Genomic DNA, 288,358 nt, shown 5'->3' on the forward strand with positions numbered 1-288,358 from the left:
GCCACAACTTCCCAGTTTTACCATGAGGACATCATGGAAGACCAAGTCAAAGGCCTTTTTTAAAATCCAAGTATATGACATCAACCTCAGCGAGTTACTTGATCATAGAAAGAGATGAAGTTGATCAGTCATGACTTGCCTGCAATGGATCCATGTTGGCTATCATTTAGAATACTACCTAGAAGACTGAGGTGGGGTTTGATAACAGCCTTCAAATACCTGAAATGTGATTATAAAAAGGATGGAGATAAACTGTTATCTTTGGCTGTAGGGGACAGATTAGGAGCAATGGTCTCAAACTGCAACAGGGGAAGTTTAGGTTGGATACTTGAAAGAATGTTATCTTTATGAGGGTGGTTAAGCATTGGGACAAACTACCCATAGAGCTTGTAGAATCTGCACCCTCAGAAGTTTTTAAAAGCAGGTTAGACAGGCATTTGACTGGAATGGTTCATCAGGACAGTCTTGTCTTGAGTTTGGGGTTATATAGATGACCTCTTGAGGTTACTTCCAGCCCTATTTTTTTGTACCAGCCCTACTTTACTTTTGTGTGAGTCTGTGTGCATAACCCGAGTATGTGAGCAGTCCTACTGACTACTAAATTACATATGTGCTTAAATGCTGTGTTACAGTTGGATCCTAAATAACTTTAACTTTGGATCTGCAGTGTTCAAGTATTTTTGGTGAGTAGGGGGAAGTCAGGTAATACTTAAAATGTTTAAAGCATTTATCTGTGATACTAATTATTCTTCTTCATATTGGCACTCCAGCACAGCTAGCTGTCAGGAAAAAGGGATGACTATATACTGCTGACACCTGGTTCCAGTTCACTAGGACCACTGGCAGATGTTACATTTATTGCACCATGGAAAGTATGTGGCACAAACATCTGGGGGTTGGGAAACTCCCCAATCCCACCCACCCCTAACTTGGTGTATGGTCAGCCAGCTGCATGTGCACCATTTAGAGGTCTGTGGTGCATGTCTGACATGGAAGGATGCTCAGTCTTTGGGTTTCGGGATAAAATTCCTCCCTTTGTACAATTAAATTAACATCTGCCAGGGTTGTGATGTCCATTCTGAGAGCCCGTGATCTAGGTCAGTTAGTCATTTATCAATATCTATTAATCAGTGGCAAAACTGACAAAGCATGATCATTGCAGGCTTGGAGCAAGCAGAGTGGGAAGTGGTGGATGGGTTTTAATTTTTGCTATGAGCATGGCTTAAGTGCTGTGGTACCTGTGTGCATTTGAAAATCACTGAGTGCCAATATCCATCTTTGGCTTAAACACCTGTAAAAATCTGGCCTCTAACCCATGAGTCAGTTTACTCACCTATAAAATGGGTGCAGTATAAATACTTAGTTACTTCCAAAGAATGTAAAGCATTTTGAAAAATGTTGTTTTTTCACATGCCAAGTGTTGCTTTTAGTCAAAATTTACATTTTAATTGGGAACAAATTGATCCCAGTCTCATTCACAATTTAACTCCAATAGTTTAATTGCATTCCATTAGAATCAGCCCTGTCTCCCTTAAGTTTATATATTTGTAGCATTTTTCTTAAAATTTCCAAAAAAAATTATTGACAAATTAAAAATGATACTGCAGAAAAACACTTCATGCCATTTACTCAAGACAGTTATTCTCTCTTATAGGGTATTTAATTATTTTTTTGTATTTCATGGGAATTTTTCCAATGAATCTGAACCACAGAATCTTTAAATGATCATATAATGAGATGGCTCTCATACGAATTTGTGAAGTTCACTGCCGATTCAGATCAATAAATCCTGCACCAATTGAGTTTTTTAATACAGCTTATTGAAGGAGAAGAAAGTGCTCTGGGTTTGATTGCTTCCTTCAGCTTTTGAAATGTAAAGAACAAATACGGTATCAGAATAAAGATTTTTCTTCAGTTTTAGCTTGTGCGATATGTATTTAGTCATTCTGGTTGATTCATAGTCGGCGGTTTACCTCTTCAAGAGCAAGAACAGTGTGTTCCTTCTGAGATACAGAGATCAGTTCTGCAAACACTGCTTAAATGATATCTAGCCATATTATGGCAGCTCCTGCCAGCACCTCTATAAGTTAGGGTTGTATCAGCATTTCCATTATAAATATAACATTTACACTACTACCACCTCCCTTGATTTATATTGTGCTTCTGCACTATAACACAGAATCACATTTGCTTTGTTCACTGCAGCTATACAGTACTCTACATAGGGCTGAGGACTCAAGGGATTTTTCTTCAAGTGTTCCTGAATCTCTCTCCTATGCTATAAAGCACAGCATTGCCTTTTCAGCAAATATTGCTGCTTTTTATTCTTTGCTTCAAGACATTATTCTGTTTATTCGCTCTGTACCTGGACTGAGATGCATTTGCAGTCCACATACCGCAGGTGCTCTAAATTCTTCCATATATTGTCTGTGTCATTTGTGGAGAAAGAACCCCAGTCCTTCTGCTCTAGGGACCTGATCCTGAATTTTTTTACATCCATTGTGATTTCTGTGGTTCAGGGATGGACCCTAGAGCACAAGCTCTTAACAACTGACCTAAAGGAAAACTCACTGTAGGATGACAGTCTTTCAAATATAAAAGCCTTATAGTGGCCACACATGATATTACACTATTATTTTAGAAATGGATCTTTATAGATGGCTAATAAATGATAGAAAAATGTTACAGACCTGAGTAACAATGTGTTGTAAATGCAGCACATCAATACAAGGTATTATTAGCTGATTACGTGTCATATTTATAAGCAACTTGCTCAACTCCACTGCAGTCTGTAACAACTAAGTCTCACCATTTATCAAATCTATTAATCTTCTATAAATTGTAAATGGAACCTTATTGTAAGGCATGTATAGTTTGATTTTTTCACCATTTTTTTTGCCATTTTGTTTCACGTGATTTTTATCCCCATAAAATTTCACTGTAAACTTAAAAAAAAAAAAATTCTATGAAAGGTTGTTTTCTTACAATGAAATGTGAAACCATTAATTTCTACCAGTTTTTAGCAGGGAGTATGAAGCATGTGCTTAGTTCTTTGGAACAGAGAGGAGTTTGGCTGAAAACAGCCTCATTTTTTTCATATATATAGTTTATAACTAGAAGACCAACTGAAACATTCTGCAGATGCACTTGCCTTGTCTAGCTAAGGATACACTGCAAAGTACCTTGAATTTTGGGTCATCTTTTGTTGCATTATGCATATTTGCACTATCCTTAAACAGAACTATTTCATTCAGTACGCTGTATGCACTAGTACTAGATAGTGTCACAATTGGTACCTTTTTTAGCAGCCTCCATAGAGAGGACAAAGACCCAATGGGTAAGGAAAATGATGTACTCTTTCAACCCTCCAGGTATTCACTCCAGGTCAGGAAAGAAGTGTATGCACAGAATAAAGTAGGTGGATTCTCCAGTGGCAGGCACTCATGCATTACCCATCCTGTAGTTTAAACATATTTCAGCGGACTTCTGGCTATGAATCCAGCACTATTAATAAGCACTTGCACCTTAAAAAAAGAAAGAAAGGGAAAGAAGCCTGTTATAAAAATAATTACTCAGCAAGCTCCTGACATATATTCATATGATAACACACTGGTAACTTTCTTCCCACCTTAAAAATTATATTTACAGCTTCCTTCTGGTTTCTGCCCTAAGTCAATTTTCACTCCAGCCACTTTTCTTCTGTTCTGTTCTTTGGCTTCTTAGGTCATTAACCTCAAGTGAGGAACTTTGTCGACTACTTTGAAAAACTAAGTCCACTGCATTTCCCTTGTCTGTCCTAGTGGTGATACAGTGCATTCAAAGAATTCCAGCAATTTTCTGAGGCATGACCTGCCTCTCCTGAAACATGCTGGTATCTTTGCAATCTTTCAGCAAGCTGTGCTGTACCAAATGTTCCTCCATTTGATCTTCTTAAATATTTACTAAAATGTTTCCAGTGACTCGCATTCAAGTAAGTGGTCTTCAGTAACCTGGCAAACTCAGCCAGCTTGATGGCTTTTTGATACTCAAAGCAAATAGGAAAATATTTTATTCTTGCAGCCTGTAATTACTCACAATGTGAAGACTCACAAAACATTTTGCTGCTTTAGAGAGAGAACCTTGGCTTGCATGGTAGAACCAAGCCTGTTAATATTTTTCCAGAGATTGCTGAATTTTAAAATAGTTGCTGTCCATATCTGTTATTGTATGCAACAAAAAATACAACCCTGCTTGCCGGAAAATATTTTGGTGTTGTCTCTAGAAATATGGTGATCATTTTGGAATGACAACATATCAAGTTTGGTGAGATTTCTTTCTATACAAAATCTGTCCAAGAGTAGAAAGTTTAGGGGGAAGCCAAGATGGCTAAGGTAGAATTTAGCAGAATAAATGGGCCTCTAATGCTGCTCCATTAATCTGATTAATTTGACCTTTGATTGCGCATGTATTTTTTTGTTAAGATGCCTTTGGAGTAGGCTAATAATCAGCTTGTTTGCTTTCGAAGCTGCAGTGAAGTTCAGGAACTATGCCAAAACTGAGCAAGCAGGATGTTTTCATAGTATGGGCCAGATTTTCTCAGTGGGTGTATGTTGGCACAACTCCAATGATTTCAGCAGAGCTGCTACCCATTTACATCTCCTGAAGGTCTGGCCCTCGTATCTCCAGCTGAGAAAATGAAAGCCCAGAAGAACATGGACTAACATATTTTAGGGCACAAATGATAGATGTTCTTCAGAGCTCTCTGTTAGTCCCAACTCTGCCTCTGCTTCAGAGTTAACAATTGCTGAAGATTCCTCTTTAGTATGAGTGGTTAGAACTTGAACTTCTAGGTCAGAAGAGCTGAGCTCTCTCTCTGACATTGCCATGAAGCTTTGCATGGCTTTGGCATACTGTGTTGTCAGAAGTCAAGGTCAGAGGTCCCCCTGAGCCAAGCAGCCCATGTGGTTACGGTGGTTAATGCTCAACAATTTCTATATCCAATTGGCCACGAAGGAGAAATGTAGCCAGCATTACCTCCAACAACCTTTGACTCCTCAGCCCAAATGACCATGAACCCATTTACAGCTGGAACAACTAGGGGCACCTTGGGGAATAGAGCAGAGTGGGCTTGAATTCGTGCCTCTGGAGCTGTTTTGAGAGGCCATAACCATGCTGAACCCATACCCCTAATGCAGTACACGAGTACTCATGAAGTCTTAGGTGGCCATGCATTACCAGTGCAGTAGAATTCTTTTAAGTGGGGCAATATAATGAACAGAAAAAGGCACTTTTACATTTTAAGTAACTTGGAAAGAAAGCGTTACTGTACCAAACGCTGTCTTCCAAACTTGTTATGGCTGACCATGCCTGCCCTATAGTGTTAAGGAGACCAGTAGAGTGAGGAAAATGACCACAAAATAACATGGAAGAAAGGCAACTTGAAGACCTGAAAACTTCTTCTGCACTTTGAGGTTCATTACTGTAATTTCAATATCACTGTTGCTTTCACTTGGTTTGGGAGAGGATGGTCAGGAGGGAGAACTTTCATCTGCTGTTTTGCTTTTAAATTCCTTCCCTGACCACAGCATTTCAGGCTGCAGACTCAGCCTTCCTTCCTTCAGAACAAAAAAGATTGAGGCTCATGTCTGGTGAAGCTCCCGCAATGGAAAAGCCTTCCTTTTCTTGGTTGCCTCCAGAGTCTGGAATTTCACACCTTACACAACAGCTGGCAAAGCACCCCTCAACTGCTTGGCACTAGCTAAGTACATCTCCAAGAAGCCTATGCTAATTCTCTTGTGATTAAGCAGAAGTCACTGTAATTTGTTATGCTAAATTGATTCTCAAGAAGTTGTCCCAATAAAGCAGATGTCCCAATTAAGCACATACCAAGTAAGTGGAATATATTCTGAGCTGGTCAAAATCTTTTGTCAAAACATTTTCCAACAGAAAATCACATTTTCTATTAAATGGACATTTTCAGAAAAAAATACTCATTTTTTCAGTGACTGAAAACTTACATTTCAGTTTGCAGATTTCAAGGAACTGTTTCCAAAAGTTTGATTTAAATGAAAAAAAAAGTTTTAATTATTTATGGGGGAAAAATATTTTTGATGAGCCCTAAGTATAATGTACTTATCAAAATAACTTTGAACGTTGATTTTTCTGTATCTTTGTAATTGAAGCGGTGGGTTTTTAAAAACACTGCTTCAATTTAGGGAGAATTAAACTGTAGAAAACCCCCGTAGCATGTACACAAGGGTTGGGCCTGATCCTTACCTGCCTCTCCGGGAGCAGTGGGGAGGGGGGTGGTGAGCTGTCAGTGAGCCGAGTGGCCCCTGAGCTGCTTTGCTTCCCTCTGTGGCAGTGGCAGCACTCCCAGGCCTGGGGGCACCGAATCCATGGAGGGAAGCACTGGGCTCAATGCTTTTCTTTTTTCCCTTCAGCGGAGCCTGTCTGCATGGGCTGTGGCCAAGCTGCCTGCACTGGCTGCCTGCGCAGCCCTTGACCTGCACAGGGCACAGTGCTTCCCTCTGCAGCTCTAAGGTAGCAAACTAAAACACCTTGGAGGTGTTTTATTTTGCTACGTCCCCAAGTCATTTAACGCAATACGCAGCCGACAGTGTAAACAGCAATGCCATTAAATCAGTGCAAAAGGGCATTCAGCTGCTTTAAAGGCCAATTTTGTGGCATGTACGAAGGGCCCAACACCTCATTCTTAGGTTACCTGTTTTTAACATCAAATTTCTGTTCGATAAAGGATTTACTAATGCCAAATGACTTCAGATAAATATATTTGCAGACTGGTTGATATCACTACAGCAGGGAGCCTCCTGTCACTGCTAAGGAGAAGCTTTTCAAAAGGCTCAAGTCCTCTTCAAGGCAATGTGAGAGGTGACTACGGTTGATATCATTTCGCATTGATTACAAATATACACCCTAGGTTTGCTATTGGAGAACCTATTGTTCCTGTTTGAAATCTGAAAACATTTCATTTTCCTGCCCTAAATTTCAGTCTTAAAATTGTGGCTACTCTGATGTATGGAATTTGTTGACTTCCATACAAAACAGTAAAAAAAAAAAAAAAAGGTTTCTCTCAGAAACCACATCTTTGAATCATTGCTTCAGAAATTACAGGAAACATTTTAGGAAATAGGTCTACCATCACCACTTGACTAGTCCATGTATAGCAGAGAGCTTAGGCCTTAATTTCTCAGCCCCAGCTCTCAAGGAAATGTTGCTGGGCTTCTGCAGATCTGCTCCCAGTTATTCATAAACCTTAAAACCATTATTGCCATCCACTGTGAACTCCTACTTATAATATAGGCCTTATAAGTTGCTCTATGAATTTCTTGTATCAAGTGCAAGGATGTTTTACTTATATATATATTTTATTTACATATGGAGCTTTGTACAAGCCTTTGTTCCATCTGCTATTTATCTCTGCTTCATCTACTTCTTTCTCAGAGACCTTAGGAGGAAACGGTGGTACCTGAAACTCACCTACGTCACTCGCAAGTTGGTCCAAGAAAAGATATTGCCCACAAAAATTGTTATCCCTCAAATTTTTCTTGGACCATTACAATGACAACATCACCCCAACACTAGTGCATCAAGTGTCTCACTTCTAGGCTTTTGAAAAGGCATTAGAGCTAGTTTTTTTTAAAGGTAGCTTGGTGCCTGGATCCTTTTGAACATCCTCCCACTGTGCCTATTTGCTTTGCTAGTCATTAGTACTTTTGCAAATCTAGTGCCTAGTCCTTATGTTAACAGTTTCCAGTGGCAAGGAGCTGACTATATCTCTTGGTAATCTGTTCCAAGGGGTTAATTGCTAAGGATGGTAATCACTGGCTTGGTGCTGATTGTAAGAAAACCTCCCTCACCTCTGTCTTCTCCCCTTGATATAGCCTTGACATGGAGCATGGCACTCCAGGATTCCCATTCCTGGCTACAAGTTTTCTGCAGCCCTCATCAACTCTTCAGTAGGACTCCTCTCTGTGAGCAACCATCAGTGAGGCTCTGCTGTATTGACATGTTTCCTTATAACATTCACTCTAGCCTGCCTGTCCTGGGAATCTGGTTTGTGTGTGATCTAAACATCCATGTTCTTCCTCTGTAATATTATGATCCTGATTCCTGTGGTGCCATAGGAATGACAGTATTATAGTACTTGTTGCTTCCCAACAATAGTAAAGAAAGAAACCACAGACAGATTTGCTGCCCAATAAATCTCACCCTCAAAAGGGTACAAACATATACATTGCAGTGTAAACAGAATGGCACAAGAACGATGCATTTCAGACGCAAAGCAGCTATTTCATGTCTGCTGTCACCTTCTCCCTGCAGTCTCTTGTTTCCCCGTACCACTTCTCAAGAAGCCTTATTTCTTAATTTCTTTGTGTTTATTTTTGTTCTTCCTCTACAAACAGATGTTGAGATGCTTCATGCTTCTCTTGACTCATTTTTCATTTCTGCTCTTAATGCTTTTATTTGCTCCCATCTTACCATTCGGCACATCCTTTGTTCCTTACAATGCCTCTTTGTGTTTGATTCTGTTCCTTGCCTCTCCTTAAATGTATTGGCATCTCTTGTCCCTCTTGGCTCCTGACACTTAAAAGTTTCTTAAAATGTGGATAGGAAATAGTTTAGAAAGGATGCAAAATAAATTGAAGGATTCAATTTGCCAGTCCTCTTCTAGTACAGTATGTGCACAGCCCGTCGCGCTTTGTTCTCCATAGTATATTAGGGTGTCCATTATCAGTAACGGAAACTTGTTAACAAGGTAACACAGTGACTGTTCCATTATCCTTCTTCTCCTTCTGAAAAGGCCATTAAAATGTAGGAAAAGGAGTTTTACTCTAACTCAAAATTTGAGCAAATTTAATTTCTATTTATTAGTGAAACTTGTGCCGCTGAAAAAAGCCAGATTGACAGTCTTGGGATATAAAGTCCTTTATTCATCCACAGAGCAGGCAGAGGAAGTGTCAGTTTCTTCTGCCCTACCAATTTTGCTCATCCCTGACCCAGAGATATCACCTCTAGCGTGGAGTTTATCCTCCATGTCTTTCTAATCATGGGGCTTTCTGCCTAGACGGGTGCCAATTAGTGCCAGTTATTTTTATGATGTGGACATCTGGAGATTGCACATTCACTACTTAAGGGCAACTGGACACCATCACAGGGTAACAGCTTGCCTTTCACTTTCAGGGTGGCCTGAATTCAAATCAACAGCCTAGAGAGGGAAAGGCGTGGTCTGCTCCACATTAGCAAAGCAATCCAACCACTCAGTTGTAAAAATTCTCAGACCTTCTGCATGTGGTCATGGCTGTGCAGAGCCTCCTTGTTGGAGTTTGCACTGAACCAACCTGTGCCACTTTGAGTTTTGGGTTCTGCACAGGTGGCTTCCTCTGCCTTCTGCCCATTCCTCAGGGTTACTGTTTATCTGATTCACCCATGAAGGTGAATCAAGGGGCTGTCCCAAGATGCCTAGAAGCCTAGGAAAAATGGAGACGTAGCCTAATCCTTCTGTAGCCCTCTCGCTCCAATATCTATCATGTAGTAACTCAGGATATCCAGAGACCCTACAGTTTCTTAACACCTGGTTCCTTGGTAATGCCGTGGCATTTTTCAGATATTATAACAGGGATTATGGCATGTCTTTACCTGGAACCGGTGTCCCTTGAGACCTTGCTGCAGGGTAAATAGAAATTTTTGGAATAAAAAAGGAAGATAGGGAAGATGGAACAACACCCAAGACCCCCAGCAGGAAGGACAGCAATTCAAAAAGGACCCCTGAAAACTAACTAAAGTTTGTATGGATAGATCTGGGGCTATGAGGCTTGACTGAGCAGGTACTGTACAAGGAGTGGTGTGCTGGCACACAATGAAGCCTGGGATTTGTGAACTGCTTATAAATCTGGGCTGATAGTATTACATTCTGAAGAGTCCTGAACCTACTCTGATTTCAGGTAGGTTCCTATGGGAAGTGTTCACACAGACCTGCAAGCAACTGCAAAAGGGGCAAACAGTGCTAGAAGTGCTTGAAATGTGCTCCTAATCCAGAGAGAGAGGGAGGGAGAAAATCATTTGTACAAAACGCAAGGATGCTGGGAGTCCTAGGCAGTATTATTGACACAGAGAGTCGTTCAGCCAAAGGAATTTGCAACCAAAGGCTCCTCATTCAGGGCTGCAAAGCAGTGGAGGCCCCACCTTGTTTGAAAATTTGAAAACTTCCCAAGCTATAAATCTCATTCATTTGCATTTCTTTTCAGAGGATGAGGTGGAGCGTGGAGGATGGCAGTATTGATGAGGATTAAACTAGCAAACAGGATGAGTTCATGGAATACCTAGAGCCGTGCCAAAGTAGCCTGCTTCTAAAACAAGTATCAGTGAGAATAGCAGGCTGCTAAGCCAGTCTGCATATAGCGTGAGTGAATTTATATTGGTCTCCTTAATTACCTTAAAAAAAAGATTGATGCAAATTGGATCCTCTTTGTAAAAGGAGGGACATCTGCTTACTTATTTTTTTAAATGATGGCTATGTTAAGTCAGGTTGTTGGTATGGGAGGAGGAGGGGAGTGTTTTTTTTTTGGGTTTTTTTTTTTGGTTTTTTTTTTTTTTTTTTGGTTAAGAAAAAATACCTCACATTTGGAAATTTCCCAACCTCCCATCCACTCATATCAGTCACATCCCATTACAGGACAATGGTGATGTAAAGTAGACTGATGGAACTGGGTGGGTTGTGTCACAACTGAGAGCATGATGTGTCAATCTGATGAATGCAAAAGACATTGTTTTCTACACCCAGATTTTTTTTTAAACTGTTTTTCTGAAAAACAAAAATGTCAGACCATCCTGGCACTAAGGGAGAAGAAAAAAAATGGAGTCAGTTGTTCACCTGCATGGAAATAAGTGATGAGTAGCAAGTAGAAAATTGTCCTTGAAAACTAGGTGCAGCATTCTCTTGCCTTATGAATGCAATAAACATGTTCTGAAACCACTGGGGAGAGTTACTAGTATGGCCGAGATCCAGTTAATGCTACATCTAAATGAAAACAGCTAAGTATGAAAACCGTGTCAGGTGTTCTTTCCAGCAGATTATAAATTACCCCATCTAGACTGGGAGGTATCCCTGTTGGCTGTTTTATGGAGCAACACTTGATTTGCAACATGAAAGACTGGTGTTAACAATTTGAAATTGGTGGACTCAGCAGTGGAACCATATCTCCCTATACCCATAATCCCCCGATGTAGATATACCATTATGTGCATTATAATCTTGCACGGAAGGTGCAGTTAAGTATAGATATCAAGTAAGTTGGAGGTGGGGGATGGGAGAAGTATCCTGCTGGTTTGTATGCCATGAGGAGTGACCTTCCTGAGATATGTAAACACTGGAACAATGAGACATGCATCCTTGATACAGGCCTGCACCCTCAGTGTTAAGAGGTAAAGCAGAGACTGTGACCTAAGCTCTTTAGGGACCCTAGTCTTCAAATGATACTACATACTTGTACTCCTCCAAGATATATGCCATACAGTAGGAGACTGGAAGGAATTCCTGTGTATGTAGTATGGAAGCATCCACAAAGTTCGGGTTATTTTTTTAATAGCAACTTGTCTTGAGAACTGTCTTCTATCTTTCTGTCCTGCCTGACATGAGTGCCTTCTCCACTTCCAGCACTGAGATAATGGTTCTAATTTCAAGATATTGTGTGTAGTTCATCCAAGGCCAGGACATTTGAAGTTGTTTGTTTTCAAGTTCTATTCATGTTTTCCAAATCCTGTTTTGTTTTCATGCTGAAAAATCCTGCCATAACAAGATTTTTTGGCAGACAATGGAATCATTTGGTTGTGAACCATCCATTTTTTGGCAGCCATTTAGCAGATCAGCTCTGTGTGTGAGGGTGGTAATCTACGTTCCTTGTGTATGGCTGGCTAGCTGGAATATCTCACTACCCACACAACTCCATTGCTGATAAGAAGGCCTTTTCCAGCTCAGTACTGGTATACTTCACAAGAGCTGGCTTTGATGACATATCTGTGCTTTTGATTGTATGGGGGGCGGGGGGGGAGTTGGGGGGGGTTTGGTGGTTTCTTTGCAAAAATCTCTTTTTATGCTTAGCTCAAGCACAGTAATTCTGTGGCAATTGTTTATCTCTCATCCAACATGCTTTTTAAAATTTATTTTTGCTGCATTTGTGATCACCATGGCTGCCAGAATGACAAGCTGGAAAGACTGATGTCTTTTTGGGGGTGGCTATAGAACAGGCAAAGAAATTACTGCTGGGGCTGCAAACACAAGTGTTAACTATGGCTGTGAAATGGCCATATAGTATGCATGCTTTTTAAAAAGTGCTAAGGATGTTCCCTTACTCAGCCTTGAAAATCTCACTCCTGGTCTATTGTGGGCTGAGTTTACACCAAAAAAACCTATGTTCCATAGATCCGACAGCCACAAGATGGTAATAATTTTGTCACTACCAACATATTCTGCATTCATGGAAAAAAATATCCTGCTGATCTGGAGAGAGAGAGAGAGAGAGAGAGAGAAAACTGACATGTGTACCCATATCTACGTATAGCAGCACAGTTTTGAAATGGTTTCCATTTTTTTATATGAAATAAGTGGACGTGTGTCAAATATGCCATTGCAAAATTGGATCAGTTTTAACAAATGCATTGTAACAACATAATTTCTTAACCTGCCTTGATAAAGCATGAGATGTGGATACAGAATCCCTGCAAAGAGGTGCATTATGAGATTTCTTTCTTAACTGTTCAGCTCTATTAATTTGTTCAGCATGAGACCCAGTATTTTAATAACCAGCATGGAACAAGCCTGCTCTAAAATGTCTTGTTTTTAAGCACTGCTTGGATTGTGTTTGTGTTCAGTTAGTTGGTGGGGGAAAACAGGTTTTGAGCTTATTCTACTTTTATTTTCCTAATCACAGCTACAGGGCAAAACATACCGAGCATCTAATAAGAGAAATAGCATTATGGTATGCTAATTTACAGTAATGTCAAGAACTGCAGAAAGAACAGACCTCTGCCTCTGTGCACACAAGGTGATACGTGCCTGAGAACAGTTCAGTGATATGCAACAACACCATGTTGTCGATTGTATTTGTCATCCCGTAAGCTTCACTCATGCTGTGGTAGAATAGATCACAAACCATTGTTGACATCAGGTTCCTGTGTATATTCCAGTGAATATGGATAAGATACTACTTTGATCTGTGTTTGAGTGTCCTCCTGCTGAAATTATGCTTCATGACCGGCTCTGGGGAAGGACCAGGTTGCCTTCCTTTGACCAACCACAACCTCTCTGGTTACTTTAGAGTATGGAAAGTATAAAATGTTTTTAATTTGTAGCACTTCCAGTAACCTATAGATATATAATTGCCTTATAGCTAAAGTGTCCCTGTGACATGCTTCAAAATTAACCCTGTTTCATCCAGGGACATTTTTCATATGGGTCAGACCAATTTGTAGGGTTATAGCACTGTCATCTGTCTCTTCACTTTTCAAAATGCCTTATAGTCACTTAAAGCACTTTAACCATTTTGTCTGTCCTTGCCATTAGCCATATCACAGATTCCTAATGTGGTATCCCCAGTTCTTGTGCTTCAGGATCCTGAGGATGAAAGAAGTGAAGCATGGAAAGAATAGGAATTGTGTGATTGTTTATTAAGTAACCAGTAGGTTGAACTCAGTGAAGTGGACCTCTAGAATCTGGGTGAAGCCATACATAGCAGGCTAAACATGACCATTCTTGCATACCAAGACAATATTTAATGGTATAAAAAATATGATTGCACTCATAGGACAACAATGTGAATTTTTCTCAAATGGACACTTGCCATTATAGTGGCATAAACTCCACAAAAATTACTTGAGGAGAGAACAATAACAACAAAAAGAAAGCTTGTGCATTTTGGTAGATCCTTGAAGATATGGGGCCTGAGCCACATCAGGTATATAATCTTTGTAGCTGCAATATATTATGCCAGTTAAACCAATTGAGTGTCCAGGCTGGTTACTGTGAAGACTACTTTTGCAGAGTCCTCATGGAATTTTTAAAGGGGGACTGTGCATGTTTCAGTGATACCTTCTTTCTCCCCTATCAGCTGCTTTTCACATTTAAAAAAATCCAAACATTTTCTATGGGGTGTTTTTCTTGCTCTTGATTGTCCAGACCTGTTTGTAGATAAAGTCACTTTTATCTATTAGACAGGCACTTGTATTTGACACTGGTTTATTTTTTTTTTGGTTGAATAGCTGAATGACATGATATCTGTTATTAAAATATATAGGAACGATGGAAATCAGGATGTAAATTTTCACATTTAAAAGGTCCTTTTTATTGTAACATAAAATTTTATTTGTATAATCTGTGTCTCTATCATAACACAGTTTATGTAGTAAAAATAATCAATTGCTTTCTTAGCTAGAGGATCCCACTGCAGAGAGATACTTAAGCAGTAAATAATCATCTTTATATAATGAAAAGTATTTCATGTTAAAAGTGGAAGATATTTTTTGTAACCAATGGATGTCAATGGGGAGTAGGTTTTCATTCAGCCCTCAGAAACTCTAAAGACCAGATGATCTTTTAAATGGACCAGTAGGCAAATCTAGAAGGCTTCAATATCATTGTTGCAATAGGGCTTAAATGTTCAAACAGTCTTTTGCATATGATGTCAGGTACAGTGCAGCTGGCTGGCAACTAACAGTAAGATGTGCTTTGTACAGAGAGAAAGATTTGGGCAAATTAAATGCCATGTCAGATATTCAGTGTGCTTACAACATGGCATAGATAAATTCCAGTATGTATTGAGTTATCTGTTACTTAATCAGAGATATAGTATTGATAGTATTGTAAGGGTTTGAGTGTAACTCCTTGGAGGCAAGGAAATGCAGATATGCACCTCCAAACTCACTTCTTTATTTGTGTGCAAAACAGGTATAACATGCTACCTGATCAGCAGCAGTATTCCACATTCACTTAACAGAAGTATAAATCGCTATATAGAGTGTAAGAGAGTAGAGAATCAGACCCAAGGCTTCCATGACTCTTAAGTCTGCCAAGTTGTACATAACTATTAGACTAGACACCAGTCTACCAGTACCTGCATAGCAAAGGGCAGTATTGACCTATAGCAGGATTCCCATCCTAGGATTCCATCTTATTCCTAGTTAAAATGGTATTTAAGGTATTTTAAAGGGAATTAGGAGCTTATATATCATTTGCACTATGGATTTAAAGTATTTGTATCTACTTACATCGTTGCCCCCAGATTGTAGAATGTATTATCTTTTGTTGCAGTTTATTTGGTGAGCTTTATTATTCTATACAACAGTCCATTTCCAATCTATGCCCATAAATCAGGGGTTTTCAACCTTTTTGAAGACTTTCTGGTGGTGGTGGATGGACGCGGAGCGAGAGGGGTGGGACTAGCATGTGGCAGCCGCTGCCACCAACCACCTGGTGCCACTGCTGCCATGCCCTGCTTTCCCACAGTCAGTCACATGTGCAGCTCCATGGGCTGCTGACATGCCTCGCACCTGGCCAATTGCGTGCCATCCATCAGGAGCCCATGGAGCCACATGTGCAATGCGTGGTGGCGGCATGGGGCAGTGGGGGGTACTGGATGGCGGCTGCCCCCTGCCACCCGTGTCCAGCTGGCCGGGCAGTTCCTGTGTGACCTGTGGCCTGTGTGACCCGCAGAGGGGTACCGCTGCCCTCATTCTCCCTGCCCCCCTCCCCCCCCCCCGGCTCTGCTCCTGGGAGATGGTGACATGGGGTGGTGGGTGGTGACGTTTTAACCTTGCGCACCCACGTGTACCCCCTAGCACCTTTTCAAGTACCCCAAGGGGAATGCATACACCTGGTTGCCACCCCCTGCTGTAAACAAACAAACAAGTTTCATTTCCAGGGCAAGATATATGTGGTAGTTGAAGAGTTTAGGTGCCTCAAACAGTATTAAACTTAGGTAAAAGCTAATTTCACTCAGGGTTTTCCCTCAGGCCAAAAAAAGGTGTATAATTATATGGCATGCTTCCTACAGAGAAACTGAAAGAGTTCCTACAGAGAAACTGCGCTTCGTATATTACAAGTTGCTTATGACTATGTCATTGAATAAACCACTGACTAAAGAAACATAGTTGCCCATGCTGTGGGAAGCTGGCTGTTACTGGTCCAGTGTCTACAAAAGTTTTATCACATATGTGAGAGCTATAGTAACATATAGGAGCTTGTGTAGGTTGTGAATTTTTCAGGACGCTGTCCACCAAACTGAATGATTGTTCATTGTGTTATCAAACTCTTTTGATCTTCTTTCCTTGTGGAAAAATTAAATATTCTACCCTGTCCCAGGGTTTGATTGTACTTTGCAATGTAACATACTGTAACAAATTCATAGTCACTTGTTACTGATTCTGTGTAGAGAATAGTTTATGGATTCTTTTCTTTCATATCAACCAGGCATGGGACTAGATTTTAGAAGACCTAGCATTACCAATGGCCAGCTGGGTGAGCTTGGGCCAGTCACTTCACCACTCTGTGTGTGTGCTTCCTTCTTTGTGAAATGGAGGGATCATGCTAGCCTTTCTTTGTACAATGCTTTGAAATCCATGGACAAGATGTTCTCCAGGAGACCTAGTTCATGGAACCGAATGTGCTCAGTGATGGGGACCATATCCTGCCAGGTGCAGAACATCTTTCACCCCCATGGAAGTCAGTAGGCTTTGAAGGCAGTCAAGTCTGTAACGAGGACTAAAAGGGTGGGAGGGGAGCCACTAAAGTTTTCTAAGCAGGAAATTTTCGGTAGCGCCATGTCTCTGGTGCTCTTGGAGGGAGAGAGGAAGGGACTTGTACTTGAGCACACACTGACCAACTGCTTCTGCTTGCACATGTCAATCCTGGTGAAATCGCTCTAGTGGCATACCACCGCAGTTGCGCTAGAAATCTTTTTCCAGCTTGCTTGAGGGTGGTTACAGGGTTACTTGGGAACAGCTTCACCATCATGTCTCCATGTTTGTACATATGATTGGGGCAGATGGGCAGGGTGTGTTTGAGAGTGTTTTCCTCTGAAACTACTGGGGTCATGGTATAGGTATGCCCTTTTTCAACTGTGCAAAGTCTGCATGGTCCTGGGTATGACCGTACATTGCATCCAACTGGAGAACCTGGTGGCAATGTTGTGGTACTACTCATGGTGGGGTAGCTTCTATAAAATAACACAATGTTGCAACCTCCAGAGTATGGCAAATATAAGGTGCCTCAGAATCCTAGCCCTCACTGTCTTGTGGGTACTCCTTGGTTGGAGAAAGGCTAAGGGACATCACCCTGACAGAAACACCCGTGCTGAAGTGTTAGGTAATCAACAGCAGTTCTTATGTGTTGCTCTCTGGCAGAAGCTACAACCATCGAGAAACCGAACGTCTGGACTCAGTATGGCCTTTGGATACTGTCTCAGTGCTTCAAAGTAGGGCTGGGGGGATAGGTCTTGGGCAGCCTCCACTCCTCCATACTTTTGCTTTGGTCTGTGCATTTAAGGTCTTGGTGTGATGGTCACAGGACTCTGTACAAGCAGATTTATCAGGCACCTGACTAGACCTCTTACACATACACCGTAGTCCAGAGGATCAGTGGTTGCCACTAGAAGTTTGCACAAAGTGATGAGAAAGTACTGCTGCTTGGGATATTCGTAAATGAGTCAGGACAAAACACAAGCAAAGGAGCTCAAAGGTGCTACGAAGAACAGCCCTGTAGTGGGTGCATCTCCCAGGTCTCTTCCACAATAGTATGGCTCATTAGAGTCACAGTAGCCATTCTTTTTGGACTAAGTACATGGTAAGTGCCTGCTTGCAGCATCCCCATTGGGGCAAAGAAGGGTGGAGCTCTCCTAGCATTGTTCTCCGTTACTGCTTTCTCTGTACACTGGCTACCCATAATAACCTACATCTGGGTGCATCTCTCTCACCCACAGCTCTAATCATGCCTTCTGCCTTCTTGAACATTAGTATTGGCTTCCTGTTTTCTTTTGCACATGACTTTGTTTTCAAGTAATTTCAAAACACTTCATGTTCCACCCTTGTTTTCACCTTTGCCCTTGTTTTTGTCCATCTTCCTTACACACTGTCCTTCAACCTGTCCAGGTATCTCTCCTCACTGCTTACCCAGTGGACTCTGGAGTACAGCTGCACTGATGTTACACCAAGGCTGAATCAACCTCTTTGTTTCCTTTTACCTGCAGATCTATAGCTGTTGTAAGCCCCATCACCCATATAGGCATAGTTTGGCCTAACAATTAATTTACATTGCACTTCCTTCCTCTTCTTCCACAAATAGCTTCTGAAAGCTGGTTTGGAGAGGCCCAACAGTGATAGCATTCACCTACTACCCTGTATTAACTGTTCCATCTGTTCCATTTATGCTGTTTGGGTCTGATACAAGCTCTGTTACAGCCAAGGGGAGCTTTTTGTTAACTTCCTCAGGGCACTAGAATGCATAGTTATTGGTCTGACCTTGTATATCATAGTTGTTGCAAATGACATTTGGCAATCACATGTATAAACAAAAGAGCTGGGGAGGAGAAGGTTTGTAATTGAAGTGATACATTGGTACTGGGTGCTGGAGTTCCTTGTAAATTGGCACTGTTATTAAGAGTAAAACTTGCCAAACAAAAAAGTGCTGCAACTTGCATTTCTTTACTTATGCACTGAGAGTGCCTCTTAGACATACTAGATACTAGATAAATATTGGAGATAAATCAGCTCAAGCTTATGCTAAGTGCTTTGGAGAATGACTATAATAGTAGGTTACTGTTCCTATCACTAGATCTAGAGAAGTTAATGTTCCAAGACTACAAACAAAAGTTTGGTGGATGCTCTCCCTGCCCTTATAATCTCTTGCTTAACTTCCCCTTTCCTATCCATGAGGTATATAATCAACATAACATGACCTAGAACAGATGAACATATATAGCAGGTTTTCCTCTATTTTTAGAGGTTTCAAGAGGAAAGATAATTTTGCAGTTCAAGAGATATTCTGGAACAAGGAGGATCTGGGTTAAATTCCAGCTATACCACCTTTTATTTGACCTTGGGAAAATCACTTGATCTCTCTGGGTTTTAGTACAACATTTCTATCATGGGAATGGTATTTATTTTTCCCACTGTTGACTCTTGCCTACTCATATTAGAAGCCCTTATTATATTTCTGGGGTAGGGGAAACCCCACCTAGAGCCTCATCCCAGAGTCACCCCAGAGGCCATTCCTGCCTTTCCTATAGGTCCTCTTCTGGGCTAAACATCCGGTATCTAGATCTGGGACTAGTGAATCTAGGGACATTTTTACACATGCCTGAGCTTCAGCACTGGCCACTTTGAAAAGTGCCTGGTGCTGTGATGCAATACATGCAGTTGTATAAGTGGTAAAATGCATGAAGAAAATGGTGGCGGTCTCCTTTTGAACTAAAATACAGTGAAGGTGGTTTAGTTCAGAAGTGCACCACTGCCATTTTCTCCATGCTGACATGCTTTTCACTGCTTATTCAACTGCAAGCAATGCAGCGCCATGCGTGTCAGCTCATGTGCAGAACAGACTCGATTAATCAAGTCTGCTCTGATGCACTGGATCTCTGGCGAGTCACAAAATGAAAAAGTATGTGTAAAAATGCCCTAAGTGTACACCTTTTGTCAGCAGCAGGGTAAATGGTTAGGGCTCAAATGGGCAGAAGAATCCTAGTATGGATGAATGGCCACTAAGCTCCAGGCGCCTGGCAGGGGATCCTTTTTGGACAACAGCAGGAGTCACACAGCTGAATTAGCAGGCACTGTGGGGCAGATGCAGCACCCTCCAGCCGTTGAGCCTCCGCTCTCCACTAGGTAAAGGTTGCAGCATCCCAGAGCATGCATCCTGCTACTGTGCATGGCAAGTTGCACATTAGTATTTTGTGTGGGCAATCTACTGTTATGAACAGTTTCCTTCCTCCAAGTACTTCACCATCATCATTCACTAACCCTTCACCAAAAGACTTTTGTTGAGAGTTTCCTAGGCAGTGCCGACAGGCCTGAGAAGCTGGAAGCCAGTAGCCAACAATCTCCACATGAGCAACGTAGGTGGAAGGGTCACACGATACCTGCATGGTGACAGAAACATGAGGTCCTATTTAGGCAACCAGGTGGCCCTATTTAGGGAGGTTCCGTCCGCCTCAATCTGAGGAGGCCCCTATAAAAGTTGGGGTAAAAAAGGCTTGCCTCTCACTGATTCCTGGCTGGTTTCCCATGATTAGCAGGATCTTTTTAAGCGGGAAAAACAATCACAGAAATGGACAGAAACTGAAAATCGGATGCTAAAACATTCATACACTACTCGACTCAAAGAAAAATTGAGCTTACAGAACTGCATTAGTAGGGAAATAGCTACACAGTTATCAAATACATATCATTGTCTTATCTGAGATTAGAATACATGACAGCAATGGGCTTAGAGAGAAAGAATACACTTCCTACTGGTCAAGTTACAAGACAGACCCAAGCACCAGCTTACCTGGGATAGGACTCACAATAGCAAACTCCATTGCTAATAAACTACCACAGCATTTTGTCAATATCTGAGTGCCTAATGACATTGTGGGTACCACTTCCAACAACAACTTTCTGACAATAATACGTGCCTACGCTTCAATACTACTTGTTCCCAGAGAATTGAAGACTCGGTCCTACAGCCAGTTGAGTGACACTCTAAGAAACATACCCAACAATAATAAAATACTACGGGGCGATTGCAATGAACCCATTGGAGAGGAGCACACCACTTGGAACAGTCAGGGGGAAATGTGGACGTGGGTTTTTAAACACACATGGAGAATTACTCCTAACACCCTGCACAGAGTTTGACCTTGCTGTTACAAACCTCTTTATAACATGCCAGGAAAGTGGTTCTACTCTTGGCAGTACCCTCAGTCAAAATGATGGCACTTTCTAGACTACATCATCACTCATCTCAATGACCTGAGAGACGTTTACATTACCAGGACTATGTGATGCACAGAATGGTCTATGGATCACCAGTTTACCCATACTAAACTGAACATCAGGATTCACACTCCTAGACAGAAGGTTGCTTCAAAACCAAACCAACATATCGATGTTTTGAAACTTTGCATGGAAGAGGGGAGAACCTAATTAGCAACTTTCACTCATGCTGCACTATCAAACTGTGCCAATGCAAGATCAAGCAGAACTGTCAATGAAAGGGATGAAAGGGGGTGGGGAGGTCTTTCAAATTGCAGTGCAATCAACAGCTAAAGAAGTCCTTGGTGTCCCAATTTGATGAAATGTGGACTTGTTTAATGCAAATGACAACAATATTCAAGCACTCCTTGTGGACCATCGAGCTGTGCACCAAGTTAAACTGAATAACCCCTCTCTCGCAGCTGCAGAAGCCTTCAAGAAATCAAAATCTGAAGTGCAAAAAAAGCTACAGGAGATGCAGGACACTTGGTAGAGAAACAAAGCAATAGAACTACAAGCTCTTGCTGATACTAGTAACACCCAAGTTTTTTTTCAGGAGTAAGTCCATTTATTGATCACAAAGAGCCAATACTTGTCCAGTCCTGTCCACTGACAATGCCACCCTCCTGACTGAGCATAGTATAATATTGACAATGAGAGAACATTTTGCAACCTTCCTCAATCATGAGTTGAGCACAAATGATAAAACAGTAGACTCAGTTGAGCAAAGACCAGTTCAATATGAACTCTGGAGGAGACTAAGAATGCACTTATGAAAATGGCAAATGGAAAGGCAGCTGGAGTTGATGAAATCCCAGCTGAAGTCCTTGAATATGGTGGTCCTACACTTAACAAAGCTTTGCTAGACCTATTTACTGTCTGTTGGGAGAATGAAGCTTTACCCCATGGTTTAAAAGTTGCAAAATCATAATCTACAAGCACAAAGGAGACAGACATGACTGCAGCAAATATCATGACACTTAGCTCCTCTCCATTGCTGGTAAGACCCTTGGTAAGCTGTTTCTGGAAAGGCTCCAGGTTATTGTAGATGATGTACTTCCTGAATCCTAGTGTGCTTTTTGTTCATCATGTAGCACTGCTGACATGATATTTACCTTACGTCAGTTCCAGGAGAAAGCTACTGAACATCAAATGCCCTTGTACATTGCATTTATTGACTTTAGTAACATGTTGGACACTTTGCTCTCTGGTGCCTTCTTGCAAAGTTCAGCTGCCCAGAAAAATTAATTAACCTAATACACCAGTTCCATGACAACATACAGGCCCATGTATCAGTGGGTGCCAGCTCATCTGATGCCTTTCTTGTAGCCCATGGGGTTAAACAGAGCTGTGTGCTTGCCCCTACATTATGTACTCTGTTTCTGGCTGGAGTGCTAGAAGTTGCTACACATACTGCTGCTACTGATGTGACCCTATCAGCACAATTTGATGGCAGATTTCTAAACCTCCACTGATTCAAGGCCAAAAGCAAATCCCAACAAAATGAAGTAAAGGATCTACTGTATGCCAATGACTCAGCATTTGTCATCCTTTCTGAGAATGACCTGCAATATTTACTGAATTCCTTTGCCCATGCTGCATCCCTTTTTGGCCTCAGTATTAATGTAAAGAAAACAAGTCCTGTACCAACCACCTCCTGTCAGAAACTTATCACCTCCATCACCACCACAAATAAAATTGAATGTCAGCCAATTAAACAGCATTAAATTATTTTGCTACCTAGGCAGCACACTTACCAATGACACCAGCATTGACAAAGAACTTTCAGTACGCTTAAAGTATGCTGCCTCATCTTTCAGTTACCTACAACAAAAAAGACTATAGGCAAGATGGGGAGTGAAGGTGGGGAGGCAGTCAAAGTGTCTACAAAATGCAAGATTTACAGAGCTGTTACGCTCCCTCGCAGTAGTGGCCTTAGGGGAGGGCAAACCAGGTGACCGCCCGGGGCCCCACACTTTATACAAGTAAAACCTACTTACACTTAATATATGTATGATCAATATTGTATTAAGATACTTTCATTGCAGTTTCATGGATAAAGCAAAGTGAAATTGAAATCGAAAATGTCCGACTTGCTTATAGGTCATCAAAATTAAAACTCTAAGGGGCCGCAGGTGATTCTCTTGCCCAGGGCACAACGACCCTAAAGTCACCACTGTCCCTTGTCTCCTGTACTTGTTAGAGACCTGCCTCCTTTATCGTTGCCATATCAAAAAACTTAACTGCCTGCAACAATACCACCTGTGCAGCATAATGGGAATTAAGTGGTCTGACAAAATCACCAACAATGAAATAGTATGATTGGCAGCTATGCCAAGTATGAAAGCCATGCCAGCATGGAGGTAAATGACCTGGGTCAGCTACGCCATACATATGGACAGCAATTGACTACCTAAGAGAGTTCTATACAGTGAATTTGAAAAAGGCAGTAGGAAGGTTGGCTGTCCCAAACTCTGCTACAAGGACTACATTAAGTGGAACACATGCAGTCTTCCAGACTGGACTTAATGTCATGGGAGGATATGGCTCATGATAGGTGAGTTTGGCACTCTACTATGAAGGAAGCAGAATGAACAAGAGACCATCATTGTGCCCCCTTGGCTGACAGTAGGAGAGGCCGTAGACACCAACTTTCCCTGGTATGTGTCCTGAACCCTACATATGGAAACTGATTTCCTGTACCAGTAGTAGTCATACCTGAATATGAGTGGCAGTCATTATAGTATTTATTTTAAGTATCTTGTCAGTGTCTCGCACAATGGGACCTTGAGCTCAGTTGGTACCTTGAAGTGCCACTGTAATGCAAATAAATGTTGTGTCTCATTCCAAAATTTTGCTGCAGGAAGTATGGAGAATGAACAGTGCCATTGTAATTCCAGTTAATGGAGCTATTAGTATGAGTTCTTGTTGTGAGAGAACAGTCAGTGATAGAAAATGTGTAGACAGTGGATCCCCAAGAGACACTGTAAATGTGTGAAATGAATACCTGTACAAGGAGAGAAAATAACCAGGTTCTCTCTGAGATGTACATTGGAGCCTTACATGCAGCTAGGCCTTGATCCTACACCATTATTTAGACTTTTCCCATTAATTCGAATAAGAGCAATTCACTAAAGAACAACTGGTGCAAACACACTTCTGCAGTGCTTCATAACTGGACTGATCAGAGAAGCTAGAGAGCTCCTCATTCAAAATGAAACTGCCGAATAAGGTATGTCTGCCTTGCAACACTGACTTAACACAGCATTGCCCTGGTAGAAGTCTAATGTGTATGTAAAGTTACATGTTGCACTTAGACCACACTAACTCTGTGGAATGTTAATTAGCGTTAAAGTTAGAACGTGCTGTGAGCAGTTGCACATTTAGGGTTAATATTGGTTCTTGCACACACAGCTCTGACTTGCCACTGAGGGCTGGTGAGCAGAGGCATGGCTGGGAGCCAGGGCACTTGGGTTCTATCCCTGCTCTGGGTGGAGGACGGGCAAGAGAGAGGCATTGTAGCAGTGAAAGCATGGAGCTGGGAGTCGGAGGCTCCACTACCGCACCTCCCACCCCTTCTTTTCCTGAGGTAGAAGGTGGTGGGAAAGGGCTATGGAAAGCCCTCCACTGCCCCCTGCTGACCCAACCTGAGCCACCCCACCCACCCAACTCAGCCTTCTCCTGCCCCAGCCTTCCCCGGACAGGGCTGTGCCTTTCTCCCAGAGCTGGGGAAAAGCCGCAGAAAAGTTCAATTAACTTTGGTTACTCAAGGTTAATGGAAATTTTCCTATGCCAACTGGTCTTTTAAATCCCAGCGGCTCTGCTCCCCATGGCTCTGTGCTGGGAGCAGAATGACGGGTTTGGTGTGGTGGCAGCACAGAGCTGCAGGGAAGCATGTTTCCCTGCTCCCCACAGCTCTGTGCTCCTGCTATGCTAAACCCCAGGAGCTCTGTGCTAGTACCCCAGCCCTCCTCCCTTCACCTCACCACCCCCAACCCCAGGACAGGAGCAGGGGGTGCGAAGGGAAGCCATAGCCTCCATTAAGTTGCCTGGCCAAGAAAAAGCTGGTGCTTGGGGGAAAAGAGGCAAACAATGTGGGAGAATTGAACTTTTTCCTGGCTTTTGCCTGGCTCCAGGCAAAAGGCACAGTCCTTTCTGGGGAAGGTTTCAGGGGCTGAGATTGGGCCAGCAGAGGTTGATGGAGGGCTACCTTCTCCCCACATCCCCCCACCCAAGGACAGGAATGCGGGGGCCTGCAGAGGGAAGCCTCAGCTCCCATGCCTCTCCACTTCCAGCTCTGTTCTCCTACCACTGCAACTCCTCTCCTGTGGCACTAGGCAGTATTACCACCTGTTCTCCTACCACTGCAATGCCTCTCCTGTGCCACTAGGCAGTATTACCCCCTGGGCAGTAGAGTTTGGGAGGGTGGAAGTTTCATCCACAACTCAGGAGTTGGTGGGAGGGAGGAAGGAACAATGTCTGGGAGCAGTACATCTTGGGATGCCAGAGGACTGCAAATTGCTTGTTATATCTCGATGGATCAGACTGAAGTTACCCTAACATGAGCTGGAGAGCATCATGGCCCAGATTTAAACCTTGCCTGAAGTGGTACAGTGGAGTTGCAGGGGGTTAGGTTCTAAAGTCAGCGCGTAAGGCGAAAATTGGGTAGTGGCTAAGAGCCTTTTCTTGCAACGTGTTGCCATCGATAGGCGCACATTTATGGTTCATGTCTTCCAGCCATAAGTTTAATGCCTTTTTAGTCTTCACTAAAGTTTTATCATGCACTTGGCTCATCACCTTATCAGTTATTGGAGCACTTGGTGCCATGGCTTGACGAATTTCTTTCTCTCGAACCTTGATGGCACGGATGCTAGATTCGTTGAGGCCATATTTACGCACCACATTGGAGACTGACATACCATCTCTCAATAAGTCCAACACAGCCAGTTTTTCCACCAGCGTTGGAACAGATCGCTGTTTCATCGGTTGAGCACCAGATGAAGCAGTTGGCTTGTGTTTAGGGGTCATGTTATACAAAAAATACATATCTTTAAACACTAGAATCACACTCAGAGTGGCGAGATGCTCACACTATGAGAGGCGGGAACTCATTGAGTGCAATGGTGGGTGGAATCACCCACACTATTTAAATTGTTATTTCTCTCTCTCTTTTTTTTTTTTTTGCCAAGTGCGTATAGTTGAATTCGCGTAAGTTAAATGAGCGTATGATGCGACTCCACTGTATAACTTTGATATGCTCAGAGGGCACTTAGCATGAATTAATGAGCTTTAATGTGCAGATACTCATGATTTACATGCCCTTAGTATGGTCTAAGTGTAACGTGTAACTTCACCCTGAATGGTTCTCCTGTACCAACATAACTAGTATGAGCCCAAGGCAGTGAGGGATATTGCCATCATTTCCCTATCCAGCCATTGGGTGAGCATTTGTCAGTCCTTTGTCTTCCACTGTCATTTTGCAAACTCTAAATTTTAGATTATGGTTCATCATAAACCTCTGTTGAGATCAATATCCTTGGGGACACAGGGGTAGGAGGATGTTATAACCACAAATGTGGTTGGTTACTCCTGAATAGACAAGAGTAGCTATCTTAACCAATGCCTTTAGCAAACACAGTGATCAGTTATCAGGCCAGGTCATGAGAATGAACCTGTAGAAAAAAGTTGCCCTTGTTAAGTAGGAAAGGGAAGACCAAGCAGGGTTCTTTTTCATGTGATTTGTTTGCATTATTAGGAGAGGCATCTGCTATTCAAAGCAGCTTCTACTATCCATTGTTCCAGCCTATTGGCTTTCCACATAGGTGACTGGTAGGGGGTGCATGGGGGTGCAAGTCCCCCCCCTGACAGGGTCAGTGCCCCCCCGATGGCTGATACTGATGCTGTCAGTAGGGCTGGTGCCCCCCCTGACAGGACCACCGCCATCAGTGGCTTCTGCAGGTGCCCCCCCAGATTCAGGAAGCACCAGTCACTCATGGCTTTTCAGATCAAGTAGGCTTATACAATACACAAGACCATATGCTGGATGATAATTTGTCCATACATACTAGCATGACACACAAATATCTGCACCAATTGAGTGGTAGTGGTTTCACCAATTAATCTGTGGTGTGCGCTTACACTAGAATTCAAAAGAAGATGCAGTCTTTATAATCTCAGTTGTGTGTTCATTAATGGAATTAGCACTATAATTTGAGCATACAGTGGGGAGGTTTCCCCCAAACTGGGTTCAGCTCAGCCAGAAGCAGTAAAAGGTATTGTTAAGGCTGAGTTCCAGGTAAGAGACCAGAGCTGGAGTCATAGCCACTAGTTTTCATGGTGTTAAGGCAGAAGTGTATCAGATGAAGAGGAAGATGAGGAGCAGTAGTTACTGACTCAGAAGTAAAACTGCTGGGCAGGCTGCTGTTGCTTCTCTGTAAGTCCTTTGAATGGTTGACTGGCTTCCTGTTTCTTGTGGTTGTGGACCAATGGGAACTAAGGACTGATAGTCAGGGCCCAAGTGTGTCAGGATGAGTCATTCTAGTACAGCTGAGAATGAGCTCCTGCTTAGTGGTGGCCCCTCAACCTATGTCTGCATCATAGTGTCCCACTAGCGGGATAGTCCAACATCTAAATTGCTTATTTAGACTTTGGTTTCTTTGTTAAGGCAGACAGCAATGATTACAATTGTGATAACGTGCTGTGGTAACCCATCCGGTAGAAGTTGGGCTGGGAACCCCCAAATCATTCCACACAGGCTGCCAAACAACCATCAGATGGGTAATGACTTTCACTGATTGTTACCCTGGAGGGTTTTGAACTGGTGACCTGGAGATACAAAGCTTCATATTACATTACCAGTCCCTTGGGTTGCCCAGTGCACCTGAAATAGATTTTAGTATTTATAACAAAGTATTCCATTGAAATCTGTTGCTAATCTGAAAATCACCACCCCTAGCACATCATTAGGGAAAAGTCAGGAGCTCATCAAAATGAGAGGGAAACAAATAAGAAACATGAGAGCACAGAATGTGGGTGAACCTGAAGGGTTGCTCAATAATTATTGTATCAGCCAGAGAATAGCAGCAGTTCTTTGGAAATGAAACCACATCTTACTTGACTATTTGACTACCTTGTCCTAGGGGCCCCGGTTGAAGTTCTGACATCATTGTCAGCACTTTTCTTATTTCAGGCTTAGTGAGTTTCCTGCTGTGGAAGAAAAACTGGCTAAAAAAAGAAGACTGCTAGAGCTTAAAAGCACTCTGTTAGCAAAATCTAGCAGTGGAGGCCTCAGTTGATGAGTCATTTCATACAAATAAGTGCCACACTAATCAATGAAAAATACTATAAGGGGCATTCGTAGAGAGGAGAATGCAAAAACAAAACTCTTGTGTAGCTTTGGGTGGGGAAAGTTTGTGTGAAGGGGGATAGCTGTTCATTGGTGCATGCTCTTTTGGGGATAAAGAACAGGTTTTCAACAACTCCATGGCTTTCTGCCTTGTTTATGGTAACACCTGATCTAATGATTTCATAATAAGGAAGAGCATGACATTTTCATCACATATTTATGACCTACTGTAGAAATTAATGTTTTATCGACTTTAGGAAATCCAGCTGCTTACTAAGTTGGCTTTGTTATCCTTAATATGAACCCTGTTGTTAAATATCTTTTAAGTATTTATTGGCAATTTATTGACATTGCAATTCAAATTAAATTCTCAAGTAATTAGTCACCAGTGGATTTGCTTTCCCAAGTTGCAGCAATATGTCTCAAAACCTTTTCATGCTTCTTCCAAGCTTCTTTACTTGGCATTTTTCCAAGATGTTTCCCAAGCACAGGCACTGAAACTGATATTTAGAGCATATGGTGATGATGTGTTTGTATGTTCATTAAATCAAGATACCACAAAGAAAAGTGTAAGGCTTTCTATCCTTTTAAATGAAATTGTCAACCTAGATATCTATTGCCTTTGCTGAGATCCAGCCTGAAATGACTTGCAAGCAGTGCTCTGTTATGATGACAAATTAATTCACATCAAACTTTGATCACTGCTTGAAAAGTTTTCAGACATCAATTTCTAGCAGTTGCATTTAGAAAATGAGAATTCAGTTTGGAGTCTTGGACTCAAAACAACAAAAGAAAAAGTGTCTCCATGTAGCTGGTATGCAAACTCTAGAAAAATGGAGGGAATTGAGTGAAAGCTTCTTCCATATGGAAGATTAAGATTTTTCAGAAGCATTAGCTGATATATATACAATTAACGCTCTGCATATTGCTCATGATATACAAAGCCCTTCCTGTTGCCAATGCTTGTGTGTGCATCAGTGATGCACATACACAGAATACATCTTCATGTCTGTCTTTTTCCATCAGTCTGTCTTGCTGCCATGTAACATGTCAAAAGGAAATGAAAATGGGAACGGATCTTGCTTAAAATAGAATGGAATGATATTAGTCAGGCTAATAGTGAAGGTGCATTTTGGAAATATACTTCTGTATATCTAATGTTTACCACTTGACTACTCATGCCCCAGGCTCAAAATGCATAATAATGCAAATTAAAGCACAGCAAATGGAAGAGCTAGAATCTCAAAGATAACCATACCTAATGCAGGGTATGACAGAACATCTGCTCTTTAATTAATCTTACGTAAAGACTGAAGCATGGCATTAAGATGCAGAGTGTTTATGACAACTGTTTTTGTAGTTAACATGCTCCTGGCCTCCCTCATGTAATTGTTTCTGCTTTGTAACACACATAAAGCCCTGATAAATAACAACAACCATGTAGAAAGAAAAATAAGGGGAAGGGAATGGTTGAAGAATACGAAGTCATGTTTCCAAGGTAGCAGAAGTGAAGAGCTTGATTGTGAGGTCATAAGTAGGAAGGAGGAAGAGAATCCAAAGCATTTGAGTTTGTGAAGAAGTTTTAAAGACAGCCAAATTCCTACAACCAAAGTTTGGGGTTTTTTTTCAGGACCGTCCATTGTTTGGTGTTCAATTTGAGACAGGTTATATCAGCCTGACTTCCAAAAAGTCTGGAGTTCCCTGCTTTCAGGAAATTAAGGCTCCCTTACAGGGGGAGGGGTGGAGGTGGCGTTCAAGTTGGTCACTTAAAACCATGACTTTTTTCTAGAGGTACTTCACCATTTTTCTCCTGTGTGGGGCAATTGTTTAGGTGGATAAAAATGTCCCAAGTCAGGAGGTTTGTATTTTTCAGACAGAATATTTTTTAAATATTTCCCAAATGCATTTTTTTGGGGTCATTGAAAAATGATTCTTCAATTCTCACAATATGTGTGGACAAACTGTACATGACAATGGTGAGTGCAACTGTAGGGATACATCTGAATACCAATATTCAGCATATGAGCTTGTTGGATCCATATGTGAGAATAGGCCAAGCCAAGACTCCATGCCTCCCAGTTGGTTTAGTGAAGACAGAACTTCTAACAGCAGTGGTCTCTTATACAAGGAAGCATGAGAATCAAATTGTTATACCTGGTCTCTGTTCAGAGATAAAGAACAGTATGTATCCCTACTAGCAGGGAGAACCCTGAATACATCCTGTATCTCTAGGGCAAAGCAAGCATAATCATTGATGGCTTGACTCAAAGCTTGCCAAAGTCAGTATGCAAACTTGCATGAACTTTAGTGCAGACTCTAGGAGAGAAGACTTGTTTGCACAGTCTTTCATCTCCTCCACCGCAAATTTGTGCATTGGTAGAGATCTGGCTACAGTTTAACCCTGAAACAATAGACAGCATTAGAAAGAACTTTAGAGAGCTCATACTCTTTGAGGTAAGTCCAGGTCTACATGAAAAACTGGGTCAGGCTATATCTAGTGTCATGGCTGGTGTGGATTCACTAATCTTTGAAGAAAACAGAGGAAATGGGGTAAAGAATAATAGACACAAGGGAGAAGAAAGAATTATATTAAATGATATATTAATCTAGGTTTAATTTTGCTTTTTTTAATAAAAGAAATATATGGAATCAGTAGATAGACATTCTAGAAACAAAGGACCCCCTGTAGACATTTTGAAAAATGTGTATGCTTGGAATAAATTCTGGGATTCTGAATAAAAATGATAGGGTGCACTTTAAGATGAATAAAAATAGGTTATCTGCAGAAAATATGGAGTTGGCATGTGTGCTGTGTCTGTAAAGAATCACTTTTATTTGTCTATCTATGTATAAGTGAGGAAGATAGAAAACATTGAAAGAAAAATGCCATCTTTGTAATGTGCACTCTGGCAAAAGGTTTGCAAACAATATAAAATAGCTGCTCTTCTGAAATGATGACTTTACTGAAAGTGTGTCCAAAAACAAACAAACAAAAAAAATCAAAGCCAACCTTGCTGTTATGGGAATAATCAAAAATTGCTTTTACCCCCTCCCCCACCCCACTTTATTCCAATGAACTAGTGTTGTTTTATCCTAAGGTTACGTAACGTGATACAATACACCCAGGTTTGCTCATCCACTCCATCCCTTGAAGAACTTTTACAGCATGTGCAGTAGATGTCACAGTATTCTTCTTAAGGGGGTAAAGAAGAGCCTGGAGTTCACCAGCATTTGAATGACTCTAGACTGTTCATCACTCCCTTAATTTATATCTTTGGAGAGATGGCAACAGGGTGTACATGTCCTATGGAATGGATTTGAAAGCTTGCCAAGAAAGGGCTTCAATCCCTTCCTCCTTATAGTCCTGGCATGTAGAACCACAGGAGGAAACAGAAGGCATTTCTGAGGAGCCATCCAGGAAGAAAGATTAACAATATACACCAAAGAGAGAGAGGGAGAGAGAGAGAGAGAGAAAGAAGACCTTCCCCCCATTTGTGCTCATTCAAATAGAACTTGAACAGACTCTGAATGTTCTGTAATCTAAAAGTAATGCTCGTTGCTGTACTGAGCTGCTGCTTTGTTCAGCATCAGTGCCTGTTCTGCCTGCGGTCGAGGTTGTGGGTTGGAAGGGGAGTGCAGTCACTGTCCAGCTTTATCTTTCTCTTAGGAACAAACATTATTGGTCTCAAGGTCACGGAGTGTGTCTGCTTCACAAAACGAAGGGAAAGGGTTGGTATGTGAGGCCTTGTTTGCCAACCTTGTTCTCAAATCACCCTGGACTTTCTGATGAAAAACTAGGAAGGTTTTTAAATTTTCTCTGATCCTGAAAAATGTCAAGGCACATGAATAGATGAGGGAGTCACTACGTTTTCTTCTTCTGCTGTTGTTCTTTTTTTCTTCTGGTTCAGAAAATTGTGTAGCTTTAACCTTGATTGTCTAATAATGTGTGACCTTGACTTTCTGTGGGTTGGAAGGATTTCAGACTTGGTTTTATCAGGATTAGCTTTTTATCTTCACAGAAGTACCCAAGTCAGTTAGTCATTTCATCTCCTTTCACCTTAGACTCCCAGCTTTCTCCTCTAATTTATAAAACAAGGAGGAGAAAATAAACTAAATTATTGTGATGGGTATAGAGATATGACTTTCACTGCAGGGCAGGAACGATGAAGCCATAATCCAGTGCTGGGCTCAGGATCAATGCCTTCAGGTTACATTCAGCAGCTTTATTAAAGAATTCAGAGCTCTCTGTTTCCAACACCATATGATTCTTTTCCTATGCTCTCCATACAAGTATTGCCACAATCTATGCATGGAAGAAGAGTAGAGGAGGAGTAGGAGGGTCATGGAAACCCAAATACACACGATTTGCACCTTTTCATGTCTTCCCTGTTTCTTGCAACACAAACTGACTTTGCAAGATTGGCTCAGAAAATGAATACCCAGGACATCGCTCTCTGTTACTTTGCTGTGAAATTACTTTTCTGAATGAAAATATTGAATTCCTTTGAAAGCGAGTAGCATAATATCTCTGGAAATGAAAATCCTGTGGAAATCACAAAGGAAAGAAGACCGAAGGATATGAAAGCTTTATATCTCTAAATGTTAGTCAGGCTGAGCTTCTTCTCCTTTCCCTTTGTGTGTGTGTGTGACAACAATCGTAGCTGCTCTTTCTGATGTTGATATAGTGAGTGCTGGAATCTCCTAGATGCTTATATTAGATTTATGTTTTATCTACAACAAACAGCCAGCATCATGATCTTAATTTATTGCAGGGCTTTCATGCACTCTGAGCTAATGTAGTCCAGTTGTTTAGTGAGTCTGACCTGCTTTTGTTGTCCCTTGGTCTCATGGAAATATTATTGACTTTCCTAGAGGCTCCCCTGTCATTCCCATGATATTATGGTTTCACAGGAAGGAAACTCTCAAAAAGCCAAGTCCTAAGGCCCTCAGTATTTCCTCATTTCTAACACATGGTTCAGTAGTCTCTGCTTCCTCAAACAGTGCTGTCAATTGCAGTAGGACTGCTTGTGGACCCAGGTGTTGATCAGTGTAAGAACAGCAGAATTTCTAAACCTCGGTTCATCAACAATAATGGCAGTTTTCTAGATATGGATCAACATATTATGTCACAGAGATTCCTACTGAATGAGTCAGTGAGAAAGGACTAAGCTGTTACTCAGATGTAAAAATTTAGTGTTTCACCCCTTTTAAAAACTTCAGAATTTGGCCCTCTGTGGCCACGTCCACACAAGCATGAACATTTGTTTCCCTGGGAACAAGAAACAGTGGCACACCTTGTGCTGCTGCTACTTGTCCCCAGGGAATGCCTGTGCCATGCACCCTCTGGCACACGGCAGGTTACCCTAGATGGCATAGGGGAGGCTGGGGTCAGCAACTGTGCTAGCCCCAGCAGCCTTACCTGGGGTCCTGTGGGCACCTGTGGCACTCTTGCAGCTAGGAGCTTGGCTCATAGCTGGCGTGTGGCTCCAGCCAACCAGGTTCCAGTTTGGGGCAGCAGTCACTGCTGTCATGTGTGCTGTCCAACTTTTTTAAGGCACGGGATTTTTTGACCCCAGAATCTCCAGGGGTCAACACCCACCCCCTGCACTACAAGATAGCAGTGTGGGGAATGCCCATATGTTCAGTGTGTGGCGCCATAGACGAATCTGTGGTGCTACATACCACACATCTGCACTTGTCTGGATGCAGCCTGTGGGTGCATATACACGTGAGCTTTACTACCGAGTTGACTAATTAGCTCCACAGTAAAGCATCACAGTCTACATGTGTGCTGGTATGAAGGCGCAGTAAGCTACTTAACTCTGCTGTAAAATAGTACTGTCACGGACGGTACTACCTTACAGTGGGGTCATTTGGTGCATTGAAACACACATGTAAATGCTGACAAGGGGTGTAAATTGTGCCTGGTCAGCCCCAACTCAAATTGTTGCTGTCCTGGATGCACATGTAGATGCTGCGCCTGGGAGCAGTTTACTCTGAACAGCTCCAGAGTTTATTACATCGCATTAATTTAATGTATAGATGCACTCTGTGTTGGCAAAACTAGTTCTTTGGCTGGTGATGAACTGGAACTCTTTCTTGTTCAGTTTGATTACCTCTATTTGACATCTGGTAGCTGGAATGTATGGAGAAATCTCTTAGAACTGAACCATCAAAGCAGCCTCCACCTCTTTCCAAAAGGAATCTGTGAAAATTTTTTTAGCTAAGGTGAGAAAATTCTGTTCTAGTATTTTGGATAAAACTTTAAAATGAAATGTTAGAAACTCAACTTCAGAAAAGTGGCTGAAATATATAATAAATATGTGAATTCAATGGAAGTTCTTACCATAATTTGTATTTTAAATGTGTACGTGTGTATGCATATGCACATATATACATATGTAACTCTGTGTGTGTGTAAATAGACTCTCCGTATGCCTGAAAAAAGGTGTTTGTGCCTAAAAGCTTGCAAAGAACAATTTTCCCAACTATTTAGTTGGTTTAATAAAAGATATCACATCAACACAACGAACCTTGTCCACATACACATAAACATATATAGTTCAGCATATACTGAACTCTGCTTTGACAGAAATTTTACCATAAATTTCACTGGAGGCAGAGGTAATGTCAAATGCTAGGCTGCAGACTTGATTCGAGTAAATAAGCTTGACGAGTGGCGCAATACATAGCAGGTGAGCATAGGGCACTCTTGGGGTGAAATTACACATTACATTTAGGCCATACTAACAGCACATAAAACTTGTCCATGTGTTAAAGCTTGTTAACTCATGTTAAGTGCTGAGTGTCTCAAAGTTATGCCACTTTAGGCAAGGGTTAATTCTGGGCTCTGCTACCTGGCTTGCCTTAGGGTGACTTCAGCCTGCTCCACAGAGATAAAACAAACAATCTGCAGTCCTCCAGCAGCACTTTCATTCCCCCTCCCTGGTCAAGGATAGAGCCCAGGTGTCCTAGCTGCTAGCCATACCCCTGCTCACCAGCTCTCTAGTGGCAAGTCAGAGCGGTACAGTCAAGAAATGCTATTAACTCTTAATGTGCAAGTGCTCACAGCATGTTCTAACTTTAAGACTGCTTAACATTCTACAGATTTCGTATAGTCTAAGAGTAACATGTAACTTCACCTTTATTTTTCCTCCACTGGGAGTATATGGTTTTATGAAGGTGGTTTTTCTATTTGACGGTTGATATCTAATGAGAAAAGACACTTTTAAGATGAGGATTAAAATCTAAGATTAATGGAGAATGTAAATTATTGGATTTATTATAAGAAAATATACAGGAATATGTTTTAGTAGAAAGTTAATTTTACATACGAGAGAGAGAGAGAGAGAGAGGGAGAGAAAGAATGACATATAGTCATTTTCTCTCCTCTTCAGCCTCTATAGTTTATCTCTGTGTAATCTCATCTGCAAGCACAAATTCAACGAAAACTTTTATGATACTGTTTTACAGATCTACCCACCTACTACTAGACTTGTCTTCTCTGTCCAAACTAAAATCTTGGTCCATTTCCCTCTGGTATCTGGACAGCTGAAGCTCAGAGCTTCTCTGCCTCCAAATCCTTCTCCCCACCACTACCCTGTATCACAGTGGGCTACACCAATATACTGTTGGATTCTAAAACTTCTAACGAGCAAAAGTGTAATTTTCAGCTTTGATTTCTCCCTACAATCTTGTATCCATGCTGGATCTAAATCATGATGATTTTTCCATATCTATCCACTCATCCAGACCCTCCTCACCTTATATCTTGATTACTGCAGTATCCTTTCCTCTGGTCTTAACAAATTCAAGCTTGCTACACCCCTAATCATTTACCTAGCCCATCACATTGAATATGTCACCACTTTCTGTGCATCCTCCTCCATTTTCTTTTCTAGTGCATCAAGCTACTTGCTTTTGCTTTTAAGGTTTCATTGATTCATAGATTGTAAGGCCGGAAGGGACCTCAGAAGATCATCAGGTCCAGCCCCCTGCACCAAGCAGGAAAGATAACTGGGGGTCAGGTGACCCCAGCAAGGTGACTGTATAGTCTTCTCTTGAAGATTTCGAGGGTAGGTGATTGCACCACCTCTGGAGGGAGCTTATTCCACAGTCTGGACACCCTGACTGTGAAGAAGTTTTTCCTAATGTTTCCTAATGTCTGAAACAGTCTTCCAGGAGTTTGTGGCCATTACTCCTGGTTTTCCCCTTGGGTGCCCTGGTGAACAGTTGCTCACTGAGCCTTTAATGAACTCCCCTAGTGTAGTGGTAAACTGCTACCAGGTCCCCTCTGCGCCTTCTTTTCCTCAGGCTGAAGAGTCCCAGATCCCTCAGCCTTTCCTCGTATGGCTTGCCATGTAAGACTCTGATCATATGGGTGGCTCTTCTCTGGACTTTCTTAAGCTTGTCCATGTCTTTGTTAAAGTGTGGTGCCCAGAACTGAATACAGTAGTATTCCAGCTGCAGTCTCACCAGTGCTGAGTAGAGCGGAAGAATCACTTCCGTGGTTTTGCTGGAGATGCATCGATTGATGCATGCCAGAATATTATTGCCCTACTGGCTACAGCATTGTATTGCCAGCTCATATTCATACTGTGGTTTATTATTACCCCCAGGTCCCTTTCATTCATGGTACTGGCCAATTTGGTGCTGCCAAGCCTGTAGGTGTGTTGGGGGTTGCTCGTCCCAAGGTGGAGCACTTTACATTTCTTGATGTTGAACTTCATCAGATTCTGATCCGCCCAACTTGCTAACCTGTCTAGGTCCATCTGTAACTGTAGTCTATCTTCAAGCATGACCCTGCTCCCCCATAACTTGGTGTTGTCCACGAACTTGGCCAGTGAGCTCTTCACCCCCACATACAAATTGTTAATAAGACATTGAAAAGTACTGGACCAAGCACTGACCCCTGCGGGACACCACTGCCCACTTCTCACCAGGATGACACAGATCCATTCACTACAACTCTCTGGGTCCTACCCTACAGCCAGTTTCTCACCCACCTGACTGTCTTGGAGTTAATCCCACAATCTCTAATCTTCTTGTGAGGACATCATGGGATACTAGATCATAGGCCTTTTAGAAGTCAAGGTATACAATGGCAACCTGCTCTCTCATGTCCAGGTGGCGAGTTACCTGGTCATAGGTCTTTCATGGTCTTTCCTCCCAACTCTACCTATCATGTCTCATTTGCTGATAGATATAGGCCATAAATATATCATCTCTTGGCATTTATAGACATGCTCTGGAAGGCAGTGGGGCTCTTTAATTGGCACAGGTCCAAGAGCTGTGCTAAGTAAAAGCTCCTGGAATGTCATGTGTATCAACGTCTCTGTACTGAAGATGGTGGCAGGGCACTTTTAACTAAAGCTTGTTGAACAAGCTTTAGTTTGAAGTGTCCTGCCACCTTTTTCAGTGTGGGGACACTGATACTTGTGATGCTGGAGTCTGCTAGAGCATAATTGCCACGCTCCAGCAGACTCAACTAATCGAATCTGCTCTGACATGCTGTAATTACTATGCATCTGAGCAGCCTCCCTGTACATTTATAGGAGCCCTCTGACCTTTGGCTAACAAAGCCAGTCTCCAGCATCTTTATGTTAAATTTTCAAGCACCTTTGTGTTTTCCCCCATATAACCCCTCATGTAAGTGTCTGCTTGCCTCATTGTGGCCTCTTTTTCTGGCAGATACCAACGTAAGATGCATTTTGCAATGACACTTAGAGGTTGCTAGAGAACAGTAGGTGCCACTGGTGTACAGAGATCACTGAGTTTTAGGCTACCCAATCTCTGTACTTCTTTTCTGAATGTGGGCTTCTATCTGTTGCCTCTTGTCCTGTATGCAGATAATATTTTGCCTGGAACAGACACTATCTCTTTGTTCTGTGTTTATACTGTACCTAGCACAATGGAGTCTGATTGAGGCTCCTAAATGCTATGGGAATACAAGCCCTAAAATTATAAACTTGTAGGAGAATCAGGCACATTTATGGGCTCCGTGTTAGAAGAAAGATGCCATTGTGGTTAGGGCTCTGGACTGGGGCTTGGGGAATTTGCATTCAGGTTTTAGCTCAGCCATAGACAGCCTGCTTGATCTGGGGAAGAGTCATTTCATCCCTCCATGCCCCAGTTTCCCATCAGTAAATAGGTTTTTGATAATTCTCAGATCCTCAGAGGTATGTTGAGAATAAATCCATTAATGTTTTGAGGAGATCAGATATTACAGTGATAGGAGCCATAGAAGTACCTAAATAAATATATAATGAAAATTGTTGATTTCCTGGGTGTGCAATGAAGATAAGCTCCTTATAAGAAATAGTCCCTATGGTAGTTAGTGCCCATTCCCCGAATGCAGATGGTGAAATGTCTTTCCAATGTCTCAGCAATATTTTCTTTGCAATCAATAAACTAAACTTGAGCCACGTATATTTTTTTCCTGTTAAGTAGTTGACTATTCCCACAAGTACCTTTTGAAATTCAAGATATACAGTGGCTTAATGTTGCTTTCCCACACAGAATTATTCCAGTGCGTAAGAAGTAAAATTAAACCCAGTTGTAACAGAATTTTAAAAGGGAAGGCAGTAGCCTTGAATTATCCATGTTGATATGACAAAGCCAGTGATGCTGCAGATATAATACACAGCGGAGCTGTCACATCACCAAGTGACATCTTTTTATCCAAAGTGAAAATGAAATGTCAAAGTAAAAGAGTTCTGCAAATCTTCCAGTTCTGTTTCCAAGAGAAGTAAAACTCATTTTTGTACAGTGGAGAAGGTGTTTCAGTGAACTTTGCTTTAAATCAGAGATGGCAGCATTTAACTAAGGTTGCCCAACATTTTCCAGTAGAAGACTCTATGTTTAGGTGCTTATAACTTTGCCAAATGTAATCTGCTTGGGCTGGTATTTTTCCTATTTCATAGTGATCTTTCTAACATTTTTAAATAGGTCAGCACTTTCTGATCATCTGTTGCATGTAACTTTCTGTGTGTGAGCAGAGTAGATCTGCACCATATAGACTGACTAAATAAGATACATAGAGAACATTACAGAGCAACTGAACATGCTCTATCTCAGGGCTACAGAGGTTGAAGATTTCCTTTGCTTGCTACAGGCAGTTTGGGAGCCTTTGGGCATCAGAACTGAAGTCAGTGAGTCTTCCAGTGCTGAGCTTTGCTGATAGAGAGAAGGCAAGGACAGCCTCATTAGAATGGAGAAAGATAAGAGAACAAACTGTAGGGAAAGGAGAAGAATTCTTTGGAAACATAGTACATGATCATCAACAAATGTATCCAAATGCATATAGGCATTTCCTACTTCTGTGTCCTTGACTTTGCAATTTCAATAATATTTTTAACATAGGTTTGGGGACACAATTAGGATTATACAGTGCTATACAGTGCATATGCCATACAGTGCCCAGCCCTACATTCAGCTCACTTTGTATTTCATGAACAGTCTATCAAGTGCAGGTCTAATGACACAAAATAAAATCAGGGGCATGTGATCAGACCAAATTACTCTCTTTGAACAAGAGGAATGAATCAGAATACAGTAGCTGGGGGTGAGGCCTATATAGTGAAAAAAAGCATTTCTGTCAATATCCTCACAAGCTTTGCCTGAAGACCAGGTTGTACTTGGGCACAGCCATAACTGTAATGAATAAGCCTTTGACAGTAGTCATATTATTCATTAGGTTGGACATCTTTTCTGGGCATTAGTGTATACTGCAGTAAGTTGTTCTCAACTATTTTGCTCGAATTTCTAAATCTATTATTTTGGCAAAATTTTTAGTATATACTTGTATTATGGAACAGCTTCTAGGCCTCAACACAGTAAGAAGTGTGTATGCCAAATAGAGAAGATAAATGATAGGATATAGAAAGCAATGTCATTCCCATTTCACAGATAGAAAAGTGAATCACTGCAAAATTAAGTGTCTTGTGTGAACATAAGTCTGTGGAAGAGCTCGGAATTGAACCCAGACCTCCTAAATCCCTATCCAGTGCCATAACAACATGAGCAGCCTTTTCCCTGACCACTACCTCCTTATTGTTGATGTTTAATGAATATCCATGGCAGTTTTATTGACATGAAAGTTCAGAATATCAAAATAATGCCTTTTCCAGCATGTTCAGAAGGTCTTCTCATTCAGGCTCTTCTGGAACAAGGTAGTGGGAGCAGACAGTGATCCTTGTCAGGCTACTTATGACTTTATAACTCAGAACCAACAGCTTTAAAATTCCACATGGAAACCAATAAGCAACCAGTGTGTCAACCTCATATACCCCAAGCAAGGTGACCTGTACAATTAGCAGGATCCTGAATACTAAATCCAAGATCCCAAATGCATACTTGTTATGTTTACTTTGATTGAAAATGTGGTCCAAGATTAAATACAAAAATAATCTTCCCCTGCTTTGTGAAGCCTAATTTGCTACAGTTCTGTTTCCCCAAGATACTGATGAATCCTATTAGGAAGATTGGATTAAATTGGGCTTGACAGATTAGGGCAATTCCTAGACAAAAAGCAGACTTATTTGCACATTAGAACATATAAGACAATGCCATGATCAAATCAACATTACTTTTGATCATTAATTCAGGTATGATGATTGCTGTTAAAAACACAATGCTTAGCATGTGGTGGTGTCTGCCACAACACAGCTTCTTCTGCCTACAGAAATAATGATCTGTCTCAGTATGAAAAATAATAATAATAAAACAGATGTATTAAACAACAAGCTTATTCAAATATAAAGCTTTCAATGGCAAGACGGAATATAGATTTAGAAACTCCAGCTACTTAACTCTTCACAGCCAAAATGGAAGGCCGCTTAAAATACTTACAAATGCTATTGCATTTAACAGTTATTTAGGATATTTTACCACCTGACAGCTGATCAATTCATTGGTGTTGAATGAATTAATTGGTGTTGAATGTGGGTGAAATCCACATATGCACGTACTCTGGGATACTGGCTCAATATAATAAACATATTCCAGCTGTTAAGCCTATAAACTTGAAAGGCAAGAAAGTTATTCAACAGTTTTGCTATTTGGTCCCCATTTACCAGGTCCCTCCCCCCCAGTCTGTTATGGGCATCATTTTAATGTCCTTTCTATCATGTTTCTTACAATAGTTCACAGGATCAGGCAAGCCTTGACTAAGATTTTGAGTCAAGTGTAATCCAAGTTAGGAACCTATGTATAATTTTAGGACCCTACATGAGTTTGGTCTGACTGAAAAATGTTCTAAGTCAGTCCCCTCTACTTTTTTTGTCTGTTATAGAAATAGAGGATACTTTTTAAATTGAGGATGACAGTTTTAAGCACTCCTCTTAGAAATTCTGAGCCTCGGATTCTGATTAGTGTCCAGGAACCAAAATTAGGAAATGTCATCTATCCTTGTATTATTGTTAAAGGGGATTTGTGCTTATTGCTTCTACCTGTATCCCCCTCTCTGATTATTATCTGTCTCATTGAAAACAATAGGATTTTTTGTTTGATTTTCTTATCAAGTAAAGCATTTGTTACATTAAGTTGTGGAAACTTATTTGAACAATCAGTTCAAGTTTGTTTAGCCTGAAGCACTGTCATGTAGACTGAAAACTGTAGAACTGTAAATAAGGAATTTTAAGAGATGGCAATATTATTAATTAGAGATGCCCAGTAAGATGCTGCTAGGATCATACAGTGTTTCTCATTTCTCTTCAATATCTTTCCCGATGATCTGACAGCTGGGGTAACCAGTATATTAATATGAGTCAGACTATCATTCCTTTATTTACAGTCTTACACCAGAAGTAGCATTACCGACTTTACTAAATAGTTTCTTACTTGACTTATATCCCTACTGAAATGAATGAGAGCGCTTATGAAATCAGATGCTGCTTGACATGAGTCCTTAAGGGTATCAGTATCTTGTCTATGCAGTGTAGGCATTTCAGGGATGGGGAGCTGCTGTTGGTAAAGCACTTGGCCGAGACTTTGAAGTTTGTCTCTATGTAGGACCTCTGTGAGAGAAGAACAAATGTGATATGGTTATCCCAGGAATCGCATATACATTGGAAATGAGCCTGAACCCAAGCCCTGGATTTGGCTTCAGGGGAGAGAATACAGTAGTTGTGTAGTACAGCTATCTGGCTGAATACACATGCTGAGTCTGAACACCTGAGCAGTTTGGGTGTGCTTGTAAAGTTCAGTCTCATTTTGCCAGTTCAAAGTTTAGTCTGACCTACTGTGCTATTTGGAAACTTGGATCTGGGACAGATTCTAGCATATCATGGGTGCATCTACACGTTGCTGTATGGTGCTCTACAGTGATGTAGTGATAACGCAGGTCTACACATGAATGCCAGCTATGTTGCCATAGCAGTGTGCTCCCCCAGTATAGCATGCCACTATGGCAATGTAGCAATGAAATCTAACTGTGCTGTGTGCACGGTGCAGTAACCACCCATACTACGCCGTGCTTTAGTACTTCCAAAAGGAGGCACTAAAGCATGGTGCTGTACCAACCAGGGTGTGAATTAAGGAATTAAAGGGGTCTTCAGGGGGGCTGATCCCCCCATAAGAGATGAGAGCCCCCTGTAAGATTTGAAAATCATAACTGGGGGTGGGGGGCTGGGGGTGTCTCTGATCAGATTGCTCCTTCACTTAGGTGGACTTGTTAATCAGTGAACTGGTTTAATATTTTTTGCAGCCCCCCCTGCCCGAAACCAAGAGTCAAAGTGTAATTGAAACCTGGTAGCAACGTTGCTGTACAGCAACATGTAGACACACCTCATTTGTACGTAAGGCAAAAAGTTCCTGAATAGACATCTGGTATCACTACTGGAGTATCTACTTGCAGGGGCTGCAGCTTCTTGCCAAGCAGCCATTCTTTGAAGTGGGTTTTATAATCCAGCACTTTTAGAGAAGGTGGTTTTAAACTGCTTGGCTGAAGGGTATTTTTACTTTTGAGGTTTTGGCTCTGCCCTTTGTATTTATCAGAACCTTTTTAATTGTTTGAGGATATTTACTGAGTTTTCAAATATAGGCAAACTCCTGTTGGGACTAAGCAACTTTCAGTGGGTCACATTCAAACAATCAGTATTTACCTCTGTTGGTGCAACAGGGTATATCTTGGTATTCTATAGTTTTTCCTGTCTTTAGAACAGGAAATAAGTGTAGGATCTTATTTGTGTGCGCCCATTGTTGACTTTTCAGCACCCATCACTCCATGTTTATGTGCATGCCCTGTATTTAGCTACACACTTTTAATTTGGTTCCCTTCAGGAAAGTGGGTTAGGTAGGAGAGGTTGTCTTCACTGTTCACTGTCTGTGAGGAGATAACAAGAGGAAGGTAATGTCCCTCCCCTGCTATCTCCCCACAGACTTTGAACAGGTAACTACCTGGAAAAGTCTTTGAATCTCTTAGAGGGAATTCATAGAATGCTTTTGTCAAGCTGAGAGAAGTACATCTGCTCTTGCCAGTGCTGAGCGGCATGACAGTGTGCTACTGAAACCGCTTTTAGCTGCTTCAGAGATGTCTGAGGCAGGGAAAAAGCAGAGTACAAGTGGGTGAGCTTTTAATGGGATTGGAAACAGATGGCTGGTCTTTTCTGCAAGTTCTTGGAGGCCATCTTGGAAAGCCTGGATGTCTCCTTGCTAATAAGCATGGTGTACAATACTTCGGCTCACCAAATTAATTTGGTGAGCAGAAGTGAAAAGTGTACATGTTGGTTCTCCAGCAGTCTACAATAAGAATGATGGCTATATGTTCACCCACTCCCAGGGCTGTCAGTGTTAGAAGAGGATGGGTATGATAAGATGGGTATTTAGTGCCCAATGGGCACTGAACACAAATGTGTTATCTGTGAATTTTCACTTTTTGTGTGCAAGGAAAATGTAACACAGCCTTGTGTTAACATTCAATATTAATTCGCTCCCTTAATACACATAAAGTGAATCCCTGTGTCTTGTCCCTTTAAAATCCTCCTGACCGGCAGGCAGTGTTTTTTGTTTTTACATAAACCAGTCTCACGCGTGTCAGTCTTGTATACTTCAGTGATCATTTTAAACGACTTTACAGCAAAATTTTTTATACCTCATAGACCTCATTGACACAAAGTGGTTCCTGTCAGTTCTTACCAGCTTGGAACACCTGACATGTGACATTACTTCCTAACAGGTTTCAATAGGAGGAGAACAGGAAAGCTCACAAAACTGGCAGGCCACGTGTAGAAGTGAAATAAAGCAGGCCAAAAAAGGAAGTTGAGAAGTACCTAGCAAAAGTTGGAAAGCTAATCATATAATGTTTTAAAATACATCAGAAGCAGGAAGCCATCCTAATGTTGGGACCATTAGATGACCAAGGTGCAAAAGGGTGCATTCAGGGATGAAAAAACCATACTAGAGAAGCTGAATGAATTCTTTGCATTGGTTTTTACTGCCAAAGATACTGAGAAAATTCCCATGCTGGATCGGTCCTTTCTAGTAGACAGGTCTGAAGACTTGGACCATACTGAAGTGACAACAGATGAAAGTTTTAGAACAAATTAAAAAAAAAATACTAATAAGTCACCAGAATTGAATGGCATTCTTCTGAGGGTTCTGAAGGAACTCAGAAATGAAATTGCAGAACTGCTGCCAATAGTATGTAATTTGTCATTACAAATAGGCCCTGTGTCAGAAGACTGGTGAGTTGTCAAAATAGCACATTCAAAAAGGTGATCTTGGGAACAGTAGAACACCGAATCTCACTTTGTCCCTGGCAAGTTAGTAGAATTTATAATAAAGAATAAAATAAGCAGTTGTATGGACCAATATGATCTGCTGGGGAAGAGTCATCATGGTTCTTGTAAAGAGAAATCTCATCTCACCAATCTGCTGGTATTTTTTGAAGATGTTAACAAGCACCTGGATGAGGGGGATGCAGTCGACAATATATTTGGACTTTCAAAAAGCTTCCAACAAAGGTCCCTCACCAAAGGCTTTTTAAAAAACTGAGTTGCCATGGGTTTGGAGGGAAGTTGCTTTCATGGATTAAGAGCTGGTTAAAAAGATAAGATGCAAAGGGCAGGACTAAATGGTCACTTTCCAGGATGGAGGGAAGTCAAAAGTGGGGTTCTGCAGGGATTTGAGCTAGGCCCAAATTTGTTCAACGTTTGTGTCAGTGATCTGGAAACAGGGCTGCACAGTAAAATCTCTAAGTTTGCAGATGATATCAAATTATTCCAGGTAGTCAGATCCCAATCTGATGGGGAGGAGCTGCAGAAAGATTTCACCTAGTTAAGTGAGTTAGTAAAACATAGCACATGAGTTTTACTGTTGACAAGTACAAAGTAATGCATGTAGGGAAAAATAACTTCAATTGTGCCAGTGTACAGAAGTTATGGTAGATAGTTTTCCAAATATGTTGGCTCTATGTGCAATGACAATAAAAAAAGCCAATACAACATTGGGCATTGTTAAGAAAGGAATTGAAAACAGAACAGAGAACATCATGCCATTATATAAATTCATGGTGCACCCGCATCTTGAACATAGTGGATAGTTCTTTTCTCCACATCTTTAAAATTATGTAGTATAATTGGAAAAGGTACAGAGAAGGGCAGCCAAAATGATAAGGGGTATGGTGTAGTTGCCATACCTGGTGAAACTAAAAAAACTAGGACTCTTTAGTCTGGAAAGGAGATAGCTGAGTGGGGATATGATAGAAGTCTATAAGATCACAAAGTGTGTGGACAAAGTGAACAGGGAACTGTTATTCACCAAGTCTCAGAATGCTGTCACTGGGAGCCACCCACTGAAATTAGTAAAAGACAGGTTTAAAAATTACAAGAGAAGGTACTTTTTATGCAACACAGTTTAAATCTGGAATTCATTGCCAGAGAAGGTGATAGAGGCAGATGACATAGCCAAGTTCAAAGAGGAACTAGACATTGAACAGAAAAGTTCAAGATGCTTCCTCTGGGATCTCTAAGCCAATGATGATGGGTGCCAGGGAGGGTAATGAATAGGGCATAGATCACTTGGGATTTATCCAGTTCATTGCTCTCATTCTAAGTCATCGACTCCTCCCACTATCAGAGACAGGATTGTGGGCTAGATGGACCATTGGTCTGACAGAGTATGGCTCTTGTGTTCTTATGGGATGTTAGTTGGAAGACAATTCTGTAACTTGAGGACTTCTCTCAAATGCACTGTGTGAGCCTGTAAGGCTCCTTTAGGAAGAAGCGGACTTCACTGGCATGGAAAAGGGCATGTGTACTCATGGAGATACAAGTGCTTGGAAAGCTGAAAATAATTTTGGCTACCTGCTTTCCCTGCACAGGTCTGCACCAAATTTAGAATCTTGAAGATTGCAAAGAACTCTCTTAAATTCAACATAATTGTCCTGTATTTAAGCTGTTCTTATTAGGGTGCATCTACATGTGCACTTTACTGCAGAGTAGATTAATTAGGTCTGCAGTAAAGCACCACCATCTACATGTACCCTGGTATTAGGTCCCAGTAAACTAATGAACTCTGCCATAAGATAGTACTATTTATGGCAGAGTAATTTACTGCATTGAAACGCACATATAGCCGCTTTACTGTTTGCACTTGGTCAGCTCAGCCAGCTGGGGCTAGACTCCTCCCTGCTGCCTAGCCACATGGCTCTGCACTTGTGACATACTCATAACCCAGCCAGACCCTTCGTAACCTGACACTGCCATCTGGAGCCCAGCACTGACTTCCCATGCCCTCTGTCAGCCCAGGCTTGCTCTGCCCCGCCTCAAATTACTGCTGTCCTGGGCACACATGTAGCTGCTGTGCCTGGGAGCAGATTACTCTGGCCCAAACTGCTTCAGAGTTTATTGCTTCTCATTAAGTGCATGTGTAGATGCACCCACAGATTAGAGAATCTGAGGGTGGAGTTAACCCAAACAGCCAGCGCAGTGGTACTTGATGGGATGATGTAGTAGCAGCAATACTGTGCACCTGTTACCTTGTTCTCATCAGTGCATGGCAACTCAGCAACATACCTCAATGATCCCTCAGGTTTAGACCTACATTCTGTCTCACATCTTGAATTAGTATATTCTCCATTGATGGAGATTTTTTCTATCAGAAATGGTAATGAAATATAAATAGTGGGATATTGTTTGTGCTAAAAAGATTAATTCCCCACGCATTTTGAAGCTTTCTGAACGTGCTCTGTGTTCCTAATTTTTATTCTTTTTTCCTCTCCTTTGCAGTCAGTGGGTTGAGTTGAATGGAAGAGGAAAAGCCATAGGCTCTGCTAATTTACAGATCATTCTTTTGTGGTCTGTCTCTCGCGCTGACAACTGTCTGCAAAATTAGGAGTCAAATACTGAACACTTTTCTAGTGTTAATATGTTAATTCCTCAATTGCCCCACTGATTTCAGTAGGACTATTCATTTAGTGAGGTATTACTCAGCATGTATATACATGGCAGAATATGGCCCTAAAATTTGCTGCATCTGGAAGCAACCATCATCAGCTAGAGGCAGCAATCTTTCAACATAGGTTCAAAAATGAAAGTCTTTCAATAGCAAATAGTCACTGAATTAACATTCAGTCTCAGAAGTGACTGACTTGAGAACTCTTCCCAGGTAATTAAATCCCCAAAAGAGAAATGAGGCTTTTTACAGTCATTGTGCCAAATTCTGCCCTGGCATGCACATGTATGGTTTTCTCATTAACTTCATGTCATTGGGTATGTATCAGAAGGCAAAAAATGACCCATAGCTTATACTCCCTTGAAGTTGTATTATGGTAAAAAGTTAAATGGAAAATACTGATAATTTTCTCCAAAATCTGCCTTTGAATTCATATCTTGATGGTACTGTGAAAATGTTAAAAGTAGCTGTTTAGTAAATTAGGTTCAGAAAGTTTGTTTTTTATAGACACCCAGATGGAAGTCTCCTCAAAGGATTCAGATTGCCTTCCTTTATGAAGTAAAAGTATGCTTGGGCTACGTCTAATAACTATGGGTATAAAGAGGTTCCTCTAAAATAAATAAGAAAGCAAATCTGAATACAAACATCCATATTCATTTACTAATCCTGCACTTAATCTGACTAAGCGCTGCTGATTTTGCATGTATGAAAATATGTGCCTTTGACAGGGAGTTTGAGAAAGTGACAATTTAACTGGCAATTCCCCTGTTGCTACAGAGATCAAAAGCACACCAAAGCTGCTAACCTGGAACGTGAAGTGTGCTAAGAAAGTGTGAACAAAAGCAACAGATACTTAAGGCAAACAGCTATTTTACACTGTTGCTGTCAGCATTTAATATGTTCTCTCCATTTTTGGCTCACCCCTATGGATCCCAGCGTATGTTCTTCATTCCAGCCACCTTTCCTGTAGTGACACATGCTTATACAAAACTGCCACCTTGATGGCAGAATGGAATATGCACTAATGACTTAGTAATGAACATCCTACACACCATTCTGTTTGTCAGATGAACTCTTGGTTCTCATTTACTGTAAAACCTCTTCCCATTGGTCTGGCAGTGAAAATGGGTTTTAAAACAAATACAAATGTTGTTTTGCTTCTATCTTAAAGCCCCTTTGTGGCAATAGAGTGGTGCAAAGGAGAATCAAGCTCTTTACATTTAGCATAAAGTTCAAAAAATAATGGGGTGAATCTGCAGCTGGTGTAATCAGTATAATCTGTGGCCTTCATTAGAACCATACCAGCGGAGGATTTGTCCCATCAGTATTACTGAGTGCTTTGAAACTGTTTTTCGGCTTTAGGGAAAATACTTATTGTCAAGTGACAGGGCAAAAGTATGGAAAAGAGGAGGAAGGAACTGATTCCCATGGTTGAATATTTTCCCCTTTTCAGATGATTATCAAGGGCCTACCTGGCCCTGGTGCACAGGACTGCTATGGATAGAATGGGAAGCAAGTCTGTGTTACAGGATTGTGCCTTTAGCTTCCTCTTGCTGGGCTTGACTCTACACCACTTCAGCTTGTGTGAATTTGTAGCATTCTTGGAGTGCAGAGTTTGGCTCCAGGAGCATCTAGCACAGAGGTGTCCAACCTTTTTGAATGTGGGGCCGGATCACGAACTTTTTATCACCCAGTAGGCCAGCAAGCTGTATTCAAAGACCTCACAGGAAGTGATATCACATCAGGAAGTGATACCACGTGACCTTTGACACCAATCAAGTTACAGGAAGTGACAATGAAATGGGTCTGGAAATGTGGTTTAAAATCCAAAATAAAAACAATATAAAAGCAACAATGAAATAATACCAAACACTTGACTAAAATAAACACTTTTGCTTCTACTCACTTATTCATAGATTCATATATGTTAGGGTTGGAAGGGACCTCAATAGATCATCGAGTCCGACCCCCTGCATAGGCAGAAAAGTGTGCTGGGTTCAGATGACCCCAGCTAGATGCTCATCTAACCTCCTCTTGAAGACCCCCAGGGTAGGGGAGAGCACCACCTCCCTTGGGAGCCCATTCCAGATTTTGGCCACTCTAACTGTGAAGAAGTTCTTCCTAATGTCCAGTCTAAATCTGCTGTCTGCTAGCTTATGGCCATTATTTCTTGTGACCCCCAGGGGTGCCTTGGTGAGTAGAGCCTCACCAATTCCCTTCTGCACCCCCATGATAAATTTATAGGCAGCCACAAGGTCGCGTCTCAACCTTCTCTTGCGGAGGCTGAAGAGGTCCAGGTGCCCTAGTCTCTCCTTGTAGGGCTTGGCCCTTCTCTGGACCCTCTCCAGGTTATCCACATCCCTCTTGAAGTGTGGTGCCCAAAACTAGACACAGTACTCCAACTGCGGTCTGACCAGCGCCCGATGGAGGGGAAGTATCACCTCCTTGGTTCTGTTTGTCATGCATCTGCTGATACATGATAAAGTGCAGTTAGCTTTCCTGATGACTTCATCATGCTGATGACTCATGTTCATCTTGGAGTCCACTAGGACTCTGAGATCCTTTTCCGCTTCCGTGCTGCTGAGTAGGTCATTTCCTAGGCAGTAGGTGTGCTGGACATTTTTATTCCCTAGTTGTAGCACTTTGCATTTCTCCTTGTTAAATTGCATTTTATTGTTTTCTGCCCATTTGTCCAACCTGTCCAGGTCTGCTTGCAGCTGTTCCCTGCCCTCCAGTGTGTCCACTTCTCCCCACAGTTTTGTATCATACGCAAATTTGGACAGAGTACACTTAATTCCCTCGTCCAAGTCACCGATGAAGACATTGAAGAGTATCGGTCCAAGGATTGAGCCCTGCGGGACCCCACTGCCCACGTCCTTCCAGGTCGATACCGACCCATCCACCACCACTCTCAGGGTACGACCCTCTAGCCAATTTGCCACCTACCGGACTGTGTAATCGTCCAAGTCACAGCCTCTTAATTTGCTCACCAGTATGGGGTGGGATACTGTATCAAAGGCCTTCTTGAAGTCTAAGTAGATGATGTCTACCCCTACTCCTGCATCCAGGTGTTTTGTAACCTGGTCATAAAAAGAGACTAGATTAGTCAGACATGATCTACCTGCTATGAACCCATGCTGGTTTCCTCTCAGCATAATATTTCCTGTTGGGCTCTCACGTATATGAGCCTTAATAATCTTTTCAAAGACTTTACCAAGGATGGAGGTGAGACTTGAGTGGCCTGTAGTTGCTTGGATCCTCCTTCCTCCCCTTCTTGAAAATAGGGAGCACATTGGCCCTTTTCCAGTCCTCCAGGACCTGGCCCGTGCTCCATCAGTGCTCAAATATTCTTGCCAGTGGCTATGCAATGACATCAGCCAGTGCCTTCAGTACCTTTGGATGGAGCTCATCCGGGCCTGCCGACTTCTCAATGAATGAAAGAATAGGAATCAAAGTAGGGTGCAAATGCACCAGTGCATCCCCTCCCCCCACTCCCTAATCCAACCCTGCTAATACCCAGCAGTCAATTTAGATTTTGAAGAACAAGACCTGGGGTCCTTGTAGCAACTTTCATGTTATTCTGTGGAAAGAGCAGCAGTTGGCTGGGGAGAAGCCAGCGAAAGCTTACATGTGAAACAGTCTTCAAAAAAACCCAAAAAGCCAACTAAACAAAAAACAACACATCAACAACCTACATCTCTTCAGCCCAGCTAGCAAGCCAGTTCACAAGTGAAGCTGATAGCTAACCCTTTCCTCTTCGGTGTGGACCCAACCTGGCGCTGACTCATGGCTCTGCTGGGAAGGGCTGGCTGGGGAGCAAGCCTGGCTAATACCTCCTGCCAGGGTGCTGCTAGCTGAAATGCTGGGGGGTGGCGACAAATTCAACACTTTGGGAAGAAGCTGGAGCACACATTTTTTAACGGGGTATAGGTTGTAGCCATGTTGGTTTAAGCATATCAGTGAACCAGGTTCTTTGGGATCCAGGAAGAGCATAGACCAACTGCAGATGTTTCCTCAGCCTGAAAAAGGGTGTTTGTACCCAAAAGCTTGCAAAGAAGAATTTTTCCAACTATTTGAGTTGGTCTAATAAAAAAATATTTTTTTATATTCTCTTGGTGTAAATATTTTCCACCTAGTGCAGAAAAAGCCCAGGGCCCAGCAGAGCCCTGAGCCACAGCAGGGCAGGAAGCCCCCCTGGCTGCTTCCAACTGGGCCCTGCCACTGCCAGGGGCAAGCAGCAGCCCCCAGAACATGCCCACATGGGGGAGGGGAGGGGAGAGATAAGTGCATGTGCAGAATCCACGTCCCTTGCTCAAGCTCCAGGTTCCTTCAGACAAGGTGAGCACGCCCTGAGCTCATGCACGAACAGTAGCTAGTGTCCAGGCCAAGCTGAAGCTGACCTCACAGACCGATTCCAAAGAGAGGGAGTCGAGCCTTGGCACATGCACAGTAACCACGGCCTGTCTCCTGTTCTTCCCCCACAACCATGGACGGGTGTTGGGTGTCAGGCACCAGGCAGGAAGGGCCCTGAGGCCAGCTGCCCGCTCTGCTCCACTCCCCTACCCGCATCACGTCCTGACAGTTACCTTGAGCGCCTCTGCCCGGGTGCATCCACACAGAGAGGAGGCCGCCATGTTTTCGTCCGGCAACAAAACCAGCCCCCCCCCCCCCCCGCTTGGTGGGGAAACAACACCCTGGCCGCAAGGGTTCTGCCCACCCCTAGGGGCCTCAGCACATGCGCAGAAGGGCTCTTCCCCTGCTGAAAGTGTTTACTTTTGTTTCTTGTCACAGTACCTCGGGCCTTCGAAAACGGCTTGGTGGGCTGCATGGTGGCCCACGGGCCGTATGTTGGACAAGCCAGATCTAGCAGATGGTTTATCCTTGCTGCTTCGTATAGGATAGTTTTTTCTTCACTTGAACAAGAAGACTGAGGTGTTGTTCTTATGCATTACGTGAAACTTCCCTGGACTTGAGGCAGAGTCTGAGACTGAGCCCCAGAAATCCATCTTTCCATGAGATTTTGATAGGGGTTTGGTGTATTGTCAATATGAAATTAGCTTTCATTTTTATTATGCTTTTGCTGAGGAAAGCCTGTTCTATTTTATGCTAGCCAGTCTGTCAAACTATGGTATCAGGAATCATATTAGATGCACCTTTTAAAAATGCAATTTCTTCCTAAACCGTGTGTATTCTAAAACTGGAGATTCATAGTTTCATAAATGCTAGGGTCGGAAGGGACCTTAACAGATCATCGAGTCTGATGCCCTGCCTCGGCAAGAAAAAGTGTGGGTGTCAGATGACCCCAGGCAGATGCCTATCTAGCCTTCTCTTAAAGACCAGATAAAAATACCTATTCAGTAAATGGCAATTACCATATTTTCTAGCATGTTTTCTTGAAGTCAATGAGGGCTTGTGCATGCAGATCTGAGAGCATCAGTTCCCCCATAAATTATATGTCTGATGAATCTCATCTCATGGTCATGCCAGGGAACAGGAGACCATGGTGGTATAGTAACCTTCACAGTCACTTGTATTTCCATTCCACATGTTACTTCTAGTGATGATGGATAAGAGATGAAACAGTAAAGCTTTTGGCTTCACCAAATTGGCAGCATTCTTGATGATGTACCTGAAAAAGTGATTTCAGACCAATTGTATAGAGCATACAATTCAGCATATTTATCTTTTAAGCCTGCTGTCAATTTTTCCATTGAGACAACTCCTCAGGTTTTTCCAAAGCAATTCTTCTATCCTAGGGGCTCTGTTCCTTTCCCAGTAGTGGACTATAATGCTTCTTACAGCCATAAGGAGGTGATTAATCAATTTAGCCTGACAGCTCTTAGACAAGTCAGCAAGTCAGTAACCTCACAAAAATTCCGTCAGACTCTCAACAGTCTTTTCCTATAATTTTAGTAATGGAAGTGGGTGGGAGGTGTGGGGGCTAATCCTGTAGTTCTTACTTCCCATATATTTCAATGGCACTTCTGCCAGTATGTGTGGGTTGTATAGGTTGGCCTAAAGCTGTATAATTAAAAACCAGATTGTTTCAGTATCTGGACAAGATCACAACACCTGCATAAATAATCCTTCCTTCCTGCCACCTCTCTAGACAGGTCCAAGCAGAGGAGGGATAGGAGGAAGAAGTCAGGTGAATAAGATGGGAAAGAAAGGAAATAACTTTTGTGTTCTCTTTGTAAATTGGAGTAGTTTTCTGTAAAGCTGCAAGGTATTGAGCGCTTTGTAAAATATTTCTTAGAGTTAGATATATTTCTTCCTGGTACTTGTTTATCCACAATTTTTACTCTAATTGATCTAAATGTATTTGTTGTGGTTGTGAGTAAGAAGATATGAATTATACAACCTCTGTTACAAATACAGCACCACCTGAGCTGCATATCTGAACAGGGATATGGCTCTTACTCCTTTGCCACCTTACATATGTCTTGAATCTAAGTGTGTAGGAAGAAATGAGGCAACTAGATGGGGACTGCACAGATGGAGTTTTTGGTCTTTCCCTTTCCTCATGAGATGAGCCAACCTATGTAGGGGGAAAGCTGATAGCTTGTTGCTGGTAGAGATCAGCAATAAATTTCTATCCAACAAGAGAAAGCAAGGGAAAAAATTGTCTCAGAGAACTGCCTAAAACCTGATGCCTTCCAGAACTAACACTTGGGTGAATGCAGCTTCCATGTGTAACATGAGAACTCAAATGGATTTATGCCAGAGTCAAGAAGTTTGGGTAGGCCTAGGGTCTTCTGTACAAAGCAGATGGCACAGGTCACGAAGTAAGAGAATCTCTTTCAAGCATTTTTGTCCCAAAGTGATTTCAGAACACCACATTATCCCCTATATCTTGCTTTCAACACTGTTGTTACAAGGCTACCATCTAGTAGGCAGTAGTGCAACTAAAAAGCCAGGATCATCACACAGCGAAATATGAAGCTACCATAGAAAAAAATAAATATTCCATAGTATAACGGGGCCCCTACCCCATTAATACAATGGGAAGGAGATCCAGGTTTACGTGGCCTTTTTCCCCTCTTTCACCTTCTCCCTCCATTTTTTCCTCTCTTACTTTTTGTGTGCTTGCCGCTGTATCCTGTCCCTGGTAAAGGTCAATTTCCCTGGGTTTCCTGGTTATATGCTTTTGATTCCTCTCTCTCATCTTGCTTCCTTTCACTTTATCTCTGTGTCTCTTCTGTCTGTGTCTCTTCTGTCTGTACCCTGCTGGTGACACCATAGTAGACTCACAGGCAGGGGAGCCTGAAACAAGATGGTTGACAGGTCCAGATGCAGGCAGGGCCTGATAACCGAGGGAGGGGAAGTAGAGGTGTCTTGTGACCCATGGGCCCTGTATAAGCCCAAACCTCAGGCCAGGGGAGGCAGTCTGGCTGTGAAAGCTGGCAGGGATAGAACTTTCTCAGAGAGGAGTGAGACTGGAGCCCTGACTGCTTGTATTTTGCATTTTTTGTTCCCCCCACCCTGGAGGGCTAAGGTGTAGCTGTAGGGGAGGTGGAGGCCACTGAATTTGGAATTCCATTGAGAGGACAGAGGATAAGGATTAGAGTCTGTGGCCAAATGAGGCCAAGCTTGCCTGGACTGTAAGGCAGGAGGTGGCAGGGGAAAAACAGGACTCAAGGGTCCCTAGCTGCCTACATAATGGATATTGTGGGTTTTGGAGTGGAGCAGACTGGAGCTGAGCCAGGAGCTTGAAGCTGTGAATAGTGGGTCCTGAGGCAGATGGCTCAGCAAGAGTAAAATTGGGGCAAGGTGGGGGGGAAGGGTGCAGGAGGGAGGGAGGAGCCTCAGACCAGAAAGGGCCCCTTTCTTCAAAAGCATGCCTTGCCCTCTGTGCAGCCTCCCCTACTAATTTTGACATCAAGGCATGGCAGTTGAGACTCCCAAATAGGGGAGAGACCAGGCGAGTACTGTCTAGTGGCACTTCTAAGCAGCCTACACATAGGTATTCTTCAGATATGTGGGTAGTTGGAAAAAGGACAAAGGCAACATTGGACCCTGTGAGATAAAATGGGGCAGCTGACGTCTGACACCCAAGAAAAGGCCAATCTCCTGAATGAATACTTTGCGTCAATTTTTCACCTGACCAAGGGGGTCACACTGTTAAACAGAATGCAAAACTTTCAGGGAGTGGGAGATAGGACCATAATTGATGCTGATCAGGTGAGGGAACACCTTGAAAGGCTAGATGTCCATAAGTTCGCATGCCTGGACGAAATGCATCCAAGAGTCTTGAAGGAGCTGGTGGACATCATAGCATGCCCTATGGCAAAGATATATGAGAACTTGTAGCACTTGGGTGAGGTGCTGGAAGATTGGAAAAGAGCCAGTAAGATCCCAATCTTCAGAAAAGGAAGGAAGGAAGATCCATGAACTACAAGCCAATTAGCCTGACGTCCATCCCTGGAAAGATCATGGATCAAGGGATCCACCAGCAACAAGCTAATGGAAGGCAAACTTCTGAATGCCAGCCAATACGGCTTTGCCACTGGAACGTCTTGCCTGACCAACCTTGTCACCTTCTATGACCAGGTGATGGATTGGCTTGATAAGGGAAATAAGATTGATGTTATATACCTGGATTTCAAGAGAGCCTTTGACTTGGTCTCCCATGATGTCCTCATGGTTAAGCTGGGGAACTGTGGCCTCAACCCTCTCATGGTCGGATGTCTGGGGACCTGGCTCTGGGGTCAGACCCAATGAGTACTAGTTGATTGGAATGAATCAACATGGTGCAAGGGGACCAGTGGAGTCCCTCAGGGCTCAGTTCTTGGGCCAGTACTCTTCAACATCTTCATTAATGATCTGGATTTGGGTGTCAGATGTAGAGAGGTAACGTTTGCGGATGACACTAAACTATGGGGAAGGCGGCCACACTAGAAGACAGGCTGGGGATACAGACCGACCTTGACACTGTCACAAGGTGGGCAGACCAAAACCTGATGGCATTTAATGTAGAGAAATGCAGGATGCTCCACCTTGGGAGAAACAACCAACATCATACTTATAGGCTCAGCAACGCTACGCTTGCTAGCACCATGACTGAAAGAGACTTGGGGGTCTTGATTGATCACAAAATGAATGTGAGCCACCAATGCGATGCCATGGCAAGCAAAGCTAACCAAACTCTGGCATGCATCCATCGATGCATGTTCAGCAAAACCAGGGATGTCATCCTTCCGCTTTACTCAGCCTAGATGAGGCTGCAACTGGAGTACTGCGTCCATTTTTGGGCCCCCCAGTTCAGGAGGGATGGGAATAATCTCAAGAGAGTCCAGAGGAGAGCCACCCATATGATCAAAGGCCAGGAGAGCAAGCCTTACGAGGAGAGGCTGATGGACATGGAGAAGAGAAGGCTCAGGGGAGACTTGGTGGCAGCCTATAAGTACATAAGGGGAGTGCATCAGGATCTGGGAGAACAGTTGTTCACCAGAGCTCCCCAAGGAATAACAAGGTCCAATGGCCATGAATTCCTAGAAGACTGATTTAGATTGAACATAAGGAAAAACTTCTTCACAGTCTGAATGTCCAGGGTCTGGAACAGACTCCCCCCAGAGGTGGTGCAAGCACCTACTCTGGACTAATTTAAAAGACGTTTGGATCTATGAAATATGTAAGTTGAGCCTGTCTCCACCACAGTGTAGAGATGCCTGAACTTAGTCGTAGGTGAGCTAATTTGGCTACTGGTAGCAGTCTACCCACAGAAACACAGAACTCAACATGAGCTAACTCACCCTGTTGAGAAAGTCATGCCTATGTTGCTTTCAATTCTTACACTAGCTCATTTAGATGCATCTCAGGTACCTCTGTGGTGGACTGTATTGTTTGGTATAGACAGTATCCATTGTCTCTTCAACTCTGTGAGAGCGTAAGGGTTTTCATACACAACAGTGAATTTAGGAGTGACTGTAATATGGAACTGCTACTCTGGAATAAGTCCATATACAGACAAGTCCTTAGAAGAAAGTAGTTGCTGCACTGCCTTTGGAGAGAATGAAATCTGTTGTCCGATGTGCTGGGCAGGCTCATTAGCACCATCAGCATCTCCAGTCCAGCAGAGAGAGTGTGCTTCCTGAACAGAAAAAGTGTTGTTTGAGTGGAACTGGACTATTTGGCATGATGGAGAGAAAACTGTAATGTTCCCCTTTTGTGTGTATGTAGAGGGAGAAGGAGGAACCTGATGCTAACCTGCATCTATATCTTACCACTGTTTTTTATTATTTTATTTCTAGTCAGATCCTATTTAGGGTGAAGAGGAAGAAAGCAAGTGAGTCAGTAAGGCAGTGGCTGCTCTGGAAGGCAAGGACCCTTACTCTCCAGGGCTACAGAGGTTCTTCCAATGCTGTGGATCTCATTTAGCAGATGAATATTAAATGCAGCATGTGATAAGACAGTTTTAGCGGGAGGGCTGGAAGCCACTCAGGTCTATGCTTGGCTCATGGATTGGTGGTTAAAGTACTTTGCTAGGAGGTTATCGATGTGGATTCAGGTTTTCCTAAAGGGGTGGTTTGGCACACCACCTCTCAGACCATGAGGGATGCGGGCAAGGTGAGGCTGGAGTCCCTGGGCTGGCTAGGCACATCAGGTAGCCAGGCAGGGAGCAGACTCACAAATGGGAAGACCCAACCCCTGCTGACTCTGCTACTGCTGTCCCTGGTTGACCTGGGGCTGTGGTACGGGGGCAGAGCCACTTCTGGATCCCTCCAGCTGGGAGCTGTGGGGAGCCAGGCTCTTCCAGGGACAGTGGTGCCAGACATAGTTTCCCCTTACTAGTCCCTGCTCCCTGCCCAACCCTCCCCTCCCCCATTATCCCACTGGCTGAGAGCAGGCACTGGAAGAAGGAAACTGTTGTCCCCATGCCTGAATCAGCCGGGGAGAGCAGTGGTGAAGTGCAGGTTCCTCCTTCTAGTGCCTGCTTCTGGCCAGTGGAGAGCACATGTTGGGGCCAGGTGCTGGAAGGAGGAACCTGCATGCTGCCTCTGTCACCACCATCCCCTGCTGACCCTGGCACCCCACACAGCCACAGTTTGTAGCTGGAGTGAGGCAGGAGTGGCTCTGGGGCTCCCCCTACCCCCACGTCAGCCAGGGATGGCAGGAGCAGAAGTGGATGTGTCTGCACCACTGCATCCCTCCTGGATCTGCCCCTAGACGTGGGTTCAAATCCCTTCTGAGCGGCTGTATCTAGATATGTAAATACGGTAGGGTGGGTTTACTCTAGAATAAATCATCCCAGCCAAGTGTATGTCTAACCTGTTCTGGAATCACCCTTGGCAGGTGTCTACACATGCAGGATTCAGGAACAGATTTGCTGCTTCTGGCAGCAGTCTGCTTCCACCCCCTCCGGCCCTGCACCAGCCCCCTGAGCAACCAGAGGGAACTCAAGGCTTCCCCTGGGTGCTATCCCAGGAGCTGGCAGGGAGAACGGGGTCAGGAAACAGCTGTATCCTGGTGAGACTGCTACTTGTCCCTGGTAGCTGCCTGCTGCCAGGGCAGGCTCTGGTGATGGAGTCTGGGTGGGGACAATATCCCCCTATTCCAGAAGCAGGGAGCTTCTGGCCTTGGCTCCCCAACTAGGGGCAGGGGCTTGGAAACAGCTGCAGGGGAGGGGCAGGTCCCAGCCCCCTGCCCCAATCCACCAGTGGGGCATCTAGCAGCAAGTCCCCAGCTGGGTGGGGATTTCCTAGGGGATTGTGGATTGGGCACTGGGAGCTCCCTGCTGCCAGGACAGGGGGATATTGTCCCCACCTGAGCTCCAGTGACGGAGCCTGCCATGGCAGCAGGCAGCTCCCGGGGGCAGGGAGCAAACTCCTGCCCCCTGTTGCCCAGCTGAGTGGGAGCAAATTTGCTTCCTGCTGGCCATCTACCTGTACCATTCTGCGCAGTAATTATTCGGCAGTTAATTTGCCACTTGCATCTGCAGGTAAAGTGCATAGTGTGCAGTAAAGTGTCTTGTGTAGACACGTCCAGTGAGGTCTAAAATCTGGGTCTTCTGCTCCCAGGCCAGATCTGGACTGTGGGCCAAATCCAAGCTACAAGGAGCCTGTTAGGCTGGATCTAGATTGGATCCAATGGTAGTTGTGGGACAAGTGGCAGAGTGAGGGTTAACACAGCTGTCACTTCTCTTCCTCCCCATCTCCCCCCCCAGCCCACCCCCTCAATCTGCTGCTGACACACAGCCCCAGGGGGGTAATGTAGCTGGGAATTCAGTGGCAGGCTCCACCCCAGCTTGTCCTACTTCTGAATCCCATTCCATCTGGGACTCCCATGGGCTGTATTTGACACCCTTGCAGTAGGCTACTGAGACAAAAAGTGGCAGAGCTCTCTTCCTTACGCCTATCAGGTATATAGCACAGCTATCATGTACGTACTTGCGTGCATGCATGTGCGCATGCGCACGCGTGCACACACACACACACACATTCCCAATTGCAGCTATCATATACCTAGAATTTATAGATTCCATATATCATATATATTATATAGATAGTTTAACACCTATCAGTTTACAGGAGCTAATACCAACAGTAGATGCAGGAATATATGTACAGCTATCATATTTTAACTTGGGGCATATATAATCCCAAACTGTGTGTAAGAGCCAACAACTCTGCTTATGTGACTGTGTACCTGACACTGAGGCACATGTAATGTAAATTGAGTCTGGCCAGTGCATCATACAGCAAATTACTGGGAATGCTGGAGGGAGAGGAAATGAGGATTTCTGATTGAGAAATGGTTACAATTAATTAAAATGTTCAGATTCAGCACTAAAAGAATTCCTGACTTTCCCAGTTGAATGGAACAAAATGCTGTTGGAATTCCATGCCTGTTCAGTTAGAAGACCAAAAAAAACAAAACCAAACTAAAACAAAATTCCTCCTCTCCCCACCAACAACTGACAACAAAAATCAAGTTTAAATGCCTTCACTAGATTTATGATTTTTTCCAAGGAAAAATGTGTCTCATTCTAAATAAACTATGCTGTGACTTTTTAGGGTTCCCAGCAAAAAATACATTACTTGAAAAGGAAGTTGTGCCTGTATTCTTTGTAAAATCAAATTTCAGTGAAAAACTGTCAGCCTCAAGTTGGGAAAAAATAATCTACCAATTCTATCATACACATTTGATAAGTTTAACTAGTTTTGGCAGGGTTGCTATTTTACTGCATTGATCTCTTCCAGATACTGGATAGCCCTTTCCAGTGATCTACTGTCTGAAGTCCTTGAGCTGTCATAATCCACTGTCTTGTATTAAGTGTTTGTCATCTGAAAATCATCAATCTACTGAAGATATTTACATTTGGTATTAGCTACTGTAAATGAATAGGTATTATATTCTAGTAGTTTTCTTTTCACCCTACTCAGAGAAAGGAGGATTGAAAACAAGAGTTTTAGCCCAGTGTGATTTGGCCTCTATCAAGGATTTTTTTAGTGTGGATGGTAGAATTATAGGGACAAACCAGAACTGTTATTAGCATCTATCATAATTCAGATTCAGTATTTGTCATATGCCACAGATCTCCTAGCTATAGGTTTGATATGAAAGTGTGAAGCATATTGAAGATAAGAGTTAGCTCTATTTTGGTCTCCTTAGGGCTAGGAGGAAGAAAGCAAGTTACTCAGTGAGATAATGATTGCACTGGAAGGGAGGGACCCCAAGGCTGCAGCAGTTTTTTCAGTGCTGTTTATCCTTTTTGTCCAATGAATATTAAGTGCAAAATGCAAGAGCCACTGCTCCTTTTTGCAGAGTCAATTCTTCATACTGGGCACATTTACATGAGATGTTGGCTGTGCAGTAGACTAACAACACTGTGCAGTAGCATGCCAGTCTAAAACTGTGCTAATATGGTACTGTGCAGTGTTATTAGGCTACTACGCAGTAAGCATCACAAAAAACCCGTGTGCCGGTGCTCCTGCACAGCAACTGTAGTTACTGCACATTTAGTTAGCACTTCATTAAGCAAGTACTACTAAATGCTCAGTAACTACTGTGCATTAATGAATGTGTAGATGCTCCCACTGAGTTCCAATTATAAGTGTTCTTCAAGGAACTAGCAGTTCACTAGAATTTAGGAAGTTTTCCAATGGAGAATTTTCCCAGGAAACATTATTGTTCAAAACTGTTCCATTGGAAAATAAATTCTCATAAGGAAAAAGTGAATAATTTAATAAGTTTGGGGGGGGGAATTTTTTTCTCCATTTTTTACTTGGAAAATAGTAACAGAGGTTAAAATGAGTTTTCTCCACTTTCTCATACTTTTAGTGTTTTCTACTTATTTTCTCTCCTGTAAAGAAAGAATTTTGGCATGAATATTCTTGTCTGAATAGAAGATCTTGATTTAAATGCTAACTTTTAAAGCATTTTTTAGAATAATATATAAAACATTTTTGGGTCAAATTTTGTTTGACAAAATTCTTTTTTCATAAAAATCTTTTCAGTAAAAAAGTGTTACTAGGTCTGTTTCCAAACTGTATGGATTGATGCCTTACTGAAGTTAGGGCCAAACGTCCAGTTAGATCAGGTCTCCACCAAATATATAACCTACCCTATGCAGTTAAATGATTTTTCTGTATCAAGAAACGTAAAAGTAGATTTTGGCCATTTTTCCATGTTTCACATAAAGCTGCCTTGAAATCATCACTTGGATTGACATATGATAAGACTGGTTGCTTTACCTCCTTTTTTGACTGGGTAGCAAATATTTTTAGGGATCTACATTATTTGCTGTTGATCTGTTCCCAATAAATGATGTTCTGGTCATTGTGGCAGGGCACTGTTGGTGCCTGCCACTTTAAGGGCCTGGAGCTGGCAGCTGGTGGGTGCCTGATGGGGGCAGCCATTTTGAACCTAGGGCTGCCCATATAAACAGGGCAGTTTTGCTGCTGGAGAGAGGCAACAACATTGCCTGGCTACAGGTATCAACTGGAGGTAAGGGAGGAGCTGTAGGGGATGGATTGGAGGCTCCTGGTCCTGGGCACGACCTAAAACTGCACCCTGTCGGGAGTGGGTGGCCTGGTGGGGCTCCCAGTGGTGTGAGAGCCCCCAGGAAATGCCAGGCCAGTTACCACCACGCTGAAAGGCAAGTAGGGGTGCCTTTACCCCAGCCCTCACCTTTGGGTGGGTAGAAGTAACACCGGTAGTAGCACCACAACCTGCTGCCCTGGGGGGAGTGAGAATCCCCTGTGAGACCCTGGGGCACCAGTTGTGGTGTGAGGTACCCCAGCTCCCCACATCCAGGAAGGGGGACCCGGAGAGCCTGTGGGGCTAGTGAGGTTGGAGGTAGAGTGCCCCTTGACTGGTCCAAGCTGGGGCCAGGGCCGAGATGGTCAAAAGGGCCAGGGGCCCACCGCGAGGGGCACCTTGGGTCCTGGGACTGGGACTCTGCCTGGCTTTGGAGGTGACCTTTGGCCATACACAGGCCCTGGCCTCCTGAGCGGGGGACCACACCTAAGAGGGAACCAGCTATGAGGAGCTCGGCAGCCTGAATGAAGGCAGTGTAGGCTGCCTGAGCAGAGGGTTCAAAGGAGGATCCTGCCAGGGAGATTCTGGAGCCCAGTGTGGTGCTGGGGTGCTTGCATCTGGATGCCACCTGTGAGGCTTGGGCCGCAGTGTAAGGATGGTACGGAGCTGCGGGCACATCCCCCAATATTGGGGTGCAAAGAAATGGGCAGCCTCTTGCCTTATTTAGCAACTTATTAATTTCCAACAAGGCATGGCCGGCGAGACAAGTGGGAGGTGTGCCCAGAGGCAGGTTGGGGGACAAGCGATGGCTAGCCTGAGTGCAACCTACTTTGCCAGAGTCATAGGTTTAGCTTTTCCACCTTGGTAGTAAGAAGATAGGATACAAATTTGGGATCAGTATTCCAGACAGGGATAGTTTAACAAAATCTGTCAGAATATCCCCCTTTTTACTGGAATCTTTGTACTTGGACGTAAGAGAGAGGTTCTGAAGCAAAGCTACCAGTCAGTAAGCATAGGCCTACTAAAGCAAAAACCTCCTTTTTCACAGAGCAATGGGAACAAGGAGTAGGATTGTAAAATGACTCGCATTTGAAAGGCTTGCATAACTGAGTCCCTATACATGCCTTTTTACTCTACATGACTATCTTATTGAATAGTTTATCTTAGGAACAAAATGCTTTTAAGACATTGGGCTCAACTAAGGGATATCTGGGGCAAATTTAATTGTCTGTGGGAATGTCTACACATGCCATTAATGTGCAGCAAAAAACTGTGGAGCTTATTGCTCCTGGGAAGCTCTTGGGCTTCCCAGAAGCATTTACACGTGCACCCAGACTGCAGCACATTGAGCCAGGTCGCAGTAGCCCTGGCTGGCAGGGGGCCCAGGAAGTCAGTTTGCTAGCCCGGGGCTGCTCCAACCAGGCTCAGTGTGCTGTAGAGGAGCTGGCTGGGGCATGAGGGTGCTTCAGCACAGGGCTAGCCAGCAGGCAGCCCCTGCATTGAAGCACCTTTGCACTCCAGCCAGCTGGGTTGACATCTACATGGGCAAATACAAGTACTACCCTGCTGCGACTAGTTTTGTGTACCCTAATAGGGGTGCATCTGTAGATGCTGAGATGTTTATTGCACCATTAATTAGTCAACTACTCGGTAATCATCTCAAATAGATGTGCCCTGTGATATATAAGAAGTCCAACTATAGGGACTATTAGATCATTCTTACCTTGAAATGCTATAGAACTTTAAGCATGTTGACAAGATTAATAACTGAATGGTAGAAATCACTGCAAAACTATTTTTGAGTTAAAGCCAAATCTTATCACTTTGAGAATGCATGCCTACCCCAATACAGTTTTGTGTTCATCCCTTCAGTTTATGGGTCAACACCAGAACTTTTTTTTTTACCAGCTGATGAGACTTTGGGCTTCATATATTAATAGAAAGGTTACATTACTGAGACACATCATTACTTTTGGATATGTATAGCTTGAGTCACATAGCTTAGAAGTTACGACTAGTCTTCACCATATCTAATGCTTCTGATGATTCAAAGCCAAGGATGAAATAGTATTTTACAGAAGAAAACAAGAAAGACAAAATGTCCTGTGAATAATTGTTCAAACTTTAACTTGAGTGTATTCATAAGATTTTTCTAATTCACTTTCTTTGAACATTTAAATCTTCAGGCTTTAGTGATTCCAGAACAGGTTAGACATATACTTGGCTGGGATGATTTAGTCATGGATGATCCTGCCTTGAGCAACAGGCTGGACTAGATGATCTCATGAGGTCCCTTCCAGCCCTATTTTCCTATGATCCTGGAAGAAAAATAATTAGTTTGCTTTTTCCACTGACAGTTACTTTTAATGCATGTATTTAAAGTAAACTTCATGGTTTCTGCTTCTTGGATCAGTTGCATATCACACAACATGGTTTTCATTCCCTGTTTGAAGCAATTCTGCAAAAACCCAAGACCTCAGTCCCATAATTAGATCTGAAAATTATTCATTTCATAAGGACCCTTATTGACTTCAATATGAGTCTGCACATATACAAGGGTCTTCCTGGGTGAGTCTAATTGTAGGGCTGGGGCCCAGTCAACACAAACCATGAATGTGCTAGCTGGATACACCCACTAATTGATTTAACAAAAATATGTGCAAGAAAATCTGCAGTGATTCATTACATCAGTGATTTCTGAGTAGATTAATACACCTTGTCATATTAATGGTATCAAGAATTTGGTCTTGATTCTTATCTCTTCTGTGTTGGTAGAGTTCAGGAATAACTTCCTTATCTTCAAGGAAGCTGTGTTTGCATTATACTGGGGTGAGAATAGAGAATGGGCCGAGGATTTACATGAGTATAAAGAGACTTGTTTGGGATAAGGATCAGACTGTCTTTTATCAGGTACGGAACTTGTCATGAGAAAGTACATGTAAAACTTTTAAAACTGTACTTTAGTTTTTGAAAAATCCAAGCTGGGGAGTTTTGTAATTAGCTCTAGTGGGGGCAGAATTTCACATTGACAAATAGAGGAATTTGGGGATGGGATGGTACAAGCAGTTGCTGAAACCTCAGCTACTGTTTCTAGATTTGAGAAGGTGTGACCCATCCATTGAAACCTGCTTCCCCATAACAGACTGAAAGAAGCATGCAAATAGTTTCATGGCAATAAGGCCAGAATCATTTCAGGCTTCTCTTTGGGGAAAAAGAAATCCAATTTAAGGAAAAATAAGGAAACTGAGGAAATTAATTTTCAAGATGTTCATTGAAAATAGAAGTTTTTATGTGTGAAAGGATCAGCATCCATCTGTGCAATCTTTGGACTATGCTGTTGCAATACATGTCATTCTATTTATATGTCTGCGTAGGGTAAAGATCAAGGATACTTTTTAAAAATTTCCTTTAATTCCTGGATTGTAATTCAAGTGAAAATCAAAGCTACGTAAGAACATTTTATGACTTAAAGTTTTTTTTTTCCTGAAGTTAAAAATGCTGTTGGAGGTCTTTCTGCCTTATCTGATGGTCAGTGCTACCCAGTGTGATGTGGATTACCCAGTTCTCAGGAAAGCTTCTTTGGTAAAAATGGTCCTTTTTGATCCTTTTTTTGTTACTTCTGAAACATCAAACCGTACCAAGCCCCATTAATGAATTTTGTAGGACAGAGCGTTTTAATTCCTTGTTATTGTTAAACGCATATGTGGGGCAAGGGAAGAATTGGATGCAGGAATTCAAGAACTATCGCTAAGAAGTTGTTATGCTTGCCAGGAAGACGATACCATTGAAAAGCAAACTGCAGGGCTTCAGCTTAATAGTAAGAGATGGGTATCAGTTGGAATTTTTAAGGGTGTTCTTCAGAGAAGGATTATTATTATTATACTCTAGCTCATGTGAATGTGTGAAGTTTAGGGTTTGATTGAATGTAGGCATGTATGTATGAAGGTATGGGTTTGTGTATACATCAGAAATGTGAGTGGGTATGTATGTGGGTAGATGTTACCCTGCGTTCCCCATATAACACACAACCTGTCTATCCATCAAAAATTAACCAACTGGATTTTCTTTGAATAAATATACAAACAAGCCCACCATGGAAAGATGAGAGGGAGCCAGTCTTTATCACAGGAGTTACTTGTAAAACTATTTTTTAAAATATGAAATTCAAACCTGGATTTCCTGAAGGAAACAATGTTTCCATGAGAAAATATGGGGAGAATCAAAATGGTTACTGCAGAAGCTTCCAGTTAAATATACCAGGCAGTTCTATTCAGCTGTCACCTCAATTCATTCTGAGTTGGAAAACTAGCTATGTTATGTTTTTCATATGGCACACATATGGAAGACATTCTAGACCCTGCTGTGGCTTTGCAGCAATAAGGAGAAACAGTGGCAAGTACATCAGCAATCTGCTACTAGCTTGAGCAGAAGTATCCAAACCACAATGTTGTATTGTTCCATGACAATATATCCACAACGTCATCTGTGCTGGGCAAGCACACAGGAGGTTTTGGTAGAGCCAAGATGCTCATGTTGCTTCTGAGATACATGGGCATGTAATACAACCTGCTTGCAACATTTAGAAGCACATGCAATCCAAGCTGCAGTTTGTGCACCTCATCCAGAAATAAAACCCAGTCCATAAAGCAGTGCATGCAGCTGCCTTATATGGGAGCAGAAGAATCCAGCATGTATGTGTGATCCATGGCAATCAGCCAACTTATTCAAAAGCCTTTAGGCCAAATGCTGCTCTCTAATTCAAAGCAGGCAACCCCTGTGACCTCATTGTGGCTGCATGGGTGTAAGCAAAAGCAGAATTTAGACCTTTGTGTCTAGGTTTTCAATAATGAATGTGTTGACAGTTGTGGAAAGCGATGTAGCCAAATGTGGCTTCATATCTAATGTGCTTCACAAAGCATGCTTCAATCAATGTTATTAACAGATGATATTGTATTGTGCTTGCTAGGACAGGGGTGAGGGTTGAGAAGAGACAGCCAGTTAGCATAGGTACAGGATGAGGCAGGAATCTTTTTTTGCTTGCATTTATAAAGGAAGTCTGTTTGAATTTGTGGCACTGACATAAATGAGCCATGCTCAGCAAGAGAATGCTGACCAGAAAAGAACTTCCCCATCACCAGATGCTTCCTACTCTGATAATTTTCATAGAGTGGGATAGCAAAGATGAGTATAAAACCAAAATGTTTCTGTTTCAGAAGGAAAGGTACCTGCTGCTTGAGCAGAGGGAGAACTTCCTGCTTCCATTGGTGGTAGGAGGGCTGATGACAATCATGCTTTAGCATTTATTTCTTTATCCAGTACAGGGCAGTTCACCTTATATTTCTGACTGCTAAACTTAGTGTTGCAGCTGTGATGTTCAGGTGCACAACACAGACCTGAGAAAGGACAGCTGATGCCTGAAGGCTTCCCCAACAGTTCTCCCAACTATGCAATTGGTTCAATATATTATACTGGAAGAAAACCTTGCCTCTCATCAAGTTTGCAGTTCCCTTCTCCCCTCTTATGAAGAGAGCTGTAAGGAGGATACTTGGCTCTTACAGGCTTGGTACCTAGATGCAGAGGGTCAGTGAATAACAGCCTGTCTGGCTGGAAGGCTGGGGCCAGCTGGAGGTGATGATGACCAGCTAATGAGGATGCAGCTGCAAAGAGGGTTAAGGACTCTAGGACCAGAGTGCCAGGGGGATGGGAGGGCAGGTTGTTGTGCTGTGGAGACGTTGAAGCTGAATGTCTCCCCTTAATTGTCTAGAAGGGCAGACAATTTTGTTGGGTTTTTGTTTGTGGATTCAAGGCTCTTGTAGCAAAGAATAAAGTGGCCTGAGAAACTGGGAATAGGGCTGGTTTGGCAGTTTAGGGCAAGAGCGTAAGCAACCAGGCCATAACGCTGGCCTGCATCCATAGATGCTTCTCAAGTAAATCCCAGGATGTCATTCTCCCGTTGTACTCGGCCTTGATGAGGCCACAGCTGGAGTACTGCATCCAGTTTTGGGCTCCACAATTCAAAAAGGATGTGGAGAAGCTTAAGAGAGTGCAGAGGAGAGCCATGCGCATGATCAGAGGTCAGGAAAACAGACCTTATGATGAGAGGCTGAGAGCCATGGGACTCTTTAGCCTGGAAAAGCGCAGGCTCAGGGGTGATTTGGTAGCCACCTATTTATCACCAGGATCTGGGGGAACATCTGTTCACCAGAGCACCTTAAGGGATAACAAGGTCAAATGGTCACAAACTTCTCGAAGACCATTTCAGGCTGGACATAAGGAAAAACTTCTTTACTGTCCGAGCCCCCAAGGTTTGGAATAGACTGCCACCGGAGGTGGTTCAAGTGCCTACCTTGAACGCCTTCAAGAGACATCTGGATATTTATCTTGCTGGGATCCCATGATTCCTGCTGACTTCCTGCCCCTGGGGCAGGGGGCTGGACTCGATGATCTTCCGAGGTCCCTTCCAGTCCTAGCATCTATGAATCTATAACCTGCTTACAAGGGCCAATACAATTCCTCTGAGCTCAGTCAATTCCCATTTGACTGTTGTTTAACTTTTTCCCTATACAGGGGTTATTATACATGCATTTTGATGGGTCAGATGAGACTAGTGATGTATGTTCTTCTGCTCTCCCTCTGCCTTAAAGCACAAGGCATGAGTGAGTTGCTGTGCTGTGGCAGGAGATCACTCAGCTGTGCCACTTTGCAAGCCCCTCTGCAAGGGGGAACAGAGGAAAGGAGGATGACCCTGGGATGTCCCCAACACTGCGCTTAAGACCTGGGTTTTCAGGTCACTCAAAAGTGGTCCCTTGAGGGCACTTCCGGGTTGCCTGTGTGGCCTTGTTTCCAGGATTGCCATGCATAAAGTGGGAATGGATTGGAACGCCCAGTTTCCTTGAGTACCAGCCCCATGGTGTAAACATACCTGAAAATTTGCCTTGGTTGGCTTTCTATACAGAGGTGAACTGCATCTCAAGAGAGGAATCTGGATTCTCTCTGCTTCTTCTCTTTTCTATCTACAATGGAGCCTTTGAGAAAATGACCTAAACCAGAAGGGATAGTTGCCGCTTTCTTACACTTCCCCCCCCACCCCCTCCCATCCCAAACCTTCTGTTTCTTCAGTAACATTTTTCAGTAAGTAGATATCAAATACTGTACCATGTCAAAGGGTGAGCTGATCTTTGCTGTGGCTGTTATGAGGTCAGCATTCAATTGTGTCAAGGGGCCAGAAAGGTGACAGCGTTGAAGTGAAAAAGGGAATCGTAGAGGAGGATATTCCTTACTTTATAGATTTCTTCTTTTCCCTCCCTCCCCCCCCCCTCCCCCCAGGCCTTGGTCTATTTTGTTACTTAATTAGGTCCAAATGCTCCTTCTTTTCAGTCTTCTCAGGCCTTGAAACATAATGCCATCAACTGGCACTATGTCTTCTCTGTGACCTTTGCACTTCCTGACTGTAGCTTTGCTGCTGTTGGCTATCTTTAAGTCACAAACAATTGCAACTGTCACACAAACTTACATTGACTTTGTCACTCCCTTCACATGTCTGGAGATCTGCTTGCCACATTTCCTGTAGGCTAAACCAGGTGGAAATATGTTTTCATAAGGGACAGGAGAGAGAGGAAAGCAAACATTGGTCTTGGTGGAGCAGATAGGTTTGTTTGCTATTTTGAGCCTGTAGTCACCCTTTAGTACTGTGACTACGTCTGGGCAGTCAATATGTGGGTAGGTGAAGAAACATGGGGCACGTCCAGATGTGTGGATGTTTGGTTCCCTGGGAACAAGTAGCAGCGGTGCACCTTGAGCCACCACTTGTCCCCAGGGAGAGTGCATGTGTTACATGGCCCCAGGTGAGGTAGGGGAGGCTGGGTCCAGCAATGGGCTAGCCCCAGTAGCCTCACTTGGGGCCCTGGAGCTGCAGCCATGGTGATTCTGCTGCACACAACTTGGCTGGCAGTGGAGCATGGCTCTGGGTGGTCTGGCTCCACTTTTCAGCAGCGTGTGCATTGTTCTGGGTTTTCTTTTTCTTTTTTGACCCCTGGATATCCAGGGCACAGCGCAAGCTCAGGCAGTGTGCCCTTGCAGTGCTGAGAACATTGCACTGTGCAGTATGTGGCGCTGCAAATGGCCGCATTTGTCTGGACACACCCATAGTGTTCACAGCATGTCCAATTCACTGTGGCACAGGACAGAAAAGTGATTCTGCTTTCCCCTTCCTCCCTTTTTTTTGAGGAGCCTTCAGCTCTTTCATTATCTAGAATCTTGGAATCTACAGGGGAACTCTGTGACACCAGGGCTGATGCAAAAATAAATAATTCCTAAAGGATCGACCTTGGATTCTGCAGACTACTGGCAGATTGTTCCTCTGGGCTAGGGATAGACATTAAACATAAACCAGTTTAAGTGATCAGAAACTGATTTAAACCTGTAACAGAACAGATGTTTGTGCAGGCCGGGTCAGACCCCGGGCCCTTTTCGTTGCTGTGCATGCGGGCTGTGGCCAGCAGCCCGGGCAGGCTGGGTCAGAGAGGGAGGTCGCCAAGCTAGAATTAGGCACAGACACGTAACGGTTGATTTTAAGATTGTTTTACTTACACCGAGATGGTCGCGGTGCAGGCTGAGAACTTGCTTGAGTTGCGGTTACAACAGAAAACACGAACACACGCGGAGGTTGCAAGGCTCCACGCAGACAGAACACGAACAATCACGTGGAGCTTGCTAGGCTCCACACAGACAAACTCCGGATGTCCAGGACAAGCGCGCATTAAACTTGTCGTTACATCTTATAGTAGGCTCCGTTCGAAGACGGGAAGAGGTGGGCGGTGGATCAGGCCGCCAAACTCCTCTGAGCGACACACAGGGTTTCTATTACCCTGCCGCGCACACCCAGAGTCCCCACGAGATGGATGTGGAGTCCTCTTCGGCTTGGGCGGAAACTGCTCAAGCCTCTTATACGGCTAGCAGGCCAATCGCTAGCCGCCACGTGTGAATAATTTAGCACTAGCCAATTGCAGGGCATGAATTTGCATACGACGAGCGGGAAATCTTTGCACCGTGCATTTCTGTGTTGCAAAGGGAAATGCACCCTGCAAAGATAGCTGCAAAGTGGCGATAACACTCCTTTGCACGCAGGTTCTCTGCGCAGCAGAACTCCTCCGTGCAATGAAGTTGTATACCCACGGGGATAATTCGAGTGCCGAAGCACACACACAAAAAATCAGACCTTTGGGTCATGACAATGTTCAGTGCACATAAACCAGTTTGAAAATGGCTGAAACCGGTTTGAGATAAACCTGGTTGAACATAGTATTAGATTTAACTGATTTGGCTCAAACCAGTTTATGCAATGTCCGTCCCAGACCCCTTGCTGGTTTAAGATAAACCAGACCCCCCCCAGCATCCCGGCAGGCTCTCTGGGCTGGGCGGGGCTCTCTGCTCCACAGCGGGGCTGGCCTTTCCCCTCTGCTCCCTGACTGCAGCTCGACAAAGACTTGCAGGCACAGCAGCATCTGCTTGGCTTCTCCCTGCTAAATGGGGATTATTCCCCGCTGCCCTCTGCCTTATGCAGACACCTCAGCATTACCTAGCAGACCACATGCTGGCTACAGTGTATGCTGTGGGAGATGACCAAGGCAGACAGGCTTTTTGGAGCTAATCAACAGGTAGCTTAATGTTCTTTCTTGGAAAAGCTGTTTAAGAAGAGCTGTTTGCTCCCCCGCACCCCTCACCACTCCCTGATTAAACAGGAATTCCCCCCTCCCCCCTGCCTTGCCAAGCAGTGTCTGTGTATTACCTACCAGACCACATGTTGGCTATGGTCTGTGCTGAATCAACAGGTAGAATCAACAGATAGCTGATAATGTCTCTCCATTGTTTTCTTAATGGGGTGATAACACAGAGTTAAGACATGATAAACACTGTTACCAATACCCTGCTGGGCTAATCAGCATCCTGCCAGGGCCTGGCCATGCCCCCCCGCCACTCAGCTCAGTACTGTGGAAGGGAAGAGAAGGCTGCACTAGCACGCCCTTCCCCCCCCCCCCCCCCCCCAACCCCAGCTTCTAGCCTGAGCCACTGCAGGCATGTGCCTACATGTCTGGGATGTCTGTGCAGTTACAAAGTAATTTACCCTAGCCAGGTTAGACTAACCTGCAAAGATTGAATCAATTTAGGCTCAGGCTTTTTGAATGTCTGTCCCTGCCTGGTGTTTGTACAGTGTGACAATCGCTTCTCGGCCTTTTGGCTCAGATCAAGTGTGTATTACAAAATAACTGGAAAATGCGTGGTTTACAGTTCAACCTCTAATTGCTGAGTGAGAGAGATGAGAAAGGACACTCAGAAGGGTTGAAGGGTTGCTATAACAGGAGATAGGTTATTCCCTGTCTTGTTGCTTTAGATGAGCTTGTTCCTTACTTCATATCTGGGGTTCTGCAAAGGCTTTGCTTCAGAGCATGGCATGAGTTTGTGACTTGCTATTCTGAAGCTCATGCTGGTAGACAGATACCACCTACCTCAGGCAGGACTGACGTGTAGGGGGCACACTCAGGTGCATGTGCACCCCCTGAGTGTGGCGGTGCACCCCCTACAAAAAGGCGTTGCTGACAGTGTTGGCAGTGCCTGTGGGCAGTCACCACTTGCTACCCTTCTGCCAACACTGCTGACAGTGTCTGTGGGTGGTCTGCGATCCTGGCGGCACCGGCTGTGGGAGGTCACTGACCTTAGGTCAGCGCTTGCCACTCCCTCATCCCCCCGCCGCTGACAGTGCCAGCAGTGTTTGCAGAAGCTCTCCTGCTTATCACCGCTGCTCCTGCCGCCACCGCCGTGCTCCTGCTGCTGCTGTGCCCCCTCCCGGCTGCCGAGGGCATGAATTGTTCATGACCTCAGGGGTGGCCAACCTGCAGCATGTGTGTCATAAGGCAGCTTCTGCATATGGCATGCTACACATCAGGGTGGGGACAGACAACACAGCAGCACACAGGGCAAATAGCAGAAGGCACAGCAAGAGATCCGGCAGGGAGTTCAGGGCAGAAAGCAGAGTAGCAGATCAGGCAGTGGATTTTATGGGTAGCACTTGGGGAAGGTGCAGGGCTAATTTGTGGCACACCTGCTGAAAAGGTTGGCACCCAGTGACATAAGGAGATGCCTTTTGATCATAAGGAGATGCCAAACTACTTCACAGTAGGTGCCCAACCCTTGTGTCAAAACTCCTGAGTAAACAGTTTTGTGTAAATAATTTATTTGGGGGCTAGAGTCAAGGGAGACTACCCCACATTCGAGCAATGCTGCAGTTATTGCTGTAGCACAGGGGTTGGCAATGAATTTCGGTGGTGGGCTGGAATGACCCATCCCTGGTCTGAGGTGGGCTGCACTAGGAACTGGGAAACTGGCTGGCTCAGCTGGTTCTTCCTGTTGCTTGTCTGTGCTGTGGTGTAGCACAGTGCAGGCAGAGCTCTCCCTCCACTGAAGCCTCCAGTGCAGACTGTGGCCAGAGTCCCTGCTGCTGAATGCCATTGAAGTCACAGCTCTGTGGGCCAGATCCAAGGGTTGTAGGTTGTCGACTCCCTGCTGGAGCATATAGGCTGTAGAATTAACCTTAGACACAAGGCAGTTTTTGCAAGCAGATCCTTGCGGTCCCAGATATGCTGACTGACCCCATGCCTTTATGACTTTGTAGCATTGTGGGTCAAGCCTTGATGGAGCAGTGCTCCACAGCATATAAAGTGCTAAGTCAGTTCAACTTCTGGGGGTCAGCAGGCTATGTCTAAGGGGTCACAAAAGATTACTATGATCAATCAAAAGTATGGGAGTACCACACTTACAATTCAGAGGGGCCCACACCTCCATTTGAAATTTTTTAGGGGTCTGCAAATGAAAAAAGTTTTGAAAACTACTGTTCTAAGTCTTTCAAAGAGAGATTATAATCTTTTACCATGAGGCTGTAAAGCCTGTTTGTCCAGGGAAGGGAAGGGCAGGATTTATCCCATGATGCCAGTTCTCATTATACATGCAAAACGTCCAGGGGCATAATGTGCAGTAACCCTCGATGTGGTTGTAGTGGGATCACAGAAACTCCCTGGAAGATTCTGCTCCTCCAGGTCCTTAGTGTATAGTACTCAAGGAAATTCTAGGGGTACCCTAACTATTACACTAAGGATTATATTTCTTTATAGTCTTTTTTTGTGGTGGTTAGCAGCGTAGACATGCTAACACTGGGCCAGAATGAAAGAGAGGGAGAGGGATTGATTCTATAGGGTATAGATGATGGCACTCATCTACAATGTCAAAGGTGTAGGAACTTGTCTTGGGCTTGGGTCCTCATGTCTCACCCAAATGCTATGACCTCTGGGCTACAAAATCAGCCTCTTTCTATGGATCTATTAATACCAACTTACTTCAATAGACTGGAATAGCTTCAATGGGAGGTAGAGATGAAGACTGAGGCACTCACTCTGTCTCTTTCTGTCTCTCTCTTTGTCTCTTTCTCTCTCCCAAACCCGTTCTTTCTCATGTGCACACACACACCTGAGAGCAATAAGATGGTGGTTAGGGCACTTGCCTTTTGAGGTAAGTGTAGAGAATCAACATTCAAGTCCACACTGTGAATCAGGCAAAGGAGAAACCTGGACCCAAGTCCCTCTTTTCTGAGGGGACTGCCCTAAGCACTAGGATGCTGGCCATTTATTCCAGTGATCAAAACTTCTGTCCTAGACCCAAGAAAGCATGTCTCAGCAAAACCTTTGTTAAAATTGACACATTCCTGTGAAAAGTTCTGATACTGATGAATTGGCATTTTCTGATGAAAGACCATTATGTTGAAAAATTCCTGACCAGCTCTAGAGTTTACTCAGTGTCATGTGAATACTCATGCAATAATGACATAGTTGTGTCCTGCACTGTCACATGTCAATGATATGATTTTAAGATCTCCCAGTAATCTGGGAGGACAATTCGTGGATATGTCCCCATATGTTATAGCAGCAATTTTGGCATGAAGAAAATATCACTTTCGTTCTCTTGAGACAACCCATCTGTAGCCTTCCTATGAACCTTTCTGATTCTTCTATAAACAATTGGGCTAGAAACTTGGTGAGCAACACATTATGGTACACTAAACTTAAGTGGTTCTTGTTTGTCATTCTACATTAATGAGATTTCGTGCTTGGAATTGTTTTATGTGGTCTCCAAGGAAGTTCATGTATATTCTGTTTGTTTTTTTCCCCACACAGGTCCCATGTCTCAAGCATGGACGTTTCAGAAAGAATAGCACCTCACTGCAGATCTCTGACATGGCAAGTCCCTCCACAGAGTTGCACAAGTATTATAACATGGGTATTTTCTAGTTGCCTGTGATGTGTTTCTGACAAGAGCTTACTGATCTTCTTGCAAGAAGCTAAAAAAGCTTGCTTTCTCATGCATCTGATTTTGTGGTGTAGGTATATTTGTATGTGCTGATTGTCATGAGATAAATAAAATAATCTGTGAATTGGTGCTAAAGAAATACTAAAACTAAATTCTTCTCTGGCTGTAAATATGCAATTTCTGTTGAGCCAATGGGACCTGTGTACCTGTGTCTGAGAAATGAATTTGGTCTCCAGTCTGCAGTGTGGTGTCTCCTGAGATCTGTGGCCACTGATCCAAATTAGACCTGATGCTAGGAGCTTTATGACTGTCACAGGGCCCCTTGGAATGAATAATAGAATTAATATGGCCAAACCCTGACATTTTTATTCATGTTTCACTCAGCACTTTTTGAGGCAAAGCTGACTGCATAGGATCTGATTGAGAACATTGTGGTACCCCATGGAGAACATATATATGAGTAAAATGAACTTGCACACTCACAGAAGATCATCTTATCTCCTGTATGCTGCTTGAGCCCTACTTACAGGGCTCTAAAGGTGCCTAAATGGTGCCAAGCCCCTGGCTTGGTCATCACCAAAAAGGAGAATTTCATTCAGCATGAGACGTAGAGACTGGGTCAGATCTTCAGGAACCATAAATGAGAATAACCCCACTTCCTCCAGTTGAGTTGCATCAGTTTAGGACCACAATTTAAGGGAGTTCCTTTAGATTTATATTACTTGCTGAGATCAGCATGAGTGGTGTTACAGGTTACCTTTAAACTATTCTAAAGGCATTTAAAATGGGAGCACCTGCACATTAAAGGGTGTTAAACTGGGCTAAGTACCCTCTAAGCGTGCCTATACATGTGCTCCAATGCACACTTGAGCAGACTTGATTAATTTAATTAGAATGCTCTAGCATTGCTGCAGCATCACATGTATAAACCCACAGAGGTTTAAAAATGGTTGCTGGAGCAATTTAACTAAAGCTCATTGAATGAGCTTTAGCTAAATCATCCCATGGCCATATTTAAATGCATAGGGGTTTAATATATGTGACACTGGCATTTTAATTAAAGCAGCTCTTTGGGAATCACTCTAATTAAACTGCCCCCTGCCCCCATGCACACACTCCCGAGCACATATATAGGTACCCTAAGAGCCTTAAAGTTATGCCCCTTCAGGCAAGGTTTATCTTTGAGCTGTTCTACCTGGCTTGAGCTTGATTACTGTTGGTTTGTTCCACTGAGATAAAGTGACTATTTACAGTCATCCAGAATCCAGGGATACATGGCTTCCAGCCCTTCTACCCCTGACAGACTTTTTACCCTGTCAAGCTCTGCTTTCAAGAGGGTGGCAGTGGTCTCAAGCCAACACCCTCACCCACCCCTGGTGGGTATGACCCTAGCACATGTGGCACCATGTTACCAGCTCCAAGGACCCCAGGAGATCCAATCTGGACCTCAGGGGTGGGGGGGTGGTAAGGGGGCCTTCTCTCAAAGGGCTGAACCTTTGCCCCACATCTGGGCAGCTTTCTCCTAGCCAGGAGAATTTTGGGGAAGGTGGAAAAAGGCTGCCTAGTGCCAAGGACAGCAAAATTATGGAACTCAGGAAGCCATTCTTTTCTGAGGTCCATGCTCTTGCCATGCTTAACCCCCAGGGCTTCACTCCCAGAGGAGGAATTATGTCCTGGCTATGCCCCTGCTCACCAGACCGTCTAGTGTCAAGTCACAGTTCTGCAGGTCAAAGATGGCATTAAGCCAAAACCTGTGACTACTCTGCAACTATTCTAACTTGAACACTGCCTAACATTTCACAGGTTTAGAATGGTTCAAAGGTAACCTGTAACAGACTGTTATGTGACCTAGTGTACCTTCACCTAACTCCAACAGTTGTTTTTTTTCTTCTGTTGTTGTTGTTGCTTTTTGGTTGCTGTGTGAAGTGCCTTTCAGCAGAAACCCTTACTCAGCCTGGCTTTTATTGTGAGTGAAGCCTCACAATATTGACAGCTATTGTTAGCAGTTTCAGTCCAGCCTTAGTTGCATTTTTTTTGTTATTGTTTTAAGAACTGAGCCAACCAAAGATGACCTGTCTTCAACCATCATCTACAGACAAACTTCAGCTAAACATTAGTCCCAGATATTGAACTGAGTGGCTGTCTTGGACATTCCACCTCTGCAGTGTTACTTGTAGATTGACAGAGAATAACAACTTGTATAAAAAATCCTCCATGGAGAACAGCCAATGTTCAATGTAAATGTATCTAAATATGTTGGTATATGGACCTTGCCTAAGTGACGCCAGAACTCCTCAGCTCCCCAAAATAAATAGAACTGTTTTAAAAGCATTTGAAAATATTTTCAGGCATATTAGTTGCCTTTGTTTTGTTATTTCTTCTCTAAGTCTCACTTTTCATTAAGTACAATTGATGGCACCTTTTTAATTTAGCTTTTTTCCCCTCCCTGGGCTGACATGGCATAATGAGATGGAATGTGAAGAATAAGAGAACACGTAATGCCAGCATGGTTGGGAGTGGATACATTTTTGAAGTTGCCTAACCTTTCCCGTTTCGTAGAGAAGACTGGAAGGGACCTCAAGAGATCATCTGGGGATTGAATCTGTGACCTTTGTATTGTTAGCACCATGCTACTGTAACATCCTTTATTAGTTGTTTATGACTTTGCCAAACTTAAACTATTTGATCTGAAATGTGTCCATATTCCATATCAAACTGACTTTTTTCTTTTTTCTTTTCACTCACAATGGTTCAGTCATATATGACAATGAGAGTAGAGAAAATGAACTGGCCCAATTAAAAGAAGAAAAAAAGAAAGCTAATTAACTTTTCAAAGAAAAGTTCTAATGTTCCTGTGCTTAAGAGCATGGGCTTGTAATCATGTAGGGGAAAGCACTTTTTGGCTGAGGAGAAGGCTTTGAAAAATTGATGGTCACTCATGCTCAATAGCAATGTAGACTTTGGCAGCTAGTATCTGTGAAGTTTCCTCTATGGTGGGCATGCTCCATCCCTTCACAGTTCTGACTGGTGCCCACCTGGTCTATAGTCATCCTCATGTAGTGACTGGCCCCTAGCACTCTTGGTATTCTCAGTTGTGTATTGACTAGGCAATGAGCACACAATTATTGACCCCCTGCAACAGGGGTGGTGCTTATGACTTGCTTCTGGTCACCCAGCAATTTTAGAACTGAATTCTCCAAGGCACCATTCAAATGTTTTAATCTCTCTTTAAAAAGCAAATTATTGTAATCTTATTCTTGTCATCCCAAAATGACATATTTCCCATGACCTTAGGTCAGAAATGACTGTCACATTTTGTCTGAAGTTTTCCAGAAAAAAATAAACCTAAGGCAGGGAAACACTTTTGGAAAATATCAGCCCCAATGGTACATGTTTTGGCAAAGTTACAAGCAACTGAAAATCAGATCTTACGCAATTGAAATGTCACATTAGCACCCCCACCTTGTTATACTTGTTCATAAATATGGAGCCTTGTATGCATTCAGCCTGAATATATGGTGTATAACACTGCTATATAAAATATATATGCAATTATAATTACACATGTATTAAAAAACAAGACCAGTTCCAAAGCTTGAGCTGAAAAGCATTTGCCAGTAATAAGTCATTCTTAGAAGTTTTAGGGTCTTCTGATGGCCTATTTCTGGAAATTATCTGCTAGCATAGCTACAGATAAGCACTGAGTGATGCTATCTCCAAACATCGTATTTGTCCAGGGATAGCTGAATTTTGCAAAACTGCAAGGGTGGGGGGGGGAGGGAGGAGTCAACTCTGATTTTCTTTTAAACCTCTTACTGCTCTGTCCTGCTGCTGTGGCTGCTTTGAATGGACTCCAAACCATTGACTCTTCCTTCAAGTACACCGTTAATATGCTATTATGTTAAGCAGGCTGATAGAGTAAAATGGAAATGAACATGTGCAAAAGTCATTTAGGTCAAATGATGTAACATGCTTTCAAAATATTAGCCAAAATTTTAGCATAAGCCTTTGATGAGGTTGAGAAATCTGCTGTTGAACAGGAGCATAGAATTAGCCCTTGTACAGCCCATGTTTAGAACCTTATTATGCTACTTAATTCTATGGTTCCCTGAGGGGTACTTACAACTGAATTAAAGGGCGTCTTGTGAATGTTCTGGACACTGATTACAGGACCACAGACTGAAGCTGAAGACTGTTCTACAGCCGCTAAGTATGCTAGTAGAGAGACCCCTTAATTCAATTAGATGTACCTCCTGGGGTCTAGGTAATTATAATATAAAGCCATTTTATATTTATCCAAGGCAAGAATTAGAGCTGGGGTGTGCTTTCTCATTCTCTCTCTCTCTCTCTCTCTCGATGTAAAGAAGATATTTTTAATGTTTCAAAATTTAGCAGTTCACCTGGCACAATTGCCCAGTCAGGATGCTCCTGGCTTTGCTAGGGTTGTCATGCCTCTTACAAGCCTAGCTCTGAAGGACATTCAAAACATCCTGAAAACCTTTGTAGTCAATGCAGCCTTCTCATGTTGAAGAACATCAGTGATGAAGTGTGAGAGCATGCAGGTCTACCCTTCCAGGAGTGTTTACTTAGAGTGCAACTCACTGCCTGCAGCAGGACATGGGCCAGTTACTTTCCATCCCACCTTGATGATGTTGGCATATGTAGCTCTTAACAGGGCTCAGAGGGGCTGGACATCCCTAAGTGATTTATAATATGATACACACCACTATACACAGGGGATATTGGTGATGGTTGCTTCAGTACATATTTCTCTTTTTGGAGTTTAGTACATGATGGACAAGATATTGAGCTTGTAAAGCTGGTGTCACTCCATTTACTTCAAAGGACCGGTGCCAGTTTACATCTGCTATGAGGATCAGCTGTTTGAAATATAAAATATAAATGAGCTCTTTGAAACTGGGATATAAACTATGACTCATATACTATGACTAGTGGTGCATTGTTACTGAATTAGCAGGCTTTACTTGAGATGGTTATTGTTACACTCAGGACCACAGAGAGTGTTGGATTGGATGGTTGCATCTACTGAAAAGTCCAGTTTGCATGGACTTTTTTGCATTTGAAGGTATCTAGACTGGCATAATCACCAAACTGCTCCTTATTACTTCAACCCCAACCCCCCAAAAAAGAACCTCAAAACAAACTCAAACAACCAAACAAAAACCCTTAAAGCAGCCCCAAGTTGTCCCATGTTAATTTGTCTTCCATAGGCCCATGGCCAGATCCTTAGCTGATACAAACCCTGATAGCTGCAGTTAGTTTATGCAACCTGAAGTTAATAGAGTTTTGCTGAGTGAGACCAGCTAAGAATTGATCCATGTTTTATGCTGTAGCTTACTACATGCACATCTTGATCTTGCAGTGGTTGCAAATACAATCAAAGTTGGTGAAGTACTGTATGGGAACATCTGCATGCTACACATCTACACTATTCGCACAGTAGCCGAATAATACTGCTCAGTAACGTATCAAAACACCAACAGTGCTAATATGCTGCTGCACAGTATTATTAGGCTACTACGTAAAAGGCATTTACCAGCACCACTGTGCAATAATTCCAGTTACTGAAGTTATTTAGTACTTGTATAATAAATAAAAGCACAGTAACCACTGCACAGTAGTGTCTCATGTACATGCACTGTATATGTAGCACGAGACAAAGTCCCAGTAAAGATTGTAAAGTACATCTCATACAAAGGTTATTGGAGGTCCGAGAGAATCACATAATAGTATTTAGTCCTTGGGTATGGACAAAGCACACTGGTATTCTCTAAGCACTCCTGCTCTTAATTCCCAGTGGGTGTGTCTACATGAGTTTTACTGCTGAGTAGACTAATTAGCTTTGCAGTAAGTCTTGTGACTACATGTGTGACTACACGTGACTACACAGGATTACACTAATTAACTCCTTCGCAGGTTATGCTGCAGTCTTTTATTCTGTAGCACCACACGGGTAGACACTGATGTGGCTGGCTGGGGCACGAGGGTGCTTCAGTGCAGGAGCTGCCTGCTGGCTAGCCCCACACTGGAGCACCCTCATGCCCCAGCCAGCCCTCTGCAACATGTTGAGCCGGGGGGAGCAGAAAGGGGTCCCTTGCCAGTAGGGACTGCTCCAAACTGGCTCAGTATGCTGTGGTCCCAGGTGCACATGTAAATTTGGAGCCCAGGATCAATGAACTCTGGTGGGATAAGCGCCAGAATGCATTGCTTTGCCTTAATAGCATATATAGATACACCCAATATGTATTGGGAATTAAAGAGTAAACACTTGAATGGGAGGCAAGCAGTAATGGTGCATCAATGGTACATCAGGATCCAGCAGACAGGATTATTATGGATCCAATTCTATGTATGGAACTATATTTTGTGCAGGTCCACAGTCTGAATTATAGGAAGGATGTAGAGAAACTGGAGAAGGAGGAGGACTTTGGGACCTCCTGCTGTGTCCAGCCAGGGACATGGACCAAGGTGGTCAAGGGCCCTAAGGCTTGCCGCACCAAGGCCCCTCCCCCACCAGAACTGAGAAACAGGTACGCACCTCTTGCTGCCCCAGCAGAGCCTGCTGAGTTGCCAGCCCCCACAGGCAACATGGGCCTAACTGCAGCTACCACCCCTGCTCTCCCCAAGACAAAACGTAAGGTGTTTGTTGTGGGAGACTCCCTCCTGAGGGGGACTGAGGGGCCAATCTGCCACCCCGACCCCTTAGCCCGGCAAGTCTGCTGCTTCCCAGGGGCCCGCATCCGGGACATTATGGAGAGGATCCCAAAGCTCCTTAAACCCACAGACCACTATCCCATGCTCCTTATTCATGTGGGCACCAATGACACTGCTCGGAGCACTCCCAGCCAGGTCATGAGGCGCTACAGGGATTTGGGAGCGGGACTTAAGGGTCTGGGGGCACAGGTGGTGTTCTTGTTGATCCTCCCAGTCTTAGGCTATGGGCTGAGAAGGGACAGGAGGATCTATGTGGTCAACCAAAGACTGCAGCGCTGGTGTCGTCAGGAAGGCTTTGGCTTTCATGACCACAGCCCGCTCTTTGGTGAGAGAGGCAGCAAGCTGCTGGGAAGAGATGGCCTCCACCTCTCTCCCCTAGGGAGGAGGCTCTTCTCAGCCAGACTGGCTGACCTACTCCACCGGGCTTTAAACTAAGCCCGCTGGGGGACGGGGGGACTACCGCCACTGCTGGCCCGCTGAGCAATCCTTGCAAAGCCAGCAGATCACGGCGCTTCAGGAAGCCCACCCCTGCCCCAGCCCTGGTAAAATCTGTGGGCAAGGAAGGAGCCCCCCGGGGGGCACTTGCCTGCCTGTACACTAATGCCAGGAGCCTGGGGAATAAGCAGGAGGAGCTCATCCTCCTGCTCAGTGCAAACAATTACAATGTCATAGGGATAACAGAGACCTGGTGGGACTCCACCCATGACTGGACCATGGGTATAGATGGCTATACCCTGTACAGGAGGGATTGTGTGGAGAAAAGGGGCGGGGGTGTAGCTCTCTATGTTAAGGAAAGCTACACGTCCCTGCAAGCCAATATTGGCGACCAGGGTGGACAGCTGGAGACCCTCTGGGTTAAAATCTGTGGGGAACACGGCACAGGGGACACAATGGTGGGAGTCTATTACAGACCTCCCACTCAAAGTCCTGAGCTTGACCAGGAGTTTGCCCGGGAACTGGCTGAGGCAGCTTGCTCCAGGACCATGGTTGTCATGGGTGACTTCAATTACCCGGACATCTCGTGGGAGGATCGCTCAGCAAAATCTGAGCGGTCGCAGAGCTTCCTCTCGTGCGTGGATGACCTCTACCTGACTCAAGAAGTCTATGGGCCAACGAGAGGGAAAGCGCTGCTCGACCTGGTGCTGGCTACTGGGGATGACCTAGTCGGTGACCTAGTGATCGATGGGAAGCTGGGTGACAGCGACCCCGAGCTGATCACCTTCACCATCCGCCGAAAAGCTGGCAAGTCGGTCAGCAACACACAAGTCCTTGACTTCAGGAAAGCCGACTTTGACAAGCTCAGGAGGCTTGTCAGTGAGGCCCTAAGGGACCATGACCACAGGGAGAGGGGAGTTCAAGAAGAGTGGTTGCTCCTCAAGGGAGCGATCCTCCATGCACAAACTAAGTCTATTCCATCTTGGAGGAAAGGCAGCAAGAGGGCACAGCAGCCCCCCTGGCTCTCTAGGGACCTAGCAGACCTCCTGAGGCTAAAAAGAAAGACCTACAAAGGATGGAGGATGGGAGTCACCTCCAAGGAGGATTATTCTGCACTGGTCCGGTCCTGTAGGGAGCAGACCAGGAAAGCCAAGGCTGCAACTGAACTCCAGCTAGCTTTGAAAATCAAGGACAATAAAAAGTCCTTTTTCAGATATGTGGGGAGCCGGAGGAAAAGCAGGGGCAACACTGGACCCCTGCTGAACCAGATGGGGCAACTGACAACTGACGCCCAGGAAAAAGCCAACCTATTAAATAGATACTTTGCGTCAGTCTTTCATCAGCCCCATGGGACACCCATGCCCGCTACAGGGCCGGGAAGTCTGGGTGCGGGTGATCCCCTGCCCTCCATTAATGCTGACTTTCTGAAGGAACATCTTGAGAAGCTGGATACCTTCAAGTCAGCCGGCCCTGACAGTCTTCACCCCAGGGTACTCAAGGAGCTGGCGAGCATCATAGCCTAGCCTCTAGCGCGGATCTTTGAAAACTCTTGGCGCTCTGGTGTAGTGCCCGAAGACTGGAAGAAGGCCAATGCGATGCCTATCTTCAAGAAAGGGAGGAAAGTGGATCCGGCTAACTATAGGCCCATCAGCCTGACTTCTATCCTGGGGAAGATCTTAGAAAAGTTTATTAAAGAGGCCATCCTTAATGGACTGGCCGACGTCAACATCTTAAGGGATAGCCAGCACGGGTTTGTTGCGGGTAGGTCTTGCTTGACCAATCTCATTTCCTTCTACGACCAGGTGACCTATCACCTGGACAAGGGAGAAGAGATTGATGTCATATATCTTGACTTCAAAAAAACCTTCGATCTGGTGTCCCATGATCGCCTCTTGGAGAAACTGGCCAATTGTTGCCTTGGGTCCTCCACAATCCACTGGCTGGAAAATTGGCTCCGGGGTCGGACCCAGAGGGTAGTAATTGATGGAAGTCACTCATCGTGGTGTCCTGTGACCAGTGGGGTCCCCCAAGGTTCTGTCCTTGGACCCATACTGTTCAACATCTTCATTAATGATGTGGACACTGGAGTCAGAAGCGGACTGGCCAAGTTCGCCGATGACACCAAACTTTGGGGCAAAGCATCCACACCAGAAGACAGGCGGGTGATCCAGGCTGACCTGGACAGGCTCAGCAAGTGGGCGGATGAGAATCTGATGGTGTTCAACGCCAATAAATGCAAGGTTCTCCACCTTGGGAAAAAAAACCCGCAGCATCCTTATAGGCTTGGCAGTGCTATGTTGGCTAGCACTATGGAAGAAAGAGACTTGGGGTCATCATTGACCACAAGATGAACATGACCCTGCAATGCAATGCGGCGGCTAGTAAAGCGACCAAAACGCTGGTTTGCATCCATAGATGCTTCTCAAGCAAATCCCGGGACGTCATTCTCCCCCTGTACTCGGCCTTAGTGAGGCCGCAGCTGGAGCACTGTGTCCAGTTTTGGGCTCCACAATTCAAAAAGGATGTGGAGAAGCTTGAGAGAGTCCAGAGAAGAGCCACGCGCATGATCAGAGGTCAGGGAAGCAGACCCTACGATGACAGGCTGAGAGCCCTGGGGCTCTTTAGCCTGGAAAAGCGCAGGGTCAGGGGTGATCTGATGGCCACCTATAAGTTTATCAGGGGTGACCACCAGTATCTGGGGGAACGTTTGTTCACCAGAGCGCCCCAAGGGATGACGAGGTCGAATGGTCACAAACTACTTCAAGATCGTTTCAGGCTGGACATAAGGAAGAATTTCTTTACTGTCCGAGCCCCCAAGGTCTGGAACAGCCTGCCACCGGAGGTGGTTCAAGCGCCTTCATTGAACACCTTCAAGATGAAACTGGATGCTTATCTTACTGGGATCCTATGACCCCAGCTGACTTTCTGCCCTTTTGGCAGGGGGCTGGACTCGATGATCTTCTGAGGTCCCTTCCAGCCCTAATGTCTATGAAATCTATGAAATCTATGAAAGATCCAGAGATGAACAGCAAAGATTGCAAAGGGGTTGGAACATGTGACGTTTGAGGAAAGGTTGAGATAGCCAGATAGGTTTACTTTGAAGGGAAGGAGTTCAAGGAGGAATGACGGTAGTTTTCAAATATTTGAAAGGTTACCATAAAGAAGAGGGGGAGCAACCGCTCTCCCTTGCCACAGAGGGAGGAACATGTTGAAACTATTTGAGATGAAATCTCAGAAAAATATCCTAGTTGTCAGAACAGCAGGATAAGGGAACAAGCTGCCCAGGGAAGTCATAGAATATCATTCACTGTAGGTTTTCAAGATGTTGGGTAAGCATTTGACAGAGATGATTTGGGAAGATCACCCTTTGGGAAGATCACCCTTCATGCTGGGGATTGAACTAGATGACCCTTCCAAACCTGTAATTCTGGCATCTCTAATTTCAATGGGGCTGGTCAAACAGTAAGATAATACTCACCCTGAATCAAGATGGCAAAAACACATTTTATGATTAGGGAGAGCAAGGTGTGGATTTATAAAAGATTGGAGTTTATACATTTGACTCGGAACTGTTGCTCCTAAGAACTACTTCTTGATGAAATAATAGAACTGTAGCAAGAACCAGGACCAGAAAACAAACAATGCACTGCATCCTTGTTCATAAGATCAAAGATTCAAAATGGCTTTCTTTCCTGTAACACTTTCAGATACCAGTGCAATGCTTCATCTGTTACTGAACCAGCTTTTCCTAAGAGCCTGGCCATAATACGGGCTGCCAGTCCTAAATGACAGACCCAACAGAATTCTCCAATCTTCATCTCTGGGAAGAAATAGCACAAGGGGGATGACAATCCATGGAAACTGATCAGCAAATTAGAAGGAAAAGAAGTAACACTGATGATTTCTTACACTCCTGAATTTCAAAAGTAACTTTTCAGCTATGACTAGCTGAATGGCAGTCCTTTGGTTTAGAAAGCAGTGCCCATAGCAGGGTTCAGCCTAAGGATCACAATAGACTTTGTTTTATTTTCCTCTGTGGGCCTGTGTGTTGTGAAATTGGTAACTGGATGAAATTTCCCTATTGCCTTCAGCATGAACACAGCACGTGTAGTCAAAGAAGTGTGCATGAATACATTCAACTCAGGGAAATAGTTTTCATTCTTGAAAGAAATGATCTGCATTTTTGTGGCACTGGCAGATTTTCCAGGAGAAAAGCATTTTTCATTATTTCTTTCTTTCTTTTTTTTTTTTCTAAATCAAATTTCTAAAAAATGGATACCCATATCATAGCCAAATATACACAGACAAGATGGCTTGTTTTGTGCACAGATTGTCTGTCCACATACACATTTGTCTATTTGATACACAAAGAAAACATTCGAATGTGAAACTTTTCAGGGGAAAATTTTAGAGGTTGGCTTGTAAAATCTGACTTTTTAACAGACTGAATTAATGAATGAATTTTTCCAAAGAGTCAGCATTAGGCCTGTGAACTCATTAAATGCCTTTTTATTCCTTAAAATAGAGCTGAAATGGTATCCAAGGGTAGCATAGACTTTTTCTATTGTCCTGCCCAGGGATGAGTTTCACCCTATACAATTTAACTGACTGGGCAGTCACTACCAGGGCTTTCAAATTAGCCCCAGGCCACTGGACTCAGACCATGTAGACTATTCCCCAGGGCCAGATCTGTGAGGCCAGCAGCAGCTGTGGTGAGTCAAGCAGTAGTGGCACAGGTCTGGGAGCAGGGGCACAGTTTGAGTATTGGTGGCTAAGATCTTGGGGCAGCAGCACAGGTTGGGCAGTGGGAGGGTGAGTGAGGGGTGTACCAACTCAACTTTGCTTTTGCCCCTGTTGCTGATGGCCACGTCCATCAGGACCCAGGGACCCCAAATTTTGCAGCAGGTTACACCCCACTAGCTTTGCCCACCCAACTTCTGGTAGCCCACCAGACTACTGACAGGCCAGATGGAATTGTTCTACAGGCCAGATGTGGACTGTGGGCTGTATGTCTGACACCCCGGCTTTGCACTCAACAGCATTTCTCTGTAACACAATAATTCTTGAATGCCACATCTAGCAAATCCCTCAAGCTAAGGGAGCAGTCCAGGTGTTAATGGGAACCATTCTAATGATTCTGGGGGAAATGTGACAAGCCTGATTTCCAGGAGCCAAGCCCACAGAGTGTGCATTTAGTGCTGCAGGCAGAAGAAGCTCTTGGGTGCCCCCCTGCTATTCTTTCACCCATCACAGACAGCAGTTTAATACACCACTCACTGTCCTTGGGAAGTACAACATGGCCCATGTTGAGAATGAGTGAGTGACTTTCGGGTTAAATGTAGTTTTAATATAAATTAATGCATGGGCCAAGTGAACAGCTTGTAACAAAGCTTTTTTCTCCAGCAATAGCCATATATCCAAGAGAAGGGAAGGAAGAAAGTTGAATGCAACTTTAGTTTAGAAGAAAGTTGAATGCAATCATAAGAGCCTTGTTGCAACAGAATTAGGTATTAGTCTGATGTGAAAGTCATAAGCAGTATTTCATAGAATTAAAACTCATTTCTTTCAGTCCTTTGGAAGTTGCTCTGGTAAGACAATTGGCAAGGAAGTGGCTTTTGATAATATTTCAGTGCCGATTACTTTGTAGAGGGAAAGGGAATGGAGGGCTGCCAACCTTTATATTAGGTGTTTTTCTTAAAGATCCTATTCTTGAAGCAAGGGGTGTTTCTACTTTTACTTAAAAGAAAAAGTATGTTTGGCCAGTATGGGCATAGAAAAGAGTTGGAAAGAATGAACCCTAAAGGCTCATTCAAACGACTCAAAGCAAACAACAAATAAATTAATCCAATGAGAAATTGATTATGTATATTATATATTACATGTACAATGTATTGTATTGTACTGTATACATACAAACACTGTATTTTGTAATTACTCTCATGAGGGGCCTGACATATGAGTTTTTAACACTGATAATGCATCTTGGCAATGCATTCTTATATCTCCTTAGAGAAATCAAGGCATCCTTAGGGGTGGTTTGTGTGGATGCCTGTTTTGAGGGAATCAGAAATGGAGGTGATGTTCAGCTGCTGTATAAGAGGGCTTGGAGGTACCAAAGCAAATATTACAGTACTTCAGTAGATTTTGAAACAATGACACAAAATAGTGAAGGAACCTTTGGTGCTTATTATGGTGGAGCAAGAGTATTTGGACTCCTCACTGATTAGAGGTCATCCAATGATCTTTTTCTGCTTAGCAGGAGCCCATAATACTGGAAGGAGCATGTCCAAGTTGGCACAATGTAGATATAACAGTATGTGCAACCTTATAATTATAATTAGATGAAATGCAAACTAGATCATTTCATAATGATCTGTATCATCTGTAATCATCTCAAATGCATGTCATTTGAAATGTGTTGATTGACAGGTTGTTTGGGTAGTCAATGATTAGAGACAGTAGCGATATATTTTGATTGATATCTAGAACACTACATGTGGCACATCCTCGCCTTAAATATGAGTCCAGATCTTCAGCTGGGGTAAATCAACTTAGTCCTTCTGATTTTGGTGTAACTGCCTGATTCACACCAGTAATGATTTGGCCCATAACATTCAGCTTTGGTCACTTTATCTGAAAGAGAAAGCAGAAAATGGTAAAATCCAGAGAAAGGCAATGACAAAAAGGTTAGATTAGTGGATCATAATTAGGAGATCAGGGGTGGGGGCTTTGTCTCTAGTCCACTGATTTGGAAAGGAGAAAAACATGAAGACAGAACTGGGAAGGTCTATGAGCCATCCCTCTTTGTAAGTAAAACCACATTGACTTTAATGGAGCTATGCCCACTCACACCAGCAAAGATCTGGCCCAGAGTGGTCACCATAAATCACTTTGCACTTGCTAAATATTTCCACTAAGTAGTATCATTGGAGATGCCTCCATTATTTCTCAAGTGAATGATGAATGTTGGCATGTCAATGTCAATTGCTGTATATGGAACAATAAATGGCATACAGAAGGGTAATGCAAGTGGATAAATGTACCATTCTGCCTTTAGAACAAGAGCAAGGAAGCTCTTGATACAAATTAAAATTCAGTGAACTGAAAATAGATAACTAGAAATACACTGTTATCAAATAGACAATCTTTGAAAGACGGAAATTATTTCAGCCAATATTGGACACAAGCTTGAAGGATTAAGCATTTATAGGAAAATAACTCGTCTGGTTTTTGGACTGGCCCATGACACTTCCTCTATATTAGATCTCTATTACAATGGGCATGTAAATTAGACAATGTGTACACATACGGAAGGTTTCAGGTGACATTGAATGATTTCCAACTACATCCCTTTGTTCTAGGAAAAGCAGAAGAAATTCTCTGCCTGGATAATGTTTGTAGCTACTAGAATCATCCTGTATGGTAGAATCACTTTGGGGTTGCTTTAAATCAGTTGTGCCAAAGGTGTGGGCTTGATGAGAGACTTGTTTCAGTGTCTGTGGGGCAAGCAATGTCTCTCTTACTCCCTGTGGCTCCCTTAGCCAACAAAGCAGTTCAAGTAGTCAATGCTGCTATCATTTGTCCAGAGCCAGCCAAGGGACTGAGTGACTTCAACACCTCTAATTTAGGCTGTTATCTGAGCTGGTTTGTCATTGGGGAGTGTTAGTGGTGATGTACTCCCTTTCCTTGGGTCCTGAAACAAACATTGGTATCTGTTATGTTCAATACACTATCAAAGGTAATATTACAGGGGCTGTTTGATTTTAATGGTTTGCCATATAACTTGCTTATCAAGTAGGATTTATGAAGATATTGTCCCTAATGTACACAATAGTGTGTTGTGGATGGAGAGAAGAAATGATTGGGGAAGGTGACATCTCTCTTCTGTTACAGGACACTGGATTAAATGGACTGTTGGTTTGTTCTGGTATGGCAGTTTCTGTGCGTCTGCATAACAGTGAATTTTAAACCAAACAGCATCTGTTTTATTTGCAGATTCCAAACCTGTCCACAGACTGTTCCTTTCCCCCACTCTTGCAGTCATCATGCCATGTATGTGCTATTTTTTTAGTGTTGAACCTCACCTGTCACTTTCATCTGCTAACAAGGCTTCCATAACAAGCAACGGAGTGTTGTGGAAACTGCATATATTACCTCTTCCTTCCACTGTCATTCCTCCTCCTAACTGCTCTTATCAGGGAGAGTGCTCAGTCTGATTTTACATATTTTTTCCCCTTTCTTCTTAATTTTTTTTCTACCAAATGAAATATTCTTTTTCCTGCACCACCATGCATCCTTCCATTTCAGTAGATGAAATCACACATCTCCTGACAGGTCTTTTAACCCTTTCAAGTGGCCTACACAGGTTCCCAAATGTTACCATTTGGGCTTTGCATGTGGCTGTGAATGAGAGACAGAAGTAGACACTGCATGGGTGAAATCTAGCAAAAAAGAAATTGTTTAGCCAGACGGGACCCCAGCCTAAGATTTGGCTGTGGTGGTGGTGGTTTTTCTGTAATAATAAAATTATTATTTTTTCTGCTGTTTAGTCATATTATTAATGCTGTTATTCTTGTTGTTATTGCTAGCATAATTATTACCCACCTTAATCTTTATTGGGTGAAATTTTGGCTTTCTTTTGCACTGGTGCAAATTTGGAACAAGTTATAGAGATCTGAGTCATGTTACTTTGGGTTTATACAAATGTAAGTGAGAAGTTGATTAGCTCCATTGCATGTACATAGCCTGATCCAAAATCCAATGAAGACAATAAGAGTGTTACTACTGGCTTTTTGGTTCAGATCTAGAGTGACAAAGTGGACACTAAACACTTGATGGATATGGAAGAAGATAGGTCCTAGCCCTGAAGACATTTAGATGCTGATGGCCTAGTCTTGTTAAGTTTTTATTTTTTTAATTTTGTTTCAAGGGCAAGATCAGTTACAAATTCTGTTGGGCAAAGCCAAAGAGTCAAGTTCCAAATTTCAACTGAGCAGAGATCAATCATTCAAGTCTGTATGATTCCACCACCAGGCAAGTATCCTTCCTTCCAGACCCATTGGTTTGGGGCTTTGGATGCTCCCTAAATCCATGGCAGGCATCCTACATGCAAGTGTGACAGGGCACTGTTTGTGCCTGCCACTTTAAGATCAGGGCCAAACAGCCAGCAGGTGCTTGATTGCGGCAGCCATTTTTAGATCCCTGGCTGCCTATATAAATAGTTCAGTTCCCTGCTGGCTGGCCAGGCAGCAACATTGCCTGGCTGTGAGGCTTTATGTTTATCCTGGAGGTAAGGGAGGAGCTGTAGGGGATGGCTAGGAGGCTTCTGGTCCTGGGCACGACCTAAAACTATACCCTGCCGGGAGTGGGTGGCCTGATGGGTCTCTCAATGGCACGGGAGCCCCCAGGAAATGCTAGGCCACTTACCACCCTGGTGAAAGGAGGGTCAGGGCGCCTTAACCCCAGCCCCCACAACTGGGTGGGTCACCTGCTATTAGGGCCAAGAGGGCAGACCCCAGGGGAAAGAATGGGGCTAGAGACTCAGACCTGATAGAGAGTACCCTCAACTGGTCAATACTGGGGCCAGAACCAGAATGGTCAAAAGGGCCAGGGGCCCACTGCAAGGGACACCCAGAGCTAAGAGGCCCTGGGGTTTCCGACTGGCCTTGGAGGTGAGGTCAGGGCCTGTATGGCGAAAGGTCCTGGGGGAACCACACCTGAGAGGGGAAAATAGTTTCAGGGAGCTGGATAATATGAATGAAGGCAGGGTAGGCTGCTGTAATGGAGGGATCTTAGAGGGGTCCTGATTGGAGAAGTGTGGGGCCCAGCGTGGGGGGTGGTGATTGTAAGAAGTATGGATGCCATCTGTGAGGCATGGGCTGCAGTGTAGGAGAGGTACGGAGCCACAGATAGTGCCCGCTGGCATTGGGCAAGAAAATGGGCAGCCTCCCGCCTAATTAAGATAATTAATTAACAGCAAGGCATGGCAGGCAAGAAGGCGGGTGGTTGGCCCAGAAACAGGTGGGCGGGGCATAGGAAAAATCATCCCAAGAAGGCCGCCCCCCCCACCCTGTTACAGCAAGCCACAAACCCAGAGGCCTTGGGGTTTGGATGCCCCCTAGTCTTGCTTGCTCCAACCAGCTGAGGAGCAAGCCACAGAAAAGTGAGACTGCAGTCCCCCATTACCACAAAATTGTGCAACTGAGTTTCCTGCATTTGAGGATGCTCATGGAGGTCAGCCTGCCTGAAGTGCAAGAGATAGGCCTCACCGTATGACAGGGGCGAGCAATTATTTTGGGTGGAGGACTGCTTATGAAGTTTTGGAAAGCTGTTCAGGGCCACAAGGGTAGCCCTGCACCTTGAATGGTGTCCCGCTCCCCTGGTTGCCATCTTGGGACTGGAAGTCTCACCCCCTAACCCGTGACCTTTGCAACCAGAAGTCCCTCCCCTTGCTCCTCCCCACCCCAAAGTACTCCTTTCAGGAAAGGTTTTCCTTCTTGGAACCAGAAGAATACCAAATTATATTCTAAAAATCAAACATCTATGACAACATTCATTAATTTGATTTAAAAAAATATTTTTGTCCTGATTTACATGTGTTTGTGTAGAGTACATAGAAGGGATTGTATAATAGCTTAAAGCGAATTGTGGGTGGGTGGGTATAGGTTTGTGGGGGGCTGTAGGTGTGTGCATATGTGGGGTGTGGGGGAGTGTGTGGTGTTCGTGGGGGGACGGATAGGCATGGAGGGTGTGTGTGTGTGGATATTAGGTTGGGTGTGGGTGGGTATGGGGCTTGTGAGGGACTGTGAGTGTGTGGGAGAGGGTAGCTGGGGATGGTTGTGTTATGTGTGGAAGGGGAGGGTCTGCCCACAGCCCCCTAGCCCCAGTGGCAGGCAGAGCCCCTGCCAATGCTCCTCCAACCCTGGACTCTGCACTCCTGCTGCTCCTGGCCCCAGGGCACTGGCATGGCTCTGTGCTCCCACCATTTCCTCCTCTATTTGCCACTGCTGCCCCATCCCTCCATCCTGCTTGCCACTCCAGCATCACATTCCAGCTGCACGGCCAAGACTGCAGGATGCAGCAGGAAGTGGACCAGCCTAGCCCACACTGCATGGAGCCAGCCAAGAATCGCAGAGGCCAAGCCAGCTTCTGCTGCATCCTGCTGTCCAGTGCTGCAACCGGGAGCCATGTGGTACCTGAGCAATTGGTGGGGGGTGGAAGGGAGTGGTGGTACTGGTGGGCAAATGGCTGCAGCAGGTGGGGTTGAGCGGCAGTGAGTGGGCACATGGAGCTCAGCGACAGCTGGACAGGAGCATGGGGCTGCACTAGTGTGCCGGGGCCAGCACCGGTGGGGCCCAGAGCCGGGTGGCAGGAGTGCAGGTTGTGGGGTGGCAGGAGCTCTATGGAGCTGGGCTGGGCTGTGCCAGCAGGGAGAGAGGGAGCTGGCCCAGCTCCAGACCCCCTGCTGGCCTGGACCCCACACTCCTGCTACCCAGCTTTGGGCCCTCATTGGTCCTGGCTCCAGCATGGGCCCCACACTCTGCCCAGCTCTCACTGTGCTCTGCATACCCACTTGCTGCCACTCCCTCCCTGCTGAGACTTTCACTGCTTCCCTACCCACGGCTGCTGCTGCTCCTCTCCACCTCTCCCTCCACCACTGGCCGCTCCAGCACCATGTGGTTCCTGGCTGCAACACTGCAACCACAGGAGCCAGCCTGGCCCAACCCTCCCTCCCCACACTTCTTATCTGAATTTCCCTCTTGGGTAGAGAGAGGCAGGAACAGCCCCAGCATCCCAGGCCAGAATCCTCTGCTAGGCAGGGGCTTTTGGATAGAGCTGGGGGTGGGGTGGGGCCAGGCAGGCCTTGGTTCTGCAGCAGCTTGGTCCTGCTGGCAGCTTTCCCTGGGTCCTACTGCCCCTGGGTCCTACTGCTCATCTTTGACAGGCAGCCAGGGGCAGATAAATATTAATTTTCTAAATTTTTTAGGGGGCCCATGGGCTGGATAGAATGGCCTGGTGGGCCAGATGTGGCCTGCGGGGCCATATTTTGCCCGCACCTGCTCTATTACTATACTTGATTAGCTGAGAGGATCCTGGTGTTTTCCCTGCCAGGTTGTTCTCAGGCAAATGGCCAAGTTGATCTTAGCTAAAAGGTTGAGAAGCAATCTCAGTAAGCTGAGCAGTAAGCAGAGAGCAGTGGCTCTGGGATAAGCAGCATGAGGTGTGGGACTGCTTTGAAGAGGTTCTTCTGTTGTAACTTGGGGTGGCTGATTGGTGCTAGAGTGTCTGCCTAGTGCCAGGTGTGTGTGTGTTTGGGATCTCCTATGGTTTTTTTTCTTTTTCTTTTTTCTCTTTCTCTATCTTTCCCGCCCCACCCTCTCTTTCTTTCTTTTTGTTCTTTTCTTTTCCTCCCCTTTCTAGAGGGACTGAATGACAGGGCTTGCTCTGTGTGGGATTGGTTTAGATAACTGAGGGGTGGAGCCAGGCTAAGCAGCCTTATAAAAAGACACCCCTTAGTGAGCCATAGGAGCAGTGAACAGAGGGCAACAAACAAAGAAGGAGTTTTCTTAGGGAGTTTGCAATGGGTGGGAGCCAGGGAGCAGGAGACTCTGCATGTGCATGGGAGTGTGACCAAGAACCCTGGTGCTTGGTATGCAGGGTCTTGTGGTGTGTCTTTTCCCCTTTCCTGCCCCTTCTCTTTTTTCTCTCTTTACAGCATAGGTGTTCTTCAAAGGAGGCACAAATGAACTCTGGGTCAGCTGTTGTGACCTGCATGGGATGTGCCATGTTTGTGTTCCTCCCAGAGAGTCAGGTGCACTTCACCTGCACCAGATGTAAGCTGATGTCTGCCTTGGAGGAGCAGATTCACAGATTAGAAGTACAAGTATTCATGCAGCATTGTATCTGGAGCCAGGAAAATTACTTGGACAACAGTTATAAGAGGCTGGTACTGGAGAGGGCAAAGGACAATGAGGAGAAATGGCAGCATATGATTACTCAAAGGAGGGGAGGTGGGGGGCAGGATTGAAGAGGAGCAGATTGAAGTCACCAGCCACTTTAAAGGTGAGGAAGAGGCAGAGGAGAAGACAGAACATATGCAGGCATGAGACAGAGGAGGCAGTAGCCTAGAGCGCAGGAAGTGCAAGGCCCCAAGGACAGAGGCTCCGGGACCACTGCCCCAAGAAGGAAGAGAAGAGTGGCGGTGGTTGGTGACACCAATTCATTGTCCACATTTGGGGGCCCAAGAGGTGTGCTGCCTGCCTGGAGCCTGAATTCAGGACATTACAGAGATACTGCCAAATTCATCCAGCCTTTGGAACACTACCTGTTCCTGCCTTTCCATGTAGGCACCAATGACACTGCCAGGAATGACATTGAGCAGATCAGAGGTGATCCTCTTGGCAGGAGGATTAAGGGGCGTGGAGCATAAGTGGTATTCTCACTGATTCTTCCCGTGATTCTTCCCAGGCATCCAGGCAGAGACCATCATATTCTGGAAGTGAACTTATGGCTGAAATTATGGTGTTGACATGAAGGCTTTGGCTTTTTTGACAACAGAGGAATGTTCTTGGGAGGAGGACTGCTATGAAGAGATGGGATCCATCTGATGAGAACAGGGAATAGCATCTTTGGATGTCATCTGGCCAGTCTAGTAAGGAGTATTTTAAACTAGGCTTCACAGGGGATGGTGGTCAAAACCTTCCAGCAACAGAACACACAGGCCAGAAGGGATAGGACTCAAAAAAATAATTCAACTCTCTAAAAGGGCCAGACTGCTACAGGACTGTAAAAATGGTGCAAACGGGAAGCTAAGAGGTCAATATGCAAAATACATCTGATTCATGTACACAAACGTGGTAAGTTTGGGGAATAAATAAGATGACCTGAAAGTTGCAGCCTGTGAAAAGAACTATGATCTGATTGACATCACAGAGACTTGGTGGGACAGCTCTTAAGACTGGAATGTTAATGTGGAGGGTCCCACTCTGTTTCGGAAGGACAGGGTTGGGAGAAAAGATGGTGGTGTTGCCTTTTATGTCAGAAACACATACACTTGTTCTCTGTTTTAGAAGGAAGATGGCAAAGCAGAATGCATTTGGGTGAAGATGAAAGGTGAAAGATGCAGCACGATATAATGGCAAGGATTTATTATAGGCCACCTAATCAGGAAGAGGAGGTGGATGAGGCACTTTTCAAGCAGGTGACAAATCTATCCAAAAGCTATGGGATACTACTGATGGAAGACTTAACTTTTGTGGGCATCTGAAAGAACATTATAGCTTATCATAAAATGTCAAGCTGGTTCCTAACTTGTGCAGAGGACAGCTTTCTCTTCCAGAAAGTGGAGGATACAACTAGGGGATCATCTATCTTGGATCTTGTCCTAACCAACAGGGAAGAACTGGTGGTGAATGCAAAGGTGATGGGTAACTTGAGAGGAAGTGATAACAATATGATAAAATTCCAGATCCTGAGAGTAGCAAAGCATGAGTTCAGAAAAATTAGGATGCTAGATTTCATCTGACTTAAATTGCTAATAGGCATGGTGGCAGGGGAAGATAGAATGAAGGATAAAGGCACACAGGAGAGCTGGGAGCTTCTAAGGGGTACAGTATTGGAAGCCAAACAAGAAACTGTCCCAACATGATGGAAGTGCAAGAAGAATGGTAAGAGATCAATGTGGCTGCACAAGGAGTTTCTAAAATGTCTCAAATTCAAGAGGAAAGCATACAGGTATGGAAGAATGGGAAGACTGCCAAAGAAGCATACCAGGAAATAGCAAGAGCCTGAAGGGACAAAATCAGGAAGGCAAAGGCAAAAAAAGAGCTCCACTTAGCAAAGGCAGTTAAGGACAACAAGAAGAGGTTCTATAAGTATGCCAGTAAAGAAGGACCAAGGAAGCTGTGGGTCCTATGTTAACTAGCTAGGGGGATCTCCTAACCGTAGATGTAAAGAAGGCATAGCTACTCAACACCTGCTTTGCCTCAGTTTTCACAAAAAAAAAAAAAGCTACAGCCAGATACCTAATAGTGATTATCTGGATAAGGAAGAGCTTCATCCTGGGGTCATGAAGGAACTGGCAGAGGAGATCTCAGAGCCCATTTACAGTGGACTTGAGGTCCCTTCCAGCCCTTCTTTCTATGACTCATGAAGTTGTGGGAGACAGGCCAGGTGCCAGAGGACTGGAAAAGGCCCAGTGTAGTGCCCCTCTTTAAATGAAGGGGGACCCAGGGAGCTACAGACCGGTTAGCCTCACCTCAATACCTGGGAAGTTACTGGAACATATATTAAGGAAGGCCATTTGCAAGCATCTGGAGGTGGAAAGGCTGATCGCAAACATCCAGCATGGATTTATGAAAAACTAATCATGTTAAACAAACCCGATCTCTTTCTTTGACCAGGTAACTACTTGTGTGGATGAAGGCAATGCTTCTAGATTTCAGCAAAACTTTTGACAAGGTCCCACGTGGCCTTCTCATAAAGAAATTGGCAAAATGTGTGCTGGATAAAACTACTATAAGGTGGATCAATAACTGGCTCAATAACCACAAGCAAAGGGTAATTATTAATGGGTCCATGTCAGAATGGCAGGAGGCTTTGAGTGGAGTCCAACAGGGGTCTGATTTGGGCCCTGTCCTGTTAAAAGTGTTTATTGCCCATTTAGATGCTGGCATAGAAAGGTTCTTGAGCGAGTTTGTGGATGACACAAAACTAGTAAAAAATGCAAACATGTTGGAGGATGCAAGCTAAGTTCAGAAGGAACTCGAGTGATTGGAAAGTTGGGCTAGAGCTTACAGGATAAAGTTCAATATGGACAAATGCAAGGTGCTACATCTTGGGAGGAATAATCATAAAAACAAACACAAAATGGGTGACACCTGGCTGAATGGCAGCTCTGTGGAAAAGGTAGACCACGGGCTCAATATGAGTCTGCAGTGTGACGCAGCCGTACAAGGCAAGTATGGTTTTTGGCTGCATCAATAGAAGGAAGGTGCAAGACACGGGGGGTGATAGTGTCTCTCTACTCAGCACTGGTTAGGCCTTATGTGGACTACTGTGTACAGGAAAGGACATGAAGAAGTTAGAGAGGCAATAAACATGATCAAGGGCTTGGAAGGCAAGTCATGTAAGGAGAGGCTGAAGGAGATAGGCATGTTCAGCTTGTGGAAAAGGCACTGAAGAGGGGCCATGATAGCAGTCTTCAAATACTTGAAGGGCTGCCATAAAAAAGAGGGAAAGCACCTTTTCTTTCTTGCTACAGGCAGGAGGATGTATACCAATGACTCGAAGTTAAAGCAAAGTAAGTTTAGACTGGATATCTGGAAAAACTTTTTCACTGTTAGAATAGTAAAACAGGGGAATAGACTGCCTAGGGAAGTTGTGGTCTCTCCATCACTGGAGGTGTTCAAGAAGAAGTTGGATAGCCATTGGTTGGGGATGATCTAGGCATAGGTATGCCTATGTTCTACCAATAGGTATGCCTATGGGTATTTCCCATACTTCTCGGCTTTGCTGTTTGCTGACCCCTTTTCTGTCAAGGTGCTTTTTAAGCCTTCCCAGAGGCATTGGGTGTTGACTACAGCCAAAGGTTTAGATTATGGTTTGTATCAGATTCTTTGGATAGAGATGATCCTACTTTAGGCAGGGGGTTGGACTAGATGATTCCTAGAGGTCCCTTCCAGCCCTACTTCTCTATGACTATGACTCTTTGGGCGCATCTACACGTGCCCCCGCCCCCCCCCCCCCCAACGGCACAGTTGTTACTGCGCCTTCATTTACTTGCTTTAGGAAGTATTAAATGACGATGCAGTAACAGCTGTTACTGAGCCGTCCCGGCAGTGCACAGTTATTTTTAGCAGCTATGTCACCATAGTGATGCACTATAGTGAGGTAGCTTGTTGCTACAGCGATATAGTGTCAGAATCCTAGTTTGTGCCTGCCAATGCTTCGTCGCTGTAGCGTGTCACTGCGGTGATGTAACATTACATATATATATGCCCTATGATTCTTACAGGTGCACACAGCCAGGTAAAATGGATGTTATTGCAGATAGTCCCACTGAATTCAGTGGGACTGTACAGAATAGCAAGTCTTCTGGCAAGTGGTAAGTGTGATCCATAAGTAGACAGAACGCAGAGAGCAGAGATTTATCATCACCATTTATTTTTTATCTTTTTTTATCTGTGTGTGTGTGTGTGTGTGTGTGTTGTATATGTGTGTCTGCCTTTATGAATTTGCCTTTGTGTGGTGCTTTAAACACTGACAGTATCCTTTTTTATTTTTATCCTGTTTGCTGTTTAATGTTTTGCTAAGTTAAATATTTTTGTGATTCGTATTTTAAACTTGTGCTTATTTAGATAGTTTATCTTACTTTTCCATTTTCATGAAAACTAAATAAGCTCCATCTTCCTTTTCCTAACTAATCCTTCCCTTAACTTCTGCATAGACAACTAATTCTACAAAATCCACCAGTCACAGATATCTGAATGTGTGACTTCTTTTCCTGGGCAACAAACTTCAAGTTACTATTCTTGCTCCTGGGTAGGGGAGGAAAGTGGGCCACAGAGGAGGTACTTGACTCTCAACAATTTTGAAAAATTAATTCCAATTAATTAGAGACCTAACAACCTTTAACTAGCTTTTTTATTATTTTGAAAATTTCAGGCAAGGCTTGTTATACCATGCTGTTACGTGTTCTTCATATCTCAGAGTTATTTGAGATACTTAGAGTTAAAAAAAATGTATTGGAATGATTTCTCCTCCTGCCAATAAATCCAGATGCGTTGGCTACCCCAAGTCCAAGTGTACTATGTTTGGAATAGGCTATATGATTTTATTTGTCCCAAGGGTACAAATTTTATCACATGGCTACTTCCTCTACACATAGCTCCATGAATTCAATGGTTGCTGCTAGATGTCTCAGAATCAAACTGCAGATGCAGGATTTAAGGTTCAGGATTATCAAAAGTATCTAAGTGATTTAGGATCACAAATCCCACTGAAAGTCAATGGAACTTGGATACTGCAGTGATTTATGTGTTTTGTAAATCAACCCTAGCAAACTTAATTTCAGACAGGCTGCAGACATCATTTTTGTCCCTCCATAAAAATTTTAATGGTGGTACAAAGTGAAAGCAAACATATGTCCAAAGCCTTTGCCATGCCACAAGTGCCTAAATTTGTGTCTGTGACGAAAGGTAGTATTTATTTGTATTGATATTTTGTGGTGGACATCTTTTAAAGTGGGAGAGCACGAGCAGCCTGGAGTTAGTTATGCTGTCCAGCTGCCCTAGGTAGGTACTCCCAGGGCTTCAGGCCCAATTCCTGCAGGCTGTGCAAGAGCCAGGAGCATTTGCCCAAGTTTCCCCATTTGTAGAGGTTTCCCTATTTGCAGAGGTGTGCCCCAATTCTGACTTGCAAATGGGGGAACCTAGGCAGGCCCCCCCTAAGGACTACAGGGGCTCAAACCAGATTTCCTGGGGTTCCCCATTGTGGGAGCATGCCCCAAGTATGGTCCTACAGGATTGGGTCTCTGCTGCTTGTGGAAGCATCAGGGCCCTGACCCTGTGTAGCACTGGGCAACATCTATTTAGCCAAATAAAGCCTATCTGCTCTGCCAGGACACATCCCAGCACTGCTGATCCACTTCATGTGGTGAGGGCTGTTTGTAGCCACGAAGTATATCTATAAAAAAAAAAATAATCTGGAGTAATGTAGTTATGTGTTGGATATAAGGTAGATAGAAAGCTGACTGGATTGTCAGGCATTGTCAATGGATAGTAATCAATGGTTCAGTTTCTAGTTGCCAGCTGGTATCATGTGGAGTGCCCCAGGGGTCAGTCCCAGGGCCAATTTTGTTCAATACAGTATAACCTCATAAATCCGGCATGCTCAGGACCGAGTACCTGCTGGAAATTTGAAAATTCTGGATTCTTGAAACCAGGGTGGTAGCCAGTTGGTGAGCGGGGGGGCAGAGACGGGCGGGCAGATGGGGGAGGTAGCGGTGGCTGGTCCCAGAGTGGCAGCTGCATGTGGAGTGGTGGCATAGGGTGGTGGGTGGCGGCAGCAGCCGCTGCATGCAAGCTTCCACTTCCGCTGCTCTGGGACCAACTGCCACTACTCCCCAGTTTAGTGTATTTTTTAAAAGTGCCGAATGTTTGTGAATTCCGGATTTATGAGGTTATACTGCATCTTCATTAACGATCAGGAAGATGGGATGGGTTACACCCTCAGCTAATTCACGGATGACAGCATGGTTGGGGGTGTAGTAGATATGCTGGAGGGTAGGGATGGGATTCAGAGTGACCTAGGCAAATTGGAGGATTGGGCCACAAGAAATCTCTTGAGGGTCAGTAAGGACAAGTACAAGGTCCTTCACTTAGGATGGAAGAATCGCATGCACTGCTACAGCCTGGGGCCTGACTGGCTAAGCAGCAGCTCTGCACAAAAGGACCTTGGGGTTACAGTGGATAATAAAATGGATATGAGTCAGGAGTGTGCCCTTGTTGCCAAGAAGACTAACAGCATACTGGGCTGTATTAGTAGGAGCATTGGCAGCAATAATTATTCCACACTGGTGGGGCCAAATCTGGAGTACTGTGTCCAGTTTTGAGCCCCCCACTATAGAAAGGATGTGGACAAGTTGGAGAGAGTCCACCGGAGGGCAACAAAAATGGTTTGGGGCCTGGGGCACACGACTTATGAGGAGAGGGTGATGGAGCATGTCTTATTTAGTTTGTAGAAGAGAAGACTGAGAGGGGATTTTATAGCAGCCTTCAGGTACCTGAAGTGTGGTTCCAAAGAGGATGGAGCTGCACTCTTTTCATTGGTGACAGATGACAGAACAAGGAGCAGTGGTCTGAAATTGCAGCAAGGGAGGTTTAGGTTGGGTATCAGGAAAAAACTTTCTCACTAGGAGGGTGGTGAAGCACTGGAGCAAGTTACCTAGAGAGGTGGTAGAATCTCTTGGAGGTTTATAAGGTCCAAAGCAGCTGGGGATGGTTCTGCTTTGAGCTGGGGTTTGGACCAGATGACCTCCTAAGGTAACTTCTAACCCTAATTTTCTATGATTCTATGATCTCAAACTGATGTGTTTTGGGGCGAGGCTTTCAAAAGTGCTGAGATTCCACAATTAAGTCCAGATTTTCAAGAGACCCAAGCTCTTATTTTGATGTCTTACTGAATTGACCAGATAATTATAAGCACATAGTATCCAGCAGCTCATCTTCAGAGGAATCACAGGTGCTGGCATTAGTCACTTCATTTTAGTACCTATGTGGGAACTGAGTTCTCTTGATGATCCTGTTTTTAATTCAGGACTGAGAGAATTCCAGAGCAATTTTGAAAACACCTTACTAGACATTGCCATGTAGTCTTCTTTTCTATACAGTCCATATGCATACATGACTGCACACAAAGAGATACTTGCATCAAATGACTGTCTCAATTTCCATATTCTGACTAATTTTAAGTCTTGAAAATCAAGGCCAGATCCTACTCAACCTCTTAGGTGCTTAGATACAACTCCATTGCACCCTTTTTGAGTCCCTGAAAATCCACTTTGATGTCCTGTCATCTTAGCCTTGAAATTAGGTCACAAAAAAACAGCCAAAAGGACTCACCCACTTTTTGTACTACTTGTTTTTCAGGAATCAAGCAAGGTGGAATAGGTTCACACTTATGTGCCCAGGTCCACTCAGGTGCTTAATAGATATAATGGGATCTGGCCCTTACTGCATTCTATTGGGGTGGACTGGAGTATAGATAGTTGGGCCAAGTGGATATCATGAGAGCAGGGGATTGCCAGTGTGGAAGCTGAGGTCAAGCTAGGTATCCATCCAAGATATTGAGATCTCTAGACCAAGATATCAAGCTGAGGGTCAAGACAAATTTGTGGTCAGGTCAAGCCATTGCTCAGGCTAGGATGTCCAAGACAGAAATGGGAGCAATCTGGAACAGGATCAAACAGGAACAGGCAGGAAAGAGAAGCGGAGTCAGTCAGGAACCGGAGCAATCTGTAAGAGTTAAGAAGAGGCCAGAAGTTGCAAGTTTACAGCCAGAAGTCACAAGCCAAGATTACAGATCTGAGGTCAAAGAATCAAGCATGAAAGCTGGGTTTATAGGAAGTCCAAGTGGGCCAGGGGCACAACAAGGCAGTCTTACTCAGACAGCTTGCTGCTCTATGCTCTGGGGTTATAAAACTTAAATAGTTGGGGCCTTCTACCTGTAGCCCTTAGGAATGACTTAGTCTAGGCTCTGATTACTTCCAGTTGGGACCTGGAAGTGAATCAGTTTCAGCTGGGCCTAGGCTTATCACATATTCATTTAGTCTGCTACCCAAATGTAGGAAATTCTTAGTACTGAATTGTGACCTTTTTGCTAAAAGTAAGAAATAGTGACCTTTTTGTTAGAAGTAAGCAGAAGGTCACCAGATTTTTTTTTTTATTTTTTCAGCCTTTTGAATGACTTCTAATACATGGTACTGAATAGCACTTCACAAAATAAATGCTTGTGTCTTGCATGAACCTCTTAAGTTGGGCACGAATACTTCACTTTTAGGAAGTAATTCATGAGGTAACTTGAACATAAACAATAGAATGTGAGCTGCACAATGTAGTCTGGGAAATAGCTACAAATCCATTTATTGGTTAGGAGATTACAGAAAGTCACTACTTTCAAAGTTACAAGTTGCCCTCTAAGATAAGGCATTTACATGTGGGTCTTCCTTATATCTGATTAGTTTAGTTGTCAGCTGTTTTTAGGGTTAGAGGCAAAACATTTGTAAAATATGGAATGATCTCTTCCCATAGATGGCCAATGTAATGTTTCCATCTCCCTTGAGCAAGTACTGGAATAACATGTTAGCAGTGGTGAAACCTCGCTTGGGGCACTCCCACACATGCAAGCATGTGTACTTACAGCAGCTCAAATAGAAGCAGTCCCCCCATAGTCCTCTCCCCCCCCAACCCCTCACTTACCGGCACTGGAGCCCTGCTTCAGCACCAGGGCGAGCACCAACCACAGAGACACTCTGGCAGCCTGAGCATCTCTGTGGAGGACCTAGCCTCTGGCTGCCCTGCTTTTTTTAGCTCCCTTTTTTTGACCCCTGGATATCAGGGGTCTAATTTTGCCCCCACGCTGCAAACTTGCAGCGGAGGGAACCTTTTCCTGTTCTTGCACGTACTTCTTGCAGCGTCTCAAAGGGGTTTGAAATGCTGCAAGAGGCAAGTGTGGGCTCATCTGGAGGTGCCCTTGGAGTTCAGTTTTGGGTATTGCACTTCAAGATGCAGACAAATTGTAAAGAGTCCAGCAAAGAGGAACAGACATGATTTAGAGGGCTATGAAACAAGGAAGGTTGAAAGAACCAGAGAAGAGAAGACTGAGGGGGAGATTTGATAACAGTTCTCAAATACATAAAAGGTAGTTAAGGAGGATGGTGATAGACTACTCTCTATGGTCACAGGGGTTAGGACAAAAATAATAACCTTAACTTGCAGTAAGGAAGACTGAGGCTGCACGTTAGAGGAAACTTTCTAACTATGTGGTTGGTTAGGCACTGGAACAGATTACTTTAAGAAATTATGGAGTCTCCATCCTTGAAAGTATTTAGAATAAACATCACAAATACTTGCCTGGAATGGCTTGAACCAGTGATTCTCAACCTGGGTTCAATGAAATTCTGTCAAGCATACCCCGGGGTGCCACACAACAATAGCACTGTTAGGCGTGCAAACATGATTTGCTACATAAACCCAGAGATTTTAAATAGGAATCCATAATTTAAAAAAATATTCTGACTTCTTGTGGTCTTCCTAAGTTCTTTGCAACAGAAGAATTGCTCTACTAGTTTTCTCCAAAGTGAAAACTAAGACCTAGAATTTTCCAAGGGGTTCCTTGATTTACCAAGGGGTGCCTCAAGTCTAGGGTTGGCCTGAATAAAAAAAGGTGGAGAACCACTGGTTTAGACAGAGGTGGTTCCAGCTTGAGCAAGGGGTTGGACTGGGTTACCTCCTGAGGTCCCTTCCAGCTCTATTTTTCTATGATTCTATGTTGGTATGATATTAATATGTATAATGCCATGTTACTATATATCCTTTCTACCTACTTGTAAAATCCCTTGTTTATTTGCTTTATAATGTTTTATGGGATGATGACATTTCTGTTTTTGCTGCAAGTCCATATCATTACCAGGTTTGCTAGAAAGTTGAACCGCTGCATATTTATGAATAAAGAATCAATCCTTCCCTTTAGCAATCACAGACCATTCACTTCAAGTAGAATAATACAGCAAAGCAAAAATTCAGATCTCACCAAGTTTGGGAATCAACACTGATAGTTAGATCTATCCAAAATCTAAACTCCTATCTATTATTCTACATGTTTCATAGTAGTTTGGGGTCAGAAGGGACCTAAATAGATCATGTAGTCTAACCCCCTGCCACTGGCTGGAGCACACACTGGGATCACACGACCCCAGACAGGTGTTCATCCAACCTCTTTTTGAATTTACCCAAGGTAGGAGCGAGGACCACTTCCCTAGGAAGTTGGTTCCAGATCCTAGCCACCCTAACAGTGAAATAGTGCCTCCTAATCTCTAACCTGAACCTATTCTCCAGCAGCTTCTGGCCATTGTTCCTTGTCACCCCAGGTGCTGCTGGGTGGAATCGGACCCTTCCTATTTGCTGCTGATCTCCCCTGACAAATTTCTAGGCAGCAACCAAGTTCCCCCTCAGCCTCCATTTCCTGAGGCTGAACAGGTTCAGGTCCCTCAGCCTCTCCTCATAGGGCCTGCCCTGTTGCCCTCCAACCAAATGGGTGGCACTCCTCTGAACCCTCTCAAGGCAGGCCACATCCTTCTTAAAGTGCGGTGCCCAGAACTGGATGCTGTACTCCAAATGTGGCCTGACCAATATTGCGTAGAGGGGGAATATCACCTCTCTGGACCGGCTTGAGATGCATCTTTGGATGCATGACAAGGTGCAGTTGGCTTTGCTGGCTGTGGTCTGGCATTGGCAGCTCATAGATTCATAGATTGTAGAGTCGGAAGGGACCACAATGGATCATTATGTCCCACCCCCAGCCCCTCACAGGAAAGAGGACCGAGGTCAGGTGACCCCAGCCAGGTGACTATCTAGCCTCTTCTTGAAGACCTCCAAGCTAGGTGATAGCACCACCTCTCTTGGAAGCCCATTCCAGATCCTGGCCACCCTTACTGTTAAAAAATGTCTTCCTAATATCTAACCTAAATCCACTCTCAACTAGTTTACACCCATTATTCCTAGTCACTCCCTGGGGCACCTTAGTAAACAGCGCTTCCCCTATTCCCTGTTGACCTCCCCTAATAAATTTATAGGCAGCCACAGGATCTCCCCTTAGCTGTCTCTTGTGAAGGCTGAAGAGATTCAGTTCTCTCAACCTCCCCTCGTAGGGTCTATCACAAAGGCCACTAATCATGTGAGTGGCCCTCCTCTGGACCCTCTCGAGATTCCCCATGTCCCTCTTGAAGCGTGGCGCCCAAAACTGGACACAGTACTCCAACTGCGGCCTGACCAGTGCCGCATAGAGGGGGAGCATCACCTCCTTTGATCTATTAGTCATGCACCTGCTAATGCACGACAAGATGCGATTGGCCTTGTTGATGGCCTCGTTACACTGCTGGCTTATGTTCATCTTGGAGTCAATTATGACTCCAAGATCCCTCTCTGTCTCCGAGCTGCTGAGAAGGACACTCCCCAACCTTTAGGTGTGCTAGGGGTTCCTCCTTCCCAGGTGGAGTACCTTACATTTATCTTTATTAAATTGCATCCTATTTCTCTCTGCCCACTGATCCAACCTGTCCAGGTCAGCCTGAATCTGCTCCCTGCCCTCTGGTGTACTAACTTTGCCCCATAACTTGGTATCATCAGCGAACTTGGAGAGGGTGCTCTCTACTCCCTCGTCCAAATTGCTGATCCGAGAACCGAACCCTGCGGGACCCACTGCCCACCACCCTCCAGGCCAAGAAGGAACCATCCACCAGCACTCTCTGGGTGTGGTTCCTAAGCCAGTTGGCCACCCACCTGACCGTGTAGGCATCCACTTCACAGTCTGCTAGCTTCCCAAGGAGAATAGGGTGTGAAACTGTGTCAAAGGCCTTCCTAAAGTCTAGGAAGATGACATCAGCCTTGGCTCCCGCGTCCAGGCAGTGTGTGACCTGGTCATAGAAGGCTACAAGGTTTGTAGCCTTCTCTGGTCAACCCCATGCATTCCTATGGGGACTCTATGTTCATCTTGGAGTCAATAATGACTCCAAGATCCCTTTCCACCTCTGTGCTCTCAAGGGGGGAGCTCCCCAGCTTGTATGTATGCTGTGGATTCCTTCTCCTCAGGTGCAGCACCCTGCATTTATCTACATTGAAGCCCATCCTATTACCATCCGCCCACTTCTGTAGTCTGTTTAAATCTAATTGCAGCCTCTCTCTCCCTTCGAGCGTGCCTACCTCTCCCCACATCTTGGTGTCATTGGCAAACTTGGAGAATGTGTTTTCCACCCCCTTGTCCAAATCGCTGATGAATATGTTGAACAGTATAGACCCCAGGACCGAGCCCTGGGGGACCCCACTATTTACATCCCCCCAGGTCGAGTATGACCTGTCCACCACCACTCTCTGGGTGCGCCCCATCAGCCAATTTTTGACCCATCCAACTGTGTAGGCATCAATGCCACAGTTGCTCAATTTATTAATGAGAATGGGGTGAGAGACAGTGTCAAAGGCCTTCTTAAAGTCCAGAAAGACTACGTCCATGGTGACACCATCATCCAGGGATTTAGTTACTTGGTCATAAAAGGCCATCAGGTTGGTCTGGCAGGACCTGCCTTTGATGAACCCATGTTGATTTCCCCTGCTGATCCCTCACAGGGCATGATCTCCCCTGCTGGCCCCTCACAGGGGACATTGCACAGATGTGGTCCTTGATAATTATCCTTGATAATCCTCACATTGCACAGATGTGGTCCTTGATAATTTTTTCAAGGATTTTCCCCAAGACCGATGTGAGGCTTATGTTAACATCTCTCTGAATCCTTGCCTTACCTTCCAGCATACCTACTACTTCACCCAGCTTGAGGCCATTTACAAACTTGCTGAGCATGTGCTCTATGCCATCTTCCAGGTCATCAATGAATATGTTGAACAAAACCCGTCCCAGGACCAACCCCTGGGGCACTCCATTGATACCGTCTGCCAACTAGACATGAGCCATTGTCTACTACCCTCTGAGCCCGATGATCCAGCCAGTTTTCTATCCACCTTACAGTCCGCTTATCCAAGCTGTACTTCCTTAGCTTGCCTGCAAAAATGTTGAGGGAGACTGGATCAAAAGTGTTACTGAAGTCAAGATATATCACATCCACTGGTCTCCCCGCATCCGCAGAGCCAGTCATCTTGTCATAGAAGGCAGTCAGGTTGGTCAGGCGTGACTTGCCCTTGATTAATCAATGCTGACTATTCCTGATTATGTTCTTTTCCTCCAAGTATTTAGAAATGGATTTCTTGAGGACCTGCTCCATGAGTTTTCCAGGGACTTTGGTGAGGCTGATCAGTCTGTAGTTCCCCAGATCCTCCTTGTTGTCATTTTTAAAAATGGGTAATATATTTGCCCTTTTCCAATAGTCTAGGACCTCTCCCAGTCACCATGAGTTTCCAAAGATAATGGTCAGTGGCAGTGCAATCACATCACTTGGGCAGCAACTCCCTCAGAACCCTTGGGTGCATCCCATCTGGCCTCATGGACTTGTACATGTCCAGCTTTTCTAGGTAGTCCATAACCTGTTCTTTCCCCACGGTTGCTTGCTCACGTCCTCCTCAAACTATGCTATCTTGGAACTGACATTGCCTGTGATGACTGAGACGAAAAAAGCATTGCATCCTCTGTCACTAGGTTGCCTCCCCCATTTAATAAAGGACCACACTTCTTTGATTTTTCTCATTGCTGACATATTTGTAGAAACCCTTCTTGTTACCTTTCATGTCCCCTGCTAGCTGCAACTCCAATTGCACTTTGGCCTTCCTGGGCATGTCCAGATGAGTGCAGATGTGCAATATGTGGTGCCGCAGACCCATCTGCAGCACCACGCACTGCACAGCATTTCCTGCATTGCTACTTTGGAGCACGGGAGGTTTTTTTGAACTCAGGAGTTCCTGGAGTAAAAAAAAAAGTGGGGTGGCACATATCATTGCAGTGCACCCACCCAAAACCAGAGCCTAGTAGGCCAGAGTCACACTCCACCTGCCAGCCAGGTTTCCTGATGCAGGAGCGCTGTGGCTGCAGTTCTCAGAGGCCCCCAGGATCCCAGGTAAAGTTGCTGGGATCAGCCTCCCCTACCCACCTGGGGTAACCTGCTGCATGCCAAAGGGCACATTGCATGGGCATTTCCTGGGGACAAGTAGCAGCGGCACAAGGTGTGCCATTGCTGCTTGTCCCCAAGGAAACACATGTACCTGGTTGTCTGGACGTGCCCCCTGATTTCATCCTTGCATGCCTGAGCAATACTTCTCCCTAGTTGTTTGTCCAGGTTTCCACTTCTTACAAGCTTCCTGTTTGTGTTTTAGCTTACTGAAGAGTTTCCTACTAAGTCAGGCTGGTCTTTGGCCATACTTGCTAGTCTTCCTGTACATCAGGATGGCTTGTTCCTGAACCCTAAATAAGGTTCCTTTAAAACACTGCCAGCTCTCCTGGATTCCTCTCCTTCTCAGACTGGCCTTCCAGGGGATCCTACCCATGAGTTCCCTGAGTGAGGTGAAGCCTGCTTTTCTGAAGTCCAAGGTCCTTATTTGGCTGCTTTCCTTCCTTTGTTTCCTCAGAAGCCTGAACTCAATTACCTCATAGCCACACATCTCGTGCCCAAGTTGCCATCCATTATTAAATTCCCCTCCAATTCTTCCTTGTTTGTGAGCACCAGGTCAAGAAGAGCATGGGCCCTACTTGATTGCTCCGGCACTTGTACCTGGAAGTTGTCCCAAACACTCTTCAGAAACTTCCTGGATTTCCTCTGCAGTGCTGTGTTGCTGTCCCAGCAGGTGCCAGGGTGATTGAAGTCCCCCATGAGAACCAGGGCCTGTCTCTGGGTAATTTGCTGAAGCTGTTTGAAGAAAGCCTCATCTACTTCATCTTTCTGGTGTGGTGGTCTATAGCAGACCCCCACCACGACATCACCCTTGTTGCTCTCCCCTCTGACTCTAGCCCAGAGATTTTTGGCAGGCCTATATCCAGTTTCATACTGGAGATCTGAGCAATCATACAGCTCTTTTACATAAGTGCCACTCCTCTTCTTCTCTCCTGTCTGTTCTTCCTAAAAAGTTTATACCCATCCATGAAAGTGCTCCAGTCATGCAAACTCCCACCAAGTTTCTGTTATTCCAATCAAATCATAGTTCCGTGCATGTGCCAGGCCCCATGCATTCGTGTACAGGCATCTTAGGTAAGTATTTGATTGCTCTACTTTCTCAGGAAGAGAAGGCCTCCCCTGTTGCTCCCTTTTGTTTGCACTTCCTCCTGGTCACCCACTTTCCCACTGACCTCAGGGCTTTGGTCTCTGTCCCTCAGTGAACCTAGTTTAAAGCCCTCCTCACTAGGTTAGCGAGTCTATTTGTTAAAATGCTCTTCTCTCTTCTTGCCAGGTGAATACCGTCTCTTCCTAGTAATCCTTCTTCTTGGAAGAACATGCATTGATCTGCAGGATGTGCCTACTCCTGCTCAGGCCCTTCCCCTTGGCTGGAAGGATCAAGAATACCATCTTAGCTTCACATTTGATATTGGATAATCTTCCCATCACCATTGTATTTTCACAATTTCCATTTAAAACCATGTGGATTTAATGGTAAATCTGGCTCTTACATTTGGGGTGCGTGGGGGGGGGGGGGGGGTGTCAAACTGTGCCTGGGATAGGATCCTTTTGGTGGATTGTGTATTTATTGAAGGAATGGAGCCTCCTTGTTGACAGTATCATTCTTTTGGTCTGAGAAAAGGAAGGTTTTGAAGCAGTTCCTTAGGTAATTCTGACCACCCTTAACTTTGGAAGTTGTTTCACAGCTGAATACACTCATGTGCTTTATCCTCAGCTTTTTGATGTCTCAGAGAAGGCTGACTGCCTCTTGTTCAAGAATATTCTCATTGAAATGAGAACCCCCCCCACCCCCAAAAAAAGGATGGGATTCAGGTTAGATAAAGGTTGGCTTTGAGTCAGTACAAGTTTTGATTTTGCAAAATGAAAACTCACTTGAAAATGTAGAGTTATATAAAACTGAATCATGATGTTCTTGGTCTTCTAATGAGACTGTAATGCCTTGTATGGGGAAAATACTTCCAGTGAAGCTTTTGTGTCTCTTTGTGTGTCTGTTTGTGTGAAAGAGAGATATTTTATAAGTAGGAATCATAATAGCTGAGTTTCTTTATAGAAATGTGGTGGCCATTTATAGAATGTACAGAATCTAAAATTAAACATAACAGAAATGTTGTTTTCTCATCTCTCTTCTTGGCCTCTATTCTTTCAGCTCTCATTTTATTTCCTCTCCCACATTACTCAGTTAAAATTGTTACTTGTTTCCATTTGCCTCACCATTGCCACTAATTGAATTTTCTGTTTCTTTCCCCTTTCTCTCTTTTTTCCATTTTTTTGTATTCATAATTTGCCTTTGTAATTTATAGCTGTCATTCCAGGATTTTTTACACACACACACACACACACACACACACACTTCACAATAACTACTGGTAATCTTGTCTAGGAGGTCATCAACATCTGCTCTTGGTACCTTTATCTAAATAATTCATATAAAGCTTGGGAATGTAATTTGACATCACTCTTTTGCTTTTGTCCTGTGAATCTGCAAAGCCTCCTTTAAGTTATTTCTTTTCCTCAGCTAAAGCTGGATTTTTTTTCTTCATTCATTTCCTGGTTGCCCTGATCATTATTTTATAAAGCTGCCTGAAATAAGAGTCATTTTAATGTACTGGGAAGAATTTAGTGTGTGTATGCGCGCGCATAAAACACTGTTCTGTTGAAATTGCTGCTTGACATTCTGCTGCCAGTTTTTCCCTTTCGTTTCTCATCTTCTTTCAGACTAAGAGGGTGGGGGGAAGGGGACTTACAAAAAGAATTTTTACTATTGTGGTTAGGTGACTGGAGGGAGGAGGGGATAATATCTCTAAATCGCCAGCAGTGTGATTACCTCTAAATAACCATGACTCTGTCATACCTGATTGCTGAAATAATCCTTGTACTTGGGTTTCCTCATTGCTTATAACTGTGAATACTATCTTAAATTAAGCCTTGAAGGATTGTAGGCCTGCACCACAATCTAGCCAGGCTCAGTCTCCTTAGAAAGAGAGATTTTATTTTTTATATGCTGAACCCTTTGGTGACCAGTGTTAGTTCTTCAGCAGGTTATGAAGTGCTTGACTTGAAGGCTTCTAAAAAGCTGGGAATTTCACTCTTATTATTTCTCCAAGCTACACACACACTGAGTGTTCTCTTGTTTCCACAAAAGATTAGAAAACCTTCTCTGCTCCCCCTCCTCCAAAAGAACCTCTGTGCATTATTATGCTTTCTGGCTGGGTGACTTCAGTAATAGAAGTGGAGATGTCCTTAGGAAATGGGTTAGATAGTGTACTTGTGTGAAATTCTTATGCAAAAAATGTGTAGGGCTTGCTGACCTGGTTGATCAAGCTCGTTCTATTACCGTACTAAAGGCAAAATGCAAGGCCATATGACTCCTTGTTACCTCAGTAAAGGATATTTTATTGCACGATGTTATCTTCCTATTAAGCATTTATAAAGCTCTTTGGATTCCTAAATTGTTTGCATAACATGTTATATTTTGGGCAATAATTCTTCCTGCAGAAGAGATGCATATGAACAGATTTTCACAGGTGTCAGTGGATGTGTGACATTAAGTATATGTTTCAATAGCAAAAGGGAAGAGAGTATGTTGGTCAGGCAAAAGGTTTTGTACAGTAGTATTGTTCTGTCTTGGCAATTGTTCCTAATCAGAACTATGTGTTGACTGATTCTCTGAATTCCCAGAACATGTATATCTTCAGGATTTATAGGGCTGGAGACTGAAACAACGCGGACTCTTTATGGTGTTCTTTGTTTTGTTTTGCACACATCTTTTTTTTTTAGCAGAAACCCCCTGTCAAATAAGGAAAAAAACTCCACCAACCTCCCCCCTGCATTGTAATGGTTGTTGGGTTTGTAACTTTTGGATTAGTGAAGCTCTTTACAAACCAGAACCAAGCGACTTCTCTGAATTGCTAAAGCCTGAATTACTGAGTCTCTTATTCTCCGAGTCTCCAGCAAAGGTCACTGGTATAGGTCTCCTTGTGTCTTCAGTGCAAAAATATGTCACTGTGGGTGGTCACTCTCTTAGCTACTGTGCACAGGCTTTGTGGTGCTCATGGCCTATTGATATTGGGAATGTGCCTACCTTCCCTTTGTGGGAGTCTGAATTTGCTCTATTTATACAGATGCTTAACTAATTATTAACTCTGCAGGATGGATTCATTTTAATTTTAAAGTTGTTATAGAACACCTTGAGTTGCTTTGAAGCACTGAAAAGATTAAGTTCTTCTGATTTTTGACAAACTTTTGCTCATGTATGTGCATCTGTGTGTGCATATACTATACAATACAAAATTGAACATGCTAGTTGCTATTAAAATAACATTTTCTTTAAATATTACATACAGTTTTTTATAGGTGTAAAACTCCTTTTACCTTTTCTGGCGCTTTTTTCAGGCTTAAGTATATCAAGGTGTTTTATCTCAGAAACCTTCAGATTATAATTAACTCTGCAGGATGTTAACTAATAATTAGTTTTAAGTCAATGGACACAAATAGAACACAGCTTAAATTTAGACTTGCAGTCAGAGAGCAGGCAGGAAATCTTGCAGCTGAAGATGTTTTGGATTCACTTCACATTACTTTGTGCCATGCAAAATTTTGCTTTTCTGTGATATATAGGGGCAAGGGATAATATTTTTTCATAATATCCTGAAGAGCTCTTTTGTGCAAAAATTTGCCCTTGCCAGATACAGATCAGAAGTAATGTCATTGGCTTTTTCTCCTTGTGTTAGGATTGGCTAGAGATAAAAGATGACTACTTTGGTATAGGATATACAGTAAACATTCATTTCAGTAATCATCTCCCCCAGAAAACAAACCAGCCTTGTGCTTGATGGTATGATCATGGTGGACAAAGAATCATTTGTAGTATCGTTTGTAGTATTATGGGTGGCAATCAATTGTTCTGCAAGTCCACCCAAGGTGTGACATGGAGGTGTGAAAGAATCATTTACAAGCTAAATAAACCATCATTGTGCTTTTGGTAAGGAAAGCAAAAAGCTGCCAAAACATTCCTGTGGAACTGTATTAACCCTTTTCTGCAGGAGAAGAATCTCCATTTTACTGGGAGAAGTAGACTGTGGGTAAATCTGCAGCAGATCTGTGCTGCATGGTGCATCCTGTTGACTGGGATCATTACTACAGCTTTTGGAAACTTAAATTTGTGGACAACTTGGCTTCTCTGGTGAGCCAAGGAAGATACTTAGATTTCCAAGGATATCAATAGGTTGTGATCTGTCAGAGACCCTGCAGTGTGACAGTCTGATAGATGCTTTCCACAAGCACAAAATATCTGCTAGGTCCCTCTGAAACTCCAAGCAGCTGCAAATATTTAAGAATTTGAGACTCTGTTTTAGTTTAGAAGTCTGAGGAGTTTGTAGGGAAAGCAGAATATCAGAGCCAGGCATCCACTTGTGTAGATCAGAATAGCTCTCCTGATGCTGTGGGTCACTTGCCTCTAAGGGAGGAGTATCTATAGAGGATGGATGTTTCTAGTATGCTCAAGAGGAGTTAAAAGCTTTGGATGGGGTTGCTCATTCTCCATTGTGCCCATTAAAGTTATTTTCTTCATGTTTTATCCTCTGTTCCTTTCTGCCCTTCTTCCCCTCCTCTTCAGCTACTCCCCTCTTTCTCATTCTGTTTCCTAGCTCTGGACGTCACACTCTTCCTGTCACACAAGTCTTCTCTAATTTGCCTCTGCACTCAGTCCTTGGTTGCTGTCCATGAAATACCTGCAAATATCCTGGGACTTGGGGGACAGTTCAAACATCTCAGTATCTCACCAATCCCTAGTCTGACTTTCAACTTCCTCCCTCATGCTTTCTTTTAGTTGATTGTGCCTTTTTCCTCTGTGTTGTTCTAAATTGGGCACCAAGGAATTTTAAGTGTTTGCTTAATGATTTAGCATAGCTGTTCTCTGAACTCACAATAAATTTCACTGAGCATCTGTTTTTGAACGCACTTGAATTTTGTCTTGCTTTGAATTCTTTCACTTGCAGTGCATGGTTTTATAGCACTCTTAGATTCATTTAATCTTGTGTAACACATGAATGATCTCACTCATTTGAAAGACCACATGCTTGATTTGGTAATTACTATGGGTCTGTCTCTCACTGGTTTGGTTTTGTCTTCCTCATCTGTTACTTAATTATTTCATGAGATCTTGCTCTACCTTATCTTCCATCACAGGTTCAGAGTGTCACTTACCAGTCTCTCTTCTTTTTGAAGTTTATGTCACCTAGATAAGTCTTGGATTTTAAATACTGTTTTCTGTTAAACCAAATCTGAGCTTTATAGTAGTGAGTTTTGCACTTCAAGGAGTCACTGACTGCACGTAATATCCTCATTCTCCTAAGAGCCTCTTGAGGGACGAGTCACTTGGTAGACTGAAGGTCATGTGTCAGAGCAATGACCAACAAGACTTTTGACTAATTAATTCCCAAAATTATTACAAGGCATTGATAGTATTGCCAACCCCAGTTCCTCAGATGTCCTACATAAACCTCTCGAGCTTGAAAATCATGTGATTTGGTGAAAGTAATAAAGATTTAGATTATTTTTATGAGGGCTAGAAATTTAGGGGGGTTTCTTTGTCTTTATGAAAGCTGAGATTCTCATGTAATTGCATCACTGCACTGGCTACAGCTTTAAGAAGACCATTAAGGGCCAGATCCTATTCTGGCAATTAAGTGTCTAAGCTATACTGTAAGCTTGTGATCTTATTCCACCTCACTCAGGTCCCTAAAAAATTGTGAATGCAAAAGGTGAGTAGGTCTTGTGGCTTTGTCTTTAGATTTAGATGGTGTATGGGGTGGGGGGAGGGCAGGGAAAGCATACTTGTTAATTTTTTTTTCAGGAGCTTGAGCAGGGCAGAATAGGATTTTATGTACATGTTTTAGAGTTATATAGATAACTAAGAGCTGGAAGGAGATCTGGCCTGAAATCAGCACAGGATTTGCAATAAAATTGCCAAGAGTGGATAGAGAGCAAGAAGAACCAGAGACTTAAAAAAAAATAAGAATATCTTCCATTCTAAGGCTGCAAAAAGGTTCTTTGATATCCCTACAAGGATATATCAGAAATATGTTCCTTTCTGAAGCCAGCTAAACCTTTCAGCAGATGATTGCCTGAATTCTGAGTTATTCTGCACTGTGCTTCTCCTGTACACAGCAGTGTGTATGATGTTTTGAGGAATGAAATAGATTTTGATTTGAAAGAGATGAAATGTCTACTGTGGCAGAATGGACATTCCAGTCTCTAGCATATAATTTTGTCTGGAGCAAAATGATCCTTAAAAAGCACAAATATGGCACATAATGGTTGATGTAATCGATCTATAGGAAAACCAGGAAAGTGCTTTTGTTGAAATGACAAAAGTATTCATCTAGAAATAAGTGTGTGTGTGTGTGTGTGTGTGTGTGATATCCTTAAAAAGCACAAATATGGCACATAATGGCTGATGTAATCGATCTAGAGGAAAACCAAGAAAGTGTCTTTGTTGAAATGACAAAGGTGTTCATCTAGAATTAAGTGTGTGTGTGTGTGTGTGTGTGTGTGTGTGTGTGTGTGTGTTGAAGCTTCTTGTACAGTGATTCAGGTGAAAGTGAATAATTGGACCTGCAAGCATTTTAATTTGAGCCAGGCCCAAGTTCAGATCCAGGGCTGCTGGAATAATAGAAATTCTTGTCTGCCCCCCAAAATTGATGAAAATAACACATTTTTGTTGCATTCACAGTTTTTTTCCCTTGACATTTTCTGATATTTTGGAAGAAAGGTTCAGAATGAAAAATGTTTTGATACAGATTAAATGAAATTAAAATGAAAATAGGAAAGAAAATAAAAAACACAGTTTCTCTCCTGCCTTTTCTCAATTAAAATCTTTTCAGTAAAACCTTTTCAGACAGTTTTATTCAAATCCAGTCTCACATGCATGCATACATACATGCATACATGCATACCACTTGCTGTAATCTTTAGGAATAATTTAATCATATCAGGGTTTATTATAAAAGCAAGACAGCCACAGCAATCAGATTCATATTCAACCATCTAAAATTACAGGTTCAGCCTTTTCCTAAATGTTCTAATTGAGATGTAGAAAGCCATGAAAAGATTCCTGTAATAGTCATGCAATAAAATGGTTACTGGAGCCAAAAAAGCTCCCTTTAAAGTGTTGAAGGTGCTTTCCCCCTTTGCTTTGTGGCATTCTTGGTGCTTTGCTGAGCTTAAGCCAGGTATTTGATGGATCTTGGTATGCTCCTGTGCTCCACCTGGAGACCAAACTTTTGATAATGGTGGGCTTGTCCAGTGGATCAGGATATAGATAACACAGCATGCACCTAAATCATATACTGAGGCAAATCCTTTTGCCAGGAAACCCACATCAGGCTTTGGAGTCTATTGGTAGTTGTTGCTGGGTGCTCAGAATAGATCATCTATGTATGCAATATAATTTTTAAAAACTTTGGACCCATCATCCATGGAACTAATCTCATGTGTGGCATCCAATTTCTGGAAAGCCTCCCTGGGGACAGGCCCTGTTATAACCTGTGGTCCACCTCTGAATTTGTACGGTTCCGCAATGACTTTATTGGTTATTTTCAAGGGCAACTGCACCGCAGTTTTAAATTCTTAGACTGTTACAATTGGGGTGAGTGTGTTTTGTCCCTCCTGCCCAAAAGCAGTGCATTACCAAAATAGCTGTGTGTGTCTCTGTTAAGTATTCATCTCCAGGAATAGCTACCAAGGAGTTTGAAATATCTCTTGCCATTGCTTTTATATCACGTAGGAGTCTCTAGTGTAAGTGGGAAGCAAGAATGTGGGGGGTTGCATTTAGGATTCATCTTGTTCCTTTCCTTTCCTTTTATTTGCTTTAGTACTTTTGTTCTCCTTTGAGTGTAGCCAGACGTTCAGAACTGGAACAAAATCCTTGTATCCTCTTCACCATTTGCTGTGTGTGGAAACTCCTCTAAGAGTATTTTCCCAGAAGAAATAGTCTGACACAGATTGTGAGAAGAGAACAAACACTGCTAACCCCTCCTGCATTCTTCCCTCACCTCAGGTCATGTGAGCCACTTCCCTTCAGCAGTACATCATGCACTTGGAGAAAACAAGTCCTCATTCCTCAAGGTTGCTATTATTGTTTCATGTCTTGCACGGGGACCTTGTACTTGCGACCAAACTTCCTTGATACTGCTCTCATTGAGGGAAATGAAAGAATCCCACTTGTGAAAAGCTGACAGGTACTGGCATACTGGGAGACAGAACAAAGGTTAGTGTGGGTGGATACCATGAGTCATTTCTGACTAAGAGACTGGCAGAAGAATACCCATCTCTGGCAATCTGATTTTTTATTTTAAGGTCAAGGGCTGTCTAATGAAGCAGCGTATACAGATGAATCAGTTCTTCGACTCACGCTGTTTAAATGCAGAATGAGGTGTATAAAGTTTAGTACTCTGTGGTTTTCTTAGGAATGAAGCATCTGCTCTTCTGTGTACTACCAAAATGTGATTAGGTTCGATTGCTGATTTGGTGGAGACGTCTTCTGCCAGTAGTTGCTTGATACAGTATAAACTAAGGACCTGATGTAGACTACAAGTTTTTACTGCATTTGAGCACCTGCCGAAAAGCATAATCCCTGATCCAGGGCTCCACATGGTTTAAGAGTACCACTGCAGACCACAACACACGAATGTCAACTCCATACCATATCAGCTTGATTATTCATAATCAGGGAGTGTATTACAGTTAGCTGATGCAATGATGTACATGACGTGCCTCAATCTAAATGGAGTACAGAAATATGTTCAGCATCATGCCAGCTAATTCTGCCCTCAGCCACCATGTTCAGACATGGTAACATTTCAAAGGGTCTGGCCGAACAGAAATGAAAACTGAGGCAGGTGTTTGCATTCTCTTGAAATGATGGTGGTCTTCTACTCCAAAGGTGGCGAAGGGGAGGGCAGTAGAATTAGGTTTGCTGCTGTTGAAGTTTGTCACTACCATCTTTAAGGAAGCCAGGTTAATAGCTTCTCTGAGTGGCCTTGTTGTATGTCTTTTGCTCAGCAAGTGGACGCTCGACAGTCTGATTGCTTATCATGTGGTGTTTAATACTCCCTCAAGGGTGGAAGCTGTGCTGTTCTTATTTTTGTTTGTTGAATATTTTTAATTCCTGGCAAAGTCCCCAAAATCATACTATGTACCAAAATAAACAAGTAATAACATGTTGTTGATGCCACCCTTCAATAGGCAGAGCTTACTGGAAGCCAGTAAGCCTTCTTTTGTGGTCTTTAAAGAGATCATCCAGGCCAAAGTTGAAGTGAAACTTATGTGTTATAATTCAAAAGAATATGGATCAGTTAGCAGAAGAATTATCTGAAAATGATTTACCTCTATAACAAAATGGCAGTAAATGCAGGGAATTTTAAAAGAAGGCTTAACTGCAGTTTTGAAGAGTTAAACTTTCTCAATGGTTTTTAAAGCTGATACCTGACTCTAAGACTGGAGGCCTACATTTAGAAAACTGAATACTATGAAATGGCATGTTTAGGATCTAATGTTGACCCAGAACTTTGGCCATGTCTAATATTTAAGAGCTTGAAAATCTTAGGTTGTTTAGTAGGCCTATGCGAAGTGGCTAGTATTCGCTTCGGATTCAGATTCGGCCGATTTGGGGGACAGTGATTCGATTAGGTGATTTGAATCACTGTCCCGATTCAATTTGGCTGAATCTGATTCAATGTCCACCATTTCCCCATGCTACGTGGGGGGCTTTGCTTTTCTTGGCTTTTTTTTCTTCTTAAAGGGCCAGAGCTGGCCTGGGGGGACACCTGTGGGGGTGCTGGGGGAGTGGGGGGTGGGTCGGGGGGCTCATGAAGAGCCCCCCATGCAGTGGGGGGCAGCAGGGATCACCCCCCTGCCCAGCAACACCTGGCAAACACTAGGTCTTTTTTCTAAGTACTGGGAGCTGGGGGGGGGGGGGGTTTGGCAGGGTTCCCCCCATGGTCTGCTTCCCCCTCCCCCAGTCTTACTACTTACCAGCTGGAGTTGGCTGCAGCTCCCTGCTGCAGCCACCGTGGACTGCCAGAATCATCAAAGCTCTCCAAATCTTTTCCGAAGATTTGGAGAGCTCTGAATCAATTTGGACCTTTAAATTGGTCCCCTGATTCGATTCAGATTTTGAGATTCGGCCACCGAATCAGGCCGAATCTCCTTCGAATCGAATCACCACCCAAAGCTTCGCACAGCCCTACTGTTTAGTCTGAGCCAACTGCCAATGACATGTAGGTTGCAAACATGAAGGTTACAACTGATGGAGGCGGGGAGTGAACAGTTAAGTCTTTTCTGAAGTAGAGACAACTTGAAAAGTATCCTTCCTGTCAGAGCTTTCCTCTGCTTTGTTGTCTAGATCAGAGCATAGCACTGAACTGTCAGATGTAGCCAACAGTTACTTTTCTTAAACATGGCTTCTTGAAACAGAAGCTTCAGCTCAGATTAATGCTCAGATTAATAACACAGGGTTGTTGTTTCTTTGTTCCCTAGACAGAATACACTGCAGTACTCGAGCTAGAGATCCATTGTGACTACATCTTCAGTGATGGGAAGAGGTACTGCCTCTTGGACCAGCTAATGATAGAAAATTAAGTTACACTAGTTCCTGAGCTATTTGAATAAAGAGAAGGAATCCAGAGGGAGCTTAAGAACACATGTAATGGCCACCATTTCGATCCGTGGCATGGGAACTGAGCAGGGGACTTTCCAGAGTTAAAACCATGATTATAGTATAGCCGGAGGTAAAGAGCCATGGCTTGTTCTATCTGGGGCTATAATAGATATGTATCTTCTGTGACCTATGCACAGGAAGACCTGTAACACTCACTAGTGTTTTATATATGCATTCCTTTTGACATCAAGCTGATCTCATTTACAACTAATAGCTTTACTCCGTTATTCAAAACTATGTTTCATCTTGTCAACATCAACTGGAACAAAATTACTCTTTATAGAGGAGCTGATTTTATCTCGGCAACAGAGCAGCTTTAGAATGATGTTCTCTGAATTTGGTGTGAATAAGAAGTACAGGTGGATGGCCTCAGAGCCCCTGGCATCTTCTTCCATCTCCTGGTCCACCATGTGGGAATGACCAGCTTGGGCATTGGGGCTCCAGAGGAGGAAATTCTTGGGGAGCATGAGCAGCCCCATTGTGATATTTGGGATCCAGAGGAATAACTGCAAGCAGCTTAGTGTGCTGTGATGCACTAGATTTAATTTGGTGAGCAATGGAGCCTTGGGGCTGAGGCTTTTGAAAGACCTGAGGACTTTGAAAAGATCCAACAGTATTAATATTGATGTTTGCTCACAGCTTCAAAGGGATCACCCAACCAGTATGAGCACTGGTCCATAGTTTTGCTGGGATGAGCTTCTGATGCAAGGAGAGATGCAGCTGAGGGTTTTTAAGCAGTTCACGAGAAACAGAAGGTTTAGATATTGTAGGAATGAGAAAACATGTCAGTCAGAGTTTTCCTTAGGCACTGGCTGGTATTTTTTGTAGTTTTAAGGTGACTGGTAGATTTCTCTCCATCCAGGATTCATGTGACTATTTGGCCAAGGATCCAGGCATTTTTCTTTCACCCAGATGTGGTATGAGGACCTGATGTGATGATCCTTGCCCTTCTTCAAAGGAATATGTCTTGACTGCCACACAGAACTTTACAGAGAACTAGGCTTTGGGAACTCCTCGCAGAAGCAGATTCATTTAAATTACTCACTAAGCTGCAGTAAAAAAAACACATGCCAACAATAACATGATATTTAATAACCCAATATGTTGTATTTATGACCAACATTTGTTTCTGTGTACATGGTAGTCTTTCATTCACTATGTATGTCAAGATGAGCTTTTGTTTCCTTGGATGGGCTTTGATTAATGCATTTTTGATACTCCACAAAAAATACAGCTTTGAATGCTAAGAAAATTAGTTTTGTTTAGCATCATTTTTCTTATTGTATGTATCATTCAATAGAACAGTATAATTTGTTTGCTTATAGTGGTCAGAAGAGCTAGTGTCCCTGGGGGAAGGGAACAAATATATTGCATTCTGATTATGTTAGTGCAGTGTCTTTATGTTAGTGGGGTTCATTGCCACATGCTATCCAAAACTATATGCCCAATCCCATTGTTTGTATCCAAGATAGTAAAGATATCCACATCACCCAAACTATGCTAGGAGCTGACATTTGCTACACGAATCACAGGTCCATCTGCTCAGTTATGCCACTCAAACTGGCTCTCAAATGACAGAAGCAACAGAAGCAATGCCGATAGAAGATCAGTGTCAAAGGACTCAAGGACCCAATCACGTGAGACCTCTTCCACCAGTGCCTTAATGAAAAACTTGTGAGTTCCAGTAAAAAACAATGGGAGAATGTCAGCAGTGCTTGGGATGCCTTCAAGTCCACTGTCATCAGTGCCTGTGAAGAGACATTTGGATTCTGTATCAGGAATCATCAAAACTGGTTTGTTGAGAATGATGGGGAGATCCAAGAGTTGATTGACCACAAGTGCAAGGCCTTTTGTGCTTGGCAGAATGACATTAACTCCAAGCAAAAGAAATTAAATCTCCAAGAAGCCAAGGCAGAAGTCCAAAGGAGGATCCATGAACAGATGGCAGAAAGACAAGGTGAAGGAGATTCAACGTCTTATGGACATCCATGATATGTGTGGTTTTTTCAATGCCACCAAAGCCATCTATGGTCTGAGCACTCAGGGACCAATCCCCTTGAGACATAAGGATGGAGGAGATCTGATCAAGGAAAGGGGAACCATCAATGCCCATTGGAAGGAGCATTTTGAAGACCTTCTCAGTTAAGACTCTGTTGTTGATGAGAGGTGTTCTGAGCTCCGTCCCACAGCCCCAGTCAGATGCTCTCAGAAACCGTCCATCCTTGATGCGGTGAGGAAAGCCATTAAGCAGATGAAGAACTACAAAGTATCTGGAGCAGACAGAATTCCTACTGAAATCTTCAAGCAGCGGGGAAAGGAGTTCACATCGCATCTCCATGCCCTCATCTTAAAGATTTGGAATGACGAGGAAATCCCAGATGACCTCAGGGACACTATGATTCTGACAACCTTCAAGGAAGGAGACAAGCCTGACTGCAGATTACAGAGGGATCACCTTGCTGTCCACCACATGAAAGATTGTTGTGAGAACCCTCCCAAACCATCTCCTTGCACTTGCTAAAAAGCTCCTCCTAGAATCTCAGTGTGGGTTTAGGGCAGTTAGAAGCACAACTGACATGATTTTTGCAGTTTTCTAGCTGCACAAAAAATGCCAGGAGCAATATAAACCTCTTTACATGGCTGTAACAGGCACTGGGTGCACCTGTTTCTTTAAGAAAGGACAAGGCTCTAGAAGAAGCTGAGTCAGCAGGCAGGGGACCACCTGATCAGAAAGGTACAGGGCTTAACCAGGAGATAAGCCCAGGGCCAGAGTTGGGGCAGGCAATCTCACCCTGGCTGCTGACATGGATGGAGCTCCTGGGAAGATAGATACACCAATATTAGCGTCTTCTCTGAAGCAAACACCATGAGCATCAAGGCGATGATCATCTGACATCAACTTTGCTGGGCCAGCTCTGTCATCCAGATGTCCAACTCCTGAAACAAGTTTTATTCTCCCAGCTCAGTCAAGGTGTATGCTCAAGAGGAGGGCAAAAAAGTGCTCCAAGGATGTTCTCAAGGCCAACTTGTAAAACTGCAGCATTAACATCAACTCTTGGGAGACTCTTGCCCAGGACTGTCCCAAATAAAGAAAGAGTCTGCTGCAAGGATCTCAGTACCATGAAGTCTTAGCACAATAACAAGATACGGAAAAGCAGGATCAGCAGAAACAGTATGTTGCGGATTAAATCATCCACCACACATGGAAGCACATGCCTGAGGTGCAGCAGTCTGTCAACCCCAAATTGACCTTGTCAGCCATCTTCAGATCCACAGATAAGACAATCATGGAAGACATTCTTCCTCACCTACAAGGGATTGCCAAAGAAGAAAACTGCATGCCATGGGGCAAGCTGAAAAGATACTGCAACACTATCACAGGAAAGATAGAGGTACAGAGAGGGTACAGGGAAACAGCTTTCTCGCTGATCCAAGCCAAGAGTGAAATCATTTCCATTCTTTTTGTCATCATCTCTCTCTTACTTTTTAGTTGTACAGCACTGTTCTTCCATAGGTCTCAAAGCACTATGACATGACTGGCTATTATCATGATCCCTATTTAAAGGTGAGGAGTTGAGGCACAGAAAAATTAAAGCCAAGATTTGTAAGTTTCTAGTTCCTGAATTCATAGATGCGATTTCCAGATGGCGAATACTCAGCACTTAATACATTACAAGTTGGGAAGGTTGGGCACTCAAAATGAATGAGCCCCTTTAGAAAATCTCAGCAATAGTGACTAGACCTAGACCACAGAGAGGATTGAGGTCAGAAGTAGAAAAAGAACCCTGGTCTCCTATCATTTAGTAGCTTGTCACTGTGTCATGAAATCTCCCTATGTGCAGATCAATAAACGGACTGATTGTCTGATCAAATAAAATATGGACAGGGCAGAAACTCTTTATTCATAGATTCATAGATGTTAGGGTCGGAAGGGACCTCAATAGATCATCGAGTCCGGCCCCCTGCATAAGCAGGAAAGAGTGCTGGGTCTAGATGACCCCAGCTAGATACTCATCTAACCTCCTCTTGAAGACCCCCAGGGTAGGGGAGAGCACCACCTCCCTTGGGAGCCCGTTCCAGACCTTGGCCACTCAAACTGTGAAGAAGTTCTTCCTAATGTCCAATCTAAATCTGCTCTCTGCTAGCTTGTGACCATTGTTTCTTGTAACCCCCGGGGGCGCCTTGGTGAATATAACCTCACCAATTCCCTTCTGTGCCCCCGTGATGAACTTAAAGGCAGCCACAAGGTCGCCTCTCAACCTTCTCTTGCGGAGGCTGAAAAGGTCCAGTTTCTCTAGTCTCTCCTCGTAGGGCTTGGTCTGCAGGCCCTTGACCATACGAGTTGCCCTTCTCTGGACCCTCTCCAGGTTATCCGCATCCTTCTTGAAGTGTGGCGCCCAGAATTGCACGCAGTACTCCAACTGCGGTCTGACCAGTGCCCTATAGAGGGGAAGTATCACCTCCCTGGACCTATTTGTCATGCATCTGCTGATGCACGATAAAGTGCCATTGGCTTTTCTGATGGCTTCGTCACACTGCCGGCTCATGTTTATTACAAATTCTTCATTATTCATTGCCTAGGACCTCCCTATGGGTTTCCTTGAAGTCTTAGAAACTGGCTACTCCTAATTGTTTTTTTGTTTTTGTTTTTATAAATACATACTTTCCAGGGTGCTAAGAATTAATTTAGGTGACTTACCCTGGAATGGCACTGCTGTATCTCTGTTTTCTGGAATTTCAGGAGAAACCTATTTTGGGGTGTTTGGGGGCTCTGATTTGCATAGGCTAGGTATGTCATTCATACTGTATCTGTGTACAAGGGCAAGTAGAACATGCTTGAATGAAACACATAGGAACCTTGCAGTGCTCTCACATGTTTCCATTTGAAAGACTAATCTGCTAGTGCAAAAGCAGATTGATTAACCTTTGACAAGCCAGGCAATGCAAAACCAGCAAAAGGGAACAAAGAGGATCTCCAAAATAGCTAAGCTTCAATTGTGCTTTCACCTGATAACGTGGTGTGGGGCAGTCTGAGTCAAACCTTCTCTGCAGCAAGCTGATGGCTGCTTGGTGATAGTCTGACTTCACAGATAAGAGAGTGCAGTGATAGAATTACCAAGTGATTTTTAAAATGAACCTCAATCAATAAGCACCTATTACAACTCAGAAACCATCTAGCCTGCAAAGCCAGCTGCAGTGCAAGTTGATGTGAAATGAGAGGGAAAGTAAAAATACTGTTGGGTAACACCAATGTTGATGACTTGGTCCTATCCGTTTCAAAATATTTGAGTATTAATAAAAACAAACAATCCTGTTCAGGGAACCAACATTCAACATCCCTTGATTATACAGAATTTATATCCCCTATTTTTAAATGTAAAAAAATTATCCTCCGTGCAATGTTATTACAAGTTTTCTCTCACAGCCCTTAGCTCAGTCATATTTTACAGACAGTACAAATATGTAAATGATAATACCCAGCACTTTATATTTAATTGGGGGAGGAGAAATAGAAAAGCATGCTGATAGAACACTTGTGTCTTCTTGATGTTGAGAGAGAGGCCCAAAGTTTGGTAGGCTTCTCTGAAGAGATCCAGTATGGGCTGCAGCAGGGATTTTCAACCTTTTTTTGTCTAAGTACTGCCGGTGGCTGGGGGGGTGGGCATAGCACGCAGGCAGATGCTGGGGGTGGGGGGGTCAGCATGCAGTCAGATGCCAGGGGCAGAGGTTAGCGCGTGGCTGAATGCCGAGTGGTGGGGAGGGTTAGCGCATGGCCAGACATTGAGTGGGGGTTGGGGGGTGGCATGCGGCCAGACACGGAGCAGGGTGGGCAAGGACAGAGTGCCGCTGCCTGCTGGGAGTAGGGCCAGGGTGGGGTGAGGAAGCTCACTGGGCTAGGGTGAGGGCAGCAGTGCCCCTCTGCAGGGCAGGGAAGTTCACCAGGCTGGTGTGTGGTGGTGGCAGTGGTGGCCACCACATGTGAGCTTCCCCACCTCACAGAAGGACGCTGCCACCCTCGCCGTGCCCCAGCCCTGCTCCTGGGAGGCAGTGGTGCTTCATCCCTGCCCATTCACGCATACCCCCTAGGACTGGTCCAAGTACCCCCAGGGGTATGCATGCCTCTGGTTGTCAAACCCTGGTCTGGAGGTTTTCTTCAGTGTGTGCAAGAATGGCAGTCATCAGCATGTTGAAGGTAAAAAAGTCTTGTTTTGAAATTATATTTAAAAAAATAGTGGGACAAAAAGCCTGAACGCGTGGACACTAAAATGTGGATAAAGCATGACAAAAGTAGAATAATAGAAAATTAGGTTTGGAAGGGAACTCAGGAAGTCATCTAGTCCAACCGGCTGCTCAAAATAGGACCATCCCCAACTAGATCATCCCAGCCAAGGCTTTGTCTAGCTGGGTCTTAAAAATCTGCAGAGATGGAGATTCCACAATCCCTCTGGGTAACCAGTTCCAAGGTTTTACTACTTTTACTAGTGAGACAGTTTTTCCTAATATCTAACCTAAACTTGCTTTGCTGCAACTTGAGACCATTGCTCCTTCTTCTGTCACCTGCCACAACTAAGAATAGTTTAGCTTCATTCTCTTTGTAACAACCCTTCACGTAGTGGAAGGCTGCCAGTACTGTAGCAAGGAAGTTTGGTGCCTTAGGAAAAGCCCGCAGCGGCAGCCCACCCTTGCCCCATGCACAGATCTGGGGGGCACCCCCCCCATGTTTGCCTGGGAGTGCATGCAATAGCAAGAGCTCCCCCATCCCTGTGCTCCCCCCTCAATAAGCTGCTCGCAGCTCTATCCCACCCCGCTTGGTCAGTGCCTGTTGGTGCCCCTTTGCTTTGGTGCCCAGGGTAGTCGCCCTGCTTGCCTCCCGCTCCTCCCCCCACCCCACTATGGCACTGAAGGCTGCTATTACATTCCTTCTCAGTCCTAGCCCTACCCTCCAGAGTACTCCCCAGCTTGGGGTCATCTGCTAACTTGCTGTGGGTGCATTCTATGCCATCTTCCAGGTTGTTGATGAAGACATTGAACAAAACTGGTTCTGGGAGCAGCCCCTGGGTCACTCCGCTTGATACCCACTGCAAACTAGGTATTGAGTCATTGACTACTACCCTCTGAGCCTGACAATCCAGCCAGTTTTCTATCTACCTTACAGTTCATTCATCCAACCCATACTTCCTTAACTTGCCTGCAAGAAAGTTGTGGGAGACTGTATCCAGTGTCTTGTTAAAGTCAAGGTATATCATGTCCACTCCTTTCGCTGTATCCACAGAGCCAGTCATCTCATCATAGAAGGCAGTCAGGTTGGCCAGGCATGACTTGCCCTTGGTGAATCCATTCTAACTGCTCCTGATCACGTTTTTCTCCTCCAAGTGCTTAGAAATGGATTCCCTGAGGACCTGCTCCATCATTTTTCTAGGGACTGAGGTGAAGCTGACTGATCTGTAGTTTCTTAGATCCTCCTTCTTCCCTTTCTTAAACATGGGCACTATATTTACCCTTTTCCAATCATCTGGGACCTTTCCTGATCACCCTGAGTTTTCAAAGAGCCATTGCCAGTGGCTCTGCAATTACATCTGCCAACTCCTTTAGCACCCTCAGGTGCATCACATCTGGCCCCATGGTCTAGTATGTCCAGTTTTTCTAAATAGTCCCTGTCCTGTTGTTTCGCCATTGTGGGATGATCACCTCCTCCCCAAACTGTGCTGCCAGTTGCAGTAGTTTGGGAGCTGACTTTACCTGTGAAGGCTGAAGTAACCTCTGCCAGAGCCTTGCGTGAGAAATTTACCATAATGTTTTTGTTGTTCATTTTATTTTTGTCACCTTTGGGCTCCATTTTGGCTTTGCCCAAATTGCTAAATAAGATGCAGCATTTTGTACTTCTCTCGCAGCAGATTGTGGCTTCAGGAGCTGGATTTTTAAAACCAGGAAACAGCTGGGTAATTCTTAAGTAGCACTTATATGCCTGCTCTGTCCCATTTCTTAATGCAGTAATTTCTTACCAGGGTTTTCCACCTCCCATTCATTGCCAGTTGAATGCTTTCATGCTATATATATATTTGGAGTAAATGTATGGGGTGAAAGGTCACTTTTATTTAGAAAGCAGTCAACAAAAAGTATTAAGTAGGGATTTGATGGCATGTTGGCACCGTAAGCCAATGAATAGTGCTCTTGGTAACTTCCTGTCCATTACCCCAAAGCAGGGGTTTATGGGTGGGGAACAGTCTCTAGGGCAGACGCATCTACAGTCATGTAGATTTTGCTATATATGAATAGGGGGCCTCTCCCCTGTGAAGGCCTCTACAGTATTGCTTGTTCCCCAACAGTGCTATGCTAAAACCGGGGGCAAGAATTCCTTCCTCTCAACTCATCATCATGGTGTTTGGAAGGAAGCTAAGCCTTTGGTAAAAATGGAGGAAGTAAAACCACTACTTTTTGTTGAAGGAAAATCTATTAGATCTGGAAGAGGTTGTTGCAACACTTGGGGGTAGATTATTTCAGCTGTTGGGCATCTAAATGATAGTTTGGCCACATGGAAGTCAAAACCTGACTGAAATAATGAAAATCTATTTATGCATGCCATTTTGTGAAAATCCATTTTGTAACATGCCATCATCAGACCCTAACATTGATTCACAGAAAAGCAATGAGGAAAACCCACTGACCCTTTGCATTAACTGTTTTTCTGGGACTCAAGCAGAATGAAACAGAATTGCACATTCGCACCTAAGTCCATTTATCTGCCTAAGAGATGGAATAGAGTCTGGCCCTTACTGATTTTTCCTGAAGCAAATGTTATTGAAGATGAGGTGAAATCTTTCACACTGTTGAACTTAATTCACTTAGAATAAATCTTCTATGTATTCCAGTGGAAGCTGGAGGAGAGTTGTGAACTTCTGGAACAACCTCACTCAAGAAGCTAAAACTACTTTTATCCATGAAGAATTTCACTTGGGAAAATCGTGATTTCTTTCTAGTCAGCAGTTGGGACCATTGTCTGTTATATCACAAACCTGGACAATAAAGTTAAGTTATGTACATCTGAATAGTTAGCAGATGGGTTATCCCAATTAGTTGTGATATAACAGATAGCCAGGTCAAACTAAGGGTGTTGCAAGCAAAGGTCTATGTATGGAAAAGTGAATATTTGTAGGGATTATGAATAGGATGCTTCCTTCCTGGATTACAGAATTAGCAAGTAATGAAAGAGCATCTAATTAAAATGTCCCATCAAGATAAAAAAAACCAGAATATAATAAATCCTAGCCACTAGAGGTGCACTGATACATCAGTTTGATATCAGATTGGCACCGATATAAAGAAAATTACCTGTATCGGAAATCAGCTTTTTTTTGCCTGATGTGGCTGATAATTTGGCTGATAAGTGCCCTGTGCATGTGCGTAGCCACAGCACAGCACATAGGCAGCAAGGAGCACAGCCTGGCAGGGTGGAGAGCTGTGTCCAGCTGGTAAGTCTGTTGTGGAAGGGGAAAGGGGAGGGAAGGGGCATGGGGGGGCAGATCCAGGTCCCCATGGTGAGCGAGGGAGGGAGTGGGGCTGGGGCAGGTGCTGTCTAGCTGGGCCACGGCATAGGATGGGGCTGTGAGTGGCTTGTCTGGGGGGCATGGCGAGGAGTGGGGAGGCTCCCACCACTGTGTGCACCCCAGGAGGGCACGGGGGGTGGGGCGTGTGCCCCTTGATCTTTGCAAGATGGGGCGGGCTGCCACTGCAGGCTGGGGCCAGGGCTGTACCAGGCTCTTCCCGGTTGAGGCTGGGCCAGGCTGCACTCAGGGCAGGCGGTGACAGCGCTGGGAAGTGGGGTTGGGTGGGCTACGGCAAATTTTGGGGTGGCTGCAGCTCCCTCATAACCCCACTCCCAGCACCAATGCCACCAGCCCCAAGCCCAGCCCAGCCCAGCCCAGCCCAGTACCCCACTGGGAAGAGCCCAGCACAGCCCTGGCCCCAGCCCTCATCAACAGCCTGCACCACTCCACGCAAATCCAGAGGCACACATCCTGCATACCCTCCCAGTGTGTACACAGTGGTGGGAGCCACCCCCCACCCCGTGCCCCCGTGCCCCATATCTCCGTCTCATGCCCTGCCCTGTCCCAGGTGGGCAGTACCTGCCCCAGCCTCAGCCCCTGCCTCTGTCCCTGCCCCAGACCCACTCTTTCCCTCACCACAGGGGCCTTGATCTGCCCCCCCACATCCCTTCCTTCCCCCCTCTCCTTGCACCACAACAGACTTACCAGCCAGACACTGCCCTTCAAGCTGTCAGACTGTGTATCAGAAATTGGATTGGTATCAGCCGATATGCATCCTTAAAAATTGACTATCGGTATTGGCCCCTAAAATCTCTATTGGTGTACCCCTACTAGCCACTAATATGGCCCTACTCTCACTGGTATCTAAGTGCTTCATAATCTAATGTATTTTTCCTTATTTAATTTTTCTATTATTCCTGGAAGTGGTATTACCATTTACAGATGGGGAGCTGAGAGAGAGGGTGCCTGTACATGTATGAGGAGGCTGCTCTGATGTGCTGTAATTACACAGCACATCAGAGCAGACTTGATTAATCAAGTCTGTTGGAATGTACTAAGTACTAGGGCTGTGCGAAATTTTGGCAGCCATTTTGTTTCAGAGGTGTTTTGGGCTGTTTTGGCACCTGAAACACTGAATCCAAATTGAAATGGAAGGCTCAGAAACATCTCTGAAATGAAACAAGGCATCCAAAAAATTTCAGACATGTTTTGGAAATATTTTGGAAAATTTCAGAGGTTCGGAGCCAGGCTTGCAGGGAAACAGCTGTATGCTGCTGCCCTGTTGTGCGACTCGGCTTCACAGGGATCAGAGAGCCGCGCAGGGGTCTCCTCCCCTGTACAGAAGGCAGCAGCCCTCCCCGCTGGGGCCCTGCAGCCCCCAGTCCCAAGCGCTGCCCAGCTGGGTCGAGCTGTGTGAAGTTTCCCTTGCAGCCCGTTCGAAAAACGTTCAGAGGAGATTCAGCTGAGCTGAAATGAAACAGGACAGTGATCTGAAATGAATCACTGTCCTCCAAAATGGTAGAATCTGAAACCAAATCGAAACATGGCTGTTTCAAATAGCCATACTAAGTACCATGCTCCAGCAGCCTCCACATCTCATGTATCAGTGTCCCCAGGCTTCAAAATGGTGGTGGGGAAACTTTAACTAAAGGTCATCCGATGAGCTTTTGTTAAAGTACCCCACCGCTATTTTGAAGCACAAGGACACTGATACATGAGATGCTGCTGGCACTTCAATTAATTTGGTTCTTGGAGCCACTTTAATTAAAGTGCCCATCCCTGGAGCATGTGTTCGAATACCCAGAGAGAGGTTGTGAAATCTTTGCTTAAGGTCATGCAGGAAACCAGTGGCAAAACTTGGAATTGAACCTGGTTCTCCTGTGGTACTCTCCTAACCCCTGGAACATCCCTTCACTGCTTCCTAGAAGCATGCACCTGAAATGATGTGTGGCTTCCTCCTCTTTTTTTTTAATGTCCTGGAGACCTAGCAGACCTCATCAGTAATATGAAGACTAATCATGACCACCCAGAGTAGGTGCTCATCACCTTCTCAAGGAAATGGCTGAAATGCATGAATCAATGTTGTTAAGTGCAACGGTAGTTTGTAGTGCAGTCAGGATGTTCACAATAATTCTGAAGTGGGGGGAGGTAAGTTTCTTATGACCCAGGTGCTAGTCACAAATGCAATGCACAATCAGAGATGAAGCATCTCATTTGAGGGCTAACTTTGTACCAGCTTTGAAAATTTGTTACAGCAGATTCAAGGATTCATACCAATCAAATACCAATCAAATGCTGATGCCACTGTCAGGAAGAGACAGTGAAAAATAAACACCACCCAGCTGCTTCCGAACCTTGCAGATGCTTGTTTTAGCCTGTCCAGAGGTAATGCAGATGCTGTCTGGACCGCTGGTGTCTGACAAAAATATGCAGCTTACGGGGTAGATTTCTCAATGAAGCAGGCAAAGGAATACAGCAGAATGAAGGGGGCATAGTCTTGAGGCCAGATTGTCAGCCATCTCTTCTCATATGGAGATCAGAATATAGCCATTCAGTTCTGAAAATGTGTTCAGCATTCTGCACTTTTTAGTGGATGCTAAACACTTCCAAAAAATCGGGCCGCTTCCTTGAAAGGCCTGTCTGCAAATGTGGGTGGTGACTACTTCCAGAAATCTGACCCTTCACATGCTGTAGTTATCACGCTCTTCAGTGATGAGTTACAGTTGGGTTTTTTTCTTCCCAGGCTATTGTTCAGAGATAAGATAGACAGTGGATGCTTGTACTTTGTTTTCATCAGTTAAGAGCTCTTCAAGGTACAAATATCCTCATGAAAAAAACCCATGTATGGTGAGAACAACACCCAGCCCTGGTATGAAACAGGAGTCATTCCACTAAAGTGAAGGAGTTAGGTTTAAAAGAGGTGAGAATAAACTCTATTACAAGCAATCTAGCCTCTTTCTGAGTTTCCTGCCTATACGTCTTTTTCTTGATCACTTTTTGTTTCATTAGGCTGAATGTGTGAACTGACCTTCAAGCAGAGGTCTCTGAAATTCAGGGAAGAAATGGTTTCTGTGGCTGTCCAGCACCAAGGTCTACCAGAGTCTCCAAGGGAAATGCAAACCTCAAAGGCAAACTTGGGAGGAATAGAGACCAGGAAGTTCTGCCATTTCACTGTGCCTTGGCAGGAGGAAGGCCTAGTCTGTTGCCTCAGGGTCAGTCCTGCCCTTCGTACAGTGAATGGGAAGACCCCCATTGATTCAGACGAGGTTGGAGGAGGGACAAGGGTTGAGGCAAAGGAAGTGGTATCAGCACAGGAATGGCTTGACAGAAGCTAGGATCTTTCAGTCTGAGTGTAAGGTGAAGGTGGACTCAATAATGCATTGGAGAAAAAAGTATAGGAAAGGAAGGGTCAAAACTAGGACTCCAGATTCAAATACTCTCCACTCCAGAATCTCCAGGGCTGGACGTAGACATGAACTGGGTAGTTCTAGTATGCAAAGAAAGCACTGGGCATTTGGGGGGTAGGCAAGAAGCCTGCATGCAGTGGGATAACGTGCTGGATGTAGCAGGGCAGTATGGCAGGGCACCTTGGGGTGTCTGCCACTTTAAGGGCAGAGTCAGGCAGCTACCAGGTGCCTGATGGTGGCAGCCATTTTGAGAACAAGTGATATAAAGGCTGAAGTTTGCTGCTGCCAGCTCAGGCAGAAACATTGCCTGGCTGAGCTGCAACAGAACATCTAGAAGGTAACAGCAGGAGGCTCTTGGTCCTGGGCATGATCTGAAACTGCACCCTGCTGGGGAAGGGTGTCCTGGTGGGGCTCCTGGTGTGGGAGCCCCCAGGAAATGCCAAGCCAGTTACCTCCCTGGTGAAAGGTGAGGAGGGGCGCCTTAATCCCAGCTCCCATTTTCGAGTGGGCTTTGGAGGCAGTTGTGGGAGTAGTGGGGCCAGGCACAGCAAGTAGAGCGTCACCTGAGCCCAGCAGAGATGTGAGATCCCGGAGACCCCAGAGGGGATAGCGTGGGGAGTGTAGAGTGTGGCCCCACACAGAGTAGGGCTGAATGGGAGTAGGCCTGAAGGGCTCTGTGTGAGGGGGGCTGAGTACGGCCAAACTGGGAGTAAACCTGAAGGGCAGCACAAGGGCCAACCCCATGAGTAGTTGATCATGAAGATGAGAAGACCCCAGGGTGGGGCGTGGTGTAGAGGTCCTAGAGGGGGTATAGTATGAGCCCCATGGGTGGGGAAGAGGCCAATGCATGGTTGTGGACACCTGGGGCCATAGTTGGGCCAGAGGCCAAGTAGGGGGCTCAGCCAGAGAGTTAGGGCTGAGTCCTGACACCGGTAAGTCCTCCACTGCAAGGAGGCCAAGAGTGGGTTGAAAGAAAGATCTAGAGGTTAAACACAATGATCTGCTGCTCCAGGGAAGGTGTGAGATTAGTTGTGAGACCCTGGAGCATCAGTCGTGGTGTGAGTTAAGAACATCATTTGGATGCCATCTGCAAGGCATGGGCTGCAGTGTAGGAAAGGTTTGGAGCCGCAGATAGCACCCCCTGGCATCGGAGCTGGGAATAGGCAGCTTCACACATTATACCACCAGTCTATGAGAATAACAAAGTCGTGCCAGGAGAAACTGGGCGGACTGCCCCAGAGAGACAGGTGGGCGGGCTAGTGGGAGACCCAAACCTGAGCGTGTCCTCTGTCACAGGCAGTCTCAGGCATTCACTGCTAAGTGGCTGCTCTGGTACCCATGTGCCAGCTGAGGCAGCCAGGCTGCCTGGATGAATTAACCTCTATGTGTTGGTCTATACCATCTTTATGCTGTGTCAGGACCTGGTTCCAAATCTCCAGTCTGGCAACTCAGGGACTTAGCACCAGCCCAGCCTCCACTTGGCTACAGCTTGTGGACATAAGTGGAGCAGCAGAGAAGGAGTTCCACAGTGAGAAGGCCTCCTGCCACTGACGCCTATTGGCCAGGGCTTTCCGCTCTGAACTGACCCCGCTGGCCTATATAAAGCCTGGGCAAGAAACAAGAACTTATCTGAACAACAAAGCTACTTCTGTATTTGGACTGCCCCGTCTCTGCTACCCCGTGATCCCAGATGGGACATTCCATTGCTGAGTTTGCCTGGACCCTGACCACTGCCTCTGGATAACAGGCCATCTTGGACTACAGTACAGGTCTTAGTGCATCACCAGATTTCAGAAGGTTTGCCAGATTCTCCTGGCTCAAGCACATGGTCAGCTTCCAACCAGTAGTTTCTTTCAAGACTGCAGCTGGATACGTACACATTTTGCTTGTTAAAGGTGTCCTATACTAGCTTCCAGACATAGAACGAGCTCTTTAATTGCTCCCTGCAGAATTTCCTTCTGAGGTTCTTGTTATCTTTAAGCACAGTTTTGTTTATGCTGGAAGATCAGAACCACAACAAATCATTCAGATGATGATTGGAGCAGGTTTTGTCGCAGTGTCCTCTAACAATGACTTGCATATCATACAAAGGCCAAAATATCTTGTTAGCTACTCTGCTAAATCTTCCACTTAGTCACGTCAGGGAATTAGACTCCAGATTGAAAGCAATGAGGAAGAGAGCCCATTGCATGCATTTCGGCAAAGAACCCAGTATGTTACCTGCTTGATGCTTGGCTGTGGGATGTCCTTGAGACTGTTTCATGCCTCTAATAGAGTCAGCATTTCAGTGGTTCATTTGCATGGTAGCAGCTAAACTTCGTCTATAAAGGTATTCATATTGGTGTTTTGGCTGTTTGAGGTGGAATTGCCCACTCCCAAAAGCAGTGATTGGCTAAGATGCTGTACTCTGGAGTTCAGCAGACCCACACTTCTATCCTCTGTCTTCTGATGACTATCTAACAAACCAACAGGCTGTGGGGTGGGGTGAAGGTAGTTGGTGGCCGTTGGCTCAGTTTCTTGATTGGGGGGAACTTGTCATTCCAAAAACCAAGAAAGAAATTTAGAAAATCCTGATTCTTTTCCTTTTTTAAGATGATGATGATGATGATGGGAGCTGTAAGTTGAGAAACGCAACACAGTGGACCATCTAATATCTCAGCACCTTCAGGGAGTTACTGAATGCTCAGCTTCCAGTGAAGTGATGACAGTGTATTCTTCTCAGTTTGATGAGGCAGTCATCAAGACTTAAATACGATGAGGTATCTAAACACAACCTAACAAAACAGCTTTATAGACTGGACCCTCATCTTCATTGAAGTCTACCTGGCTGTCAAACAGAAGGGAGCTTGAAGAACTTCCCCAGTAGTGCAGAGAGGTTTATCACAAATTAGCATCAAACTCTTAACCTTAACCACCAGACTGAACTACATTCTCTTTGTTGCCCTTACTTTACTCTGTATCTAGAGGCACTAAAAGGAAATAGTGAAAAGAGTTGTGCATATACCACACCTGGCAGATGTTTATAAGGGCAGAAAGCCCTTAAAATACTGTATATACTTATAAATGTACCATAGCTCTGTTTGTGTGCATGTCTGGAAAATCACATGGCTCTCTCCAGCACAAATTATCTAGTGTGTTTTAATGATATTGCATTGTAAATAAAATGCTATTCAAGTGTTTGTAAAAAAATCCAGGTTTTCAGAACCAGCAAATTACTCCAACTCATAATTTCATCAAAAAACACTGTAAAAATAGCCATACTTTTCATATCCCAAGGTAGAAAAGGTGCTGCAGATTTATGCCTTTCCTTGAACACACAGATTTATAACTGTGTGTAATGTACATTCATTTCATCCATATTTATAACTGCATTGATGCAGAGTCTGGTATCCATTACTTTAATCTATGTAACTTGATCATCAGAAATGTGAACCATAATTTTTAACACATATTGCAAAGAATTTCTTTTTGATTCAAAAAGGAGAAAAGTATCTTAAAGTCCCAGCTGCAATTAGTTATTAAAACTGAACTTCTTTCCTTAAATACATGTGTTTGTTCGCATATCCTCTGTACCATTCTGTCCTGTTCTAGGTCTTTTTACTTCAGGTTAATCCTACAACCACTCACTATAAAATACCTTGAGGGGAAAAGAAAAAAAAAATGATGCAGTTAAGGATTGTACTGAGGAGAGCTCCTGTAAATAAATCTTTTACATCTTAGCAAAGTGAAATCAGAAATTGAAGAGTCAGTGACAGCAGTAGCCTCTAGTCACTTAAAGTGAAGTGGAAAAAAGAGTTCAGGGCCAGATCAAAGACTTCCATTGACAGACAGCAGAAATTAAACCCAGATACCATTTCATAAACATGGGGCAATTGACACTCAACACATGGTTATCATCCAACATTGGAAAATAAAACATCTCTACTTCTTGAAATCCTGAATAGATGACCTGAGATTGAAGTTAATCAGTTACCTGATGCTGAATACAAGTCAGAACAGTCATGTTATCTGAACCCATCTTGGCTTCAGTAGGATTTTATCAATTCATTAGTGCACCATGGTAAAGTACAGGGTTTGCCACACAGTACTGTGTTAAAATGATTTTGTAAGTTCAGAACATATCAGGAAGAGAGACATAAATGACACTGTCCTTTAATACCTTTAGTGTTGAAAAAAAGGTTATTTCTACTCCTACATTCTGAGTCATATTTAGGGTATTAATATTTTTGTTGATTTGTATTTTATGCTCCTTGGATACAACAGTGCTGAACTCTCAAGGCAACATTCAGCTGTCTACAGCATAGGTATAAATCAACGTATCTCCCCTGATTTTGAAGGGGGTTCTCTGCATTACTTGCATATAACTGAGAACAACATCATGCTCATATGACAACAGGATGGAGTCATCCCTAGTGTAGGCATTAGTTTATTACAGAGTTGGTCAACAAATGAAGAAACCCATAAGAATATTTCAAACTTTTTTGGAATTTCTTGTGGCAATTTCAATAATTGAAAATGAAAGAAATAATATTGAAAAACTGAAGGAATAAAGGGAAGGAAAGTCAAGGGGAAACAAAACCAGAAAGATGTAGTTCATTCGCTCATTCGTTCATGGTAGTAGCCGATTTTCTATTAAAAACTGGAAAAAATTGTTACTTAGAAAAAACAAAGAGTTTTATTTTGGAATATATTTTTGATCAAAAGAATTTTGACTGGCTTTCTACTGCTGTATTTAGTCCTTACCTAGTAAAAGTCACACCTGTGTAAAACCTTAACACCTACATGATTTGACAGGTGAGGATATTGCCTCATGAATTCCTCTGGTGACAGTCAAAGGAGAACATGAAGGATGACCTCAAATACGGTAAAATAACACCCCTCCAAAAAGGAGAATGGACAGCTCTGCTTCCATAATGTACTCTGGTAAGCACCTAACTTTAATCTTGTGATTAATATCCTTGGCTTCAATAGAACAATTTTCATGCTTAAAGTTGGGCCTATGCTTCAACAGGTTGCTAAATTGAAGCCCTAAAGAAACCTGTTTCTCAAGCATAGCAAGCTCTGTTTTTATGAGGAAGCATATCTTTTGTATAATATTTTAGTTTTCAGCAGAAATCTTATGTATCTGTTTTATGAAGGCATTGCTCCTTTTTTATTACCCTTTCACTCCATTGAGTAACATTGACCTACACTGGCAATCTGGCTTTATACATTTGAATATTGAAAAATTTCAAAGCATCTTCTTGGTAGCTTCAATTATTTATGGGCTTCATACATAGAAATTGGGTCAGATCTGTACAGGGGTGGATCTAGAAAGGTAGAGTCACACACCCCATTTGATTCCTGGTCCATCCAAAGTTTAAAAGCCTGGCTGTGGCAGCAGCATTCTTATTTAGGCAGCAGTCTGTTGGCTTCATGATTCATTTTAACTTAGTGGATTCTTTCTAAACCTTTCATTTCACAGGTGTTAACAACCCCCTGTCTCCTTCTTGATGTATTTGATGTTCCACTAATCAACTTATCCTTTCTTCTACAATCCTGCTGTCTGTTAGCTGCTCCTGGTAATGTAGTTCCTATTTCACTGCTTGCACACTGTTTTCAGTCCTAACTAAAAACATTAATTCAGGTGTGGAAATAGCTTTCAGTGAAGTATTGGTTGCACAGTCAACATGCTCAAGAAGGCTAGGTTTTGTTTTATGAATCTGAAAAAAGAGATATACATTGAATTCTAATTAGGGTTGGTGAGCCAGTCAAACATTGTCAATTAACTGGTCAATTGACTTCATATTTTTGATTGGTCAAAGATTATAGCAATGTTACAAAAAAAAGCTACTTTTTTGTAGTTTTCTTGACATAAATGTGATTTTTAATTGTTTTTTGACACACTTCTTAATGGAAATTTGTGCTTTTTCTGTGTATTATTTGGACCTATTGGCATTTTTTTTTACAACTTTTGACTGATATTTGACTGATCAATTGAGTGAACTTTATTTGATTGATCAAATTCCCAAACAAAATTCTAATGACTACAGGATTAATGAAACAACATCTCTTGATTCTTTTTTGCCTAGTTTTTTTTGTACATGATCTATGATGCAAAGAATTAATGTACATTGCAATAAAGATATACTTGTTTCTACTTCAATCTTAATCTGAATAATATAGCCCTAGGCCCCTAACCTATTTATAAAGCTTCTAATTTCTTTTTAACCAGAGAAAAATGTGTTTCATTATATGTAATGATGTATTCTGCCATCTGCACCTTCCTTTTCCAAATCCTAGATCCACCCATAGATCTGTGTTACTGGTACATATGAGCAAAAGACCTAGAGGAGGGATGGGCAATTATTTGGGCTGAAGGACCACTTAATGAGTTTTGGTGTGCTGTTGAGGGCCACACACACAAACATGCGTGCATTTGTATGCCCACATACACACACTCCCTGCAGCTGGGCCAGGGCTGGTTCTAGAGCAGCAGTGGGAGCAGAAGCAGAAGCCAGGGGTTGCAGCACACCCTGGCCTGCCCCTCTCCTCTGCCCCACTGCAGAGCCAGCACCTGCTGGCTGCATCTACAGCTGTGGGGGCAGGAAATGGAGCTGGACTGTGAGCCTTCTCGTTGTCTTACTCCACCATCAGGGATCACACATACTTCCCAAACCTGTGGCTCCCAGGATCCATGATGCTGGGGCAGGATGAGACTGTGTGGAGGCCTACAGCTAGGGTCCATGCCCAATGGCCAGAGCTGCCAGCTGCCAGGAGAGGCCAGAGCCCAAGCACAGTTCACCCAGGGCCTGCAGGACCAGACTGCATCTCCCAGGTACCATGTGGGATGCTAGGCAGAAGCAATCCCTCCTGCCCACCTGGCACTGCAAGGCAGGCCTGGGCGAGCCATACTCGGGGCCCGGCCTCTGCTGGTATCACGTGGAGTCAGATAGGCTGGGCTGCTTCTGCTCAGCATCCCCTGTGGTGCCTGGAAGATGCAGTCTGGCCCCGAATGCCCTGAGTGAGCTGGACTCCATCTCCCTGGCCACTGTGTGGTATGGGGTGGGGAGGCAGGTGGAGCTGCTTCTGCCCAGTCTCCCCTGCAGTGTCAACACCCAGTGTGGCACACCCAGGTCCTGCCGCGCAGTGCTGCTGCCTGCACCACCCACCCGCAGGCCAGGTAAAAGAAATTGGTGGGCTGGATCCAGCCCTTGGGCCATATTTGGCCTACCCCTGAACTATAGTCAATATTCAGGAACAGGTTAGACTTACTAATGCAATAAACTAAAGGAGAGGGATAGAATTCTGAGAATTTTGTTATGCTTCTTCTTGATGCTTTTGTTCCTGACCGGCTGTTCACAACTCATTCTCTCTAACCACATGGTTATATTCAGACAAGGCTCTTAAAGATCCTTACAAAAGGCTCATATTGTGAGGATCATATTATTGTGCTTCAGACCTGTCTCTGTCTTCAATTACATGTTCTTCCTCAGTTAAAAATATGAGGCAAAACAAAATGTCAGCTAGGAGTGGGAAAAACATATTCTGGTTGGTTAATGGAAATGTGAGAGGTGAATTGGAAGTCTCTCCCAGGTTCATACTATCTAGTTCTCTTCTAATGAATCCTGAGATGTTTAGATCTGCACCAAAAGCATACCTAAACCTTTGGCGTCTGCAAAATTTACCCAAAAGATCCCCACAAAGCAATACCTTTCCGCAGAGAGCTAGTATGTTCCTTCTCTGCATAAACTGGAGAAATGATGAAAACGGTCTTTTTCCCTAGAGAGTTTCAAAATATCTTGAAATGGCAACAACAGCAACAAATCACAGACCTTTTTGCCACCTCAACTCTTTCAGCAGTCCTGATGTCAGCATGGCCAAAGGTGCCCTCTGCATCTCAATCTACCTTCTACCAATCTATCCTCATGGAACTGGAGTAGCCCTTCTAAATGAGGAACACAAGAAATTGAATGAATGGGAAAGCAAAGAAGTCAAGTGCACATTGCAGAACCTACCAAACATTTTATTTTAGATTTTGCTTTAGGAGAGGGCAAACATCTGTGAAATCATTATTTTCTGAGCCAATTCAACTGTCCCTAGACAATACATTTCAAATGCTGTTGCATTAACAGCTTATATTGTCCATGCTGTAGCAATTTCTCCCATTGCAAACATGCCTCTCACCTCTGTTGTACACTTTGTGATGAAGAAACTACTCAGTGCATTGTTTGTACTGGTGTGGCAGAGTATAGATACAGCTGCTGCATACTTAAAGACATCTACATTTTTCTGCTGGTGAGAGGAACAGCAATTTTCTGTCAGTCATCATGTTTCCCCACTTGAAAACAGACCCCAGGTGACCAGAGTCCCAGATCCCCTTAGCCCAGGCAATATGTGAGCTGCCATATGTTGCTATGGGTAATAGCTGACGCTGAACAGGTGTATGTCATCACAGTAGACCATCTGGAGGGCAGAAGATTAAAAAACTAAAGGTACATTTTCAATTTACAAAAGCTTTTGGAAGATGTTTTCAAGCAAGCTCGGGAGTCTTGTGATTTATTTGTTTTAATTGCACATATCTGTGAAGAAAATTATGTTTAAGCAGAAGTAAAGAAAGAAATGTAAAAATGTTCCACCTGGACCCAATTCCGCTCTCATTTGGACTAGCACTGGAGTAACTAGGACATTTACAGCACTGCAAAGCCAGTATGAACAAGAATCCTTTCAAAGGAGAGAAGTTGAATCCAAATCCATTAGTACAGTACCACTAAATTTAGCTGTGTCTTTTGCATAGAGAGACAGGGATAATGTCTGAAATACAGCAGTAGCCAAGGTAGGAATACTGTTCAATTCTTAACCCAAAGGTCCTGTTTTAAAGGAAAAGAAACAGAGATGTGCTGAATGGCAGTGTTGTACACCTACTGATCCTCATGCAGTGCTTTGGGGGTCAAGAGTTGGGCTGAACTGGAGCTGAGGTGACAGCACTAGTCTTGCAACCTCTCTGACTAAAACTTGTGGTGGAAATACCATGAGATCAATTCATTTTGTTACATCTACGATCTATAAAAGTGAAGAAGGTAAGGACCTTGAGAGAGAGTCCTTTTCATGAGCTCTTGGAACTGGAAGAAAAAAAGTTACTCCTTTTTAAAAAAAAATATTATCTGGGAAGCAAATTGGTAGAAGGCAGGCTTATATTTGAGGATATAAACCATAATGAGCTTTTAGGTACTAGTTTGAGCCAAGTCTGTGAACATATGAAAATGCCTCTGCATCGTAAAGTTCCTTATCTAGAGCTTCATCTAAGTTTTGGGGTGCTTGGATCTGGCATTTTAGTTTGTTATTAAAAATGATCACCAGTTACAGAGCTTGGCTGTAGCTTGAAACTTCCCCTAAATTCAGTGACTGGGTCCTATCCAAATTTAAAGTCAAATGCGGGTATATTAATACAGTAGATTATTCAAAATTAAATAATTTAATAAAATTTAGTTTTCACAATGTGTAGTGTTATTTTACAATACCACATAAATACTGAATTATTTCCACTGAATTATCAATATCCTAATTCAATTTTTAGGTTTTATATTACCTTTTTATGAAACACAAATCTAAACTTTAGATCAAAATTCAGGCAGTGCCTCCATTAGTTTTCTGTCTGTCATATTAATTCTGTGCCATCTATTTTCTAATTATTAAAAATGTTCTCAGTGAACAATCAGATGAGATGAGAGGAGAATTGTCCCCTTGTTTTTTATGGACTTTGTGTCAAGATTTTATTGCTTTCAGGCCTTTATACTGTAGATAGTTGTAATAGCTGTGAGTTCTTAAAAAACCCCACTATTTTTATATTTCTAGTATATGGATACAACAATTCATAACAGTTAAGGTAGATCTTTCTTTTAAATAGAAGAATAGAATTTCACTGACAGTGGGAAACAAGTGATTTCATCCTGTCTCCTATTACCATGGTTTCCAAATGAATGGGGTGCACAAAGTATGGCTTCAGATCTCATGTACAAAACAGTGAATAGCTGGTGTAGGTCCACTGAATTTAATAGAGTTTACATCAGGGAGTAATTTTGCCCAGCAGGATTAGATGAGTCATTTACATAAAATTGGTACTGTACATCATGTGTCAAGTTGATGAATTTGTGGAGAGGTTGACTTTAGTAACTGTGGGTTCACATCATAACTTATAATTATTTGTATCATCCTTAGCTTCTTGTTGTGATGTGCATTACACATCCTGAAGGATTGTGATAAAGGGCATGTAATGCAACAACATGCCACTGAAGCATGCAGCAGCTGGAGAAACAACACATGGAGTTTCTCTTTGGAGACTGCAAACATAATTAGGAGAACTATTATTTTTAAAAAGAGAGAGGGGTTAGGTGGATTGAATGGCCTTGATTGAAAAGCACATTTCATCTATGACCTCGTACTGTGCTTCACATGTTCTTTTATTATTTATTCTTTAAAAAAAATAACGAATCTGGCATCTGTTTTGCAGAAGTGTAGAACACCCAAACCTCCTGCTGAATTCAGCAGGAGTTGTGTGTGCTTCGCATTTCTGATAAAGCAGCAACAAGTATTCTTGAAAGGTGTTGGCTTATTTGTTCCAGTGCACTGAACTACAGAGACGTTCCCCTAAGAGAGGATAAGAACTGTTGGGGAAAAATTAGAAGATTGACTAATTATGGGGGTTAATTAAAGAAATAAAACCCCCCAAAACATCCCTCCTCCCCACTCCCACCTCTGCTCCTGTTCCTCCCTGCAGAGAACAGGAGTGCAAGTAACAGCAACAATATAAGGAGACACCAAAAGAAAAGACCTATCAATACACAGTGCTCTTGTAAAGAGTCCAAGGAAACAGTAGCCACTGCTCAGAGGAATTTTGCCAGGATATGTGAACATAAAAATGAGTGGAAAGTTAGGCTTAACAGTCACAATGAATCTGCCAACATGCTCTACTCTTTCTGTGCTGTTATATAGAGGTCTTTGCATGCACCAGGAGAAAGAAGGCTGATGAGAAGGTTTTGTAGAGCCACAGATAAGGAGAGCATCAATAGAAAAGTGCACCTCATAAGAGGTTTTGGACGAGGTGGAAAAAGGATTGCAACCTGTGCCAGGGTCTTCCCCTTGTGCAAAAGAGATGTCAGGGGGGCATACCTGAGCTTCATGTGTGCCAAGTTCATGGTTCCATGGTGCATATGCCAAACAATGTCCTCAGGGGCTTCTGCAGCCCAAGTGGAAAGGTGATGGATGAAATGACATACTGATAGTGGCATGGTTGGCATCCTCAGTTGTCTTAGAAGGGACCAATGGCAGTAATATAGCTTATGCAAGAACATAAGAACTGACATTTACTGGGTCAGACCATAGGTCCACCTTTTCCAGTATCCTGTGTCAAACAGTGACAGAAAGTGGATGCTGAAAGTAAGAGTGAACAGGTATGACTGCGGTTTTTCCATTGTTCCTCTTCTACTTGCAGTCTCCAGGAAGTTGTGATTCAGAGGTTGTACCCCTAACTACTGTGTTAATAGCTACTGAAGCATCTTTTCTTCAAGAATAAGTGTAATACAAATACGCTAGATTTTAGACACAATGCCTAAATTTAGACATAATGCTTTATATTTGCAATATGCTTCGATATTCAATATGGCTTGCAAGTAGCTTCTGCATATAGGTTAAGGCCTGCTTAACACTTAAAACTAACACAGTGACCTAGAGTTACACGAAGACAGGGGGTTACTAGAGGGCACCAAGTTTACCGCAGTACCCCCTGTGCAAAATACACAGGTGCGACATATCCCATAATATGTTGAGCATAGTTACCTTTAAACTTCGACATCCTGTAAAAACTTAGATATGACCATGAAAACTGTGACGTCTTGAATAGAAGCTTGTAGAAATTATAAAACAACCAATACCTACATAACACGACAAGGTTCTTTGTTTAGGTAAGCTATAAAGAGACCCCCAGACAGTACCTTGGGGTTGACTTTGCTTTGGGTTACTTAACCCCTCTGTCGATTGATTGCGCAATCAATAAACTTATAATGGACCCAGCCTGAGCGTGTGACTCCCTCCTTGAGGTATTTGGATTAAGCCTCCAGGGGCACAAAACTAGCAATTTGTGCAACAATTTGGCGAGCCAGCCAGGAGACGCCTCTGGCCCACTCCGAGGGTCAGACGACGAGATCGGCGAAGGGGGACGTGGACGTGGCCACCAGACCGCTTTGGAGTCTGCCACGGTCCCTGGGTACGTGAGTCGGGACACCCGGAAGGTTAAAGGCTCTCCTTTAAAGGAGTCAACCAGGCTGAGTGGGTCCGAAGAGAAGGCCACCGGGGTGTTGGCAGAGTAAGTATTCGCTTTCTTGTGTCACTTGGATAGTCTGCCGGGGAAATCGGGAGTCCGGACATCGGCTTTAACGTCCAGCATATAGGTCTGAACTTTGGAAGTCCGGACATTGGTATTAGCGTTCAGCATCTCGTTCTGAACATCAGCCCCGGGGACTCTGTTAAGGGGAAACATGAGCCGCTGACCAGGTCTGAGGCTAAGGCTGAGCCTAGCCGCCCCGACTCTGCCTAACTAGGTATTGTCGAACGCAAGGGGGCTCAGCTGAAACCTCGTGACCCAGTGGACATTAGACCCAAAAACTTCCTTTAGAGACATGAGCCGCTGACCAAGTCTGAGACTAAGGCTGAGTCTAGCCGCCCCGATTCTGCCTAACAAGGTAGAGTCGAAAGCAAGGGGGCTCAGCTGGAACCTCGTGACTCAGCGGACAGGACTCTGAGTGAGTATTTGTGTATATTGGTTGACACAATGGGTTCGGGTAGCTCCCGAAAAAAAACTCTGCAACCCCATTAGGATATATGCTAAGGAACTTCAATAAATATAAAGGGGAATACGGGTTAAAAATGACGAAAGATGACTTGATTAAGTTTTGTCAGTTAGAATGGCCGACATTCGGGGTAGGATGGCCAGAGACCGGCTCTTTTGATATAAAGGTGGCTAATGCAGTGTTAAAGGTGGTAACGGGAAACGGTCATTGAGATCAATACCCGTATATAGATTCCTGGGTTACATCTATAATGACTCCCATCGCCCCGTGGGTCCAAAAATGTAAAGGAAAAATGTATAAAATCTTGCTGGCAAAAGACACTAGAAAGAAGCCCCTAGTCCTTGCCGATTCTGGTAGTGAGGGAGATCTGACTCAGGGATTAAGGCGTAGGGATAGACCACAGCCTCCGGCCAATAACGACGCTTCAAGGGAGGGAAGCCCGGAGAGTTCCCTGGCATCATCCCAGAGTACCTCCAGCAGCCCGGGAGGAACTACCTCCAGCAGCCTGGGTCCGGAAAGTTCAGTGAGCTCCCCCGGGATGCCTCAATGAGACCCTAACACTTTGAGGAGGGAGAGAGAGGGAAGCCCAAGAATTCTCATGACAACAGCCCCCCCCCTGCTTATAAGCCTAGAGAAAAAGACAGACCCCAGGATCCTATCCTGGATCCCGATCCGGATTATCCTTGGCCATCGGGTGAATGGCCCCCGGGTTGTTGTCCAGAGTACGGGGATGGATGGACACTGGCACCACCACCACCACCACCACCACTACCACCACCGCCACCACTACGCCGACCCATTCGTAGTGCCCACAATCAGTATCCTCAATACCAGTGTCCTATGAGACAAGTGGCAGTTAAAAAAAAAGAGCCCACCTTTGTCTATGTGTCTTTCCACACATCTGACTTATTTAATTGAAAGAATCAAAATCTGTCTTTTAGAGAGGACCCAGTAAAAATGCAGAGCTTGTTCCGGTCAATAGGACAGACTCATCGCCCCACCTGGGCTGATGTTCAAATGATGTTACATACTCTTCTAACCTCCAAGGAAAGGCAATTGGTACTGGGAGCGGCAGATCACATAGCTGAGGGACAAACAGGGCCAGAAAGGGATATAAGGGACATATGCCCTATTAAAAATCCCGATTGGGACAACAATTCGCCGGAGGGAAGAGACCGAAACAGCAGATATTTGGGAATTATAGTGGAAGCTCTGGGCAAGGCAGTACCGCGAGTAACTAACCTCTCTAAATTGTATGAGGTCTGTCAAGGAAAGGATGAATCTCCCTTGAGTTTTTTGGAACGGTTGTATGATGCCTTTAAAAAATTTAATAACTTGGACCCTGAGGCCCAAGAGAATCAGAGCATGGTGAACATGCTGTTTATTGGGCAAGCAGCCCCAGACATAAGAAAAAAGCTGCAAAAGACTGAAGGAGGACCAGGAAAACCTCTTTCAGAACTCATAAAAATTGCATATAAAGTTTATGAAAATTGAGATCAGGTAGCGAAAAGAAAAGAGAAAAAACGCGGGCAGAAGCAGATGGCAATGCTAACAGTCGCCTTGAGCAAAAATCCAAGTTCAGGCGGGGGACGGAAGGAGATACCTGAGGGGGGCAAAAGAGAAAAAAAGGCCGACTTCAGCCTGATAAATGTGCATATTGTTAAGAGAAGAGACATTGGAAAAAGGATTGTCCTAAAAAAAACAAAAAGAAGGAAACCCAACCCCTGATTCGCCAGATGCGGGTGGAATCCTCAGGGGAAGACTCTAGTTGAAGAGAACCGGGGTCCAAGACCACCACCCTGCGGGCAAATGCCCGAAAGGATCCCATGGGAGAAATAAGGGTTGGTGGCAGAAAATACCAGGCTCTAGTGGATACTGGAGCAACCTTTTCCATGATTCCCATAAAACCCCCTCTAGCTGAAGAAAGCGAAAAGCGGGTGACTGTAGAAGGGATAGAGGGAAGACAAACCAGATTGCCAGTATATAAGCCCCTCCTCACTAAGATTAGAAATAATATGTTGGAGCACGCTTTCGTAGTATCACCTGCCTGCCCAGTAGCTCTTCTGGGGTGAGATTTGTTAACAAAATTACAAGCTGAAATTTTCTTCCGTGAGGATCAAATTGTGATATGGCTGCCAGTAAAGCAGGGCTCAAATTACTAAATGGCCCTTCAAACAGTCAAGATAAAACCCAAAACCAAAAAAATTGAGATTTTAGAGAATGTTAATTCATGTGTGTGGGCAGATGAGACCCCTGCCCAGGCAAAATGTGTAGATCCAGTCAAGAGTATTCTGAAAGAAGGAGAGGGTCCTGTATGTATAAAACAATACCCTCTAAAAAAATCCACCCGGACAGGCTTAAAACCACTGATTAAAAAATTCAAGCGGTGTGGGTGGTTGATAGAGAGATCATCCCCCTTTAACACCCCGATCCTGGGTGTGCCAAAAGCTGATGACACCTCCTTCAGATTAGTGCAAGACCTGAGAACAATAAACAAAAAGGTCGTAGTGGATCACCCAATGGTACCAAATCCTCACACCATTCTAACCCAAGTCCCAGCCAAAGCCAGTATATTTTCAATACTAGATTTAAAAGATGCTTTCTTCTCTATTCCGCTACATGAGAAAAGTAAAAAATTATTTGCCTTTGAATAAAAAGACCCAGACACATATCATAAGACTCAGTTGTTGTGGACAGTGCTGCCCCAGGGATTTGTCTCATCCCCCCATATCTTTGGAACAACATTACAAAAAGACTTGAAGAACTGAAAAGAGAGACACCCTGAGGTGGCACTATTGCAATATGTTGATGATTTATTGATAGCAAGTCCCGATATACAGACAGAAAAAAGAGCGACAGAATCCTTGCTGAATACCCTGGGAAAGAAAGGATATAAGGTTTCAAGGAAAAAAGCTCAAATTTGCCAACCAAAGGTTACATTTTTGGGATACGAGATTGAGAAGGGGGTTCGGGCTTTGAGTAAGGATCAAATCCAAGTAATACAAGACATGCCTGCCCCCAAAAATCCCAAAAAACTGCAAGCCTTTTTGGGCCTAACCGGGTTCTGTAGACTATGGATTCCAGACTATGGGGGGAAAGCCAAACCCCTATATGAGTCTCTCACTAAAAAAGGCATCACCAATTAAAAATAGACTAAAAAAAATCAGCATGCGTTTGAGTTACTAAAGGCTGCCCTTTTACAACTACCCGCTCTGATGATTCCAAATGGACACAAACCCTATAGACTGTATGTGCATGAGAATAAGGGGGTGGCCTCAGGGGTCTTAACTCAACCAATAGGCCCAACTTGAAAGCCTGTGGGATACTATTCCAAGGTCCTAGACCCAGTGGCAAAGGGGTGGCCTGCATGTTTGAGGGCTGTCGCCGCCACAGCTACTCTTGTGGAGGAGGCCCAAAAGATTGTTATGAGAGCTGATATAGACATACATACCCCACATGGGGTTCCCCAGATTCTCGGAGGAGAGGGAGGAAAATTTTTAAACCCCTCCAGACAATCCAGATATAAAATCTTTCTCCTATCTAACCTAGGCCTTACCTTCAAGCACACCACTGCTCTAAACCCAGCCACCCTGATACCAGAACCGGGACCTCCGTGCCATGACTGCTTGGAGGCATTGACACAAACAGTATTGATTCGTCCTGATTTGACAGATGACCCCCTCGAGAACCCAGAGGAGGAGTTTTTCATAGATGGCTCAAATAGTATGATACATGGCAAACGACACATGGGATGTGCTGTGATAACGTTGACTGAGACTGTGTGGAAGGAAAAACTCCCTGCAACCTGGTCAGCGCAGGCAGCAGAACTTACTGCCCTAACCTGTGCATTAAAATTAGAAAAGGACAAAAGGATAAACATTTTTACAGACTCACGGTATGCATTTGCCACCGTTCATGCCCATGGATTGTTGTAAAAGGAGTGTGGGTTCATCACAGCCTCTAGACAAAGAATTGCCAATGGGCCACAAATCGTGAAGCTGTTGGACACCCTCCAATTACCAAAAGAGGTGGCCATAATACACGTGAAGGCCCATGGCAAGGCTGCAGACGAACATCAGAGAAAAGAGAATGCAAAGGCTGACATAGGAGCCAAAGAAGCGGCACAGATGGGAGGAGAGGCAGCGTTTCAGGGGTCGGCCCATGACGTGCCCTTTTTCTTAGAGGACCGTAAAGTGGAATATGGTCCAGGGTCAGATAAGCTAGCCGCCGAGCTTAAAGCCAATAAGAATTTGCAGGGATGGTGGGTCGTACTTGGAAAAAAAGTGTTAATACCTCGAGGTCTATTAAAAAAAATACTCCACCGGCTGCATTCTTCCACTCACATGGGAGGAACCGTGATGGGGGATTTGTTAACTCGTCAGATGGTAGCCCCAGGCCTTTACCTGGAAGCCCAGAGAGTGGCCTCTCAGTGCCTGACCTGCCAAAAGGTGAATCCGAGGTCCGCGAAGACGCCAGCCCCCATGGGAGGGAGACCTTGGGCCCAGTATCCCGGACAGGCTTGGCAGGTTGACTTCGCTGAACTGCCTAGATCTGGTCAGTACCAATACCTACTGGTACTTGTGGATCAATTGACTGGGTGGGTGAAAGCTTACCCCACCAAAACGACTACTACATCCACAGTGACACAAGTGCTACTTCACAAAATAATACCCAGATTTCTGTTGCCTGAATCTATTGAGTCAGATCAAGGTAGTCATTTTGTGGGGAAGATAGTACAGGAAGTGTCCAAAGCGTTAGATATCAAATGGAAACTCCATACCCCATGGAGACCCCAGAGTTCAAGCCAGGTGGAGCGTATGAATAAAACACTGAAAGTTATGCTAACAAAAATCTATATTAAAACTCGTTTAAAATGGCCACAGGCACTCCCACTGGCTTTAACTCGTATTCATAACACACCACGTAGAGGGATTAAATTGTCACCTTTTGAACTGATGTTTGGTATGCCTCCCAGGGTCTTGCCAGCAGGATAGAGGGAACCAGTTACGATAAAATTAGGCAAATCCGAGATTTGGGAACATGTTATTGCCTTGCAGTCTGTTTTGTCTTCCCTTCACAGGTTTGCGGCACCCTTCCAGAGCCTCCCGCTAGATACCCCCATCCACAACTTTAAACCAGGTGACCAAGTCCTGGTACAGAGGTGAAAAAAGGATCCCCTCGCAGTACGGTGGAAAGGACCATTCCAGGTGTTGTTGACTACAAACATGGCTGTTCGTCTAACAAATAACGACAAGTGGACTCATTGCTCAAGGATAAAGGCTTTTCGTCAAGCGGATGTCAACTCCCAGGGTGTAATCACTCCTGAAACTGAGAACACCCGGGAACAAGAAGCCAGCCAATAGAAAAGCGAACCAGTAGGGGACTTAAAATTACGCTTGCAAAGATGTGGACCTTAACCTATTGGTTAACACTCTTGTCTCTTTTAGATACCTCAAACCCAGCGTTTGTGCCTCACTGTTACAAATGTTTGGAGCGCGATACTATTTCCCTCTCTACGACCGATTACAAACAGGCCAGAACCTTCATATCTAAAGCCTATTTATATCCCATTTCTTACTGCTGCGTCCAGCAAGAGATTATAATAAAATTCGCAGTCAGCACAGGCCACAAGGTTAGGTGTGCCAATGTGAGCCAGAAACTCTGGGAGGCAATCCTCAAATACCGACCTTTAAGTCTCCAACCTGTTCCCCCCAATATGACTGCTCGGGGCTCATGGGCAAGTCTCTACCCTGTTTCCCCCGACGTAAGCATTTCAAAGCGTGGGGGACCACCTGTAGACCCATGGGTGGAAAATTCCTGGGTAACCCTCCTCAGGGACTCGGCCAGGGCCTTAAACAATCACCGTTGCATTTTATGTGCGCTTACTCCTACTTCTAGTGAGGAAGGAGTCCCCTTTGTACCCATCCCCCTCAACAAGACAGGTATACTATCGGATTGGGGCTTTGACCGTCAGTTTAATTTCTCCAGTAGATACGACGGTTCAGAAAGACTTAGGGTGATAAAAAGTAGGGGTTCTATATGTATTTCTCAAAAGGGAGGGGGATTCGAGATAGGGGAATCAAAATGCCAAGATACTTGGACTTCTACACGAGCGGCCCCTCGAAAGGGCTCCTGGAAATGTAGTAGTGCCTCATTCAATACATATGAAAATTGTGCCTGCCTATGGGCACTCTTCAACTACAATTTCCGATATGCCTTTCAGAGTACGCATACATTTGTTTGGCAGAACTACACTGTGCCCCTACAAAAAGGTACCCAAAGAGGCTCATTAACTTTAGATTTAATGTTCTCCCGCTCTAATATCACCAATAGATCCTGTAGACTATGGTGGATTTGCAGACAGTGGGCATATAGACAACTTCCCTCCAATTGGACTGAGACTTGTTATTTAGGAGCTTTGATTCCCGGTGTTTGGATGACACAGCCTACAGCCGCTGATATTAAGACAATACCTCCTAATACTCATTTGTGCAACATAAGTCAAATTCCTTTTTGAATCTGGTAGCACTGTCAGCTGCTACAGCATCTGGTGGCAATGAGTTCCACACTTTAATAGCATGCTGTGTGACAAAGAACCTCCTTTTGTTAGTTTTAAACTTCCTACCTACTGGTTTCATTTTATGTCTCCGAGTTCATGTATTGTGAGAGAGAAATGATAAATCACTTCTAGGATGTTGTCTTTGATTCTGCTGAGACAGCTGAGCAGTTGAGACGCAAGCAATGTGCTTGTGATGTGGAGACTTGACTCTCATTAGTTGTGTTACAGTAGCTTCTGGAGGTTCAGGTTGAGACTGTGGCCGCATTGTGTTAGAAGTTGTTAGGCCTGACTGCAGATTTCTCTGCAGGAAAATGCTGAATTAGTGAAATTAAAATATTCAACTCTAAGATGTCAGTTTTGTTGCATCTTCTTATGGGAACCAAGCAAAAGCTCTCCTGCCTGCATGTTTCATTTTGTTTCTGTTTTTTTAGGTTTTTTGCCAGATTGCTTACCCATCCATGTTACCTGGTTCTTTGGTAACCCACCTGGTAGGCTGCTGGCAAGCCCAGACTCTCCTTAACTTTGTGGACAGCCAGAATACTTTTCTTCCAGGGCCCATAGTTGGGCTGAATCCTGGTGCTAGGGTTTACAGGGGTTTACAAACAACTGCTTTCTGACTCAATGTCCCCTGGTTCCCCAGTAAAGTAGCAGCCCACCATTGTGTCAGCTGTTTGACTCCTGGGCTTCCCCACACTCCAGGCATAGATTAATAGATTCATAGATTGTAAGGCTGGAAGGGACCTTGGAAGATCATCGGGCCCAGTTCCCCTGCACTAGACAGGAAAGACATGTGGGGGTGAGGTGACCCCAGCAAGGTGACTGCACAGTCTCCTCTTGAAGATTTCCATGGTAGGCAATTGCACCACCTCTGGAAGGAGCTTATTCTACAGTCTGGACACCCTGACTGTGAAGAAGTTTTTCCTAATGTTGAGCCTGAAATGGTCCTCCAGAAGTTTGTGGCCATTACTCCTGGTTTTCCCTAAGGGTGCCCTGGTGAACAGTTGTTCACCAAGCCCTTGATGTACTCCCCTGACGTAGTGGTAAGCTGCTACCAAGTCCCCTCTCAGCCTTCTCTTTTTAAGCTGAAGAAACCCTCATCCCTCAGCCTTTCCTTGTATGGCTTGCTATGCAAGTCTCTGATCATACAGGTGGCTCTTCTCTGGACTCTCTCAAGCTTTTCTACATCCTTGTTAAAATGCAGTGCCCAGAACTGGATGCAGTACTCCAGCTGCAGTCTCACCAGTGCTGAGTAAAGTGGAAGAATCACTTCCTTGGTTTTGCTTGAGATACATCAATTGATGCATGCCAGAGTATTATTTGCCCTGCTAGCTACAGTGTCACACTGCCGGCTCATACTCATACTGTGGTCTATTATTACCCCCAGGTCCCTTTCATTTGTGGTCCTGGTCAGTTTGGTGCTGCCAAGCCTGTAGGTATGTAGGGGACTGTTCATCCCCAAGTGGAGCACTTTACATTTCTCAATGTTGAACTTCATCTGGTTCAATCTGCCCAACTTGCTAGCCTGTCTAGGTCTGCCTGTATCAGTAGCCTATCTTCAAGCGTGACCACACTTCCTCATAACTTGGTGTTGTTTGAGAACTTGGCCAGTGATCACTATACTTAAGTCAGTCACCAGGTCATTTCCTATGGCCAGGACCAAGTCTAGAAGAGCATTACCTCTGGTTGGGCTGTGCACCTCCCAAGTTGGGAAGAGCTCTTTGATGCAGGTCAGGAAGGAACGCGACCAATCCAATCTGGCCAAGTGTTCCTCCCAAGAGATGTCTGAATAATTTAAGTCACCCATGATGACCATGTCCCATGCACACATGGCCTCTGTCAGTTCTCAAGAGAACTCCAGATCGAGCTCCTCCCCCTGGTTTGGTGGTCTGTAGTATATACCTACAGTTAGGTCTCTCTTGCCACGCCCAACCTGATGTTTGACCCAGAGGGTTTCAAGCCATTCTTCTTTGGAGAATATCGGCCTACAAAGAGATGTACTGCTCCTTTACAAAGAGAGCTACACCTCCACCTTTCTTCTCTATTCAGTTCCTTCTATGCAGGGCACAGCTCTCTATGGCTATGCTCCAATCATGTGAGGAGTCTAAACAGGTCTCCGTAATCCCTACTAGATCGTAATGCCCACTGGAGAGTAGGAGGGTTAGCTCCTTCTGCTTGTTCTCTGTGCTCCTGGCATTAGTGTACAGGCACCTGAGTCCTCCTATTGAGACCCTTGACTTACTGTCACACTGAAGGAGAACTATTCCTCAGGTCCTGCAAGACTGGCTCTCCTAGTGTCCCTATCTATGGAGCTTTCTTATATATCAGTCCCCGGGCATGCTCCAGTCAGTGTTTCCCCATCCGCCAGCAATCTTAGTTTAAAGCCCTAAAAAGGGCTTTAAAGCACTTAGTTTAAAGCTCCTCACAGGGCCACAGAGCCCAAAAAGCAAGCAGCAGAATTCTATTTCAGTTCTGGATATATCCATACTTTTTTGCTACGGTTGGTCCTGTGAGTAATTTCAAAATCTTCCCCCTCCCAATCCCAACAAAAAATTGAGGATTTATTTTTAAAAAATCAGAAGCTTCTCTTGGGAGCTTTTCCAGCCAGCTCTAGGCAGTGATTCTCATTGGTTCTATACCAGTGATTCTCAGCCAGGGTGTCTGGCACCTTGTTGTGCCTTAAGATATTTTCCAGGGTGCTGCAGAGTTCCATATAATGTTAGCATTTTTAGGTGTACAAACATGTTTCACTAGATAAACCGAGAAATTTCAAATAGACATCCATAGTGTTAAAAACATTCTGCCCTGCTGTGGCGTTTCTGAGTTCTGTGCAACTGAGGTATTGCTCTGATATTTTTCTGTAGTCAAAAAATAAGCAGAACCCAAGAGCTGACATTTTTCTGAGAGGTGCCTCTAGCCTAAGCAGGTTGAGAACCATTGCACCACATGCAATAAAGGGACAATTCCAACCATAAAAAGCTTATCTTCTAAGCTAGTGATTCTCTGCCTTTTTGGTCTCAAGACACCCCTTCATAACTTTGAATTTTGTTGTACTCCAATTGAAAAATTCTGAGTTAGGATCAAAATTCAGAAAAGATCTGAAGGGCTACTTTGAGGCTAAAGAAGTGGAAAACCATTTATCTAGTTGATGCCTGGTAAAGGCGGTAGTGGCAGGACCTAACTTTGCTATGCCTTGCTTTTTCCAGTATCTGAGCCCTCCCCTCTCAGTTTGCTTGAGTGGGAAAGGGCAGAGTCAACACTGAGGATGCTCCTTTGGGGTCTCACACTCTGCCTCTGCAGTCCCTCCTGCCAGCCCCAAAGCATGGAAGGAGCATAAGAGATGAGTCTGGCTTCTAAGTGGCTCTGACCTCACATCTGTCTGCCCATCTGTCTGCCTGCCTGTAGCAGAGCGCACCGCTGGCAGCATGAGGATGGCTTACACAGGGACTATGGAAAGGATGGGGAGGTCTGCAGCAATGGAAACCCCCAGAGAAGCAGCCGCAGGTGTTGCTGGGGGAGCTGGGATGGGCACAGAGTACCAAACAGAGAGAGAAGAGCACTAAACTTCCTTGCATAGGGGCTGGGGACCACAACATCCTTAAAAGGATCTCTCATTACCCCAGTTGAGCAATACATGTCTAAGTGGACAGCAAAGGCAAAGATGAGAGAAAGATGGTTCTATTTTGCGCATAGACTGCTGTGGCCAATGTGGCAGAAGGCCACCTCTGTTTCTCCCCAAAAACTCTGCTGTGTGACAATTTGGTTAAGATGGGCCCTACAGAGGGTACACACCTTACCTTATCTCTTTAGGTAACCTAAGCTGGATACATTCCTGAGGGAGGGGGTCATCACATAACTGGGTGAGGGGCTTGGACTCCCTGGGGAGCTAGGAACTGCCAGTCTGCCCAGCAACTAGTGATGCATTTCAAATTGGTTGGCTGACAGCCAACAGGTACTGGCCTCCATTGGACCAGTTAAATGAGGTCATAAGGGCTATATAAGTTAAGGACTGCCCAGGAGGAGTGGGCAGCAGCCATGAGGAAGACTCAGAGAGAGAGAGAGAGAAGAGCTGAACCGTCTGAAACGTACTCTCTCTGTCAAAACTCATGACCAATGAACTGCCTGCCTCCAGAGGGAATCTCCACCTGCCTCTGGATGATACTTATGAGTAAGCTACCTGAGATCTAACTAGACATATAGCTTGCAGTAATTCAGATGTGTGATCAAAGGCTACCCAGCCATGCCAGTTGACTCTATGGGATTTCTCTGATTTTGCTCTACCCTGTACCCCATTCCAACCCTACTCCTTGTAACCAATAAAGTTCTCCTTTGTACCTAGCATGGGAGACTTATTGGGAGTGGGTCTAGGTTATGTCTTGGGGTCCCCTTGGTTCGGCTGACTAAGAGAGACCACTACTTGTGCTTCCAACTGAGGGAAGCAACCCAGGTTCTTGAAGTTAATCAAGTATCCTTGAGGGCTACTAGGCCTGTGTTTCCAAGGGTGGACAGAGCCAGAATCAAGACCATCTCTAGGTGGTGGCAGTGTTAACCCCAGGCTAGCGGGTGTGCTCTAGGAAGGGGGCCAGCCAGACATGAGGCACGCCCAGGGAGGCACTCAGAGCCTGGAAGGTGGTCGGGCGCAGTGAGGTGGGTGGCTCAACGCAGGATCGACCCCTACTGGCCCACCACAGCCTATATAGATTAAATAATTTGCCCCATGCTGCTTGGGGAGACTGGGATGGAGAAAGTAGTCGAATCCTTGTGAGATAGCACATGCCAGTTCCTGTACCCCAAAGCCACCCTTCCTCCTTTTTGGAAGGAAATCAAATAGAAAACACCAACTGATTTCACACACAAATATTTATCACCTGTAAGCACTAATCTACCTATTAGATTTTTAAATAGAGCTTTATAATTAACCAGGGCTTTGTACTCGCTGCAAACCAACAGGAGCTGACATGCTGCAATATTGAGCACCTCATGACCAGCTTCAGGTACTAGTACAAAATATTATTTTCACTTGAATAAACAAAAGTTGTGAACATGACATGGCTTTTCATGGGATTCTAGATCATGCAAAGATGGTACTAATAACAAGCATTGCCCAAATGGAGTAAAAACTGGGAACATCACTCAAGAATACTTTCTAGAAAATGATCAGGGACGGTGGGTGGGGGCTGAAAATCCATAAGAACATCTTTTTCAGACTGTAATACTTATGATCCCTAATAAAACAAGAGCTGGCTAAAGGCAGCCAAGCTTATAGGTATCTGCATGTGCTATATTCCTCATAGCTAATCAATACACAGAAGGCAATTTTAGATATAATGCAAAATAAATCTTTTACAGCCAAAAGAATAATGGTAGACGTGATCAGTAAAACCTCAGCATGTGAATACCGTTACATGAAAGCAGAATAAACATGTGAATGTGACCAAAACAAACAAAAAGAGATACAGAGGCAAACTATGCATGTTAGATTAGAGGGATTAGAAGGAGAGGTTTTGAGAGCAACTCTAGTGTCAAGATTGTGTTTAGGGTGTTTGGGAAGTTATTATCTAGTACCAAGAAGATCCAAAGCAGGCAAAGGAGGGTACAAGGGGAGACTGGTCTTTCCTGTGAGCCCAAGATAAAATAGGACAGGTCATTGGGTCTGTCTCTTGGAGGCATCTACGGTGAGGTGAATGATTATAGTATTGAAGGGAATGGCTACAGGCATTATAGATGAGGAATATGGAGAAGTGCTGAAGTCGGCAAACTTTAGAAACCTAGACTGCTGATCTGTAAAGAAACAATACCCAAAGTTAACCTGATTTAAGCTGATTTCTGGGTGCTTTGTGTATTAAATAGCCTTGGCTAAAACCTTTGGGTCTGTATCCTTTAGTCGTACATAAGACATATCTCTGATGTTGGTTCAAACAGTGGCAACATGCATGGAATATTAAATGATACTCTTGTTTTTCCTATCTTAATACTGAGTAATTGGGTCTGACACTGGCATAGAATATCTTTTTTAGCCTCCTATTATTTTTTAGTTGAACTCTCTGGAGAGAATGGAGCCAATCTTTGGCAACAACTGTGAAGCCCCTTGTGCTCCAGTCTATCCATTTGGAAAAGTACATAAAAAAAACAGAATATTGCTGATAACCAGGTGTGATGTTGGAACTGATTTCCATAGCAAAGACATTACAAGGAACAGGCAACATTGTATCTATTTTTATCATGAGAATGGATATATTTCCCTCTCTGTCTTATTTGAGGTGAGTATCTTAAAGTTTGGACAGCCCTGAAACAGTATTAGTAGTGAATTGGCCTGAAGATGATAAATTTATATAATGATAGCGTCTAGGATTTCCAGTCAAGGATTGGGACCCTATTGAGTTAGGCCATGTTAGCAAACAAAGCAGAAAAAGACAGTCCTGATTCTAGAGAGTTTATAATCTGTGTTGTGTATCAGACATGAAAGTACAAACAGCAAGCAAATAAGATGGGGTGAGCTGGAAATCGGAGGTAACAAATAAACAGTTTAGTTTGACAAGCAGAAGTTGCCACTTGCATATTCCACGCTAGCCAGATTGTTTTGTAGATATGGTGGAGGTAGGTTTTAAAGAGCAGTTAAAAAATCAGACTTTATGAATCTCAACTGGGATATTAAGAAAAGTTCTCAGCAATTTACTGTTCCCACTAAAAAAAGAGAAAAAGAGTAAAAAGGGGACTTTGGGGAATAGGTTGGAGTTCTCCATTTCAGCAGAACTCTTAGGCACAAACAAGTCAGTAATCTATGGTTAACTCTTGTCTCTAAGAAAACTGCTACAAAAATGCTGAGATGATGGTAAAGCATAAAAAGAAATATTTTATGTGTTGGGATATGTCCACCTCTTTTGTATCTGTATTTTCCAGAGTATCCAAAAGACACGGTGAAATATAATACCTGTGTTATGTTTTGCAGTGAGAATCAGTAAATGTGCAGTATCTACTGCTGTGTCATCAGAACCGCTTTTGATTGGATGTCCTAGGCAGGTCACTTGTTAGGTTGATTTATTGGTGAAAGTTATTGTTTTTGCAGTAGTAGCCAAAGTGTTGCCAACTGCAGGCATCTCACTGGGCTTATTGATCAGAAAGCTCAGGCAGTGGTGTCTGTGCACAAATGACACAGTGGAACTGTAAACTCTTTGGGAACTGATGTCTGAGCTCCAGAAAAGCACCTGGTCATTTCACTAGCTGCATCAAAGCCCAAACCTACAAAACCATGGTGAGAGCTCTCCTAATATTTCAGAACGTGTCCTGCAGTGATATAATTGATTCCCTACATACAAAACCCAGCAGGTTCACAGGGCCTGTCAGTGGCAGTAAGGAACAGAACCCAGATCCTCTGACTGCAAATCCAGTGCCCTACCCATCAGACTATGCATCCGCTCTATTGGCACAGTGCATGATTGTAAACAGAATATCTGGTTTCTTTCAAGTTTGCAATGAAGGACCTGACTGAAAATGTTACATCCTCTGTTATTGCTTGCCAAGAGGTTCTCTGCTGGCTGTTTGTTCTTTTCGTGACATTCTCATTTACTATGTGAATATCTGGTACAGGAGAGAGCTCTTTTAAGACTGTCTCTCTCTCTCCCTACACCCACTTTTTGCTGCACTTACAAGAGGTGCCTCTGTGCCTCATAGTAAGCTGTTCCAACAATCTTTAGAAGGTGCTGATGACAAAGATGCATTTTCTAAGCAGTCTCTTCAACCTAAGAGTCTCTCAGCAAAACACCTCCACATTCTTGGTCATTAGCTTTAATGTTCAAAAGCAGCTCAGATGTTGCTGAGATGTGCAGATAGGGTAGGTTCATCAGGCAGGAAAAGTGCTTGCCCTGAAGCAGGTATGAATGCATGCGAGAAGCAAAGAGTTCAATTGCTAAGGAAGGGGGAAAGGCTGGATTAGATAAATCATGAGATGCTATGTGTGTGGAAGCAGCTGAGGATAGGCAAACCCAAGAGGATAATTAATGTCCTGAAATAGGAGCCAGATGTCAATAGAATCAGCTTTTTCTGGTCATTCACATGCTGATTCTGTAGCAGGGCATTGATGGGGAAGACTTGTCAGACAGCCTGTATGGGAAGTTCAGTGTTGCCTGTCTTAATTGCTTGTTAGGGAGACTTGACACTTTTTACTGCAGGTGATGTCAACTGAACAAAAAATAATTTTTAAGAAACTGGTTAGAATGAGCCAAATTTTCCATTTTCTCCTGAAGACACAAGTTGCCAAATAGTCTCTCTCCTAAAATGAAGACAAAACAAAAACAAAAACAAAAACAAGCTCCCCCCACCATGCAGCCCTGCTGAAAAATTACATTTTTCTTTTTTAAAACTCTGGTCAAGCAGTAGCACCATTCATGGATATTTAGAGCCATTTTGCTCTCACAAACTGACCAGCCACCCAAAAAGGCAATAACCTATGGCTGTGGTTGGTGCTAGTGTGGACCAATTTAAGTTAATAGAAGTATTTCAGATGGAAAATATGGAGGAGAGTTGAGTGATAATCTGACTGTATAAATACTCAGAGTTGAGTGGAACAGGACTTCATGCACAACTAAAATTTCAATTTTCTGGTCCAAATCTTTTTTTTTTTTTTTGAATGAGCATTCCAGCTGGAAAGCTACAGAATTTCTCCTTTGGAAACAGCCTCCAGTTTCCACAACAAGCTGAGGTTCAGGAAAAGTAAGCAATATTTTAGGCAAGAAAATTTGTTTGCTTATTAGCTTTTCAGAATGAACATGGAAGTGATTGATGTCAGAGCAACCAGACTTCTGTTCCCCACATACCTCCTGCCATCACTGGTTCTCCTTTACTGAGTTAAGTCTCTTCATACTTACTCATGGACTTTCTTGCCTCCTGTTTCACCATTCTATAATGTAGTCCACCTGTATCAGAATTAAATGGAATGCCGAAAAAAAGCTGAAGCTTCTGGGAATGTCTGGTTGCCAAAAAGGCAGCGTACACCCGGTGGAAGGTGGTGGGGGCAATCTCCAAAGAGCAGTATACCTCCACTGCTCGGGCCTGTAGGGGGGCTGTTAGGAAAGCTAAGGTGGACATAGAGCTAGGACTAGCGTCCAAGATCAAAGATAAGAAAAAGTCCTTTTTCAAATATATAGGGAAGATGAAGAAGGCTCTGGGAAATGTGGGTCCCCTGCAAGATACGCTGGGCAATCTGGTGATTGCACCAAAGGAGAAGGCAGACCTCTTTAACAAATTCTTCACCTCTGTTTTCTTGTGCAGGGACCAGGACTCCCCCACCAAGATTCAAGATGGACTCGAGGGGAACGCCCCAAGACCTAAGGTTGAGGAGGACCGGGTTAGAGTGCTTCTGGAGGGGCTGGACATGTTCAAATCAGCAGGTCCAAATACTCTCCACCCCAGGGTGTTGAGGGAGCTAGCAGGGGTTATTGCAGGGCCCTTGGTATGGCTTTACGAGCACTCGTGGTGCTCGGGCCAGGTGCCAGATGATTGGAAGATAGCCAATGTGGGCCTCATCTTTAAAAAAGGGAGGAGGGAGGACCCGGGCAACTATAGGCCCATCAATCTTATCTCAATCCTGGGGAAACTCTTTAAGAAGATCATCAAGGAGCACATCTGTGATGGGCCGGCATCGGGGATGATGCTCAAGGGCAACTAGCACGGTTTCATTAGAGGCAGGTCATGTCAGACGAACCTGATTGCCTTTTACGATCAGGTCACAAAAGCATTGGATGCAGGTGTCGCCGTGGATGTAGTCTTTCTGGACTTCAGCAAGGCCTTTGACACTGTCTCCCACCCCATCCTCATTAAAAAACTAGGTGGCTGTGGCATCGATGCCTACCCGGTCAGATGGATTGCGAATTGGCTGAAGGGTCGTACTCAGAGGGTGGTGGTGGACGGGTCATATTTTACCTGGGGGAAGTGAGCAGCGGAGTCCCCCAGGGCTCGGTTCTTGGGCCCGCACTGTTCAATTTCTTTATCAGTGATTTGGACGACGGGGTGAAAAGCAACCTGTTCAAATTTGCTGATGATACCAAAATTTGGGGTGAGGTGGGCATGTTAGCAGGGAGGGAAAGACTGCAGAATGACCTGAATAGTTTGCAGGGGTGGGCTAACAAAAACAGGATGTGTTTCAATACAGACAATGCGTTTCAATACTGACTGCAGGGTGCTGCACTTGGGCAGTAGTAACCAGCAACACACTTATAAGATGGGAAACTCCCTTCTTGAGAGCACAGAGGCAGAAAGGGTCCTTGGAGTCATCAATGACTCCAAGATGAACATGGGCCAACAATGCGAGGTCACGGTCGGCAGGGCTAACCGGAACTTATCGTGTATCCACAGGTGCATCTCAAGTAGGTCCAAGGAGGTGATCCTCCCCCTCTACGTGACACTGGTCAGGCCGCAGCTGGAGTACTGTGTCCAGTTCTGGGCACCCCACTTCAAGAGGGATGTGGACAACATTGAGAAGGTCCAGAGGAGGGCCACCCGCATGATCCGGGGACAGCAGGGCAGACCCTACAATGAGAGGCTACAGGACCTGAACCTGTTCAGTCTTCACAAGAGAAGGCTGAGGAGGGACCTGGTGGCCGTCTATAAACTCACTAGGGGGGACCAGAAGGGTTTGGGGGAGACCTTGTTTCCCCTAGTGCCCCCTGGGGTAACAAGGAATAACGGCCACAAGTTGTTGGAGAGTAGGTTTAGATTAGACATCTGTAGGAACTACTTCACAGTTAGGGCGGCTAGGATCTGGTACTGATTTCCAAGAAGTGGTGGGAAGTGGTGCTGGCTCCTACCCTGGGGGTCTTTAAGAAGCAGCTTGATGCCTACCTGGCTGGGGTCATTTGAGCCCAGTTTTCTTCCTGCCCAGGCAGGGGGTCAGACCTGAATATCTACAAGGTCCCTTCCGACCCTACTTCTATGATTCTATGATTCTTTGATTTTCAAGAATCCACAATAAGAACAAATATTTCTTTGCTAAGCACTATTATTTAAGTAGAGAACAGGAATTCTATAGGTTGCTTCTAGTTTAGCAAAGTCTTAAGTGTTCTGGTTAACTCCATAACCCCCTAACTTTTATCTGATACCAAAATCTGAAGTTCAGTACAATCCCTAAAGCAAAAAGTGTCATCCCTAGACATGGCACAACTGGCAGAAGTGCACAGAGATATCTGTGATCATAAAAAAAGTGTAAATGTCATATTAATATCATTTGCACAAGCAAGGCATTCAGTGGGTACATAAAATTAATACAATATGGATTACATAGAGAGCGAGGAGATGATATTGCAGAACAAACTGCTTATAGTAGTCATAAAATAAAGCAGGGAGATTTACCTTACTTGCAGTCCAATGGTTTGTATGTAATATACTCTCATTCTTTTTCCATGGTGTTTGAAGCCTAATCATTTACCAAACCACCAAAAGCCACATCATAGCAAAGTACGATACTTAGCCTATGCATGTCATTCATGAGTCACTTGTTCATACTATTCAGATGGTACAGTGGACCACATTCTGATTTCAAGAGCACCACTGTGACTCAGGAGTGAATCCAGAGGAGCTTATCTGGATTTACTTGGTTGAAAGTGGGTGCATCTACATGTGCTATTAATTAATGCACAGCAAGTTTACTGTGCATTAAAAATGGGAGCAGTAACTTTCCCCCAGGGATACTGTTGCATCTCAGCCACATGGGGATCAGACCCAATCCTCACATGGCAGGGAGAGGCATCCCCACTTGGTGGGGACAGCCACATGTGGATTAGGAGGGTTCCAATCCCCACATGGCCAGGAGAAGCGACCATGCTCAACTTCCCTCCCAATCACCACATGGCTGCCAGGCAGTGTCCCCACCAGGTGAGGATGCTTCTCCTGGACACATGGGGATCAGGACTTTCCCAATCCCCACGTGGCTGCTCTGCCAGGCAGGAACACTTCTCCCAATGAAGTGGGATCAGGACCCGATCCCCACCTGGCTGGGATGCAGCAGTCCCAGGTGCAGGGACAGCTCTCCCAGCCATGTGGGGATTAGGATGGTCACAGTCCCCATGTGGTGGGGAGGCAGCTGCTCCTGCAGCTAGCACAGCTCTCCACCACATCAGGGCTTGCTTAGCCAGACAGGGTGGGCCCCCACTGCCTGGGCTGACTGGGAGCAAATTGCTCCTGGCTGGCATCTACATGTGTGCTACTGTGCAGCAGTTAATGCACAGTTAATCTACTACCTTTATTTCCAGGTAGCAGATAATTGCGCATTAGCCTATTTTACTGTGCAGTAGCCTAGCGCATGCTTAAATAGTGATGCTTTACTGTGCAGTAGATTAGTGTATTGCACAATAAAGCATTTTATGTAGACACACCCATTAAGATCAGAATCTGACTCAACAAAACTCTTTTCCAGTCATATCCTTGAACAGTGTAAATCAGTTTAGTGCTGTTGAAGTCAAGGGACCTGTACCATGTCAGCTGAAGAAGTGGCTCTTTGCATGTATTTCAGGATAACTGCAAGATGAGAATGCATGTACAATTATTCTGCAGTCATTTATCGGTTTGGCATGTGTCTTTTTTTCTTGCCTGAAAGTCTGCCTCTTAAAATTGGAAACAATGTTTTCCATGATCATCTATTGCATTTGGAAAAAAAAATTCTTACTCATTTTCAATGGCCAAAGTATCCTTTCCCTTCACAAAATGTAACAGACTTAGAAAGGTCCACAGTAACTGTATTTTTAACTCTAGTCCATTTCTGAAATTATGAATTTGATACAGGGTCTTGAGTGGCTTAACTTTATCTCAAATAGACCTGACTATATAAGGATTTTTCAATACAGTGGCTGAAAAATTGGAGGAAAAATTGGTTATGGTCAAAATGAGCCATAGCTTTTTTTTTTTTTTTTTTTTTTTGGAGGTTCAGTAGTACAGGGGGAGGAAAAAAGCCAACCCAAAATACAGTTTTGGGGCAGCTTAAAATATTGTTTGACCTAAAACAAAACCTTTTATTTCTTTAAATAAGGTCAATTAAAATGTTCTTTCAAAATGAGAAGTTGAGAAATTTAGTTTTGCAAATGTCAAAATTCTTGAAACAGGAAATATTTCATATAGGAAATATTGATCTGAATCTGTTGGACAGTTTCAGAATTCTTCCCCTTTTTTTTGGCCAAAACAATTAGTGACAATTTCTCCACACACAAATTAATTAGTTTTCATACTTCTAAAATGCTATTTTTTGGTGAAATTCACTATTATTTTAAAGTTCACTGTGTGCTATGTGTACAGCAGTGGGCACAGAGCAGCCAGAATGACTGTTGCTTGAATTGACTGTGGAGAAGGAACACAGTCAGTTTATAAGAAGTCTTCAATTACAAGACTTTTTCCACTTCAAAGACCAAGAGTTCTTTTGTTATACACATTAGGCAGGCCATGAAAGAGTGGGGTGCAAGGGGCTGCAATTCTTTTTGGCCTTCCTGTGGACCAAGGAAGAAGGGCCAACCTCATGGCATTTCCTCCCCATGCTGAATACCCATCTATTGGACAAAGAGTATCCTGCCCTCCTATTTTGAGAGGGCATTGATTTCAAGAACATTGGATCGGGTCCCCTAGGAATAGAACAGAAGAGGAGGAATAAAGTAAGGTGAACCAATGGGCCTGATCTTCAACTTTCATAGCCTTGCCTTGCTTTCATTTGTAATCACTTGATTGCAACAAGGCTAAGCTGTCATAGTTTAGTTTTCACTTGCTGTGGCCAGTTATCTCAGAGCAGCTGACGACTGGTGAATCCATTCCTTTCTTTATCTTGCTGTAAATTGCTCATTTCTCCATATCTAGAAGGAAGCTTGAATTTTTCTGGCATTACTGGTTGAAACAATTGCTGCTGGATCATGAAACCTATCAGTCTTGACTGGGGGCATTAAGCAGCAGGTGCTGTCACTGGCTTTGATATAGGCTCTCTCTCACTTGGGGGCATACCAGCTTCCACAAACAAAGTTATCAGTTTAAGTTATAGCCCCCAGGAAGCATTTGAAAAGTTTCCTAAGAGGTCGGATCATCCGCTACCTGTGAGAAATTAAACAAGTAGAGAGGTTTCATATGTGGCCTTGCAGATTTTACCCTTCAGTTGGAAAGATTTCCTCCAAATAATTCATCAGAATGCTAAATAACACAAATGCAGCCATCTAATTGGATTGAGTTACTGGGTGAGTAACTGAGGGGAAAAAAGTAGAATAGTGTACTTAAAAACTGCTGAAATTTAGTAAATAAATTATTTGCAAATAGAAGAGTTGACTATCTATCTGCTCAGCTCTCTAGATGTATGTATTCTGACAAACAGAACCCCATCAAAATATTGTACAACTATTACTTACATTACCATATATTTTATGAGCCTGATTTTTCTTTCATACTCACATAAGTCACAGGTAAGAAGTGGGATTGCAGGAGGATAGAACTGTTACCAGTGAGACCAGAAGTTGCATTATTTTGGTTTCTGGGACACTGCCCATTTCACAAAGGAATCTGGAAACAAGAGCCTGTTACTTCAGAGCTCCCTCTGCTGCAATGGAGTAGCTTTCCATAGATTGTCACAGGCTTTATGCCATCTCTGGAATCATTAAATAATGCTATACCCTAATTGTCAATGTCAGTGGACAATTCCAGATGCATCAGAGGGAGCAGTAATCCTCTTATGACAGTACAAACCATTGCCATAACTGGAAGCCCCAGGAAAATCCCCCTACTTGTTATATGAACAGCAAATCATCGATGAGGTAACTCAACTGTTGTTCCGCTTGTCTAAAGGCTGTAGCTGTGACTCCCTCTTACTTTCATCTTTGTTTAACTTAGACTGTCCCTAAAGTTCTTATTCTAAACTAAAAGCTTTCTTGAAGCATTTTGTCTTAGTCTCACTGGGCACATCTACACGTGATGCTATGTCACCATAGCAACAAGCTGTGGTGACGTAGTTCATCACTACAGTGACGTAGCATCAGTGGGCACAAACCATGACTGACGCTACTGCACAGTAGCAATAAGCTATGTTACCGTAGCTTGTTGCTACTGCACAGTAGCATCAGAAAGAAGTTGTGCAGCACTGGGACACAGTAGCAGCAGTTACTTCTCAGTCATTTAATACTTGCTTAAATGATTGCACAGTAACAACTGCACAGTCCGGCGCACATGTAGACACACCCACTGGGGGCATCTACGCATGCACTTTACTGCAGAGTAGACTAGCTCCTCAGTAAAGCATCACAATCTACACTTGTGCCAGTATTAGGGCGCAGTAGATTAACTCCGCCGTAAGACAGTACTGTCAGAGACAGCACTATCTTACAGCGGAATACTTACATGCAATCAAACACACGTGTAAACTGTGACAGGGGCTGGCTGGGGCACAAGAGTGCTAAAGTGCGGGACTCCCTGCTGGCTAGCCCCTCACTGGAACACTCTCATGCCCCAGGCAGCCCTTCTACTGCTTGACACTGCCACCTGGAGCCTGGACCTGACCCCTTCCACTCCCTGGGCCCGCTGTCAGCCTGGGACTGCTCTGCCCCATCTCTATGTGCTGTAGTCCTGAGAGCACATGTAAATGCTGTGCCTGGGAGCAGCTGATTCTGGTGTGAATTGTGCCACAGTTTATTGAATCACACTAACTGCACATGTAGATACACCCAGTGAGGCTTAAATACGGACTTGCTGAAGTGTCATGAGCAAGTCCCTTCAACTATCTGTGCCTTTGTTGTCCCTCCAATTCTTTGTTTCATGGTTGATTTAGGCCTTGTTTTACATTGTGTTTCTACAGAACCCAGAATGGTAGGGATTATAATTTTAGTTGCGATTTGCAGCTCTTGCTGTAATACAAATGATTAATATGAGTAATTAATCAGAATATGAATGTGCTAACAGTGGGTTTAGAGCCACAGTGTGTTCAGTTTTGCTCCATTTGCAGACTCTTGGGGAAACACCTTGTGTGGTGGCGGGAGCCGCTTTCGGGGACCAGAAGCAGCAGGGAAAATCCCCCGACACTCTGGAAGACAGACCTGGGGATCCCGGCCCCAAAAACTTACCTGAAATGCAGGCTGGATCATTAGGCAGGCCATGCGAGCCAGCACTACCCCGGCTTTTCATGACATCAGCTGCAGCCGCCGCCACGGGGGATTTAAAAACACCAGCAAAAGCCAGCAAGGAGACGAGCTCACTGGGGTGCGACCTGGCCGAGCAGTAATTACAAAGGACCTTGCCCCGCAAAAAGGAGGCACAGGCAGTGTCCAGGAGCCAGGCAGGGCTCATTGACCCCATGGTCCCCAAGAGCAAGCCTGGGGTTGCTCACAATCTTTGATACCCAGGCAGGGTTTGTTCAACCCTGAGCCTGTGGAAGGCACTGCAGGTACAAGCCCTGCACTGGGGTTTAATAGCACTGAAGAACCAGAGTAGAGAGCAGGCTGCAGCCACGAGCCTGCATTGTGAACAGGGGCTGGGGAGGCTCAGATCCCTCAGCTGAAGAAGAGAAGCCAGGACCACAGGATGACACAATGGCATGAAAACTCGGACAGTTGGTGAGCAGATGGGGTTTAGGGGAGGTGGAGCCTCACAACCAGCCGCGACAAGGCAGTAAGTACCCCCTGCCTGCAGGTCTGGGTTTTGAACACCACTGAACCCCTCCTTTTTAGTTAAAATTCCATCAAGTCATGGTAGGCGATTTGGGGGGAACCCGTCCCAGTGAACAGAGGGATACTTACGGTGCCTAACCAAGGTTGTGACACCCTGAAAAGCAGTAAATATAGTGCTGACAACTCTCTTGATTTTTACTGCAGCTCTCAGATTAGCAGTACAGTAGCAGAGTATTTAAGACATCTTACTGTGGCTCCAGAGGTGTGAATTCCAGTCCTGCTCTATATTTGAGCTAAGCACCACTCCCAGCTGACCCAGACATTAATGATTACCTGATCATTCAGGTTGGGGAGTCAAAGCCAGATGTGATGCAAGCCACATCACTCCCTTGTGTGGCTAAAAACTGGTGTGCTTTATCCACACTAGCTCAGTGAGATGTTAAATGGACCTTTCCTTTCATGATATTTGGCTTTTCTCTTAAAGCTCCAGTTCCAGGGGTTCTGAGGCTTTCAGCTTTCATTTTGAAAAAATATGTTTTTATCAGTCAATGCTATAGAAAAGCTAGAAAACCTGAACACATATAACCTAAAGGCTCAATTTATGAGAAGACAAAGAATAAGAACCAAGAATGCATTAATTTGGAAAAGAAAGCTTATTATTGTTAAGTTAAGATCTCATGGGTTTTTGATTCATGTTTGGGATTGGAAATACTGTTTATACTGCTCTTACTGAAGGAAAATATATACCTGAGAATGTGGTTGGAAATCCCCTGATGGTACTGAAGGAGACAGGATGAAAATAAATCTTTTATGTTATAGATAGGCCTAGTTGGTTACCGTCCCTCCATCTGTACCTAAATTCTTCATTTCCTCTCCCTGATTTGCATTTTCGAACATCCAGTTTCCACTTCATTTCTTGGTTGTAATCTCTGCAGCTTCTGTTTTTAGCTTGGTTCTGCACTGGTCTGGTTCTTACTTCAGTTTTGATGATGTTCTCAAGTTTAATCCCAGTGGGATTTACACCCAGGCAACATCTGACAAAGACAGACATGCAAGAATCATGACTGGAGTTTCCTCTTCCCACACCCCACCTTGGTCAGAACATCCCCTGGAATAGTCAGTGTTCTGGGATTATTAAGAGCTAGCTGCAGCTATCACTGGCTAAGGACTTCCCTTAAATTCTCATAATGACTACTGCATTCCCACCCTTCTTTATAGAACTAGACTATTTATACATGTTATCTGGGAGGGGGGAGGGGCACTTTAATTAGAGTGGCTCTGATAGCCACTTTAATTAAAGTGCCTGGAGTGTCATGTGTTTCAGTGTCCCCACATTAAAAATTGATGGCAGGGGAGCTTTAACTAAAGCTCATTGAATGAACCTCATTAAAATGCCCCTACCACCATTTTTCAGCGTGAGGACACTGATGCACATGACACTGGAGTCTTCTGGAACACGGTAATTACCACGTTCCAGCAGACTCGATTAATCTGTAATAACAGCGTATCAGAGCAACTTCCCTGCACATGTATTGGTGTTTTCAAAACAGTTCAAAGAACTTCACTGTTTAATGTTGGAAGTCAAGAATCAGAGTCCTGTAAAACCATCTGCCTTACTTCAGAGCGATCTCTTATTCACTGGGCCTGGAAATCCATTTCATCAAGAAATTGCTACAACTGGTTTGAAAGGCAGCTTTTGCAGTCTCCTTTAATCTGGTCAGATTTCTCTTCAGGAGAATAATTACAATACCAAGCTCTTTAAGAAGTACCTCCAAATACTTTGTGAAGAAAGCATCATTATTTTTATTTTACATACAGAGAAGCTGAAGAGCATGGAGGTGAAGTGCCCTGCACAAGGACATATCTCACAGGCTGGTAGCAGAGGCCAAAATAAAACCCAGGTCTCCCAAGAATCCTGAGATCCATCTGTCCAGTAGGTCACAATACCCTGTAAAGATCACCAAGTAATGTGTGGTGTTTAGTCAGGAAGATAACAGAAGAGTGGTTTCTCGTGGAAGATATGCTTATCAATAGAGGGCTTTCTCTCAAGGTGCTCTGTAGCGTGTAGATAAAAGAGGAGGAAGATGTTGGGTATGACACGGCCTGTCTGGGCAGCTACATGGCTAGGAGAGGTATCTAGCAAAGTAATCCAGGTTGATGGTGAACATGGAGTAGAGTGAATCATACGGTCAGCTTTTGCCTTCTGCTATAGAAAAATATTTCCCTAATGCCATAAAGTAGCACTTTGTGCTACTTTGTGCTACTTATGCATAGAATCTTCCCATGTACTGACAGGTCACTAAACTCCTTTAATCTCAAAACCACATCTGTGTGGAAGGATGTGGCAGGACTTTTTTTAGGATGCAATACATTTCCTATCTCAATCTTGCCAGCATCTTTCCTGCTTCATGTTTATGGGAAAAAATATCTGCTTATACTGTCAGATCTTTCAAAGGGAAGTGCCCTGCATTTAGTTCCTCATTCCTCCACTCTAGATAACCTTTTATCATTGCAGCCTATCTGGAAATCCTTATACTTGGAACCTTATAATAGATATTTCCATTGCAGGAAAGAGATATCAGACCAACATAGCATCTTGAATTCAGGACAGGAGGAAATACATGACTGCACTGTTTGGGTTTGTCATTTAGATATTTCAATCTTTATGGGCTGATTCTCATCTATCTGTCATTTCCTGGGATCAGCATCTCAGACTAGGCTGGGACATGACACTCAAGTCTACTGACCTTTCCAAAGTTCATTCTGCTTTCAGCTCTCAGGAAAAGGAGCAAGTTCTAGGCTCCATCCCAATGGGGACAACCTGGAGAAATCAGGGCAGAATTTGTCTGCCTTTGTCCATCTTTGGCTGAGATAGAGAAAGTCATAGCAATGTAGAACTTTGGCTCCTGATTTTGAAAGCCATTTGAGCTTCAGGTGATCAAATGAATGCTGAGCAAGTGCAGGGTCATCAACAGTCACAAATACACTGTGGTGACTGAGCAGGAGATGTTTGCTTGTGTTACGAAATGTGGTGGAGTAAAAGTACACGCTGGGGATTTATTCATTTTAGCAAACCTGGCAGAACCTTACTGTGACCTAAATAGAATACCTTGCTCTACATAAAGCATGCATCAGGGTATTTCCTGATTTATTCATGAAAGGTTTGCTTTACAAAGGCATTTGGAACTGTGTAATCGCAAAATACATGATACATATAGCTGGCTGCTCAGCTGGCATTTGCACAAATTGCTTTGATATATAGCTGTAATGTATGAAAGCACAGTGAGGCCAATTTAAATACTTGATACTGGAGTAAACTGGTTAAAAGAGTAAATTAGATCTAACCTACAGATTTTCCTGCTACTGCATAGAGAAGGTTGCTCTCCAGAATGAATAATTGATGAAGGGATGGCAGACTAAACCTGGCAAGTGGATAAAAATCTTCTAGTATTAAATGGCCACTTATAGGGCCAGATCCATAGCTGGTGGAAATGCTGTAATTTCTTTGATTTCAAAGGAAATATGCTGATTTATACCAGCTGACAGTCTGGCCCGTAATACTAATCAGATCAATTAAAATAAAAGAAAATCTGTTGCATCCTAATTTAGCCATGATGTGCTTCACATAGGTCATCTCTATGGGAAAAAAATGAAGAATAAGCTAATACTCAACTACGTGTATTCATTTATTAAGAAGCAACTACCACATAATATCTGTAATGATGTGGCTGTATAATGCTTCTATAGCCTTCTTGTTGTAATATTTTCAGCAGAAGAGAAGATGGGTCTGGTTGCTTGAAGGAGGCTTTATTTTAGAGCTTTGGAAGAAATTGGGGTTAATTTACAATAAAATGAAAGTGACATTTGTAAAGATGGTAAGAGTGGAATGCCAGAATCCATTACACTGATAATCCTACAAATGCACTGGCATTCTCCATTGGTGAGTTAATGTTCAAATCCTATCAGGATTACTTGCTGAACTTATTGCAACTTAATGGCAAATTTCCAGATTTTTAGCATGCCAAACATTGTATAATAGATGAGATGGTGCAATTTTTAAAAAATGTTGTAGTTCACTTCTTCCTCATGCCACAGGGGGCATGTAACTGGTTGTTTGTGTTACTGGATACAGGACAAGCAACCCATCCTCTGTGGTTGCGTTACTGGAGTCAGGATCGCTCAGTTGTGGCTAGACCTAACAGTCAACTGGATGCAGGCCATTGTTTTGGGGCCCAAAGAAGTTCCCATTTCAACCTTGTTGCTTATGTTAGATTTAGTATGAGACAGGCAAAAATTTATATAGTTGTGTGAGAGGGGTTCAAATCTGGATGCTTGTTGGTTCAAACCTGATTGTAACTGATGGTGCTTTATAATGAGTGATTTGAATTCTGTGCTTGATTTCCATTTTTAAACAAAATCTCTATGTGGAGAGAGACATGTAAGTAGGGCCAGATCCATAGCTGGTGTCTCAGACGGTCTCACAGGAAGCCAGTTTATGGGTTTGTATACCAGGGAAGTAGAATATTCTTCTTAATTCCACTGAAACTGATGTCTCATCACTTCCTTTTAAAGAAACTTCTAATGCTTTGTCTTAGTAAGCCTCACGTGAATGAACTAAACTGGTGTCTTCCCAGTTGGGTGGTCTGCTGTTCTAGACTGGGACTTATGTATTATACAGCTTTGCAAGTAAGGTGGAAGAAGACTGTATGATTGATGTTTATTTGGGGAAAAAATATGATGTTTGCCCCATGATGCTACCTTGCTGAACAGCATTTTAAAATTAAGGTAGTTCAATGAAGTTTGACTGCTTTTGTTGACTTTCACATAGCAAACTCAAGGGGCACAAGAAAGCTCAGTTTTATCTCCTCCAGCTAGTGGTAAAAATAAAAAAAATTATGCTACCAATAGCATTGGATGCCTAGAACAATAGGGAACTGTCAAACTGATTCTGTAGTTGATATCTTTTCATATGACATACTATGTAATGTCATGTGATGACTCATCTGAAAACACAGCAGATGCCAAATGGAGCACACGTCTTTCCATATTTTTTCCTTTTTATTTTAGTTTTTCACCAACTCCTAACTTTAGCAGCTCAGGTTCTCTGTTTCTTTCCTCCACAACCTTGTCCAAAAAGGGTTTGTTTTTTCCTCCACAGCTTTGTAAGTCTGCGCATTTGAGAGTTAAGCAGAACCTGCAAAGAGCAGGATGCCATGAGGTTTCCATTAAAGAGTGGTATGTGGACAAGTGGCAAAGGCATGGATTATGTGATAATAAAAACACACTGGGTGATATTTATGTCAGAGGGCCTCACTTCACTGCCTCCAAAATGCAAAAACATCAGGAACTAAGATCATTGTCTGTCTGGGAAATGATTGCAGGAGCAGATCAGTGTGCACCTTTATTCCTAGTTTACCAAACCTTGCCCAGCATTCCCTTAACATATCAAACCTTGGTCTCCTTGAAGTAGGAGAGGGTGATTAGTATCATCTTTGTATGGCATGGCAGACTCTAAACACAGCTAGTCTTTCTACTTGGAAATGGTACAGCAATCTAGAGAAAGAATATCAGTACAACAGAATTAGAATTAGGTTTTGTGAGAGTTTTCCCTCCTACTGTGAAGGGAAAAGTGCTTTTATTTGCTTACTTTTTTCCAAGACAGTTTAGTGCTTGTGAAAATCCTCCAGACAAGATCCTCAGCTGGTGTAAGTCAGGACAGATTCTGTGCAGTTAGACCAGGTTGCATCAGCAAAGGATCCAGCCACAGATTTCAAGGTCAGAAGAGAGCACTGTAATCTCTGCATCAGGTCTCCTGTATAACACTAGGCGTTGAATCCCATCTCAGTGCTTCCTGCATCAATCCAAACAATTTTAGTTACAAACGTGCACAACATGAGCAGGGCAGTGTGTGAGGTCCCCAGGATTGTCCCAGCCTTTTGCAGTGAGAAGATACTGGTCTCTCTGCCCTTCTTGTCTTGCACTGCAATTAATGCCCATCAACAGTAACCCTTTTGGGGGTGAATATGATTTTATTGTCACAGATCTGACGCTGAGCTCTACTTTCCTGGCATCTGAAGTTTGAGCTGGGTGCTGAAGAGGCAGAGATGGAAGTTGAGCAGAGGAGAGACGGTGGAATGACAGAATGTTTTCACATGCCTTTGAATTTCCAAGGGGCTTAGATGCTCCCCTGGAGCTTTGACATCGTGCCTATGGCAGCTGCTTTGGCAAAGCCTGCCAGCAATTATACAAATATGTTATTTTCCCCTCATTTTCCCAAGGTGCAGAAGACATAACAGACTGTTATAGAACAACAACAACAACAACAACAAAGCACGTCGAAGCAGCCGCACATAAGGTTCTGCACTCGTTCCTGCAAAGCGATGCATTTCAAACATGTGCATCCACTTACGTCACATTGCAGTGGCCCATTTCTTTCACTGAGACATAGTCTGCATCAGTCTGCAGTTTTTCCAGTGTGTCTGAGGTGCAAAATAAAAGCCAAAGCTACAGAAGTGGATATTCCCTTCTGCTCTTCATACCCCTGAATGAGCTGTTGTGGGGCGACCATTTTCTCAAACATCAGCTGAAACAGGAAGCTCCAACTTGCTGTAATTGTATCTACCCGGGTGCTCAAGAGACTTCTTTGTACAGCAGAAACCTTTTGCCTGCAAGCTGGACAGGGACAGCAGGTGTTTCACTGGTGTCCCTTCACTGGAATCTGATTACCAGTTTAGAGGCTTTTCTCTGTCTATTTGATATGGTTGTTTAGGAAGACAGGGCTGATGGTGCATTTTTAAGCCAAGGGCTGACAGAAATCAGGTGTCTTCACTTAATAAAAGAAACATTAACCCATCTGATGAGACCTGCTTGCAGTGACACTGCTAAGAATATTACACTCAAACTTTCTGTAAACGTCTTCCCCCCCTTGCTTCAAGCATTTCCTGGATGTCTCACACCCTACAAATATAACAACAACAATAATTCCGGCAGAAACTCAGCTGGAAAAGAATCTTCTGAATAGGAAGGGAAAAGAAAGGCAGGAGAAGAAGTGACCCCATGCAGTAGGTGAAATCATAGAATCAAGAGATGTAGGGCTGGAAGGGACCTCTATAGGTCATCTAGTCCAAACCCCTGCCGGAAGCAGGATCACCCCTATCCAGACCATGCCATACAAATCCAGCATCTAATCTCTTAGCAAAACTGCACAGTCAATCCTGACACAACACAAGGCATAGCACCCTAATCTGCCACAGGTAAATCTGGGGGGACCACAGCATCCAACATAATGCTGCTGCAAAAGTTGTTCATATACATTCAAGAGATCCCAGGAAGAGGGCCATGCTGCACTCTACAGAGGAGGGCACAATAAACCCCATAGTCCATTCCTATCTGACCATTTGGTAAAATTCTTTCCTGAAATATGGCTATGGTCTGGCCCTGTGCAGAGGGACAAGACCTTCTAACCAGGAACCTCTGGGTTTCAGTCCTAGAAGGAGCAATGGCACACTCCAGTCCAAATGCCCAGCTTTGGCTACAGCCAGCATCCAGTGCCTCTGAGGAAGGCTTAAAAAGACCCTGATACATGTAGCGGGGAGAATTCCCTCCCGGCCCTATGCAGGGATAAGGAAGATTAATGAATAAGAAAGATGACTATGCAGGAGAAAGACCGGTATTCCTAGTTGTAGCCTGTCAAGTGATAATAAAATGAGGGGTTAGGATCCATCAGCCATAATGCTACCATCCTTGGAGTCAGGTACACGGACTCAGGCATTGACATGGACCTCAGAAGTGTGTTTTGACCTCAGAGGTGTGAGGAGGGCAACATTTGCTCTCCTGAATGCAATGGAGATTGTTAGAACAACTTACAAAGAAGAGCTAGATGTAGATATGAGCACAAGATATGTCTCATTGGCCTTAGTAGGAGTCACAGCACTTGCATCTGGCACAGCATTGCTTGCTGATCTCAGGGGAAGGTGTACATGCATGCATCTGAGGGCTCAATTTAACCCCTGAGTCACATTATTGTCCATGAATACAGTTTAGTCTTTAGTGACTAGCCTCAGCTTTTTCCTTTTTGAATCAACTGGCCAGTTTAGCGGTGCAAGTCAGGAGGAAAGGAAACTTATTTTGCTCATGAATCCCAAAGAAATCCAAAAAGAGGAATAAAGAGAGAGAATGGACTGGAAAACCCCCAAACAGCAGCAGACTTGGAAAGAAAAGTCCTCCTTATCCTGAACCTAGGAATGCAAACAGGAAGTCCCTAACAAAATGTTTGGAGTGTGTGCAGCTGCATTTGTCTGAAGACATTGAAAGTGCTGCCTAAGAGTATTCAGCTTGCCTCTCACAATGGAGGAGAAACACTTGCTTTGACACTGCATTTGATAACCATTTTATAGCAGGAGTGTCGACCCTTTCATTTGCCAGGGAAGGGAAGACAGCTGTGGCTGTCTTCAGCTGAACTTGCTATTCCGCCTGTGAGAGATTGTGTATTTAAAAGAAAGAAAAAAAAAAGACAAAAGAATGTTTACTGTAGTTCTGCAGGTGGCACCAGTTAACCAGAGAACCTTAACTAGTCCAGAATGTCTTAAGCTGCCTAATTCCTCCCCCAGTCACCACCCCAAGTGAATCTCAATCACTGTCTGGAATAAACTGTGCCTCTCTGTGGATCATAGTGTATTATTTCTTGAAATTATATGATGGTTCCTTGGAAACAAAGGTTTTATATCTGATACATCACTTTCCTATGGCACATGTGTTCCATATGTGAGTTCTGATTCTGAGTTTTGGGGGAGAAAATTATCTGTAATAATATATTCTAATTCATATGTAGATCAACCTTTCCTAAGATACCAAGTTACAAATACTTGAATTATCTAAATTGAGATAATTTCTTATAAATTACATTTCAGACAGGTTGGATCTGTGTTCTTAATTCAAAAAGGTTTAAAATTATCTCACCTAGTTTCCCTCGATTGTTCTTGATCAGCAATTGACCTTGAGCTGGCTTCTTTCTCAAAATAGATCAAATAAACCTATCGCTCCATTTGATTATAATATGGGTTCTGTTTTAAATAGGTTTGCTGAAATGAGTCTTGCAGGTTCTTCAGTCACTAACATTTTATTAACACACTTCAAGCCAATCTGAGATTGTGTATGTGACAGAAAATCCATATTCCTAACTAGCCTATCACTTTAACATGTATTTTGAGTGGTCAGTTTGATACAGTACAGTATAGTACTTAAGTAGCTTCATTATAGTTTTTATATATCATCATGTTATTTCTTAGTGGTCCAGAGGGCATAAGTTGATTTTCCCTTCGAAGTCTTCTTCTGATGGGCCAAACTAAGACATCTCTACTCAGACTCAGCGAGGTCAACAGGAAGTGTGTCTGAGTAAGGACTTTTTGATCCAGTAAGATCCCTGGAGATAGCATTCATTTTGTTTGGGCTAATTACATGAGGTAAAATATCATTATAATAATAAGGACTGTCTTGGATGTGTCTAGCATTCCTGTTTCTTAAAGAATGGGAAATTATAATGGCTGGCTAACTCACTCCTCAGAGTAACTAGGCATAGAGGAACCTGAGGTGTGAGGGGGAGCTCTGGTCTGAGTGATTGTTGAAGAGGAACATGCGCTAGCTGTAAGACAAAGGAAGCAGTTATGTTGCTGCAGTGCTAGCTGTCTTCATTCAGAAGCAAATGTCAAACATTAGTGGAGAAAATAAGATGATAGCTTAATAATACTTGGTAATTATATAACAACATATGACTATAAACTTGAATGAGTTCAGTTCCATGATGAATTGGTGTACTAGGCTAGGGACAGACATTCAAAAAGCCTGAGCCTGAATTGATTCAATCTTTGCAGGTTAGTTTAACCTGGCTATGCTAAATCACTTTGTAACTGTATAGATATCCTGAACATGCCTGCAGTGGCTCAGGCTAGAAGCTGGGGTGGGGGCACTAGAGCAGCCCTCCCTTCCCTTCCATAGTACTCAGTTCAGGGGGGCATGGCCTGGCCCCAGCAGGATGCTTTGACTGGCCCAGCAGGGAATTGATAATGATGTTTATCACCCCTAACTCAGTGTGTATCACCCCATTAAGGAAACAACAGAGGGACATTACTAGCTACATGTTGATTCTGCCTGTTGATTCAGCAGGGACCGTAGCCAGCATGTGGTCTGCTAGCTAATATGCAGACACCTCTCCACAAGGCAGAGGGCATGCAGGAATTCTTGCTTAGCAGGGAGTGGTGAGGTGGAGCAGTGTGCAGTTTCTGCCGGAGCTGCAGCCAGGGAGCAGAGGGGAGGGGCCAGCCCTGCTGTGGAGCAGAGAGCCCCGCCCAGAGAGCATGCCAGGATGCCGGGGGTGTCTGGTTTATCTTAAACCAGCAAGGGGTCTGGGACAGACATTGCATAAAACAATATGACCCAAATCAATTAAGTCTGATACTACATTCAACCAGGTTAATCTCAAACCGGTTTCAGCCATTTTCAAACTGGTTTATGTGCACCAAACATCTGTTCTGTTACAGGTTTAAACCAGTTTCTGATCACTTAAACTGGTTTATGTGTAATGTCTGCCCCTAGCCCTTGTATCTAAAACTTTGTTACTTTGTATTAAAGATTGGGACTGTGGTTCAGAGAGTTAAATCATTTGCCTATGGTCACTTCCCAATCATAGAGAGTATTTTGTACAGAAATCTGTAAGATGCTTTCTTTTCCAGGAACTGAATCAGATTTGGTAGTAAATACATATCCATAAGAATAATGAGATGGTAAGAATTTTGGAAATATTGTATGTGGGAGAATTGAAGTAGGAAAAGTATAAGACAAAAGAGAAGTTGAACAAGGTTGCATCTAAATCAACCTTTAGGGTAAGTTGTTAGGGAAAGGGTACTGGGCACACAGAAAGAGACAGGACTATAAAACACTCTGATGAGAGAAGAAAGCCCCATGTTAGCAAAGTTGGCCACAAGGCAAAAACTGTCAGATCTCTGTTTTCTGACACCTTTTGTCTCTTCAGCACCTTTGGTGCTGTTTTTCTCTTCTCCTCATGATTGAGCTGACAAGGTGGAAAAAACCGGGTTTTCAGAGCAAATCATGGCCTAAGGAGCATCCCTGGTCATGGACTGTCACCCAAGGGAATTCTAGGCCTAGATCTCGACCTATTCCTATGCAAACAGCAGGAAGCTCGTGATACATAGATCACTGCTGCCATATACCATGCAGTAGTATTGATGCTGATTCATAGTTCATGCTTGTACTTCACAGTAAAGCTCTCCAGTCAGAAGCAAAGTTGTTTGTAGACAGTGATTTTTCTAGGGCTCTCAGGGTAGTCCACAATTCCCACGTTCATTACCACAATCAAGGACTGGAAGGCAAACATGTCCCTTTCAGTCAAGTTTTGTCATTTTGGGTTTGAAAAGCAGATTGAAAATATATGAGCCTACATTTCTAATATGATGGGATTTTGGGGAAGTACCCAGTGTGAAACACTTTGTGTGGGTCTGGTTTTAGGAAAGGGATGAGCATCTTCCCACGCAGGGGTAAGTTAAGCGTCAATAAAATGATGATCATAAGTTAAGCGTCAATAAAATGATGTATATAAAATGCCGCATCACTTGGGAAAATTTAAGACATGTTTTATATTTTTCTGGGGAGGAGGTTTTGTTCTTCTCATTTCAGCTCAGTGCTTGGCTTCCCTAAAGATTGGGACCATTAATGAGATACCAAATCAGCCATGTACTTTGTGTTATCCTCACCCCAGTTAACATGGTATATTCATGCAGCATGGGGGATGACATTGAACTTCTTTTGTGCAAACATTTTGTTTCCTCTTTTCTCCTCCTCATAAAAAATATCATCCAGGAGTCTGGCTTGCAGTCTTGGAAGGCTTCCAAAACAAGGTGATGTGCATGGTGTTTTATGGGATAAGCAGGTTTTACTGGTCAACAGCAATCACTACAGCAGCATCTAAAATAGAAGCATAGAATAATAATTCCCTCCACTGTAGGAATCACTGGGTGAAATTCTCTGACCTGTGTTATGCAGGAGGTCAGACTAGATGATCATAGTGGTCCCTTCTGGCCTTAAAAATCTATGAATCTATGTTCCGATTACACATCTAAGGATGAACAAACAAAGTTGAAAGCAATGATTTATTTAATGCTAGCCACAGGCAGCTTCTTGTTTCTGAAGGGGGTGCAGAGAGCTGTCAGCTCTTTGGGGCAAAGTACATGTCTATCTATTTTTTTCAAGTGCTGTTTAAACTTACAGCACCACATAAATGATGTATTAATAGCAAACAGTGATCCTTTTTTGTATATGGCTGTGCAATTGATTTATAAATAAATGCCCAGGAAGGCTGTGTTGGGAGGGAAGCAGAACTGGTGGAGTCCATCCTCCCTACTCTGGCTCATGGAAGCATCTCACTGACTTAGCTTTGTAGCTGCATCCTGCTTTGGGATAGTTGAACCTTCAGGAAATGGGCAGTGTGCCAACAGATCTTATAAGGCCATCTCCAGCCTCTCATTGTTGCTACTTCAGCATCCTCAATAGGAGTAGCTAACAAGTAGACCATCTATGTAGGTGCCATACTTCACTTAAATGACACTGGCTCTGGCATTTTAGCATAAGTGGCAGTGTAGCCATGTAATATTGGCAAGAGAAGTGTCATACTTTTAAGACCCTTTCAAAGCATCAAGTGTGAGGGATTAAGTGCATTGCAAATGAGAGAGAGAGAGAGAGAGAGAAAGTTCATTTAATTAGTGTATTTCTATTAAATATAAGGGTAGGTGAGGAAGGCAGGGAGGCTGGGTATGATGGGCCAGTTGAGAGTGAAAATTCTAATTTCAGTGTATTTTTGTCATTAAAACTGCCCACAGTTATATCCTTATCATTGAAGTTAGTAGAGTTGCAAGGGTATCATCAAGAGTGGCATTTGACTCTCACATATATATTGGAATAGCGAAGTATAATAAGAGACCATGTCAAACTGGCACTGAAACAGTTCAAAGTACTATAGCCTCCATTAATTTTACCACCCAGTATTGGGATGGTACTACAATATGCTACACTTTAACAGTGAAAGTCTATGATTGAATTAGACTCTATCCTCTGTAAAATACATGATTATATGAGGCAAACATCATTGACTAAAGAACTCTGTGAGCAGGAAACCATATTTAAGAATGTTAGCTTTTTAATCTCTGCCCTAAAAATATGTCATAAATCAATTATTGCATTTCTTTACTTAGTTAAAATATTAAATCTTGCAATTGATCTGTTACTTTGAAGCAAAGAGAAGCCCATTATATTGTAATACATTTAAATATTAAGGCAACTGTATTTCAAGTATATACATTATCTTTATTTACAGTGCTTCCTTAATTGAACAGCTTAACTGAGTATAAATTGCTCTAACTATTCCACAATTATTAAAATGCATGTTTACATTTGCCTGAATTGTGCAAAAGTAATTTAGAAGATTAATTTCAGAAAATATTCAGGAAATCTGCATACACAAAACATAATTATTATTGATATTTGCATACCCCCTCTTTTCACTCTCATGCACTATTACAAACTACGCAGAACATGACGAAAGAAATGACTGGAAAGGTTGCTGTAAGTACAATATGGATTCATCAATAAATGTTCAGGCTTTTCAAAGAAAAACAAATGGCACTGCTGTGGAGAAGAAATATTACATTTTATTTAGTTAGTTATTTGGAATGGGATCTGCACGGATAAATCCATACCAAAATGTGGCAGTCTTTTGCAATAAAGATGAATGCCATTGCAAAGAGCAAGTAAAATACAGACAAAATTGAAAACACCAATGGAAGGATTCTGAGAAATGGCGATGTGAGGCTCAAATGTATTAAAATATATGTGCTTCTTAGGTAGCAAAGGGACAACCAGTGATGCAGTAAACTCTTCATTCCAATATTGTTCAAAACGGGCTGGATTCACACTTAGCTGTATGCTCGGATTGTAGAAACAGAGACTCCAAGCAGAGCCACTACCTGAAATAGTACCCTCCTTACACTGGAAGTATACCTGAAGAATATACTTCATTGCTTACAGACAGATGCACACGCACATGTACACACGCACAACTGACTGCTGAAGACAATGGCATGGCTCTTTACTTATGCTCCATGTGACTTATTTGCACAGCATCCGTCCCACATTAGTCCTACAGCAAGATGATTTGTTTAATTTCTCAATGAAAAATAAATTAAAACATAATTACTTTCCCACAAAACACAGTTTCCATCAAAAGATGCATGAAATTTACAACGCTATGTATTTCTGATTAATGGAGAATGCTGTTCTGAAATAGTCCCATGGTAAAATAAAAGGCTTGGTTTACAAATGGCCTAAAATGAATGGACAGAAATATTAGTGGGAGACAGCACAACAGTTGTCATCACTTTCAAACATATTGTGCCATAAGCACAATATTGAAAAGTGACTTGACTTAAGGTGACCAAACACCCATCCTCTGAAAATTAGGCCCTTTAAAAAAGTGTCACAAGCGAGGCATCCAAAACCAGGAACTCCTTTTTGAAAACCTTGGTTACCAGGGTCATGTTAGAGCTGCAGGAAAATGCTAAGGATGTTCACCAGACCTTACAGTACAGCTGATATGAGAGTATGCCCTGGGAAGTATCATGAGTGTGTTTATTTATATTTGTGTACTATATCTAGTGAGACAAGCAATGGAAAAGAGGAGCTTGTCAAGATTATCTGTCAGGAGATAGGAGAAACCCATGTATCACTCATTCTGAAGCCTGTGCACCAAGGAGCAAAAGAACCTCACATTCCCTTGACAATGAAAATAATGAAGTCAGATTATCCAAGGAAACTGTGAGTTTGCCTTAGCTGCAACCCTCAGCACCAGGGAGTTAAGAAGAATTATCAGAAAGGTCATCCTGAACGCTCAGAGCAAGGAAGAGAGCAGAACAGCCATCAAAGCCGTTAAGGAGCCAACACAGAGCTTGCAAGAATGGAGAAAACCCTGAGAGTCTGGGAAAAAATAAATAACAACAGCAAAAATGTTAACGCCACTCAGGAAAACCTAGGAGACATTTCCTTACACGTTGTGAAGACCTACAATGGCATGCTGATAGGATCCCTAGAGAGAGCACATCATCTACAACAGCGCAGCCTTGCACATGCTGATACTATTAATAAAAGAGAATGGTTCAGATCACAGGAATTAATTAGTTTAGAACTGCAACCACCAGGAAGGGAGCATGCACACAGCAGCATCCTGAAGATTGTTCATATTAACGATTCTCTGTCTGGTGTGCTGTTGACAGAATCCTGTCTGTCTCGACAAAACTCTGGAAGCAGCTTTAAAATTCAGGCCCCCATCAAACAGCAAGTGGTCTCTCGGCAGTGTTCCCACGTGGAAGAAGCTAGTAAATCCGGCAAATAAGGACACAACAGCATCTCCTGCTGTCATGTGGAAAACTTTAGCTGCTGTAGAGGAAGCGTCCCTTCTTCTGGAGCCTTTGCTTTAGAACTGCCAGGCCAGAAAAGGATACCCACCATGGTTTCTGTTAAGTTTCTGAGTGCCTCTTTTCTAGTCAATGAGAGTTCAGAGTTCTCAGTATCTAACAGGATTGAAACCAATTTCTCAGCCACTGTCCTCAGTTCTAAACAGGCTATATTACCTTTTTCACAGTGCCTAGAAACATAGTCAAGACATTTGTGATTTTTTTTTATATTATTCATAAATGTGTGCTTCTGACACCTGGCATTCCCAAGCTTGTAAGAGGCACTTAAGTAACTCAGAGTGCCCATGTCCATTACTTCATAAGACACAATTTACTGCTGTGCTATGTGATATACAGCAGGGCCATTTCATCCCCCAGAACTTTAGAAAGGGGTCTGTGTTTTAGCATCTTGCCAGGTTTATCTCTGCCATCTGAATCTCATTTCCAGGATAACCAAAGGTCCTTCTAATTATGGCTCTGGTGAGCAAATGTTGCTGCAAGTTTTTGTGATTCGGCAGAAGTCTAGGGAAATGGGAATTGTTGTCATTAGTCATTTCTTCAGGGGAAACCCACTGACACCTAATGAAAAATGATAATAAAGTCCTATCAGTCTGCCTTCTTATCTGTCTATCCTGTAAAAATGTAATGTTTGTACAACATGTCTATGTCTTTATAGCTATTCCTCCACAGCCGGCACGACTCCACATTCAGGGTGATAGGTCACAGGGTTCTCTAAATGAGCTTCCAGAGGACAAAAATGGTTGGTATTCCCTGCTGGTCAGTTGTGGTTTGATTTTGTTGCAGGATATCTTCTTGATCATCGACTTCTTTTCCTTGGTTTGCTGCCAGGGATGGGTTGTTTTTCACTCTTTTCTTTTAAAGGAAAATAAAGTGACTCTGGAGACCTGAGTCCTATTGCTATCCTGCACCCTGACCTGCTGGATGGCCTGTGGCAAGTCACTTCACTTCTCTGTGCCTCAGTTTCCACACCTGGAAAGTGGGAATGTTATTGTAGTAAAGTGCTTTGAGCAGTACATATGAAAAGTTCTGGATGATAACTAATAATTGCTGTGATTGTTATATTATTTTATTATGCTTTTTTCTTTCTAACATGATTCCCAGCTACCACCCATGTGCTATGGTAGCCACATTTACAGGCTGTCTTTGTTTTTATGTTGCAAATTTACTAATACACATATTGCTTTCCTATTTACCTTCTATACTGGAGTATTGATTTTTCAGTTAGTTACGTGATTTTTTTTAATCCTTACTAAACTTTTCAGATTTGAGCATCCATGAGATAATTTATAAAGGGGAAACTTTCAAATCAGCTGGCTATTCTAACAGGGCCATGGGAAAGACAGGATTGGTTATTTGTTTGAGTAGTAGGAGATCCTTATGCTTGTCTAGGACCATGAAACTCATCTGGAGACATTGTTGAGGGATGGTCTGAGGCAAGTCTGATCCTATCAGTGAAGAGTTACTGTATTTTATGGTGTACAGGTCTATGTGGTATATAAGTCAGCCCCATATTTCTAGTAAAAGAAAGTTAGGATTTTAATAGATCCAGTGTATAAGTCAACCTCACCTTACTGGACCCATCTCCATGGGGAGTGTCTGGCACTTGAACTCAGCTGTCACCTTATCCTGGTGCCTTACAAATGCAGGTTAGAGTTGGCCACTGTGGCTGGAGCCCATGAGCCACAGTCACAGCTGTAGCCGCAGCCAGGCAGGCAGCAGTGGAGCTCAGCATGGGGGCTGTGAGTGGCTCCTGCCTGGCAAGCACCACTCATGGCTGCTGCTCTGTGCCCTGGTGGTGCTGGCAGCAGGCAGCGGCACCACAGCTCCTGTGCCATCGGGAAGAGGCTCCACCCCACTGGCCAAGATCTACCCAGGGGACAGTCACTGGGCTGTGGGTAAGTGTCCCTGGGCCAGACTCAATGGGTGTGGGGTTGAGTTGGAAATTTAAGGGTAAATTTCATGGCTTCAAACTTAGACTTATAAACTAAGAAATATGGTAACTGGCCACTGGCTGGATAATCTCATTCTGAGTGCTGTGGAACTTGGGCACTTCTGACAATTGTCAAAATGGTGGCTGAACTAGGGTTGGAAGTGCCACTATGGGGCACCCTTTACCTCAAGGAGTACTCTGGGTTCTCCCTTCATGTAGGGTTGTAGTCATGCATATTCAAGGGAATATTTGAGCAACAAGATTTGTTTGGTAATATCTTTTATTAAACCAACTATAAAGTCTTTCTTACAGTGCAACCACATAATATATAACTCCATACAAAAAAAGTCTATCATTTTAAATGATATGCTGTAGCTTAAACAGAAAGTTGAGCTGGATGTAAAAAATATTAGGTGTTATGATTATAATAGTGCCTTCTGGCCATTAAATGCATGAATCTATGAAAATATTGCACTGTCACATGCCAGCTATTTCATGGGAACTCTGTAGTGGAGCCAAGATTGAAACCAAGACTTCTGAGTTCCCGTCCAAAACCTTAACCACAAAACCACCATTCTTCTTTACATAACATCTTTGACCTTTTGTAAATGCCAAGGATTTGGGGAAAGCTGCCATAATGTATGATCTGCCTCTTCCACACTGTGATGTCACCTTGAAAAGATGCATTAATTGATAGGACAGATGGATTGTCTAATATTGGGAGCATCTTCTTTTGTTTCAAGGAAACCTGTTTTAAAAAACATCAAAGGCCAATTCAAAGGTCCGTTTCACATGCACAGGTAGACCATATCTTCTGGATAGCAATGAATTTCCAAATCCTCCTTAAAACCCTTGCAAAGAACACAAATGGTTTGTTTGTTATATCTGTACTGTATGTTTAATATAGCTGTTCTTTTGTTTGATCAAAAAAAAGCCATGTGCTTCATTTATAGGGGGTTAGATGGATCCATGTCTTTGTTTTTCCCTTCTAATCTTTATTAAAATCAAAACAGACTGCACTAATCCCTCAAATACATGATAATTTATTTCTTGGTGCTCAAAGTATGACTGTTCCATGGTTGTCCTTATACTAATCAATTCAATGATTTTAATTAAAAATGGAATGGTTTAAACATAAGACATAATTAAATAGATGCCTGTTATAACTACCACATTGGTATGCTTCATTTCGCTATTTGAGCACACATTTCTTTGGCTGGAACCAGCTACTACACATACAAATTGGTTTCTGTACCTCTCTGTGTTTTGTCAGCGTCTGCAGAATTTGGGCTTGATTCACCACTCTGATCTCATGCTGATGCAATTCTGTTGATTCCAATGGAATTACCATATGCTGGTGTAAAATAGGAGCAATGCAGTGCCGAAATAAGCCCTTTGTGTGTGTGCATTCATTGCATGTAAAGCTGTATCCATTCAAAGTGTATTGTCATTCAAAAACCATGCCTGGTTTTGCATCAGATGTGCTAACAAAGGAATGAGAGGCAAGTCTTTTATGCAAACACTTTAGCATGTTGTGCTTATCTGGTTCTTACTTCCTGGCTCATCCAGGCTTTCACTTCCTGGAAACTGTGTAGCCATTTTGGCCACCATACTTGTACCATTAAAAAATGTGCTTTCTTATCTGGCGCACTGTCCCCACACCTCCCATTCAAGTCAACTGATCCTGGGAACTTCCGAAATATCAGGCCACTTATTTTAGTGACTAAATATGGACTTTTGGCTCTAACATTTTGGACCCTCAGGTTAAAATATGTGGCCAAAATAATGAGAAGACCTATGGGCTGGCTAGTGTGTTCAGTTATGGATTTGACCAAAGCCTCCCAGCACTCAAATGCATCAGGCATAAGTCTCTGTGCTAGATTGGTCCAACACTGGTGCAGAGCCAGAGAAAGAATTGCCTGATATTAGTAGAAGTGCAGTATAGAAGATTGGAGAACTAGTAGAATGGGGGGGGGGAGGGCAGAAGGGGGCCAGGAGGTGGGAAGTGGTTGTTTAATTTAGTTTAGTTTAGTTATGTTTTACAAGTGTTAAATGTGAAGAGAGAAACTTCTTCTGCCATCCAGATTGCAAAATTAGGGTTTAAACCCTCACTCATACATTCTACTGGAGAAAAGAAAAAGAAGATGGAAAAAAAAAATCTGGGTGGCTTCTTACTGGGTTTGTTTCCCAAAAATAGCACACAACTATCAGTCAGAAGAGAAGTGGCTCTTTTATATCTTTTATATGACTCTCCTTGCTCCACTCTGAGGCAAAGACTGTCATTTTTATGTTTTATAGTACTTAACACAAAGGCACCACAACTGCTTCGGCTTCAAGATGCTACCACAATAAAACCATTAAATATGTTTTTCAGTAATGACTATTAGAAAGGTCAGCAGTGCTGTACCTAGACTCCTGGCAGCCCCAGGTGAACTTTTAGTATTTCCCACCCCGCTTCGCCAGAGATAATGATAATAATAGTCCAAAAATTACCATTTTTGAGCCCCCCTTCTGTTCAGGCCCTGGGTGGCTGCCCAGTTCACCCATGCCTGTGTCCAGCTCTGCAGGTCAGTAAGACCTTTAGTAAGAATTCACTCTCCTAACTCTCCAAAAACAGAAGTCCTTCCTGAGCTTCTGTTGCAGCCACAGGAGGAGACTCAAAATAATTTTTATGGAGAGGGTTTTCCAAAGTATGTTTCATTGGCCTACCTCTGCTCACATCAAATTTAATAATAAAATTCTGATTGGCTTCAATGGCAGCTGTTCAGCCAACACTGAGTGCTTTCCTACCCCAAGTTATTACTGTAGACCCTGAAAGAAACAACTTGATAGATAATAAATAATATTATAAATAATATTAATAATATAATTAAAAACTAACAAGGATATAACATGTTCTGTTTAGAGCTTGCCTTGCTTAGGAATCTGGCCACAGAGAGTGGGCTATAGCTGTGACCAAGCACAAGTGTATGACTGTAGACTGCTTCAAAAATGGTCAGTTGGGTGAAAATCCGACCCCTTATTGCATAAGAGGTCAGATGGAGAAGTGTTGTCTTCTGTAACTTCTATCTGTGCTGCCTCCTACCTCGATCTGTGCCTACCTCTACCTCCTCTATCTGTGCTGCCTCAAACTCTGAAGAATGGCAGGGGGAAAGAGCAGAGGGAGTTCAGTCTCGGTTTTTTCAGTCTCCACTGGAGGGTAGGGTGTGTGCACTGGAGTCCCCCTGGAGTGGGGGGGGGGGGTCCAATTCACCCACCCCATCTCCAGTGCTAGCTAAGGAACCCGTAAACTGAGGTCCTTCTCCTCCCTTTCCTATCTCCCATTCTGAAACAGGGACAGGCTGGGAGAGAGGAGGGGCCATTGCTCGGGGAAACCAGCTGTAGGCTCCAAGCCAGCAGCTAGATTCCCCTGCCTCCTAGAACCAACAGTGAACTTCAGTTTGGTCCAGGGGATCGTTGTAACTCAGAATGCTGCATGCAAAGCATTACCAGTTACAGCAGGGAGCTGCATTTCTGTCCACACCTACTGTTGCTGTTTCTTTCCTCATTTCCACCCCCCCCCCCGCCTGCATTCAGGGCTAAACTCATGGCACAGTCATTAGAGGTAGTGTTTAAAAAAAACCCAGCAAACCCCAAACAAAGACAACCTTTTCCTCACAGTCTTTTTAACAAAAGACTAAAGAGTAGATAAAGGGTCATTATGCTGTAAGGGACCGTGACAGCACAATACTGCGATCTTCTCTTCTGCCTTATCCTAGCCTCACTGCAGATTGCTGAAATAATTACTAGGGGAGTGTAACTAGGGGAGGGAACCCTAGCCCTGTCACCAGAAGGCAGGTCCGCCCCTTTAAGGCCAGAACTTTCTGGGCACAGAGTGCTGGTAAGGAAGGGGTTAAATGCTGAGCCTGGCCAGCTAGTCAGCTGACCAGAAGGGGCAGGCCAGGACTATAAAAACCCTGGGCAGAGCAGCACTGGGAGGCCAGTAGCCGAAGGGGAAGGAGTGTATCTCAGAGCTCTAAGGAGAGGCTTGTTGAGTAGTCCAAAGGAGGGAAGAGGGGAACTATGGAAGCCCTGGAGAGACAGCAGCTGCACCACAGCAAGGACTGTAGCTGATGGTGGGGAGCTGAAGTATGAATCCTGCGAATATAAGCTGACATGCTGCTTTTCTTGATTACATTTTTTTGGTGGCAGTTATTACCCATGGATGGGACTGTTTATTTTGTTTTCTATTGATTATTGAATAACACCGGTGGTTTCGGTGAGACTATTAGGGGAAGGTGGAGGCCTCATTTTGGGGGCCACTATGGATGGGGACCTGGTGCCAGCAAAGGCATGGCTTTTGGGGGTACATAAACCCTGGTGCCAGCAAGGGTGCATTTTTGGGGGGTACGTAGACCCCGGTGCCAGTAGGGGCACAGGATTTTGGAGTGCACTGACCCTGGCACCTGGAGGTGCGATCTTAAAAAGGCTGGGGTGGTCTGGTGCACCTGAGGTGCAATTTTATTTATTTATTTTTGGACTGAGAGGGTACGAGTTTGAGACCATCCCCTGGCTTTGAATTTGTGACCCCCTGGCTGTGGGGCTGGCAGCTGGACCTCTGGGCTAGGCTGCATATTGGAGCAGGAAAGGGGGCCATGAGCCTCAAGACACCAGAAAAGGCTAGAGCCTCAGAGTCCAACCCTGTTTAGTGGGTTTAGATGGGGAGGCCTATGTAGGCAAAAGGCCCCAACATACAAAATACAATAGGCAGTCTCCCACTCACAAAAAAACCCCAAACATCAGCATAGCAATTTCCATCAAGATGTAGCAGGAGAATAGAGGGCAGGACACAAGAACTTCAAAGAAGACTCCAAGGGCGCCCCACGTAAAGCATGGACTACCAGGGAAGATGGTGCTGGGGAAGGTGACCTGTTACAGGGAGGATCTGGTCAGATTAGTAGACTTATATACTGTGATGCATTAGCGTTTCTTTAAGGGTTATTCCAATATGGCACAGTCACTGGAACCTAGGGACTCGGTAAGAAAGCATTGGGTGTAAAGATGGAAAAGTAAACATTGGGTGTGTCTACACGTGCACTTTATTGCAGAGCTGACTAATTAGCTCCACAGTAAAGTGTCTCAGTCTACACATGTGCCATATTAGGGCACAGTAAATTAATTAACTCCACCACAGGACAGTATTGTCAGGGACAGTACTATCCTATGGTGGAGTAATTACATGTGCTGAAACACACGTGTAGATGGTGACAGGCTGGCTGGGGCACAAGGGTGCTAAAGTGTGGTGGCCACCTACCCCTGCACTTTAGCACCCTTGTGCCCCAGCCAGTGCTAATCCCATTTAGACGTGCCCAGTATGTATAAAAGTAACTAGAAACTAGAACAGTTGATCAACTTTTTGATGTCAGCAGGAACAGAATTTATCAGGTTAAACTTTCTGTGGGTTTAAATGGATACAGTCAATAAAGATGCATCCCATTTATGCCACTGGGTCAACTGAGCCTTCGTATCTGTGTTTGGGGCCTTTGTTGTTGTTGTTCCTGCTGTTATGAATAGAAGGCTCAATCATGCTAATTGCAAATATCTAAAGGGAACAAAGGACAAGGTAGGACATCTACCACTGACACCAACAGCCAAGTGTATGTACATGCACAAAACGAGCAAAACCAAACAGTGTCAGCAATGTCTTTGCTGTTAAATATGAAACAAAATTGGGTCATGACTTGCCCTGACTGTGCCACAGGCAATGTGCTTCTCAGTAGGTCAGAGATCATCAGTCTAGGCCCGTTGGAAAACACTGGTTCACTGGTTTCTTTACAAATGCACCTTACGCTCTCCTGGAAGAAACCTCAGCGGCTGGCTCATATAGGTCAGAGGTCTGACCCTGAGAGCAAGGATGTCTTCCTGTGGTCTGCTGTGGTCAGGTAGGAAGTTCAGGTTGTTTTATGGACAGACATGGCCACTCTGTGTCCTTCAGAATTACAGCATTAGGTCACAGGCAGATTCTGACCTCTGTCTCCTTAACAATCTTGGCCTCTTACTTGTGAGTCACTCACTGTAGTTTCATAAAGACTACTGACCCCTTGATTTAAATGGTTGTAAATGGCACTGTTCAATATATTCAAATTCCTGAACCTTTTGATCTTTTGCAAATAAGTCTGATGACCATGTAATTAATGAGCTTTTCTATTGCACTGATCATAATAATATTCAAATGATTCTCGAATAGTCAAATTTCTTTTGAGGAACTTTGTCCTCACAGCACCCTCTGATAAAGAAGTGGGTTACTTTTATAAACCACACTGACATCAACTGGTGTTCTCATTAGCTACCATCTACCAGTGCTTTGAAAGGCTCCTTTAGCAAGGCCATGTGGTACAGATTGTCTGAACCACTGCTTTGAGCAGTCAGCTCTTTAGTTTGCTCTGTAGTAGATCTGCCTAAGACATGTGTATATTTAATGTTTATTTATCTTGTATGTCTGTCATGTCATTGCTTCTGTTTTTTCTATACTCTTTCTATACTTCTGGAACATTTCTCAAACTGGGGAATGGGACAACTTCTAGAAGGCATGTGAGTGGGAAGAAATAGGAAAAAGGAAAATATAAATGTAGGAAAGGAAAGACATAAAATGAAGAACAGCTCTACAATATCTTTCAGGCTGCTGGAGAAGTTACAGTGGGTACATTTACAAGTGCAATTAATACAACACAAGTTCAAGCTGGAGTAAACTGCGTTCAGCATCTACATGTATGTCTAGGACAGCAACAAGTTGAGCAGGTGCAGTGCAGGCCCCCGGCTGGCTGGGCTGACCAGGTGCAGTTTACATCCCCGGTTACCATCTACATGTGCGTTTCAGTGCAGTAAAGTACTCTGCCATAAGGTAGTACTGTCTGCAATAGTACTATCTTACAGCAGAGTTAATTAGTTTACTGTGCCAATACTGGCCCATGTGTAGATGGTGATGCTTTACTGTGGAGCTAATTAATCTATTCTTCAGTAAAGTGCACATGTAGCTGTACCCAGTGTGGCTGTAGTGACCTCAAACATCTCTCTTTTTTTTTTTTTTTTTTAATATACAGAACAACATAACAAATGCAGAAAGATGCACAGCCCCAAAGAGTTTAAGAACTACTGTTTTTAAGAGTAAACAGCTTTTGGTTGTTTGTTATCAGCTTATACACTTACTTCTGTCCTAAATAGGCCCAAATTGGTGACATTCTGGACACAAGGGATGACTTTGATTATGGACATAATTTTTCTTTTGCATCTTGGAGACAGAGGTATATACCTCTATACATTTTAGATTATAAGCTTCTCAACCTGTATTTTGACTTATGTTGTATAGCACCTAGCACAGTGGAACCCTGCTTTCAGATTGGAGATAATAAGTTCTACCACGAAGAATAACCATAATGCTATTAATTCATTTGTCCTATATTAAACAAGCTGCTCTGCTGAACATAGGTGCACCTGATTGAAAGATGGCCTCCTTACTGGAATCTGAATGCTGTGACATGACAGCATGCTGTGGTGTTCAATGCCATATGGGTCTGATTTTCATTTCCACTGGGGAATCTCTTTGCTGATTTCAGCCATCATGGTGCCTATAGAAAAAGTTAAATGAGAAAGCATGTTTGACTTGATAAAACCAAAGCTTTGTTTTATCCAGGGTGTACCATTCCATGTATAAAGTCACTCTAGTCTGTTTCCATTTTATAAGAATGCCATGTTCACTATAGCTTGTCCATTACTCTCAGCTGGCTCAATGCTCTGAGTTGCAAGGAATTGTCCGGAATACTTTTTTTTAAAAACCAGGAATTGTATTTTTCCTTTGGTTAGACAATATTTTCTGCTTTTGTTCTCTCTGCAACCTTTCTAAGGATCTGATCATGTTCCCACTGTGTGTGTGTGTTTCTGTTATGTCATCTGCAATAACATGGACACCTGCTAGGTCCCTGGAAGTTTAGCAGTTTTTTATATCGGAGCACTTTAGCAGATTTATTCCAAGAGTTAGGCACTAGAATTTGAATCTGCCCCACAGTGTGTTAAAAGTGCTCTGTCCAGATAACTCATCTTGTCTAACCTGTCAATACACATCCATGTCAACTGAGGTGGTAAGCAGTTTTATTTCCACCTAGCTCATATTACATATCTGTTAGTTTTAGAATGCTGTCTTTTATTAAGATTTCTAGGATCCAGGCTGGCTGTTTTATCATTTTTCTTCAGTGTGTTATTAAATTGTTGGGTAAATGTATTTGGCCACCACGCCTATGCTTTTTAGTAGCTTCAAGACTAAATTATCAAAAGTGTTCTGCTCTTTGTGGTGTCAAAATTTGTCCACGTTCCTTCTTGATTACCTAACATCTACATTCTCCTGTGAATATCTTTTAAATGTTTATCATTAGAAGAGAAACCAGGTTTGTTTGTTAACATCTTCTATTGGACTACTATATAGTTGTGAGATGAGAGACAAGTTTTTGGGCACAAAATGATCTTCTACAGGTCTGGGAAGGATACTTTCCTACCTGAGTCAGATTACAATTTTTAAATAGTTACAAAAATATTCCTTTGTGACAGTAGTTTTCAACTTGTGGTCCATGGATACCTGGGGGACCACAGACTGTGTCTAAGGGGTCTGTGAAAGATGATTATGAGCAATCAGAAGTATGTAAATACCCACACTTACAATTCAAAGGTGTCTGCACCTCCGTTCAATTTTTTTAGGGGTCTGCAAATGAAAAAAGGTTGAAAACCACCACTTAGTGTGAAAATGCCTCTGTGGGGCAAATTGTCAGTCTTGCTTTGTATTTGTCAGCCTAATTTTCCATTCACAAATATTCATAGTAACAAATGTAATATATAAACCAAATGGGGCAATTTTTCAAGGGCTTGAGGCCCAGCGTCTAGTTTCAGATGCACAAACTGGGCTGCACCCAATTTCCACCTGGAATTAGCACATGGAAAAAATGAATCCTGGTTACAAATCTGAGTATTCTTGCTTCTGAAGATCTGATCTGGACCCAGAATTAGGCTGCTAGAGATGCAGACAATCGGATAATATGGCATATAACCCAATTGCAAGTGCAAATTTTCCCTGCAAAAATAATGTACGCATCTTCACATTTGGCTCCCAAAGTGACTTTTTTGCAGAGGGGGGGAGGGCGGGTGGAATGGGCCTACGTTGGCAACTGTGCCCCTTTTGTGCTTGTGTGTTTTTTCCTTGTGTGTATATAATATGTACCAGGATTACTTCATAACAAGCACAGACCACTACAGAAGTATATTTGTTTCTTCCCTTTGAGTTGCAGATTCTGTTGCTGGATTTTTCTGTCTGGTAGAAGAATAGCCAATAGTGATAGTTCAATACTCTCATTATTCAAAATATTCTCTCTAGTAAGTAGAGGGAGATGGAATAGAGTGCTGGAGATGCTGAAATCATATCAAATCAACTCAAATTTTTCTCCATTAAAAATGCGCCATTTTTAATGTCTTCCACTACATGTTCTGTCTTACATAATGCTTTTTATGTCCATGGAAACTTCTGTGTACAATGAAGTCAGAGGCCCTCTATAAAATTCAGGGTATTTCCAGCTTCCCTATCTAATAGTTATGAAAAACTAGAGAGCTACTCCACATTTTGAAGAGGTTATCCTCACAACAGTATCACCAAAGTCTATTTCTACTAGATGGATTAAGGAGTTGTGTCCTGGAAATGTTTAAGGCAGTAGAGCTATCTAAAACAGTCACAGCTATAGGAGGGATCTTCTTTGTGCCATTCCCCAGAGCAAATTAGACTTCTTCTTGATGTTTTTTGGTAGATAGTTCAAAGTAAGGTTATCCTGTTATTGCTAAAAATTCAGTTACCTCTGTTATCTTTATTACGGGTGAAAAAGGCATTTGATAGTGTTGAATGGCCCTATACAGTTCACATTCTATCAAGTTTTGACTAGGGAGAGAAATGATGGAAGGGGATATAATAAAATTATAGTGTTCATAATGAAAGAAAAAAGCACCCCTGACTTAAAGATCATCACAGCAACATTGAAAGTAACAGCAGCATGTGTTTACTCTTTCTGTAAAGTCTACTACCCGGTTACATTTTCTCATAGCAAATCTTGAAGATTAAGTGTCCCATAATACAGTCAAGTACTGGCCTATAGGTAATAATGACATGTAATTTGCATAACCATCTTCATTTTATGCTGGCGTACAGAGCAATTATATTATCTTTCATTGAAGAATCATAAAATGAAACGGAACTTCATGTCTTTGCTAACCTGCTTATATTCCATTAAAATAGATCTGCTAAAATTTTTTTACATTTCAATATTCCCATATATTTTATCTACTCAGTTCTTAAACAGATTTTTCATAGATCTCCTCTGGGATGAAGAGCAACGGGTGGGTGCTAAAGGTGCCATTGCACACTCAAAATATTAGAGCAGAAGGTGGAACTCGTATTGTACCAGTAAAAAAGAAAAGACTCCCTTTGTTTTAAAAGCTTCTCATAACTGTTCGTTCTTTCTTCAACCCTAGCACAATTCCCTCACTGTCCAGAAGTCTAAATTACTTGATTTTTTTATTAAAGAACATTATTAATTTGAGACCATACTGAACAACTTGACTTAATATCAGGCAAAACATTTGGAGCCCACATGTGGGGAGGACTCCTCCTTATCTTTATAAAAGCATTAACACCTGCATTCTTACACAGAAGAATTGAAGCTGACAGATGCAACAGGTCATGCTCAACACTCCAGATAAGTCAAAATGCTCCAAAAGGCAGATATTCACAGGCCTGGTGTTATTCCTTTAGCTATGGAGAGCGATGCAATCTAAGGATGTTGGTGTTGAGTGCATCTCAGTTGTGAGACAAAGGACTTTCCTTCCTTAGAAGTTACACAGAATTTGCTGAAACTTCCTCCTGACTGTTATTAGTAATGCCAGTTCACATCTTTTATTTTGCTAGAAGAAGAAAAAAAGTTTTTAACAGATACAAACATAATTTTTTCATCCCAAACCACTCTGAAAATTTTCCTTTTCATCATTTTCCCCCAGTTTTTTTAAACTAAACAAAACAAAATATTTAGTTTTAGCTCGTTTCCACACACACCCTCTTTTCTAGAGTAGGAAAAAAGGAACACAAATGTTTCGGTTTCCATTCAATTGAAAATCTGAAAACTCTTAAATCAAATAAAAGACAAAATAGTCACACTTAGAATAATGGAAAAGATTGGGCCAGAAGGGACCTCAAGAGGTTGTCTAGTCCAACCCCTGCTCAAGGCAGGATCATCCCTGTTTGAATCTTTACAGTTAATAGGGCTGTGCAAAGCTTTGGGTGCTGATTTTGATTTGGAGGAGATTCGGCCCAATTTGGTGGCTGAATCTCCTAATCCAAATCAAATTGGGAGACCAACAAAAAGGCCTGAATTGATTTAACACACAAAAAACTAGAACTCTTAGTTCCAAAATGATACCTTTCCAAAATGATACCAAATCAAAATGAATTGATCTGATGCCTCCAAATTGATTTGGAGAAAGATTTAGGCAGTCTCCACTTGCTGCTGCAGAGAGCTGGACCCAGGCTCCATGCTGGTAAGTAGGGGGTGGGGGGAGGGGCTGGAGGAGAGGGGAAGGGAACCATGGGGAGACCCCCACCAGGCCCCATCCCGTGTCTGCTCCCTCAGTCCCCTGAGCATCCCCCTGACCCCTGCCTGCTCTCCCATCCCCATCAATGGCTACCCCACCCAGCCCCAGTCTCCTGACTCTTTTTTTTTTTTTTTTTTTTTTTTAAAGCCCCACACTCACCAACTGCTGCAGCAGCCATCAGGGCTTCTGGGGGCTCATGGCAGAGCCATGCCACTCAGTGCAGGGCAGTGGGGTGCAGTGGAGATCACTCCCACTGCCTGGCAGGAGCTGGTGAGTGTGGGATTTCTTTTTTAAGAGCCAGGATGCTGGGGCTGGGCAAGGCATCCATTGACAGGCCTGGGAGAGCGGGCAGGGGATGGAGCCTGTTTGATTCAGAGATTCAGCTGATTTGGTGGTGGCTCAGTCTCCTAATCCGATCCAGCTGAATCAATTCAGGACAGTGATTCAAATCACTATCACCTGAATCCAAATCTGAAGCAAAGGCCTGCATGAAGCAGCTAGGATAACAGTTAAGTGTTTGTCTTTCAAGTTGTTATTGAAAGCATATAGGATGTTGTGATAGGCTATTAGCATGTCCATGAGTTTTAATATTTGCAGAACATAATATAGGCTTTATCTTTTATATTTAGCTTCCCCGCTTCTCCATAACTAGCTTAGGCATAACAGCTCAATAGAAAAAATATATTACCATGGGAACACTTCTTGTAGGAAAAGGTTGTGAGTAAAGTATTTCTGTTTAAGGCCCTCATCTCCCATTACCTAGCACCTTGTCAGCATTTACACCTCTGTGTTGAATGGATATAAAGCATTACCCTTTTTATCTGGTAGCACTTTTACATCCAGTTTGCATAAGTGTAAATGAGTGAGTACAGTAACAGGGAATAAGGCTTGAATTATTGCTAAATATGCTTATGCTGACATATCATGGGGTGATGGGCATGATAACCCCGCCCCCCCCCAGATTAAAATCAGTGTCTGTAGTATTTCCCAGTGTTTCAGTTCTGCACTCCAAGAGGATGCTGCTATAGGACAATCTCATAAAATGAGTAGTATTTATTTTATGCCATTCTCTCACAGCCTATGTTCTGCTTTTTGGCATTTTACCCAGGTAGTGCAGACAAGTTGGGGGCCAATACACACTGTGATGTTTGTACTGAGCAGCCTGATCTGATAGTCCATGGAGCATTGCTTGATACAATGATTGAACAAATCTCAAGCTTCCTGCATATTTCCTACTCAGATGATGAGGATGATTTTATATAATCTAATGGAGTTACACCAGGGAGCAATCTGGCCCAACAAGCTGTAGATATAATGAAAAATGACCCATCCTGGCTCCAGCGGACCTCCCCTTGGATAAATCCTGCTTTGTGGATTGGCAAACTCCCCTTCTTTTGGCATGAACGGCTGGCATAGAGGATTCACTGTCGTGCTGATATTTCAGTAAACAGTGAAATTAAATCTTTTGACAGTCTCCTGCAGGAATTTCATGTACTGCAGGACCAATTATAGAACTTTCTATCAACTATGGCACAGGGATGCTATTGGCTGCCTGCTGGAAAAAAATGCACTCTCTACCTCCCTTGCTAGGAGAATGGTCTGTTCTCCATAGCTTTTCATGTGCCTTGTTTTTTGGCTCCAAACCAATTAATGGATTGAAAAGACAGCAAGATGTGAATATTGGCTCCCATTTAGTGTAGGAGGAGGACCAAATCATCTGAGGATGAAGAATACCATGGAGGCTTGAAGCTATTTAACCATAACACAGAACCACCACATCAAGAGGTTCAATACAGATTTGCAGGGCAAAATAGCTGGAGCATCAGAAATGTCCATAAAGGACTTGACTCCAACTGCTTGAGGGTCCATCTCTGGTTGGAGAAAAGGTCCAGCTCCAAAGAATACCCCCCCCCCCCAATATATTCCCTGTCATTAAGAGTCGGGACTGGTAGCAGGGAGTTAGATACTCTATTGTGCTGCAACCTGTGGGAAAGCCCAGGGAGCCTACTTTTATGTATCGATCCCAAGATAGTTTAAATTATACCGATGCAGGTTAAATTATTCTAGATCATCTAAATGATACTACCCCTGAGGCAGGCTGGGTTCTGATGGGGGCAAAGGTGGCTAAAAGCCACTTTACACCCCACTCCATTGCACTGTAGGACCAGTGCTGGGACCTCTAAGTACTTGTCTGCACTAGAATAGCAGCAGTTTCAAAAGAGAGGACTAGTTTGAGCATGCTCACTCTATCCTGACTCAGAGGCAGTCTCCAAATACCAGGCACAACAGTGAGGCCACTTGGCTCATCCCACTGCACTGGATCTCAAGGCCTTGATTTCCAGCATGATTGAACTGTGTCTGGGGATGAGTCTACAGCAGCCTTTCCAACAAGCTAATTTCAGGCCTGGAAAGTGTCAGTGGTCAGCTCTGTGGGCAGAGCTGAGACCTGTTACCAATGTAAACAAGTCCAACAAACCACAGCATAGAATTTCACGCATGGCTTTGGTTCCACACATGCAAAAGGTAGTAAAACTGGGCATCTCTGTAGGGAGTGGTTTGTCTTTATTTCTTTGGGGTACAAAATCTGAGTCCATGAATAATGGGCCTGATTTTTATTGGGGGCACAATATCATCAAAAAGATAATTCTGATGACTTGGAAATGCAAGGAGTTGTCAGTTGTGGTTTTGGAGAGGCTGAATTTGGAACACTGACAAAACATTTTGGAATATCTGAGGTGCATTCGGAGATTTAGGAATGGACAAAAGAGTAATACAGGTGGGATTAAAGGGTGACTTATTGATCTGCAAAAAAGCTGTGGTTTAAAATATGGAAGACTGCCAAGAATAAGAACATGGGAGCTAAAAATCATTGACGTGGAGAATCCAGTCATGCTTATGAGTGATGAGTGTAAAATTGAGTTCAAATGTCCTTGCAAACCTGAGAAAGAGACAGGAACTGATGCTATTATAAGCCTGTGTGATACACGCAAGAGAGGATGAGGAAATGTGAGATAATGAAGAAAGCATCAGCCAAAGTATGACGAGAATCATGAGTGTATATAGCTGCAGAAGTCAAGAGAGAAGAAGAATTTAAGGAAGAAGATGAGTGAGAGTGAAGAGAAGAATAGAAAAGAACCCCAATAGAGAAAATGGCAGAGACAAGAACCAGTTTGATTTAGGTCTTTGCAATAGCTTTTTATTTTGGCTCTGCAGGCTGAAGTTGCTTAGACACTCCATTTAGGGCAAGTTGTGCCTATTCCTCTATAATATAGAGTCTAATATTCACTACTTTCAAACAGAGGAAGGTCTCAGAGCCAGGGCAGAGCAGAAGCAAGCTACTCTGTGAGCAGCCTTTCCACCTCATCTCTCACATGGAATGAATGGATGACACATTTAATCATTCTCTATTATAGGATCTTGCCAAGCTTCCCTTTAGTAAAGTACTAGCTGACCTTGCATTTCATCTCCTTGTGTAGAGAAGCCCAGCACAGACATGGTACTTCAGAAGTGTCAGCTCAATATCTTTTGAAGTGAAAGGTTACAAGTTCTCTTCCCACTGCTGTTGTGCAGCCATTCAGCAACCTATATGCCCTGGATGAGAAATTAATTTTGATTCGCAAGCTAAGCTTCATTAATAAGCAAGTAGCTTTTGTTTCTTGGGTTGATTAATATTCATAACAATGTTGCCATACTGTTGCCCAATAGTGGTGCATTTTAGGCCTGTGCGGAGCGGCAAGTATTTGCTTTGGATTTGGATTCAGCCGATTCAGAGGAACTGTAATTTCGATTCGGAGATTCAAATCGCTGTCCCGGTTTTTGATTCGGCCGAATCGGATCCGAAGATTCAGGGCTGCTGCAGAGATCTGGCCATAGACTAAAGAGGCAGCAGTCCTCACCATGCTGGATGCAGCTGCCTCCAGCTGGTAAGTCTGTGGTGGGTAGAGGTGGGAGGGAAGGAGTGTGGGGAAGGGAGAGATTGGGGCTGGGACAAACTGCCTAGCCAGGGAGGGGCACACGACTCGGGGAGAAGGGCTGGGGGGGATGCGGGCACGGTGGCACTGGGAGCAGGGGCTATGCCCTGGTGCTGCTTGCCCAGCTGGAGCGGGATGAGAGCGCGGCTCGCTCTGGACATAAGGGGGAAAGTGGCGGCAGGGCATGGTGAGGACTGCTGCCTGTTTAGTCTATGGTCAAATCTCCAAAGTGGCGCCGAATCTTTTCTGAATCAATTTGGAGGCTTCTGATTTGATTCAGACCTTTTAATAAGTCTCCCAATTCAATTCAGATTCGGTTGACAAATTGGGCCAAATTTCTTCTGAACCAAATTGGCTGCCAAAGCTTCACACAGCCGTAGTGTGTTTTACCTGATAACCATGATATGAGGTAGCACTTGGTGATGTTTCTTCTTTACGCACGCTCAAATGGGGAAACAATTTTCAGACCGTAAGACTGTGCCAGAAGGAAAGAATGCAGACACAGTATCTCCAACATAAGCATGAGTTTCAGTTGAACTTCTCCATACAGGAAGAAAACACTGGAGGTGATGAAAATGTCTTCTGACTTTTTTCCCCCCCCCCCCCCCCTTACTAGAACTATATATATTCACTTCCAGATCTGGTTTAAAGCCAGATTTGCTGGGGATAGAGGCCTGAAATTTCCATAAATTCTGGGTTTAAGAAACTTTTCCTCCAAAAGTCTAATTCCAGTGAGGTCCTTTAAACAAAATCATTTTTGGAGGTTTGTACTAGTTCAAAAAGGGTTTACACAGTTTTTCTGGAACTAGAAGAGGGACTAGTGGCTGTAATGCTATGTTTACTTGCAGTTTATAATTTAACTTTCTTTGTGTGCTTTATAGAACTCCAGGCTGAGCGTAGTTCCTGGTAAACATAGATGACACATAGCTGGAACTCAAACTATATGGAAGCCTGTTGTGTTTGGAGTTGAAGTTCTTGTCTTTAATAAGCACTACTTGCTTAAGAAGGATTGCACTATATTATGAAACTGGTCCATTTGGAAAACATCATGGAACTTGCTCCTTTTCCCAGAAAATCTAGATTGAACTAAAATAGGCATAATCAAAATATTGTTTGTTGTTATTCAGATGCAGCAGTTTTCACCACAATAAATTATAGTCAACTACTTGATCCTCTTCTGACCTACCTAACTAAAATGTCTATTTAATTATTGCTGGTTCACTAATACTCTAAACTTGATCCAAAAATGTTTTGTTGTCTTCAGGGTTAGACTCATACCTTTTAACTCCACTCAGTTGCTCAATGTTTGCCTGGAAGGAGCTTGCTGCTGCTGTTTGTAGCTGCTGCTGCTCATTCTAGAACAGTGGGACCATCAGAAGAAACTAAGTAGGTGATTGCTTAGTCAGATCCTAGCAGCCACCAATGAGATTGTATCCCCTGGCATGTTATTTTCAGCAGCCTCATTACCATGCATTCTCTCTTCCTCTATTGTACTCTACTGAGGCAAGGCAGAGGCTGGCAACCAATGGCTCGTGGGTTGGATCTGGCCAACAAAGATTTGGGGACTCCACCATGAGGTGTATCCAAACTTGTGAGGCAGCTAGAGGAGGACACATCCCCGTAGCCTTGGTCCCTTTATCCTCGCGCTCTCCCCACATCCCAGGAGATGTGCCATTGCTGCAATGGGATGTATCGACATAGCCAGAAGCCCCCATACTGCAGGAGTTAACACAACCCTTGTACTTCAGTCACTGCCTTGCTCACCACCAAAAAAGACAAATGTATCTTTGCTGTCTGCTGCTTTTGATGACAATGGGCAGTGGTTGGATTAAGGAGGTGCCTGAGGGCCTACCCATCAACTGCTGTATTAACCTCAATGCCAACACCTCCCTCCATACCACCAGCATCTCTCAAGGCAATGGGGAATGTGAGGCTGGTGAGGGGACCCTAACGCTGCTTCTGTTGGTGATGTGCTGGAGGGTGGAGAGAGTACCAGAGGGAATCCATCTCTCAGGTGGGATTGTGAACTCACAGCAGCAACTGAGTTGCAAGTCCTCAAAGGTTACTGACATTTGTGGTCAGGGAAAGAGGCAAAAGATGTGGCTCCAGGTTCTTTCACAGTTTATATAAAAAACAAAAACAAAAAAAACCTGTGGAAATTGGGCATATAAAAGATTTGTTGACATGCAGGTCTTCAAGTACATGTTCAAACAAATTTGCCTATTTGGCATGAATAGGCTATAGGAAAGCATAAATTCAGAATTTCAGGTGCATCTCAAAATGCAGAGAAGGTGGACAAAACTTAGCTAGAGAAATGGGGCAAAGAAAGCCATGCTGAGTGAAAAGCACCCTTTCTTGGTTACATTCAAATGCATTGAAAACTACAGCCCCAGTGGGACCAATATGAGGATCATAGAAAATAACAGCCTAGTAAGGTGTGTAGTTTAGTACAATTTTATGGCTGTTCTCTGGTTGTATACAATAGTCTTAAGACCTTAGTCAAAGATCAAGACTGTTCTAGAAAGGACTGGAAGTAAGACAAAATGTGGAAGGAAGAATGTATTACTGCCTCCATTTAACATATGGGGGAAGTAAAGCACAAAAAAGCTGTGATATATGCTAAGTCACACAGGAAACCATAGCAGATCTGCAAACAAAATAAAGTCCAAGTCAAAAATTGCTACCTACCCTCCTGGCCATACTTGGTTCTGTCAAAGGGACAATTTCATACCACTACAAGCAATTAGAAGCCAAATAATCTGCGAGAGAGAGCTTAAGCAGGAAAATGTGCATGATAATTGAAAACTGCTTTAACAATATTTTACTAACTGCCCAGAAGCCAACAATCCCACAAATTCAGAAGGAAGATCCTATTTGTTAAAAAACAGCCTTGCTGAGAGGGGAAAATACAAGCAACTATTAAAAACCCACAATATATAACATATGGGAGAAAGGTGAGATTTATAGCAATGAGTGTAAGTTGGAAGCTAAGGGCTTTTGAAAATTGATAAGAGAAGCAAAAGGATGCAGGGAGAAGAAATCAGTGGTTAGCAGTTAGGGACAAAAAATTGTAGCAGGTACTTTAAAGTATATTAGGAATAGAATTGCATTAGAAATATTGGTATCTATAAATTGGAAGAAGAAAAAATAAGTACTGTAAAGATGGAAGATGACATAGACTGGGGAAAAAACAGTGACTAATGAACAAGACAGGTCATTGATACACAGACTGATTTAAGTTGCTTGGTAAGGTGTGTACTAACAAACCTGCTGTGTATTAATATAGCCATATGTAAAGTCATGTATCTAAAACAGAATGCAAGCCATTCTTACAATGCCAGGCTGCAGAAGGGAGCAATGACTCTCAAAAAGTTTTGGAGACTGGTACATAGTCAACTGAATGTAAGCTCCGAGTGCAATGATCCTTGAATATGTGAGGAGTTGGGAGGCTATACAGCTTCTGTGTTTTACATTAACACAACAGCTACTGGGATGCAGTGTCCAGGTCTATTTTCTACCATTCAAGATGGATCCTGACAAACTAGAGAGGATTCAGGGAAGAGGCATGAGAATGAATACATTATTTAAAAGCATGTCTTTATCCTGAGAGACTCCAGAAGCTCAACATACTTAGTGTATCCAGGAGGCTGTTACCAGATGACTTTGATCACAGGTCACAGATACTTATAAGGGGAACAGAAATGTGATAATCTAAGGCTCAGCAAACACACGAAGGTAAAACAAAAATCAGTGGTCAGATGGTGACAGTAAAGAAATTCACACTTAAAAAGTTAATGACTGGGGGGGGGTGTTAACCAGTGAAGATAGTGTCATTATAACAATTTACTGAGGGTTGTGATAGTTTCTCCATTACTGGAAATATCTAAAGGAAGACTGGCCACTTTTCTAGAAGATATACTCTAGTTCAAACAGGAATTCAGGGAAGTCCTGGAACCAGGGTGTTAGTCAAAAGTTCAAATTACAATCATTCCTTTTGGCTTAATCGATTAATCTAGTACAATAGCCATGAAGGCTGCCCTTCCTCTTTCTTTACTGGCATCTTATCACTTGTTGCAAGCAACAAGTATCTGGAAAGGTTATTCCTGCAAAATACATGTTATATCTTGCTTGCTTGAAAAACATGATCTCTCTCTCTCTCTCTCTCTCTTTTTCCCTTCCCCCTTAATGACAGGTGATTTCCTTGTGCACTACCAGACCACATTGCCTGGAGGACACAGCTCACTTTGATCTTCTCACTCTCTCTTGTTATGGCTGAAGTGATCACCAGACTGATTTAAATCAATACAGCTCAATACACTGGGGATGTCAGCACATCATAGTAGTTATAGACCCCTGGGTCCTTATACTCCAGAATACAGTAGAAGCTGGGGTCACCTGGATACTACAATATTTTATTTGGCCTGTTTCTCCAAATGCAGTTAAGCCATTTGCATGCCGGCTAACCCAAAAAAAATTAAAAGGGGTGTTTGACATGCATTTGATGATAGCACAACAAGGAGGAAATGAAAAGGGGAAGGCTGAAAAGGATGAGGAGAAATCATTTATGTTCATGAAGCAACAATTGATGTTCTTCCATTCTTATACGTTTTGATGGTAGAAAGATTAAGAGAAAGGCAAGAAGCCAACTGTTGACTTATAGTACTTAGCAACGGTTCAGTGCTTGGAGGAAATGTGTGTCCTGACTTTATAGCAGCTGACTAAGCTGGGTGGTTGGGAATGTGTGTGTGCATTATAGCTGGACTTTGGGACTTGGCAATGATAATATAATGAAATTGTTGGTATCCTACATAATTTACATATACATGCTGCAGCTTGTTTTTGTTTTTTTTTATCAGTCACATTTCATGGAGAGGTTTCAGGAATGAGAGGGAGCTGATAAGAGGACACAAGGAAGCTGGGACCCTAATTCCTTTGCTTGTTGTGGAAGGAGTGGAAACACTGTTTCTATTTGCAAGACACTCAAGGATTTGGGATGATACACTTTTTGGTGACTCATCATGTCCTGCCTGGTTCATGCCAGTAGATTTTAAGCCTTTCTCATTCTGAAATGTGACAATATCTTAAGAGTTATAGTACTTTCCTGTCTTCAGGGATGTTAAAATCACTCCATAACAAGAGTTTCTATATAGCAGGGTTATAATCAGCCTGTCTACAGGACCTGACAATACATGCATCATCTATTATAACATTAATGTTTGATTGGGCTGGGAAGCACTTCAAATTGACACTTAGTTATTCTTGATCACAATTAAGGCAAGGAAATGAAGAATCAATTCCTAATGAACATACCTGTGAATGTGGGAGACACTGTAATGACTGGTTGGTCCCCAAATGAGCACAGGTATGTCTTCCTGGTGGAGGTTTGACTAAGGCAAATTCTTGCAGTCACATCTACGCTACTACTGCATAACCAAAGTTAGATGCTAGGTGTATTCCAGGGATCTTGGTGAATGTGTTAAGAGAGGTAGAAAAATACAGCTCCCATTGGGTTGGGAGCCAATGGGAAGGCACTGGAAAACATTCAGCAACCAAAAACTGTAACCTGGGTTACAGCCTGTGTCCACACTAATGAAGTTAAAGTGAAATCCCAACTCTAACTTCAGCCCCAGATTCAAGATGCATATAAAACATGGGTAGGCGTTGAATTCCAGTGCAATTAGCCACAACAGGCCCTGGTTAAGTCTGACCGAGTCAGAAGGATGCAGCAGGTGGAAGTGTAATATGAATAGTTCACCTAAGATGGAAGCAGATGTCATTAGGAGGATGCAAGGGACAGGCTAGAATATTCCAGACGTTAGTTCCAGCATGTCCAAGGTGAAAACAGTAGCTCTGAAATATAGAACAACTTCATTGCCTTCATTTTCGAACAGCTCCAGGGCAGTAGGCCCAGTGTTAACAAGCAATGCAGATACAGCCAAAATGTTTTCATGCAGGCCCTATAGTATTGCTGCTGCTTGCTTAATTTGCTGCTCTCAGATACCTGATCTGTGTCTTCTGATGTGTTGTCTGTGCTCCCTTAGCCTAGTGATTGCCAGGCTACTTGCCTCCATTCCCAAGATGATACTAGTCTTGGGTATGCCATCCAGGCAACAAGCACTCTGACATATGTGGAGCTGGCCAAAATTGTTCAGACACTAGGTTTATTCACCAAAACAGGAGGCTTCTGATCGACTTTAAAGTATTTGCAAGTTTATGCTAGATACAATGAAGCTTCTCAGTCAGAAGAATTATTCTGAAAAGTAGTAGCTTTTCTTCGTCTTCATAAAGAAATATTTTATGTAAACTTAATCTTTTTTTAAATTTTTTAGAAAAACGGGGAGATATTAAACATTGTATTAGGTTGGTCAGAAAGTTTCAGTGAAATTATTTTATTATTATTATTTGTCATTTCTCAGAGATAATAGGGGGGAAAAATATATGGAGTTCAACAGTCAAAACTGAATTTCTGGTCAACCAAAAAATTAATCATTCACACAACTCTAGACATAATCTCTAAGGTTACTAATAGCTTCAGTGCTTTGTAAGCATTTTACCCTTTGGCACAACAGTATTGTGAGGAGGATAGACAGTGGTGGCCATAGATAGATCCTTGTGGCCATAACTTGACTTGCATTCACTAGGCCCCTTGCTTTGTCCATCCAGAATGTGGATGTAGATATGGGTGCATTTTATCCTGCTGCTTTTGAGAGAAAAGGGATTCCAGTGCTCATATGTATGTGGAGTCTGTCGCTATTTGGGGGAAACTTGGCACTGAAACCAGGAGAACAATAGGTCCCTAACTCATGCAACAAGCCAGCTGTAGTCCTAAATGGAACCCAGGTCTTCTGGCATCTGGTTGTAACTAGGACCCTGGGGCTCCTTTTACTTTAAGCAGGGAAAAACAGTAGCAAGCAGTGCTCAGGAAGCCTAACAAGGGCTACCTGCAAAGAAATAGGCACCCAGAGGCCAGAAACTGAGAAGGACTATTGCTGTGCTAGTTGCACAGCAATAGTATGATAGGACAGTGCCCTACCAAAGCTACAGAGACATGGCTATGGTACCTGGGGTAGCAGCAACAACCTACCCATTAATGAGAGAAGCAGTTGTCAGACTAGCAAGTCACCTGATCAGGAGTGGGTGGGGCTTGAGCAGCATATAAGCCTGGGCCTGACCTAAGCTAGGCAGCCTGGCTCTGGAAGCTGCAGAAGGAAGGGTTCTGGAGGGTGATGACTGTAGCTGCAACACAAGCTTGGATCCTGAAGCAACTAGAAAGTAAGCTATTGAGGACTGGCAGAGAGCTGGAACTTGGAGTGAAATGATTTGTTTATTAAGCTGCTGAGGGGCTGCAGATTTAGTTACAGCCAGGGTGTTTAGGGTTTTGAATCAACTAAGCCAGTGGACTGGAGAGGGACTTAAAGGGAAGTTCTGGAGGTCCCAGTAGTGCCAGAATAGGTATGTGAGTTTTGCACCTACTGGACAAGGTGCAAGCCACGAAATAACTTGAGAAGGTGAGAACCAGGGTCAAGGGCCCAGCCAGAAGAGAGACAGACACAGAGTCAGGGCCCTTGGGAGTGGGGGGCATGTACAGGCCTGCCAGGCTGCCTAGACATGAGGACTGGATTAGAATCAGCCAGTGAATCCCTTGGTCCCTGCAGGAGAACAGAATGGGGATTGTTCTAGGACCCTTGGGCATCCTCCCTTTCCAAAATGAATTAAGGTCATCTAGGTGTGGCCGGCAGGAAACAAAGGAGGGACCATGGAGCCAGAACAGGGCTAGAGCTGTAGAGCCACCAAAGGGGTGTCATGACCACCCCTGGGATCCAGTCCTGCTATGTGGGTCCTGAAACCAAACCTCTAGCTGATACTTTCCTCACAAGAGCACAGCTCTTCTACCTCTTAACTGAAGCACTATACCAGTGATTTTTTTTTTTCTTCTACTAGAGTGCTGGGAAACCTGGGGGTGCCATGAGATCCTTTGAAGGATGCCACAGGAAATGTGAAGAGATAAAGGAGATGTAAGGAGATAAGCAGATGACGGCAACCTCAGGCTTTCCCTACTTGGCAGTTCTGTTGGACTAGGGTCACCATATGTCTGGGTTTTCCTGGGCATGTCCTCTTTCCAGACCTTCCAATTTCTGTCTGGGTGCCTTTTTTTTTTTTTTTTTTTTTTTTGAAATCTGAACAAATGTCTGGGATTTGACTCCACTTAGCTGGCGGGAGCAGAGGGAGGGCGATTGGAGGCAGCAGGTGCATGTGCATCTGTGTGCACACGCACACGGACAGCTTGCAGCCGGGCAGAGTTGTGGGAGCAGCCTCAGCAGCTGGGTGCAGCTAAGTCTGGGGGTGGGGGTTGGAGGGCCAGGGCTTGGGGATTGTCTTGGGGGGAGGTGCAGGGGGAAGGGAGGAGGAGGAAATGTCAGGGCTGTGTGCCTGCCAGCACTTAAGGAAAACTGTTTGGGTGCTGGGGTTGAAGCAGGGCAGTGGGAGTGGGGGGCAGGCACCTGCCCCACCAGGAGGGGGGGAAGGAGGGGGCTTTGAGGGCAGCGGGGAGCTCTGTAGCTGGGCCAGCAGCACCAGGACTGGTGCCCTTGTTTGTGGGGCTAGGTCATCCAGGAGATGCTGGCAGGGGTGGGGGGGCGAGCATAGCAAGGCCACCTGGCATGGTGTGGGAGCCCCAGCCCATAGTGGGAGGTGCCACAGGCATCTCCTCTTCCCTCCCGCCTGTGCTAGGGCCAAACTTGCTCTGTTGCCACCCACATGAATCTGAGTCGCTGTGCTCTAATCCAGTTGGAACAGGGGCAGCTGGGGGCCCCCTCCAGCAGGGCTGGGGGAGCAGGGGGCTACAAGTCAGGAGTGAGGGGTAGCAGCATGGCCTGGAGTGGGGGGAGGCGGGCATGAGGGACTGGGGGTCAGGAGTGAAGGGCATCAGCAAGGCCAGGGGTCTGCAGGTCAAGAGTGAAGGTCAGCAGGAAGAACTGGGGGCTGCAGGCTGGAACTAAAGGGCACCAGCATAGTCTGTGGTGGTGAGGGGCAGCAGCAGGGCCAGGGGCCTGCAGGTTGAGAGTGAGGGACACTGGCAGGATCAGGAGGCTGTGGGTGGGGTATGAGGTGCCCCCCCTCCATAGATGTTCTCTTTTGGACTGTAAATATGGTATCCCTACCTTATCCCCACTGCCTGGCCTTTCTGCAAGGAGGTAAGCACTAAAATAAATTAGCTTTTGTAATGGAGTGCTGCTTAATTCACAGAAGTCATGGAGGGGTGCCTTCAGTCTAAAAACATTGAGAACCACTGTACTATACCCACATTCCACTGCTCCTTCCTGACAGGAGACACTTATTGGAGTGTCCTTCCTGAGCATGTTATTCCCTGGACCTTCACAGTGCTAATAGCAGAAGTTTATTTAGACAGCATGCCTGAATAAATGGAGGCCTTGTTGTTAGTGCTGTGCTGCAGCTGCTGCAATATGGAGAATTATTTTATTTTGCTTTATTGGTATGCTCACTTTGACATATTTTAGATTAATGAGACATTGATTCTCAGTCAAGAAGCTATTTAAAAAAATACACTTAATTCCAATGGTCTGTGTGGATAAATTTTAATTAGTTCTATTTTACTTTTGGTGAGACTTGTTGTTTCAGTATGGTTGACTTGTATAGTGTGTGTGTGTGTGTCTGTGTGTGTGTGTGTGTGTGTGTGTGTATTCTCTCCCCCCCCCCCCCATTTCCCTCAGTTTACACGCATGACATTTTTATCTTTGCTGGTTTGAATAATCGGGATTCTTTTGTCTGATTTAAAAAGAACTAAAAAATACCAAGTACAGTAGTGGAAGAAAACAAGCTATGTATATTGAACCTGTATGACATGCAGTAAAATTATCTGGATTAAGCATGGAGCTAGAGAATGACGTTTCAGGGATTCTAGCTCCCCTTGACTTCACTTGGAGTTGTAGATGGTCCACCGTAGATAAAAGGAGGATGGGAAACATCTTTTGTAACCTGATTGCAGTGGCATTGGAAGGAACCATTCCTGACCTCATACCCATTGGCACTGGCACTGCACTGAGGCATGGGCTGACCAGCATTTGGGGGGGGGGAAGAGGGAGGGGCAGAAAAATTGCCAAGTTCACAGCTAGAAGATGTCTAGGCTTCCTTTGTTTTGGTATAAAATACCAAAACAATCCATTTAAGTTAATTCATGTATGTTTTAATTTTTTTGAGAGCCACTTTCCTCCCCTCTATTCTATATGCATTAGTAACATCTGGCCAATAAATAAAAATGTCTCGCCTACGAGTTCAGCACAAACCATGACTAATCAAATCCAAGTTTATCTCATCCGTGTGAAGAAATGGATAAGGAAAAGCTTGTATGATGGGGTGCATAAACCCTATGCAAGCAGAGAAGTGGTTTGCAGGAGACTGAGCACTCAGTTGGGTAACTGAGTTATGAGGCAACCTGTGGTGAAGGTAAACTCTTCTAGACTCTAAATCTCAGTTGGGAGAGTCCTATGCTTACAAGAAGCTCAGCTGGGAGAAGAGCTACCTTTGTGTGGGTCCTGGGGCAGTAGGCACTAGCTCTGATGTTTGGCCTGCAACTCAGTGACCAATGAGCCAGAAGACATGTCCAGGAGGGACTTAGGAAGTGAGTGAATTTGCTGTATATTGTAATGGGCTGATGATCCGTAGCTGGATAACTTAAAGTGGATACATATTCCTGGAGTCTGTACAAAGGGGTTTCTCTCATATGGTTCTTTGGCTGCAAACATACATCACATTTGTCCTGGGACCAACTGTTTTATCCTGGAGCAAAGGGCAGTTGTTCATGCCTGTTGTCCCAGGATAAATCCTAAAAAAGCTTTTCCTGGGTAAGACCTGGCAACAGTTTATGCCAAGATATTTAAAAATATGGCTGTACAGTTATCCCAAGATTGCATCATTGACTCAATGGCAGAAAAGCAGCACTGAATCCAGCTGCTCAATAAACCCTGATTAGAAGGCTGATGTGTGTACTTACCAGTCCCAAAATATTCTTGTTCAGGGACACAATCACAGCTTATTCGGGGATAAATCTAATGTCTGTCCCTAGGCTCTTCAGTCAGCACTTTTAATTTCTTCCAGCATGACATCAGGGTGGTGTGTTAACCATACAAATTAAGGTGAAATAATCACTATGGAATGATGTTACTGAATTACTCTGGCCTTGTTTTACCCAGTTTTCTGGCTTGGTGTCAGGGTAATAGACAAAAGGAGGAAGAGGTTGCTTAAAAAAAAGTGTTTTGTACCCCAAGAATTGGACATAAGCCCACATTCCCTCAGACATGTGTTTTCCCTCCTCAAAATCTTTCTGGGTCCTTACAAGATCCTCCTCACCTTGCACACAGTAGACTTGATTTTTACAACATCCATGTGAAGGAGAAAAATCCTAGCCACAAAGCAGAAGTGAATTGAGGGAAGAGGTAAATAAAGTGGCTTGATGGCCATACAGGAAATTTTTGACAGGAGTTGGAACTCGGTCTCTCTAGTTCTTGTGTGGAGCCTTATCTGCCTTTCTTCTTTGAGTGAAGAACCAGCTGCACTTGAGGATTGGGCTTTCTTACTGCTTATCAAAGACTATTAAGACAAGCACTTATTCTTACTTGTCCATGGACAAGTTTTGTTCACACTTATGGTTGCAACAAGCTTGTGCACCATGCATGGAATTGCAAGCCTCTATGCTTAGCTTCTGTGGCCACCATTGATCGGGAGGCCTGAACTAAATAGCTCAATTCATAAATGTGCACAGTTATACTCTTCTGTCACAAGGTACCATGGCGATAGCCAAGCCTTCTTGCTAGAGAGACTTACCTCCGTACCATTGTGGGATGCCAGCTTCATTCGTGTAGATCTTCAGGAACTAACATGCAACTTCATATGCGTGCATGCTAAGCGGGAATGAAAGACTGTCATCTTCTAGGAGAAATCACTGGTTGTATTACAGAGGGAGAGATTCTGCTTAAAATACACATTGGGGTTTAAAAACAACTCTGTTCATACTTACATAGCTCCCCCAGATTTTGCAGTATGCCCATTGCTGGAAGAAGAGAGAGGAAAAACAGAGAGCTCCAACAAAATGAAGAGCAGTACATTAGTGTGCAAACACCAAATCAGCAGAGTGCAAGGCAGAGGAGGATGGAAAGATGGATTAAAATACAAACATTTTGAAGGAGTGGGCAAATATTGTGCACAATCCCAGTCTTGTGCACAGGAAAGAGGATGATAAAGCATCCTTAACCCATTGGGACAGAGATGCTTCTCTTCTTCCCCCCACCCCCAAGTTCCTTTCATAGAAAAGCTTTGTTATTTAAAAAAAAAAAATTACAAGGCATCAACAAAACACTTGGGTCTCTGCAGTCCAAGCTTTCTCTCAAAGGTTGAATACCTGAGAATCTAAAAGCCCTATGTTTGAGAAGGACCCTTAGTAAGTGTTGATAAACCCACACGGAAATGATAAAAGGTTTTGTTCTGCAGCATATATTGTATATCAATAGATTATACTACTTGTTTCCTCTTAGGTCTGTCTTTTACTTGTGTGGGTTTTTTTTGTTGGTGTTTTTTTTTGGTGGGGGGAGCGGGTGGGAGTTGCTATTGTTGTAGGGAAGCTTCTGGAATGGCTGCACACAAAGTAATAGTTTTTTAAATAATGAGAAAAGATTCCACATGGAAAGCTCATCTGGCTGTGGCAGTTTGTGACTGAATGAGAGAAAAGTGCCCTAGAAGCTATTCATTAGGAATTCACTGGAAGCTCTCAAACAAGCCTGGCAGAAGCTGAAATTGAAGTGGTCTCTGACCTAATTTTCTTCTGCATGAAACATCTGCATCAAGGCATTCTTTGATGTATTCCACTTGGCTCTGTCTACAGCATTGTATCACATGGCTTCAGCGTTGCCTCAGTTTTAAAAGACATTTCCAGCCTGTAGAAGGTAATGTGATGTTCCTGTTACCCAAACTAATCACTCAATGTGCTCCCGAAATAGAAACAATAGAGGTTCAGACACTGTTGCCTGCTTTGCAGTTGTTGTTGCTGCCTTCGCTCACGGTTTTAAAAACCTAGATCTGTGACATTCATTTCATGTAATTCATCAACACCGGGGAGGGGAGGGGGGGAGGAACTGTGAACCTTCCTGTAATAATATGTCGGAGGACACAATGCTTTACATATGTGAGCTTCGGTTTCTTTGCCTCTCCCGCCATACGTTTAGTGGAGCACATTAAAAATAAACTGGGCAAATGGTGGAGGACATTATCATAAAACCTCAATAGAAGGAGCTCCTGGTTTTCATTTTGCTGTTTGTTCTCCCTGCTGAGTGACACCCAAACCTCACAGCAAAAGGAGTGTGCGAGTGTTTATCTGGCTCTAGGAACGCTGCATGCTGTATTTTGAATATTCTTTTTCTTTAATGCAGGACAAAGCATGTTTTAAGATAGTCAGTCAGTCTCAAGCTCTTCCCAAACTGAAGTAAACAAACATGCCAAAAAAAAAAGGGGGGGTGGGGGGAATATTTTTTCATAAAATGAGCTGCAACAAGGGTCACTTTACTCTGATAGAATAGATCCGTGCCTTCTCCAGAAAGGCTTGCTGCACAATCTTACCTAATGGCATGCTGCTGTTTCCCCAACCTTACTCGTATTATGTGAATAACGGTGGTGTCTTTTGTATTCCACCCCCTGAAGAAGAATCTTTTGAAATTCTAAATGACTGTGCGGCAGGTTTTAGTGTCTGTCTCTTAGAAATAGCCAAGAAATACCCACTCATGGAGCAAGATGCTGCAAGCCTTTTGAAAGTTATTCAGCCTGCTCCCTCAGCCTTATGAATGTGTGTGTATATCTATGCAGCTTAATTCTCTTGATGGATGGCAAGAATAAATTATTTTCCTGTGACTCACTTCTTTTCTTTTCTTTTCTTTTCTTTTCTTTTCTTTTCTTTTCTTTTTTGTTGACATAAAGGAAACAGCGACTGGCCAGCAAGCTTCCAGAAGTCCTGTGGGTTCTGTGTGAGATGAGTTGGTGGTTTCTCAGTCCTGTTGCTAGCAGAGATCAGAAGGGAAAAAAGCGCTGCGACTAGTACTCATTAGCCTCCTCCTTGGCAGACACAGCAGAGAAGCAACAGACTTGAATGGGCTAAGAGCCTGAGAACAGTTCATTCCCAAAGGTCACCCAGGCAGGTCAGGGTTGAGGTACATTGGCAGGACAGCATGAGGAAGCCAGCACTGCTCCAGCCTGACCTATTGGATGGGAAAGCAGAGGTCTTTATTAAGTCCTCTCTGGTGGTTCTTCTTTTATCCTTTGCTACTTTGTTTTGCAGGGTTTATTGGGGGTTTTTTTGGAGGGGGGAAGGGTTTGGTAATAAAAGATTTGAATCTATCCTTATGGTGCCAAGCCCCCCAGTTAAGGTTAGGGTCTAGGCACAGCACAAACATGGTATGGAACAGTCCCATTTCTTAAATGCCTACAATCTAAATAAACCAGCCAAACAAAGATTGGGAGAGAAACTGCAGGTGTAGTGAGGTAAAGTGACTCAACTAAGGCCACGCAGCAAGTCGGTAGCAGAGCTGAGAGAGCCTCCATTGTCTTCTAAAAGCTAGTCCAAAGCCTGTCATGCTAAAACATGCCCCCTCTTGCTCTGCAAAGGCAAGAGTTCATTCCCTAGCTCTCATCCATGCCTTTCACCAGCATGAAATGAATTCTATTAATTATCAACTATTAATTCAAATAGTTTTAGGAAAAGAAAGCCACCAACAAAACAACTGCAACAGGCAGAAAGATTCTCCAAATCTCTGGTCAGTTTTCCTGCAGTACAGTAAAATTCAGTGAACTATACACACACAAGTACATACTGCCCCAATGCTTCCACTCACAAAGGGTCATTTCAAATCACATACTTTGAGAAAAGGCAAAGACATCTAGCAAGCTTTGAGCACAGAGCCTGATTTCCATGTGTTCATGGACATGGTTGGCTGCAGACTGAGCCTGGCAGAAACCTATCATGTCCACTCTAAAAATAACCATCTCCAATGGAGAAGGTCTGCTACTTGGACCTAGCCTTGGTTGAGCAGAGTGATGCAATGTTCAAAAATGGCAGAGCAGCTCTTTGGCAGATCTGTGATGTTTCAGAAGCCAGAGAGGTCACAAAGGCAGCTTGTCTGAAGAGGCTGTTTCCACCAACAGGGAATTCACTTTGCATCAAAGGCACAGCATGTAATTTTCACTTGGTTTTTCCTACTCCAGAATCATTGCTTTTCTCCTCCTTTTCTTCTCCCCGCACTTTTGATTTTGTCACAGGGACAGCTTGCCTGGTATGGGGCTGGCTGTTCCCTATGTGTCCCTGTGTCTCTATGTGTCCCTCCCTTATTCTCTAGTCCTCTGCTCTGCCTTTGGAAATCAAGTCCATCAATCTCTCAGGCTATTCATTCTAAGCTCTGGAGACCTGGGTTTGCAGCACAGTATGCTCCAGTCTTTTTCCAGGGGTGACACTTCCTCTTTATCCCACCCCCTTATATCTGAAACCATGAAAGCAGGCTGGGTTTTTTTGTCTGTTCATTTGGCAGATGGATAGAGCTTAAGATTCAGATTTTACAAGAACATAATGTTAGAAATGGAATCAATGAAAAATAAAATATGGCAAAACCCCATTACTCTTTTTTGGACATAGATATAGGTTTGTATAATTGTTAGCAGTTTCATGTAAACTCCTGTAGGTAAGAAGAATAAAAAGGTCTTTTTTTTTTTTAAATCTAGTCTGTTCTGTATACACCAGCAGTGGTGGTCTAGGCCAATGCTGAACATTTGTGCGTTGGACAATAGCACAGCCTGGCCTGACTATTATCAGCTGCTGTTTTCTGGTTAGCTTTCCTTTTATTCAAGTGCACAATGCAAGCCTTTATCACCCTTCAGTCATAGTGACTCTTGAGGAATACATCTGGTTTTCTCTTTCAGCAGCTCTGAAAAGGTCAGTCTGTTCATTTCTTATTCGCAGGACACCACATTTTTTTCTGAACTGGAAAGACAGGCCTACACCTTTTCATTCCGTCTTGTACGTAATTAGACATGGTGTCGCTCTAGAAACCTACCCTCAAAATCCTCCTGAGTAACTCTTTCAGAGACGGAGAGAGAGAGAGGACCACTTCCATCCGGTGCTGAATCTCATTGTGTGCTTACAAAGGCACTTCCCCCAATATTGCCAGCATGCTTTTTTCCCCCTCCTCCTCACAATGATTATTGCTTTACTGACACACTGTGCACGATAGAAACTCTTTCTTGCAAAAAAAGAAGGCCACAGATTATTTGTGCAAATGCAGTTGTAATCATTTTCACTTCAGTGACGTTGGACATTCTTCATGCGCTCTGTAACATAATAACAAGTGTGCCCATGAGGAAAGAACTAACAGCAGCTGGTGTCTGACAAATTATCTTACTCAAGACAGGCAAACGGTGACTTGAACTCTAGCAGTCAAATGGGCATGTATTTTGTTTCATCTCTCCCAACCAGACATAACAGGCCAAATCCTCAGCTGGTGTAAATCAGTGTGGCTGCACTGATTTACATCAGCAGAAGAGCAGTTTTGCTTCCAAGTAGCTCTCTCTTGAGTCCCTATAGAGGCAGCAGAGTCATTGCAGACACCCTGCAAAGCTTTCTGTGTTACCCTGATAATGGCTGCATCTATGACCTCTGTGCTTCAGAAGAAAAGAGTCTGTGAACTAGCTGGCCCTGCGTTTCTCCTGAGGAAAGGCTGCCAATATTGTCAGAAGCAGAGAAAGGGCGACTGTTTCATAAAATTAATTATTGACCAGTAGGAAATAAGCTAGAAGCATCAAATTAATTTCAGTTAGGAGGACAAGCTGAGATTTGCTAAGACTCAGTCAAGAGACATTTGGTATAAAACTGCTGGTTTATTAACTTATCCTGCCAAGACCACTAAGCTACAACAGTATGATTCTTGAATTCTTGAAACCCATCCAAGTTGAGTGGGGTTTTTTAGTATTTCATGGTTGCAAGGTTTCTACTTTGTACCTTTGCTTCCATGAAGCAGCTGAATATTCAGGTGTAGACCAATCTTCTACAGTGTCCTCTGGTCAAGGTGCCTGCCACAATCTTTTCAATGCAATTCAAGCTAACATAGTCACAGTGACTCAAAGTGATGTTCCTTCACATTTCTGCTGTGGGTTCACTAAGTTGAGAGACATTTTGTTAGCCCCACCATATACCAGCTACTACAAGGATTATTTTCCTACCACATCAGTGGTAAGCCCAAGAGCAGAGTGCATTGAATTTTAACTGAGGACAAAAGAATCACCAGAAAGAGTGTATTACTGATCTCCTCTGAGGCCTCCTCTGAGGCCAGGCCAGGCCAGGCCAGGCCTATACCTCATTGCTACACTTGGTTTTGAATAATTTTAGCATCACAGCTCAGGGCATAAGGGTGTTCTTCTCTTGTTAGTGTTCCTAAGCAATATGTTTAATATTGTCCTTAGAAACATGTTTTTCTGCTTCAGAAAGCACAGAGTCAAACTCAAGGCCCCTCCATGTACATGGGTATTTCAGCACAAAGTGCCAAGTTGCATCAAGGGCAGTATCTTCCAATAAGAAGCACAAGTAGAATGAAAAGTGTGGTGAGTTTACATCTGAACGGTGAGTAAGACCATTCTTGTTACTGAACTGTAATATTTCTTGACTGGGTATTGCTTGGGTCACATTCTTGGCAAGTACTAATGGGCAGGAAATCTGTTGACATCCACCGAGCAGCTATTATTTGTATGAATGTAATGCCCCGAGTTTCCACCCTAAATTAGTGCTGTATGAAGCTAAACAACCTTGCAATTTAAATAAAGGCAAGGGGAAAAGCCTAAGCACCAAGGAGGAAAGTTGTTTACCTCTGGTCGCACAACAGATCAGTGGCAGAATGAGGAAAAGAATGCAGATCTCCAGTCTCCTAGCCCGTTTATTGAGCCACTGGGCCATGCTGCCTTTGAGAGAGATGGCCTCTTTTGTTTGCTTTATATAGAGGAGTTGATGTACTACACCAGCAGGGCAGGCATTTTAAAAGGCTGTATTTCTTGTTCTAGGTTTGCAATTTAAAATGAGGGAATAACTAAAGACAAATAAAATTTAGTTTCTGTCATTAAATTTCTTGATTAGTTTAGAACTATAATATATATTACTTCAAACTAAAGCCTTCTGAGATGTCTCCTGATTCTCAGCTCTTTTGCAATGAATAATGGCTTTAGGACACAGAAGGAACATTTGAAATCTTTATTAAATCGTCTCCATGATAGCAGCTCTTGCTAATGCAGTTAGACTCAAGGGTTTATCATTGTTTCTATCAAGGACCCTGATTTTCAGAGGTTTAGAACAATGTGGTCTTAAAATCTGCCCACAGCTAAAACACATTTTTGTTCTTATCACATTGGGTATATCGTAAATTGGAATAGAAATTAGAAAAGTTATGTGTTCTCTGATTTTTTTTTTTTTTAAAGAAATAAAAGATCACACTCTTGGCATTCCATAAAAGAACAAGGTTCTTTGAGCGTGGTATAGCATATCAGACAATGTCAGTGCTAAATTATCACCCTATTACCCACAATTCAGTTGCATGCAAAATACAGGAATTTGGAAGGAAAGATCTTGACCTTAGCTAAAGATCAATTTATGCCCTAAAGCCTTAGAAGGAACAAACCTAATCATACTATTTTAGCCAATGTAAGTGTATAATTCTTAGCCATATAAGTTACCTGTCTTCCTTTGGCATTCCAAAAGCTCTCCAAAAAGTGTTTTTTTTTGTTTTGTTTTTTTTAATGTGCAAAGCACCATTGAGTGTTGGGGGGTATGCCTGGTATATACACAGTCAGGCCTTGGCACCAGAGCAGGGGCGGGCAATTATTTTGGGTGGAGGGCCACTTACCCAGTTTTGGCAGGCTGTCAAGGACCGCATGGGTAGCCCAGCCCCTTCACAGGTGCCCCACCCCCTGGTCACCATCTTGGGACCAATGTCCCAGGGGCAGCACCAGTGGGGCCCAAAGTGGGGCACAGGCTGGCAAGGGTCTGTGGAGCCTGGCTGGGTTGCACCAGCAGGGAGAGGGGGGAGCTGGCCTGGCTCCATAGAGCCCCTGCCAGCTGGGACCCCATACTCCTGCCACCCTGCTCTGGGCCCTGCCAGCACTGGCCCTGGGACACCGGTGCAGGCCTCGTGCTCCTGCTGGCTCCCACACCTGCTCCCTCCCAGTGCCCCCCAGCCCCGCAGTACAGGCTTGACCCTCTGCTCCCCAGCCGGGAGTGGGCAAGGGGCGACTTTTCCCCACACTCAGCACCAGCTTGTAACCTGGCCTCACTGCCAGCCTGGGCACTGTGTGGCTCTGGGCTTGCCTGTCGGGGCTGTGCAGTGGCAGCAGAAGCTGTGGTCCCCCTGCTTGCTGCGCTGGGCCATGTTTGCTGCTGCTGCCCGCCCGGAGCTCGCGTGCTGGGCAACCCAGAGGTGTCAGTGGCAAACTGCCCGGTGCAGCAAGTCGGGGGCCACAGCTGCTGTCGCCATGCGCAGCCCCGATGGGCGAGCTTGGAGCCAGTGTAGGGCCAAGGCTGGCTGTGGGGACAGGTTACAAGCAAGTGCTGAGCGCGAGGGGGGAAAAGTGGCCGCTCACCCGCCCCGTGCCGGGCACCCTGTGCTGCAGCTGCTCACAGCTCATGTGGGGCTGCCTGTGCCTGCTCAGGACAGCCCCGCGTGGGCTGTGAGTGGCTGCAGCAGGGAGCGCTGGCCATGGGGCAGGGGAAGGGCCACTTTCCTCCACACAGGGAAGGAGCCCAGGGAAAAGCTGAGTGCAGGAAAAAGCAGCCCCTCCCCTGCCCTGTGGTCAGTGCTCCCTGCTGTAGCTGCTCACAGCCTGCACAGGGCTGTCCTGAGCAGGCACAGCCAACCCCAGATGGGCTGTGAGCGGCTGCAGTGTGGGGCGCCGGCCACAAGGTGGGTGAGGGGCCACTTTTCCCCCTCTGTGCTCAGTTTTTTCCCGGGGTCCTCCCCTGCCCTTCCCCACCCCCTTCCCTGCAGTTCTGGCATAGGGCAGCCACATGGTCCCAGGCCAGAAGCCCCTGCTGGGGCTTCGGGCTGGGGGGGCGGGGCTGGGTAGGCCCTGCTGTTGTGGGAGCCCTCTAGGGCTTCCCCTGGGTCCTAGTGCCCCTGGTTGCTATTATTTTTGACAGGAATAAAGGGCAGATAAATATTAATTTTCTAAATTTTTTAGGGGCCCCACAGGCTGGATAGAATAGCCTCGCAGGCCAAATCTGGCCCTTGAGTTGTATTTTGCCCACCCCACACTAGCGTCACAAAGTGCAGAGGCAGGAATAGACAAGGTCAGGAAGCAAGGCTCTAAGCTACAATCATCTTTATTCAGGAGCTAGAAGATGGGAACTAGATTGGCATTGCAAGCAGGAAACTGGAACCTAGGAACTAGGAACCAGTGGGCAAGAATCAGGAACTAGGAGCCACCAGTCTGGATACAAGACTCTGGGCTGGACTCAGGAACAAGGAGCTGGCAGCCAGGAAACAGGAAGCCAGGAGCCAGTGGTCAAGAAACATAGATCTGAGCTGGAGCACATCTAGGTACAGAGGAACAACCCAGGTGGGCTTCAGTAGCTTCCTGAGCCCTGAAAAGGCTGCTGCTTATGTGCAAGCAGCCATGTCCATGCAGGTAATTGGGGCTAGCCAGGCCGTGGGGCTAATTAACTCATTTGCACTGAGTGTGTTTTTGTTTTAGAAGGGAAGCATTTGACTGACTGAGCTGCTGTATACAATCATAAGTATGTTATAGCCTACTGTTTGCTTTTGTTTGCAAAAATCTATTGCTTCTAGTCCTGATACATGACTGGGATTCCCATGTGTGACCACAGTACCTATTATGATGATGTGCAACATATGTTATGTGTGCGTAAGTGAGTCAGTGACAGTTGTAGTAGGTCTTTGTAATCCATGGTTATAAGCACCTTGCTAGATTCTATAACAATTGATTAACCATCTAATTTACTTACTAACTCCCGATGGCCAAACAGCACTTGTAGTGCTTTGGCATCCATGATGATGCACCTCCCTTCTTGTCTATTGTGAGCTATCTCCTCCTAATTTTGTCCTAAATTAAGTACCTTCAGGTCTCTTCTTATGTTGTCCATCAACCATTGGTGAGGCCTACCTCAAAGACATCATCCTATCAGTTGATGATCATAGATAATTTTGAAGTTTCTTGATTCTTCTACTTTCACCACAAGGCTGATCCATGCTAATAATTGTACACACAACCTTGTAATTTTTTGTTACTACTTTGTCTCCATTTTCCCCTCACTGGGCCTTTCACTGGTTCAGCTGTCTTCCTGAGAATATAGTTTCCAAAAGAAATTCATTTCTGTTGATTTTTCAGCTTCACATATTTAATATCTCTTCATAATGTATTAATCATTTATAAACAAAACATTCATATTACAGCTGGCCATAAAATTTCTGGTGGAATAATTTTGTACTGGAAAATGCTGGTTCGATGAAATATAAGCAATCTGCAATAACAATTTTGATTAAAAACTGAAATTTGTGGTTGCAACATAGAGGCAAGAAGGATTTTTTAACCCTTTTGCTACAAGTGTCAGGGGTTTTGTTTTTGCGGGGTTATTTTTGCTTTCCTTACTGTAGTAAATACCAAGTTCAGTAAACATTTGGGGTGTGTCCCGTATTTGTGTTGCTGTTTGTTCCTGAGTACGTCCCTGCACTCATACTCCACAATATGGCAAAGGGACCTAGGTGGGGTAGGGGAGGGTGGGGCTAGCACCCGTGGACCTGTGCTGGCCCTAGCAGCCTTTACCTGGGGTTCTGAGGCCCACCCTGGCCATCAGTGGCACCAAGCCAGATCTCCCAGTTTAAAAAAAAAACTGCTGCACTGCAAATTAGCAGTGCAGCACATAGGTGCACATCCTCTGTGTGCAGTTTGTGGTGCCTCAAATGGCTTTCAGGTGCCACAAATTGTATGTGCATGCTCATGGGGACACACCCTTGGTGTTTAATTGTGGAGCAGAAGGCAACTTCTGCAGACCCTTTGTCTCTGACTGACTGACTGACTAGCTGCTCCCTAAATGAGGGACTATCTTCCAATTCCCACCTTCCTCAGTCCCCTGTTAGATATCATCTCTAAATTATAACTTCTATCACTACACTTAGCATTGGATATTGACTGCAGCAAAGGCTGGGGATTTTGATTGGGATGTGTTAATGCTCCTTCTTGGAGTTAAAAAACAAGACCTGGCTAGTGGGTCTCCTCTGCTCAGGATCAGACTGACTGATACATTTGGGGTTAGAAAGGAATTTTACCCCGTTGTCCAGTGCTGCTCAATCCCTGGCCCATGGGCCAGATATGGCCTATGGAGCCATTTCATCCTGCCTGTGGGGCTTCCCATGGGTCCAGAAATTTGGCAGTATTTATTGCCACACCCCTGCTACCAAATTTCCAGCCCCAGGGGGAACCCCACAGGCAGGATAATGTAGCCTGTGCATGGGGTTGCCCCATGGCCAGATCCAGGCACATGGGTTCAGGTTGGCACATGGTGGAATCCAGTGTGTGAGGTCTGGCATTCATGCTGCTGGATCTGGTGCATGAGGTCAAACCAATCCTGTGCCATGCATCTGGTCCTTGGGGCCAGAACGTTGGACACCACTGCCTTTGTCAGATTGGCATGGACTGTGGATTTTTTCACCTTCCTCTGTAGCATGATCTTCTTCCTTGGATCTCTTTAGCACATTTAATAGCTACTTTCTGTCCTTGCAGTGGCAGGACATTGACAGTGCCCTAGTCCCCCTGCTTTATCTGTGGCAAGTTAAAGAGTACTTGATGTTTGGGTCATTGTACCTAGTAGTTGTATAAGAGGGTTGTTTTATGTTTTTAAAAATAAGTTAGACAAACACTTGTCCAGGATGGTTTAGATAGGGATGATTGTGCTTCAAATAAGGGGTTGGACTGGATGACTCACTTTTCTGTGATGCTAATTATGTATGTATAATCAAAATGATGTAAACATGAAGCAATTCAATACGGCCATGGCAGTATCCCTGAAACAATATATTTTTTTTCTTAAACGTTTTATTTGATGTATAATTTCAACATTTCATTCCATTTCAGGAGGAAAGGTAATTTTGAAATGTTGGGATTTCCCAGAGAATAAAAATGTCAAGTATTGACTGGTTCTACTTAAGTGTTACCAGTTTTTGTAGGCAGGTTTCTCTCATTCTATCAGGTAGTCATAAATGTCCCTAGCCTGGCCATCTTTATGTAACTTGAATGAAAAGTATTTCACAGCTTGGGACTGCTCAGACTTGCACGTTGGAGCTGGGTAGAGGATGACCCAGTTCCATTCTGTAATACTTTTCAAGGGTTCAGAATTTGTTTTCTTTCTGCACTGAAATGAAAGCCAAACCTTTCAGATGTCTTCACAGAACAGAACTGTGAAGAAGTATCTGTTTTCAGATCGAAAAGGATTCAGGTTTTAGATTTGGCTCTTTTCTTCTCTCTCCAATCAGAAGTGACCAAAGACCCTAGGACTTGACAGCCAGTGGGAAGCTTCATTGACATTGATGTTTCTGTGAAATGCTACAACATTAATAAAACAGCATATTTTACCAAAAATACATTAGGAGTAAAATGGTGAAACCAGCTCTGTGATAAACCATGCTACATTCTCTGCCAGTATAGAAGATTTAGCTACACAGCAGTCACAAAAATCACATGGCCTTCCTTCCTCCTGTCAAGCCATTTAGCAGAATTTTCAGATTTTGTTTGAATCTGACAGGCTGCAGTACAAGCACTTCTGCTATGGCTTTGCACTTGCAACCTCTGGGTTGTCAACCATGTGCCTTAGTGCCTGTGCCACTCCAGCCTTGATCATATAGCATAAAATGCATATATGTGCTGGGCACTAAACCTGTTAAAGTCATGGAATTTTTGCGATCGACTATACTGGAAATGAGGTCCTAAACAAAGAGCCATATTCTGCTATCCTTCCCTTCACTGAGTAGTGTAGTACTTGTAGTCCCACAGAAATCAATGATCATACTGGTGGAGTAAGGTACATGACTATGGTAATCAGAACCCAGTCCTGCATGGACATTATAGCTCATGCTAAGGGACCCCAACTATAGGTGTTTTCTAAAAGCTATTTTTGTCCTTCAATCCCATTTTTGTTTTTTAAAAAAAATCTAAAGTTCATCTGTACCTAGATAGCCCAGTGGCCTAAGTATGGCTATGACATTCTAGGATCTATAGTTAACAGCACATGGAGGACTGATAAGTCCAGCATTGTATCCAATCAGCTTTGACTTTCCAGTCTGAATGATCAGGTACCCACCTACATTAGTGGACAGCCTTCAGCACAAGTCTGTAATGAGACTTGATTTCATACCTCCAAAGCCACAGTGAGACACTTCAACTGCTCCAACCAGACCTCCCTTCCTTTTCTGCTTAGGAAGGTAAGTTCTGCCAAGCTTGCCTAATGCACATGCTTTTGTCATTGCTTGTTCAGAGAACAAATTGCAAATTGGTAGTGCAAAACTACTTCATTTGCAGCTGCACACAAAAATACTTAGATCAATACCATAATTTCATCAGAAAGGGAAAGAGTGGTCATTTTTAAAGTCCTATATCTCAAACATGTTTTTTTCCATCAAGTTCAGATTTTAAAATAATAATGATTCTACTGTTTGAGGATCATATAGAGGTCACATGCATTACTTTAAGCCAAGGGTGTTAAAGATGCATCCTGCAGGCCAGATGTGGCCCATGGAGCCCTATCATCCAGCCCACAGTGCTGTTCATTGCTCTTAGAGTGGACCCACACATGACATGCAGTGTATGCTGGAACACCGTGCATGCTACATGCAGTGCATAGTGCCAAGGCATCTGTGCGCTGTATGCAGTAAGCGAGGTTGAGGCAGGCACACATTGCATGTGGCTCCTAGAGCCAGTCTGTGGTGTGCACTGCAGGTAGTGCCCACAGCAGACTGACTCCACATGCTGGATCTGGCATACAAGGCCAATCTGCAGGCCCAATCTGACCTGCGGAACAGCCCCATGCCATTCGTCTAGCCCACTTGGCTTGATGAGTTTGACACACCAGCTTTAGATCAAGCTTGGGATCACAATCTTGATTCCAAAATAATCACCAAACCAGTGACTACTTGCAGATCTAATATTCTTCATCCTTCATGTTTTTATTGACAGCATAGATCTTTTAGAGACATCCTAGTATTTAGTGGTAGAGAGTTCCTGGAATGTAGCTTTTGTAAGAATTATTTTATTTTTACTCGATCACTGGTCTGTTTTGTACTTGTGTTCAGGCTAATGTTAAAAAAAAAAAAGACAAAGAAAATAGGCTTGGTGCGAAGATTAATGTAGGCAGGGAAGGAAGCAGGGGGCATCTATGGCCTGGCTTACACAAGTGATCATATTATCAGTAGCATTTGCCAAAATGCCTAAGTGACGTAGGACGCATTTTCCAAAAGAATTTAGGTACCTTAAATCCCTCTGACATTCAGTGCGACTTAGGTCCTAGAGTCCAGATTTCTAAATGTCTGTAGGTACAGCTCTATTCAGCATTTCAAGAACCAGTGAGTTAGACAACTAAGGGCCTTGTTTCACGTTACACTGTGAGCTGCCCAAATGCTAATGTGTGTTAGTACTAGCTCAAGTTTGAAGCAGTGAGGGACCTGGAGGACTGAAAGGTAAGAATCCCCCACCCCATTCTGGCCTCCCCCACCACCACCCAGGACTCCCCATGCTTGCCACCCCCCCCCCCACTTGCTTGTGGATATCCCATAGGAGCAGGAAGAGAAGGGTTAACCTCCCTGCTCATGCCCCTGCCAAGTTACTGCTCTTCTCCAGGCTGAGTCAGGACCAGAGAGCAACCGAGGTGGCAGTGACAGTGGTGGTTGGGCAGGCAGCTTAACCCTACTCTGACAGACAGCACAGGCAGCCACAAGTAAGTGCAGGAGCAGCCGGGGGGGCGGGGGGGGGGGAGGGCAGTGAGGAGGGATCTGGAATGCTGGGGATGCGGGTGGGAATGGGCCTGTTCTGCCCCAGTGTGTGTGTGTGGGGGGGGAATGGTGTTTAAACTAATGCGTAGCCTTGAGTGTAACACAAGTTGGGTAGCACAGATCAGAGCTAATCCTGCCCCGGAGTGGTATAACTTTGTGCCACACAACCAGTGTATAAAACTAGTTTCAGGTGTTAATATGCAGACAGTTCAGGTGTTAAGAGTTTAGGAACTGCCCAAAATTACTGTGTAACAAGCATGGACAACTGGTGCCTCCTGAGTCTGGGGGGGCACCAGCAGCCAATCCCCGACTGGGGAGGGGGGTCCCCCAAGAGCCGATCGCCGACCCCGGAAGCATCACTAGTGCTTCTCTTGATGCCCCCACTCCCAGGCTGGTGCCATTCTCAGGTGGGGCACTGGTCAGAGCTTCTCTCAGCACCCTCACTCACCCACCGGCGAGGGCCAATCTCAGGGGGGGCACATGCCTCCCTGTGCCTCCCCTATGCGTTGCCTATGGTAACAAGGCCCTACATCCAATTAAAAAATATTAGGTTTGTAGGAGCCTAAATCATATTATAAAGCAATGGGACTGAAGTCCCTACATCCATTAGGTGTTTATGGATGCATCTACATATGCACTTTACTCCAGAGCTGACTAATTAACTCTGTAGTAAAGTGTCACTATCTACATGTGTGCCTGTATTACGGCACAGTAAATTAATTAACTGCACTGTAGCATAGTACTGTCCATGACAAGTACTATCCTACAACGGAGTAGTTGTGTGCCAAAATGCATGTGCAGACAAGTGACCAGGGCTGGCTGGGGCATGAAGGTGCTAAAGTGCTGGGGCTGCCTGCTGGCTAGCCCTGCACTGGAGCACCCTTGTGCCCCAGCCAGCCCCTCCACACCATGCTGAGCTGGGGTAGAGCAACCCCGAGCTGGCAGGCTAACCCCCCCTGAGTCCCCTGCCAGCTGGAGCTGCTCTGCCCTGGTTCAACATCCTGTGGTCCCAGGCGCACATGTAAACACTGCCTTGTGTTCAAGCTAATGTTAAAAAAAAAGACAAAATAGGGTTGGTGAGAAGATTAATGTAGGCAGGGAAGGAACTGGCATGAACTGTGCTGCAACATATTACTATGCATTAATTGCATGTGTAGATGCACTTGAGATTTTTTTCCTTAGGTTATTGTTATTATCTTTTCTGGCCTAAAAAAATTGCTAGATAAAAAAAAAAAAGAAAAATATTTGTTATATTAACATTGAGGGTCAAATGTTCTCAAGCAGAAAGTGGAGTCACACTTGCCTCAATGCATGTATGATACCATAGCTGTGTAGAATGCAGGGAGCCAGACATAAAAAGAGGTAATTAAATGCCTAAAAAGTACACATTTGCACAGAAAAACACGACTGCCATTACATGTGTATGTGCACGTTAACCTGTGGAAGTTTTGGTTTGACTTAAAGTGATAATGTAATAATACTTTTCAGTATGTTTTAACTATTTTTCCCCACTATGTAAATCTTGGAAGACTAACATTGAAACCTTTTATTTACCCATTTTTTCCCTCTTGCATCACTCATGCATGCTACTGCCTTATTGTTCATAAATGTTGCCCTGCTGGTGCTCTTTTTTTTTAAGAAAAGATGATTGAAGCATTTGTCTTGCTTTTTTTTAAATTAAAAAAAAAATGAAAGAATTGCATGGCTTTTGCATTTTTTTAAAATATGCTCACAATCAAATATATCTCTTGGTAATTTGATTTGTAGGAAGTGGAGAGAAAAGCATTACATATAGAGTGCTTTTCAATAATTCATCATTCCATAAATCTGCAATGCTATCACCTGTGTTTGGGAGTATAATTTATACTTCTAACTATATAAAAAATATGTATATGCACTTAGAGGAACACGTCCTAGTGTAAACTCATTTATTTGTTTTTGCTGTGCATTTGGCCATACAGTAGGGCTAGGGACAGACATTCAAAAAGCCTGAGCCTGAATTGATTCAATCTTTGCAGGTTAGTCTAACCTGGCTAGGCTAAATCAGTTTGTAACTGTACAGACATTCCAGAAATGCTAAGTCGCTGCAGCTCAGCATTGTATCAGGGCTGGACAGAACACTGAGCCAGAGCTGTCTCTGGCTTCAAATGAATTGACTTAGAATTGCAGGGGTCTTACCAGGTATGAACCAGTAAAGAGTTTAGTTCCTGGTGTCCACACAATCCTAAGAGTGTTTCAAGTATTGGGTTTCTCAGCTCTGGCATAATAACTCAGTCAGCTCATCCATCTCTGTGTGATCCTGAAGTCAAAGACATTGCATCTGCAAAAGCTTTTCTCATTTCCACTGTTGCCAACTTTAGTTAAATGCCTTGCCGTATTTGGGGCTTTTTCCCCTTTAAAGCCTCAGTTCCAGAGGAGCTAAGTATGCAGGGGCCCAAGGGACCTGGCCTCCCTTGGGAAGAGGGCTGTCACCTGAAATGCATAAAACTTTCCACATGTCCATCATCTTAGGCTCCCCTCCTCCAACAAAAATAAAAGTTGGTGCCTATGCTCAGTTCCTTTCACTGAAGTAAAACAAAGGGGGTAGGGGGCGCAAAATGTTTCCAGCCATCAGGATAATGATGAGAATCTCAGAAACCAGAAAGCAAAGCATTATTTTGTTAATCTCATTATTTTTGAATGTGTGGGATTAGCAACCTTGTCACTTTTCCCATCCTCTGTTTGCTTCTCGTGTTGCATTTTGTCATTAAACACGATTTATAAAGTCTTTGGCTGCATCCAGCTGAGTGCAGCCGTGCGGTATGTGGTAATGCAGACATGTTTGCGGCAGCACATACCGCACATTCATAGGTTTCATAGATTTCATAGACATTAGGGCTGGAAGGGACCTTGCAAGATCATTGAGTCCAGCCCCCTGCCCAAGGGGCAGGAAGTCAGCTGGGGTCAAATGATCCCAGCAAGATAGGCATCTAAGTGTTTCTTGAAAGTGTCCAGAGTAGGTGCTTGCACTACCACTGGGGGGAGTCTATTCCAGGCCCTGGGAGCTTGGACAGTAAAGAAGTTTTTCCTTATGTCCAGCCTAAAATGGTCTTCCAGGAGTTTGTGACCACTGGACCTTGTCTTCCCTTGGAGTGCCCTGGTGAACAGACGTTTTCCCAGTTGCTGATGCACACCCCATTATGTACTTACAGGCTGCCACCAAGTCACCCCTGAGCCTGAGCTTCTCCAGGCTGAAGAATCCCATAGCTTGCAGCCTCTCTTTAATAAGGCCTGTTCTCTTGCCCTCTGATCATGCGCATGGCTCTCCTCTGGACTCTCTCAAGCTTCTCCACATCCTTTCTGAATTGCAGAGCCCAGAATTGGATACAGTATTCCAGGTGTCGCCTCACCAAGGCTGAGTAAAGCAGGAGGATGACTTCCTGGGTCTTAGTTCAGATGCAAGCCAGAGTTTTGTTTGCTTTGCAGGCTGTAGTATCACATTGGGGGTCATGATTGAACACAAGATGAACATGAGCCTCCAAGTCTCTTTCAGTCATGGTGCTAGCGAGTGTAGCACTGCCAAGCCTATTAATGTGATGTGGGTTTCTTCTGCCAAGGTAGAGCACCTTGCATTTCCCTGTGTTGAATGCCATCTGGTTTTAATCCGCCCACTTTGCAAGCCTGTCGAGGTCACCCTGGATTGCCAGCCTATCCTCAAGTGTGACCACGCTTCCCCGTAGTTTGGTGTCGTCAGCCAACTTAGCCAGTCCACTGCTGACACCAGAGTTCAGATCATTAATAAATACATTAAAGAGTACGGGTCCGAGAACAGAGCCCTGGGGGATGCCACGGGTCACCATGTGCCATGTTCACTCTCTGGGTCTGACCACGGAGCCAGTTCCCCAGCCATTGGACTGTAAGGTTGTCGAGGCTGCAGTTCCCCGATTTTGCCATGAGGACATCGTGGGACAGCAGGTCAAAGGCTTTTTTGAAGTCCAAATATATGATATCAACCTCTTCTCCTCTGTCCAGGTGATGTGTCACCTGGTCATAGAAGAAAATGAGATTGGTCTGGCAAGACTTACCCACAATGAAGCCGTGTTGGCTATCTCTTAGAATATTGCCTTCCATTATCCTGTTGTTAATGGTTTCTTTGATGATTTTTTCCAAGACCTTTCCAGGGATTGAGGTCAAACTGATTGGCCTGTATTTCCCTAGATCTTCCTTCCTCCCTTTCTTGAAGATAAGCACCACATTGGCTCTCTTCCAATCTTCAGGTACTTTGCCTGACTGCTACAAGTTCTTGAATATCGTCCCCAATGGCCGTGCTATGATGTCATCCAGTTCCTTTAGCACTCTTAAGTGAATGCCATCTGGGCTAGCTGATTTTTTGGATGTCCAGCCTTTCAAGGTGTTCCCTCCACAAGATCTGTGCCAGTGATGGGTATATGTTTGCCCTTACCCTGGTAAGTTGTTCAGTTGGTCAGTCATTCTTCCTGCTGCAAGGGACCAGTGTGAGGGTGGGGTTTGACCCCTGGATATTCAGGGGTCAAAAAAACCCACAGAAAAGAAACCGGAGTTTGGCCAGCCCCCAGGACTCCAGGTAAGGCTTATGGGACCAGTCCAATGTTGGCCCCAGACTGCCCTACACCACTCAGGGTAACCTGCTGTGTGCCAGAGGGCACATGGAACAGGCATTCCCCAGGGAGATCTAGCAGTGGCACAAGGGGTTCTGCTGCTAATTGTCCCCAGGGAACCAAATGTCCACACATATGTGGATGTGGCCTTTAGGGCTGGAATTGAAACTTAAATACATACATCTACCACATCTTGGGGGCTGTAGGCACTACTATAGTACAAGCATTAACAAGAATAACCTGGAGTGGGGTAGCATTAAGTAAGAATGACACACAGAGGTATCTGGATTCAAAATTTTGGTTCTAAGTGCTGGGGGTTATGAAAATCAAAACTCAGTTCTAAATGCTGCTCTTTCTAGAATGGAATAAACCCTCCTCCAAACACCCATTCTCTGTCTGGGATTTCAAACTTGTGATCCAGTTAAGAATTTTGGGTCTGCTCAGGCCTTCTCAAAATGAAGATGATTGAGAATGTTTGCAGAGGTTGGAAACTTTGGCTCTAAATTTCATTGTTTTTCTGGCTAAAATTAATGATTTATTGCTGTTAGTTCCTTGCAGTTTCACATGTGTTGATCTTGCTATTCAGCTAAATCAGTCTGTGAGAACTACCTGCTTTCTTAGTACTTGGGATTATTCGTTTTCCTTACTCCTCATTCCTGTCAGAGGGCAAATACTATTGCTGTCATTTAAAAAAATAGGATTTTGCTTGCTGTGCTTGAGAAATCCGCAGCACCAGGCTGATTCTACGATTCCAGGAGCTCCCATTGAAGGGCTACAATTCGGACTGCTGTACAGATGCAAAGGTTCACTGCTTTACTGCACGAGCATAAAATGGAAATGTTGTAACAGTCCCATCTGTGAAAGACTTGCCAAAACAGTTTAGTGTTTCAAAAGCCATGTACTGAATGAAGACAAGATCTCACTACAAGCTGTGGGAGCTGGGAGAGTTTATGAAGCAGAAAGTATGGGCTAAGGAAGAGATCAGACCACTGATAGTTTACTGGCCTTGCAGTTCTTTTAAGAGGCACTAATGGTAGTGGCCTGCTGCAGTGGAAGTAGACCCAGACTCATTTAAGGCAGTAGCATGAAATTGGTTGCAATAAAATTATGCATTAAATGTGCATTATGTTTAATAAGACTATATTGCACTTCCAATGTTTACTCTGTGCCTATTGAGGCCAATCCAATTTTCTAAAGTTCTCCAATTGGTTCGCTATCCAGTTTCCAGCCAGAAGGTCAAATTTCACTTGCTGTTTGTACATGTCTCCATTACTTTACTAAAGCATTTCTACTTCATATTCATTGCCTCTCCTTCTTATTTTTTTAAACCTATCCCCTATAACTTCCCTGCTCCAAAATGTTCCCTGTAGGTGGCACATTTGACACAAATGAGAGCAGCCTTAATAGCTGTCAACTTGAGAATATCCCAAATAAAAAAATAAATAAATGAAAAAGAGGAAGATTATTTCGAAGCCCACATTGGAGGTAATTTTATGGTGTTTCACTGAAGGTGTATAAATGACCTTTGTGAAATAATGGGTTTCAGATATGAAACTGGGAGAATAAGTGGAGAGGCTGGAATGTGTGTTTAGTACAGTATGTGGTCAGAACTGTACCAAACTGGGAACTGGATTGATTTAATCAGAAGCAATGATAGTTTTAGTGTTCCAAAACACATTATTTCTCAACATCCCTACAAACACTGTCAGCACTGAGCTCAATGTGGGTAATGCAGGCAGAGAACCAGCAGCAAGTTGTTTTTGAGGGCTATCTGTCTCTTAGCAAATACACTGGTAGGAAAATACAAGCCTGCTCACATTTGTTCTCTTCTTGCAGAAGGCCTATAGGAGAACATCTGAAAGAATTGGGCCTGTCTAATGAGTTTCAGCCAGTATCATAGCATTCATCACTCCCAAATGGGCTGTCTAGTGAAGCTGGCCAGGTTACACTGAAGAAGCCATTGTTGGGGTAGAAGCAGCGCTCTGCCTTGGCAGCATTGTCCGTGCTCAGCTTTCAGCTTGATTAGTTAGGAAAAATAGAGCAAAGGCTCTAAAAACTTGCTAATTGCCTTAGATAATTAAGTGTTTGCATGAGCAAGCTTCAGGGTATGTCTATACTGAAGTCACTGTCATGATTGCAAGTTTGCATAGACCTATCCAAGCTATCTTTAAATTAGCTAGCTTGGGAAGTGCTCGTAATCTAGCTATGGCAGCACAGAGCTCAGCACAGACTGCAGATCCTGCCTGACAAGCTGAGTGAATGCTCAGAGAGACAGGCTATGCCTAACCACACAAGATAATTTAAAGCAGTTTAGGTATGTGTCCATGGCTTTTCAGCCATAAAGACTTCTTTGGGAAACACCTCAGTATTCCAGGTGTTTCCCAAAGAAGATGGTGGCCATTGAGATGGCCTCACCTATTTATTTTAGGTGAAAGTGGCAAGATTTTCAGGGCCTCCACTGCAATTAACAAAAAGGAAACAAAGTGTTTGCCTCAGGTGGCTGCCTGGAAAAGTTCTTTGGGAATGGGGACTATCTTTCTATAGCATACATGAGCCATTCATATCTGATGTGGTGCTGATCTTTGAATCATGCCCCAGGCGGGCACTTGCACTTAGATAACCTTATCTTTCTTCACAGCGTTAGTCAGCAAACTGCTCCATTTTCACTATGGGCCCAATCCTTACTGGTATAAATCCTTTGAAGCCATTGAGACTACCCCATCATTAAAACCAGCTGACAGCTTAGCCTGTGTCCACCTGCCCTATGAATTAAGTGTTGAATTGTTTTTTGGTTTTTTTAATAATTTAGGAGTAAATTAACTGAATGAAACACAGGAACATAGGACTGGCAGGGGCCTCCTGGTTACTGATTCCAATCAGCTGTGCTCATAGGCAATGATTTTAGAATCATCGTATTGTCTACCTGAACTTCAAGAAGGCCTTTGACACTATTTCTCACCCCATTCTCATAAAAAAATTAGGCGACTGCAGTGTTGATGCCTACACAGTCAGATGGGTGGCAAATTGGCTCGATGGTCACACCCAAAGAGTGGTGGTAGATGGGTCATTTTCGACCTGGAGGGATGTGGGCAGTGGATTTCCCCAGGGCTCAGTCCTCAGGCATGTGCTATTCAACATCTTTATCAGCGACTTGGATGTGGGTGTGGAAAGCACACAGTCCAAATTCGCTGATGACACAAAGATGTGGGGAGAAGTGGGCACACTGGAGGGGAGGGACAGAATCCAACTAGATCTGGACAGGTTACAGAGGTGGGCAGATGAGAATAAGATGGAATTCAATGCAGACAAGTACAAGGTGCTGCATCTAGGGAGAAGGAACCTGCAACATACCCACAGGCTGGGGAACACCCTTCTTAACAACCCAGTGTCTGAAAGGGATCTTGGAGTCATTGTTGACTCCAGGATGGACATGAGCTGCCAATGCGAGGAAGTGGTCAGTAAGCGTAACCACACTTTGTCATGCATCTACAGATGCATCACAAGCAGGTCCAGGGAGGTGATCTTTGCCCTCTATGCAGGGCTGGTCAGGCCGCAGTTGGAGTACTGCGTCCAGTTCTGGTTGCCGCACTTCAAGAGCGATGTGGCTAACCTTGAGAGGGTCCAGAGGAGGGCCACTCGCATGGTCAGGGAGCAGCAGGCCAGGCCCTATGAAGATAGACTAAAGGGCCTGAATCTATTCAACCTCCACAAGAGAAGGCAGAGGGGATCTGGTGGCCGTCTATAAACTCACCAGGGGGGACCAGCGGAAAATAGGTGAGGCTTTGTTCCCCCGGACACCACCTGGGATAACAAGGAAGAAGGGCCACAAATTGATAGAGAGTAGGTTCAGGCTTGATATCAGGAGGCATTACTTTATGGTTAGGGCTGCCAGGCTATGGAATGGGCTCCCAAGCAAGGTGGTGCTTTCCCCTATGTCGCGGGTCTTCAAGAGGAGGTTGGATAGCTATCTGGCTGGGGTATTATGATCCTGCCCAGGGCAAGAGGTCAGACTTGATGATCTGTTCAGGTCCCTTCCAAACCTAGAAGCTCTGAAGCTATTATAAAAAATTAGAGTTAGAAGGGACCTTAGGAGGTCATCCAGTTTAACCCAGTGTTCAAAGCAGGACCATCCCCAACTAGATTATTCCAGCCAGGGCTTTGTTGAACCAGGCCTTAAAAACTTTCAAGGATGGAGATTCGACCACTTTTCTAGGTAACCCATTCTAGTGCTTCACCACACTCCTAGTGAGAGAGTGTTTCCTAATATCCAACCTAAACTTCCCTTGCTGCAGTTTAAGACCATTGCTCCATGTTCTGTCAGCTAAAGAGTTTTTTAAATTGTCCACTCCTATCCCTCTTCCACCACAATCACAGAACATCTTATGAAAATAAAAACAAAACCAGAGCAGCTTGCAACATCCCACAGGAAAGACTCAGGGAAAAGAAAAGTACCAATAATGCCATGCTTCTGTAATGGCAGAGAATTTATTGGGATATGTAGGCTCAAATGGTTTAATGTTGAAGTCATTCAAATATTCTTGTTTCAGAACAAGTATATGTGGCTTGTGATAGATTCAGAACTGGATGTTGAAATTCAGATTAATTATTCTTCACTGTAGGAGTCCCATTAAAATATTTACTCAACTATAAGATGACGCCCCCAATAATTTGATTTTATATATGGAAAATGAATACATTTCTTATCATTTTCCAAGTATTGAATCTAATTATTGGAGGCTTACCTTGATTTTTTCCTCTCCCACTGCTATACCAGGGAAAATAAATCTGGGGGGGTCAGGCAGCCACCTTGCCCTCTGCTTCCACCTGCAGCCCCTTCCCCCTCTCCTTGCTGTCAGACCCTGCTCTCCATGAGCATATGGAAGTGAGAAGCCAGTTTGAAAACAATGACTTTGAAATTCAACCTAGCTATAGTAATTTTCATGTAGTAGCCATAGACTTAGTTCATCCAGAATTGATTCATTCTTTTTTTTGTAACTGCGGCAAGTTTTAGCATAGGTACACACATAAACACACTTGTAAGCAGCACTGTGGCACCTACTTATATATAGTACAAACTATGTATGGTATTAATCCAAAGGCAAAAGGCTCATTATTTACCATATAGTTCACTAGGCTAGGCCTGACCAGAGTCAAGCCATGGTGACCCCTCAACTCAGCACTGCTCACTATGGCTAGGTAGAGACATTCAAAAAAACCTGAGGTGGAACAGAACACACATTCTGGGGGGAGGGCACAAATCTTAGACCAGGTTCTGCCATTTTTAAACCAGTCTGTGCACTGAATTTCTGTTCTGGTACAGGTATAGACCAGTTTTGTGTGTCAAACTTCTGTTCTGTTATGGTTATAGACTGGTTTCCAATCACTTATACCAGTAAAAATGTGATGTCTATACCTGGCCTGTGTGTGTGTACTCCAGCTACCCCCCACAAACGATCCGTGTGCTAACTAGCTCCCTACTTATGACTGGAACCAGGTGTTCTTGTTACAAGATCTTGGATGCTCCAGAATTTTATCTGAAGATGAGGTGAGGGTCCAGCTCCACCTCATGGAGGGCAAGGCCACACTAATCATATGCAACAGGCTGAGAGAGAGGCCAACAGAGAGATTCTAGGCGAACTGTTTGGAGCCCAGTTTGATGATGGTTGCCAGACATTTAAGGCTGGTGAAGAAAGCGGAATAATTGGAAATGGGAAAGAAAGGCATAGCTGTGGGAGTGAAGAAGTAATCAAAATATATGCAATATAGTGGCTCTCCATGTCTTGAAAAGGAGTTGGTGCTGAGGAGGACTGCACTTAATGCGCAACTACCATGTATTTTATTCAGAAGGGCTGTCCTAACCTATTCTTGTGGTAGGTCTGCATCAGCATATTTGCCCAATATGGGCCATAAGTCTTATAGTCATGCTCTAAGCTGGCTGTGTTTAATCAACTTTATAGTTGGTTTCCATTATATAATTAATGAGGTTTCTTTGTATGTAACTATGAGTTGAGGAGCTTTTCCCTTTGTGGTGACTGGAGGAAAAACAACCTTATCTTACATTCAAGTAAATATGGTTAATTATGATGGTAACTGTAGCTGATACATCAGTCAATGTTTCTATCTGTACAGCTTGCTGTGTCTCTGTTTCTTGATGTCCTGCTTTGGTTCCTCACTCCGAGATTGTTCAGATAATTCTTGATCAAATAGCAGGTGGCATGTAAACTAATAAGATTCAATTTAATCATTTCTCTGGATGTGTCTACCTGAGATCACATTTTGCATTAGCAACAAGATGTTTTCTATTTCCAGAACATGCCCCCCTCCCCTTTTTAATGGGAGCGTCTGTTTAGAATATTATTATAACTTTGATCCGTAGCTTTTGCCCACAAAGTAGAAACTATTTGTTTAGAAAAAGTTGATTAACACTTGAGAGAAAGCAGCAACTTCTGGTCAGAACTGTAGATTCTGATTCAGGCAATCTGTGTCTGATTCTTGACTCTGAAACATGCTATATCATATTGTGCAATTCAGTAAGGCTCTCAGTGCTTCTTATGCCTATCTTCTTTTCTCTTACCCTTCTTTCTTGATAGTATAACCCTGGGGAACAAGGACTGTCTGTTGCTATATGTTTGTATAGTCCCTGGCACAATGGAGCCCATCTCTTACTTGAGATCTCAAAGTACTCCTAGAATATGACAATAACATTGAAGGTTGACCTCTTGAATGTCACAAAGGGCTCACATACAGGAGCTGTGACTACGTTAAAGAGCATATTGAAGTGGATGACATACAGCTGGATGCTGATCATTGTTTGTTGAAGACTGATGGGTTAATGAAGGCATTTTAATGAAGATTTCTAGTGGCCTGTTACCAGTGGGAAGGGATTGTAGGGTTAGTTCACATTTCTCTGAGGGCATCATTTTACAGTCTGAGTTACTTATTCACATGCCTGTTGCATTATTTTGGTTTGCATGTCCTCAGGATGCTGCTTTCTTCTCCGTTCCAGCTATATTTGTGAATGCTGGCTTGAGTGCTCAGGTTGAAGAAGAACTAAACAGCCTTCATGCTTGGGGCCACAGTTATTCTATAGTTATTATAAGAGGGGATAGAGATGTGATTTGAGTAAAATAGATTAAATAGCTGAGACCAAAAAATACAAACAAACAAGGTCTCAGCCATCCAGTTACTCTACAGAAGAAAGAAGCTGTTAAGGAATATTAAGAGTCTGATCCAGTTGTCACTCAAGTCAGAAGAAGGACTCCCATTGAGCTCATCAGACATCTGATCAGGGAGTAAGAAAATGCATCTGGACACACTTCTTACACTGGCCTTAAGTTCTTTCTATTTAATCTGTGTTCTTATCAGAGACCCACAGTTTCCTATCAAATTTTCTTTGACATTAGTCTCCTTCTGTAGAATGGTGGGCTTGGGAATATGCTGGTGTGGTCAGAGACAGCATGAGCTATTATATACCTCCTGGTGAAAGGCCAGCAATAGCATAAAAGCACAGCCGATATATTTTTTGTCAAGAATCCCTCTAAAGGGTGTGAGGGTGCTGGGGGCCAGACCTGCTTTACATCACTTTGGAGTGTTGACTCATAACATTGGGGGGGGGGGTGTTAATATTTGTACACATTGCAACAATTCACAACAAATACAACTTGGGAAACCTGGGTTTTTTTCTGTTGCTTAATGCAGTGTAAGCTTTAGGCATGAATCTTTGGCCACAATGAAATCTATGAAAAGAATCTCATGGATTTCAATGGAACTGGGATCTAGTCCCAGGAATCTAGATGGCTGTCCAGCAGAACCAGCAAAGCAGATGTTTTTGCAGACGAGGAGGATTCCAGGAGCCATGACGTCCACTTAAGAGAGCATTCAAGCCTTGTGCTGTTAAACCATAAGTCAATTCATTGCACCTGATGAAGCAGACTTGTCTACAAAAGCTTATGACACTCTGAACCAGTTATTCTCTAGCGTGCCACTCTGTCCTACCTTCTGCCTGACTTCAGACTAAAATGGCTAGCTGCTTCACTTTTAAAGCATGTGAGTGCTCACAGTGACATCAGTGGCTCAGAGCCTGATTCAGCACTGTATTTAAACACAGATACCTAATTTTAAGCATGTTTGTAATCCCACTGAAATCAACTGGGCCTTGATTTAGCTTTGCTGTGATGTGTGGAAATGCAGCATCTGAAGAGTGGAGACTTGTTCACTGTAGCCTGCTAAACACTGAATATGCTGGAAAATATTTATGTTGGAAATAGTGTACTACTTATATGCTTACAAATATACATATACTTCAGTTTTGGATTGGGGCCTTAGTACTTTGCTGGACTAGGACCTATGGACATGTTTTAAGTGCACTGACTTCAGTGGGTGTTGGATCAGGCCCTAAATATGACTGGCTTTCCTTAAACTTCTGCAACTTTTCAAGCAAGTTGTAAAGGATTTGGGGAAAAAAGAAGGCTAATCTAAGATACCACCTTGTTAACAGCAGCTGAGGAATGAAGTGACAGTAGTTATGACAGAATAGTCAACTCCAAACTGAACCCTGGATTTCTCTTCTCTAAATGACCCACAGTCTGCTAGTTTTGGTTTCCTCTCTATCTCAGACTAACTGAGATCAGCAGACTGGAGATCATGTGAAGCGCACAGATTATGTTGGAATTAGTTGTTCTTTCTTTCCTCCCACCCTTGCTATTCAACACTCTGAGTCTTTGTGTGTTCCCTCTCTACATTCAAGGTTCTGTGTATTTGTGTTTCAGGGGCTTGTCTGATTAAGTAAAAGCTAGAGGGCTAGATGTTGTCTGTGGCTCTTACCCATATTTCCTATAAAATGCTGGCAAGCATTGGAGGAGTTCTCCAAATTCACAGTGCACACACTGTCCAAATCTAATTTGAACTGCATGGTGCAGCTTCAGCTTTCAATCACACAGCACTTCCTCTAAAACAGGGACTGCAGCTACATTTCCAAATTGGGACATTTGAGAAATTGCTCATCACGCAGCTCCCTCAATAGGCCAGCATATGTTTCAACAGAATCAACAGGCTGACAAACTCCAGGCCACTAAGAATTTTATGGATCTGAGAGTGTGTTGAACATGAATCAATATATGTGTCATTCTTCAAAACTCTGTGTGTGTGTGTGTGTGTGTGTGTGTGTGTGTGTGTGTGTGTGTGTGTGGCGTGTTTGCATGTGCAAATATTTTCCAGTATGATTATTAATTATCAGGCTCCTGTAAACAAGTCACCCCTTGTCACATGTTGCGTTTCATCCCAGAGCAGCAGAGAGATCCCAAGCCAAAATAAGGCTGCAAGCCACAAAGATTCATACACATACTTAACTGCAAGCACTGTGAATAAACATATTGTTTTTCAGTGGGATACTCACATTAAAGTTAAATGCATACTGATGTCTTTGAAGGGTGTACAACCATGGGAGGAAAGACAGGAAGGTCCTCTGAGAAAAATGGACTTGGGTTTAGGGCACTGGACTGGAAGATCTGAGTTCTGCTCCCAGCTCCTCAGTAGGATTGCCTGTGTGACCTTGCGTCTGAGAAGTGAGGAGTCCCATAGTGACTGACCTCAGTGAGGTGTTGTAAGGATAAATCCATTAATGGTTGGGAAGTGCTTAGATGCTGTGGTGATGAGCACTACAGAAAAGCCTATAAATAATAAATAAAAACCTTCTTTCTGCTGACTAATACATATTGACCTCTGTATTTTTTTAGGTCAGAACAGTACATTATAAGCAAGAAGCAGAAATGCTGAGGTGGAAATAGGTCTCATGGGCTGGCTAGAAGCAATGCACAGTCTAAACTGGGATCCCGTGAGAAGGAGATCTGTGAACTGAGGAGCTGCTCTGAAAGGGGAATATATGGGTTTCTCCATTATGGTTCATATCACATTTTAATATCTAAGAGTGATCTCCTTCATGATGATTTGCTCTTACTGTACTCTCAGAATAAATAGTAATTAAGAGCAACTCCAGGTTCACACCTTATACTTCACTTGTGAGAACTCATGGAGATCTATGTAAGGCCTGATCCAAACCTGTGGATACCAGTGCTAGGAAACAGTCTAGTTATTGGGGTATTGGAATGATACACAGGAGACCTCTCTGCCACAGACTTCATGAATGACCTTGAGCAGGTCATTCAATCTACCCTGTGTCTCAGTTTTTTCATCCATTAAAGAGAAATTGGAGGCACTGATAATGCAATGAGAATAAAATCCATTGATGATAGCTATGCAGGTGGTCTGAAGTTTGGTGATAAAGACCATATGGGTAACTAGAGAAAATTTAGGACTCCTGTTGGCTTTCATGGACTTTGTGGGAAGAGTTGAGATGTACCAGATAACTTGACTGTCTTCTTCCTTAAAGGACACCAAGTTTGTTAGAGTATGACACTTAGGTTGAGGTTACTTGAAGTGAATGAAAAATGAATTTATTGTTTTATTTTCTAATTAAACAAACTGCCTTGCAATTTTAAAAGTGTGAAGTTCAGAAAGAAAAGTAATCAGCTCAAAGTATGGCTTGGATTCTTGTGTGACCATGCAGGGAAAGCTCTCACCAACATCAAGAAGAAATTGCTTTTGGGCTGCAAAACTAGACCTGCTGACACCTGCACCTCGCTACAAAAGCACATATGGAAGAGTGCATTGGAAAGCAATGTGATCCTGGCTACAGACAACTTAACCACAAGTCAGGAGTCCTGCATTCTACTATCCTGCACCTTGGGAAAGTAGTTTTGCCTCTTGGAACCATGGTTTCCTCATCACTGTCCTCACAGGTAATTAAATTTGACCTCCTCTGTAAAGGGCTTAGATTTCTGTGTATGAAAGGAACTATAAGAAAGCTAAGTATTTCATATATAATAGAAAAAGGAAGTAGGAGAACACATTCATGTGACTCACTTAACCCACTTGAATGACAGGCATTTATATACGTAGTCTGACTGTTGTTCACTTTGGTCTTCCCCAAACCCTGTTTAGCTGAATCTTGTCCCCAGAGCATAAGCCTCTTTCCATTGTTCACTATTTCCATTTAAAGGGGAAAACGATAGAGGTATCAGGCTTAGAGTTAATGGGGAAGGTTTGTTGAATTTTTTTTTTTTTCAGTGAAGAATGCTACTTTAGTCTAAATCAACACAAAATTGAAAAAACTAGGTAAATTTGAATGAAAATTCATGTGGATGGAAGTACTTCAAAGCAAAATTCATTTTGTTTTGTGTAATTTTTCTCTTGGAAGATGTTGGAATTTTGCTTCAGAATTTCACATTTTCATTTCAAAATTTGTTTATTTTTTCTTTTTAAGTTGTTTTAATATCTGTTCTCTATTTTGCACCATGTCAGTAGTAGTAGTGTATAATATACATGGTGATTAGTGAGGCTGGAGGAAGAAAAAGGTTTTAAAATTGGAAAAAATAAATTTCTATGATGGCTGCTCAGTTTACAGGGCAGGGAGGGGGCAGGGTGCAGTGGGGTGGGATGCAGCCCTGTCTAAATGTTTACTATGCCTTTTCTTCCCCGCATTATAGACTGAAGTATCTGGAGCCTGGCTTTGCCAGTGTTACGCTTGGCACAATTTTGTATATGTGCTCTCAGGTTTTGGACCAAGAGCACAATCTTTCATAGGGGAGATATAAATAAGGTTCTTGGAATTGCCCAAACAATAGACAAGAGAGCTTTTTAATATCCCCCCACAGACAGGAGGGGAGCAGAACAGTATGTAGGAAACACCTGCGTAAGTGGGTATCCATTGTTTCCTTTTGATGTTTATCACTGTACCTAAATCTGGAAAGAATAGGATCTTCTGGCCTTCAAATACTGTTTCCTTCCTACTCTTTATTGCACTTAGGAATTGCTCCTTCTGTAAGATTTCTGTTATAGGATGATCTTAGGATGATGTTATGTGATGATCTTAGGAACATCATCTACTTCTTTCGATCTTCTAGCAACTCAGTACTCTCCACTGGTCATTTAAATGAACTGTTACCTTAGGTTTTCCTCAGGTACTTCTCAGAGTGGGTTTATTAGTGCTGTCCAACATTAAGCATCCTTCATAAATCTATAATTGAGCCTGTGTTCAAAATACAGGTTTGAGAACTGGGAGCAGTGCTGAGCATGGGCGACTGGTGTCACCTTAGTCAGGTGGGGCACGTGCCCCCCCCCCAGCAACCAGGGGGAGGGTCACCCCACGGCCAATCTCATTGACCGGGGGGGGGAGGGTACCCCTGCGGCCGATTGTGCCAACTGCAGCCATGGTACTCTTGGAAGTGGCCACAGCGCTACATCCAGTGCTTGCTGGGTGGGCACCGGTGCTCCTGCCTGGCCCACCTACCCATTGCCTAAGTGGGGAGCACTGCCTATCAGGGGCTGCACCAGTGCTCTCAGGGGGTGCATGTGCACCCTTGTGCACCCCCTACATTTTGCCACTGGTACTGAGAGACAAATATTAACTTCTACTCTCATAAAATATCCAGGTCCTCAGCTGGTGAAAATAAGCATCATTCCACTGACTTCAGTGGAAGGAGAGTTTATATCAGCTGAGGATCTGCCCCAGAACCTTAAAGAAACTGGGAAACTGTGATAATGTGGACACTGAACTGTTATCAAAGCTGCACTTCAGCTGTTGTGCAGGGATTTTGGAAAGGGAAGCTCTGGTGGGTATAGACCTCTCCTTCAGCATTTACCTGAGATGTTTAACAGATAAAAATATTGGAACATGAAGGGACTGAACCTCAGGCAAATTTAAGCCAATCACAAGGCTCCTGTTCACTACATTGTGGCAGATGCTAAGCACCTCTATAAAGCAAGCCAACCTCTTGTTAGCTGTCTAAACACAAATTTAGGAACCTGTCTTTAGGAATTCAGCTCTGGAAACTGTGGCCCTCCTGCCCAACCCCACTGCTGCTCAGAGACCTTGAGATTTGTCTTCTCTTTATAGCACCTTTTATTATTCTTTTGACAGTGCCTTGAATAGTGACGATGAGGAGGCAGGGGCAGGCATCCAGTGCTCCCAGTGGTGCTGTTTAATTGTATGGCTGTTTTTCTCAGGCTGCCAGCTGGTCCTGACACTCTGCTTGTTTTCTTCCCCCTCAGGAGGCATTCTTTTGGTGGAAGTTACCTCGCTCACATTAACTAAAGCAGTAAGAACAGCAGAGCTGTTTTCATGCTCCTCCAACTCAAGAAAAGGCTGTGACCAGCTCTCTCTCCAACCTCTCTCCCCTCCTCGGACCAGTTTCTTTATATTTTTAACAATCCAATTTTCTGTAATCCCTTCCGTCTGTCCCCACCCCCTCCAAAAAGTTGTTCTTTCTCTTCTCTCTCTGGCTACTCTTTGTCAGGCCCTGTATTTTCTGGAGGGAAACTAAAAGCTTGACTCTTCTCTTATAGTGTAAATCAGGAACAAGTTGCTGTAAAGCTGGTTTACGTGGAATCGGAGCCAGGCCTTAAATTGTGTGCCATGTGAGAGGGATGCCACCCTTTCCCTTCTCTTCATTTGTGCCTTGCACATGGTTGGCTCTTGCTGCCCCTCCTTCATAAACACCAATGGACTATAAATCCGTGTTGTTAATTTAAAGGGAAATTTTCAAAGGCACAAAGGACAGCCATCCATCCAATTTTAAGTGACTTCCAGTGGCAGTTTTACAGTTAATTGCCCTTTAATAAAACCCTTGTTTTTAATAACTTGGTAGCCTCCATAGTGACTGGATGCACAGGAAGGTACAGCCCCACTTTCACACCCCTCCCCACCTCTCTCCCCTGTGTCCCAAGCTTACTTTCTAAGGGCCTTGCTACATGTTGCACTTTAAACTGCTCAAATGTTGATCACTGTTATTACTAGTTTGAGTTTGGAGCAGTTGCATCTTAAGGATAAACACCTTCTCTGGCTGTCCCCCACCTGTGCAGCTCTGACTTGCCAGATGGCTGGCAAGTAGGGGCCTGACTAGGAGCTATAGCTATTGCAACTACAGGGATGGCAAGCCAGGACAGGTTTCTATCCCTGCTCGGGGGCGGGGGGGGCGGGGAGGGGAGGAGACAGGTTGTGGGGGGCTGGGAGGCAGAGAGTTAATGGAATGGGATTGGGTAATGAAATGGGAGAGGAAAAAGAAATGAGGGTGGATAAAGAGCTGTGAAATGAAGGCAGTCAGCTATTGAAGGATAAAATAAAAAGGAATTAAAAAAATTAAAAAGAAATAAAGAAGAAACAGATTAAATAAAATCTCATGTTTTAATAAATAGAGATTTGGGATTGGGCAATGTAGGGGGTGCTGGTTGTGCTTCCTGGGCTGGCTAGGAGGTGGGAGCAGCGAGGGAAGGTGCTTTTGGCAGATCTACTGCCCTTGCCCTGGGAAGGAAGCCCTAGCTCATGGGGACCCAATCCAGCCCCCTACCTTGTTCCCCTCTACACCCTCCTGAGACCCACTTTTGGACCCATCTGTTCTCTGTGACCTTGCTATCTGGCATGTACTCTTTAGTCTGTTTACACAGTGTTGCAACCCTACAGTGGGAAGGTCATGCCCTTGGGTGTGGGAAGAGGCATTGACTTGGTGCCCGAACCACACCTGGGCAGTAAAGTTCAGGGGGTGGAAAGTTTTTTCTACATAGAACAGGAGGGTGGGGGAGGGGACACTGCCTCCCAAGATGCTGGAGGACTGCAACTTGGGCTGTGCATCTGTTGGGTGTGCGCATACATTAATGGACTACATCCTGGGTAATATGGATCACAGATAAACTTGCCCTGTAGTGGCATAACTTTAAGCTACCTAAAGCGTGCTTAAAACTAGTTTCAAGTGTTAATGTGTGGGACAATCTAGGAGTTAAGAGCTCCAGGAACCACCTAAAATTAATGTGTAACAGGGACCTAAGAGACAAACATCTGCCAGAAGACAAGAAATTGCAGAGTATGGGGAATTCTACAAGCAAATTGTCAGGTGGATGATGAATGTCATGGTAGTTTATTTATTTTCCAGCCTAACCCCAAATGACCCCCTACCCAGCCATTAGCTTACTTATTTTTATTTCTTATGTCCAGAAACAGATCAGCTGGAGGGATTTAAACCAGAAGAGAGGAGTGGACTCTTATTCTAGCTCAATAAAGACTTGGAGGGAAAATGTAAATGGTAAGGCCAACATTATTATTTTGCCTTTTTAAACAAAATGCAGATCCTTTCTTTCATTGAAGTCGCTTGTACAACAGGTTCAGGCCTCATTTACACTGGTATGAAGCCAAGGGAATACCATTGGCTTCACTGATTTAGTCTACACTGATATGAGAATAACTGGGCACATCTACATGAGACACTTTACTGTGCATTAGATTAGTCTAATTCTGAGTAAAGCATCAGCATCTACATGTGTGCGGGACTTATTGAGCAGTAAATAAGGCTAATAAACCATTTGCTAGTACCAGCAAATACAGGTACTAGATTCATGGCACATTAGCTACTGCACAGTACCTACAGCGCATGTGTAGACACTGTAGAGATGTAGATGCTGACTGGGAGCAATTTGCTTCTGGTCAGCCTAGGCAGCAGGGAGCTGCAGGGGGCCACAGGGGGCAGGGTGGGGGGCAGGGAGTGACCCACAGGGGTCAGGGAGTTGCAGCTTCAGTTGACAGCTTGGGATCACTGAGCTTGGCACTGCTGGCTTGGGGTGATGCCCCATGGCCAAGCAGCAGCAGTGCCTGAGTTCTCCCCTTGCTTTGCTTGCTGGGGGAGATGGGGGAGCTCTCTGTACCCATTCCCAGCACTGCTGAGCTCCCAGCTTCCTCCAGGAGCTGGGAGCTGAGTAGCACCAGGACAGGGGACCTCTCCATCCCCACAGCACCAGGCCAGGGACAGAGAGCTTCTGTGTACCCTCAGCCTTGCCGCTGCCTGCGCAGTGCACACCCCAGTTGGCTTGAGCTCCCTGCCCATGTCTGGGGGGAGCTGAGATCTGAGCTATGCCAGGACTAGGGGGAAACACGGGGGAGGTAAGCAGTGCCAGAACCGGGGGCAGACGCACCTCCCCTCAGTCCCGGCACTGCTTACTCCTGGCATCTCCCCCAAGCTCCATTTGGTGGGGAACTGTTCCCCACTCTGGGACAGCCCCTCTTGGCTCCTCAGAGCTCAGGCTTGACCCCTGCACCTAGCTTCCTGCCTGGGGCAGAGCCACATGTCTGGGAGTTCCTCCAGCCATGTGGCAGGGACACCTTGTAACAGAGCACAAGTTGTCAAAGGGGCATGGGCAAGCAGCAGAGCAGCCTGCAGCTGGCTGCACTCCCAATCAGGCACAACTGCCCTATTGGGAACAGGTCCCAGCTGTTTTCTATAAGAACAGGCCCTGCACAGTGGAGCCAGCAGTCCACTGCAAGCAGCCAAAAGCATCACCTGGCTGGAGCTGCTGGTCAAGTAACATCTTGGAGGTACAGGAGCTATGGGGAAGGTGGAGGCTCCTGGTCCTGGGGCATGACCTAAAACTACACCCTGCTGGGGCTGGATGGTGTGGTGGGACTGCTGGTGGCAGGGCAGTCCCTAGGAAATGCCACACCTGTGCTTCCCCAATGAAAGGTGAGTATGGGGCACCAGAAAGCCTCAGCCCCCGCTGCCTTGTGGGTTACCCTGTGGAGGGAAAAGGCTAGGGGAGCACACCTCAAAGACAGAGCAAGGGCCCAGGTTAACTGTGTGGAGCCTAAGGTGGGGTCCAGGTCATGAAGGTGCCTGAGACGGCCAAGTCCACAATGAGGCTTGAGGTATATAAAAGGAGCCAGGTGTGAGGTTCCAGGGGGGTGGGATTCAGATTCCCAAGAAGGAGCCATGTGTGAGGCTCCAGGGTGTAAGGGAATTGAGACCCAGCATCGGGCAGGGGATTGAGGCTCAGTGTGGGGTGTGAGAGGACCAAGAGGGTCCAAGGCTGGGCAGGGAGCCCGTGACAAATGTAGGCGCTAGGAACCCTGAGTGTGAGTGAGAGCCCAGTGTGAGTACACAGGGACCAAGAGTCCCGACGTGAGGACATAGGGATTGAGAGCTCCAATGTGAGAGCGCAGGAGTGAGAGTCCCGACACGAGTCGCTGGAGTGAGGGTCCCAGTGTGAAGGCATGGGAGTGTGGGTCCTAGTGCGGGGACACTGGAGGGAGACCCCAGTGTGGGGTACGCTATAGGCTGGGTGTTAGGCCATGGATGCCATCTGTGAGGCATGGGACATAGTATAAGGGGAGGTTCAGAGCCACGTACGCCTTTGGCATCAGGGCAGTTAAATGGGCAGCCTCCTGCCTGGTTAGCCCTGAGACAAATTGGTGGGCAATGACTGGATCCGCCCTGGGACACCCAGTTGTTACACACCTCTGTAGCTCAACCAGGCTGGCCTCCAGACCCCTGGCTTGACTCCTGGGGCCTGTGCCTCCAGCTGTCTGGCCTCTGAGCACCATGCGCCTCTTTTTGGCAGTGCTGTGGTCAGCTTGTGCCCAAGACCCTGGCTCTGCCTCCCAAGGCCCATGTCTTCAGCTGTCTGGCCCCAGTGCACCATGCCCCTTTGCTGCATGCAGGTGGCAAGCCCCAACAGCACCCAGAGTCCCTGCTTGAGCCTTGAGGCCCTGGCAGTACCTGGGATAGCAGCGTCCCTAACACAAGAAATATCAACCTAGGGGGCCAGGCAGCAGAGCAAGCGACTGGTGACCTCATAGTGGTCTGGAGTGAGGCAGACATGAAGCAGGAATTTGGCTGGGGCACCTAGGCAAATGCCCACATCTATGAGGCCACGGCAGCCCACATGTGGGATTGTGGTCTGAGTGGCAGTGCCACATTAAAATCAAGGCCCTACGGGGCTATTGAGTTTGTGTCATGGACCACAACTGGTGGTCCAGTTCAGCCCACAGAACCTGCCCTTCATGTGGTAGCTGTACCATACCCAGGCCACGAGGGACCCTGGCAAGGACCACCGTGTATACTTCAGCACAGACAGGCTGCTGGAACCAACAATGGGCCAATGCTGAGGAGGACTCTCCAGAGGAGGGCCTCTCATGGCACCAGAAGCAGGACCCAGCATGCTCCCCACCCTTGGCCTCAGCTGGTAGTGCAGGCAGCTGGGGCTGACACCTGCCCCACCAACTCCAGCTATGCACCAAGTGGGGAGGCCAAGTCAGGGGTGGGCCCTGTGATAAGAAGCTCCAGCTCCTCCCTGGAAGGGGCTGATGCCTGGGCAGCCAAGCACTGTGTCGCTGAACCCTGGGACACTGCAGGAATCTGGACTACCTTGCCACCACCAGGGACAGAATCAGACCACTGGGACCACCTGCCATGCCTGTCTAGTAAGCCCTGCACAGGGAGGAGGGTGGGGGAGGAAAGGGAGCACCATGGCCACACATTCCCATGTGTGGTTACCTGCCCACCCCCAGGTTGCACACCTGGAGCCAGGGGTCCTGTGGAGGTGGGCCCCTTCCCTGCCTTTCCCCTCCCCTCCTCACCCTGCCTGGACAAGCTCCTTCCTGCCCCTCTGGATATTCTCACCCGAACATGCAGGGAGGTGGGAGACAGTTCAGAACTTTGAGAAGGCAGTGGCCTCCCAGCTTGGCAGCCAGGGGCCTGACACATGCAAAGAAACTCATCAATAGCAGCAGCAATCTCCTCCTCAACCACAGGGGTCAGGGAGTTGTAGCATAGGCAGAGATACCCCTTCAAGTGGTGGTGCACATTGCAGGGAAGCGCAGCCTGAGGTGCCATTGAAGCTGAGATCCCTGCACCAGGTTCTATGCCCAAGGCACCATAGTGATCAGCAGCAGAGGGGCGTAATGGGTTGGAAACTGCTCAGTGTGCTCAAGTAGCTCATACGTGAGGTGCCCAGGGGATTTTCAGCAGGGACACACCTCAAGAGGATGTTTGAGGCCCACGAGTGGCAAGCTACCATGGTGGCCTAGGCAGTGGAGGCAACAAAGGAGGACTGCTGGGTGTTAGACACCATCCTGGTGGTCACCTTTGTGCTGCCCAGCCTCCAGCCCCCGACCCTGGCCCCACCTGACCCGACAGCCAGGCATGGCCCAGCCGAGCCCCTGACCTCAGCCTTGCCTGCCCCCTGGCGGCCACTCATGGCCCAGCACCAAGCCCCCAGTGGGGTTGGAATGAGGTCCAGCACCACTTGCAGTTGCCCCTGCCCTGCTCCTGAGCTTGGTCCCCTGGTGGATGGGTCCCCCACCTGGGCCACTGCCTGATTCTTGCCTGGCTACAATGCGGCCACTCAGCGGGAGCTGCCCGCAGTTAGGCCAGGCCCACACATGGGCCCTCCTGGCCCTGGTGTCATGGTGGAAGAGGGGAAGCAGGCTGGACAGTGCCCACTCTCACCCCAGCCCACCAACCTCATCACAGCATCCACACCTGCAGTGGTGAAACCAGAGACCAGGGTGCCAGGTGCCTCTTTCTGGGATCCGTGTCATAGGCCCCTCCACCCCACTATTCCCCCCCTTACAATTCAAAAAGTACATTGTACATAGTTGCACAGAAAGGGTTAGGGTTAGGGAGGGGTGTGTTGATGAGGTGGGGGGGGGGTCTGTTATTGTGTGGTGGAGGGAAATTAAGTTTGGTGTTTGTTATAAACTGTCCATAATGTGTATGGCCTTGGGATTGCCTTGTGGGCCTGGGGCCCATGGACAACTGCCCAGGAGCCCTACTGTGGGAGGTGGAGAAGGAGGTAGTTTGCAAACACCTTGCAGACACAGTGCCTTGTCCGTTGCTGCCAGGGGGGAGGGCAGGAAGCATCCATGGTATGCTGGCCTCAGGCTCCCTGAACAGCATTCCCTGCCAGCTTGAGTGTGCCCCTTTCCTGCCTGCCCCTGGAGTCCCCTGCTAATCTGAGCCTGCCCACAGAGCCCCCTGCCAAGCTGTGCCTGCCACTTTGGAACCCCCTGCAAGCCTGAGGCTGCCCCCTGAGCCCCTGGCTAGTCTGAGCCTTCTCCCTGAGCCCCCTGGCAACAGGGCACCTGCAGCTGGAGCCTGCAGCTCCCCTTGCCTGCTGCTGCAGGGGGGCAGAGCAGAGCAGGAGCAGGCCTAGATCTGCCTACTCCTATTAGGAGCCAATTTGCGTCCTCCAGGGTGCACATGTAGACATGTTCCTGGGGCAAGCTTACTGTGCCTTTTTTTACTGCACAATACACTTAAGGTGCATTGATAGCACATGTAGATGCACCCACTCTCTCCAGAGACATGACGGCATAGCACTGCATTGTTTCATTTTTATTTATACTGCAGTAGCACCAACAGGCCCTAGCCAAAGATCAAGGCCCCATGGTGTTAAGCAGTGTACAGACATACTGTAAAAGACAGAACATCTTGACCAGGCTTGATCTTTAAACAGGGCCAGTCAACTTCTAAGAGACAGGAGTCTTAACAGAGGGTGTATGCCCATGGTCTGCACCAGGGTGAGTCACAGACCCCTGGGCCACACATTGCATGGACATCCCACCCTTCCCTGACAGCTGCACCATGCACCTGCATAACCGGACCAACTATATGGGCGCCCCCTCCCACAGCTGCACTACATGCTCATGCAGCCCCAGGCTGACCCTCAGCTCCCTGAGCCACACTACCACACTGCACCACCCCCAGGGGCTGGGACAGGAAGCAGCAGACAGAGAAGGAAGAGGGAACCTGGAGACTCTGGCTTCTGTTGCAGCTGGAGTGACGGAGGGGGGAAAAATGGCCTGGCAGGAACCTTAGGACCACAAATTAACTCCTCATGTACCATATGTGACCCACAGGCCTCCAGTTGCACAATTTTGCTCTAAACGATTAATCCTGAAAGGCAAAGAGCCTTGAACAGTGTCTTGAAGTCAAATGTATGTACTTCAAGTTCCATTTCAATGTTTGTGGACTGCAAATTATTTAAAATATTTGGAAATTTATCATGAAAGATTTGGGTTTTTTAACCATATTTACCAGGTCTCTCCAATGGGGTTGGGGACTAAAGCCACTGGCCATTTCACTAGGGACTAGGCTTATCCCACATGAGACTGGGAATTACTTGCATTATCCTCACAAGAAGTTCTCCCACAGTAAGAAGAGCCACCATTTTATATCATTAAGGGCATGTCTAAACAAGACGCGTTAATGCACATTAACCTAATTTAATGTGCATTAAGGGTGTATGTCTACACATGCGCACCCTTAATATGCATTTAAAATGGTGAATTTATAGATTTCATAGACACTAGGGCTGGAAGGGACTGTGGAAGATCATCGAGTCCAGCCCCCTGCTCCAGGGGCAGGAAGTTTTCATAGATTTCATAGACATTAGGGCTGGAAGGGACCTCGGAAATCATCGAGTCCAGCCCCCTGCCCAAAGGGCAGGAAGTCAGCCGGGTTCATAGGATCCCAGCAAGATAAGCATCCAGTTTGCTCTTGAAGGTGTTCAATGTGGGCGCTTGAACCACCTCCGGTGGCAGGCTGTTCCAGACCTTGCGGGCTTGGACAGTAAAGAAATTCTTCCTTATGTCCAGCCTGAAACGGTCTTGTAGTAGTTTATGACCATTCGACCTAGTCATCATCCTTTGGGGCACTCTGGTGAACAAACGTTCCCCCAGATACTGGTGGTCACCCCTGATAAACTTATAGGTGGCCATCAGATCACCCCTGAGCCTGCACTTTTCCAGGCTAAAGAGCCCCAGGGCTCTCAGCCTGTCATCGTAGGGTCTGCTTCCCTGACTTCATCATGCGTGTGGCTCTTCTCTGGACACTCTCAAGCTTCTCCACATCCTTTTTGAATTGTGGAGCCCAAAATTGGACGCAGTACTCCAGCTGCGGCCTCACTAAGGCCGAGTACAAGGGGAGAATGACATCCTGGGATTTGCTTGAGAAGCATCTATGGATGCAAGCCAGTGTTTTGGTCACATTACTAGCCGCAGCATCACACTGCAGGCTCATGTTCATCTTGTGGTCAATGATGACCCCAAGTCTCTTTCTTGCATAGTGTTGGCCAACATAGCACTGCCGAGCCTATAAGGATGCAGCGGGTTTTTCTTCCCAAGGTGGAGAACCTTGCATTTATTGGCGTTGAACACCATCAGATTCTCGTCCGCCCACTTGCTGAGCCTGTCCAGGTCAGCCTGGATCACCCGCCTGTCTTCTGGTGTGGATGCTTTTCCCCAAAGTTTGGTGTCATCAGCGAACTTGGCCAGTCCACTTCTGACTCCAGTGTCCACATCATTAATGAAGATGTTGAACAGTATGGGTCCAAGGACAGAGCCTTGGGGGACCCCACTGGTCACAGGACACCACGATGTGTGACTTCCATCAATTACTACCCTCTGGGTCCGACACCGGAGCCAGTTTTCCAGCCAGTGGATCGTGGAGGACCCAAGGCGACAATTGGCCAGTTTCTCTAAGAGGTGATTATGGGAAACCAGGTCAAAGGCTTTTTTGAAGTCAAGATATATGACATCAATCTATTCTCCCTTGTCCAGGTGATAGGTCACCCGGTCGTAGAAGGAAATGAGATTGGTCAAGCAAGACCTACCCGCAACAAACCCGTGCTGGCTATCCCTTAAGATGTTGGCATCGGCCAGTCCATTAAGGATGGCCTCTTTAATAAACTTTTCTAAGATCTTCCCCGGGATAGAAGTCAGGCTAATGGGCCTATAGTTAGCCAGATCCACTTTGCTCTCTTTCTTGAAGATAGGCACCACATTGGCCTTCTTCCAGTCTTCGGGCACTACACCAGAGCGCCAAGAGTTTTCCAAGATCCGCGCTAGAGGCTGGGCTATGATGCTCGCCAGCTCCTTGAGTACCCTGGGGTGAAGATTGTCAGGGCCGGCTGACTTGAAGGTATCCAGCTTCTCAAGATGTTCCTTCACGAAGTCAGCATCAATGGAGGGCAGGGGATCACCCTCATCCGGACTTCCTTGTCCCGTAGCGGGCATGGGTGTCCCATGGGACTGATGAAAGACCGACGCAAAGTATCTATTTAATAGGTTGGCTTTTTCCTGGGCATCAGTTGTCAGTTGCCCCATCTGGTTCAGCAGGGGTCCAACGTTGCCCCTGCTTTTCCTCCAGCTCCCCACATATCTGAAAAAGGACTTTTTATTGTCCTTGATGCTCAAAGCTAGTTGGAGTTCAGTTGCAGCCTTGGCTTTCCTGGTCTGCTCCCTACAGGACCGGACCGGACCAGTGCAGGATAATCCTGCTTGGAGGCAACTCCCATCCTCCATCCTTTGTAGGCCTTTCTTTTTAGCCTCAGGAGGTCTGGTAGGTCCCTGGAGAGCCAGGGGGGCTGCTGTGCCCTCTTGCTGCCTTTCCTCCGAGATGGAATAGACTTAGTTTGTGCATGGAGGATTGCTCCCTTGAGGAGCAACCACTCTTCTTGAACTCCCCTCTCCCCGTGGTCATGGTCCCTTAGGGCCTCACTGACAAGCCTCCTGAGCTTGTCAAAGTCGGCTTTCCTGAAGTCAAAGACTTCCGTGTTGCTGACTGACTTGCCAGCTTTTAGATGGACGGTGAAGGTGATCAGCTCGTGGTCGCTGTCACCCAGCTTCCCATCGATCACTAGGTCGCCGACTAGGTCATCCCCAGTAGCCAGCACCAGGTCGAGCAGCGCTTTGCCTCTCGTTGGCCCATAGACTTCTTGAGTCAGGTAGAGGTCATCCACGCACGAGAGGAAGCTTTGCGACCGCTCAGATTTTGCTGAGCGATCCTCCCACGAGATGTCTGGGTAATTGAAGTCACCCATGACAACCATGGTCGTGGAGCATGCAGCCTCAGCCAGTTCCCGTGCAAACTCCTGGTCAAGCTCAGGACTTTGGGTGGGAGGTCTGTAGTAGACTCCCACCATTGTGTCCCCTGTGCCGTGTTTCCCACAGATTTTAACCCAGAGGGTCTCCAGCCGTCCACCCTGGTCACCAATATCGGCTTGCAGGGACGCGTAGCTTTCCTTAACATAGAGAGCTACACCCCCGCCCCTTTTCTCTACACGATCCCTCCTGTACAGGGTATAGCCATCTATACCCGTGGTCCAATCATGGGTGGAGTCCCACCAGGTCTCTGTTATCCCTATGACATCATAATTATTTGCATTGAGCAGGAGGATGAGTTCCTCCTGCTTATTCCCCAAGCTCCTGGCATTTGTGTACAGGCAAGTTAGCTAGGGTTGAACGATCCCAGCAAGAGGAGTGTCCAAATGTTTCTTAAAAGAGTCCACAGTAAGTGCTTGCACCACCTCTGGAGGCAGTCTATTCCAGGCCTTGGGGGCTCGGACAGTAAAGAAGTTTTTCCTTATGTCCAGCCTAAAATAGTCTTGGAGGAGTTTGTGACTGTTTGACCTTGTCATCCCTTGGGATGTTCTGGTGAACAGGTGTTCCCCCAGATCATGATGTACACCCCTTATATACTTACAGGCAGTCATTAAGTTATCCTTGAGCCTGTGCCTTTTCAGGCTGAAGAGTCCCATAGCTCTCAGCCTCTCATCATAAGGCCTGTTCTCTTGCCCTCTGATCATGTGCATGGCTCTCCTCTGGACTCTCTCAAGCTTTTCCACCTCCTTTTTAAATTGGCGCCCAGAATTGGATGCAGTATTTAGGCTAATCATGACTAAATATGATACAAGCAGGTATCAAATTTAGGCACAATTAGTTACATGTAGACATGACCCAACACTAACTTTAGTTAACCTGAGCCCAGCTCCAGGACTCCTCATTCACCACTCCTCCTCCCCCAGGGCTAGGCTACTCTCTGGCAGCCCCTAGCTGAAGGCTATAAAGCCAGCAGCAATTTTGTGCCCTGGGACACACACACCAGGAGCCTGACCAAGACTGCTGATCTGTACAGGAGCCCAGCAGGCCCCATGTGCCCCCCTGGACAGGCCACAGGCTGCCGCTGTTTGGGCTGTCTCCTCCAGAGCTGCTGCTTGGCCACAGAGGAGTTTTGCAAAGGGCTGCAGCTTGCTGCACCCCCTGACCAGCCCTGAGATCCCGCCAGTGCTGCTGCCTGCCTATCTCTGCCAGCAGGGCCAGCAACTTCTCCCTGCTACTGCTCACCCCCAGCTGTCTCCTGTGCTTGCAGGTCCTGTGGCGAAGTGTCTTGGCCACGCAGCTCCCAGTCCCTGGCCATGCCCCTGTGCTGGGCACTGCTGGCAGCCATACAGGACTGCCCACACAGGGACAGCTGCATGGGAGCCCAGAGAGCCAGCACAGGACGACCATGTCATCATCCTCCTCCCCATCAAGCACTGACCTTGCCTGCTTGCTCATGCCCATGCTAACCACCAGGGGCCCCCAGCTGGACCTGGAAGGAGGTGAATGACCTCATGGTGCTCTGGGGTTGTCTCGATGTGCAGAGGCAAAGTTCATGTGGGGTGGGTGCTTGAACGCCCATATGTACAAGGCCCTGTTGGGCAGGATGCAGGGATGAGGGTATTCTCAGTTGGCACAGCAGTGCTGCATAAAGGTCATGGTCTTGTGGGCACAGTGGATGGCTGTAACCAACTTCAATTGGTCCGGTTATGCTGAAACTGCCCTTTATGTGGAGGTTGACTGAGCCCCTGTCCCACCTTGATACTTCCAGTGACATGTCACTGGAGGAGGGGACCTCGGGCCTTCAGCACCCTGCCCTGTCCTCCCCCTGGCTGCTGCATCTACTGGCAGCTCAGGGAGCCCTGCTAGTGGCTGCCTTGCCCTCAGCATAGCCCAAGAGCCTGGCATGAGGAGTGACCAGCCGCACCACCACTGGCCAACAGCAGCACCAGCTCCTCCCCGGTGGAAGGGGTGCCCTGACTGGGTTCTGGCCCACTGTGCGCTGTGGACACCAGGTGCAGCCAGACACCATTGCCAGCAGGTGTTGGCCCATGCCAAGCTGCCAGCCTTGCCAGCCCCAGACCCATGGTAAGCCCTCCCAGTCCCCACCCCTGCCAGGCCTGGCCCTGGCCTTGGCCCCTTCCCCTGCTCTTGGCTTGGCCCGCCCACACTCCCTTGGCCCTGGGTTCCCCTTCCTCCCCCCCCCCCCCCACCACAGTACAGAGACATGCAGGACACAGTGCAGAACTTTATTGATCAGCCTGTGTCCCCATAGCTGGTCATGCACAGGACTTTCATATGCTAAGGAAGGTGTTGATGCTGCCAGTCCTGTCCTCCTCAGCATCAGGGAGCAAGGATATGTAGCACTTCCACAGATAGTCTTCCAGTTGGCAGCAGAGGTTGTGAGGCAGCCCAGGCTTGCCCCCTGCACCACTGAAGCTCAGGGTCCCAAACCAAAACCACAGGTGTGCCCGGGGAACCAGGAAGATCATCAGCAGCAGGGCATAGTGCTTCAGGCACCCCTCAGCCTGTACAAACAACCAGCAGGCTGCCAGCCCCAGGAGAGCAAGGAGGGACAGGGGGCTTAGCCTGCAGCTGCCAGATCCCAGGCCAATTTACCATGGTCCCTGGGCACCTGTGCATGGCCAACCCCTAATCTGAAGCTAGGTAGCACATTGTCCCTGGTGCAGAGCATCTTACTTCTGAAACGTTGCAAACTCACAAAAAGGTTCTGTCTCTTGCCTCTGCAAAGCCAACATCTAGGCACAGGGGAGGGCCCACCAGCCTCAGAGGGGATGCCACCTTAGGTTTCCCACCACTGGAGCAGTCTGGATGCATTGGCTGCACCAGTGGTGCACCAGGGACTGGACCCTGCTGCTTCAGCAGCTAGTGGCAGGAATGGGAGCAGGCCTGCTGGGTGGAGGACATTGCCTGGGTGGAGGTGCAGGACTAGGTGCAGTGGGTCTGCTGGGCCCGCATGGAGGCCATGGAGTGAGAACACTTGGGGCAGCACTACCACCAGGGGTATGCCAGCCACCAGGCCATTGAGACCCTCCTGGCCCTGGCAGCTGTCCCCTGCTGTGTGGCCCCTGCCCATGGCCCCACAGGGCCCCTCAGCCTCACTCCTGGGTCCCACCCACAGCAGACCCCCACCTGGCCCTGGGAGGAGGTCCTAGGGCACCTCCTGCTTGCCAGACTTCTTGGGCTGACCCCCACACCAGACATCCAGGGGCTGGGACACTGGGCTCTTCCCCCTAGCCTGCCCCCCCACCACATGACTCCCCCACTCTGGGCTTGAGCAGCCAAAATATTGTAAGTAGTTTTCAATATGTATATAGTTTGCCTCAGGTATATAGCTTGTCTCCTGTTGCCTCATGTATACAACTTGCCTCTTGTAAGCAGGTTTTGTATTGTTGGTGGGTGTGGAGAGTGGTGGAGGGGCACAGTTTGTTAAGGGAGGAGGGATGGGGATGGGGGTGGGGGTTGTGAGGGCAAGAAACTTTTTTTGTTTCACCAATGTGCGTGTCCTGAGAATGGTGCTGAGGGTGGGCAAAGGATTGGGGGGGTGTGGGTGGTGGGGAAGGCAAGCTGGAGTGGGGAATGCAGGAGGAGGGGTCGGGCAGGGCCTCCCATAGCCAGTGCCTTGGCTACTGCTGGTGGGTGTGTGGCTTCCCTTGGGCCTGGGCGGAGGGGCCTGCTGGTGCCAGCAGGGCCAGCACCATGGCCAGCAGCAATGCAGGGTACTTGTCATCATTGGCAGGGGCCAAGCTGGAGCAGCAGGGCACTGGGCACTGCTGGTAGAGGCAGAAGCAGCCCTGGCATGGGCAGCTGTGGCATGGGGAGGCAGGGAGGGAGCTGTTGCATGCTCCCCCTGTGGTGGGCACACAGCTCTTGTGCAGGGAAGGGTCCAGCTATGAATCAGAGCTTCCAAGATGGCTGCTAGGTGCTGGAAGCTGGCTCTGGCTTCAACATAGCTGCCAAGTGCTGGCAGCCTTGTGGCTGGAGGCTGGAGCTACTCCCGGTGGCCACAGGAGCACATGGCAGGACTGGAGAGACTTGGGACTATAGTGCCAAGGGGCATTTATACACATACCTTTTTGTCTTGTGATGCACCAGAGATGCGCTGCTTCAGAGCAGACTCGATTAATGCGAACTGTTCTGCGCCAGCTGTATAAGCAGCGAAATGTGCATCAGCGTACAGAAAATGGCAGCAGTGCACTTTTGAACAAAAACACCTTCTATGTGTTTTAGTTCAATAGTATGCTGCTGCCATTTTCTCAGCGCTGACGCACATTTTGCCACTTATACAACTACAAGCGATGCAATGCCAGGCACTTTTCAAAGTGCCCAGCACTGCAGCATTTGCATGTGTAAAAATGCCCAAATGCACTAACTTTAGTCCCAAGTCTCTGCATGTGTAGACACCTGCCAGAAATCACTTAATGTGCATTATCTTAATTCACATTAAATTTAGTCATGCTTATTTGAACCTGTAGACAGACCCTGAAAGAAAGATCTTGTAGATTTTGGGATACAGTAGTCTGATACTGAAGATAACAAATTTGAGCAATTATTTATGAGCTGTTTAAACTCTGTTGCATGTGGAATAAATTTGGAAAGTCTTACTCATCATGAGCAGTAACAGACAAAATAGTCTACTGGGGACTATTTTTAGGTGGTATAAGGTATTGTAAGCCTATCAAAATCTGTTCCAATACAAAAACTGACCCATATAATAGTGCTGCTCAGTTTCTGGGATTGTGGGCTACCTGTTGCCAGTTGCATTTTTCATTTATTAGATAATCTCTTATTTTGAGCTGAACTTTTCTACTTCTCTGTATTGTTCAGTTTACTCTTCTATTTTCCCTCAGATTCTTAATGTGAACAGCTACAAATCCTGGTGATCAGAATGCTAATCACTCTTGAACAAATTAGATGGGGAGAGTCATGTCAAGTAATATCTCCTCCTAAATTATACAACTGAAATTCAATCAAAGAACTCTGCACCTCTTTTTTGTGTCCCTTACTGTTTAAGCTTCAGTTCATTTATGATTGTGCTAATGTTAGCTCACTGCATTGCATAGGGAAAGCTTGAAGACTCACGTAAAAGACTGACCTACTTCTGTACTTTCCATCTTTGTAAATTACAACAATACCCTGTGTGCACTTTTGGGTAATTTGATCCTAATTCGTTAAAATTCAGTGCTACCTTCCCCCTCCCACACACACACTATGTTCAAACAAAATATTTGACCTTCTATTCAGTTGCTGCTTACCTGGGTAGGAGAAGCAATGATGATTTTTTTTTACCCTGGGTATGTAGAAACTCTCTATTAATCTTGATAAAACTACCAATAATAGCTGTTTTAAGAAAGTCTCAGCTGAACAGGTACTGAATGCATTGAAGCAGTACTGTAGTAGGTAGACCATCAAAGACAAACCAGACCATCACCTGCTATAAATCAACAGAGCCACACTGGCTTTTCAGGTAGCTTTGCAGGATTTCATGGTGTTTCATGTTCAGGGCAATTAATGTGGTGCTACAGTAACCATTCATTTTGGCAACCAGGCTATTTTTTCCAACATGGTGACTACAGAAAGTGTACTTCAGAGAGCCTAGGTTCTGAGCTTCATCCTGCCATCACTGGGCTAGTGTATAAGTTAGAACTGTGTGTATATAAGAGACCCTCAGATGCAATATTCAATTACATCTCAGATCTCAGAGCCCTTATCAAAGGAAGAGAAGCTTGCAGAAAAGAAGCTAGAGACTAAGAAGGAGATTGCAATCCTTAGGACTTAGATCTTTGTTAAATTGAAAGTTAGTTCAACTCAACTCCACACAAGAGACTGCACCTCCTTAGTAAATGTATCTCCATGAATAGCCTGACACCTCATCCTCTTTGCTTTGTTCACTGGGGTTCATCAAAGAACCTTAGAGACAACAGTGTCTACTGGCTATGGTGAGAAGATCTCATATTTATAAGTGTCAAGGTAATTTACATAGACTGTCTGTAAACTGAATACTCTGGCCCCAGTTCTGGTATGAATCTAGTGAAGTCTACAAATCAGTTGAAGTAGAGTTACACCTGGGCAGACCCAGAAGTATTAGAAGATTCAGGTACTGGGTATCTTTTTTTCTATGCAGTTCAGTGACAATCAATTCCATTCTCCTTCCCATTAACTTTGGTGAAGTCCTACATGCCTCAGCAGAACACCTCCTGATTTGCATCTGAGTGAATATAAGAATCAGATTCAAAACACACAATTCCCTGCTGACTTAAGCAGATCTTGCTGCATTGTCCTTCCATGAAGAGCAGTGACTCCCTAGTGATGGCTTTCTAGATATGGACTAGACCCTGTTCTGAAAAGAATGGGAGAGCAAATTCAGGGGCACGTGTGCTTCTTTCCTTGCATCACTAGTTTCATTCCTTAGCTCTTCCCCCAGGATTCTGCTATGTGAGCCCTTGTTGGTTGCAAGAATTGTGCTTATCATCTATCCTTTGATAGTGCTAGAGAATTGGTATCAAGAGGCAGTGTTTACTCAGGAGAGCTATCCTACCTGCTATCTGAATATGCCTGGAGGCAAAAAAACACAGATATTTGGGACGTCTTTGACTGTTAGAAATCAAAGGTGAAGCCTCCTTTTCTTTATTTTATTCATCCGTCATGATGGCTTTTGTAGTTTATGATGGCATGTGAACATATATTATGGTAACCCAGCACTTATTTATTTTTTTACAGATACATATTTATCTCTCAGGCAAAGGCTGTGCCCACTTACAATATTCTTGGGTAGGTCAGTATTTCATTTATAAAACTCCCTTCTTTCAAAAGTTATTTTAACTGAACTATATAAAACAAGTCACTGTGCAATGAAACTCAGTTTACAAGGTATATGACTGGGAGTGATTTAAAAAAAAATCCCAATTAAAGAAATATAGTATTTTTTTAATTATCTACATGTAAAATAAAATGGAGAGTTTATAAGTATCAGATGGTTTCTTGTGGATTTATCACTTTGATCTAAATATGAAATTGCTCTTTTGGCATTTTTGAAAAAAATATACTAAAACATATTTTAAAAAAGAAAAATACTTTGGTTTTAAAACTGGTTACAGCAAACATACAGTAAATTTAGTCCACAAATTTTATAAGGATTATTACTGGCACAGATTCAAAACATGGCACCACATTAAAGTTTTTACTATGTCCACAGGTGCTGACCCATTCCACTGCTCACAGCCTATTCCACTAAAAAAAAAGGCTGTATACAGTACACAGGGCTAAATTCTGCCCGCATTCACAACCATGCAACTCCACTGAAGTCTTATGTGAAATTTAATTAAAAACTACAATTTGCTGCTTTTTCCAAGAGACAAAATGGAAAAGATCATGGCCCTTGTGCTCTGTCTAGTGTATATTTGAGAAAAGTAATCGGCTTCATTTTCTTCCCAAAGGTCAAAAGCATCTAGTTCTACTGGTCCAATGGGACCACAGAGGGTCTACACTTAAAAAGTGTGGAAAATAAATAAGAGGTGCAGCAACACTGGGCTGTCAAATTAAATTCCTTCAAAATTCAGAAGGGGGAGAAGGGTAAACACATTTAAATTGAAACCCTAAGATCTGAATTTGCCCCTATGATTTTAGAGCTGGGAGCGGGTCTGTTTCCCCAGTTCGGTAAGTCTTTAGCTCATCTTTGGAGTTTGGCTCAAGAAATCACATACAAGCATTTGCTGCAGACATGGAACTTTTTATTCACTTTTACTCATTTGAGTATTCCCCCTGAAGTCAAAGGGTATGTCTACACTGTTTCCCTAGTGCTCCCAGGGACACTGCTCTCAAACATGCCCCACCCACCTGCTTCTGCTGTATACCTGGCAACAGAACTGACCCTGGAGGGGTGCGGGGCCCGGGGCAAATCAGCCTGTTTGGGATCCCCTTAACACTGCATGGGACAATGGTACCCCTGCAAAGGGAAGAGGGTCTCCGTGCTTCTTCCAGGGTGCGGGGTTGAGCCACAAGCTCCAGGCGGGCCCTGAAAGAGGGGCTGCGGCCACTCCACCTTGCTCTGCAGGGCCCCTCCAAAGCATGGGGCCTGGGGCAGTCACCCCGATTCTCCATACCCTAGGGATGGCTCTGCCTGCCAAACCCAGGAACAAGGTAGTGATCTTATGCTGAGGGTATTCCCCAAACTACTATTCTCAAGATTTCTGTCTCAGACTCAAGAGAGGTTGTGGGGCTCCACCCACAGCATGGCTTCACTGCTTCATTTCTGGGGTTGATGTGTGCAGAGCTGGAGCAGGTGAGTGGGACATTGTTGAGAGCAGCTCCCCGTGGAACACTGCAGAAATAGTGTAGATGGAGCTGAAGGGGTGAACCTGCAGGGTAAACCTGGCCCTACGAGATTTCCAAAAATACTAAGTGGCATAAAATTTCATCTTGAACATCAATCCTTCAAGGCCAAACTTTCAAGAGAACAGCTTGGAAGAATTTGGTGCTGTAGAACCTGAACTGAAAGCAGGTCTTGACTTGTCTACCCTGAATCCTGGTCTAAATCTAATCCATTTCCAAAAGCACTTTGGTCCAACTCTAAAATAAACACATCCAAATCCATGTTTATATAATGTCAGGGTTGTACCACACACTGATGAAAGCCAGAGATCCAGCCTAACACAGGCTGATGCAAATCTAGTGGATCATGCTATTGTTCCTCTCTTTATCTCACAATATTTAGGAAGGAATATCAGCCCTTTGAATTTCCCCACTCATGTCATTTTAAAATCAATTCTTTTAACACTTGCTACTCCCCATGCATTGCCTCCAAACTTTTCAAGTAAGCACCATCTGCTGACAGATGGTGGGGGAGAAAAGTAGACTGTTATGGATTTTTTCCAAAAACTATTTCTAGCCACACAAACTCTTGTTTAAAATCAGGTCCATTTCTATTGTTGTTGATCTTTTAAAATTATTTTTATTTTGGTGGTTTTTCATTTTTTTGGTTAGGCCAATGATAACAGAGCTCTTTCTGGCTTCTTCTCCCTGCTCTTGGCAGTTTCTAAACTACCAGACAGGAAATTCTCCAAAGTATTGCAGCTGAGAATTGGCCCATTTTCCTGGAACGGAGATAAAATGGAATAGTTTTGTCAGGTTCTTCCCTTCAGATGTGGAGCCTCATAATAATGTATATGTAAAAGTCTTCAACCCAGAAATCCCCAGCAAGGACTAGTGAATGATGAAATCTCCTTCAGCAGATGAGTTGACCGCTGTAAAGCCAGCATCTAGAGTTACAGCTTATTAGTTTTGATTTTCTCTAAATATTTTCTTGTGAACAGTGTAATGTATCAAGCAATTGCCAGTGAAACTCCTGAAAGGAGAACATGACTTCAGCAGAATGATATGACTTTCCATCAAGCTAAAAAATATATTCATGAGATGATTTTGTATTTATTTACCTATTTGTTTGAAGACATTTTTTCTTTTCCAAGTTAAAATTAATACATGTATCATGAAATGTCACATCTTATTTTCTTGAAAGTCCTAGGGCTAAGAAGGAATGCAGGCATGGTAAATATTATATTGGCTACATTTTCATATCTCTTGAAAGATTAGCTGTATGCTCAAGACGAAAGTAGAAAGCAAAACAACATGAATACGTTACTACTACAGTATACTGCAGGAGATAATTTTGAGCGATCCTTTAACATCCTTTCAGCCAGTTTTATTTTCCATCTGGAGCAAGATGTGAAAATGACAATCTCACTTTTATTTGTTCATATGTATCTAATCAGGAAGCTGGATTGCCTGAATGTGAATGAAGACCTTAGGTGAATACTGATATTGGAAACCAACATGAGGAGTATATCGGTTCCTGAACAAAAGTGTAATGGAAAAAGCAGATGATTACACATTGATTAGTTGAGTCATCATTGGACTGTGTAAAAGATCTAACTTGTTATAAAAATATCCAGCTTGTGTTGGAGACTGCATCTGTAAATTGAATGATATCAAGCCTTAAAGAGTGGTGCTGTGACTAGTGGTAATCAAAGTTGACAGACAACTTCTTATTTTATGGGTTCCTGTAAGGTAGCTGTTTGTCAAATAATAACAGAGTAAGGGGCAGTCCCTGCCCTGAAGAGTTTACAGTAGCATTGGCAGAAAAAACCTGAATCCTGGCATTTTCTTTTGAAAAGAAGGGACCAATCTTTCACATTTTTTCACAAAAAATAAACCCATTTTTTGGATCATGTCTACTTATTAGTTGGACAACCTAGACGAATGCTTACAGGGAACCCAAGGAAACACAGCAGGCAAGCAAGAGAAAGAACCTAACCAGGGGTCTCAGTGCACAGGATAGAACCCTACTCAGTAGATGCCACTACTTGTCTTTGACAAAATGCTCTATAACTTCCCATAGCCTGCAAGGTCCAAAGTTCTTAACATATTCATATATTTTACATTTTGTTTTGGGGCACAAAGGTTTTGGGGCACAATTGTATTTTAAGTGGTGTCCATGTACAAGGCCCACAGTTGAGTCTTGATCCTTGATCTTCCAATGTCTATACTGATTTCTAATCCATGTCTATGTCCCTCTCCACAGCAAAAGATACATACATACATGCATACATACATTAACATATATATGTTTGTGCATGTATAAATTGTATGAATTCTAATTCATATGTGTATGTGTACACACATGTATGTATGAATGTATATGTATATGTGTATATACATATCATGCAATACACCAGGCTTCTCTGCATGAGCGAAGCCATCTATTTATTAGGCATCAATTCATCCTAAAGCTCTTTACTCATTTTCTGGTTATACATTATTTTAATTCATATACACATATACATTCATGTGCATATAGATACACATAGATTCTATTTGTATTCCAGTAAGCCTGAGCCAATGTCAAGGTCCTCTAAATGTTAGCTCTAGGACTTGCAAGACATTGAAATATGAACTTTCATGATGCATATATAGTGTTCTGTGCAATGTAAAAGTAATCTCAGTATGGACATGGGCTAACTACATTAATTGTAAGAGAAAAACACGAAAAAATGAATGAAGATATTTAATATTTTTAAGTTGTTTTCATTTTGCAGGTGTAATATAGACCTTTTGTCATTTTTTTAAAGTATTACTTTTTCTTAAAGTTTTTGGTAAACAAATGCTTCATTTTTTAAAATAAAAATTCTGATACATTTTGGGATAAAGTGACAAAATTTGAAAACTTGTTCCACAATATTTTTTAAAAAGGCTATTTTCTAAAAAGGCTGAAAAATATATAATTTGAAAAAAAAGTTTGCTGAATTCTATCACTTAGTGGTAGATTAGTGACAAAGAAATGATGCTGGTACAAGTAAGTTCTGACAAAAGCTTTAACTCATTACTTATCTGGTATCTGGTATTCGTGTGTGTGTGTACACACATGTATGAATTAGAATGTATATGCACACAGATATACTCACAGATATATATGTATATGTAAATATATATGTATGTATGTGTGTGTGTGTGTGTGTGTGTATACACACACACACATTGTGGGGGAAAAGGGTTTTATTGAATTTAAAATAATTATTGGGATTATTTTACATACAACTTTATTTTTTTTAATTTGCTGGGACACCACCATCTATTACACTGTATTCTACAGAATATATTTCCTTCACCACTATCTAGAATTCTGTGTGTGTTGCTTCTTCTTGATTGTGTCTCCAGTCCAAACTTTATGTATGGTCTGCTCCCAATATTTTGCACAGGCCACTGCTTCTGGTGCAGACCAAGTCAAAGAAACAAATCCAGAACATCAAATTATATTTCTACACTGTATTATTCATCAAGAGGGTAAAAGTGTTCTAAAACTAAGCATTGTTGTAGACACTGATACAATAGTGGTCAACTACGTTCGAGCAAGAGGATTAAACCAGAGGCAATTTGTAACTTTGCTTGAGAAATCTGAATCTGAGCACACAGATGTTCTGTATCATACCAAGGTAAGATGGCTTAGTTTGGGTAATGTTTTGAAAAGTGTGTGGGAACTGAGAGCCAAGATTGGTTTATTTTTGAACATGAAAGGAAAAGATTTGGATTTCCCACAGCTGAACAATGAAGATTGGCTCTCTGGTTTTGCATTTGCTGTTGATATCATGGGCTACACGAACAATCTGAATTCACAACTGCAAGAGAAGGGTTTTTTGCTCATGAATTGCATTCCAGCATCAAGTCATTTATGATTAAGTTACTCCTTTTCTCTCATCAGATAGAAAACAAAGATTTGGGCCATTTTTCCTACATTACTGCAGATTACTGTTTGTAATCAAAACCTAAATAAATACACGTTGTTACTAGTGGACTTGCATAATGAGTTTTCTCACTGATTCAGGGATTTCAAATGATTGTAAAAGACCTGTCTTTGGTCTCCTCATCTTTCACATTTGATGTTGACAGTGCTCCATGTGACCTTCAACTGGAGCTTACTGACCTGCAGTGTGATGCATTGCTTGCAGAGCAATTCAAATCAGTGCCGCTTCCTAGCTTTTATGCCTCTCTCAATGAACAGAAGTTTCCAAAGATCAAGGCTCATGCCCGGAAGACACTTGTGTTGTTTGGCTCAACATACATATGTGAACAGACATTTTCTGTAACGAAAGTCAGCAAATCAAATCATAGATTTTCAATGAGTGGTGACCACCTTGCCAAAGTGCTCTGCATTGCAACAATGGAGATGGCACCTGACTTCAGTTGTCTCATTAACGAACATCAGAAGCTTTATTCTTCTCATTGAGTGAGTCCCTTTGTTTGTCTTTAACTTAATTTTTAATATTGTAACTTTCAATACTGTAACATCCTAACCTTTCCCATTACTAGAGAGGTTAGGATGTTGGTGGTTTTTTTGCACTAATACCTTTTTCACTATGTGAGGCCCCTACTCCAGACACAGAGGCAGAGGAACGGCAGGAATCCAAAGGGGAAGGAGCCCCCTGCAGAGATGGCAACTGATTTGAAGGAGAGCCAGAGAAGAGTGACCTGGAAACATGCCCAAGCTGGAGAGACTGGCAGCGCTGTACTAAGGGAACAGATAAATTCCAAGGCTTTTTGGTTTTATTTTTGGTTGGGACTTGAAACAAGCTGCCCAGGGTAAAGTATACTTGTGGCAGGGTATTTTTGTTTGGGAGGGACCAGCTAGACCTGAAGCCTGTAGTCCTCAGAAGTGGGCTCAGAGCTAATAGATGCCGCTAGAGCAAAAGTAGGCAGGGGTGGAGAGGACCCCATCCAGGCAAGGGCCAAGTAACCGAGGGCCCATTCCTCCAATGAGATGGTCCCTAGTTATCAAGCCAGGGGAGGAATGGGGTGACCAAATAGAAGAGGTTCAAGAGGTCTACTATACCACACCTACACTTTTGGCAGCATACAGCATACAAGAGTAAGACTTTATTTTGAGCTATTATTCAATCATCTCTACATACACTACTCAAATTATTTTTTAAAATAAAATTAAAATCTTGAGCATGGTAGGAATAATAAATATGAGCATGGTAAGAATGATCACCTTCCTACTATTGCCATAGAACTAATGTATGACCAATTAAAACATTTAGACATATACAAGTCAGCAGGATCTTCAACCGAGAGTCCTGAAAGAGCTAGACAGTCACCTTCCTGGGGCCACCTGACCCCCAGTTATATTTTCTGCTTGATGCAGGGGCCTGGACCCAATGATCTTCCAATGTCCCTTCCAGCCTTACAATCTATGAATCTAGTAGATGTTTGATTTTTAGTATATGATTTTTATCTATATTTTGTTAAAATAACTTCTGAAAGATTTTGTATGTGTAGTACTTGACTCAATTGGTTTGGCTTCATTCTTGGGGAGGTCTGATGCCCCTGAAACCCCCACAAATTCATTGAGGGTTATGGGGAAGGATGTTAGAGGGGTCACAACCCCTTGCTACCTGGTGGGTTGTGCCTGTGCCTCATGGCCTAGAGAGCAGAACTCCTGGGGCCCCAGGAGCAGGCCATGCACCATGAGCATGGGCCCTGTGGAGGGGCAGTGTTTCTCAGGTAAGGGGTTGGACCTCCTAATGTCAGAGACCATGTGATGGGGTCAGGGGATTCTGGGACCAACATGGCAAGTAGGGCAAGGTATGGTGTTGGATGGGGGCGTCTTATGTCACACACCATGTGACAGGATGTGACTTCCGGTTCCTCCAGGGCCACACCCAGCCTCCCAAAAGGAGTACTTCCAGGACGAAGGGAGAGATTTTTGGTGGCAAAGGTCAGGGGATGGGGAAGCACTTCTCATCCCAAAATGGCAACCAGGGGGTGGGGCAACTGTCAAGGTGTAGGGCTACCCATGTGGCCCTTGACAGCTTACCAAAACTCATTAAGTGGCCCTCCAGCCAAACTAATTGCCTGTCCCTGCTCTTTTATCTGCTGGTCAATGTCACCTGCTATTTTCCTTCTGATGTAAGGGGGTGCTTTGCCAGGTACTGCATATAGGCAGGGAACAGTGTGTGTCATGGCTGTTGTGGAAAAAACAAATGTTTTAGGAAGCTTAAAATATATGGGAGCTGTTATATGCACCCTTGCCTTTCTGAAGCCTTATTTGCCATCATCCAAATCCTGAAATGTTGTGCTCGAAAGCTTGCAAAGAATTCTTTCCCAACGTTTTAGTTGGTCTAATAAAAGATATCACATCTACCCAAAGAAACTTGCCTGCCTATGAAATGTCATGAAATTCAATGGCAATCTATACCATCTGAGAATCTGGCCAAAATATCCAACTGTACAGGACTACAAGTGAGTCACAAAAGCACCTCTAATGAGTTAAAGTAACTTTTCTGTATTTGAAAGCAATAGCATCATCATTTTAGGGTCTGCTATCTTCGGACCTTCCAAGGCCACTGTTGTGCTGCATGTCCAAGTGAGAAACTGTCTTCTTTTTGTAATTGATTTAAAGCTCCCAAGCCAGATCTTCCACTGCTATTACTGTGCGTATCTCCATTTTACTCCATGCAAACTTACCACATGGGAGAAGCTGGCCCTCTATCTCTGGCATTGTACATCTGCAAAATAGCAGATCCTAAACCTGTCAGAGGTCCAGGACAAAAATTCCCATTCATGGGCTTTGGGCAAAAGTTATTTTGAGTGGAAATTCCATATTTGGAAAAGAAACATTTGAAAAGATGCAGCTGCTTGACACTGCTTGGAGACGTGGAAAATTTGGAGCAAACACAAGAGAGATACTAGCTAGGGAGTTAAAGGTATGTATATATCATGCATATATATGGTGGTAATAGCCATGTGATAAATTATGGAGCTATGTGATAAATTGTATTTATTCAGCAGATGTACACCTGAAAAACTGTTTTAAAAATCATTATATGTTTGGCTTCTACAGGCCCTTTCCCTCCCCACTCTGTTTTACAAAAGGCTGCAGTCTTGCTTGTAGTGGAGTATAAAAGAAAATGATTACTTCAAAGCCCTAGACTGTGCTGTTCCCCTCATGTAGCATGGCCTATCATAGACACGGCTGATTTATACTAAGATAGAATTTGTAGGAAATGGAACTATGGCCTCCATTACAAAGCTCCACGTATGCAACTAAGTTAAAGGCGTAAATTTGTAGAAGAAAATAACTTTTCAGCTGGTGCAGAGAGTGAATAGAGATGGTTTGATATGCAGCTTTGAGTACATGATTTATCAGAAATTGAGGTGGATTCTCTTTCCACAGATTACCTTGAATTGCTGTGGAAAATAGAACAGAGGATAATAAGGAGCAAACTGCTTCACCTCTAGCAGAGTTTGAACCATGACACCAAGAACATTGTGCAATGGATGAGATCCTCAGGCAATATAAATTACAGTAGACCCTTCCCCACTACCATAGATATGGACCAATGTCCTCACGTGGCAAAATCCCAAACCCTTTTGGGTTATACCCTCAATTTTCACTAAAATCATCAAGGGGTTGATGATATACTGTAGTTTGCTGAGTAGAGTCATAAAGGAAGAATGATCTTTTCAGCTTCATAAACCTCTATGTGAGAAGATGCTGAGCTATATGATCATTTGACTTACACTAATGATAAAAGCTAGACTTTATTTAAACAAATATGGAATACCATTTTCTGTTTGTGTTTTTGGACTACAAGAAAGGTTCTCTCCATGCTAAAAAAGGTGACTGAATAGATACAAAATGAGTGCAGAATAATCTACAGAACTTCACAGTGGAGAGAAGGGATCAGTAACAGAGAATGGAAGGATGAATTTTGACTTAAACACAATGATAGGAATAAAGGCAGAATATGAGACCTTCTTCTCTCATACAGCTGAAGGATATTATACCATCCAGGTTTATGCAAGTGCCATTAGTGCTGTCAGAGACAACTCAGCGATGTCATTTGGCAATAATATGCAGTGCTGGGTGAACTCAGCTTGCCTGGCTTTAACCCACTTAAGCATCCTGGGTTTCTTGGTGAATACTATTGGGTAGGAGAGGTGGTGAAATAAAGATTTAGAGAGAGAGAGAGGAAAAAGGAAGAAGAAAAAACCTGGTGAATAAACAGGGTGAGAAATGGAGCCAGGAGTAGGCAAAATAAAAAACAAATTCAGGGAGGGTGACAAAAGTAACAAAGAAAAAAAATCCAGTGGACAAATAAATTGGTATGTGCCCTTACAGGTATTCACACAGGGCATGTCTATAGTGCTTCCTTCCACAGAACTGATGAAGGCATTTCTGAGAGAGACAGCCCTGCCTGCCCACTACATGTGCCACCCCCAGAAAAGAGGCATGAAAGTTGTCCTAAGTGTGCCCCTGCTGCCCCTTTTGAGCGCACTAGGGAGGAAGAGCTCCAAAGTAATGGCAGGGACCACCCTCGGAGCAGCTTCACTGCCTTTTTCTGGCTTAGTGCATGAAGAACAAAGCGGGTGGGGTGGCTTTGTGCTTTGTGGTGGCACTCTCAAGTGCATTGTGGAAGCAGTGTATGAGACAGAATGAATACATATAAGACTGGCTCTACCACAGATCCATGATAAGATCTTGGACAGGACATTTTGCTTCTCTGTGTATGTGTTTTTCCCTTCTCACTTCTCCCTTGGCTTGTCTCTATTGACTTCAAGTCCTGTGGAGCAGGGATAGTCTCTTGCCTTGTGTTTGCACAGTGATTAGCTTAACATGGCCCTCCTCTCAGCTGGGGGCTCTCTCCCTTTTTTTACCAAAAACAATAATAATAATAATAGTAATAATAATAATAATTCATAAATGGCTTGTATTAATTAGCTCCAATCACTTCCCAGGGAGGAGGCAATGAATAGAGTCCTTGTAGCTCAATGTAAAATGTGCACTTTTCTTAAAGTATAAAAATATTTATTAAAAAAAAATGAATCCCATAAAATAAACAAGCCTGGATTTCAATTCGTGGGTGGAAAGGCTTACCAACTCAAATTAATTTTATGAGCCTTGTGAACCTAAGTGACAAAACTTCAGTGTCCACAGAGCAAGAGATGTGACTGCAAAAGAACAAAACAAACAGAGCAGTAATTTCCATAGCTATTTTTTTGCATTCCTGTAATGGAAAGTACAGGTAGAGGTGGTCAGTGGCTATAGGTGGTAAGTGAAATACAGTGTCCATCAAAGTCAGCACCCAGGCTCAAACTCTTCAAACAGCTCTTTTATAGCTACATTTCTTGTAGTTTAACCAGAATCAACAGCCAGGGGTAGAACTATAGGAAGAAAAAGCACAGGAGGAAAAAAAGCATCTATGAACTTCAACAATAAAATATTTGAGTGTTGGACTGAGTAAGAGAAAACAGGCTCCAATCTAGAGTCACTGTTAAGAACATACCTGATATCTGGTGCTTAGCCCCTGGATATGAGACGACTTCTGGAGCTTAGTTGCGTTGCTGGAGCAGGTCTTGGAGAACAGAAGTATGGCTAGATCTTTAAGCCAGCAAATTATGGATTTTGAAGTCTGAGTGGGGTTAATCCTGAAATCTTCCACTCTGACAACTTACTGTTTCCTCAGCTGGCCATAGCTGCGCTTCTCTTCTTGGGCCTCTTGGTTTGTGCTGTGGGTGGCACTGAAGGAAATTATCCTCGGGTTGAAAGCAGTGCCAGATTCCTCAAGATCAAAGGTCAGTCAGAGGAGAAGAGCATATGGAAAGATAAGGCAGCCCAGCCAGGCTTGCCGCAGTCAAGCGTTGTGCTGGATCCAGCTGCATCGCTAGCCATGCCAGGAAAACTTGTTCATAGAGCCTGCCAAGGAGCCATATCACCTGAAAGAAATGCCACTGATATTACTGCACAGAGCCTGGTGACTCTCCTGATAGGAGCTGAGAAAGAAGCCTTATTTGCACGGCTTCACCATTCTTGAATTAGGAGCTTTTTTTATATATATATATTTCACAGTCAACTGTTCCAGCTCTTTGACTGCACACTCAAATCAATAATATTTCATGGGAAGCAAGCAAAAACAAATACAGTCTAGTCTAGTCAGCTGCTGCCAGAGGAACGGTATCTCCCACAGATTGCCAGCCGTGTCCCTTGTGTGTCTGTGGGTGGCTGTATTGCTTGAGGAAATAGACAAAGAGGAAGGCAAGGAGGAGGGTCAGGCTCATTATATAGTTTACAGTGCATGGTTATGAGATTCTTCTTTCAGTGCCAAAAATCTGACTTTAAACTAGCCTTGTCGGTTGCTAAAATGTTGGCAGTCTGCTCCTGCTCCTGTTGAGGTTAATGGAAGTTTTGCCATACAACTCAGTAGGAGTGAATTGAACCTTTCATAGGGAAATACCTGGCCAACTCTAAGACTGCCTCTGTGGAAGACTCTTCCAGCTTTGTAACTGTCCTTCTCTGTCCCTCGCCTCGTGAGAGGATACCGTCTTTGTTTTTTATGAATTTTATGAATTGCTGAGCTGACTCTCCCTAATTTTTTTCCTTTCACTGTGTTCAGAGTCCTTGAGATGTATGAGCTCACAGGAATCTGACTAAACCTCCAGGAGACAACCATTGAAGGACTGCCTACTAGAGTTGGTTAAATAATAGATGTTTTTGGTTTAGTGGTGGAACCAAAACAAAATTAAAAAAAAAATCAGTTAAGTTCAAAACAGAATAGAAATGCTGTGGGGATTTGGCAAACAGAAGAGCTGAAAATATTCATTTTGGGTCAACTGGAAAAAATTTGATTTGGTCAACCCATGTTTTCTTTAATCCAAAATGAAATGTTTCCAGGTCATCTTAGCCTTTTGTTTAACCTCTTTTTTCCAGTTTAGTTCTGTTTTGCTGGTGTATATATAAAAGGCATTTTTTCCTTTTTAATAAAATGTTAGGTGTCATTAAGACAACGCTGAAATTAAATGTTTGGACATTTCCAAAATAAAATGTGCTGTTCAAATAATGTCAAAAGGCCTGTTATTACTATTTCGTCTCCCAACCCCCTTTTCTTTGGCCAAAACCATTCGCTGAATTTTCAGCTGAATTTATTTTACCACAAGCTACTGATTGCCAGAATTCCTACCTCAGTTCTCTAACATAATACTTTTCTACTGCAGGTGGGCATCCACACTGAGCTGACAGGTTCTTATTGTGGCAATGACTTCCAGACTACATCTACACCCTGTTCACAGAGAAACAGGTTCAAGGCAGACAGAACTGATGAACATTGAGTAGCAGCACACCTATTTGTTATCCTGTTTGATTTGATGGATGGAGCTGTGCAAATGCTTAACATTTTTTTCATTTTTTTCCCCAACAAAAGGAACCAAACATGACCCAAACCATTGTTTTAATTTCAGGCATTTTTAACCACATTTATAATTCAAGTGCAGGGAATTTTGAAATATATGTCTTGATTCATGGTTTGAAAGAGGAAGTGGGGGTGTTAGGCCCTCTCTTATCTCCCAGGACGAGGCCCTAACACTTAGCTGTAGGGTATTTGGGATGGAGTTTTTTCAGTCTTTCCTGTTAAAACTATCCTGCTTTCATTGGGCTGCAATAGAGAGAAACAGCTTTGTAGTCAGAGGAATGAGATCCCAGTTCAAGTATTCATAGATTCATAGATGTTAGGGACTGAAAGGGACCTGACAAGATCATCAGGTCCAGCCCCCCTGCGCTTGGACAGGAAAGACTGCTGGGGTCAGATGACCCCAGCAAGGTTAGTGTCCAGGCATTTTTTTAAGATATCATAGAATCATAGAATCATAGAAGTAGGGTCGGAAGGGACCTTGTATATTTTCAAGTCCGACCCCCTGCCTGGGCAGGAAGAAAACTGGGCTCAAGTGACCCCAGCCAGGTAGACATCCAGCCGCTTCTTAAAGACCCCCAGGGTAGGAGCCAGCACCACTTTCCTTGGAAGTTGGTTCCAGATCCTAGCCGCCCTAACTGTGAAGTAGTTCTTACTGATGTCTAATCTAAACCTACTCTCCAACAACTTGTGGCTGTTATTCCTTGTTATCCCGGGGGGCGCTAGGGGAAACAAGGTTTCCCCCAAACCCTTCTGGTCCCCCCTAGTGAGTTTATAGACAGCCACCAGGTCCCCCCTCAGCCTTCTCTTGTGAAGGCTGAACAGGTTCAGGTCCCGTAGCCTCTCATTGTAGGGTCTGCCCTGCTGTCCCCAGATCATGCGGGTGGCCCTCCTCAGGACCCTCTCAATGTTGTCCACATCCCTCTTGAAGTGGGGTGCCCAGAACTGGACACAGTACTCCAGCTGCGGCCTGACCAGTGTCGCGTAGAGGGGGAAAATCACCTCGTTGGACCTACTTGAGATGCACCTGTGGATGCACGATAGGGTCCGGTTAGCCCTGCCAACCATGACCTCACATTGTCGGGCCATGTTCATCTTGGAGTCACTGATGACTCCAAGATCCCTTTCTGCCTCTGTGCTCTCAAGAAGGGAGTTTCCCATCTTATAAGCATGTTGCCGGTTACTATTGCCCAAGTGCAGCACCTTGCACTTGTCCGTATCGAAACACATCCTGTTTTTGTTAGCCCACCCTTGCAACCTATCCAGGTCTTTCTGCAGTCTTTCCCTCCCTACTAGTGTGCCCACCTCGCCCCAAATTTTGGTATCATCAGCAAATTTGAACAGGTTGCTTTTCACCCCGTCGTCCAAATCACTGATAAAGAAATTGAACAGTGTGGGCCCAAGGACCGAGCCCTTGGGGACTCCACTGCCCACTTCCCCCCCGGTTGAATATGACCTATCCACCATCACCCTCTGAGTGCAACCTTTCAGCCAATTAGCATTCCATCTGACCGTGTAGGCATCGATGCCACAGTCACCTAGTTTTTTAATGAGGATGGGGTGAGAGACTGCCAAAGGCCTTGCTGAAGTCCAGAAAGACTACATCCACAGTGACACCTGCATCCAATGCTTTTGTGACCTGATCAGGTTGGTCTGACATGACCTGCCCCTAATGAAACCGTGCTGGTTGCCCCTGAGCATCATCCCCAATGCCGGCCCATCACAGATGTGCTCCTTGATGATCTTCTCAAAGAGTTTCCCCAGGATTGAGGTAAGACGGACAGGCCTATAGTTGCCCAGGTCCTCCCTCCTCCCTTTCTTAAAGATATCCAGAGTAGGTGATTGTACCACCTCTGGGGGGAGTCTACTCCAGACTCTGGACACTCGAGTTGTAAAGAAGTTTTTCTTTATGTCTAATCTAAAGCAGTCTTCTAGAAATTTATGACCATTAGTCCTAGTCTTTCCCTGGGGAGCCTTGGTGGACAGACATTCTCCCAGTCCCTGATATGTGCCCCTTATATACTTATAGGCTGCCACCAAATCCCCTCTGAGTCTTCTCTTCTCCAGGCTGAACAGACCCACGTCTCTCAGCCTCTCATCGTTGGGCCTACTCTCCATGCCTCTAACCATATGTGTAGCCCTCCTTTGGACTCTCTTAATCCTCTTCCTGAAGTGTGGTGCCTAGAACTGGACACAATACTCCAGCTGCATCCTCGCCAAGGCTGAGTAAAGTGGGAGGATGACATCCTTAGTCTTCTCTGAGATGCATTGGTAGATGCATGCCAGTGTTTTGTTTGCTTGGCCAATTACAGCATTGCATTAGTGGCTCATGTTCATTCTGTGGTCTGTTAAGACCCCCAGGTCTCTTTCGGTTGTGGTGCTAGTAAGTGTAGCATTGCTGAACTTGTAAGCATGTTGTGAGTTGTTTCTCCCCAGGTAGAGCACCTTACCCTTCTTGATATTGAACATCATCAGGTTTGGATTCACGCACCTTACGAGTGTCCAGGTCAGCCTGTATCCCCAGCTCATCCTTCAGCATGACTACAGTCCCCCATAATTAGGTGTCATCTGAGAACTTTGCCAGTCTGCTTTTAACATCTGAATCCAAATCTAAATCCAAGCAGTAGCGTGTGCCACCCAAAGCTAGAGTACACTCTGTTGAGCACACTGCCAGAGCCACGCTCCGCTGCCGACCATGCTCTGTGTGGCAGGATCACTGCTGCTGCAGCCCCAGAAGGCCCCAAGGACCCCACATAAGGCTGCTGGGGCTAGCCCAGTGCTGGCCTCAGCCTCCCCTACCCCACCCAGGGTAACTTGCCACGTGCCAGAGTGCGTGTGACACAGGTGTGCCCCGGGGACAACTAGCAGTGGCACAGTGTGCACTGCTGCTAGTTGTCCCTGGGGAACCAAATGTTCACACATGTCTGGATATGGCTAATGAGAGCAGGCAGCATGAAGGAACTCTGATCCTTAGCATATTTGGATTTCCAGTCAAAGAACCTGGTAGGGGCCTGGAAACAATGGAAGGAAGAACTGACCTTGTGCACACAGATGACTATGGCAGACAAGGATGAATAAATGAACATAAACCTTTTCCAGAGAAGTGAGTGCAACACTTTTACCTGATGGGCCCAACACATTAGAGTAGCTGATGAAGGCTTTTGTTGAGTCCTGTGACCCCAGAGGAAATGAGACTGTGGAAAGATAATTCTTTTTCACCCAAAATCAAGATCCAGAAGAAGGAATACATACTTATGTTGCAAAGCTGAAAACATTGGCATTAACACGTAATTTTAGAAATAGAAGAGACTCCCTCATTAGAGACAGAATTATTTGTGGGATCTGATCCTAAGATAAGGGAGAGGCTGTTGATAGGGGCTGATCTAATTCTAGACAAACGCCTCCAAATTTCAAGGGCAGCTGAATTATCTAAAGAAAAATCAAAACACTAGCAGGTGCAGAATCAGTATACAGAGTCAATTTAAGGGAACCCAGGAGACTAAAAGACAGGCCAACTGAGAATGTAGTCCTTCGGTTCTAGTGTTGGTACTATGGGAAGCAGTATGAAAGAAAGAAATGCCCAACTAACAAACAAAGATGCCTGGGCTGTGGGTAACAGAACCATTTTTTGTCCCAATGCTAAAACAACTCCAAAAGAAATAAACAATGGTATATTCAGTAGAGGAGGACACTGGATTTTTTATGAGGAACATGAAGTCTTCTCATTGACTTTAGCTGATCCAAATGTGCAGAACATGTATGCACTATAAAAAAAAAAAGCTGCTACAACCATCTGCAACTATGTTAATGGAGCAGCAACCAGTCAGATTCCAGCTAGATTGCCAGCTACAGTCTAATTCCTGCAAAACTGCTCAGCAGTAATGCCAGATTGGAAGAATTTGAGAATACTGGTGATGTACAATTGAACAACTAAATGCAGACTATCAATAAAAAATCCATGGAACAGAAAACAACACTGCTTGGAATTCATAGTACTCAATACTAAAGAGTGCCATCCATTGTTAAACAGTTGAACAGTGCAAGCCATGGATCTAATCTCACAACAACACCAATATCTGCCATATGAGGCAGGAGGGAAAAGCACAGCATGGGCTTGTTAGATGTTTTATGAGTGGCTATCCAGGACCATGATACTAAGCTGTGACAGTTTCTAAACAGGTGTAGAGAGCAGAATATGAAATTGAACTCAGCCAAGCTGAAGTTGAGGAGAACTGAGGTACGCTACTTTGGACACCTTGGACCTCTGATCTTGGACTCTGACCTGACTCTGAAATATCAAGGGCCATGAAGGAAGTGCCCAGACCAAAAGGTATGAATGCAGGTCAGCAATTTATGGCATGGATGTAGGCATGGATAACTATCTTTTCAGATTCTGTGCTCACTTCTCAAAGGTTTGTGAAACTTTGAGAAAGCTAATGCACAAGGAAGCAACAAAGGACTGGGCAGAAGCCCAGGAGGAGGCATTTGAAAGCATAAAGAAACTCGTAAGCAAGGCACCAGTCTTGAAATATTACTACCCAGCAGAGCAACTACAATGTGATTCCTCAGAAGGAAGCCTAGAAGCAGCAGCATTTGTGCAGAATCAGCAACCCATAGCATTTCCTAGCTGGGCCCTGTGAGATACAGAAAGAGGATATGCATAAATAGAAAAGGAACTCCTGGCTGTGCTCTTTGAAGTGGAGCAATTCTACCTATTTAGCTTTGGAGAGAAGGTGGCTGTGCAATCTGAGCACAAGCCACTAGAAAGCATTATGAAGAGGCCACTGCTGAGTGGACCAAAGTGACTACCATATGCGACAAGTAGGACAGGTATGGGGGGGCACGTGCCCCCCTGAGATTGGCCACTGGTGACACTGCCGCCGGCTGTGGGTGGTTGCTGCTTGTCGCCACCCCCTCCCGCTTGCCACCAACACCACCGCAGCTGCCTGCAGGCAGTTCCCGCTCGGCCCGCCCTCACCACCGACATCACCATGGCCACCTATGGGCAGTCCCTGCTTGCCACCGCCACCGCCACCTGTGGGCAGTCACCATGTCCCCCGAACCTCAGGAGGCACGAGTTATTCGTGGTGACTACAACACATGTTATTGAGACTTCAGCACTATGATGTCTCCCACCTGTCTCCCACCCCATCCTCATTAAAAAACTAGGCAACTGTGGCATCGATGCCTACACAGTCAAATGGATTGCTAATTGGCTGAAGGGTCGTACTCAGATGGTGGTGGTGGACAGGTCATATTCGACCTGGGCGGAAGTGGGCAGCGGAGTCCCCAAGGGCTCGGTCCTTGGGCCCACACTGTTCAATTTCTTTATCAGCAATTTGGACGATGGGGTGAAAAGTAACCTGTTCAAATTTGCTGATGATACCAAAATTTGGGGAGAGGTGGGCACACTAGTAGGGAGGGAAAGACTGCAGAAAGACCTGGATAGGTTGCAGGGGTGGGCTAACAAAAACACGATGCGTTTCAATACGGACAAGTGCAGGGTGCTGCACTTGGGCAGTAGTAACCAGCAGCACACTTATAAGATGGGAAACTCCCTTCTTGAGAGCACAGAGGCAGAAAGGGATCTTGGAGTCATCATTGACTCCAAGATGAACATGGGCCGACAATGCGAGGTCATGGTTGGCAGGGCTAACCGGACCCTATCGTACATCCACAGGTGCATCTCAAGTAGGGCTAAGGAGGTGATCCTCCCCCTCTACGTGACACTAGTCAGGTCACAGCTGGAGTACTGTGTCCAGTTCTGGGCACCCCACTTCAAGAGGGATGTGGACAACATTGAGAGGGTCCAGAGAAGGGCCACCTGCATGATCTGGGGACAGCAGGGCAGACCCTACAATGAGAGGCTACGGGACCTGAACCTGTTCAGTCTTCACAAGAGAAGGCTGAGGGGGGACCTGGTGACCATCTATAAACTCACTAGGGGGGACTAGAAGGGTTTGGGGGAGACCTTGTTTCCCCTAGCGCCCCCCGGGATAACAAGGAATAACGGCCACAAGTTGTTGGAGAGTAGGTTTAGATTAGACATCCGTAGGAACTACTTCACAGTTAGGGCGGTTAGGATCTGGAACCAACTTCCAAGGGAAGTGGTGCTGGCTTCTACCCTGGGGGTCTTTAAGAAGCGGGTCGATGCCTACCTGGCTGGGGTCACTTGAGCCCAGTTTCCCTCCTGCCCAGGCAGGGGGTCGTACTTGAAGATCTACAAGGTCCCTTCCGACCCTACTTCTATGATTCTATGTGAGCATCAGGGACTGTCCAGGGAAGTCACTGCTAGAAGTAGATGCTCTGAGTGGGGCTTACCTTCCACAGTACATTGCATGTGGCTGTATAGAACAGGAAATCAAATCTATGAATGTGCTTCAATACCTCCCTATCTCCAAAGGGTGTCTCCAGCAAATATGAGAGCACAAAGAATTGCATAAATGATTATAAGCTACAATAAGAGCTATACTCTAGGAGTGGCCAGATAACAAGAAACAAGTGCCCCATGAATTCATTCCCTACTGGTAGGTTAGGGATGAACTATATGCACAAGGTGGGAACTTTTCTAAAAATGACAGAGCAATAATCCCTACCAATCTTATCATGAAAAGAATAATGCTTTGCACCTGTGAATAGAAGTATGCCAGCAGTGAGTCCATGAGTGGATCTACTGGACAGGCATGAATTCCCAGTATGAGGTATGTAAAGAGCATGGGATAAACAACAGGAGGAGATGCTGCAGCTTCATGAGATCCTAACTTGATCCTGGGAAAAGGCTGGGACAGACCTGTTTGTGTTCAACGATAGACACTATAAGGTCACAGTACATTATTACTCCAATTTCAGGAAGGTGGACTGTCTGTCAAACAAGAACAGTAATCAGGAAGCTGAAGTCACATTTTGTCAGGTATGGCCTCAAACAACCAAAGATTAGCACATACCAATGCTATAATTTTTTTGTTCTCTTTTCTATTTTTTGATTTTTGTTTGTTTTGTTTTGCTTATTACAAGGAGAGGTATAACAACTCATACAGCTCTTCCTAAAATGGAGGGAGGGTTCTCATAGTTAAACGTAGACTTCTTATACAATACATACGATGTTTGCAAAGTCTGATCTGAGCAGGTTTTTTCAAGTTAATTTTTTATGAGATACTTTTGGTCTTTTTTCACAACAGGAATTTTAACCAAACATTTCCAAATTTTCAGAATCCTCTTTTGAAATTTTTTGAAGACATACTTATATAGAAAACAGTCTTACTGCTTGCCATTCAATATTTAATCTCTTTTAAAATGGTCTTCCTTGTTGGGGGGGGGCAGGGGGGGAGAGGGGTCTGAGTTTTTTGGAGGGAAGGTTGAGTTTTGGGGGATTTGGGTTGGGGTTGCTTGTATGGTCACTTTTGATCCTTTGATATATAAGAAAGGGAATATTAGTAGCAACGGAGAAGTTGATATTGCTGCTGTTATATGAAATTTATGAGATCTGTGCTGGAATACCATATCCAGGTTTGGTGCTAATGGACAACATGCTTTATAGTTAGAGACTAAGGAAGTTCAATCTTTTTGGTGTAGCCAAGAGAAGGTTAAAAACTGATTTGACCATGGGTCTACAATCACCTACACTGGGAAAAGATTTCTGAAAGAAGAGATCTCTTTAATATTGTCATCATCATCAACAATTTCTTACAGTCGAGGATGATATCTTTCCATGATTGCCTTATCTGTGGGTCTGAAGATGGCTGACAAGGCCAGTCTGGGATCAACAGACTCTGTTGCAACTTGGGCACATGTTTCTCTGTGGGGTAGGTAGCTCTCGATTCTTGATTTGGTCTGTGACACGCTGTTTTTGCTATTCCTTTTTTTCCATCTTCTGTTGTCATTTAGTTTCAAAGTACTGAGATCCTTGCAGCAAACTCTTCCTCCGTTTGAGGTGGTCCTGGGTGATAGTGGAGTTGAACATCTGGATGCCGTGGCCCACTGAAGTTGATATCAGATGATCATTGCCTCAATGCTCATGGTGTTTGCTTGAGAAAAGACACTAAAGTTGGTGCACCTGTCTTTCCACTGGATCTGAAGGATCTTCTGTAGGCAGCATTGATGGTAATTCTCCAACAGGTTTAGGTGTCTCCTGTACATTGTCTACATTTCTGCTCTGTACAGTAAGGTAGGGATCATGACTGCCTGATAAACCATGAGCCTTGGTTTCAAATCTGATGTCACAATCTTTGAACAGCTGTTTTCTCAGGCATCCAAAGGCTGCACTTACACATTTGGGTGATGTTGGATTTCTTCTTCAATGTCAGCCTTCTGCAAGAGATGGCTTCTGAGCTACGGGAAATATACAGCATTCTTCAGAGTCATTAAACCATTAAAAGGCTTAACAACCTGTAATGGCTGGATTCCAAAGCTAGACAAATTTAAACTAGAAATACAATGAGGGTAATTAACCAGTGCAACAATTTACCTAGGGATATGTTGAATTTTCTGTCACCTGAACTCTTGAAATCAGCAAGCTGTTGTTCTAATTAAAGTTGTGATTTGATTCAGGCATGACTGGGTGAGTTTCTGTGGCCTATGTTATAGAAGAGGTCAGACCAGCTGATGATACAGGTGTAACAGGGTTCATCTCCAGGGGTGGCTGCACGGCCCTTGGAGGCTCCTCGGCTCTTGTCAAGCTGGCTCTCTTTGGGTAATCTTCCCTTCTCCTTTCCTGCCATGCCTTAATTAAATGATGCTTTTAGAAAAGGGAGGCTACCCCAGGGCTTCCCAAGTCAGATCTCCTCTGATGAACACAGGTGTCCTTGCTCATTTCCTTAAAGGCTAATTACATAGGCCCTGTCTTCCCCAATACACATATGCCCATGCCTCACAGATGCTAGTAATTCCTCTCTCTCTATCTTTCTCTCTGCCATTCCTAACAACCCTCTTGGGCTACAGGCCCCCTGGTCCTGCTGACACGTGCCCCTCCTGGGTGCATGTCAGCCCTTCTTGGGCTATACGGTCTCCTTGGCACCCTCAGTCTCTGCCTGTGACCCCTGGTCTTCGGCCACTCTCTCTGGGCTCTAGCCTTACTCCTAGGCAGTTGAGACTTATGGAGTCCCCTGGCCCCACCAGTCTCCAGCTGTGGCTCTCTTCAGTCTTTGGCCCCTATCTTTAGGTTGTGGTCCCGCTCCTGGGTCAGTGAAACCTTCAGGCCTCCTGGCCCTGCTTACACTCATTCCTCCTGGACTACAAACTTCCAAGGTCTCTGGCCTTGCTTACACTTGTCCCTCCTGGGCTCTGGCCTTAGTCCCAGTGAGTTGAGTCCCCCAGCTAGAGATGTGAAGGCCCAGAAAAGCCCCTCAGAATACTTCAGGAAAAAAATGTTTTTTTCTGAGTACTTTTTTTTTGTTTGTTTTTCCTGAAAAATTGGAAAAATTGAAAATTTTTGGAAAAATTTAAAAAATCTCCTATGAAATGTTTTCTTTTAGAATGATGATAAATGTTTAAGACAAGCTGTTCATATATTGCTACACTTTACTCCCCAAAAACGTTTTCTAATAATAATGTAATAGGAAGACTTTTATGTAAGACTATCTACAGTATCAGATTATTAAAATTCCTGTACATCGAGGACAAGCAGTACAGTACAACTCTCAAATGCAAGAGCAAGATGCATTTCTGCCCCCAGGAGGCACTGCCATTTTCACAAGAGAAGGAAGAAGGATTCAGTTCCTTCTTCGCTTGTGGACTTCCTCTATTGTTGACTTTTGATCTAGGGGTTGGTGGATCTGCTCCTGTCCTCCTGACT

At 44.1% G+C, this 288,358-nt stretch overlaps 1 long non-coding RNA gene across 1 annotated transcript; it reads left to right on the top strand.

The window, feature by feature from the left end:
* The first annotated feature begins 62,594 nt into the window (after positions 1 to 62,594).
* LOC132249447 (uncharacterized) lies at positions 62,595 to 79,581 on the top strand. The gene is made up of 4 exons (XR_009460926.1): positions 62,595 to 62,683; positions 65,492 to 65,626; positions 66,206 to 66,298; positions 75,937 to 79,581. It is a non-coding gene; the product is annotated as an uncharacterized LOC132249447 (long non-coding RNA).
* Positions 79,582 to 288,358: the final 208,777 nt, after the last annotated feature.

The sequence above is a fragment of the Alligator mississippiensis genome, chromosome 3, assembly GCF_030867095.1.
Source record: "Alligator mississippiensis isolate rAllMis1 chromosome 3, rAllMis1, whole genome shotgun sequence".
NCBI classification, from domain to species: Eukaryota; Metazoa; Chordata; order Crocodylia; family Alligatoridae; genus Alligator; species Alligator mississippiensis.